The sequence below is a fragment of the Prionailurus viverrinus genome, chromosome A2 (genome assembly GCF_022837055.1).
Source record: "Prionailurus viverrinus isolate Anna chromosome A2, UM_Priviv_1.0, whole genome shotgun sequence".
NCBI classification, from domain to species: domain Eukaryota; kingdom Metazoa; phylum Chordata; class Mammalia; order Carnivora; family Felidae; genus Prionailurus; species Prionailurus viverrinus.
This window is the reverse complement of record NC_062562.1, coordinates 74,299,851-74,561,360: the sequence shown is the minus strand read 5'-3', so window position 1 is coordinate 74,561,360 and position 261,510 is coordinate 74,299,851. Positions and strand designations below refer to the sequence as shown.

The 261,510-nt window shown below is 39.2% G+C and overlaps 5 protein-coding genes and 1 non-coding gene across 17 annotated transcripts in view; 3 read left to right on the top strand and 3 right to left on the bottom strand.

Moving 5' to 3' along the window:
- Positions 1-16,354: 16,354 nt before the first annotated feature.
- Positions 16,355-16,456, bottom strand: LOC125161371 (U6 spliceosomal RNA). The gene has a single exon (XR_007150583.1). It is a non-coding gene; the product is annotated as a U6 spliceosomal RNA (small nuclear RNA).
- A 37,187-nt stretch (positions 16,457-53,643) lies between these two features.
- Positions 53,644-53,943, top strand: LOC125161016 (10 kDa heat shock protein, mitochondrial-like). Its single transcript, XM_047850585.1, has one exon. The coding sequence runs from the start codon at positions 53,644-53,646 to the stop codon at positions 53,941-53,943; it is 300 nt and encodes a 99-aa protein (XP_047706541.1).
- Positions 53,944-56,862: 2,919 nt separating this feature from the next.
- On the bottom strand, positions 56,863-94,251 carry LOC125160904 (methyl-CpG-binding domain protein 2-like). Of its 6 annotated transcripts, none has more exons than XR_007150409.1 (4): positions 90,845-94,251; positions 88,950-89,080; positions 57,493-58,634; positions 56,863-57,373 (listed from the first exon to the last, which is right to left on the bottom strand). XR_007150409.1 is itself a non-coding variant. In XM_047850357.1 (2 exons), exon 1 carries the CDS (start codon positions 94,116-94,118, stop codon positions 93,408-93,410), a length of 711 nt encoding a protein of 236 aa, XP_047706313.1. In that variant the 5' UTR covers positions 94,119-94,251; the 3' UTR covers positions 56,863-58,634; positions 93,360-93,407. The 6 variants fall into 6 exon arrangements, 1 of the variants encoding a protein (XP_047706313.1); XR_007150406.1 differs by having other exon boundaries at positions 56,863-58,634; positions 90,845-90,964; positions 93,360-94,251; XR_007150405.1 differs by having other exon boundaries at positions 56,863-58,634.
- Positions 94,252-94,383: 132 nt separating this feature from the next.
- CDK13 (cyclin dependent kinase 13) lies at positions 94,384-220,013 on the top strand. 2 transcript variants are annotated; one of them, XM_047850355.1, is made up of 14 exons: positions 94,384-95,616; positions 120,950-121,609; positions 129,937-130,107; positions 131,448-131,587; positions 133,626-133,796; positions 174,500-174,689; positions 175,725-175,781; positions 194,772-194,873; positions 194,969-195,046; positions 204,285-204,401; positions 204,953-205,084; positions 211,093-211,298; positions 213,667-213,939; positions 214,560-220,013. In XM_047850355.1, exons 1-14 carry the CDS (start codon positions 94,403-94,405, stop codon positions 215,411-215,413), a joined length of 4,365 nt encoding a protein of 1,454 aa, XP_047706311.1. In that variant the 5' UTR covers positions 94,384-94,402; the 3' UTR covers positions 215,414-220,013. The 2 variants fall into 2 exon arrangements, with proteins under 2 accessions (XP_047706311.1, XP_047706310.1); XM_047850354.1 differs by having other exon boundaries at positions 213,487-213,939.
- A 30,088-nt stretch (positions 220,014-250,101) lies between these two features.
- On the bottom strand, positions 250,102-252,374 carry MPLKIP (M-phase specific PLK1 interacting protein). Its single transcript, XM_047849631.1, has 2 exons — positions 251,683-252,374; positions 250,102-250,627 (listed from the first exon to the last, which is right to left on the bottom strand). Exons 1-2 carry the CDS (start codon positions 252,145-252,147, stop codon positions 250,427-250,429), a joined length of 666 nt encoding a protein of 221 aa, XP_047705587.1. The 5' UTR covers positions 252,148-252,374; the 3' UTR covers positions 250,102-250,426.
- Positions 252,375-252,455: 81 nt separating this feature from the next.
- Positions 252,456-261,510, top strand: part of SUGCT (succinyl-CoA:glutarate-CoA transferase) — a 760,970-nt gene continuing 751,915 nt past the window's right edge. For all 6 annotated transcript variants that reach the window (XM_047849630.1, XM_047849625.1, XM_047849624.1 and 3 more), the window contains exon 1: positions 252,456-252,613. In XM_047849630.1, coding sequence (XP_047705586.1) covers positions 252,514-252,613 — 100 coding nt within the window. In that variant the 5' untranslated portion in view covers positions 252,456-252,513. The remainder of the gene's footprint in view (positions 252,614-261,510) is intronic.

Genomic DNA, 261,510 nt, shown 5'->3' with positions numbered 1-261,510 from the left:
TGTGTGTACAGCCTGGTTGCTGAGACAAAGACCAAGTGCCGAGAGGGAAAACTTTGTGCAGAGCTCAGCTGTGGAGTCAAGCCTTACAGCGTTTTTCCCATAACGTCAGGAAGGAGTCAGCCTGCCTCTGGCAGGCCGGAAATCTCCTCCCATATTTTCTTAAATGCAGAATGACTTTCCAGGCCTTTTGCTCCAGCAGCCCCACACAGGGCAGGGGCCTGAAGGCAGGCGGGAGGGAGCTTTGGCCGTCAGTCCGTATTCTCCGTCTTTACAGAACGCCATTTCTGGGGATGGGGAGGGACCTGGGGAGCACTGAACATCTGTTCAAGAGAGGCCATGAGGCCTGTGATAACTTGCATGGCTAATCTGATAGAAGAACAAGATTCCTTTTATCAAAAACCCCGATGAAAACAAACAGCTGAAGTGTAAAGGTGTTTGCAAGCAGCTAGCAGGAAATGCTCCTAAGGGCAGAGTGTTTGAAACACCCAGGGGCCCCTGGGTGGCTCAGTCCATTAAGCGTCCGACTCTTGGTTGTCTGGCTCAGGTCACCATCTCACGGTTGGTGTGTGGGAGCCCCGCATCGGACTCTGCACTGACAGTGCGGAGCCTGCTTGGGATTCTCTCTCTCCCCCTCTCTCTGTCCCTACCCTGCTTGTGCTCTCTCCCAAAATGAACTTAAGAAAAAGAAAAAAAACAGCCAAAATACAAGAGTCTGTTGGATTGGAAGGGAAAGGAACAGATAGATATGAAAGCCAACATCTGGGCCCCAGCTGAAAGGTGGGTGGAGGAAGGGTGAAGAATTTCAGCCTGTAACCCCGAGAGTTGTGCGCAGACTGATCTTTGCAAAGGTTGCCAGATGTCGTGGAAAGATATGGAGATGTATTTTCTAGAGTCCTGGAGGTTGGCTTAGGAGGGGCCGTAGCCAAGATTCCCTCAGATTACAGGCCAGAAGCGGGAAGTAACTTGCCTAAAATCACACAAGTGATGTAAGAACCAGAATTAAAGCACAGGTCTTGGCTTCTAATTCCTTGTGAGTGGGGGAGGGGCAGAGAGAGGGAGAGAGAGAGAATCCCAAGTGGGCTCTGAACCATCGGTGGGTCTCGAGCCTACAAACTGTGAGATGATGGCCTGAGGCAAAATCAAGAGTCCGATGCTAAGGGGCGCCTGGGTGGTGCAGTCGGTTAAGCGTCCGACTTCAGCCAGGTCACGATCTGGCGGTCCGGGAGTTTGAGCCCCGCGTCAGGCTCTGGGCTGATGGCTCAGAGCCTGGAGCCTATTTCCGATTCTGTGTCTCCCTCTCTCTCTGCCCCTCCCCCATTCATGCTGTGTCTCTCTCTGTCCCAAAAATAAATAAACGTTGAAAAAAAAAATTAAAAAAAAAGAGTCCGATGCTTAACCGACTGAGCCCCCCCAGGCGCCCCTGAGGGTGCTTTAAATGGAGACAGCTCGGGGCACCTGGGGGGCTCAGTCTGTTAAGCATCCAACTCAATTTCAGCTCAGGCCATCATCTCACAGTTGGTGGGATCGAGCCCCACTGACAGCATGGATCCTGCTTGGGACTCTCTCCCTCTCTCTCTCAAAACAAACATTTAAAAATAAAATAAAGTAAAAATAAATGGAGACAGCACAAGAGAGGCTAAGGCTTCCAGAACCTGGTAACTGGAATTCCAGTCTGGCCTCCGTTGCTTCTCTCCGGCCTTGAGGAGAGAGTCGGCAGATTTCAGATTCTTGATTGTAAAACAGGCATGCACGGCCTACCTCCTAGGATGACTGTGAGGACCGCGGAGGAGTCCTCACCATTTTTGCTACAGGGCATGGATTTCGGAGGAAGGTTTTCACCATACCTGGCCCCCTGTTCCTAACCAAACCCATGTCTGTGTGACATTCTGGCATTGATTAAACCGTGCAGATGCCTCCCTGAGCCCGTCTATTTCACGCTGACAGGTGAGAAAAAAGGAACTAGGGAACTTGTTGAAGGAGCCAGAGATTCAGGTTGTCCCACATCGGTCCTCAGCGAATCTTAGCCCTGAATGGACCTTCCGATGACGAGTCACGGGAACTGGAAAGTGAGGTCTGCAGAGACCAGGTGGCCTGTGCAATGTCACAGCAGGAAAGGCAGAATCAAGACAGTCCTGCTCTGCTGGCTGAGTCCACTCCATGCGGTTCTATCCCACTCTGGTACCTCATGAGAGTCAGGAATCCTCCCAGCAAGGTGGGGATACTAGGCATGAGGATCGTGGAAAGAAGGACAGGTCGGATACAGCTCGTGATTCCTCAGCCTCACTGGAGCCCTGGGGGAGAGGCAAAGTCAGGAATCCTTAACATGGGCATAAGTAATCACTCTGGCCTCTGATATGAACCCTCCAGCCTAGGGGAAGCCTTCAAGACACGTATTGACTGAGTCTGGGGAGATCCAATCATTCAACGTCTTTTGACACTTGGTGTGCAGGAGGCACACAGTTGAGTATTGCTGAAGAATTTTGGGCCTGAAGATTTTCTTTTAAGATTTTATTTTTTAAGTAACCTCTACACCCAACATGGAGCTTGAACTTACAACGCCAAGATCAAGGGTTGCGTGTTCCACCGACTGAGTTAAAGCAACCCAAGGTACCAGCTCCAAGAACCAGCACCCCCCACTTCATAGGCTATGCATGAGGTTGCATTTGGGAAGGATGGGGGGGGGGGGCTCATTGACTCAAACCACCAAAGTAGAATCACCTCTTCACCTTGATCCTCCGTTCCGGTGGTCGGCTTGCGATCGCAAAAAGCAATCTTCTTGAGTGGCCAGTAGCATACGGGAAGCACATGGGTGAAACAGGTACGTGCACCTACATATGCACATCATACTTTGCCTCTCTCTTATCTGGCCCCCAGCATACAACATTCCTGAGATAAGGAAAATGCTGTAAATCTCAGAAAAGTGACAGTAAATGAAAAGGACAGTACATGCTGAGATGGGCCAAATAAATTGTGAAACCTACATCACGGTTGTATGTATTTATTCTGACACAGAGTAACATTCGTGAGCTTGTATCAACATAGGACTCGGAAAGGCCAGCCCCAGCCAGCACCATATCCGGGTTGCCTCCCTGGGCCCCACCATGCCCTACTGGGTGTCTGCCAGAGAGAGATGGAAACATTCAAGACAATCAGCAACTGCTTTCTGCCTTTGCTCCTCTGCTAGGAGAGGCTTCGGCTGTGTCATTGTCCTGATGCCAAAGATAATGGCTTCTAGGAGAGAAGGCACAAACCTTCTGAGGTCATTGACTATGTGAGCCTTGGAAGGCCATCCTGAGATGGTCAAGGTCGGCAGGTCTCAGCAGTGCAGCAGCATGGGGTGCTTCTAGAGTAGAAATCTCTATGCCAGGAAGCAGGTTCCTTTTGTTCTATGACAGACCATTCATTCATTCATTCATCCATCCATCCATCTGTTCATTCGTCAAACATAATTCTTTATTCTTCTCCATCTTTACCACCGGCATCCTCATGCAAGCAAAATGAGCTATTCCAATAGCCTCCTAGTTTCTCACTGTACCCACTCCAGCTCCCCTCCTGGCCCCGAGTCAGGCCATCCTGGTTACAGCAGTCAGAGCAAAGGTCAGAGCTGATCAGGTCCTCCCTTTGCTTAAACCATCGCATTAACTTCCAATTTTTTTGTTAGGATAAACACAGAACTAAAAAAAAAAAAAAGATGTGGTAGGCTGAACAACACCCTCTCAAAGATGTCTATGTCCTAACCCCCAGAACCCATGAATATGTTACTACCTTACATGGCAAAAGGGATTTTGCAAATGTGATTGAGGCTCTTGAGATGGGGGGTCATCCTGGAATATCTTGGTGCACTCAGTGTAATCACAAGCATCCTTATAAAATGGAGGCAGAAAGGTCAGAGTCCAGGTTGGAGACGGAGACAGGACAACAGAAGCAGACAGCCAAGCCACTGGCTTCCTTCCCTTCATTGGCTTCCAGCAATTCAGGACCCAAGGACATGATGACCCCCCTGGATTATGTATTCAATGAGTTAGCAACAGTGTTGCTTTTACTGACCAGCCTGTCCCCCCCGTACATACTAATGCTCAACAAGCATTGATTGGAGTGAGGTTGGTGCAGAGATCAAACAGCCGCAAGGAGCCTTCACACCAGAAAGGAAGCAGTTTCTGTGCACAGCGTCAAACAACATAGGAAGTGCTATCGAAGTGTGAAAAAAAGTGGGGCGTCACTAAGCCACTCCTATCCACGGAGCCGTGTTGTCTATTTAACTTTTTACTATGGAAAAAATCATTCACGCACACCCATATCTTCCATCCAGTTTCAGTAAGTAGCAACATTTGCCAATTGTTTTCATCTTTTTCCACTACTTTTTTTTTTTTCTGGAGTATTTTAAAGTAACCCCAAGAAATTATTTTACTTTACCCATAAGCACTTCCCTTTTGTTTCTGAATGTTTTAACTTTTTAAAAAAGGCGGCATTATGTGTATTTTATTTATTTATTTATTTTCTTATTTTTAATGTTTATTTATTGTTGAGAGAGAAAGCATGAATGGAGGAGGAGCAAAGAGACAGGGAGACACAGGATCCGAGGCAGGTTCCAGACTCTGAGCTGTCAGCACAGAGCCCGACATGGGGCTCAAACCCATGGACCACAAGATCACAATCTGAGCCGAAGTCAGACGCTTAACTGACTGAGCCACCCAGGTGCCCCTATTTATTTTTTTAAGTAATCTCTACACCCAATGTGGGGCTCAAACTCCTAAGATCAAGAGTCTCATGTTTGTTCTACCAACTGAGCCAGCCAGGCACCACCATGATTTCTGAATATTTTATTTATTTGTTTGTTTTAATTTTTTTTAATGTTTATTTATGTATTTTGAGAGAGAGAGAGAACATGAGGGGAGGGGCAGAGAGAGGGAGACAGAGAATCCCAAGCAGGCTCCGTGCTGTCAGCACAGAGCCCCACGCAGGGCTCAAACTCATGAACCATGAGATCATGACCTGAACTAAAATCAAGAGTCAGATGCTTAACTGACTGAGCCCCCCAGGTACCCCGTTTCTGGATATTTCGAAACAAATTCCAGCTCTCACGTCACTTCACTTACAAACACTTCGAGATGCACCTCCAATAGGTGAAGGTGATTTTTGTTCATACATATGACATCATACCTAACCTAAAAATTCCTTCAGATTGTCTAATACCTAGTCTGTATTCAAAATTTTGCTGTTTTCTCCCCCCAAAAGTCTCTTTTTCATTTGTTTCTGTTGGGATCCAAATACGGTCCACACATTGTATTTTATTGCATGTTCCAGTCTTTTCTTTTATAAATTTTTATGTTAGAATAATTTTAGATTTACAGGCAAGTTGCCAAGATTGTACAGAGTTCCCACATACCCTTCTCCCAGCTACTCCCAGGTTATGTTAACATAACCAGGGTACTCTTGTCACAAGGAATAAATTAACACTGGTACAAAACAGTTAAACTACAGACTATGTGAGATCTCACCACTGTTCCCCCTTTATCTGTTTCACGGTCTAATCTGGAACCTGCACTGAACTTAATCTTCACGTCTCCTCTGTCCCCTCCAGTCAATGACAGTTCCTAACAGAGATGACCGGAAAGCGTCGGGGCACAGGCCTCGTGGCAGAGAAGGCAGTCAGTGTGAGCTCCCCCCTTGCCCTCACCGGCAATATGTCTAAGTCCCACTCATCTTCCCCGCCATCCTCTTTGCAGTCGGTAGGCATTGGCATACAAAATGGTGGGTCTTACATTCATTCAAAAGACATGAGGTTGTCAACCAAGGCGTGGGGAAACACACACAGCTGGGAGGGTGATTTGGCAGGGTCTATTAAAATATAAAACGTACGGGCCCTAATGCTCACAACACTCCCTTTCTCTGTGTCTCACTAAAGAAACACTCTCACGTGTGCCCAGAGTCATGTTCAAGGTGGTTCCCTGCAGCAATATTCACTGGACAAGCACCAGGAACCACTTGTCTAGGAGCAGAGGTGTGGTTAAACAAAACATAACACAGTTATACAATACAGTGCGTTTACAATAGTGTAAAGGAACATGGGGAACCTGGGTGGCTCAGCCGGTTGAGCGTCCAACTCTTGGTTTCCAGCCGGGTCATGATCCCAGGGCTGTGGGATCAAGTCCCGGGTTGGGCTCTGGGCTGAACATAGACCTTGCTTGAGATTCTTTCTCTCTCTCTCTCTCTCTCTGCCCCTCCCCTGCTTGCTCATGCTCTCTCGCTCTCTGGCTCTGTCAAAAATAAAAAAAAAATAAAAGTTCAATAGTGTAAAGGAACAGACTACAACTATTTGTCAGCATAAGAAGTTCTCTAAGCCTATGTGGCTCAGTCCATTAAACGTCTGACTCATTTTCAGCTCAAGTCATGATCTCATGGTTTGTGAGTTAGAGCCACACATCTGGCTCTGCACTGAGCGTGAGAAGCCTGCCCGGGATCCTCTCTCTCTCCTTCTCTCTCTACTCCTTCCCCACTCACACTCTCTCTCTTAAAAATAAACTTTAAAAAACATTCTCTAAAATATCCTTAATTCAAAAATGCATCTTGCACTGTGATACAAACAGTATGATAACTTTTTTGTAAAACCCATATATGAAACAGCACCATATACATTCTTTGAGTTTGTATATCTTGAGAAAAGCATTTTTTAAAAATCTAGATTATATACCTCATATACATAATAATGGTTATCACTGGGCAGATGGTGGAAAAGGAAAGCATTCAGGGATTGAAACCTTATCCAATTTATTTTACCATATTTAAATAAGGAATGCATTTGGGGCACCTGAGTGACTCAGTTAAGTGCCCAACTTCGGCTCAGGTCACCATCTCACGGTTTGTGAGTTCAAGCCCTGCATCAGGCTCTGTGCTGACAGCTCAGAGCCTGGAACCTGCTTCGGATTCTGTGTCTCCTTCCCTCTCTGCCCCAGCCCTGCTCACACTTTGTCTGTCTCTCTCTCTCTCAAAAATAAACAAATATTAAAAACATTTATTTAATTTTTTTTAACGTTTATTTATTTTTGAGACAGAGAGAGACAGAGCATGAATGGGGGAGGGGCAGAGAGAGAGGGAGACACAGAATCGGAAGCAGGCACCAGGCTCCGAGCCATCAGCCCAGAGCACGACTCGGGGCTCGAACTCACGGACCGTGAGATCGTGACCTGAGCTGAAGTCGGATGCTTAACCAACTGAGCCACTCAGGCGCCCCTAAAAAATTGTTTTTAATAAATAAATAAGAAATGCATTCAGATACTACTTACATAACTGAAATTAATCTTTAAAGCATATGATCACACATATCCAACAAAGGCCTTGTATCAAGAATATATAAAGAATTCTCAAAGCTCAACAGTAACACAAAAACCCCAATTAGGAAACGGACAAGAGACATAAACAGGTATTACACTAGATGGCAAATAAACACATGAAAAGATGTTCATCATCATTAGCCATTAATAAATGCAAATTAAAGACACTGTCAAGATAATGAAAAGATAAGCCACAGACGGGGAGAAAATACTTCCAAAAGGCACATCTGTTAAAAGATTGTTATCCAAAAACATGCAAAGAACACTTAACATTTAACAATAAGAAAACAGGGGCACCGGGGTGGTCCATTCGGGTTAAGTGTCTGACTCTTGATTTCAGCTCCCATCATGTTCTCATAGTTCCCTGCATCGGCTCTGTGTTGACAGCTTGGAGCCTGCTTGGAATTCTCCCCCTCTCTCTGCCCCTTCCCTGCTCACTCTCTCTCTCTCTCTTTCTCTCAAAAACAAATAAATAAACAAACATTTTTTTAAAAATAAGAAAACAATTCAGTTACAAAATGGGCCAGAGACCTTAACAGACACCTCACCACAGAAGACATACAGATGGCAAATAAGGATATGAAAAGATGCTGCACGTCGTGTATGTCACCAAGGAAATGCAAGTTAAACCAAGGAGCTACCACTACCCGCCTATTAGAGTGGCCAAGATCTGGCACAGTGACAACACCAAGTGCTGGTGAGGATGGGGAACAGAAAGAACCCTCATTCACTGCTGCAAATGCAAAACAGAACAGCCACTTTGAGCCCAGCGATTAATTTTATAACTATTATTCTAAATTCTTGTTCTGTTATATGGCTTAAATCGTTTTTGATCAGTTCGTTAGCTGTCACTACTTCCTGGAGTTTCTCTTGAGGAGAGTTGTTCCGTTTCGTCATTTTGGGTAGTCCCTAGGGTGGCTTCAAACTGCAGGGCACTTCCCCTGTGCTGTCTGGAGTAACTTGTGTTGGTGGGCGGGGCCGCTGTCAGACCCGATGTCTGCCCCCAGCCCACCGCTGGGGCCACAGACTGGTGTGTACCTTCTCTTCCCCTCTCCCAGGGGCAGGACTCACTGTGGAGTGGTGTGGCCCCTGTCTGGGCTACTTGCACACTGCCTGGCTTGTGGTGCTGCTTCGATGGGATCTGGTGTATTAGCCGGGGTGGATCCGCAAGGTGCACAGGGGTGGGAGGGGCAGGCTTAGCTCTCTTTGCCCATCAGAGGTCCCCTGTGGGAGGGGGAGAACAACCACTTTGAAAGACAGTTTGGTGGTTCTTACAAATCTAACTATCCTCATGCCATGCAATCCAACAATTGTGTTCCTTGGTATATACCCAGAGAAGCTGAAAACTTACATCCACACCAAAACCTGCACTTGGATGTTTACGATAGCTTTATTTTTATTTTTAAGTTTATGTGTTCATTTTGAGAGAGATGTGGGGGGAGGAGGCAGAGACAGGGAGAAAGAGAATCCCAAGCAGGTTCCATGCTATCAGCACAGAGCCCTACAGAGCCCTTTGTGGGGCCTGAACTCACGAACTGTGAGATCATGACCTGAGCCAAAACCAAGAGTTGGACACTTAACCGACTGAGCCACCTAGGTGTCCCACAGCAGCTTTATTTATTTATTTATTTATTTATTTAATGTTTATTTATTTTTGAGAGAGAGAGACAGAGCATGAGCAGGGGAGGAGCACGGAGAGAGGGAGACACAGAAAGTGAAGCAAGCTCCAGACTCTGAACTGACAGCACAGAGCCCGATGTGGAGCTCGAACTCACGAGCCATGAGATCAGGACCTGAGTCAAAGTCTGACTGAGCCACCCAGGTGCCTCACAGCAGGTTAATTTTTAATTGCCAAAACTTGGAAGCAACTATGATGTCCTTTGATAGGGGAATGGATACATAAACTGTGGCACCTCCAATAGTGGAGTATTCGGTTCTAAAGAAAAATGAGCCTGGAGGAGCCTTGAATGCACACTACTAAGTGAAAGAAGCCAACCTGGAAAGAGTACATATTGTATAATTCCAACTACATGACACTCTGGAAGACGTAAAAAATAGTTAAAAGATCAGTGGTTGCCAGGGTTTAGAGAGGAGGGGTGAATGAACAGGCAGAGCACAGATGATTTTTAGGGCAGTGAAAATATTCTGTATGATACCATAGTGATGGATACATATCATTATAAATTTGTTCAAACCCATAGAATGTACGACACCACGAGTGAAACCTAATGTAAACTCTGGATTCTGGGTCATAATGATGCATCAATGTAGCTTCATCAATGGTAATAAATGTACCGCTCTTGTGGGGATTGTTGGTAATGAAGGAGGCTATGCACCTGTAGGGGCAGGAAGTATACGTCTCTTAATTTTGGACCTAAAACTGCTCTAAAAAATAAAGTCTATTTTAAAAATGCATGGAAGTGATCCCTGGGTGGCTCTGTCGGGTAAATGGCTGACTCGGCTCAGGTCATGATCTGATGGTTTGTGGGTTCGAGCCCCGAACAGACAATGCAGAGCCTGCTTGGGATTCTCTCTCTACCCCTCTCACATTCTCTCTCTCTCTCAAAATAAATAAACTTTCAATTCAATTCAATTCAATTCAATTCAAATGCATGGAAAAAATCTATCTGCAGATGACATGATTTTGTATATAGAAAATCCAGAAGGATCCACTGAAAACTATTACAACTAATAAGTTCAGCAAGGTTGAGAATACAACATCAATATGCAAAAATCGGTTGTATTTCTATATACTAGCAATGAACAATCTGAAACTGAAAATAAGAACAACAATTTCATTTACAATAGTGTCAAAAGAGTAAAATACTTACGGATAAACTTAACAAAAGAAATGCAAAATGTATGGTCTGAAAACTTAAAAAAAATTGTTGGAAGAAATTAAATACAAACTAAATAAATGAAAAGACATCCTGTGTTCATGGATTAGAAGATTTAATATTGCTAAGATGCAGTACTTTCTAAAATGAGCTACATATTCAATGAAATCGTTATCAAAATCCCTGATTTTTTTGCAGGAAGTGATTCTAATATTCATATGTAAATTCAAAAAAATTCAGAATAGCCAAAACAATCTTGCAAAAGGAACAAAGTCCTGATTTTATTTTATTTTATTTTATTATTGATTTCTTTATTTTAAAAAAAAAATTTTTTTTTCAACGTTTATTTATTTTTGGGACAGAGAGAGACAGAGCATGAACGGGGGAGGGGCAGAGAGAGAGGGAGACACAGAATCGGAAACAGGCTCCAGGCTCTGAGCCATCAGCCCAGAGCCTGACGCGGGGCTCGAACTCACGGACCACGAGATCGTGACCTGGCTGAAGTCGGATGCCCAACTGACTGCGCCACCCAGGCGCCCCATTATTATTGATTTCTTTAGAGAGGGAGAGAGAGAAAGAGCATGGGAGCAGGAGAGGGGGGTGGAGAGAGGGGCAGAGGCAGAGAGAATCCCAAGCATGCTCCATGCTTAGTGTGGAACCCAACGCAGGCTACATGCCATGACCCCGGGATCATGACCTGAGCTGAAATCAAGAGTTGAATGCTCAACCCACTGAACCACCCAGGCACCCCCAAAGTCCTGATTTTAAAATGTATTACAAAGCTAGTGTAATCAAGACTGTGTGGTAGGCATAAGAATAGACAAATCGACCAATGGAATAGAATGAAGAATCGCTTGCAGTCAATCTATTTTGGACAAGGGTGCCAAGACAAATCAAAGGGAAAGAATAGTTTTTCAACGAAATAGTGCTGGGACAACTGGATATCCACATACAAAAGAATGAAATTGAACTCTGTTCATACCATACAAAAACATTAACTTGAAATGGATCAATGACCTAAACATAAGGGCTAAAACAAAAGTCTTAGAAGAAAATACAGACATAAATCTTCATAACCTTGGATTAGGCAAAGGCTTCTAAAGCTATAAGACAAAAAACATATACAACAATAGAAAAGTATATAGATAAATTGAACTTCATCAAAATTAAAATCTTTTGTGCTTCAAAGAATACCACCAGGAAAGCATAAAGAATTGGGGGCGCCTGGGTGGCGCAGTCGGTTAAGCGGCCGACTTCAGCCAGGTCACGATCTCGCGGTCCGTGAGTTCGAGCCCCGCGTCAGGCTCTGGGCTGATGGCTCAGAGCCTGGAGCCTGTTTCCGATTCTGTGTCTCCCTCTCTCTCTGCCCCTCCCCCGTTCATGCTCTGTCTCTCTCTGTCCCAAAAAATAAATAAACGTTGAAAAAAAAAAATTTAAAAGAATGGAAGAAGATATTTGCAAACCATATATTTAAGGTACTTGTACCTAGATTATATGAAAAACTCATACAACATAACAATAAAAAAATGAATGACCCAATTTAAAAATGGACAAAGGATCCAAGCACACATTTCTTCCAAAGAAGATATGCAAATGGTCATTAAGCAAATGAAAGGTACTCAATGTCTTTAGTCACTAGAGAAATTAAAATCAAAACCACAATGAGGGGCACCTGGCTGGCTCAGTGGGTGCGGTGTGCAATTTTTGATCCCAGTGTCATGGGCTCAAGCCTCACATTAAGTGTAGAGATTACTTACAAATAAAATCTTAAAAAAAAAAAAAAAACACCATAAGATCCTACTTCACACCCACCAGGATGGCTATAATCAAAAAGACATAAGAACAAGTGTTGGTGAAGATGTAGAGAAATTAGAACCCTCATACACTGCTGGTGAGAACGTAAAATAGTATAGCTGCTTTGGAAAACATTTTGGCGGGTCCTGAAAAGATTAAACATAGAGTGACCATATAATCTGGCAATTCCACTCCTAGATGGAATAGCTGGAAAAAAATGAAAACGTATATCCACACAAACACTTGTATGTAAATGTTCATAGTAACATTGTTCTTAATGGCCAAAAGTGGAAACAACCAATCGATTCATAATAACCAATCAATTCAATCAATTCATAGTAGCCAATCAATTCAATCAATAAAATGGCCAATCAATTCAACCAATTCATAATAGCCAAAAGTGGAAACAACTGATAAGTGGATAAACAAGGGTGCTATATCCATTCCATGGAATATTATTCAGCAATAAAAATGAATAAAGTACTGATGCCCACTGCAGCATGGATGAACCTTGATGAAATTATCCTCAGTGCAAGAAGCCAGATTACAAAGGGCTAAAATTATATGATTATAAGTATGATATGATTTCTTTTGTATGAAATGTCCAGAACAGGCAGATCTCTATGGACAGAAAGCAGATCAGTGATCAGTAGTTGCTTGGAGCTGAGGGTTTGGGAGAAATAAGGGATAAGTGCTGATTGGTAGAAAGTTTCTTTTTGGGGTGACAAAAAGGCTTTACCTTGACTGTGGTGATGGTTGTAGAACTCTTTTAATATATTAAAAACCATTGAACTGTACACTTTAAATGAATGAATTATATGGTCTATACAAGTTGCATACACAAATGAATTCAGATTAAAAAAGAAGTGATGGAAAACTGAATAAGAACTGAATAAGAACAGTAACATGCCAAGGTCAATGTCCTGGTTTTGAAACTATACTACAGCCAAATAGGATATCACTAGTGGGGGGGAGTGAGGTGAAGGGTACACGGGACTCTCTGTAACTAATTTTACAGTGTCCTGCGAGCCCATAATCATTTCACGATAAAAGTTTTAAGATAAAATAGAATTTTCCAAAATCAGAATGCTCTCTCTCCTGAGAAATGATGATTTCTCCATTGCTAGAGTTTTAAAAATGTTGTGACTCTGAATCAGGAGCGCAAAAAATATATAGTTCGTTCGTTCATTCGAGGGCTGGTGATCAATAAGGCTTTTCTAGGGCAAATTTGGACCGGCTGCTATACAAGCCTAGGTACCCCTCCTCTATTTCCTAGGCCTGCAATGTGTGATCTGGAATGTGGAATTCTCCCAAAGGGTCTGGAAGGGCCACTTGTCCTCAGGTTCCAAGGCTGACACAATATCTCAGTTCAGCTCTCTCTGAGCAAACCCTTCTCAGTTCAGCCCCAGCTCTTAGGTAATGAAGCTGGGAGTGGTGGGGTGTGGGGAGCAGCTCTCTCCAGAAGCATCTCTGATAAGAAGCAGAGCGACTTCCCGCTCCAGGAGCCATGTGAAGATAGAGACTAAGTCTTACTCTTGAATATCCCCTGCCTAGTGCTTTGCCCAAAACAAGAGAACTGGCTTGTGGATACAGACCTCTTGAAGTTCCCTCTTGAAGCCAGTGGGTCTCAATTCTGACTACACGTTAGAGCTCTGAAAACATGTTCTATATCCAGAGCAGTTAAATCAGATGTTTTTGTTTTTCTTGCTTTCCTATTTCATAGCATCCTCAATGTCATTCTTACATCAGGCTCAGTGATGAGCTTCTGAGGGATGTTTCTGACGATGACCTTCAGTAGAGAGCAGCACCCATCAGTCCCGAGGAGGGTTTGCTTAAACATGATGTCAACTCGATATCCAGTTTGGGGCTTATCTAAGCTTCCACCAGTTTATCTATTTTATTTATTTATAATTAAAAAAATTTTTAACGTTTATTTATTATTGAGAGACAGAGAGAGACAGAGCATGAGCATGGGGGGTGGGGCAGAGAGAGGAGGAGACACAGAATCCGAAACAGGCTCCAGGCTCTGAGCTGTCAGCACAGAGCCCGACGCAGGGCTCGAACCCACAAACCGCGAGATCATGACCTGAGCTGAAGTCAGACACTTAACTGACTGAGCCACCCAGGCACACCTATTTTATCTATTTTAATGTACGTGTTAGCAAGCCCTCTTGCTCAACTATAAACCCCAGCTGTTAAAGCCAGAAGTAGACAGGACCACTTAACTCATGCTCTAACTGCAACCCATTGTTCTTATTTCTTATTGCACTTTCTTGAGGCATTGAGGAAGATGTTTTTCGATGACCAGAACATTCCAACTGCCGTGTCAGGAAAGCCCTGATAGCAATGGAATGCCTAGAAGACCACACCCTCCACGTCCCCATCCCTGCCTACGATCCCATGCTGAACACACACTACCATCCCCCGCTGTGGTCACTTGCTCTCTGCCTGCTCTCTTGCACCTCCCCCTGCTCCCAGCACCTGAAATAAATCTCTCTCTTTCTCTTTTCCAAACCCTTGTCTCTTGAGTTATTGGCTTCTCTTGTGACAGGCTTATCCAAGTTTGGTCAGCGACAGGGTTGGCAAACCCAGCCAGGAGCTATGTGTCCAGCTCCCTGGGTTCTCCAGGACGGGGCAGTTCAGCTTGCCACCACCAGGGCTCACCTGCTCATTTCCTGAGTTAGGGGCTGTGATAGGTCATTGGGTAACACTTACACATAGAAAGCATAAGCCCCAAATACCAAAAGTGGTACAGTGAGAAGGAAGTCTACTTCCCACCTTGGCTCCCCAGAGGCCACCGTTTGTACCAGCTCATGTTTCTTCCCAGACAACACACCCGTATAACCTTAGTAGAGATGCATCTTACAACTCTCGTGTGCTTTGGTGTGTTGTAAATCGTTCTGAAAAGAAAGATACATTTAGGAGTGACAGTAAAACCTTGGATTGCGAGTAACTGTTCTGCGAGTGTTCCGCAAGACGAGCAAACGTTTCTAATAAATTTCAGCTTGATGAAGGAGCGGTGTCTCGCAATACGAGTAGTATGTGTCGCCGAAGGTCACGGGATCACAACTGAGCTGAAGGTGCTTGGAATTCGCTTTGATACACAAGTGCTTTGGATCACAAGCATGTTTCCGGAACGAATTATGCTCGCAAACCATGGTTTTACTGTACTGCACTCTATCTACTTCACAGTGTATATTTGCCTGGTAAAAAAGCTCTGTTTCTCAAACTTATTTGAACCCAGAATTCTTCTTTTGGAGAAGAGTCTTTTTTTTTTTTTTTTTTTTTTGAGAGAGAGAGAAAGGGCACAAGTGAGTGAGGGGCAGAGAGAGAGACAGAGAGAAGTGGGGCTCACCTGAGGCTCGTGATTTTTTTACCTGATGTGGGGCTCGTGCTCACTTGAGGAAGATTCTTAAAGACATTTTCTAGTACTGGCATTTTCTGACACCACATATAGGAGAATGCTCATGTGGCAGGGTCCTGTTTGATAAATTAGCGAACATGTCTTCATTCCTGGTCATTCCTGGGCCTTTTGACCTTTCCCCTAATAGGGCATTGGCATAGCATTCTGGGCTCACGACCCCAGAGAAAGGAGGAGTACAGCAACACAAAAAAATGTCCATTCTGGATTTCTCACTTTCAGATTACATCTTTGGGACAACAGGATGAGAGATAAAGCCTTTGAGTTTCAAAAGTCAAAGCCCTAAGGGACTCGGGGCCGGCAGTTTATGACAGAAGTCACAGATTTGGATGGCTGTAAGGGAATAACTTTTTCCCTGCCCTAGGAGACCCTCTGAATTGAGGAAGGGAGAAAAATATCAGAACAAGATTAGGCACCGGTGAGTGTCCCAGAGAAGGGGAGGACATGATAGAATCCCCAGAGAAGTTTGCTACCTCCCCTTGGTAACTCCGAGGGGAAAACAAACCCCACGGGGAAGTCCCAAGTCCAGGATGGCACAAAGTGTCTTAATGAGAACTGGGTTTTGCCGCACCGGGTAGAAACTCCACAATAAGGGATTTATACACTTTGAAATTTCCTTTATCTTTAAACAAATTGTTTTAATTCCAATATAGTTCACACACAATGTTATATTCGTTTCAGGTGTACAATCTAGTGATTCTGCACTTGCATACATCACCCAGTGGTCATCACTGAAGGTGTCCTCCTTCATCCCCACCACCTGTTTCCTCCAGCCCCCCACCTCCCTCCTCTGCTAACCACCAGTTTGTTCTCTACAGTTAAGATTCTGGGTTTTTTGATCTCTCTTCCCACCCCCACCCCTCGTTCACTTGTTTTGTTCTTAAATTCCACACATGAGTGAAATCATATGGTATTTGTCTTTCCCTAACTGGCTTATTTCACTTAGTACTATACTGTCTAGATCTATCCATAAAAATATGAAACGCTTCATGAATTTGCATATGTCATCTTGGCTCAGGGGCCATGCTAATCTTTGCATGGTTTCCAATTTTAGCTCTGATTTTTAGTATATCAAAGCGAACACTAAAACTTATTTCTCGTTAACGTAAAAGTCCGGGTTGGTCATCCAGGGCTAGAAGCGTGCTCCACATTGTGAAGAACCCGGGTACCTCCATGTTGTTGCTTTGTCTCCCAAGGCCTCAACATCAGATTTCCAGTTCTGGGCAACAGGATCGAGGAAGAGACAGTGAAAAGACAAAGGGAACCCACATGCTGTTTCCTAAGAAAGGTCTATGGAAGCTCCCATATATTTCTATCACATTCATTTCACAGGAAGTTACTCGCCTGGTGTTATGGGTTGAATTATGTCCCTCACAAAGATACGCTGAAGTCCTAACCCCCATACCTGTGAGTATGACCTCATTTGGAAATAAGATCTTTGCAGATGTAATCAGTTTAAGATGAAATCATTAAGGGTGGGCCCTAATCCAATATGACTGATGTCCTTGTAAGAAGAGAGAGAGACACGGACACTGGGAGAAGACAACATGTGATGCTGGAGACAGATGTGGCTTTCAAGTGGGATTATGATGTGAGGAAAGCTGTATTCTAAGGAGACTATCTCCTCACTGTGTCATTACAATTCTTAGTGGCTGGCCAGCAGGGACCGGATCTTGAAGGACCTCGAATAGCAGGCTTAGGAGGCCTCCGAGGGTGGAAAATATCTGCAATGAGATGCCTTCGCTTACTCTTTGAGAGGATCCTGAGACAAGGTCACACGCAGAAAGAAGGCCATCAGCAGACCTTTCTGTCTTCCTTTGGTCCATGTGTTCCGTAAATGAGCAAAAGATGGCCTTCGTGTATGGGTCCCTAGGTCGTTCATTTCTTCACTGCGGGCTGAGACCCCTTAGCTCAAGAGCCCACCAGCACAAAACTCAAGTTTTTACACACCCTCTTATTTTATTTTATTTTAAATTTTTTTAATGTTTATTTATTTTTGACAGAGAGAGACAGAGCATGAGTGGGGGAGGGGCAGAGAGAGAGGGAGACACAGAATGGGAAGCAGGCTGTCAGCACAGAGCCCGACGCGGGGCTCGAACTCAAGAACCACAAGATTATGACCTGAGCCGAAGTCGGACGCTCAACCGACTGAGCCACCCAGGCGCCCCAGACACCCTCTTATTTAAAAAGTAACTCAAACAAGCAGATTTTTAGCCATTTAGAGTCTGTCTGCTTTGCATACTTTGCAAGACACAGCTCACCCCATATCTGTGAGCCAGAGATAAGATAGAGCCTGACAGTTATAAGACCCCAAGCTGATCTTTGACCCAGACACTCCCCACCATGTTGCTGAACATGTAAGCCCCTCTCTGCATCCCATATCCCCCCCTCTTCTGGATGGAAAGGATCCCTCTCATTTGCTCGCTTTAAACTTCTTATGTCTCATGCTGTCAGAGACTTGCTCTGGAATGTAATCCTGTTCGAGAACAACCTTGTTAAAACTTGTGTGTTACTGCCTCTCATGATCATATGTTTGTCCTTGGCCAGTCCCAAGTCCCTCGAACCTTGACACCATACCCCTCTGACTCCTTCCTGAGACTGCAGCTCAGGGTAGGGCTGAGGCTTGCACACAGGCCCTGTTCTTCCTAGGTGAATCCTCTGATTTGACCAAAGGGGAGAGAACATACTGGGTGGAGGGGATGGATACTAGCCAGGGACCTGGAGATGTGGCCCTGAGGCTCTGTCCTTAGCTCTAGGGAAGGGCAGTTTTCAGGATATGGCCAGGATGTCATCAAGAAAGGGTACACTCCTTAGTGAAAACCCAGACAGTGAAAAACACATACTGCATGGTATCACTTATATGTGGAATATTAAATTTTTATTATTTTTTTTTAGAGAGAGAGAGAGAAAGCATGTGAGTGAGGGAGAGGGGAAGAGGAAGAGGGAGAGAGAGAGAGAGAGAGAGAGACTCCCAAGCCCATGGATCCTGATGCGGGGCTCAATCCCACAACCCTGGGACCATGACCTGAGCCAAAATCAAGAGTCATTGGATGCTCAACCAACTGAGCCACCCAGGTGCCCCTATAGGTGGAATCTTAAAAAAAAAAAAAAAAAAAAGTCAAACTCATAGAAACAGAGTAGAAAATTGGTTGCCAGGGGCTGGGATGTGGGGGAAATAGGGAGAGGCTGGTAAAGGGGTATAAACTTTCAGCCATAAGATAAGCTATGAGTAAGTTCTGAGGACCTAATATAAAACATGGTGATTACAGTTGAAAATACTGTATTGTATAATTGAAATTTGCTAGGAGAGTAAACTCTAAATGTTCTCTCATGAAAGAAAGAAAGAAAGAAAGAAAGAGTGATGAATATGTTAATTAACTAAATGGGGGAATCCTTCCACGAATACATATATCAAATCACTGAAATGTACACTTCAAATATCTTAAAATTGTATATGTCGATTATACCTCAACAAAGCTGAAATTTAAAAAAAAATAGGGCCACATCTGGTCATGATCTCTTCACTATGTTCAGTACAACGATCACTTATAGAGCAGAGTCTAGGTATTAGAGTCTTTCCAGCAGGTTCGAATGTGCCCTAGAATATTACCTCCTTGAGGGCAGGAACTTTGTGGTCTTATGCATTACTGTATCCCCAGTTCTTGGAACAAGGCCTGCCTCACAGCTGGCCCTTAACATCTACTGAGAAAGGGAGGGGCGGAAGAATGATTGACTTCCCTCCAGGGACCCTCTCCAAGCTGGGTTGAGCCAGGTTCTGGTTTGAGCCAGCCTTCTAAGGAACAGCCCCAGAACCTTCTGGGCCCAACGAATCTTTGACAAAGACACCCCCCTTTCTCACCCCAACCACAAATACCAGTGAGGAGATGCCTGTCACATAGGAATGTCCACTCTGGCCTCTGCGGCTTACAGACCCACATTTTCCACTGTCTGCTGGCCACCTCCAGCAGGAGGAAGTGCAGACAGGCTTCATATGACTCGGCTCCGACCAATCCCTTCCCTCCCCCATGTACACCTCAGTTAGCTGAGCAGACTTCTGTGTCCAGACTTCTGTGTCCCTCCTCCACCTTCCCCAACAAGAAAAGTCCTCTCACCCTTACCTGCCTGCTACCTGAACCCCATTCAGCCTTTCCAGGTGGAATCAAAAGTCAGCAACCGGATTTCTTAGCGAGGGCTTCTCTGACCATGCTCCTCTCCCATCCTCCCCCACCCCCACCCAACGGCCACCGGCGTGGAAACCCAAGGCAGGAGGAGCGGGGGGGGGGGGGGGGGGGGCAGGTGCATCTGGGGCGAACACGAGAGGAGTGCCTGTGGGACACCCAGCAGGAGAGTAAGCTGTGACTCTTGGACTCCCATTTTACTCCTCATCCCGCACCATCCTTCCCAACCCCTGCCCAGAGGCTCCAATCTCCGCGGGGCTCTGCTCCCGGCCAACGCTCACCCAGCTACCGGCGACGTCACAGGAATCCCTCTATCTCAATGGTTGAAATCTCCTCTCCCCCTTGCGTGGGAAGGAGGGGAGCTGTGGTCCCCGGAGTCCTGGGAGGCGGTCTCCGTGGCGACTGCAGCCTGGCAGCAAGGGAGGAACCAACTTGGACCTCCCCCGGTCTGCTCTAGGAGACGGGATCCCCCGACAGAGGCAGCTACGCCCGCAGTGTCTGGAAACCGGAAACCGGATCCTCCCCGCTCCGGCTCTGCCGCACCACCGCAGAAGGGAGGCGCGGCGAGGGAGGCGGGCGTCCAGCCTCCAGCAGGACCGCGAATGTGCTGGTCTCCAGCTTTGTCTGTCTCACAGTGGCATCTCCTCTGGGCATGTTTTTCCTCTGTGGACCCGGAGAGAAGGGACTGTCCGCGATGGCCCGAAAGCAGCTTCAGCTTCAAAATTAGTGGTTCTTATTAACTAGAAGAGACTGGATTCTAGACCTGGCGTTGTCTCTGGGCTCAGTTTCCTCATCTGTAAAATAGGGATATTGAGGTTTGGATTGCAGAGCGGGAGTGCAGGGGCATTAGAGCCCCTCTGGGCCTGTGGTTCCAAGCTGGGGGTCTCTCAATTGCCAGGTGTCAGGATGAAGGGACTTGCCCCAGGTCCCAATTTGACAAGTGGCTGAGTCAGAACATAGGTCATTTCCAGCGTTTCTAACCAGCAAGACACTGGGTGATCTTTCAGAGCCTCCATTTCCTCATTCGGGGGCTGAAAAGCGATTCAGTGGAGTGTCCCCAGAATCACGTGAAATCATGGAGAAAAGATATCAAGCACATGGCACTTAATAAATGGTCATTATAGTGTTTTAAATTAATTTTTAGTAAAATGAATTTTTGGAGCATCTGGGTGGCTCAGGCGGTTGAGTGTCCGACTTCAGCCCAGGTTATGATCTCACAGTTCGTGAGTTCCAGGCCCCCTTCCCCGCCCCCTTCCCTCCCTCCGCCCCCTCCCCCCCACCCCCCCTTTCCTGGGCCTTGGATTCGGTGCTAACAAAGGGCCTGGAGCCTGCTTCGGATTCTGTGTCTCCCTCTCTCTCTGCCCCTTCCCCACTTGTGCTCTCTCTCTCAAAAATAAAAAAAAATTAAAATTTTTTAAAAAAATAAAATGAATTTTTGTTAAATGCATATTCTGTATTGGGTCTCATGCTTATTCTGTTAACTCTGCCCTCTTTGGCTAATCTGGCTTCCTGTGCTTCTCCCCACCACCCCACCCCGCCATTTCTGTAATTCTTAAGGACTCTGTTTGCTTCTCCCTCATCCTGATCACTTTACTATCCCCTGCACTAGCCCAACCTGCTACTATCTTGTAGATTCCTCCTGTCCTCACTATCCCCATGGACAAGGCCACAGACTTTGCCATAATTAACAGTTTTGTAGTTTTTACTATAGGAGCACAGTTGGGTGCCAGAAAAATAATGAACCAATGTGATCATGAAGCTTAAGGAAATGATACCAAGATGTAATATGACTTCTCTGCCGGGCACTTAAATATTGGCATCCCTCTGGTTACTGGCCTAAGCTCACTTTCCCTCTCAAGTACATGTCTGCAGACTGTTCCCAAATCTCTGTTGCCAGCTCATCTCCCTCCTGACCTGTGGACTCAACTGTGTACTGTGCAATGTCCTCATTCTTCCATTCAAGAATGTGGACCTAGAACTATATACCAATTTCCCTGATGAACATGGATGCAAAAATCCCCAACAAGATATTAGCCAACTGGACCCAACAATACATTAAAAAAATTATTCACCACGACCAAATGGGATTTATACCTGGGATGCAGGGCTGGTTCAATATCTGCAAAACAATTAACGTGATTCGTCACATCAATAAAAGAAAGGACAAGAACCATATGATCCTCTCAGTAGATGCAGAGAAAGCATTAGACAAAATACAGCATCCTTTCTTGATAAAAACCCTCAAGAAAGTAGGGATAGAAGGATAATACCTAGAGATCATAAAAGCCATATATGAACGACCCAACACTAATATCATCCTCAATGGGGAAAAACTGAGAACTTTCCCCCTAAGGTCAGGAACAAGACAGGGATGTCCATTCTTGCCACTGTTATTCAACATAGTATTGGAAGCCCTAGCCTCTGCAATCAGACAACACAAAGAAATAAAAGGCATCCAAATCAGCCAGGAAGAGGTCAAACTTTCGCTCTTCTCAGATGACATGATACTCTATATGGAAAACCCAAAAGATTCCACCAAAAAACTTCTAGAACTGAATCATGAATTCAGCAATGTTGCAGGATATAAAAATCAATGCACAGAAATCGGTTGCATTCCTATTTACCAAAAATGAAGCAACAGAAAGAGAAATCAAGGACTCAATCCCATTTACAATTATACCAAAAACCATAAAATACCTAGGAATAAATCTAACCAAAGAGGTGAAAAATCTATGTACACTGAAAACTAAAGAAAGCTTATGAAGGAAATTGAAGAAGACACAAGGAAATGGAAAAAGATTCCATGCTCCTGGATAGGAAGAACAAATACTGTTAAAATGTCGATACTTCCCAAAGCAATCTACATATTCAATGCAATCCCTATCAAAATAAGACCAGCATTCCTCACAGAGCTATAACAAATAATCCTAAAATTTGTATGGAACCAGAAAGACCTCAAATAGCCAAAGCAATCTTGAAAAAGAAAACCAAAGCAGGAGGCATCACAATCCCAGACTTAAAGCTATACTACAAAGCTGTAATCATCAAGACAGTATGGTACTGGCACAAGAATAGACACTCAGCTCAATGGAACAGAATAGAGAACACAGAAATGGACCCACAAACATATGGCCAACTCCTCTTTGGCAAAGCAGGAAAGAATATCCAATGGAATGAAGACAGTCTCTTCAGCAAGTGATGCTGGGAAAACTGGACAGTGACATGCAGAAAAATGAACCTGGACCACTTTGTTACACCATACGCAAAAATAAACTCAAAATGGATGAAAGACCTCAATATAAGTCAGGAAGCCATCAAAATCCTCAAAGGGAAAATGGGCAAGGCTTTGATCTTGGCCACAGCAACTTCTTACTCAACATGTCTCTGGAGGCAAGGAAAACAAAAGCAAAAATGAACTACTGGGACTTCATCAAAATAAAAAGCTTCTGCCCAGCAAAGGAAACAATCAGCAAAACTAAAAGGCAACTGACAGAATGGGAGAAGACATATGCAAATAACATATCAGATAAAGGGTTAGTGTCCAAAAATCTATAAAGAACTTAATCAAATTCAACACCCAAAAAACAAATAATCCAGTGAAGGAATGGGCAAAAGACATGAATAGACACTTCTCCAAGGAAGATATCTAGATGGCCAACTGACACATGAAAAAATGCTCCACATCACTCATCATCAGGGAAATACAAATCAAAACCACAACGAGATACCAACTTATACCTGTCAGAATGGCTAAAATTAACAACTCAGGCAACAACAGATTTCGCGAGGATGCGGAGAAAGAGGATCTCTTTTGCACTGTTGGTGGTAATGCAAGCTGGTGCAGCCACTCTGGAAAACAGTATGGAGGTTCCTCAAAAAATTAAAAGTAGAACTACCTTACAACCCAGCAATTGCACTACTAGGTATCTATCCAAGGGATACAGGTCTGCTGTTTTGAAGGGACACATGCACCCCCATGTTTATAGCAGCGCTATCAACAACAGCCAAAGTATGGAAAGAGCTCAAATGTCCATCGAAGGATGGATGGATAAAGAAGATGTGGTATATATATATACAATGGAGTATTATTCAGCAATCAAAAAGAATGAAATCTTGCCATTTGCAACTACGTGGATGGAACTGGAGGGTATTATGCTAAGTGAAATTAGTCAGAGAAAGACAAATATCATATGACTTCACTCATGGATCCCTTCGTCCTCAAAATGTACCTCAAAGTCTTAGCACATGCTCCTCTCTCTGTGTAGAACATATCCTGCTTGTTGATTCAGCTCCGCCACCTACATTTTCACCAGGCTATTTGTTACCTGCCCTTCACATCTCAACTTAGATGTTGCTTCTTCTAGGAAGCCTTCCTAAACCCCAGGAATTGGCTAAATACAATTTACAGGTGAGCATCAAAGTATGTAGGAGTGAAGTGACACAATGTCTAGAATTTGTCTTGAAATATGTTGAAATAACAGAAGTAAAGACGGATAAATGATCAAGAGTGGCCAAATTTTAATACTTGATGAAATTGGACAATCGCTATTTGAGAATTCATTATACTATTCCCTCTATCTTTGCATGTATTTGAAATTTTACCAGCTAAAGAAAGAGAGAAGAAAAAAGCATGTGTAAAAAAAGAAAAAAGAAAAAAACATGTGTAGACATACACAAAATCTTGATTAAGAGTGACAAGGCCAGACAGACCCTTTTGCCTTTGGCCGGTATCCCGTTCTTTGTCTCATGAATGATTAGCTTAGAACTGTTTGTCCCCGGAGCACCTGGGTGGCTCAGTCAGTTGAGTGTCCGACTTCCGCTCAGGTCATGATCTCACAGTTTGTGAGTTTGAGCCCCACATCGGGCTCTGTGCTGATAGCTCAGAGCCTGGAGCCTACTTTGGATTCTGTGTCTCCCTCTCCTCTGCCCTTTCCCAGCTCATGCTCTGTCTGCCTCTGTCTCTCAAAGGTGAATAAACGTTAAAAAAAAAATTGTTTTTAGTTAAAAAAAAAAAACTGTCCCCTTGAAACTAGCTGGACTCAAAGATAAACATTTCCTGTTTCGCTGACTGAGACGTCCCCTAAATGCAAAAACAATCCCAAGTGTAAGTCCCCCACACCTGTAACCTGTCTGCTCCTCCCTACAGAAGCCCGAGGCAAAACCGCCCTGCCTAGATACTCCAACCGTCACATCTGGGGAATACTCCTAATGCCATAGCCTGAATGAAATCGATATCCTTCATCATCTGGATTTTTTCTGACAAAATTTTGTCTTTATTCTAGAGTTTCGTAGTACTCCTCTCCATCATAGACATCATACTGAACTGTAATTGCCTGTCTGTTTGCCTGTCTTTGCTAGTATCAAGCACAGTATCTGGCAGAGAGTAGATACTCAATAAATATTTGTTTAAAAATGGTCATTCTGGGGGGGGGCACTTGGCTGGCTCAGTCAGAGGAGCTTTTGACTCTTGATCTCAGGCTCATTAGTTCGAGCCCCACACTGGGTGTGGAGATTACTTAAAATTTGAAGAGGAAAAAAAAAAGGTCTTTGTGACTGTTCTTTCTGGTCTAGCCTGAGGGCTCTTCTATTCAGGCCTTCCTAGTTTGAAGGAATAATGTGAAACCCAGCCCATTTAGAAGTTTTATACTTTGAATACACAAATTGAAAAGAAGGGAGGCCGGATCATAGTCCTGTATTGGCTTTTCTAACAGTTTAGTCCCAAGACCATTGTCAAGGAGGTCTGGTCTTCCCCTTTCTAGTCAGTGACAGCTAACAGTGGATTCCAACTGTAGCTCACCTGGGAGTTTTAAAAAATACTGGTATCTGGGCCCTGCCCCCAGGGATTCTGGTGCAATTAGTCCACAGTGTGGCTGGCCAATGGACTTTTTTTTTTTTTTTTTTTTGAGAGAGAGAGCGCACAAGCAGGGGAGGGGGAGAGAGGAGGGGGACAGAGGATCCTAAGTGGGCTCTGTGCGACATCCGCGAGCCCGATGCAAGGCCTCGAACTCATGAGCCATGAGATCATGACCTGAGCCAAAGTCAGAGAGTTAACTGACTGAGCCACCCAGGTGCCGCTGGCTAATGCATTCTTAAATGTTCCCCAAGCACTTCCAATTCCAATGGGTAGCCCCCAAAACTGAGAATCACTGTTCAATCTGAGACATCAGCAGCCTTCCCTCCTGCCAAACTAGTAGAAGCAGCCTCAGTGGGACAATGAAGTGAGACTCCACCCGGTGGCCCGTCACTGGGATTGGGAGTCTGTCCGGCAGTCTCAGTGATGGCAGCCCCAGACAGCCACAGGCACCCCAGTGTCACCAATCTTGACTGGTGGCAGGAAGCCATCTCGGGGGTGGATGAAGTTCAGGCAGCTCTGATCTGATCAAGAGCCCTGGCTGGGGGAGACTGGTCTTCAGCCCGACCACAAACGTGGCTGAAAGGGGCACGAGAAGGATCGTTTGTGTGGCCCACTCTCATCAGTTGATGACCTCAGTGTTGTCACCTGAAAGCTGCCCACCTGCTAAGTAATCATGGGGAGTAAACGAGTCAGTGTAACGAAGTGTAAGAGGGACGTAAGTCTTAGCCGGGGTTATTGTTGTTGGGAGAGGTGAGGAAATGGGGTAGCTGTTTCAGTGGATGAAATAGGATTATTTGCACACCTCTCCTCCCCCACCGGGGTGGTCTCGTCACAGGAAGGTGTCACAGTTGACTTGGTTCTGGTTCCTATCTTAATGAAAAACTCTCCACGTTTATACTGTCACAGCATAAATGAACTTCTGTTTCATACGGTATGTAGTTTTCATCTTCTAACATGCTCATGTTCTGGCAAGCTTCTGATCACTGCATTTGTCTCCTTTGGGACATCAGTAAGACATTGGGGTTGTACCAGGACTTGTCATGTTTGAGAAGGCACCTCTTATCATGTGGGGGCACAGAGTGACATTTGGGAGGGCCCTTGGGTCTCCCTGTACCGCCCAAATGCTGTGCTTATGCCTGTGGCCTGGCCTCCTGGTTTCAATTATTGGGAACAAGACACTTAGGAGGCTGACGCTTCAGAGCCAGGGACAGTTGGGTGTGCCACACTCTGTCTGCGTGAGGTTACTGGGTTATGGATCCTGGATGGAGAGACGCGGTCAAGAAACCCGGCTGCTCTTCTCTGGGGACTCTGACCTCTGCTGGCTCAAGTCTGTGGTGTTGCCAGAGCTATTTCCAAGTCCTTTGGGCTGCTGACCCTTCCGATATCAAACTTGGAGCACAAGCGTAGCAACTCCACCCGTTGACGGGGATAAACAAGAATGTTCTGCCCTCACCCGACAACCGCATTAATTTTGCCCTCCTGATGGCATAAGGCCCAGGAACTGTCAACAATTTTGATCAAAAACTGCTGACACAAAGTGAAAAAAACAAAACAAAAACAATTCATAAGAAAAAAAGAGACTGTAGGCTACTTCCTTTTTTAAAAAAGTTTATTCTTTTTTTTTTTAAACATTTGCTTTTCTTCTTAAGTTAATCTATTTATTTTTGAGCGAGAGACAGAGCAAGTGAGGAGGGGCAGGGAGGGAGAGAGAGAATCCCAAGCAGGATTCTTGGAGAATCCCAGGAGAATCCCAGGCTGTCAGATGGAGCCCAATGCTGGGCTCAAATCCACAAACTGTGAGATCATGACCTGAACAGAAAACACGAGCTGGACACTCAACCCACTGAGCTACCCAGGCACCCCTGTTCTTTTTTTTAAATGTTTATTTATTTTTGAGAGAGAGAGAGAGAGAGAGAGAGAGAGCACAAGCTGGAGAGCGGCAGAGAGAGAGGGAGACAGAGGATCTGAAGTAGGCTCTGTGCTGAGAGCTCGAATCCACGAACCCCTGAGCCAAAGCCGGACGCTTAACCAACTGAGCCACACAGGCTCCCCTGTGGGCTATTTTCTAATCCCCTGGAACACTGAGCCTCTGTTGAAAGTATTGTTGTATCTAAAATCAAAATTCTGATATCAAGTGCCTTGAACACAGCAGAAGCAGGGCAGTGACATTTATCAGTGTCTTTCGTGAGTCAGCCAATGATAAATGCTTTACGTATACTGGAATATTTAAAATCCTCTAAACACAATTATCTTCATTTTTGTGGGTCTGGAAAAGGAAGCTCTTAAGTTGAGCCAACACCTCAAAAGTAGCATGGCTAATATGTGGTTGGGCCTGGAACACCATTCTGGATCAATACACAGAGTCTACGTTCTTAGGAGAGGCAAGTAGTCTACTTGGGCTGTCTTAATATGAATAAAATGAGTAAATATCTTTTTAAAGACATGGATTTTACAGAAAAGGTAGAAAGTACATTGAGGCAAATACAAACACAATCAAATAATCCTCCATCCAAAGTTACTGCAGAAAACATTTTAGTGTCATATCTGAAAATATCAGTATATCTACCAGCTTTCGTCATCTGAGCCTTTGTAGTGAGCTTTTTTCTAGGCCAATAAATGTAGATCTGTGTCATTTACAGCTGGCTGGATAGTATCTCAGTATAGGCATGTCTTCTAAATTATTCATCTGGTTCCCCTATCATTAGACAGTTAGATTGTTTCTAATTTTTATTTTTTATAAATAGTGCTTCAATGTCTTTTTTTGTACATCTTTGGGTGTTTTTATTATTGTTTCCTTAGGGGGAAAAGTCATAAATGTCAAATTGCAAGGTCAAAGGAAATGCACATAATTCGTAAAAGACAAACTTTTAGATTAAAGTATATTTTGTATGCAGGAAGTGCCCACATTATAAGTGGACAGTTTGATCAAATATCTCAAAGGGAACACATTTGTATAAATACCATGCAAGTCAAGAAATAGAAAAATATGAGCAACCAGGGGCCTCTGAGTGCCTCCTCGATCAGCTGAGTGCCCAAATCTTTTTTTTTTTTAATGTTTATTTATTTTTGAGAGAGACAGAGTGTGTGTATGAGGGGTCAAGGGGCAGAGAGAGAAGGAGACACAGAATCTGAAACAGACTCCAGGCTCCAAGCTGTCAGCACAGAGCCCTACTCGGGGCGTGAACTCATGAATCACGAGATCATGACCTGAGCTGAAGTCGAATGCTTAACCGACTGAGCCACTCAGGAGCCCCTGGACACCTTTATTTTTAAGTTTATTCCTTAGTAGCTTATATCTTCGGTTGCCTTTTTTTTTTTTTTTTTTAATGCTTATTTTTGACAATGAGAGACAGAGTGGGAGCAGGGGAGGGGCAGAGAGAGAGGGAGACACAGAATCTGAAGCAAGACTCCAGGCTCTGAGCTGTCTGTCAGCACAGAGCCCGATGTGGGGCTCGAACTCACGAATGTGACATCATGACCCAAGCTGAAGTTGGATGCTTAACCCACTGAGCCACCCAGGTGCCCCTCTTTGATTGCCCTTGTAAACAGTATCTTCCGGCAGGGAGGTCTTTAAATGATGCTCTGCAGAGGAAATAAGTGAGGACTCTTCAGAAATTCAGTATCTTTCAAAAATTTTACTTGTCTCTTTTGTTTGTAAACAATTATTTAGAATGCTCATGGTGACTTAATAATGTGTCCCCTTGGCTTTTAATTTCATGGTGGTACAAAGATAACTCAGAATTCCAGAGCAGTCCCAAACTGCATGGTGGTGTTGGAAGCTTCCCCAGTTGGGTGGTCGCTGCAGAAGCTTCTACTGCAACTGACAGGGCATATCTAAAGACTGGGTCATTTCACGAGTACTTATTAAATACCAGATACTAAGTGCCGAGGAGAGTCATAAACCAGACAGGTGATGGTCAAAAGCACGTATGAGGTTTTCAGTTTCCATACAGGGAGAGATTCCACCGATAATCCAGTAAGGACAAGAACTTTCCATACCTGGGAAAAGGCCCTGAGGTGGAAAGGAGCTGCACACATTCAGGGAAAGGCCCAGATGTAGTGAGTAAGAGGTGCGTCCTGAAATGGGTCTCCAGTCGTGAATGGGGAAGCAGGGTCCTCTGCTGACACTATGTTCTTCCCACTCTGGCTCAGCAGAAAAAACCCAAGGAAGTGGCCAGGGCACCAAGGGTACGAAGGGCTGGAGGCTGGAATTCGGTGGTCAGGCAGCCCTCGCCAGGAGGTGGGGTGAGCCTGGGGAGACTGAGTCGGAGTCCCGGGTCAGCCTCCTTCTACGTGTGAAGGAGGGCCAGTCACCTAACTCTCCTTGGGTTAGAGCTGACCTGAACATCTGTCATTTTAGCTTACTTCCTAGTAAAGTAAAAAACATTATTGGTGAATTGACCATTTAAGAGATAAACATATAAAAACACTGCTTTAATAATGGCAGGTTAAATTTATCTGAATTTTTATTTATGTTTAATAAGTGGCAGGTTGGAATACTTCAGCTTTTGGTTTCTCCTTTTTTTGCTTTTGTTTGTGTGTTTCTGAGAGAGAGAGGGAAAGAGAGAGCAGCGCTCTGGGGAGAGGGGCAGGGGGAGATGGAGAGAATCTTAAGCAGGCTCCATGCTGGGTGTAGACTTAGAGCTCGGTTTCACCACTGTGACATCGTAACCTGAGTCGAAATTAAGAGTCGGTTGCTTAACCGACTGAGCCACACAGGCGCCTTTGGTTTCTCCTTCTATTAAGCATTTAACAATCTATAAGTGTAAACATGACAATCTGCTGTTTTTTTAAAGTTTATTTGAGAGAGAGAGAGGGTGTGAGCAGGGGAGGGACAGAGAGAAAGGGAGAGAGATTCCCAAGCAGGCTCACTCAGCACAGAGCCTGTCAGCACAGAACCTGTCTCGGGGCTTGATCTCATGAACCTGAGCTGAAATCAAGAGTCAGACACTTAGATGACTGAGCCACCCAGGCGCCCCAAGAGGAGCTGCTTCTTAAAAGGACCCTTTTGAAATATGGGGAATCCTTTTGTGGTGGGAATAACTTCACCCTTGAACTTGATGCAGTAAGGTAGTAAATGGCAAGCATTCTGGTTAATCATGTAAAAGACTGCCCAGGGTGGGAGAGTGTATGTTTATATACACAGAATTCCTTTTATTCACACTCTGCTGGGTCCTGTGTTTCTGGGACAGACACCCAGTCATTCCATACCACCTCCCACCAGGAAGCCACCGTGTGGCCCCAAAGAGATTAAGTGTGAAAGTGCTAACCGAAGAGCTAGGCAGGTTGGGGGTTATAGTTAGGTTGGGTGACTTCCTGGGGTCCCTGAGTATCTGGGAAATGAGGGAAGGGGTATTGCAGGGTAGCCCGCTGAGAAAGAAGAGGGAGGCAGAGACAACGGTAGAGAGAGCATCCCAAGCAGGCTCCACGCTGTCAGCGCAGTGAACCGTGAGCTCACGAACCGTGAGATCGTGACCCGAGCTGAGATCAAGGGTCAGACACCCAACCGACTGAGCCACCCAGGCAGCCCTAATTTTCTTCCTAAGCTGGCCTGCCCACAGTTCAAAATTTGGCACTAGTTTCCATGGGAAAATGCTGTCTGCCTCAGCCCTGAAACCCCTTTCTCAGCTCCCGGTCCAGCTTCCCCCTGAGCCCAGCCCAGCCCAGCCAAACCCAGCTGCTGAAGCCAGCGGACCAAGCAGCCACGTGGCTCATCTCCCGGGTTGCCTGCGACACTCCCCCATTTGTGCCTTTGTCCTGGCGTCACTGCTAATACTGCCCCTTCCTCTCTCCAAAGTGCCCCAATACAGGGGACGAAGCACATATTTCCTTATTGAGAACCCGCCTGGGGTCTCTTACTCCACAGTTAGCAAGCAAGTTGGAAGCCTGAGTTTGGAGAGAGCCCAGGGACACTGTGCCAGTTCCCAAAGGGCAAAAGGAATGGGGAGCGTGCGGAGGTGGGGGGGGGGGGTCTCAATTGTTCAGCCTCATACGGGAAAGACCCAGAAGGCAACGATGCACATTTTGGTTCACCTGTACACCTTGCTCACCCTCATTTGTCTGAGCACCCCACCCCCCACCTCCACATTCTAGGAACCCAGATGCAGAAAGCACGGTACACTGGTCCCAGCCTGTGGTTCGGAGGAAATCAGTCGTTCCAGCTAGCACGTGGAACATCGAACACGTTCCACTGAACGTTTACTGACATCCTCCTTTGGGCCAGGAATAGGCATAGATACTGGGAATCTGAAAAGGATTTCAAGGGGGGTAAACAGACTTAGAATAGGGTGAGGTAAATGTTAGGAGGTGAGCCCCAGATGCCACAGGAGCCCAGAGGGAGAGCTGGCTCACTTTTCCTGGAAAGGAGGCGGGGTGGGTACCAGGAAAGCTGTCACAAAGGAGCTATTTGAGCCTGGTCTGCAGACGAGACAAGGTATCAGCTATCTCCATGTGGGAGGCAGGGAATTCTCAGCTTTCAAGAGCCAAACAGCCTGATTGGAAAAAGGAGAAAGTGTGAGCCAGCAGTAGAACCCAGGCAGACAGATGAAGGAGAGGATGTGTAGTTCCCGGAGGGTGGGCTGGCTCTGGCTCTCCTTCCAGACTTCTCTCTCAGGGACAGCGTGCCAGGACTCGAGCTGCTGCGGCTGGCTCTGAAGGTCAGTGGCACCCAGATGGCCTGTGGGAAGGAAGGGCGGGGCTGAGAACCAGGCCGGCTCTGATAAAGTTTATCTGACATCTGATAAACTTCCTGGGGAGAAGGGTAGAAATATGGACAGTGTGACCATTCAGAGAAGCAGGAAAAAAATAGGCCAGTCCCAAGCTCTGGCTTATGCTTGACTAGAGGGAAAGGTTTAGAAACAAGCTTGCCCTCGCCCACCCCTCCAACCTCCTGCAGCGTTCCCCCTCCTCAGATTCCTCCAACTGATGGCTTTGCTCAGCGGTGGAGAATCTGGATACTGAGGGTGCCATTACGTTTTAGGGTCTGGTTGAGGTAGCACCCGCAGTGCTTCTCAAGCTTTGGCGCCCCCTGAGGAGGCCTGTGAAAGCACAGGCTGCTGGGCCCCAATCCAGAGTCTCCAGAACCATTTTGGGGGGGGGGGGGGCGGCGTGCAAAACTGCACTTGTAACAAATTCCCAGGTGATTTGGTTCTCGTGTTTGGAGAACCATCGAGGTAACCCATGCCTGGTCTTGCTTTGACCCCGGGGCCCTGGAGAGGCTGCCCGAGGCTTTGGAAACAGAAGACTCTTGTGGTAGGTTGGCATGACCCCTCAGTTTTCACCTTTATAAAAGGGTAATTCTGAGTCTCAAATAAGACCTTCGATTTGAAAGCCTTTTGTGAACTGAGAGGTGAGCTTCAAGTTTAGTTACCAATGTGCTCAAACCAAAAGTTGTAAAATATGCTGGTTTCTTCTAAAATCATTATCGCGGAGACCTAAGGACCACGCCCACATCAGGATCTCCTGGGATGTGACTTATAACTCAGATTTTGTTGGTCTGAATCTTGTGTTGGGGTCCATTGTTACATTTACATTTTCTTTATTATTATTATTTTTATTTATTTATTTTTTTTTGAGAGAGAGAGAATGCAGGTGCATGAGCTGGGGAGGGGCAGAGGGAGAAGGAGAGAGAGAATCTTTTTTTTTTTTTTAGATAGATTTCCTTTTATTTTTTTTTAATTTTTTTTTTTAACATTTATTTATTTTTGAGACAGAGAGAGACAGAGCATGAACGGGGAAGGGGCAGAGAGAGAGGGAGACACAGAATCGAAGCAGGCTCCAGGCTCTGAGCCATCAGCCCAGAGCCTGACGCGGGGCTCGAACTCACGGACCGCGAGATCGTGACCTGAGCTGAAGTCGGACGCTCAACCGACTGAGCCACCCAGGCGCCCCGAGAGAGAGTCTTTAACAGGCTCCCACATCCAGTGTGGAGCCCAACTCGGGGCTCGATCTCACAACCGTGAGATCACGACCGGAGTTGAAATCAAAAGTCGGTCACTTAACGGATTGAGCCACACAGGTGCCCCACGTTTACATTTTCAGCACATCTTGGGTGATTCCTGTGCAGCCCAAGGATTGAGAACAGCTAGCGTATGTTGGGGAGTGAGTGGGAGATGCAGAAAGTCACTCTTCAGTTTTCTGGATTGCTGTGGGTCCACTAAGACCTCCCTCCTCCTACCTGGCCCTGTCTCCAAGCCTCCACATTGTTGAGGGATTGTCACTTCTCCAGAAGGCTACATCTGGGCTGCCAGGCTCCCAGCTGCGTGCCAGGCGCCACCTCCTGGCATCCCAATTTTGTTATTCTTTTCCTCCTGTTGTGTTAATCATATCCTCCCACAGGAGTGTTCAGAACCTTTTTAATGTCAGAAGGAAATGTGATTCTCTTGCATTTGAGAAGTTTCAATGTCTCCTTCAATGTCTCAACTACTTGTGATTTTCCTGTCCCAGGGTTTTGGAATGAGCTATCCAGCAAAAGAGGTGCAGGCATTTAGTGTGCAAAAGTGAAATGTAGACTGGGCAGATCTCTTCTTGCTGGAGTGTCACCTATCTTTGAAAGTGTTACATCCCCTGCAAGGGTGTGGCTCGCCGTGCAAAGTGGCTGAGATCCCTAAAGGATGTCTGAGGCGTGCACCTGTGTGCGGCTCATGGATCCTTCTGTGGCTCAGTTTGTCAGCGTGCAGTTTTCTGTTACCTAGCATTTCTTGCAGAAGAAATCACGCATCAGCAAATGTGACATTCCCATTATGCTCAGATAGTTCAGTGTATCGACTGCACAAAACAAGCTGGGTGTTTTCTTACAGCAAAACTGTACTGCTCTAAGACTGTTAGGCAGTTGTTAAGAATGTGCTGAATATGGAAATGCCTCTAAAATTAATTGCGAAGTGAAAAACACCAAGGTACAAAAAAATTAAGTGCCACATCTCAGTAGGTGGGCAGAGAAAGTGTCTGTGGACTCAGGATATCTGATTAACAACCCAAGACTTCCTCTGAGACTCTGCTGAATTGTCTGGTTGCTCTCATCACAGCATCCTGGAGCTGCAGGAGGTATTAGACCCGCTCTTCCCAGCTATAATGTGCACACCAGCACATGGTGACTGTTAAAAGATAAACTGAGGCACATTAAAAATCTAGGGTTTGGGGGCACCCTGGGTGGCTCAGTGGGTTAAGTGTCCAACTCTTGATCTCAGCTCAGGTCTTTTTTTTTTTTTTTAGTGTATTTATTTTGAAAGAAAGAGAGAAGGAGGGAGGGAGGGGGAGAGAGAGAGAGGGAGATAGAGAATTCCAAGCAGGTTCCATGCTGTCAGCAGAGAGCCCAACACCGGGCTCAACCCCACAAACCATGAGATCATGACCTGAGTCAAACTCAAGAGTCTGACACTTAAGAGACTCAGCTCAGGTCTTGATCTCAGGGTCCTAAGTTCAGGCCCCGCATTGGGCTCTGCACTGGGCACAAAGCCTGGTTAAAAAAAAAATCTGGGGTTTATTGAGCAAGCATAATCTGAATCAGGCAGTTCTAACGAAAAGTGGTTAGGAACACTCCATGGCATGCTGGCAGAAAGGTTTTTATAGAGAAGACATGGAAGCAAAGCAAAATTACTTGATTGGCTGTGGCTTCAGTGGTTGCCTTATTTGGAATAGACTAGTTGGCTGTTTGTCCTTAAATTTTGTTTTCTGGGATTCGGATGCAATGACTCTGGCTTAGGTTTTGGTTTATTTGCGTAGACCACCAAGCGTCAGAGCCACCTCAGTCCATGGTTTCCACTGGGGAAACCGTTGTCATTCTACGGGTTTGGACATATTTATAAGGATGCATATCCACCATCACAGTATCGCACAGAGCAGTTTCATGGCCCTAAAGATCCTCTGTGCTCTGCCTAGCCACCTCTCCCTCCCCACTCCTCCCTGGCAACCAGAATGTCAAATAGCTGGAATCATACGGTACGTAGCCTTTCCAGACTGGCTTTTTCACTTAGTAACATGCACTTAAATTTCCTCCATGTCTTTTCATGGCTTGATGGTTCATTTCTTTTTAGCACTAAATAACATTCCATGGTCTGGGTATACCACAGTCTGTTTATCCATTCACCTCCTGATGATTCCAGGAACTTGTCATCTCCAAAAAGGAAATCCTGTTCCTTATCAACACTGCCTCCCCAATCACTTCTCTCCCCAACCCCTAGCCACTACTGATCTCTTTGGTCTCTATGGATTTGCTTCTTCTAGGCATTTCACATAAATGGAATCTCACCGATTCCTTTACCTTCCTTACCCTCTAGTCATTAGTTCATTTGCTCCTCATGCTCCACTTCTTCTCCTCTCTAGCTTTGCAACACTTTCTTCTTTAAGTGTGACACTGTGTTAACGTTCCTTGGAGTCTGTGCATTTTAAACCCATATGAACATAGCAGGTGTAAGGCCAAAAGCGTGTCTATTTTTTGAATCCTATTTCTGGGCCTGGCTGTGATTCCCCCTCCACCAGCACCACCTGGCTCCTTCTTAGAGTCACCTGGAGATTTTCATGAAATGCAGATTGCACCTGCCCACTGGGGAAGTCTTACCCAGGGTGTCTATGGTATGGCTTCAAAACATGTTTTTTGGTTTGTGGGCACTTGTGAGCACGCTGGGACACAGCTGCACGTGCAGCAGTCCTGGGGTGCAGCAGTTAGGGAAGAACTCGTCCTGTGCCCTTGCCTCCCCAGTCAGGGCCCTGCTCTGGGGTCTCCTAAAACTGTGGGGGGGAAAGTGGGTCTCCCTAGGGAGTTGAAGCCAGTGTCCTGGGCCCCAAAAAACATAGGTCATACCTAAAAGGTCTCCTGATTTAGGAGCACCTGGGTGGCTCAGTCGGTTAAGTGTCCAGCTCTTGGTTTCGGCTCAGGTCATGATCTCACGGTTCGTGGGTTCGAGCCCCGCATTGGGCTCCGTGCTGCCAGTGCGGAGCCTGCTTGGGATTCTCTCTCTCCCTACCTGACTTGGGCTGTCTCTCTCTCAAGATGAATAACCTTAAAAAAAAAAAAAAGGTTCTCCAGATTTAAATGACCTGGGCGTTCACTGTCCTCTTTTTAAAGCTGCTGTCTTTAATTACTGGTCACAGTCACAGGGCCATGTTTCCAGAGAGCACACACCTTCAGGCTGAGAGATGTCCAAGGAATATTTGTAATTACTGACATTAAATTCTCAAATGGAGAAAGTTTCTCACAAACTTGTGAGAGGCCATCTCAGTTTCCTGGGGCTGCCGTCACCTAGTGCCACACACTGGGTGGCTTCGAACAACGTATTCTATTCCGTTCGGGAGGCTGGAGATCTGACACCAAGGTGTCAGCAGGCAGGTGCTCCCTCTGCAACCTGTAGGTCAACCTTCCCTGCTTCTTCTAGCTTCTGGTGGCCGGCCATCCGTGGCGCTCCTCAGCACGGAGCTTCATCCCCCCACTCTCTGCTTCCATGGCCACATGACCTTCTCTCTGTGTCCGGGCCTCTGTGTCTCCATCTCCAAATACCCCTCTCCTTAGAAGGCTACCAGTCACTGAATTTAGAGCCTACCTGGATCCAGTCTGACCTCATCTAAACCCGATTACATCTGCAAAGGCTTTCCTTCCGTATAAAGTCACACTCATAGGTTGTGGATGGACATCAATTTGGCACAGTGGGGACTCCATTCAACCCAGCACAGGTGCTTTTCCCTACTCACTCGTACACCTCTTGGTTTTTCATTTGATTTGGATCCATTGGCTTCACCTCGCTCCAAATAAACTGGAGTCTTTTGTAAAGATTTCCATGGATGTTGCCGACCATCTGGCACCAGTTTATTTTTTTTTTATTATTTATTTATTTATTTATTTATTGTAATATATGAAATTTATTGTCAAATTGGTTTCCATACAACACCCAGTGCTCATCCCAAAAGGTGCCCTCCTCAATACCCATCACCCACCCTCCCTTCCCTCCCACCCCCCATCAGCCCTCAGTTTGTTCTCAGTTTTTAGGAGTCTCTTATGCTTTGGCTCTCTTCCACTCTAACCTCTTTTTTTTTCCCTTCCCCTCCCCCATGGGTTTCTGTTAAGTTTCTCAGGATCCACATAAGAGTGAAACCATACGGTATCTGTCTTTCTCTGTATGGCTTATTTCACTTAGCATCACACTCTCCAGTTCCATCCACATTGCTACAAAAGGCCATATTTCATTTTTTCTCATTGCTACATAGTATTCCATTGTGTATATAAACCGCAATTTCTTTATCCATTCATCAGTTGATGGACATTTAGGCTCTTTCCATAATTTGGCTATTGTTGAAAGTGTTGCTATAAACGTTGGGGTACAAGTGCCCCTAGGCATCAGCACTCCTGTATCCCTTGGATAAATTCCTAGCAGTGCTATTGCTGGGTCATAGGGTAGGTCTATTTTTAATTTTTTGAGGAACCTCCACACTGTTTTCCAGAGCGGCTGCACCAGTTTGCATTCCCACCAACAGTGCAAGAGGGTTCCCGTTTCTCCACATCCTCTCCAGCATCTATAGTCTCCTGATTTGTTTATTTTAGCCACTCTGACTGGCGTGAGGTGGTATCTCAGTGTGGTTTTGATTTGTATTTCCCTGATAAGGAGCGACATTGAACATCTTTTCATGTGGCACCAGTTTAAAAAGGACAGAAAATGATATTCTTCTCCACAGGTGAACTGGCACATCGAATTATCCATGTGCTCTGCTCCCCTACGGAAACGCACGTTTTGAGGGGAGCATCCTTCAGGATTTCACCACCTGGGCCCACTTGTACCTTTCCAAACGCAGGAGACAGTACACCTACAAAGAGTGTTCTCTTCCTAGGAAAGCTGGAGAAAATAAGCGGAACTCCCACTGTTTTCTTGAATTTGGAAAGGGACGAAAGCTCTCTCACTAAGGTAGTGAAGGAATGACAGGAGGGCCAAGAGACGGGACCGATAGGTGAATTTTTACATTCAGCAGAACAACAAGGGATCATGACCATTTGGGACACTTAATTCATCTCAGTTTATAATCAGTTGAGCCGCATGGAGGCTAAGTGATTTCCCAAGGCCAACAGTTCCCCAGTCACCTAGACAATATCTAATGGTCCTCCAGTACATGTAAATCTCTACCCTGGATGGTACAGGGGCCAGACTAGAACCCTGCCAACAAATGCTGTTTGTGATTCCTGGTCTCCGCTTTGTCCTGTTTAAAACACGTTTTCAGCCCACAGCCTCGTTTCCCCTGCCTCTGAACACCAGACGTTATTTGCCTTTACAGGGTGTTGACTTACGGTGAAAAGCAGTGGCAGTAAATCTGTCCTTGCTTCAGTATCAATCGAGGCAGTGGCGCCAAACTGTATGAGTCGTCTCCGTGCACTGGCGAGTGTTTTAAAAGCCAGTATCATTCAGGAATGTTCTCAGCTGGGGCACCTGACTTGAGCATCTGACTTTGGCTCAGCTGTTGATCTCATCATGATCGCACGGTTGGTGAGTTTGAGCCCCATATCCTGCTCGCTGCTGTCAGCGCAGAGCCTGCAAAACCTCTTCAGATCCTCATGTCTTCCTCTCGCTCTCTGCCCTTCCTCTGCTCTCTCTCTCTCTCTCTCTCTCAAAAATAAAACATTAGGGGCGCCTGGGTGGCGCAGTCGGTTAAGCGTCCGACTTCAGCCAGGTCACGATCTCGCGGTCCGGGAGTTCGAGCCCCGCGTCAGGCTCTGGGCTGATGGCTCGGAGCCTGGAGCCTGTTTCCGATTCTGTGTCTCCCTCTCTCTCTGCCCCTCGCCCGTTCATGCTCTGTCTCTCTCTGTCCCAAAAATAAATAAACGCTGAAAAAAAAATTAAAAAAAAATAAAACATTAAAAAAAAAAAGAATGTTCTCGATTGGGGTGCCTTGGCGGCTCAGTCCGCCAGAAGCTGGCGGCTCAGTCTGACTCTTGGTTTCTGCTCAGATCATGATCTCATGGGATCGTGAGTTCAAGCTCCATGTCGGGCTCCAAGCTGTCAACACAGAGCCTCCTTGGGATTCTCTCTCTGTCCCTCCCCGCCATGTGCACGTTCTCTCTCTCCCTCCCTCCCTCTTTTTCTCTCAAAATAAATAAATAAAGTTAAGAAAAAAAAAAGAATGTTCTCAGTAAAACACTAAAAAGTCACTATATCACATCTTGTTCCTTGTATACACATCTTTTTTTTTTAATGTTTTTATTTTATTTTTGAAGGAGAGAGACAGAGCATGAGCGGGGAAGGGGCAGAGAGAAAGGGAGACACGGAATCCGAAGCAGGTTCCAGGCTCCGAGCTGTCAGCACAGAGCCCGATGCGGGGTTCAAACCCACAGATGGTGAGATTATGACCTGAGCTGAAGTCAGACGCTTAACGGACTGAGCCACCCAGGCACACCACACATCTTTTTATTATGTATGAAATAAATATGCATAAAGCACTTCTGCTGCATACTGAAGTCTGGGGGTTGTCCAAGAAGACAACCAAGAAGCGTTTGAGTTGCAGACTCAACCAGCTGCATTTTTCATGAAGCAGCAGTCTGACTTTCTGAAAGAACACCTAAGAGACAAACTGGATTTATTCACATTTGAATATTTGGCAGGTATTTCCTCGAAAATGAATGCAGTGAGCCTGCCACTTTAAGGAAAACAGCATTTGTTGGCAGTACTAAAAGTTGAGTTTTCAAGTAAAAATTAGAAATTTAGAAAACTTGTGCCCACCCGTATGAACTTGACAGTTTCCCAACATTTGAAGACTTTTCTGAAAAGACCTATGGTCATACTAATAAAAGTGATTTTTTTTAATATTACATAAGGAAATGTGTCACCCTTTGTAAGATTTGTATAATTCAGTTACTATCAATATTTTTCCAAATGAGCAATGCATGATGTTAAAAAAAAAACATGCATGGGTAAGAAATCCATGCAAAATGCAGGATGGGTTTGAATACAGCAGAATATGAAAAGTACATTGATAAGGTTTCAGATTCCACATTGCAACTTAAGAAAATTCCACTTGTCAAGTTTGGGGCAGTATCAGAAATAGCTACTACAATTATCTAAAGATGTTATTAAAATACCTTTCCGCTTTCCAACTACATAACAGTGAGGATAAATTTTCTTCAAACACTTTAACCAGAGGTACATTGCAATAGACTGAATAGAGAATATGAGAGTCAAAGTGTCTTCTATTAAACTAGGGATCAAAGAGATTTTCCAAAAAAGGTAAAAATCCCGTTCTACTGAATGTTTTTTTTTGTTTTTAAAAATATGTATTTACTTAAAACATTTTTTTAATGTTTATTTATTTTTGAGAGAGAGAGAGACAGACAGAGCACAAGTTGGGGAAGGAAAGAGAGAGAGGGAGACACAGAATCTGAAGCAGGTCCCAGGCTCTGAGCTGTCAGCACAGAGCCTGATGCGGGGCTCGAACTCATGAGTTGTGAGATCATGACCCGGGCCGAAGTCGGACGCCCAACCGACTGAGCCACCCAGGATCCCCCTAAAAATATTTATTTTTAAACATGTTTTTACTTAGCATGTAATGGGTTTATTACTGTTATTGTAGTCACCCCTTAGAGATATATGTACCCCACACCCAAAATTTGACTCAGCTGTTTAGACTGATACGCCGCACATTTACCAAGAGGGTATAAGGCAATCTATTACTCACATAATGAGGCTTTCTGGGACGAGCAGGGAAGGCTCTCAAGAAGGTCCATAATGACTTGAGAAAGCAGGGAGAGGTGACTGGTTTGGAGTTTTATGGTGGCTAGGGGGTGAGGCTGGAGCAAGTGTTCTCTCATATGGACCAGATTGTGTGGTCTGAATTTTGTTTGTTTGTGTGTTTTTTGGCACCAAGGGAAGGAGTTCATGAGCTTTCTTACTGCCTTTGCAGATGTGGGCAAGAAGTAAATAATGAGGAGTGGAAGTTGAAAGATGTCAGCACTCAAATGTCAAACCTGGAGTCAGACTTACTACAATTCACTCCTGATGTTTCACTGATGACTGAAAACGCCACGTTGCATTTAACTGAATTTGTACTTGTAATAAATAAGCTACTACAGTCCTCTGGGAAACGTGTTGCCTGATTTTGGCCAGGGAGCTCAGTTGAAGACCTTGTTCAAGAGCCCAGCATTGTGTATTTTGCAAAGTGACATGTGTGCCATGTCACTATCGGTAAAGTTTGGAACTGCGAAGAAGTGTCTTGGTGAACCCTCATATTGTGGTTTTAGTATGTGCAGAGATATGTGTGATCTTGGTTTATAATTTAGGTGTTTAAGGGGACCCTGGGTGGCTCAGGTTGAACCACCGACTTTGAACTCAGGTCATGTCTCGTGGTTCACGAGTTCAAGTCCCATATCAGGCTCTGTGCTGACAGCTCAGAGCCTGGAGCCTGCTTCAGATTCTGTGTCTCCCTCTCTCTCTGCCCCTCCCCTTCTCGTGCTCTGTCTAACTTTCTCAAGAATAAATAATAAACATTAAAAAAATAAAAAATAAAAAAATTATATAGTTTAGGTGTCTGTTAGCAATAGATTTGCAGAGTTCTTTACCCATAAGGATGAGCCTTGGGTAAGGTATTGTTGCTGCCATTGGCTGGACCAGATGGGTGACCGCTGGCAGCAAATGGCACCGGTACCTGTAAAAATGTGCAGATGGGGTCAATTGTTGGCCAGGGACCAGCGTGAAGTTGACTGCCTGTAGTGCTGCTAACTGTGCTGGCCCTTGTGTCCCATCCTTAATTAGCGATGTCCCAGGAAAGGGATGGACACCAGCCGCTCATGTGTAATGATGGCATTGCTGTCTGTAAGGTGTTCCAACCCATTGCCACTCACTCTATTGATTCTCAGGGGCTCCCCAGGTGGCCAAGGGGTCCTCCAGCATGATAGCATCTGGCGGAGGCAGAGACATGATCCAGGGCCACTTTAAAGAGGGCCTCAATCCCAATTTCCAGGCCCTGAACACCAATCATTGAAACTTTCCACTCGGATTGGTTACATGTAAGACAGAGGCTTGGCAGGACACAGTGAATACAGCACTGAGTAGCGCGGTCCAAGGTGCACTCTCCCCAGCAGGCAGCCGCACAGCGCGAAGGGGACGCGGGTCAGCGCGCTCAGCAGTGGTTGGCGGAGCCAGTTAGAAGCCAGAAGAAAGGCTTTTGGTGGTGGGCACCACCTGAACACCCTGTTCGTCGTGACAACTGTTGGGCTCATGCTGCCTCCCTGGGGTGACCACGATGGTTAATAATGCAAAAATTAATAAATTAATATGTTTTCGGTTGGTCGGAAGGTAGTGAATTCTCTCAACTGATTGTTACAGATCAAACTCCTTGTTCTCTTTCCCTCCTTCCCACTACTGCCCTTGACTAGTCTAAAAAATATATATGTATATGTGTATATACGGATATGTACACATATGTTTATATATATGTATATACATATATAATATGCATATATTTTTTTAATTCTCAGTTTTAATTTCTAATATAGAAAATATCAGTAGCTATGTCCCCCATCAGCAAAAACTTTGGGAGGTCCTGTCTATATTTTAAGGTGATGAGAAGAGATCCTGAGAATCACTGGCATTAGATGTGTAAAACGAAACCAAAGCCTCACAGAACAATCGTTTCCTGATATCATGGGATGCACCCTGATGTTTTCTTCTCTTTCCTATTCTATATCATCCTTTAAAAAGTACTGGTCATGGGACACCTGGGTGGCTCAGTCAGTCAAGCGTCCAACTTCAGCTCAGGTCATGATCTCGCGATTCATCAGTTCAAGTCCCGCATCAGGCTCTTGCTGACAGCTCAGAGCCTGGAGCCTGCTTCAGATTCTGTGTCTCCCTCTCTCTGCCACTCCCTCGCACGTATGCTCTCTCTCTTTTTCTCTATCTCAAGAATAAATAAATGTTTAAAAAATTCTTTTTACTAATAAAATAAATAAATAAGTAAATAAATAAATATTTAAAAGCCCACAAATTGTTCTGTAACTAAGGCTTAAAAACACTAAGGTAAAACACTAGGATAGTATGATGGAATTTTCTGGGGAGCACTTACTGCTTAAATCAAACATGGTTACCGTTGGAGAAAGATGTCTTAGCTCACATTGCCCCTTTGGATCACTGTCTCACTTCTAAGTGGAGTTGAAGTCACCGCAAAGTTAATGAAGCTTGGGGCTTTGAGGTTCCTCACTTCAATGGGTCTCCTCTTTTACGGCCATATCCCTAATTTTTATGGGTAATTTTGCATCCTTTTTATTCAAGATGGCCCCCCTATCTGTATAGGCTCCAGACTGCACAAAACCTAGATTCATACTTCTAAACCTTTTTTTTTTCCAGTAACTACGGTGAAATGTTTTAAAATAACAAAAGCATTGCTTTCCTCATTAGAAACAATGGTAATAATTAGAAACACAGCTGCTGTTTTGCATTAGGTCCCTGTAAGCAAACCCACGTGAGTTAGTTATCTCAAGGAAAAGGTAGATGACTCTAAGGATACACATGTACCAGGGCTGGAGAGTCATCTAGAGCAAGTCTGTTCCTTTCTCCAGCAGCGGCTACATGATCTCCTACTTATGGCCCCTCTACTTCTTTCTTGTGAGTCTGTCCATTCTGCCTCCTCCCAGGGCTAACACTGGGCTTCTTCATACCGTCACTTTGCCTGCGGTCCACAGTGAGCCCTGACTTGTCTCCCACAGCCAGCTGACCCAGGCTCTCCAACCTCATAGGCTGGCCCGGCCTCAGCTGGCTCATCAGTACGCCACGGCTGGGGGTGTGGGAACAGGGTCGTGACATACAAACCTTACCAGGTCAGGCCCCAGAATCTGGAAATAGGGCCTATTCCTCAGCAGAGACTGGTTGGCAGCAAGCTCAGAACACAGAGGTTATTCTGATCATTCAAACTTTCAGTTTTGCTCCATACTCTCAATTGGATTTTAGTTCAACATTAACCTGATTACTTGTGAAATGCCACTTCCAAATACATATGGGTATTTCACTTTTCACTGTTTCATTTTGGAACACAAGGGAGAATTTTATTTTTGGTACTTCCCATTAAAAAAAACCCATATTTCTTTTGGAGCATATTGATCTTCCCATTTCCCACTTTCTGGATTTTTTGCTAATCACTGGAAATTTGGTGCAGGTGACTGATTTCAAAGACATAACGTGTTGCTCACTTTTTGTCTTGTTTTTTTAATTTTTTTTTAAGTTTATTTATTTTGAGAGAGAGACAGTGCAAGTGGGGAAGGGGCAGAGAAAGAGGGAGAGAGAGAGAATCCCAAGCAGGCTCTGTACTGCCTGTGCAGAGCCCAATGCAGGGCTCAAACTCATGAAAACAAGAGTTGGATGCTTAACAGATTGAGCCACCCAGGCGAGACTTTAAGTTTTTTAATGTTTTCTTTTTATTTATTTCTTTTTCTTTTAAAAAAATTTTTATTTAATTTGTTTTTTAAATTTACATCCAAGTTAGTTAGCATATAGTGCGACAATGATTTCAGGAGTAGATTCCTTAATGCCCCTTACCCATTTAGCCTATTGCCCCTCCCACAACCCCTCCAGTAACCCTCTGTTCCCCATATCTGTCTCTTATGTTTTTGTCTCCCTCCTTGTTTTTATATTATTTTTGCTTCCCTTTCCTTATGTTCATCTGTTTTGTATCTTAAAGTCCTCATATGAGTGAAGTCATATGATATTTGTCTTTTTCTGACTAATTTCACTTAGCATAATACCCTCTAGTTCTTTTTTTTTTCAACGTTTATTTATTTTTGGGACAGAGAGAGGCACAGCATGAACAGGGGAGGGGCAGAGAGAGAGGGAGACACAGAATTGGAAACAGGCTCCAGGCTCCGAGCCATCAGCCCAGAGCCCGACGCGGGGCTCGAACTCGCGGACCGCGAGATCGTGACCTGGCTGAAGTCGGACGCTTAACCGACTGCGCCATCCAGGCGCCCCAATACTCTCTAGTTCTATCCACGAAATTGTGAATGGCAAGATTTCATTCTTTTTGATTGCCAAGTAATACTCCACTGTGTATATGTTCTTCTTTATCCATCCATCCATCCATCCATCCATCCATCGATGGACATTTGGGATCTTTCCATACTTTGGCTATTGTTGATAGTGCTGCTATAGACATGGGGGTGAATGTGCCCCTTCGAAACAGCACACCTGTATCCCTTGGATAAATGCCTAGTAGTGCAATTGCTGGGTCGTAGTGTAATTCTACTTTTAATTTTTTGAGGAAACTCCATACTATTTTCTGTATTGTTTATTTATTTTTGAGAGAGAGAAAGACAGAGCAGGAGCAGGGGAGGGGCAGAGAGAGAGGGAGACACAGAATCCGAAACAGATCTGTCAGCACAGAGCCAGCGAGCCAAAGTCAGATGCTCAACCGACTGAGCCACCCAGGTGCCCCACGTGGCACTCAGTTTTGCTACCTGTCAGTCTTAAAGAATGGTTACGCCAAAAGAATCGATAGTATGCATAAGAACAAGTTTAATTGTGATATTCTTCGCTGCTGGAGAATTTAAGTTTAATCTTGGCCTTTCATTTGTAAGAAAGATATACAAACTCACTGTGTGAGTCAATTTCAAAATGTCTCCAGTTTCTCTTGTCTCTCGGTGACACCCTAGGATGCTCTGAATGTTTGGGGGCGTGTATGCTACTCCATATTATTGCTTCGTTTGTTGTTGACGGCAAAAAACCATGTCTCTAATGACTTTTTTTTTTTAATCTGAAAGCAGAAGCACCACATGAAACGTGTACAAATTTTAAGCCCTTCAGGAAAGAAGTCAGGAGAGGAACAGAATTCACACATAAGGAAGTCTTCGATGGGCCTGGATTTTGTAGCTGGGCAAGCACTACCCCGTTTTGAAAGCCAGGCAATAGACAATTGCCAGACCCCACCCTTCCTCTGCAGTGGACGACCCTGAGCAGCAGTGGTTTTCCAAGTGGGGTTCTAGGACCAGTAGCATCAGCATTACCTGGGAACTTACTAGGAATGCACATTCTCAGGCTCCTCTCCAGACCCGCTGAATCAGAGACCCTCAGCTGGGGTCTAGCATTGGGGTTCAACAAGCCCTCCAGGTGATTCTGATGCAGGCCAGAATTTGAGAGCCATTGTTTGAAGGCTTGCATTTCAAGGTATAGGGATATGCAACACACACACACACACACACACACACAGAGCTTGGAGTAATGGCAAAAAGACATATAACCCACAACATGCTACTCTCCTATTTTCTGGCCTATATTCTGGTTGTTTCTCTAACTAGAATATTCTTTCTCTTTCCTTGTCCAGGACCATCTATTAAAACCTTGCTCATTTTTCAAAGCCAAACCAGTTCAAAACCTACTTCCTCTGAGAAATTTCTCCAGACCCATCCAGCCCTCTGAAATGTGATATCTATCTTCTAAAGGAAGTCCAATAGAACAAGTTTTGGTCCTAAAGATACTTACAGTTAGAAGCTTGTCATATCCAGGTAAAAATAATTTGGAATGAGTGTAAGGAGCTCTCTCCCATGATGACAACTAATTGATCCTCTGGATGGACCTTTCCTTTGCTTTCTGTCAAGTTGTGCATGCTCCTGTTTCAAGGTCTGATTCTTCCCTCTCCTGGAATGTGTTTAACTTGAGATCAGGGGTCACAGATCAGAAATCAGCAAACATAGCCCACAGCTTATTTTTGTACGGCCTCTGAGCCAAGAATGTTTCTTACATTTTAAAATGGTTAGAAAACGGGGCACCTGGGTGGCTCAGTCGGTTGGGCGTCCGACTTCAGCTCGGGTCACGATCTCGCGGTCTGTGGGTTCAAGCCCCGCGTCGGGCTCTGGGCTGATGGCTCGGAGCCTGGAGCCTGCTTCCGATTCTGTGTCTCCCTCTCTCTCTGCACCTCCCCCATTCATGCTCTGTCTCTCTCTGTCTCAAAAATAAATAAAGGTTAAAAAAAATTTTTTAAATAAATAATTAAAATAAAATGGTTAGAAAACACTCAAAAGAAAAATAGTATTTTGTGACACATGAAACGTACATGAGATCTGAATTTTATTTTCCATAAGTACGGAATTAGTGGAACATAGCCTCGCCCATTCTTTTATGTTGTCTGTGGCTGCGTGTTTGCCCCAAGGGTGAAATCCAATAGTTTGCAGCAGAGACCATTGTGGCCTGCAAAGCCAAAAATATTTACTGTCTGTCCCCTCACAGAAAAAATTTGCAAACTCTTGGGCTAGATAACCTCACTCTCTCATTTCATTAGGGTCTCTGCTCAAATGCCACCTTATCAGAGAGGTCTTCCTGGACCACCCTACCTAAATGGAACACATGCCCCACCTGCTCTTTGCATCCATATAATGCTTTATTTGTCTTCTTTGTAGCGGCTACTTTCAGCTGATGTTATATATTTATTTATTATAGGTCTCTCCTCATTAGAACCCAGTTCCATGAGATCAGAGCCTTTGTTTTGTGGTTCATTCCTGTATGCCCAGATGCTGTTAATCAACATTTAAATGGATGAGTAAATATTCTCCAGTAAGAATACAATAAGAAACCCTCCCAGGACATTTCCTCGTGGTTAAATTATTTTGTTTTTGGAGAGACCAGGGGCCAGTGAAGTGTAGTTTCTAGACTAGGTGATAGTAACATAGAGAAAACCGGAGGTACGCTTTGCCTTAAAAAATAACGAACATACATTATGGAATAATTTTTAATTAAGACCTGGAGGCAAAGCCTTCAGATATGAAGGATGTTTATCAAACCAATTCCTCTGTTTTGTAATAAGAATAAGAGTTGCCAACTGGAATTCTGGAAATTGATTTTGACCATTTGTTTTATTTTAAAGAGGTTTTAGGGACTATTTTGTCCCATTCTGTTTCTCCTTGATTTCAAAATTCTCCCACATTTTAATCCAATTTTACAGACATTAGAATGTAGGGCAAAAAGCAAACAAACAAACAAACAAAAACAGGCTGGGGCATTCCAGGTGCCATTTAATTTGGGATAAGAAATTTTCTGGAAAAGTAGCCAGTATCTCTCAAGAGCCTCAACTGATCTTCTCATAACTCTTCCATTTGAAGTCAGATCAGTTGGGGTTTTTTGTATGTTTTTTAATGTTTATTTATTTTTGAAAGTTAAAGGGGAGGACAGAGGATCCAAAGTAGGATCTGCCGCCAGCACAGAGCCCAATGTGGGGCTTGAACTCATGAGCCTTGAGATCATGACCTGAGCCAAAGTCAGACGCTTAACTGACTGAGCCACCCAGGAGTCCCTGGATTGGTTGTTTTTAAAGAAATAATTCAACCGCCTTTCCTTTCTTTTCCTAAGGCTAGTTTTCATATTGAGAATTGGCCTGTGGTTTACCTTGTGTTGGGTGAAGAGAGCTGGTTCACAGGAATCTGCCTTCTTCCTTTCCCTACTCAAATATAATAGAAGTTTCCATCTAAAAGGACAGATTTTATCATTATGTTAGGGAGATGTATACAAATAACTTGTATCTGGGAAATCTGAATTATGAGATTACAAAGTTATGGTTGTTTTTTCAGGAAGACTCATATTGTCACTTTGGGAGAAATATGACTTTTGTATTAAATTCTGAAGTTTTTGTTTTTTGCATGTGTTTTTTGACATCATGGTCTAACTTCTAGAAAATATAAGTGGCTTAGCTGTGGTTACACAGCCATCTTAGGACCCAGGTGCCCTGCCTCCAATCTCTGAGGGCTCATGCCCCTTTCCTGCATCCTTCCACACCTCTCTAAAACACTCCCCAGCATTTTTCTCTTTCAAATCCACATGAAGGGAAAGACACAGGCAGACCATCACTGGGTTTCCACTGTTTGATGTTTGTCTGTTGATTAAGAATGGAGAAGGACTGGGGCCCCTGGGTGGCTCGGTTGGTGGAGCGTCTAACTCTTGGTCTCCACTCAGGTCATGATCTCACCATTTGTGAGTTTGAGCCCTCAGTCAGGATCCACACTAACAGTGCAGAGCCTGCTTGGGATTTTCTCTCTTTCCCTCTCTCTCTGCCCCTCCCCTACTTGCACTGTCTCTGTCTCTCTCAAAAACAAATAAATAAACTTTAAAAACATTATAATAACGAAAAAGAAAGGAGACTGGTTTAAATTGGATTCTGTTTGGTTTTTTTTTAAGGTATTTCTGATCTCTGCTGAGTGGAAAAAAAAGTTAATTATGGAATACGAGTACATTCCTACATCAAGGAATGGTAGGGCTTTCTGAGGTTTAATAACTATGGTAATAAAATGTGTGTTCTTCAAAGTACGGTAAGCACTTAGGTTCAGAAAATATTTTCCCAAATACTCTTTGGATGTAAAATGAGAGATCAGTTTGTCCTGGCATAGGTACATTTGGGAGGGTTAATGCTTCTGGCTTAAAGAAACTCCCCCAGGGAAACACGACCTGCCTAGGGTCTGTTATGATGGCAATTGATCATTTAGAAGCATTACAATCAGAAGAAAAACAAGTCTAGGAAGAAATGTGGTGTGGAACAGTCAGAAATCATCACCGACACAAGAGCCTTCCAGTTTCTATGCAAGATGAAAACTCTCTGTCATTTGAAAAGGCAGGAAAACAAACATTCTAACAATGAAATTTCTGAAGTTTTTTTGTTTGGGAAACTGGAAAATAGCACCCAAGTTCTTTTAGAAAGATCACAGTCACAAAAGACCTATAGTTTGGAAAAACAACATGAGCAAAAGCTGGGCTTAAGTTTATTTACTTGAGTCACATTTCACATTTAGTAAAAAAAAAAATTTCAAGGACATATTTTTATTTTTTTAGTACATACTTTGCAAATGCAGGATAAACATGCAATTCCCTGCTGCTACCTAAGCTGAGAGTTAATTAAGTTGAAAAATAAAATAAAATTAGACAGACCAAAATATCTCATAGAGTGAGTGGTGCTATGAATAAAAGAAGAGATATTAACCTATTTTCTTCATGAAAATGAAAACTTAGTTGGGGGTCAACCTATGTTGACCTCGCTTTGATAGCTCTCACTTTTGCTAAGCACAGTAGGTATTTGTTGTTTTGGAACATCTGGATGTCAGGCACTCATTAAGGGGACTACATATTGGTTATTTGTTGTTGTTTCTGTTGTTTTCATCCAGTTCTAGTCTGTAGAAATAGTATTCCAATTCTGCTCTGGAAAGCCAGCCCTCCCCGCAGTCTGAAAGCCAGCCCTCCACCCCCTCTCCCCCCCACATGCTTCAAGTGAACCTGAATCCACCCACGGGCTCCCAGGCAGTGGTATGTGACCAGGCTAAGCTAATCAGTACAATCGACTTCCCCTGACAACAGTAATTGGATCAGGAAAGACACATGATCCAAACTGGACCAATCAGGGTATAAAAGACTCAATTCAAAAAAATTGATGAGTGACCTGGACCTTCCTGGATTCTTTCTCAAAAGATGTGAATCAATGTTTATAGCAGTAGTTTCAACAATAGCCAAATTATGGAAAGAGACTAAATGTCCATCAACTGACGAATGGATAAAGAAGATGTGGTTTATATATACAATGGAATACTACTTGGCAATGAGAAAGAATGAAATATGGCCATTTGTAGCAACGTGGATGGAACTGGAGAGTATTATGCTAAGTGAAATAAGTCAGGCAGAGAAAGACAGATACCATATGTTTTCTCACATGTGGATCCTGAGAAACTTAACAGAAGACCATGGGGGAGGGGAAGGGGGAAAAAAGTTACAGAGAGGGAAGGAGGCAAACCATGAGACTCTTAAAAACTGAGAACAAACTGAGGGCTGATGGGGGGTGGGAGGGAGGGGAAAGTGGGTGATGGGCATTGAGGAGGGCACCTGTTGGGATGAGCACTGGGTGTTGTATGGAAACCAATTTGACAATAAATTATATTAAATAAATAAATAAACCGTATATACAAAGGCAAAGAAAAAAAGGTGTGAATAAGAATAGAGCCACTGCTGAGGCACCTGGGTAGCTCAGTCAGTGTCTGGACTCTTGATTTTGGCTCATGTCATGATCCCAGGGTCATGGGATTGAGCCCCACACTCAGCATGGAGTCTGCTTAAGATTCTCTCTCTCTCTGGGGCACCTGGGTGTCTCAGTTGGTTAAGCATCCAACTTTGGCTCAGGTCATGATCTCATGGTTCATGGGTTTGAGCCCCGTGTCGGGCTCTGTGCTGACAGCTCAGAGCCTGGAGCCTGTTTCAGATTTGTGTCTCCCTCTCTCTCTGCCCCTCCCCCATTCAAGCTCTGTGTCTGTCTCTCAAAAATAAATAAACATTAAAATATTAAAAAATTCTCTCTCCCTCTGCCCCTCCTCTAAAATGAAAAAGTAAATAAAATTTAAAAATTAAAAATTAAAAAAAAAAAGACTAGAGCTACCGCTATAATGCATTGCTGGTAGGAATGCAAAAGGTTATGGCCTTAGAGAGGGCAATTCAGCAGTATCCAATGAGGCTGAAAACAGAATGCAATTTATAATCTGTGGTTTTCTTTTCCTATAAAAGATGTTACTGGGACAATTAGTGAAACTGGAAGAAGATATGTGTGGATTAGCTGATATTGTATCAACTTTAATATCTCGATTTTGATCATTGTATTTTGACAATTGTATTGTGGTTGATATTCTTATTTTTAGGTAATACACACTTAAGTATTTAGATGTAAAGGGTCATCACATCTGCAACTCATTCAACCATGGTTCAGAAAAATTACATTATGCACATACACACTCACACAGATAATACATTAGAGAAGAGGACAAGACAAAGAATGGTAAAGCAAATGGAATAAAAAGTTAGCAACTGAGGAATCTGGTTAAAGAGTGTGGTGTAATAAGAAATACATTTGGTCTTGGGGTGTCTGGGTGGTTCAATTGGTTAAGCATCAGACCCTTGATTTCAGTTCAGGTCATGATCTCACAGTTCACGGGATTGAGTCCTGAGTCCAGCTCTGCACTGGGCATGGAGCCTGCTGAAGATTCTCTCTCTCTTCCCCTCTGATCCTCCCCCACACGTACAAGTGCTCTCTCTCTCTCCCTCTCTCTCTCTCTCGCTCAAAATAAAAAACTTAAAAAAAGAAAGAAAGAAAGAAAGAAAGAAGAAAGAAAGAAAGAAAGAAATATATTTGGTCTTTGTCTGTGGCTCCTGTCACAGAGCTCCTAAATTCTTGCCATTTTGTCATTCATAAGGAGCCCCTCTTGAGCACATCTGAGTTTATTATGCTAATAAGGTGACTTAGGCTGGGCCCCAAAGATAGCCTCAGGATGGAGCTGGTCACCAGAAAGACCAACTAAATAGAGGGTTGGAAATTTCAGCAACACCCACCAACCTCTGGGAAGATGAGACGGCTGACAATTAAGCTCTATAAAAACTTTTTTTTTTTTTAATGTTTAATTTGGAGAGAGAGAAAGCATGCATGGGGGAGGGGCAGAGAGAACGAGGGAGACAGAGTCCCAAGCAGGCTTCGTACTGGCAGCGCGGAGCCTGATGTGGGGCTCGAATTCACCAACATTGAGATCATAACCTGAGCCGAAGTTGGGCATGTAACTGACTGAGCCAGCCAGATGCCCCTTATAAAAACTCTTAAACAAGATTTGATGATCTCAGGGTTGGTGAAAGCATCCATGTAGTGGGATGGTGGTGCCTCTTAGTTCCATGGAGACAGAAGCTCTTGCCCTTTTTTTTTTTTCTCCTCTGTCCTAACCTTGGCCCTAAATTCCAGCACTACATTACAAAAGCCCATTAAACATTCTCCACCAGTTCTCCAAACCAGTATGTCCAAATGAATTATCTTATCTTCAGAAGTCACTCCCTTACTTCCTGCCACTTCTGCCAATCACTTCCCTTTTGCCGCCAAATCTTGGAGTAATTTTTCCTCCTCCATCTCCTGTGCCCTTGAACCCACTTGGTGATTCAGTCCTGATATGTCTCCCTCCCTGACTCTCATTACAGTCCCTTCTTTCCATCCTCATTACCACTTCCCTCTGTCTATTCACTCCTAGGTTGCTGTAGCAAATCCAAACTGGCTCTCCTCATCCAGCCTCTCCCCTGCCTCATAAGAGGAAGACTAAACACATGTTGACAAGCACCAGGAAAGCAGGAAATAAGGAAGGAAGGGAGAGAAGGAGGGATGGAGGGAGGATAGGAGGAAAACAATATTGGAAAAATTTCAAGAACTTGAAGATAAAATCAAAAGATTCATCATGAGACTTCTTTCCCCCACGTTCACGTGGCCCCAGGGTCAGACTATAAGTCTGGGGGACAGAGTCATGGCAAGACATGCATTTAGAAAGTTTCTTCCCCTCTTTGGCCGAGTTTTAGTTGAAAGGAATGCAGTTGAAACTGTAACCAAAGGTGGCATTACACTTCCAGAAAAATCTCAAGGAAAAGCATTGCAAACAATAGTTGTAACTGTTGGATGGAGCTCTAAAGGAAAGCGGGGAGAGATTCAATCAGTTAGCATGAAAACTGGAGATCGAGTTCTTCTCCCAGAATACAGAGGCACCAAAGTAGTTCTAGATGACATGGATTCTTTTGTAGAGACTGTGACATTCTTGGGAAGTATGTAGACTGAAATGAATCACTGAAATGGCATCGAATGAAGCTGCTCATTCCAGTGAAGTTGTGAAATTTTTCATTAGATAAATAATTCTCATGTCTCTCTTTTATAATAAACCAATGGTGTTCAAAACAAACAAAAAGATTCATGAAGAGAAAAATATAAAAGCTACCTTCTTTAACAAATTCCATTCCTCAAACACAATACTTGTACAGATATTTTTATATATTTCCCCCACAATTCCCTAAGCATATAATAGATACTTCCTAATAGTCCAGCCAGACAACAGTTTATGAATCCTTATAATTAAATAAAGCCTAGAAGAATCAGTCCCAATATCTAGAACATAGTGTGGGATTTTCTGTCAAAAAATCTCTCCAAGAACTACCAGCCTTTTAGAAGACAGGATGTCTTAATGGGGTCATTATACAAATATTATTGTTTAACAATAATTTTATAAGTTCTGATCTAAATTTGTTCTCTGTATCATCAGACTGACCCTTAAGTAAAACTTGAGGGAAACGGAAGTTCAGCTCAAGAGAAGAAAAAAATCAACAACAATAGTGTCTACAGCACAATAGGCTGACTCAAAGGAAAGTAATCTGTCCTCACTGGGGTGTCCAGCTAACACAGGATGAGTATTTGTCAGGAAATAGTAAAATGGATTTAAGCATTAATTAATGGAGAGAAATAAATGAACTCCTTATTCAACGGTTTCTCAAACCAGCCAATCTACACAATCACTTGGAGAGCATGTTAAAATTCAGATTCCTGGGGCTCCTGGGTGGTTCAGTTGGTTAAGCGTCTGACTCTTGATTTTGGCTCTGGTCATGATTTCATGGTTGTGAGATGGAGTCCTGAGTCAGGCTCTGTGCTGAGTGTGGAGCTTGCTTGAGTTTCTTTCTCTCTCTCTTTCTCTCTCTCTCTCTCCCTCTATCTCTCTCTCCCTTTGCCCCTCCCCAAACTGCACACACTCTCTCACTGTCTCAAAAAAATTTTTTTAAAATAAAACTCAGACTCCTTGGCCTCACTTGTAGAAATTCTAATGTAGTAGGTCTGGGATAGAGCCTGGCATGTATATTTTTACAGAGATCCTCAGAAGGTTCTAACATAAAGCTGGCTTTGGGATCCCCTACTTTATATTGGTTTCTCAAACTGAAGAATACAGTCCCCCCCCCAATATGTCCATAGAATACACCTTTTTTAGGGGTCTTAATTACATAAGCATTATGTTCAAAGAATTATTTTTACTTAGTCTTGGACGGTGACTTTTGGATATGCCATAATTACATGTAGTAACACAAATGACAGTGTAAATTATGTCTACCATTCTGATCTCAAGGGTAGGGCTAGGCCCAGAATTGTTTTTGTTTTTTTTTTTTTGTTTGTTTTTTAATATTCTAACATTTGGAGGCAGTATTGCCTAGATCAGTGGTTGTCAAACTTTGGTCTATGGCAGAATTACCTGGAAGGCTGGTTAAAACTCTGGTGGTTCCAGGGCACCTGGGTGGCTCAGCTGGTCAAGAGTCCAACTTCAGCTCAGGTCATGATCTCATGATTAGTGAGTTCGAGCCCCTTGTCGGGCTCTGCGCTGAGGGCTCAGAGCCTGGAGCCTGCTTTGGATTCTGTGTCTCCCTCTCTCTCTGCCCCTCCCCAACTCATGCTCTGTCTGTCTCTCTCTCAAAAACTAGTAAACATTTTTTTAAAAAAGCAAAAACAAACAAACAAACACTCTCTTGTGGTTCCCATCCCCCTGACCCAGAAAATCTGGGTTGGGGTCTGGGAACTTACAGTTCTATCAAGCTTCCAGGTAAATGATGGCACTGCTGGTCTGGCAGCCACATTTTGAGAACCATTGACTTTTTTTTTTTTTTTTTAAGTTTGTTTATTTATTTATTTATTTATTTTGAGAGAGAGAGAGATAGAGAGAACACACAGACGGCAGAGGGGGGGGCAGAGAGAGAAGGAGAGGATCTCAAGCAGGTTCTGAGCTGTCAGCTCTGACCTCAACATGGGGCTCTGTTCGCATTTACACGAGATCGTGACCTGAGCTCAAACCAAGAGTCAGACGCTCAACTGCCTGAGCCACCCAGGCACCCCAACCATTGGCTTTTTGATTACGATCACAGGCTTCTGGGCCAGACTCAGTGGGTTAACCTCTAGGTTCACCATCTTTTTGTTGTGTGACCTTGGGGATATTCAGCATTCCCATGCCTCAGATGCTTTCTATGTAAAATGAGGATAACAATGGCATCTACTTTAGGGGGCGTTATGGGGAGGATTAAATAAAGTTATCCACAGGAAGTATGGACACACCATGTATCCATAAAGTACCCACCACAAAATACTTTTCCTCATAAAAAAATGGATACAGCAGATGGTGAATACTCATATGTTTGGTATTAATTCAGAACATGCGTTGTGAGCCAGGTATTATATTGCAAATGCATATTATAAGATATGCAAGATCCATAGATCTTTCACACTCCTAATGGCTGAGTCTAGAAGAAATTGAAGTTTTTTAAACAAATTTTTAATGTTTATTTTTGAGAGAGAGACAGAGACAGAGTGTGAGTGGGGAAGGGGCAGAGAGCAAGAGGGAGACACAGAATCTGAAGCAGTCCGAGCCCGTGGTGGGGCTTGACCCCATAAACCATGAGATCATGACCTGAGCCGAAGTCGGACGCTTAGTGGACTGAGCCACCCAGGTGCCCCAGAAATTGAAGTTTTTGATTTAATTTCTCAGTAATTAGCTGTGAAGTTCTCATGTCTCTTCATGTTTGTTTTTTCGTATTTCTCTAGTGATGATCATGGGGCTTGGCAATACCAAGCAAGTGCATTAGGAAAAAAGTATTATGATAGAAATACAGCAAGCACCAACTCTTTTACAAAATACCATTTTATTGAAAAGCTAGCTTTATGGCAGTTAGAGTTTAATTTCCTAGTTGAACAGAAGGTGGCAGCACCACAGGGCAATTTTGCAGGAGCGTATTGCTCTGCGCCGCCTCTCCCCTACGCCCCAACGTGGCTGGCTTTTTGCATTTTGAACCCATTTCCCGGGTCTCAGATTCTTTCTTATCCTTTTTTAGGCTTTAGAACATCAGTGGACCAAGACCCCTTTCTGTTGGTTAGTTCATGGGCTAAAAAAAGTTTTACCTCTCCGACAGACTAACCTGAAGTGCAACTCTTAACAGGTCCCTGTGCCCCTCTTGAGCCTCAGTTTCCCCTGTGTGAAAAGAGGACAGCGGAACTGGGGCTCTCTGAGGTCATCAGCCTCGACAGCCGGAGGTTCCAAGTTCAGGGTCAGGGCTAGTTGGAGGTGTCCAGCAGGTGGGTAGGTTCGTGCTCCCCAGGAGATTGGGCTACAGGAATTCAGGATGGCGGGTCGGCGCCAGAGTGTGCAGGCGACAGGCACTGCGTCCTCTGGAGCATCCTGTTTACTGGGCGTAAGAAATGTGAAACGTCGTGCGCTATATTAAGTATAATAAAAGCAGGAGATTCGGGGGAAAGTTACATCCATTTTTAACATAAAGCTGATGGCATCAACGAAATTACATACCTCCAGTAACTTTTTAAGAGGGCCACCTGTCCACTGTCTTCTGTCTTTAGGGTGACTTCGGTGGAGACTGTCGCTTTGGGCAACTATTTTGTTTAACTGAAGCTTAACGGGTTTTAGGGCAACAGAAACTTCTTTTGGAGAAGGATGCTCTGGCGCCCTCTGGTGACGCATCCTGAGTAAGACATCACTCCCCTCCCAACTCCTTCGTTTCAATCGTTCACACCAAATAATCCAGTTTTTGCCTTTAGAGTTCTATGTCCCTTGGCTTCTGGATTATTAATTTTACAGCTAACTCTATGATCCTCCAAGAAGCGGTTACAAGATTTCACGTTGGTTATATGGACTCCAAAGCCAGCTTAGAGCAGAAGTACTAATAAAGTAACTTGGTTGGACAGCCAATCTTTGGTTTGGGGTCATTTCATAGGAAAACAACGTGCCTTCCAGAGCTGGTTATCAGTCTGAGCTCGGAGTGGGGCGTCGGAGAGGCGCCTCTCATTTTCCATGCTTGTGGTTTAGGTCAGTGGCTCTCTGGAATCCCCTTGCCCTTTCCACGTGGGGTGATGAGGCGTCCACCTCAGTTCATGTTTGAGATCCCGGTTCTTCACAAGATGGCTCCTCTTGGGCCCTGACATCTTTCTTAGCAAGCTTGGTGAGTAAGAGGCCAGATACTTCCTGATCTTTGTGCCTGGAATTGTTGCTAGCAATACCAGTATTTCTCCAGGGACCAAGTGCATCGGTGCCTCCTGGGATGCTGCTTACATTCACACCCGTTGGGTCCAGCTCTGGACTCGCTATGTTAGAATCTCTGAAGGGAGAGATAAAATTGTGCGTTTTAAGCCAGATCCCTAAGTGGTCATGAGGCAAGCCAAGATTTAGGAATTGCTTCATAGACTTGTGACTCATCATCATGATATCCTCTGTCCACCTAACAGATGTATTTCTGCTGTCATTTCCCCACCCTGCCGCCAACAGGATTGCACCTTCTTAGATCCGAGCCCCAGCCAGGGTGCCCAAGCTTCAGCCTCCTGGCTCCAGTCAGAGTAAATTTCCCTGGTCTTTTCTGGGCCCCACTTTTCTTCCATCAAGCTAGTGAGTCTGAGGTTGCAACCAGACTCTTTGCAGAGCCACTTGAAGTTATACGCCTAATGTAAAAATGAAATGTCAAGGATTAAGAAATTACAAAAGCATATGTAATCAGATATCTACATATACACAGAATCATTCACATTTAGGCAAAAGAAAGCTACCTACCAAAACAATCGTGTGGTGTTTTGGTAGCTTTGTTCAGCTGGGACACCTTTTGTCTCTATCTGTGTCTGTTAGAAACAGTGAGGTGAGGGACCCAAAGCCCACCCTAGGGTCAGGGACTCAGCATCAGGAAGGACAAAGCCCAACTCCTTTCCCAGGGCATCAGTCCCTTTCCCATGCATGCACTCAGGAGACATCATCTTAGATACAGACTTTGCAGCTGCCTGGCCTTGAATCTGCAGGTGTGCTGTTCATCTGTGTACCCAAATGCTTCCTTGCCCAGCAGGGTTCAGATGCGTCAGAGAACAAAATAGCCTACCAGTTCACTAACACCAGTCAGTAGTGTTATGAGCACTGACGCCCACATCTCAGACTCTAGAGCAGTGCTGACCGATACAGTCACCACACGTGGCCACTGAGCACTTGAAATGTGGCTCACGCGGCATGGGCTTTAAGTGGGAAACCCACACCAGATTCTGGACACATAGTAAGAGTGTTAAATATCTCATTCGTAATTACAAATAAATATTGATTGCATATTGCAATGATAATATTCTGGATATACTGGGTTAAATAAAATATAGTACTAAAACTAATTTCAGTTAGGGGCGCTTGGGTGGCTCAGTCAGTTAAATGTAAGACTTTTTTTTTTAATGTTTATTTATTTTTGAAGAGAGAGAGAGAGTGAGCAGGGGAGGGGCAGAGAGAGGGAGACACAGAATCCAAAGCAGGCTCCAGGCTCTGAGCTGTCAGCACAGAGCCTGACTTGGGGCTGGAACCCACAAACCATGAGATTATAACCTGAACCAAAGTCAGACGCTTAACCGACTGAGCCACCCAGGCACCCCAAGGGTAAGACTCTTTTTAAAATTGTTTTTAAGTTTATTTATTTATTTTGGAGAGAGACAGAGACAGCAAGAGTAGGTAAGGAGCAGAGAGAAAGGGAGAGAGAGAGAGAATCCCAAGCAGGGCTCAAACTCATGAAACTGAGATCATGACCTGAGTCAAAACCAAGACTCAGACTCAACCAACTGTGCCACCCAGGCACCCCTAAGCATCAGACTCATGACACCACATCATGATCTCAGGGTCATGAGATTGAGCCCCACATCGGTCTTGCACTGACAGCACAGAGCCTGCTTGGGACTCTCTCTCCTCTCTCTGCCCTTCCCCTGTGCATGCGTGCACATGCTCTATCTCTCAAAATAAGTAAACTTTAAAATCTTAAAAAAACAAACTAATTTCAGTTATTTGTCCTTTTGAAATTTGGCTGCCAGACAATTTAAAATTATATAACATGGCTTAAAGCCTACTGATCTGAACCTGTGGTATTTATCTGATGGTCCCTATTGTAACTAACCTTTTGGAGGCTTTCCCACTCCCCTAAGCTACATGATCTGTCTGGTTCCTTCCAGTTCTTCCCCTTCTGGCCAGCCCTATCCTATTGCCCGTGGTTGCTGTCATGTTAGAGCCTTGCTAGAATGCCCCAGGTGGCTCATTCCATGTTGCATAACTCTAGCTGTCAGAAGATTCTTTCATATATAAGCCAAAATATGCTTCCCTGGGACAGTTTTCTATGAGAATAAATCAGTCATGGTTAACGACTAGATAATAACAAATTTATGCCATTTATTTAACCGATTCCCTATTGCTGGCTATTAAGCCTATTTTCAGGTTTCTAAAAATTGTGTTATGATAATTATGCTTATGGTTAAATGTTATTTTTTTTTCAGTTTATTTATTTTAAGACAGAGAGAGCAGGGGAGGGGCAGAGAGAGAGGGAGAGAGAGAATCCCAAGTAGGCTCCGCGCCATCAGAGCAGAGTCTGACCCGGGGCTCCATCTTATGAAGGTGAGATCGTCACCTGAGCCAAGATCAAGAGTCAGACGCTTAACTGGACTGAGCCATTTATGTGCCCTTCCTTTATTTTCATTTGTCTTCTCTTAAAATGGAGAAGGAAGCAGTTGGATCCCGCATATGCTGGGGACCCATGATGGGCAAGTTTGCCCACCCTGGAAAGGGTGGACACTGAGACCTTGGGTCAGGCTGCAGAACCCAGTCTTCTGAGACCTGCTGGTGGAGGCAACAGACGAGAAATGATCACTTTCTCCTTCTTATAAGGAAATCCCAACTTCTCCTCCGCAAGCCCTCAGGTTCATTTCCTTCTGTTGTCTCTCTATCTCAATTTAACAGTGCTTTGAGTATAATTGGCACTGTACAAATGCTTGTTGAGTGAATGAATTAATAAATGAAAATATCCGTGGGTGAACACTCACCCTGGAAATACCTGGGTAAGCTTGTTAAAGCAGCACTGAAGGTTTTCATCCATGTGAACGGCTTAGCACAAATAGCCAATGACAGTGTAGCACAAACACTCTTGGGATATTATGGAACCAGATATTGTTAGAGCTGAAAGAAGCCTAGAGCTTTTCATGTCCCAAGGTCCCATCCTGGGAAATGCCATTAGGATTCAGATGTATTTATTTAGCTTGCATAGTCTTGTTGCTGTCAATGCTGGTTTTTACTTTAGTTTTTTTTTGTTTTTTAATTAAAAAATTTTTTTAACCTTTATTCATTTTTTTTTTAATTTTTTTTTCAACGTTTATTTATTTTTGGGACAGAGAGAGACAGAGCATGAACGGGGGAGGGGCAGTGAGAGAGGGAGACACAGAATCGGAAACAGGCTCCAGGCTCTGAGCCATCAGCCCAGAGCCTGACGCGGGGCTCGAACTCACGGACCGCGAGATCGTGACCTGGCTGAAGTCGGCGCTTAACCGACTGCGCCACCCAGGCGCCCCAACCTTTATTCATTTTTGAGAGACAGAGAGAGACAGAGAGTGAGCGGGGGGAGGGGCAGAGAGAGAGGGAGGCCCAGAAGCCCAAGCAGGCTCCAGGCTCTGAGCTGTCAGCACAGAGCCTGACGTACAGGACAGCACAGAGCTTCGACCCCACGGACTGCAAGATCATGGACCTGAGCCGAAGTCAGACGCTCAACCGACGGAGTCAGCAGGGGCCCCTGGTTTTTACTTTTGAGTTAGTTACCAACATATAAATGTTGGGAAATTTCACAGAAAGTGTTTGAGGCTTTTTTTTTTCCCCCTTGACTGGAAAATCTGGTACCAGTAGGTCCATAGCTAACCACAGCCCGGGCTGAGTAGTTGCTGCCGTCTTTGACACAGGTTGTGTCCTATCCATCCAGGGCAGCCCCTGGCACTCACATGGGATTTGTCCAGCCTTGCTACAGGTGGCATTTGTGATGCCTAAGCTAGTTTAATGCCACCCTACAACCCCATTTTGTAGACAAGGCGACTGAGCCCACTGAATTTACTCCTTTGCTTGACTTTGGCCTCATTCCTGCAATATCTTCCCTCTACTGCCAGAGTCATCCCTGGAAGATACAGATTGGACTAGGTCACACTCCAGCTTAAAATCCTTCAGTGGCTCCTTACTACCTAAGGATCCCAGTCTTATGTTTACCAGATTCCTCAATGCAAAGCTTGTTTTACCAATCTTAACTCTGACAACTCTAACTCACCAGGCACACTGAATACCTTCATGTTCCTCTGTTCTGCCATATCCTCTTCTGCCTCACTGTCTCCATACATGCTGTTCCCTTTGCCCAGAATGATCTTCCTTATCCTCATTTGTTTGACAAACTCTTATTCATATTCAATATTTAGCTCAGGCACCTGTGGTTATCCCTGTGAATCCCTCCATCCTCACTTCATTATCTCTGCCATGGGACTCCATTCACACTTCCATTTATAGCTCTTGGAACAATCTATGAAGATTTCCCCACCAGAGTATGTGGACCACAAATCATTAATTTTTATCCTTAACATTTATCCCAGTGCTCAATAAATGTTGAATGAATATAAGAATGACAGCTTTGCTCTAGGTGACTTGTTGGTGACATAGATGTGATAAATTATGGTCTTCCCATGATTCCCTGTAGGGTTATGACTGCAGTCCTTTGCAAACTTGAGAGAGTACAGAGACGAGTGACATTCTTCTTACATTACCAGACTGTCTCAGTTATTGACAAAGTACGTCTTAGAGGTGGCCATGAGTGAGCCCCATCACATCCCTTCCTACTGTGGCCCACACTGTCAGCTCGCATTTGGGCTACAGCCACGGTTCCTCCTTCCTAACGGCACCAGATTTTGTTTACAAGGATACCTCTCTTATTACGGTCACAATGCTCCCAGTTCTAAGAACAGACCTGATTCTTCCACAGATAATCTCACTGCACCTGGTCAATGAGTAGTTATGAATGAGCTGGAGAATCAATTCTGGCCAATGAGACAGGAGGGGAAGTGTATGAGGAAGCTTCTGGAGAAATTTCCCTCAATCCTAAGAGGCAGCTATAAGAGAAGTCATCCCTGCCCCACTTGACAATTCCTGTGAGAATGTGAATACAAGAGTTGCTGCTGCTGTCTTATGAGCATGAAGATGAAGTCAACCCCAAGGACTTCAGAAGAGAACGATGGAAAAAATCCAGGTCCTTGATTGCACATTGAGCTGTTGAACTGACCAGTCTTGAAGCGCTCCTTACCTTAGCTGAGACGTTGAGTAATGCAAAATAATGCATTTTCTTATTTTTTAATGTTTATTTTTGAGAGAGAGAAAAAGAAACAGAGGACAAGCAGGGGAGGGACAGGAAGAGAGGGAGGCATAGACTCCAAAGCAGTATCCAGGCTCTAAGCTGTCAGCACAGAACCCAACTTGGGGCTCGAACCCACAAACAGTGAGATCATGACCTGAGTCGAACTTGGATGCTTAACTGACTGAGCCACCCAGGCATCCCTGCATTTTCTTATTTTTAATCCAATTTGATTTAGACTTTCTGACATTTGCAATTTAAAACATCCACATGATACAACTCCAAAACAGGGGAGGTGTCTTGTTCGTAACCATTTATTACTTTCTTTATAGCCCTAGGATATTTTTGTATATTGTTTTTGATGCTTGAAGACCAACTTTTCATTAACTGTCTGACATGGGGGTGATGTGACTTGAAAAGGACATTTTAGGAATCAGCTACTCTTTAGTTCTCATTTCCAACACAAATAAATGGCACATAATTGTATTCGTTGGGATAGGATAATATAGGATAGGATAGGATAGGATAGGATAGGATAGGATAGGATAGGATGAAGTAACAAACCTTGAAATCTCAGAGACTTAGCACACACTAAAAAGAATACATTTCTCGCTAGCAAAAAAATGGATTCAGGTGAGCCAAAGCTGTCCTCCATCTGGTAAGTCAAGAATTCAAGCTTTTTCTATCTAGAAATGCTGCCTTGTCAGTCTGGGGCTTCCAAGGTCACCATGATGGGGAAGCAAGTACATGGAGATAGCACACTAACTCTTAAACATCTTCATCCAGAAGTGACACATGCCATCTTTCATTGGCAAAAACTAGACACCCATCTAGCCTAACAGCTAAGAAGTACAGTTTCTCCTTATTCCTGGAAAGGAGAACCAGATAAAAATAAGTCCTTTCGATCTCTATCTGTATGATATATATATTTCTGTGTAAAACATATACTTCTGTGTAACAGATCAGCAATGCTTATTCTGTTCCATGTGTAAGTAAAGGAAACAACTCTGTTATACAAAAGGCATCTTAGTAATTTATTTGTTAAAGTGGGCTTCTCTCCTCTGAGAAGTAAAAATTATTACAAAGATTGCTTTTAATTACATCCACTTTTTAAAAACTAAATATGGGAATTCAACAGTACTGTTGTTTCACACTAAAATGGCAATCTTTAAAAAGAGGGACTATGAAAGGAAAAAAAGGTATATTCTTCAAAAATATGAATGTCATAAAAGACAAAAGCTAATGGTGAACAGTTCCAGATTAAAGGAGACTAAAGACACATGACAACTAATACGACATGTGATCCTGGTTTGGAATTGGTACTAGAAGAAATCGTGGTATAAAGAACATTGTTGGGTCAATTGGCAAAACTGGAATATAGGCAATGGATAAGGTAAAAGTATCTACGTTAAACTTACCGAAGCTGCTAACAGTATTATGGAAATATAAGAGAATATTCTTATTCTTGGGAAATACACACTGAAGAATTTGGGGGAAAAGGCTCATGAAATATGCAACTTAGTAGAAAAAAATTATGTACCATGGTCATGAGCCATAACATTCAATATTGTTAAATGTCAATTCCTGCCAAATTGATGTAGAGATTCAATTGCAATTTCAATAAAAATCCTAATAAGCTCTTCTGTAGAAAATGCCAAATTTATCTGAAAATGTATGTAACATAGAATATCCAAAACAAATTTGAAAAAGAATAACAAAACTGGGGGACTTAACACTAGCTGACTTCAGTATTTAGTACAAAGCTGCAATAGTGAAGACAATGTTGGATTGTTGTAGGGATAGACATATAGACCATTGGAGCAGAATAGAGACTTCAGAAATAGATCAGTACACTCAACTGATTTCACCAAGGCAATTCAATTCTACTGGATACAGGCATGAAGAGAGTGCAGAGTCATGTCAAGTAGGAACTTTCCAGGGTCCCAATAGGAAACAAATGGCACACTCAAATTGTGATTGGTTGGTTTAATAAAGGGGCTATTTAAAAGATGATGGAAATGATATATTTTTTTTAATTTTTTTTTCAACGTTTATTTATTTTTGGGACAGAGAGAGACAGAGCATGAACGGGGGAGGGGCAGAGAGAGGGAGACACAGAATCGGAAACAGGCTCCAGGCTCTGAGCCATCAGCCCAGAGCCTGACGCGGGGCTCGAACTCCCGGACCGCGAGATCGTGACCTGGCTGAAGTCAGACGCTTAACCGACTGCGCCACCCAGGCGCCCCATGGAAATGATATATTAAAAAAAAAAAAAAAAAGAGGTTAGAGTGGGAGAGAGCCAAAGCATAAGAGACTCTTAAAAACTGAGAACAGGGGCGCCTGGGTGGCTCAGTCAGTTAAGCATCTGGCTTCGGCCCAGGTCATGATCTCATGGTTTGTGAGTTCAAGCCCCACATCGGGCTCTGTGCTGACAGCTCAGAGCCTGGAGCCTGCTTCGGATTCTGTGTCTCATTCTCTCTCTGCCCCTCCCCCACTTGTGCTCTGTCTGTCTCTCAAAAATAAATAAATGTAAAAAAATTAAAATAAAAACTGAGAACAAACTGAGGGTTGATGAGGGGTGGGAGGCAGGGAGGGTAGGTGATAGGTATTGAAGAGGGCATCTTTTGGGATGAGCACTGGGTGTTGTATGGAAACCAATTTGACAATAAATTTCATATATTAAGAAAATAAATTTAAAAAAAGATGATGGAAATGACCCACTGCCAATTGCAGGGCTTGAGCCTTAAGGTCTGTCAGCTTCTGCCTTTGTAACTTTGGGAGTTCTTGAGTCACCAGGTCCAGTTACTCTGAGGGAGAGACAATGGGGAAAGACCTTGTAGAGGTGGGGGGCCATACGAAAAGGATGAGGCTCTTGATTCCTTAGGGAGAGAGAGAAATCTCACCTTCCCAGAATCCCAGCCTTCCTGCTGTCTCCACCAGACGTGGGAGTGAAGATGTCTTGGACATTCCAGCCTCGGTCACCATGTGACTGCAGCTTTATGAGAAACTACTGGTGAGACCAGTGAAAGAATCATTCAGCTGAGCTTTGGTCAATGGTGATGGTTCTAAGTCAGTCAGTTGTTTTTTTTAAAGTTTTTTGATTAAGTTTATTTATTTATTTTGAGAGAGAGAAAGTGGGGTAGTGCAGAGACAGAGAAGACAGAGAGAATCCCATGCAGTCCCCACCCTGTCAACGCAGAGCCTGATGCAGGGCTCGAACTCATGAACTGTGAGATCATGACCTGAGCTGATAACCGACAGAGCCACCCAGACGCCCCATTCAGTCAGTCAAGTTTTTGATAGATAACTAAAGTAGCCACCAGGCAGCAACTCCCCAGAGAGGGAGCCTGGGAATAAATATTTCAACCTCACTCTTCTCACTCCCTCTAGTCTCCTTTTTGGTGTTCCCCATAATTTGAACCCAGTCAGAAGCAGAAGGCAAGGGAGCCTTCCATGTTGTCCATTAAGGTTAGCCTCTCAAGACACAGAGCAGGGGAGAGGAGACTTGAGATTGGATCTGGAGAGGCGGACAGAAGATGTTCAGCAGGCTTCAACTCCTTCCCCTTTCAGCATCAACTCTTGCTCTTAGTGGAGGTGAAAATCTGTCTCCCTGTTATAGGAGACATTCAAAGTCCTCCAAGTTCCATGTTGGGAAAATGTCTGTTCAGTCATAGTTCCACCTGAAACCCTAAATATTAGCTAGCACTGGTGTTTTTCATATCAGATGGCTAGGATGAGGGTGTGGAAAAGTAATTAATTAATATAAAACATAGCTATTACCATCCCTGCTTCTGTGACTGACCCTGAGGTCTAAGCAGGTGGTGATCGTATATGTTTTCTTCCACATTCGCCTCATGTTTCTCTTATCCTCTGATAGCACCTCAGCTGGATGGAGTTCTTTTTCTGGTGGGGAGTGGGGGGGGGACCCAAACCTTCATTTTTATGGGCTTGGAGTCCTTGTTGGTCTTGTTTTACTCTGTTGCTACCACTTCCCATTGAGGACAAGGACAATTGGACAAGTAAGTACTGGGAGGCACCCCACAAACCCTCTGTGCTCTTTTTTTTTTTTTTTTTAGTGTTTATTTACTGAGAGAGAGAAAGAGAGACACACATGCACACACTCCCATGAGATAATGTGAAGTCAAAGCATATGTTTCCATCCCCTGACCACTGGAAGGGAAAGAAAACATAATTACTTTTGAAAGCCCAGGACAGATTTTTAATTTAATTTAATTTTTAAAAAATGTTTATTTATTTACATTTAGAGAAAGGGTGTACATGTGTACATGTGCATGCCAGCAGGGGAGGGGTGGGGGGGTGGCGGACAGTGGATCTGAAGCAGGCTCTGCACTGTCAGTACAGAGCCTGATGCAGGACTTGAACTCACAAACGCGTGATTGTGACCTGAGCCAAAGTGGGATGCTTAACCCACTGGGCCACCCAGGTGCCCTTCCTCTGTGCTCCTAATATAGTTCTGTGCCACCCTTGTGTAGCGGCAACCCAATCTCTCCCTGGTAATCAGGATCACTGGCCCCAGTCAGCACAATAGCCCCATTCTTTGCATTGCTCCCTCGGGCACTAGGATCTTTAAATCCACAGAGGCCAAGGTCACAGGGACAAAAAGCAAAAATTCTTCAAGTGTATCATGTAATAGAGAGATCAATCACTTCCAGCTCCAATCCTTGGTTCCCACACCCGGGCATTCTGGCTAGGAAAAATAAGGCACCATATATCGGTCCCTGGCTAAAAGCATACCTTAGTTTATAGACCAGCAGCCTCACCTCACAGGGTGTTGTCTCCCAGCCAGTGTCAGGACTAAGTCTTCAGCAGCAATTCCACTGTTCGGTCAAACCAACTACTTCCATGTGATGGGAAAGTTCACAGACGCTGAGTCCATTGCCCCACTTCTTTTGCCTAGTCTTGGGCAATGTTGTGTGGGACTTGATGGCGGTAGATAAGATGTTCCAAGAGTCCAAAAACTGGTGGGACTGGCAAGAGCACTGAGATCTTGCCACTGATTTTCCAAAATTAATCTTTCCAAGTCCCTGACCAATTGATTTATGGTCCATGTGTTATTATAGCTCTGTACATCAGCCTACCTCTTCTCCCACATGAAATGGACAACCAGATGTGACATCCAGAGTTCTGTCCATAGGGATTTCCCTTTACCTTTGTCTTTCTGCGCCACCGTCTGGCAGAGCGTTAATGTAGCAGCCACCCACTTCCAGCTGGTGATGGTGCAACAGGTAGATCCTTCAATAAATCTAGCTCCTGTTTTTCCCTCTATTAACTGGCTGCATGGAACTCCTCACAGCGCCTTGGCGTGGACTGAGAAAGAGGCAAAAAAGCCATAGGAGCAGTAGCATGGGAGTCTGTGCCATTTGCTTATGTGGGTGACTTGTGTCTTCCAGACCTGCGTATGAGACCGAGCGTGCCATTTCTACTTTACAAGAAATCTGCTAGGCGTGTCTTATTTTGTCGTTTTGATGGAATATATAATACCTCCCACTCCCCAGTTCATGGTGGGGAGTTTGGTGTCATAGGTGAATGCCAGGGCCCAATGGTAATCTGGGAATTATTTGTTTATTTGTTTGTTGTTAAATAGAGAATAGTTGAAGGCCTTTCCTGAGCTGAGTCCTTCCAACAGGGGATGTAGCCCATGATGACTTCTTAGAGAGGGAGCTGGAGGAGTGAGTATCTTAACCTCAGTCTCCTCCCTCCCTTTGATCTACATGGACTGAGATCCAGAGGACAAAGGGTTCACTGAAGACTATAGACCATATAAGTCTGGATCTAGAGGGGCAAACAGAAGGTAACCTGCATCAGGTGAATATAGGGGTATTAAGAATTAAGGGAGTTAAAAATAAAGTGACATATCATTACATCTAAGTGGTGTAAGGGGGCCGATGAGGACATGCAAAGAGGAGGCAGTGAGAAAATGCAGGACCTATACCAATGGGTCCAAATGCAGGTTACAAAGTATTAAAGTGAGGTTACTAGAGAAAGTTGGAAAGAGAGAAGGTGCCTGTCAGAGAAGGGAACTCTCAAAGTAGAAATTCTGTGTGAAACATTGGTTATAGTTCAATGGAACTTTCTGCGATGATGGAAATATTCTATGTCAGTCCTGTCCAGTACGGTAGCTATTGGCCACATGTGAGTATAGAGCACTTGACAGGTGGCGAATGTGACTGAGACCCCAAATTTTAAATTTTATTTAATATTAATGAATTTACATTTAAATAGCCACATGAAGCTAGTGGCTACTGAACTGAACAGTACAGGTCTAGAGTTTGATCGTAACAGCTGTTTTATGGGGGGAGTGCAATCCTAGGGCAACAAAGAGTGATGGAGAAGAGGAAGGACCTGAGGCAAACATAACATGGTGAATTACTGAGCGGGTCACAGCTTCACAAGAAAACACACCAGTTGCTGGGCCACACAGGAGGTCTCTGGAGATGCCGTGTAGCATGGTTGTACATGGGCACAACCCATCATGGGGAGGAAGGGAGACGCACTCATCTACTGGCTCCTTGCCATCTCCTGCCTTCCATTGTCCAATGCCCTTCACGGGGCATTAATTACCCCACTATGAGTTGTGCAGGGAAAATGGCACAGTGCTTCATCTAATCTGGAAGTGGTGGGAGGAGCCAGTCAATGGGTCACTTTGGACCTGGGTGCTGGAGCTGCTGCTTCATGAGTGGGTGTGAGGGGGGTCAGGCTAAAGCCAGGCCCTCATCCTGGGGGGAGTCTGAGTCAGCTGGGATGTCAGGAGATTAGGGGAGCTCACCGAGCAAGAGGCCAAGGTTGGGGTGTGGGGTCAGAGGGGTCTGACCTGAGGTCTGGGGGGGGGTGCATAAATTCAGTTTGGTATATTGTGAGTGACCCTGGGGAGGTCACCTGGCACTTCAAACCTTGGTTCTCTCTTCTACACAGTGGGTAACAGTACCTACCTCACATGCTGGCTCATATTATTCATATGGATTACCCAGTATTATTACAAGCACTTTGTAACAATAGGCGAGGAAGCTATCATTCTTGTCGTTTCACAGAAATGAACACTGAGGCTAAGAGAGATTAAATGAAAATACTTATTAATGGCAGAACCAGAGTACGTCTGACTCAGCCTCTTACTCTTTCCATTAGATTACACTTCCCCTTGGGATTTCACCAGAGGACTGAATTTCAAAGCTCTAAGACAGAGAAAGATTCAAGCATGAAAGTGAGCTAAAAGTTATATACAGGTGCAGATATTATAAAGGATAGAATGTGTGTCTAACAACATGCAATCCTAAAATTTCTTAATTGGCTTTAATAAAGTAAAATGTGCTCTGAAAGCAGTTTGCAAATATCGTTTTCTTAAAGATTTTGTTTGTAAGTAATCTCTACGCCCAACGTGGGGCTAGAACTCACAACCCCAAGATCAACAGTCACATGCTCTATTGACTGAGCGAGCCAGGTGTCCCACAAGTATAGTTTTAGAAGCACTCCAAAAAGTGTTTGGTTTGAATAAATTTATTTCTGTTGAATTCCAATGATCTGTTGAAACATTAAATATAAGATTCAATGTTCCAAACAATTTTCAGGGGAACCAGTCTCATTTGTCAGGCGAGCACAGAGGGAGAACAGCTATCAGTGAGATCACACACGCTCTGACTTGTCAGGACCTTCCTTCATGTTTCCTCCTGCCAAGTAACAGGCTCAGCTATCATGACCTCTAATCCCTTGGATCCAGCTGCCTCTCAGACTGTTAGAGCCTAAGTCACCCAGCTCCTGCTGACAGCAAACCTCTTTCAGATCTCCGTTCTGAGGAAAAGAAAACCTAATGGGGGATTAATTGGGCAAAAATCCTCCAGACTGCTATGGGTAAAATTCAGTAATTACAAAGAGCAGTGAACTGTTTTATTTTTTGCATTTTATGTAAGTACAGAGGGAAGTCAAAACTCTCTTAAAACTAGGTCTACTGCTTTCTAGCTTCCAAACTCTCTGAGAAAAGCGATATGGGAGTGACGTTCATGTGAAGGAGGTAGTCAGACTTCTTAAAGAAGCCTGCCCATTCCCTGAAGTGCACAGTAGAGATGCCCCCTTTCGTGACTGAGGACTTTTCCTGCAAATTGTATGGACTTCATAAGGCTAGGGAAACAGAAACTGGCACCTGTTAGCTGATGTTATTGCTCTGAGAAGCTATTGCTGGAAGGGATGAGAAAGTCATCCAAATATGACACTGAGTCAGGTGTCCTGGACACCCAGGGACTCCTCATCATGAGAGAGACAAACGGGGATTCTGTGTTTCTGAACTTACTCCCCTAGCCCTAAACCAGAGGGTGGTGGCAGGGCCAAAAGGTACAATGATACTCAATATGCTAAAAGGTACATGGGTCATCAATCAGTTGTGTGGAGAGCTGACTGAGGGGCTACTACTGATGTGAACACTCACATAAACTATCTCCAAGGCCATTTTTTAGTGATGGGGAAGAAGAGTCTCAACTATGCTATATCGTGGGATGGTCGAATGCCATAAAAACAAATTTCAAATCAACCTTCCACCAAAAGAGATAGAAACTGGGCTGTCAGAGAAGAAACAAGTCGATTTTATGTCTTTATGTTCTTATGTCCAGAATGGTGCCTCCCATGGATATAGCAGGACTCAACAATTCTTTGTCATCGATGCTTATAGTAAAAAGGGTTGATTAAAAAAAAAAATCTGGGGGCACCTGAGTGGGTCAGTGGATTAAGGGTCCGACTCTTGTTTTCAGTCCGGTCATGATCTTGTGGTTCACAGGATGGAGTCCTGCGTCAGACTCTGTGCTTGAGAGGACAGAGCCTGCTTGGGATTCTCTCTCTCTCTCTCTCTCTCTCTGACCCTCCCCCACTTTCTCTCTCTCTGAAAATAAGTAAAAAATTTTACATGATCTCATCACTCGTGATTTCGAGCCCCACATCGGACTCTGTGCTGACAGCTCAGAGACTGGAGCCTGCTTCAGATCTTGTGTCTCCCTCTCTCTCTGCCCCTCCCCCACTGGTGGTCTGTCTGTCTCCAGAAATAAATAAACGTTAAAAAAATTAAAGATAAATAAATAAAAAATTTTAAAGATAAGATAAGATAAAGGTCAGACATACTAATACAATAATCTGTCCTGGGCTTTCCAAAGTAATTATCTGTTTGCCTTTCCCTTCAAGTGGTCAGGGGGTGAAAACAAGTATGCTTTGACTTCACATTATCTCGTGAGCCACTGCCTGGCTGTCGTTTCACAAATAGCTGTGAAAAAACATTTCAAAACTACTGCATCCTCTTTAGACTAATTCCTTTCATCTCTCCTCTTTTATCTGGCCTTTACGAGTGTCTCTTAAGGTTCTGCTCCTTGCTGGTTGTGTGATGTTGAGAAAATGACATAATTTCTTTGATCTTACATTTCCACATTTGTGAATCAGGGCTGATAATAGTAGTATGAAAAATAAATGAGTTATTGTCTGTGAACGTCCTGGGCAGGATGCTTAGTGCACTGTAACTATTCGTGGCATTTATTGGATTAACAAGCATGCAAAAATGACGGTTCAGTTTTACCGCTGACATAAAAATTTCTCTTTTGACTCTGAGGTGAACACCCAAAGGAAAGAAGGATGGATCAGGAAACAGTACATGCTTTGGAAAGTACTTTTGAGGAAAGTCAATGATGTATGACCAAAAATTGTTCTCAGATTTAGGCCAGTTCTGCCTTTTCTGAAATATGAGCAGTTTGAGTTTTCTTTTGCTTTCGGAGAATTTTCTGTAAATCAAAGACTTATGTACATCTAGAGTTTTCAGAGCAAATACAAACAAAAAATCATCAGGGAAAAAAAATCCTACAGAATTTCTGGTTTCATCTGGATCTAAATTTATACATTCTTATCGTCCGTTTTACACTTTTTTTGTAAAACGGGGCAGACTGTTTAATTTTCATGAATCCTGTCATTCTCAATTAAAATTTTTTTTTTTTTGCAAAAAATCTCCCACAAAACACCTCTCATGCAATAAGTTTCCGCTAATAAGTACAGAGATTAATGGAAATCAGGTCACTTGAAAGACCATCATCGGCAGTAAACGTTTAGTGACTGCTTCCTATTTTATGCACTATGCTAAGCAATGGGACGTGATTCAAGCTTCTAGGAAACTTATATTCAAATCATTCAAAAGGAAAATTAGGAGAGTTGATTATGAGTGCATTATTCTATGAGAAAACAATCCTCTTTTTCTTTTTTGTCCATTGATTTTTTTTTTTTTCTGTTGGAATGTGTATAATTCTGGTATTAAACTGGGACACCTCCTATGGGGAGTGAAAGCAGACAACAGGATGTGAAGGAATTGGGAGGAGGGGTCCGATGAGGCAGAACAGGTAGGGGCTGAATTATTCATCTAGTTTGGGCCTGGCCTTTTTAATATATGAGCTGAGAACCAAATCGTCATTTAGAAACAAAAAAAGAAACTCTCTCATTAAATCCAAATTTTATGGTCATAAGGTTACAAGTCCATTAGTGAAATGGGGGTCAGAAGAGAATGAATGAGTGAAGACACCAAGCTATGATGAATTATCCACTAAGATGCTGTGAAAATGCCCAGGATAGCATAAAACCCAGCTGTGGAGGGATGAAGAAGGTGCCTCCTTGGAGGAGGGGTGGACCTAATTTGAACTTTCCTGGATAAGTAGGAGTTAGCCATTGGAAAGAGGAAGGAACTATGTATGCTCAAGAGCTCAGATCCGAGAACCAGCAACCACCATGTTTGGACTGGATGGAGAGCTAAGAGTTGAGGCCAGAAAGGTGAGCAGAGGTCAGATCATGAAAGATCTTAACTGTCATGAAGGCAATGGAGATAGACCCATTAAAGGAATTACGTTGGGGGAAGGCCTTAAGCAGATTGGCCTTTGAATAAGGACCTTCGGGACTAGTGTGTACAGATTGAGGGAGACAGTCTGGCTCTTGGCCCAATTTTCCTCCAGTGTTTCAGAGGGAAGAAAGTGACATACAATAAACATGTTTCTCAAGTTTAATCTAATTTTAATTTCTTAATGTTGTTCTTAGAAGCAACCCAGAAATCTCGAATAACTACCTAAATAAATTCAACTTGTAAACTTCGTATATACTGCTGATGTGTTGGTAGGGTTTTATGGAAGCAAGAATTTCAAGATAAGCTGGATGTAGTTCTAGAGATGATATTCCCCTTGTGCAGTCTCTATGGATTGATTCCTTTGATTTACCATTTAAAATCATCAGTCACGAGGGACGTCATGAATGGTTGTACAATTAAGGGTCTATACTCCCTCTTTGAAGGGCACAAATGTCTCCATGAAACACGGATGGCGCTTCCAAGGTTTTTCATAGGTGATTCAAAAATGAAATCAGAATATATTTTTAATTATTTACTTTCCCAATATTGTAAAACATAACAGATTACATTACTCAGTGGCTTCATTTCCCTAGTTCATAGTATACTCAGCATTAAGGACTCTTACGATCTTCATAAACAGATTCTGGGAAACATAAAAGTGTGGAAACATATGCATTCTGTCTGTTCTTTCAAAAATGCTAAGACCTGTTTTTCTCCAGAGAGACACGGTGCCTTAGTTGCTACTCCCAACTTTTCTCTCCTATGGGCCTCTTTTATTATTCTTGGCAGAAAAATTTAGTCCCTCACCTCTAAAGCAACTTCCTGGCAAGCCTAATACGAACCTTTCAAAAATCAAAGAATATAAAAGAACTTATAAAGCAAAAGCCACCTGACCCAACCCCTGTAAATTTTCCAGAGGCCACTACTTTGAATCATTTTCTTACTGTTTCTTGATTAATCAACTTTAGACATTTTCTTCTTACTTCCTGCTATGACAGATGAAGATTTGGCACATTTACACCACATCTCAGTTCATTTACCTCTGTCCTCATGTGTGTTAGTCATATCCCTTTACTGTGTTTCATTTCTTCATTGCAGAAGTTGCAAATGGATGGCCTGGAGGCTAAATCTGACTAGGGATGTGTTTTATTTGGATTACCGTTAGTTAAAAAACAAAGAAAAAACACAATACTGAAAAATTGTTAAGACTTAACAATTTTAGGGGCGCCTGGGTGGCGCAGTCGGTTAAGCGTCCGACTTCAGCCAGGTCACGATCTCGCGGTCCGTGAGTTCGAGCCCCGCGTCGGGCTCTGGGCTGATGGCTCGGAGCCTGGAGCCTGTTTCCGATTCTGTGTCTCCCTCTCTCTCTGACCCTCCCCCGTTCATGCTCTGTCTCTCTCTGTCCCAAAAATAAATAAACGTTGAAAAAAAAAAAATTAAAAAAAAAAAAAAAAAAAGACTTAACAATTTTGGAGGCACCTGGGTGGCTCAGTAGGTTAAGCGCCAGACTTCCCTTGGTTCCGGTCATGATCTCGCAGGGGGCAGCAGGTTCGAGCCCCACGTCAGGCTCTGGGCTGACAGCTCAGAGCCTGGAGCCTGCTTTGGATTCTGTGTCTCCCTCTCTCTCTGCCCCTCCCCCGCTTGTGCGTGTGCACGTGCATGCTCTCTCAAAATAAAAAATTAAATAAAAATAAATAATAAGAAATGATTTAACATTTTCAAAAAATCCAAATGTTTAGCTTCTCACAAAAAGTCAGATGAGGCATGTTTTCGTTCCTAGGGCAGCAGTAACAAAGTATCACAAATCAAGTGGCGTAAAACACCAGTGTATTCTCTCCCCATTCTGGAAGTGTATTCTCTCACTGTTCTGGAAGCTAGAAGTCTGGAATCAAGTGGTTGGCAGGGCCACAGTCTCTCTGAAAGCTCTAGGAGAGAATCCTTTTTTGACTCCTCAGAGCCTACAAACCTTGGCGTTCCTTGGTTTCTAGGTGTATCACTCACATTTCTGCCTCTGTCTTCACGTGTCTGTCCTTCCTCCGTGTGTCCTCATCTCCATCCAAATCTCCCCTTCTTGTGAGGGGTACCAGCCACTGGATTGAGGGCTTGCCCTGATCCCTTGTAACCTCACCTTAAGTAATTGACATCTGCAGACACTATTAACAAGAAAGATCACATTCTGAGGTTCCAGGTGGACAGGAATTTTGGAGGGCAAGGGGACACTAACTCAGTACATGGCATATATGCCCCGTCCTAAGAACTGACTGAAGCTGGTCCAGTGGCCGAACTCTCCAGGTGGGACGAGCACCTACTAGTAGGCCCAAATTCTCATCGCATCTATGAGGCAAACACATGCACCAGTACCTGAGCCCTGTTTTTCATGTATGTTACCTGCTTTGTTCCTGTAAAAGTCTGTTTGCTAACTGTGCTACTATTTACCTTTATAACTTTTAAATAATATACCAAAACTCCCATTTCATGCTTCATAAGCTTTTGTCAATATCTCACAGCTCCCTTCCTGTTTTGTAAGACCAAGATACTGGTTTTTTTCCACTTCACCTCTATCTCTTCTATTCCCTTTCCATCTCACACATTTTGTCAGAAGCACCTTAACTATTGTTATGAATTGAATCGTGTCCAACACTTCCCCCCAATTCATTTGCCAAAGTCCTAATTCCCACTACCTCAGAATGTGACCTTATTTGGAAATAAGGTGATTGCAGATATAATCAGTTAAGATGAGATCATACTGCAGCAGGGTGGGTCCCTAATCCAATATAAGTGATGTGCTTAAAAAGGGGAAATCTGGAGACAGACATAACCACAGGGAGAGTGCCAGGTCAAGATGAATGCAGAGATTGGGGCGATGCAGCAGAAGCCATGGAATGCCAAAGACTGCCAGCAGAAGCTAGGAGAGAGGCATGGAAGAGATTCTCCCTCACAGCCCTCAGAAGGAACCAACACTGCTGACATTTTAATCTCCAATTTCTAGCTTCAGAAACTGTGAGACAATAAATTCCTAGTGTCGAAAGGTACCCCCCCCCCATTTCCGGTACTTTGTTACAGCAGCCCTAATAAATTAATACATAATATATAATATATATATTAAGTATATCTTATATTCTGTGGTCCTCAAGTGGTTGTTCATCCTGGGTTATCTATGCATATTTAAGAATGGGCAATAGACTTCTGCTTCTACACATGAAGGGGTTACCAGTATGGGGCTTGCACTCCTGTTGTAAACAATTAGAAAACTGAGCAAAATATCTGAAATAAATGCTTGAAGCCTTTTCCTTTCAGTCATTGAAAGAAAGGAAACCTACAGGATATGTCTTTTGATTGTTGCAGCTTTATCACTGGAGGCAGTTTCTAGACCATGGCACAGGAAGGAGAAACATCACTAGGAGATCTCACTGAGTTGATGAGCCAGAGATAAGGACTTGGGGAGGCTGGGTGGCTTCAGTTTGTGAGGAAGAATATCAAAGGGGAGGGAGAGATGCAGAGAAAGAGATCCAAAAATCTGCATAGGGATCCCCTTACTGTTTGACAGAAAAGTAATCTGAACCTATATAAGATGAAACCTCATGGGCTAAGCAAAGAACACAACCTGGGCGCTATGACCTAAACAAGTTCTAAGCTTGCACAGGGCTAAGAGACACTTTATCTCCATGTGGCCATGTGAAGAAAACATATGAAAGACTTGGGGCATTCAATAGAGAACTAAGAAGTGTTATGTGTTCTAGTGGGGCTAAATAAGTATTAGAATAAAAGCTACTTTAGATCTGACTGAACAAAACTTAAAACTAGGTCTTGAAATAATTAAGCTGATCCTCAAGTAACTAATTTAACATTCTTTAACATTCATTAAATTTAACATTCATTAAACTTAACACTCATAAAAGCAAGTTTAACATTCATTAAAAGAATGCAACAAAAGACAAATAGTCAACAATATAAAATTCACAATGTTCAACTTCTAGTCAAAACTCACTAGGTAAGTGAAGAAGGTAAAAATATGACCTCTAACCAGGAGAAAAATGAGTCAATGTTTCTAAGAGCTGTTGTCTGTTTCTAGACTCAGAAATGACAGGTGTGATGGAATTAACAGACAAGGAATTGAAAATAGCTATTATAGATATGTTCAAATGTTTAAAGGAGAAGAAAAATAATAAAGAAAAAATGAAATGTATAAAAAAGAACTAAATGGGTACTTCCAGAAGTAACAAAATACAAAATGTGAATTGAAAATTTCACTAGATGAACTTAATAGCAGTTTAGATACTGAAAATAGAAAGATCAGTGAACTTGAAGACACAGCAATGGAAATTATCTATATGGAAAAAGAGGAAGAAACTGAAAAACAATTAATGAGACTCAATAACCTATGAGTCAATTTCAAGAGGCCAAACGTGTGTAATTGAGACCCCAAAGGAGAAGAAAGATGTGGAGAAAAGATCTGCAGAAGTAATAGTCAAAAAACTTCCAAATATGATTAAAAATTTTAAAAATTCACAGATCCAAAAAGACAAATGAAAGTCGAGCAAGAAAACACATAGAAAACCATTGCAAGGAATATAATAATTAAATTGCTAAGACCACTGACAAAGAAAACATTTATCAAATAGCCAGTAAAAAAGAAAAAATTAACACAGACTTCTCACTACAAACTATGTAAATTAGAAGACAATGAAACAATCAATGGTAAAAGAAAAAGACTGTCAGTCTAGAATTCTATATTTTTTAAAAAATGCTTTTCAAAATAAAGAAAAACATAGAAACTTTCAGGAAAACAAAGCGAAATAATTTGTTGTGAGCTCACCTGCACTACAAGAAAGGTTAAACAATATCCTTCAGGCTGAAGGCAATGGTATCAGATAATCTTGGATCTACACAAAGGAGTGACAAGGTTCAGAAATGATAAATATAGGGGTAATTATAACAGACCTTTTACTTCATTTTATTTTTTTTAAGGATGTTGATTGTTCACAGCAAAAGAAATAATAATACATTTTGCTTTCTATTGTGTATGCATATATGTTATGTGTGTAGAATTAAAACCTTGGCAAAAACAGCATAAAAGATGGGAGAGGGAAATGGAAGTATGCTGTGGTAAGGTTCTTACACCAAATTTGAAGTAGTATAATATCATTTGAAATTAGATTCTGTTAAGGTGAAGGTTCATATTGCAAGTCCCACAGCATGCACACAGACATACAAAAAAGAGGTATAGCTAACAAATAAATAATGGGGATAAAATGGAATACATTTAATGGAATACATTAAATAGAAATAGATCAACCACTCTAATTAAAACGTAGGGAATGTTGAACTGGATTTTTAAAAAAGCAAGACCCACATAGATGCTATATACAAGAAACTTGCTTTAAATATAAAGAGGTATAGCTAACAAATAAATAATGGAGATAAAATGGAATGCATTTAATGGAATACAGTAATTAGAAATAGACTAGCCACTCTAATTAAAAGGTAGGGACTGTTGAACTGGATTTTTTAAAAAGCAAGACCCCCCCCCCCCCCATAAATAAATAAATAAATAAATAAATAAATAAATAAATAAAGTAAGTAAGACCCAAATGCTATATACAAGAAACTTGCTTTACATATAGGTTAAAAGGATAGAAAAAGTTATAATAGGCAAACAATAATTACGAGAAAGCTGGAATGGCTCTAGTAAGAAAAAAGTAACATCAGGATAAAGAATATACCAGATATAAAGAGGGACATTTCAGTATGAAAAAGAATATGGGGTTAAATTCACAAGGATGACATAATTCTTACATGTATCTGCAGCTAAAAACAGTGTTTCAAAATATGAAGCCAAGTTGATAGAATTAAAGGAGAAATAGAACAATTCACAATTGTGGTTCAAGATTTCACTCAGCTCAGTAATTGATACTAATTAGTACATCTGTAAGAATATATGAGACCCCTAAGCCACATTGACCCATTGATATTTATAGAATACTTTTTCCTTATCATAGTACACTATACCTAATAACAGAAGAATGCACATTGTTTTTAACTTAGAATAATCACTAAAATAGGCCATATATTGGACCATAAAACAAGTTTGAATAGGTTTAGATGTACTGAAATCATAATGAACATGTTCTCTGACCATAATGGAATTAAATTAGAAACTGGTAGCCAAAAGATATATGAGAAGAGTCTAATTATCTGGATAATCAACAGATTTGTAATTAATTTATGGATTAAAAAAGAAATCACAAACGGAATTTTAAAACATTTTGAACCAACTGATAACAAAACCACAGCATATCAAAATTTATGGGAGGTAGCTAAAGCTTAAAGGAAAATATGTAGTTTGTTAAACATTTTTTTTAATGTTTGTTTATTTTTGAGACAGAGAGAGACAGAGCATGAGCATGGGAGGGGCAGAGAGAGAGGGAGACACAGAATCTGAAGCAGGCTCCAGGCTCTGAGCTGGCAGCACAGAGCCCGATGCAGGGCTCAAACTCGTTAACTATGAGATCATGACCTGAGCAGATGTTGGATGTTTAACCGACTAAGCCACGCAGGTGCCCCATTAAATAAATAATAAATTTTAAAAACAAAATAAAAATCCGTTGTAACTTTTAAGTTTATTTATTTATGAGAGAGAGAGAGAGAGAGAGAGAGAGAGAGAGAGAGGTGCAAGTGGGGGAGGGGCAGAGAAAAAGAGAAGGCGAGAGAGAATCACAAGCAGACTCCATAGTGTCAGTGCAGAGCTGGAGACAGGGCTCAAACCCATGAACCTTGAGATCATGAACCTGAGCCAAAATCAAGAGTCAGACGCTTAACCGACTGAGCCCCAAATCAATAGTAATTCCAAATACTAGTAATAAACTGAAGAAAATGAGGAGCACCTAGGTGGCTCAGCTGGTTAAACATCGACTTGGCTCATGCAACTCAGGTCATGATCTCATACTTTGTGAGTTCAGGCCCTGCCTCCGGCTCTGTGCTGACAGCTCAGAACCTGGAACCTGCTTTAGATTCTGTGTCTTGCTCTCTTTCTGCCCTTTCCCTGCTCATGCTCTCTCTCTCTCTCTCTCAAAAATAAACAACAAAAAAAGAAAACTAAAAAAAAAAACCTGAAAAAAATGAAATATTAAAAAACATTTTACATATCTTTCATGAAAATTAACTAAAAAATGGATCACTGACCAAATATTAAAATGCAAAGCTATAAAACTTCCGGTTTGGAACAGGAGAAAATATATTTGACCTTGGATTTGGTGATGAATTTTTAGATACACCAAAAGCACGATCCATGAAAGAAAAACTTGTTAATTTGTACTTTATAAAAACTAAACATATCTGTTCTGGGAAGATAATCAAAAGACAAGCCTCGGACAGGCAAAAACTTTTTGGAAAACACATATCTGATATGAAAAATATACAAAGAACTCTTAAAGCTCAACAATAAGAAAACAATCCAAATTGTAAAAACGTGCACCAAATCTAAAACATACACAACATACACATCAAAGAAGATATGCAGATAGCAAATAAACATATGAAAAAATGCTCAATAGCATTTGATATTAGGGGTCTTCATAATAAAACAAGAAGATACGACTATATACCCGTTAGAACTGCTAAAATCCAAATACTGATAATACCTGTTGCTGGTGAGGATGTGGAGAACAGGAACTCTCACTCATTGATGGCGGAAATGGAAAATGGTACAAACACTTTGGTAGTTTCTTACAAAGCTAAAAATAGTCTAGACATAATATTATTATATGATCCAGCAATTTCACTCCTAGTGATTTGCTGATTTGCAAAATTACCCAACTGATTTGAAAAATTATGTCTACCTAGAAACCTGCAGACAATCATCAGCTCTATTCATAACCACTCAAAATAGGAAGCAACAAAGATATCCTTCAATAGGTGAAGAGATAAGCAAATTGTGGTACATCCATACAATGTATATCTTTTCAGCCACAAAAAAGAAATTAGCTATCAAGCCACAAAAAGGTATGGATGACCCTTAAATACATATTGCTAAGTGAAAGGTGCCTGTCCCAAAAGATTACTGCATAATTATAATTACAATTACATCATGGAAAAGGTAAACTATAGCAGTATTAAAAAGATCAGTGATTGACAGGCCAGAGGCTTGAGGGGAATGGGAGAGGGTTAAATGGGTGAATCACAGAATTTTTTGTAGGGAAGTGAAACTATTCTATATGAGACTCTAGTGGTAGATATGTGAATTTAATAGTTTTGTACATAATAGCTCCCAACTGGAAACAACCTGAATGTCCAACCACAGGTGAATGGATAAGCAATGTGGTCTATCCATTCAAGGCAGTACTACTCAGCAACAGAAAGAAATGAATTACTGATATGAGTTACAACACGACAAATCTCAAAAACACTATGTCTAGCAAGAGAAGCCAGTACTGCATACTCTATGATTCAGTTCAGCAGAAGTTCTAGAACATGAAAAGTAGTTGCCTACGGTGGGCTGGTGGTGGCAGTGGTGATTGATTGCAAAGAGGCAGGAGGAAAGTTTATTTTTGTGAATGACATATTCTTTGTGTGGTGGTTACATGCCTTATGTGTTTGCCACTATATTATAAACAAATTGATTTGATTTTTTTTTTTTTTTTTTAAAGAGGCAACGGTAAGACTGACTGATTTGTAGACAAAGAAGGAGATTCTCAATTGATAGGCTTTCCTGGAGAGTACAGGTCATGGGCTGGTTTTTACGACGGAAACTTCTCCCATGCCAGAAGGGAGAGCTTTTCTCTGCTCTACCAACTCCTTCCTAACACCCCTAATTCTCTCTAGGTAGTTCTCTAGAAAGGAATTCTCCTGTCCATCCCAGCCTCCAGATGTAATCATCTGGCTGGCAACTATTCTGTGTCTCAAAGTCTGTTCCCTATACACCTTCGGATGGTCTGATCCTGACTCATTTCTCTTTCTTTCCCTCTGTAATACTTCCTATACCCGAGTCCAAAACCTCTCCAAAGCCCTACAAATCCAGAGTTGTTTATGTGTTGTTAGGATGTTTGTTCTGTGATGTGCATCCATTGATTTAATCCTAGTTGAAGTGTGTTGTAATAATTATCTATTGTTGAATAGCAAATACTGCAAAATTTAGGGGCTTAAAACAATAATAAAAAGGACATGAGGATCATTGGGGTTCATCTTGGGGGCTGTCTAATCCAGTCAGTAAATACTTACTTGTGTGTTTATGTCCATCTATTTCATTTTTATTCCTCAGTATCTGTTTCACCTGCCACTTGTGAAGAAAATACCAATCAGTTTTTATTAGTATGATAGATACTATGGCAAACATAACTAAGACATTTATAGTATTTCAAAGTTTCAAAGTTACAATTGTAAGTGCTTCTCTCTCTCTCTTTTTTTAAAAAGACTTTTATTTTAAGTAATCTCTACTCTCTATACCCAGTGCCAGGCTCTAACTCACAATCCCAAGACCAAAAGTCGCATGCCCCATCAACAGAGCCAGCCAGGCACCTCTGTGTTTCTCTCTTTTCATTTTTATTTTTTATTATTTTTTAAAGTTTATTTATTTATTTGGAGAGAGAAAGAGAGAGCAGGGGAGGGGCAGAGAGAGGGAGAGAGACAGAGAATCGAAAACAGGCTTTGCACTGGTGGCACATACCCCTACACGGGTCTCAAACCCGTGAATTGTGAGGTCATGACCTGAGCTGAAACCAAAAGTTGGATGGACGCTTAACCAACTGAGCCACTTAGGTGCCCCTCTCTCTTTCTAAAAAAGTAATAGATTTTAGAGCACCTGGCTTGCTCAGTCTGTTAAGCGTCTGATCCTTTATCTCGGCTCAGGTCATGATCTTACAGTTTGTGAGTCTGAGTCCCACGTTGAGCTCTGTGCTGAGAGGACAGGGCCTACTTGGGATTCTCTCTCTCCTTCTCTCACTGCCCTGCTCATGCTCTAAATCTCTTTCAAAATAAACATTTTTTAAAAAGTAATAGACTTTATCTTTTTGAGCAGTTTTAGGTTAACAGAAAAATTGAGCAAGATGGATAGAGTCCCATAAACTCTTCATCCCCTAGTTTCTTCCACTAACGTCTTGCATTACTGTGGTGTGCTTGTTACAGTTAGTGAATCAATAGGGATGCATTATTATTATTGAAGTTCATAGTCTACATTGGGTTCACTCTTAGTGTTGTGCATGCTATGGATTTTGACAAATGTATAATGACACGTATCTACCTTTACAGCATCATACAGAACAGTTCACTTCCTTAAAAATATTCCATCCTCCCCTAAGAACCTCTGATCTTTTTACTATCTCCAGTTTTGCTTTTCCCAGAATGTCATATCATTAGAATCATACAGTATTAAGCCTCTTCCAATTGGTTTCTTTCACTTAGTGATATGCACCTGGGTTCCTCCATATCTTTTGTGGCTTGAGAGCTCAATTCTTTTCATTGCTGAGTAATATTCTACTGAATGGATGTACTACAGTGGTTTACCCATTCACTTACTGATGGCTATCTCAGTTGCTTCCACATTTTGGAAATTATGGAAAAAGCTGCTATAAACACTGACATGCAGGTTTTTTGTGTAGCTATATACACATCCTTTTTCATCCTTGGTTCTTCAGGTTTATGCTAAAGTTTTCTTTCTTAGATGGTTCATTTCTTTCATATCTGAGAAAAACCCTTCATCCTGTTTGTATGAGCCTGAATTCTTGGTAGTCTCTCAGTAAATATTAATTACTGCGAGGTTTCCTCAAAATTCGACAGACATTTTAACTTTTGTTGAGTAACTTTAAAAGTCCTTTGAATTTCTAGACTCATGCCCATTTCCACAGAAAGGTAGAACTGTATGCTGTAATTGAGATTGGAGCAGTAAGGAACTTATGGATAATGCAAGCAAAAGTATTTTAAGTTCTTTTCAGATGATGTTTGAAATGTCTATCTTATAATTTCTCTTTCTATCCTTACCTGAGCTCTTAAGTAAAAATTCTAGCATAAACACATCCAAATTACTGAATATTCCATTTGATTATAAAATGAAGATTATGTTTCTCTGAAAACATCATGCCCAATTCTTGTGTTTTATTACTTTTTAAGCCATTCCAGGGGCCCTAAACACACACATGGCACCAAAACAGACTGCTCTGTATGAGAACACATATTTTGCTTTAGTTCTAGACAGCTGTAATGGACAGCTGGACTTTCTTGGCTGCAGCATAACCAACCCTTCTTCCTGTTTGAGGAAATTCCCCCACTGTCTCGTTGAGAGGTCACACCCTCCTTCCCACTCGGGAAGTGTAAGGGGCCATTTACCCTAGCAGCCTGCATGGGCACATGATCTTTAGCCAATGATCATTTTTCTCAGAAAGTTGAATCGTAACCAAGTGACACAAAAGTAAAGAAGTGATGAGATTTAATTCACACTAGTGGGGACATTATCTCTAAACAGCAGTGTCCTTCCACAGAGGTGGTTGTGTCCTTCCTCAGCGATTCTTCCTCACGTTTTCTGGCTTCCTTGCTGTCTGGATTTATCTGGGTCTTTACCTATTATTTAAGCCTTGGTATTATAGCTTCAATTTGTGAGCCCTTTACACATCTTCAATAAATTCCTTTTTTACTTAGGATTTTTAACTAACTTTCTAACTTTCAGTAGAGTTATTTTAATTGATAAATCGGCAAAATCAATCCATCAATTCTCCCAATATTCATTAAGCACAACCTATGTTGTGCAGGGCTTAAGAATAAAATGGCGGGGCACGTGGGTATCTCAATCTGCTAAACTTCTGACTCTTGATTTCAGCTCAGGTCATGATCCCATGGTTCAGAAGACTGAGCCGCATGTTGGGCTCCACACTGACAGCAAGGAGCCTGCTTGGGATTCTCTCTCTCCCTCTCTCTTTGCCCCTCTCCTGCTTGTGTGCGAGTGTGCACATGTGCATGCTCTCTCTCTCAAAATACATAAACTTAAAAAAATAAATAAAATCTTTAAAAAAAACCTGTCTACTTTGTACTTTAGATAACATTGAAAAGACAGAAACTAAGGCTTAATCTGGCATAATGTTTTCAAAGTTCATCCGTGTTATAGCATGTATTAGAAGTTCATTCCTTTTTATTGCTGACAAATACTATATTGTATGGATCTCTCACATGTTGTTTATCCATTCATCTGTTGATGGACATTTGGGCCCTTTCTATTTTTTGGCTATTATGCTGCTATAAACATTCATGTACAAGTTTTTGCATGGAGATAGGTTTTCACAACTCATAGGTATATACTTAATGGTAGAATTGCTGGGCCACATTGAAATTCTATGTTTAGCACTTTGAGCAACTGTCAAACTGTTTTGCAAAGCAGCCATACCAATTTTACTTCCTTACCAGCAATGTATGAAGGTCCATTTTCTCCACATTTTTCAACAAAACTTATCTAGTGATTATTGCCAGCCTGGTGTTTGAAGTGGTATCTCATTGTGATTTTTATCTGAATTTCCCTAATAGCTAATGATGTTGAGCATCTTTTCATGTCCTTTTTTAGCTATTTGTATCTTCTTTGGAGAAGAGTCTATTCAGATCCTTTAACCATTTTAAAATTGGGTTTTTTCATTTCAATATTGAGTTGTAGGAATTCTTTATATATTCTAGATACAAGTCCCTTAACACACACACACACACACACACACACACACACACACACACATATATATATATACATATATATACATATATGTATATATATATATGTGTATATATATGTATATATATATATATATATATATATATATATATGAGCTGTTCACTTTCTTGATGTTGTCATTTGAAGCACAAAGCTTTTGAATCATAATATGTCCAATTTATCTATTTTTCCTTTTGTCATTTGTATCCTTGGTATCTCATCTGAGATTTTATGTAACCCAAAATTGCAAATATTTATTTGTATGTTTCCTTCTCAGAGTTTTATAGCTTTAGGTCTTATATTAGGTCTCCAATCCATTTTGTGTTGATTTTTGAATATGGTATGAGATTGGGGTCCAACTATGTTCTTTTGTATGTGGCTACCCAGTTGTCTCAGCACCGTTTGTTGAAAAGACTATTCTTCCCCATTGAATTATTTTGGGACCCTTGTTGAAAATGATCTGACCATAAAAATAAAGGTGAATCAATTCTTAAATTCTAAGTCTAATACTTTTATTGTAATGCTCTGAAAACAAAATAAGATTCTCATTGTCAGTTAAAAAGTTCTGGGAGAAATCATTTCACTTGATCTATATCACCAATAGTGTACTTTAAGATTATAATGACTTCACTAATAAGAACTTTAACACAACATAGATGAATTGTTCATGTTTGTTTTCACTTTCTCCATCAACTCTCTTAGTGGATATAATTGGAAATTTAAAGTATTCTTGTTCTATACTTGAACTTCCAAATATTCCTGAAAATCTCCTAAGAGTACATATTCTGATGAAGTTACACATTAACAAAATATCCCAAAAAGGTATATCCATTTTAAATTCTGACATAATTCAATGTATTAATTTGATTTATCTCTATAACTAAGGCATAACTAGTATAAGATAACTGTAATGTTCATAGTTTTATGCCAAAGTGTGAATCCTAGTTTTTGGACCAAATCCCCCCAAAATTACAAAAGTTGCTCTAGGACAGGCATGAAAAATGATTTAATTGCTGGTACCATCTCTGACCTATTGGTAATGGGCCTCTGAACCATTACCAAAGATGAGCATGGGACCAGCACATCTATCATTTTCATCTATTATTAGTAAAATTCATCTTAAAATTTTATCACAAATTTTGTGTTTTACTTTTATTCTGAAATATACTATGTTTGTGTGCGCCTCCCCCAGGCTTAAGAAAAAAGTTATGCGTGATGTATAGATTAAAATCAAGAGCACCACAAAAGGGCGCCTGGGTGGCTCAGTTGGTTTAGGCGTCCGACTTCAGCTCAGGTCATGATTTCCCATGAGTTTGAGCCCTGTGTCGGGCTCTGTGCTGACAGCTCAGAGCTTAGGCCTGCTTCACATTGTGTCTCCCTCTCTGCCCCTTCTGGGCTCACACATTTTTTCTCTCTCTAAAATAAAATACATTAAAAACAAAAACAAAAACAGAGCACCACTGAACTTTACCTTCCCTCCAACTAACTCCTCAAACTCCCTGTCCCTACACCCTTTGTGTTCCCAATTCCTTTCTTAGTGAATGAAGAGCTTAATCCCCAAAGGCCTGATATAATCCCCAGGGTTCTCTTCCCATAGATTTCCCACTCCTCTCCCCCCATTCCTGGGAAGGGGCAGGCACCTCAATTTGAATGGATGCGGTACAGCCTAGTGAAGGATCCCATAACCTGGGGCACCAAAATGGGGCCCTCGTGCCATAGAAAAAGGATACTGGTGCCTCTGAGAAAGGAGGCATGCAGACTCAAAATCCTCTCATCATGAATAGTCACTGCTAAATCGGTTGCCCTTCTAATGAGGGCTATAGAACCACACCATGTCCTTCTTGAGCCCGAGCTGCTGGGCAATGTGGCTGATCTGCTCCAGGGTGGGTTTCAGGCACTTATTTTGAGATGGAGTCTGAGGCTATATTTAGGATGCGCAGGAAGGAGTGCTGTCATTAATTAATGATATCCATCATGGAAGTGGGATGAGCATGGGGTCACACTGAAGTGTTTAGGAATTTAGTTTGGCTGTAATAAAACTGGAAAAAGCAGTGGCTTAAACATATTACCAGATTTATGTCTTTTTCAGTCCAGGATTGGTTTGGCACATCCACAACATCCTCAGGGAGCCAGGGTCCTCCACTCTCCCTCCACCTAGTAATCCTTAGCCCGCACTTGTTCCTTTGTAGTCACAAGACGGCTGCCCAAATTCCAGTATTGCATCCAGACGTAAAGAAAAGTAAGGGTGAAGGGCAAAAGGCACAGGTCAGTTAAACTGGTCTTCCATTTTCAGAAGCATTTACAGAAGCCTCATCCAAACTGTTCTGCTTCCATTTCATTGGCCAGAACTACATAATATGTTCTTGTCCTTCACCTGCAGAGTGCTGGAAGATGTAGTTTTTAGCTAGGCACATTTATACCCCCTCCGAAACCAGTGTTCTGTTACTTATGATCAGGGAGAATCCATATTAGGAAGGTCTCTAGCAGTTTAGTCCACCATTCCTATTCTGTAAATAGGTATCCTTCACCTTTATTGAACCAGCAAGAACTCTACCCCCAGTACCCCCAAATCCCCACCCACTCTCACACACAGAGGTAGCATTGCTCTTCTGCAAAGGGTTGATAGCCAGTGTGGGTTCTGAACTGTGTGAAAGATGAGCATGGGAGAGGCACATCTTTCACTTCTGAGTCTTACTAGTGAAATTGATCTTAAAATTGTATTACAAATTTTGCATTCTATTTCCTTTTGCTGGGAAATTTATTACTATAGTTGTATTCAACATAAATCTCAGGACTGATAGCACTGTGAAACATCTTGTAATTCTTAAAAGACTGGACTACAAACCTAGACAGACTTGGGTTAGAATCCAGATCCAAATTTACTAGCAATGTACTTTGGGCAAGGCATTCAAACTATGCCTCAATTTCCTCATTTGTAAACTGTGGTAATAATTTTTATAAGTCAGATGAGAAGACAATTTATGTCCAAACTGGAAAACCTTAATGTGCTGGAAAGGGGAAACTATTAATAATTACGCTTCAGCAAGTGGCATAAACCAGGACCGCCCCAGGCAAACCCAGAACTATGGTCACCCTACTTATAGGTACTGATGAGGATTAAATGAGAAAATAAAAATGAAGCACTTAGCATAGAGCCTGATACACAGCAAGTGCTCAGTAAATTCTAGCCACTACGTTTTTGTTATTGAATTGAGAAGTTCGACTGTTTTAGTTGACAATCTTCCATGTGATAGTGGGCTGACTTAAGAAGAGCTTAATTTCTTTCAAGGTGGAGAAAAACCTAACTGAAAGTCAAACAACCAGGCTCTCCAGAGGCAGAACAGTGTTGAAAGACACTGCAGAAATTCCTAGTGATAAGGATCCTGGAATGATAGTGAATGGCCTGTCAACAGTTTGTACGTTAGAAGCATGAAGCAGAGAATCAGAATTTTAATGATTTTATATACTATTTCTCAAAGGTTTTGATCTGAGGATCCTTTCATACTCTTAAAAATTTTTGAGGCCCACAAAGAGCTTTTGTTTATGTGAGTTATATCTATTGATATTAAAAATAAAAGTGGAGATGGGGCGCCTGGGTGGCGCATTCGGTTGAGCGTCCGACTTCAGCCAGGTCATGATCTCGCGGTCCGGGAGTTCGAGCCCCGTGTCAGGCTCTGGGCTGATGGCTCAGAGCCTGGAGCCTGTTTCCAATTCTGTGTCTCCCTCTCTCTCTACCCCTCCCCCGTTCATGCTCTGTCTCTCTCTGTCCCAAAAATAAATAAACGTTGAAAAAAAAATTAAAAAAAAAAATAAAATAAAATAAAAGTGGAGAAAATTAAAAAGTATTCATCTGAAATGACAATAACCCCGTCATATATTAACACAACAAACACATTTAAATTAACTATCTTTACAAAACAAAACAAAACAAAACAAAACAAAACTGAGAGGATTATTGTTTTACCTTTCTGGAGATCTCTTTATCGACTGGTTTAATAGAACCAAAACTGATTCTCATTTCTGCCTTTTTATGCCATTTGTCGCAGTATGTTGTTTCAGTGAAAATATATGAACAAGATATGTCCTTGGAAAAGAGAGGGAGTATTTTAATACCCTTTCCAGATAATTGTGGTTATTCTTTGATATTACATCAAAACGCCACAGTAGTTTCTTAAAGGTTAGTTGTAAAGTGGAATCTCAAATCCTATCCATGAATGTTTTGTACTGTTATATTAAAATCCCTCAGTCGGTCTTGCACTTTGAATGAATGTTTTACTCATGACTTTGTAACATCACCCATTACTCATATGGAAAATATCAGTTCATGGAGTTATGCAGATTTTCCAAATGTTTACATATTTCAGAAACCTAATACCTTAGAACATTCTAGAAAACAAATGAACACACAAGCACACATTCTATTAGCCACCAGAACGATGATGTCATCACATGTCATGTCGTCTCTGGAAAACTCCACCATACATTCATGAAAGAATTAGAATAAAAAGGACAAATCATATCTTATTATTAGGAAAAGTGTTCTGACTGCATGAGTCGCTGAATAGGTTTTAGTCTCAAGGCATACTTTAAGAACAGCTGATATGGTACGATATGACTGTTAGATAAAGAAAGCAAAAAACTTACCACCTGTTTTTTTTTTTCTTTTAAAATCAAGAGGCAATAAATTATAACACACAAACAGGAAAATACTAAAATATAGTCCCAACTGGCAATTTCAAACCTCTTTATATGAAGACAAGTAGACAAGCTTATAGAAACAGATGGCTTTTAATCTGAAGGTCTTTCTCATTTTTTGTTTTTGTCTTTTGTTTTTAGTTTGGAGTCTATTAATTATTAGTATTTCATTGTATGCAGGCAGGTATCTCTCAAGAGCTCAAAATGCTTCATTTCTTCCACTTCTTCCCATTGCTCCCAAGATAGAATCTTTACAGAAACATGTGGGCAGCAAAATCCCACTAAAAATATTTTAGTACATCTTTTCTGTTTGCAACCTGGCCTGGAAGCTGCCCATGAATTATGGGTCAAGTTTTTTTACAAGTATAGATCACATTCTCACGTGAAATTGGTTATAGATTTGAGAAACTGCTAAATAAGTCTCTTATCTTGCTCCCCTGCTCTGTTACTCCAGGCTTTTCAAAGTACGATGATAGTAGAGGTTAATCCTATTTTTTGGAAAAAAACATGTCCTAACTGGTCTTTAGCAGGCTATACGACCTTCACTCAGCATACTGCCAAGGAGGAATTTGTTTTAGGCACCCTGGCCCTTACTTTTCTATTCCGTTTTCCAGTGCCCTTACCACTTCCTTCTGGCTGCACAGTAGAGCCCACTGTGTGGCCCACCCAGGCCTACCTTCCTGGGCAATGCTTTGCCTCCTCCTTTATCCTTCAGCAAACACATACCCTTTGTATTCTTTCTTTCAGTAAAGTCTGATTTTAGCTTAGATTAGTCCAGTCTGAAATACAGTGTTAGTGGATGTCAAACCAATTAAAATATTTACACTAAGGTATGAATGATGGAAGCATACCAAGTGTTTGGGAACTAAGAACCAACTGATGATCTGAAAAAACAAACATGTAAAGGGGTTACTACTTGTAGCCACTGAATGGACTGCTCAGCTTTTTTTCAAGTATATTAAAAGCCAATAACCCATTTAAATTTCAATCTAATTATCCTATGAGCCCAGTCTATAACTGAAAGGCAATTTGGGAAGGCAAGAACGGAGACATGAGGTCACCGAATGGCTACGTTTGGCAGCGCCATAGGTTTAGATATTAAGAAGAAAGTGGGTGAAGTGCCAAGAGGGCAGTCCTCATTTGGGCAAAATGTTTTGACTTCTAGCTGTTGGTAATAATTTTGGGATTTCCAGTAGTTCCTTTGGAAGTTTCATTTATTCCCCAAATCAATTCAAGGCTCTTTCTTTTTTAAAGTAAATTTCAGTGTTACCAAAGCTCAAGACTCTGATTCCCAAGTGTGCTTTTAGGTTAAGATGGGGCCTCCAACTTGGGTGTTCGTAAGACAGTTTAAACCAACGCCACTTCTGCTCTCTTTTGCACGGTGCCCTCTCTTTTCCTGTCGCAGCTATTCCATCCCCGGGATTTGGCTGAGGGTACAAGATAGAATGACTACCCAGCCCAGAGGCTCCTAACGGCGTTACTAATGAGTCTCTAGATTCTTGCTGTCGCCGTGACCTTTCAACAGGCGGGCGGTGCAACACCGCGTTGGACGCAACAGGCACGACCGGCGTGCCATCACTGCGAGAGTCTCGAGCGACAGCAGTGGGCGGTACACGAAACCTCTCCTTTCTTTAACCCTTCTTCACACAGAGTCCCACCCTCACCGGAAGTGAAGCCGTTTCTACGTTACGCCACTTCCGGCCCGCACGCCCGTCTCCAGCGGGAGCGAGCACGCTGGTGCGCGGCAACTTTGTTCCCGCCTCCTTTGCCCCGACACCACTCACCTTCGGCTTTCTCGGAGCGTGACGTGCGTGCGCGTCCCCGGCCTTGCGTCAGGGCCGAGGGGAAAGGCCGAAAGAGCGAGGCGAGAAGGAGGGGTTGTGGAGGTTAGGGCCCAACCAGCAAGTCCCGTCGCCCTCCCTCCTCCTGACGAAGACCGGCGAGGGGAGGGGAGGAGCGATCCGGGGCCGGCCGCGCACACCAGGAGCCTCCTCGTGGAGGGGGGGGAGCGGAGGAAAAGGGAGCTCCGCCACCTCTGTTCGCGGCGGCGGCGAAGGAAGAAGAAAGTCAGGGCCCGAACCCACCGCCACAGGCTCAGAAACTCCCCCCCCGCCCCTATCTCCCCGGAAACAGCCCCCCGCCCAGCCCCGCACACTCGCTGCCCCAACCGTGAGCCGCAGCCCGGTCGCCCCCGCCTCGCCCCGCCCCGCCGCCCGTCCCTGCGGGCGGCAGAGTGCGCGAGGCCCTAGGCCGGGAGTTGTTGTCAGGCCCAGGCCACTTCCGAGGCGCCCGCCGTGTGTCGCCGCCACCACAGGAGGACGACGTCGACGCTGAGGAGGCGGCGGCGGAGGCGTGTTGTTGTCTCGCCCACTCCCCTCCCCTGAACTCGCACCCAACGTCAGGGCGCGATGGAGTGAAGCGGAGACGAAGGTGGTACTTCCGCGTTGCGCTGCCCGAGCCGAGAGCGCGGCCGAGGCCGCTCCCCCACCCCCGGGGGCACTTGGAGGACTCCGGACTCCCCCGCAGGTCAGCGCCCGGCGCATCTGGTGTTTTTGCTGCTGAGGAGAGGACGACGAGCACGATCGCGAGCTCTGCCACCCGGATTCCTGCTTCCCTCAGGCCCGGAGGCCGCTGCATACCCCACTGTGACCTGGAACCCAGGGACCCGAGTCCTGACCCGGATTATCGTGGCGCGTCCCCTGGCCGGCCCTGGTGCTCGGTGTCCCTCCGCCGCCGCCGCAGTTCCCGTTTCCGGCGGGGGAGATGGCCAGGATCTGACCCGGGAGGAGGCCGCACCCGCGCCGCGCTCTGCGGCGGGCTCTAGGCGATGCCGAGCAGCTCGGACACGGCGCTGGGGGGAGGCGGGGGCCTGAGCTGGGCGGAGAAGAAGTTGGAGGAACGCCGCAAGCGGAGGCGATTCCTGTCCCCTCAGCAGCCGCCGCTGCTGTTGCCGCTCCTGCAGCCGCAGCTCCTGCAACCGCCGCCGCCCCCGCCGCCTCTGCTCTTCCTGGCTGCTCCCGGCACGGCCGCCGCCGCAGCCGCCGCCGCCGCGGCCTCCTCCTCTTGCTTCAGCCCGGGCCCCCCTCTGGAGGTCAAGCGGCTGGCGAGAGGCAAGAGGCGCGCAGGAGGGCGGCAGAAGCGGCGCCGCGGGCCCCGCGCCGGGCAGGAGGCGGAGAAGCGTCGGGTCTTCTCGCTGCCCCAGCCGCAGCAGGACGGCGGTGGCGGTGCTAGTAGCGGCGGGGGTGTGACCCCGCTGGTGGAATACGAGGATGTGAGCTCCCAGTCCGAGCAGGGGCTGCTGCTGGGGGGGGCCAGCGCGGCAACGGCGGCGACGGCTGCCGGGGGAACGGGGGGCAGCGGCGGGAGTCCGGCCTCCTCCTCCGGCACCCAGCGGCGCGGGGAGGGGTCGGAGCGCAGGCCCCGCCGGGACCGCCGCAGCAGCAGCGGCCGCAGCAAGGAGCGCCACCGCGAGCACCGGCGGCGGGACGGGCAGCGCGGCGGCAGCGAGGCCTCCAAGTCCCGCAGCCGCCACAGCCACAGCGGCGAGGAGCGGGCCGAGGCCGCTAAGAGCGGCAGCAGCAGCAGCAGTGGCGGCCGCCGGAAAAGCGCCTCGGCCACGTCTAGCAGCAGCAGTAGCCGCAAGGATCGAGACCTGAAGGCTCACCGGAGCCGGACTAAGTCGTCCAAGGAGCCGCCTTCGGCCTACAAGGAGCCGCCCAAGGCCTACCGGGAGGACAAGAGCGAGCCCAAGGCCTACAGGCGGCGGCAGCGGTCCCTGAGCCCGCTGGGAGGCCGGGACGACAGCCCGGTGTCCCACAGGGCCTCGCAGAGCCTGAGAAGCCGCAAGTCCCCCAGCCCGGCAGGAGGTGGCAGCAGCCCGTACTCTCGGCGGCTGCCACGCTCCCCGAGCCCCTACAGCCGCCGCCGCTCCCCCAGCTACAGCCGCCACAGCTCCTACGAGCGGGGCGGCGACGTGTCCCCGAGCCCCTACAGCAGCAGCAGCTGGCGCCGCTCCCGGAGCCCCTACAGCCCGGTGATCAGGTGAGTCCGCCGCCGCCTGGTGCGCGCGGGTCCTCCGCAGCGCTGGCCAGATCCCCAGGGGGCAGGGAAAGTGGTGATTGGCCTCTTGGAGCCACTTAGCTCTACAACCGGCCCTAGAAAACTCATCTTCAGACTGGGCTTCAAGTCGGGAGAGGCGTTTTCGCGCGCCCACGACACCTTTTAGTGGGTTGGAGGGACAAAGCAACAGGTCCCGCAGTTTTTTTCTTCTCGCTCGTGCAGGGAAGATTTCTAAGAAAGAGTTCGAAGTTTTCAACTTGTTGCATTGATATATTCACAGATTTCCCTCAACTGCTCTTTGCTTTTCCAGCACAATTACTTTGGGTAAACCTAGATGTTTTAATTTGTCATCATTTTGAAAGCCCTATGAAGAGGTTTTATCGTTGGAGATTTAGGAACGGACTGCAGCTAGGGCCTAAATATTGTAGGAGAGAATCAGAATCACTTGCTGATGTCAGTTAGATGTACTTTTCAGATGTTTCAGGTGATTAATACAACGACAGAAAAAGGTTTTCTGTAAAGTTTATTCTTTTAAGATGTGGAAGCCTTATAGTTCTAAATTCTCAAGACAAGGAAGATGCCCGATTTGTGATATTCTTGTGTGGAATGTTTTTTTAAGTGTTCAAAAGTAGAAAAAAAATGACAACATTGTGGTTTCTCTGTTGGTTTGTGATGACCACCCAGTTGCTAATGACGTATAATTAATTGGTGTGACCAAGCAAATGGTCTGGTACATCCTTACACTATTACACTATTTACCATTACTTTAAGGTTACTGTTTACATTTACCATAAGTTAGCTATACTTTTAAATATCAGGATCTTTGTTCAGGAATCTTTAAAAGGGGTAATTTAATCTAGTGAAATTGGAGTAAATCTTTTATGTAGTTGTTATACCTTGTTACGTAATTCTTCAGGAAAAGTGTGTGCATTGATATATGCATACCTGTGAAGCAAAGTGAATTAAAAATAACTTTTGAATATTTTGTAGGTTCTTAATTCCTTGAGCTGTCTGGAAATTCTAGGCCTTATATTTTAGGGTATTACAGAATGACGTTTGCATCTGTTATGCTTTTCCTGTTGGCCTTAGTTTGCAGTAATGCCAAGTGGATGCTAAGAATCTCTAAGTAGAAATTATGTTGAATCTCAATTCATGTATCTGTAAAAATAGCAGATCTCTTTGAAGTGTCAGCCTAGTAAATATTTGTGAAGATGTGATTGGAGTAGAGATCTGGGTGTGAGTTTGTCTTTAAATGAAAACATCTGTGTACATGTGTTTCTTACAGTGTTCAAGTACACTTAAAATGCTAGTCGATGCCTTAATAAAGACTATTAACAGTGACCACTTAGCTTTTATATCTTGTAAGACTTTGCATTTTACTTTTAGTTAAAATATTTTAGGTTTGCCAAAAGGCTTGCTTTCTTTTCTTTTCTTTTTTTTTTTTTTGCAGTTGACTGTTTTTGAAAACTGATTAGGTTAAGTTTCAGCACTTTACATTGTAATTTTTAAGCGTATGATGCAATATAAGAGTAGATTTATGTGTTTGTTTGGTTTTTTAGTTGCTGGTTACTTTAGCAAGGCCCTGCACTATGGTGCTGTGTATTTTATATATGTTGTAGAGTAGTGGTATGTATGATTAGGATTATTCATCTTTATTACCAAATATTTATTAAGCACATTATATGCCAGTTACTGTTCTAGGGACTGGAATAGATTGATGAAGGAAGATGAGGTCCTTGCCCTCATGAAGCTTGCATTCTAGAGGGCCATTCATTGCTGAATCTTTTCATGGTGTTTATACTGACCACCAGTATTTCTAATGGATTGGATTTGGAAGAGGCTTTAGAGTATCTTGGCCAACATTCCTGACAGCTGTCCGTTTGCATTTGGTGTGTGCCTGAAACATCCAGACCTGGGAAAACATTATTTTGAGATGGCCTGTTCCATTAGATTTGGGACTTGAATTCTAGTCCTGACTTAGCAAGACCCTCTCTTAAAGGCTCCCGTTTCTGAACTATAATGGTAAAATGCTTGTGATTTTTGGATTATTTCAAGGATTAAGTGAAAATTTGTGTTTTGTAAAGTATAGAAATACTATAGATTATGATAGAAATGTAATGTCGAGTTATTATTGCGTAGTTTGAATTATTAGAATTCTTCATATTGAAACAGAAATCTATCTCCATATAACTTTCTACCCATTGCTTCAAGTTTATCCCTTTGGAATGATACAGAGCAAACCTGTATGCCACCTCTTTAAAATGTAAAGACACTTCCCATGTCTTCTTTTCTTCTCTAGGGCCAAGAACTTCATTTTTCGTGAGGTGTGGTTTTTAAAGATTTTTAAATATAACAAATGTGTTATAACTGTTTAGGAAATTGAACTTGTCCAGTTTAATGCTAAAAGTTTTATTTACTTTCAGAATTTAGTAATGTCTTAAGTGTCTCATGTTGTTTAATGAATAGACTGCTAGATCGTGAGCCTTGTGAAGGCAGCTATCCTGTCATGCCCACCACTGTATTCCTGGTGTTCAGCATGGCATCTGGCACATGTAGTCTCCTAATAATTGTCGAATGGGTAAATGAAGGGATGATGGAGTTTATGGAGCATGTGAAATATTACAGTGGGCCTGGATTGCATAAGTATTTAATAGAGACCATGTGCTATGCTATGAGAAATATCAGTGAGATCTTTTACCAGTCCACATGGACCTAATGTATTCATAAATTGTCAGTGTAATATTTTAAGGAAATGCATGCACATTGAAAATGGTATTGAAACCATGGTATGAAGTTTTTTCTTGGTGTTAATTCCTAGAATAAATCCTCTCCATTCTGTTGACTTCTAAATCACAGTTTTCTCTAGGCCTTCATCTGAATTTTCAGTCCTCTCCTCCTGCTTTTCTTTTCATCAGTCCCTCCTTAGCTTTACGTTTTCTCTGTATAACCAGTTTACCATATTTTCTTTACTGCTTGTCTATTGGGGTGTGGGAAGTCACATAATTTTGCTGACTGGCCCTATCGTAAGTGTGAGAGTGTACTGAAGAGAGAGCTGTTTAATAAAGGGAGGGAATGGTACTGAGATTTGGATTTTACTATATGCCAGGCATTGATAAATACTTATCATACACTCACCCTCAAATCCCCTAAGATACACTTCTATTGATAGACTGGGAAACTGAAGCTATAAAAAGTTAAGTCAGCTTGGATTCAAACCCAGGGCTGACTGAAGTATGTGTTCTTGATATTAGGTATTGGTATTGTCATGCATTAAAGGGAGCTGGCTTTCAAGGGAGCTGACCCCCTCATGTGATAATCTGTTTTGCTGAAATTCATCTCCCAGTTTGGTTATTTATTGATTTTTTTCCCTGGCCATCTTTGCAGCATTTTGAAATTTTTAAAAAAGAAATTCTTCCCTAAAGATTGTTTCAGCTCATTTGGTCTTTATTAACTTGTAGTTTTTATGAATATGAGTCTAAAAGCATTCCTTGAAGGCTTTAATTATACTTAGTTATTGACAGTTGTTTTGTAATGGAATGTCTTGATCTGAAGTCACTCAAGTCTCATCAGTTACAACCAGTATAATAAATTGTTATATATACTGTAATTGGTTCTGTGTCTGAAATTGTGGAAGTTCTATTTTAAATGGAGCAAAAGCCTCCATTACAGGATAGTATAGAGACCCTGAAAATCTAAAGATGGGTGGACCCTAGGTGTAAATCAGTGAGGTTATTAGTATTTACTTGCATATGATTTGGGATACCTCTGTCATGATTTATTTAGTGTATTGTCTTAAAATCTGTGTTCAAAAATATGTAAAATAAAACCGCTCCAGGATAATGAAAAAGCTCCTATTAACCGATAATGCTACTGATTTGGTTTGTACTTACTAGAATGGTAGTATCCTTAGATGAATGTAGTTCTTAAAATGCTTTTTATTTTTATTTTTTTATTTTTTATTTTTAAAAATTTTTTTTAACATTTATTTATTTTTGAGACAGAGAGAGACAGAGCATGAACAGGGGAGGGTCAGAGAGAGAGGGAGACACAGAATCTGAAACAGGCTCCAGACTCTGATCTGTCAGCACAGAGCCCGACGCGGGGCTCGAACTCACGGACCGCGAGATCATGACCTGAGCTGAAGTCGGCTGCTTAACCGACTGAGCCACCCAGGCGCCCCTTAAAATGCTTTTTAAAAGTGTTGAGTGTATAGGATACTAGAATAAGTGAAGAAATACACAGAAGGAATGGAAATTTAGGTGAAGTGTCTTAAGTGTCCAAACCTGTAGTCACTTATTTCATTCTCATAGTAGGTTTGTGTTTTGCTTCTTCTCTGACCAAACTTTACCCAGCATTTATATCTATGTAGTCCTTATCACATGTATATTTTTTAAGTTTATTTATTTTTGAGAGACAGCACAGGTGAGGGAGGGGCAGAGAGAGAGAGGGAGACAGAGAATCCTAACAGGCTCTGCACTGTCAGTATAGAGCCCAACATGGGTCTCGAACCAACAAACTGTGACACTATGACCTGAGCCGAAATCAAGACACTGCTCAACTGACTGAGGTACCGAGGTGCCCTGCCCCATTTATCATATATTTGTTCTAACACTGGTATTTCTCCCGTTTTCATTTTCATTCAGCACCTTAGTTCAGGCCCTAGTTTTCACTCAGACTTCCTGTTACCATTCTTTTCTTCTCTCTTCTTCCATCCCTTTCTTCCCACTTCATTCTTCATCAGAATTTTCTTTTTTAATTTCTTTTAACATTTATTCATTTTTGAGAAACAGAGCATGAGTGGGGGAGGGGCAGAGAGAGAGAGGGAGACACAGAATCTGAAGCAGGCTCCAGGCTCTGAGCTGTCAGCCCACGAACTGTGATATCGTGACCTGAGCCGAAGTTGGACGCTCAACCGACTGAGCCACCCAGGCGCCCCATCAGGAGAATTTTCTTAAAGTCTTGGTTAGATTGTGTCACTTCCATTTTACAGAATTAAGTCCAGACTTTTCAGTGGATTTTCAGGTAATACCTTTTATGATCAGGCCCCATTCTATCAGAATTCTATTTCCAGAGGCCCTTTTATTTCTCTGTATTCTTGCTCTTGCTGTTCTTTTACCTTGAAATGCCCCTGTTTTTCCCTCTTCTCTGCTTCCGGCTTTGCATTCAAATCCTAGCTCCAGTTTAACCATGTTGAGGTCTTGCTCCATTCATCTAGAAAAAGTTAATTCTTATATTACTGCAGCACTTTGCTTTATCTTTGTTATAGAGCTTCAAAAAATTCTATTTAATATTCTAATTATTTGGCTGCGTACATTTGTGTTTTCTCTGTAAGATTGTAACCTCCTAGAGGACAAATTTTAAAGTGTATTGATTCGTGGTTGAGTTAGTTTAGATAGCATTTTTCACCATAGATTAATGAAAATCAGCGTTTGTGCAGAATCCAGTTGTGTCTCTAAACTTGGAATTTTGGGGATGTGTGGGTGGCTCGTTCTGTTAAGCATCCATTCTGGATTTCGGTTCAGGTCATGATCCCACAAGCCCTGCGTCTGGGTTCTATGCTGAGCATGAAGACTGCTTGGAATTCTCTCTCCCTTTCTTTGCCCCTCTCCCATTTGCGTTCTCTGTCTCTCTCAAAATAAATAAGTAAAAATTAAAAAAAAAAAGACTTGCTATTTTGGTTCACATATACTCTAGGATAGATGAAGTAATTATTTTATTTTGTAAGGAGAAAAGCTAAGAACTTCCTTTTTCTAGCTGCTTCTTTACTGGCATGAGTTGAAGATGCTGGGACTCGTTTTCTGTGTGAGTAGAATAAATTCAGACCTAGTGTTTATATTTGCACTCTGGTACTAATCAAGATAAGTGATCTGCTTTTCTTGGTGAAAATTTTCTGAACAAGTTGACTGTATGTCAAGCTTTATTTCCTAACTGAAAAATTGTAGCTGTTTCTGAAAAATAAATGGAAAATTAATATTGCTTAATATTTATATTTTAGATCATTTTAATCTGTTGTTTTACACTTTCTCTGTGAATATCACTTAATTTTTTTTTTAATTTATTCATTTACTTTGAGAGAGAGAGAGAATGAGAGAGAATTCCAGGCAGACTTCACACTGCTGGCCAGAGCTGGACGTGGGAGTCTTGAACCCACGAACCAACCACGAGATCACGACCTGAGGTGAAGTCTAGAGTCAGACACTCAACCTACTAAGCCACCCAGGCACCCCTCATTTAAATTTTTATTGCTGTTATTTTGGTTTTGGTTGGCTTTGTTTCATAGCTAGATATTTATATGCTTTTAAGTGGATGTCAGAAACAAAAGTATCAAGCTAGAATCAGAAGTACTACTTGTTTGCAGTGATTTTTGTTACTTGAATTTCTACATATGTAAATCGTAAGAGAATCTAGTTTGCTTAATGTATTTGGAAAACAAAATGAATGTAGAGAATAAAATCTAGGTTAGAAGCTGGAATTTATTTATTTTTAAAGTTTTAATTTAAATTCCAGTTAGTTGATGTACAGTGTAATACTAGTTTCACGTGTGCAATATAGTGATTCATCACTTCCGTACAACACCGGGCGCTCATGACAAGTACGCTCCTTAATCCCCATCACCTATTTCAAAACCCATTCCTTCTTCCCTTTGTCTCTGGTAACCATCAGTTTGTTCTCTATAGTTAAGAGTCTGTTTCCTGGTTTGTCTTGCTCTTTTTTTCCCCTTTGCTCATTTAAAAACTGGAGTTTATAAAAAAGAAATGAAAAAGGTAGTGAGAGGAACTGAAAACTGAAAGTAGTTAATGGGCTGCATGCCTCCCCACTTTTGTTACTGCATTTTCAGTTGCACAGAGGCACTTTCACTGAGATATGTTATTGATTCTCCAAACTTACTTTATTTAATATTAAGTTAATTATTTCACCATTCTTCAAATCATTTCTTCTTCTGAGGCTACTCTTGAGTATTTTTCACCTGTTTACAAAGATTCTAGAGAATCATGGTTTTTCGGTTACTACAGAACAGTGTGAGAGATTAAAAGTCCTTCTGAATCCAACCACCTGAGATGATCATCTTTGACATTTCTGAATAACATTCTTCTAGACTTCTCTCTGCATAATATATGGGACTTATGCATATATGCAAAGCATAGAGACAAAAGATTTTATATAAATCTTAGGAATTATGGGAATATACTACAATGCTGTTTTGTACATTGTACTCTGTAGTATGTTCTTTTTATTGGCTTTTATTATTTTGTTGTATGGATGTACTGTAACTTGTTTGGCCAAGTCCATTTTGCTAGAATCTTAGCTTTTATTTTTGACATGTGTATGTATTTGTTGCAAATATTTTGTGTGTGCATTTGTCCCATTAAATCCCATATATTGGACTTTTCAGAGGTAAAATTGTTGGGTCAGAAATGGTACTCATATTTGTAATTTTGATACACTGTCATATTGTCCTTCAGAAGGCTCTTACTGTTTTTTATTTCCCAACAATGTGCCACTGCTCATTTCCTCAGACCTATCATCACTCGGAGTTACCAGATACGCGATTATTTTTTTATTTGCTTTTCTTTAATATCTAATAAGGCTGACTTTATTTTCATCTATTTATTGAGTGTTTTAGTTTCTTGATTTCTTCTCTTCGTTGTTTTTCTTATTAATTTGTAAGCTTTTTTGTGTATTAGGGGTGTTAACTTTCTGTGGCATAGCAACTATTTTTCATGGGTTTGTTTTTTGTTTTTTTTTTAACGTTGTTTATATAATGTTTTTTTTTTTTTTTAATTTTTTTTAACGTTTTATTTATTTTTGGGACAGAGAGAGACAGAGCATGAACGGGGGAGGGGCAGAGAGAGAGGGAGACACAGAATCAGAAACAGGCTCCAGGCTCTGAGCCATCAGCCCAGAGCCTGACGCGGGGCTTGAACTCACAGACCGCGAGATCGTGACCTGGCTGAAGTCGGACGCTTAACCGACTGCGCCACCCAGGCGCCCCTATAATGTTTTGTTTTAAGAAGTGCTATGCATCACGTATTCATGGTTTTTTTTTCAATATATGAAATTTATTGTCAAATTGGTTTCCATACAACACCCAGTGCTCATCCCAACAGGTGCCCTCCTCAATACCCATCACCCACCCTCCCCTCCCTCCCACCCCCCATGTATTCATGTGTTTTAAGTGACAGTTTCTCCAAGGCACCTAGGTCCAAAACTTCAGTAATACTTCACTTGCCTCTTGTTCTTCCCCAGTTCTAGTGAATTGCTTGTTCTGTTGGTCCTTTTGCAGTGGTCTTTAGTCTATCTATTCTTACTTTGGTTTTGAAATTCCTTACTTTATGCTTTTATTGTGGGGTTTGCTTGCTTTGGGTTTTTCCTCTTAGACACTTTCCTGTTTTCTGTGTTCAAATTAATCTTAAAATACCATTTTGATTCTATCATGTTTCTCTGAAGCATACTTACCGAATCAAATTCTTGAACTGGGCATTTATGATTCCTTACCCCAGACCGACCCACACTACCTTTATTTATATATGCTGATCACAATGCAAGCTGGACTCTTTACTATGTTAAAAACATGAATTGCAGGTGCCCTACACTTTAGTTTATGCCCTTCTCTCAACTGGCTAATCCTCCTTGTCCATTCTTCCAGCCATAGTTGAGGTGTCCTCTTCATTAATGTCATCTAGAAGTGACCTCTCACATCCAGGCTTGAATTAATTTGAGTTGTCCCCTCCCACCCAGGTATACTGGACATATTTCATTCATTCATTAAAAAAAGTCAGTTTTATTAAGGTATAATTTGCATACACTATAATTTCCCAATTTATGTATAAAATTAAATGCTTTTGACAAATAGATATACTTGTGTATCTTCTACCACAATCATGGTAAAGAACATTTCTATTACCACAAAAACTTCCCTGTGCCCCTTTGTAGTTTGTCCCCTGTTCTGCATGTGGTCCTTGGCAACTGCTAATCTGCTTTTTGTCACATTAATTTTATCTTTCTTGAACTTCATATCAGTAGAATTATATGGTATGTAATCTTTGGTGTCTCCCATTCACTTAGCATACTTTTGAAATTCATTGTTGTTGATGTGCATTTGAGTGCTTTTTTTTTTTTTTTAATTTTTTAATGTCTATTTATTTTTTGAGAGAGAGACAGAGACAGAGCATGAGCGGGAGAGGGGCAGAGAGAGAGGGAGACACCGAATCCCAAGCAGTCTCCAGGCTCCAGGCTCTGAGCTGTCAGCACAGAGCCCAATGTGGGGCTCGAACTCACAAACCGCAAGATGACCTGAGCTGAAGTTGGATGCTTAACCGACTGAGCCACCCAGGTGCCCCAGTGGTTTGTTTCTTTTTATTGCTTAGTAGTATTCCATTTACATCTACAGTCGGTGGATATACCATAATTTGTCCATTCACCCAGTTGATGAGCATTTAAGTTTCCAGTTTTTGGCTATTATGAACAAAGGTGCTGTGAACATTTGAATAGTTTTTTTCTGTTTGCATATCTCATGAATAAATTTGGAGTGGGATTGCTGTGTTGTATAGGAAGTGAGTTTTTGACTTTATAAGCAGTCTCTTTTCCAAAATGGTTGTACCATTTTTCATTCTAGTCAGTAATGTATGACCATTCTGGTAGCTTCAAATCCTGACTTGTTTTTATCAGTCTTTGTTCTTAGCTATTCTGGTGGATGTGTAATGGTACATCATTGTGCTTTTATTTGCAATTCTGTAATGACTAATAATGTTAAGCATCTTTCCATATGCTTATTTGCTCTTCATATCTTTTGTGAAGTGTCTTAAAATGTTTTGTCCATATTTTTTATGAATTGGGCTATTCGCTTTATTGAATTGTGAGAGTTCTGTACATATTATCGATATATATAAGCTTTGTCAGTTTGTAAATGAGTATTCCTGTTCTGTGGCTTGCCTTTCCTTAACAGTAGTTTTGAAAAGCAGAATTTGATGAAATCTAATTTAGCAAATCTGAGTCTAACTTATGGTCACAAAGACTTTCTCTTTGGCTTTATAATGTACCACTTTAGTTTATCACAGGCTACCTTCATGTATAATATAATATTGCAAGAGTATGCTTCTATTTCCTCCTTCTCTTCTTATGTACTATTCCTGTCATATGTGTTATTTCTACAGAAGTATGACTTATGTACGTTATTTATAGACATGAAATTAAAAAAATGAGAAAAAAATTTATATCTAATATATACCTCTTTTTTTTTTTTTTTTTTTTTTGAGAGAGAGGGTGCAAGTGAGTGAAGGGCAGAGAGAGAAAGAGGAAGAATCCCACGAGGGGCAGAGAGAAAGAGAGAAGCGGTGTTCACCTGGGACTTGTGTTTAACCCAAAGCAGGGCTGGCACTCGCCTGATGTGGGACTTGAACTCACAAACTGTGAGATAATGACCGGAGCCAAAGTCAGCTGCTTAATGACTGAGCCACGAAGCCACCCCTTAATGTACCTTTTGAAACACTTCTAATGCCTTTGTGTAGATCCAAGTTTTGAGGTAGTATTTTGCTGTAGTGAGAGAAATAGCTTTTAGCCTTTATTTTTTTTTTTACAGTAGGCTCCACACTGGGTATGGAGCCCAACGCAGAGCTTAAACTCTTAAACTCGTGACCCTGAGATCAAGACCTGAGCCGAGATCAAGATTCAGATGCTTAACCCAGACACCCCTTTCAGCATTTCTTACCAATGCCACTCTGCTGTCTTGTTTGTCTGAAAAAGTCTCTATTTTGAAAGATATTTTTGCTGGGTATGGAATTCTACATGGACTTTCCTTCCCCGCCCCCCCCCCCCCCCCCCTTGGTTACTTTAAGTTATTCCACTTCTGGCTTGGGTAGTTTGACAAGAATTTACATAATATTTTGTTTTTGCTTCAGTCACTGGATTGTAAGTCTCATGAGGTTCTTTTTTAATCTTACTGTCTCTTAAGCACCTACCACAGCACGTGATAGGAATTAGATACCTAACAAATGATGTTAAATTGGTTTGGATAAGAAAATATCCAGCACCTCAGAATTTGAAAAAAAAATCCTTTTAATATTAATAGAGTCTAATATTGATTTATGAATAAATTAATAATGGCTAGAGCTGGACCTATCAAAAGTATGTGCCTTTGTGCAAATCAAGTATTAAGCTTTCCCTCTACTTTTCTCACCATCTTTCCTTTTTCTCTCTTCAAAAACATATCTCAGGGCATGGTTCAGTGAAACATGAAGACAAACACAGTTTATGTGCTCAGTGGACTAGAACTTGTTTGCCTGAGCAAATCCGTAAAAAGTCAGTCATGTGTCTTTTATCTTCTTAACTTTTAGTGTTTCATAAGGAACATGAAAGGAAGTATACTTTTCAAATAAACACAAAACATTTCAGTTTTATATTAAATTTTTCTAGTTTTTAAAATAACATCTTTTTTGAGATATTATTCACCTACCATGCAATTTACTCTAATTTTAACTGATACAGACAGTGGCCTTTAGTATAGTCACAGAGTTGTGCAGCCATCACCACTAATTTTAGAACATTTTAATCACTCCAAAAAGAAACTCAGTGCCTGTGAGTAGTCAGTCTCCATTCTCACCTCCCCACATCTTTGGCAACTACCAATATACTTCTTATCTCTTTGGATTTGCCTATTTTGGACATTTCATATAAATGGTATCATATGATTCATGGTTTTTTATGACTGACTGCTTTCATTTGAGCTTAATGTTTTTAAGGTTCATCTATGTTGTAGCATGTGTCATCAGTATTTCATTTCTTTTTAGGGAAAAATAGTGTACCATTGTATGAATATACCACATTTTGTTGTCAGTTGATGGACATTTGGGTTGTTTTCAGTTTTTGGCTATTATGAATTATGCTTCTATGAACATTTGTGTTTAGTTTCTTGTTTTTGTTTGTGTTTAGTTTTTGCATGAGATTTTTGTTTGCATGAGGTATGTTTTTATTTCTTTTCTTCCTTTTTTTTTTAATGTTTGTTTATTTTTGAGAGAGAGAGAGAGAGAGAGAGAGAGAGAGAGAGTGCAAGCAGGGGAGGGGCAGAGAGGGAGACACAGAATCGGAGGCAGGCTCTAGGCTCTGAGCTGTCAGCACAGAGCCTGAACTCATAAACTCATGAACTGCAGGACCATGACCTGAGCTGAAGTCAGACACTTAACTGACTGAACTACCCACGTGCCCCTGTTTTATTTCTCTTGGATATATATATACCTAGGAGTGGAATTTCTGGGTCATGTGGTAATTCTGTTTAACATCTTAAGGAACTGCCAATCTCTTTTCCAAAGTGGCTGCATCATTTTTTATATTCCAACCAACTATATATGAGGGTTTCAATTTCTGCATATCCTTGACAATAGTTGTCTGTTTTTATTACATCTGTCCTGGTATCTCGTACTTTTGATTTGCATTTCTTTAGTGACTAATGATGTTGAACAGCTTTTCATATGTTTATTGGCCATTTGTATATCTTTTTGGGAGAAATGTTTATTCATATCCTTCACCTATTTTAAAATTGGGTTTTCTTCTTATTGTTGAATGTCTTGAATTCTTTATATATTCTAGGTACTAATATGACTGTGACATTTCTTCTAGAAAGAAGAACTCTTGTATTCACGAGAGTTCATTTTAATTTAGTGCAAAATAATGGACTCTTCCTAGGTAACTTGTTTGTAACCGCTTAGGCCATTCTCACAGTGTAAACTTTGGACAAGTCACTTAGCTTTTGTGTCATTGTCTATGGACTCATAAGAAGAAAAAAAGAGAATTCCTAGGGTGAGGTGTTAACAGAACAACCAAAAGACTACTGTCTGGTTGGCAGACCTTCTACTTTGGGTTGATTGGGTAAATATCCACTGTAAAGGAAAAAGCAAGGACTAGAAATTATATAGATATGGATTTAGGTACTAATTCTGTTGCTTTCATAGCAGAGCAATATCAAGCAATTCAATTTTTGAGCTCTGGTCTTTCTACTTTGTAAAATGGGAGGTATAATGCCTACCTAGTAAAAAAAAAGAAAAAGAAAACAACAAAACTGGAAACAACCCAAGTACGATGACTAGGAGCAATTAAATTGTGCTACAGATACATGATTTGCATTTTCCCCCCATTGTATCACTTTGTTGACATCCATTAATGCACATTAGTTTTTAATTTTGATGAAGTCCTGTTTATTTTTTCTTTTGTTGCTTGTGCTTTGATGTCATATCTAAGAAGTCTTTGCCTAATTGAACATCACAAAGATTTATTCCTATATTTTCTTCTAAGAGTTTTATAGTTTTAGCTTTTACATCTTGATCTTTGATCTATTTTGGATTAATTTTTGTGTATGGTGAGAGAAAGAAGTCCACCCTCATTCTATTGTGTGGAAAACCAGTGTGCCAGCACTATTTATTTAAAAGGCTACGTATTTTTTTCACCATTGAATTGTATTGGCACCCTTGTTGAAAATCCACTTACTATAAATGAGAGGGTTTATTTATGGACTGTCAGCTCTAGTCCTTTGATTTTACATGTCCATCTTTAGCCAGTACCATACAGTTTTGATTATTCTAATCTTGTAGTAGTTTTTGAAATCAGGAAGTGCTTGATTCTAATTTTGCAGTAATTTTTGAAATCAGGAAGTGTAAGTCCTTCAGCTTTGCTCTTTTACATTGCTTTGACCTTTCCCCCTCTTTTTTGGAGGAGGAGAGGGGTCCTTTGCACTTCCACATGAATTTTAGGTTTACCTGGCCAAAAGGCAGCTTGGATTTTCATAGGGATTGCACTGAATCTGGAGATCAATTTGAGAGTATTGCCATCTTAATGGTAAGTCATAAAATATATGAGTATGGAATGTCTTTGCATTTATTTATGTTCCCTCAATATTTTCAGTGGTATGTTGAAGTTTTCAGGGAATAATCCTTGAACTTTTTTTTGTTAGATTTATTCCTAAGTATACTTTTTCAGTGTAATGGGAGTTGTTTTTGTAATTTCATTTAATTGTTCATTGCTAGTGTCTGGAACTACAATAGATTTTTCTACATTGATCATGTATCCTGTCATCTTGCTTGCTTATTAGTTCTAATAGTTTTTAGTAGATTTCTTAGGATTTTCTGTATACAAGATTATGTCATTTGCAAATGGATACAGTCTGGATTCCTTTTACTTATTTTTTCTTGCTCAGTTGCAATGGCTAGAATCTCAAGTACAATGTTCTGTGGGGTTTTTTTAAATTTATTTTTTTAATGTTAATTTATTCTTGAGACGGAGACAGAGTGTGAGCGGGGGAGGGGCAGAGAGAGAGGGAGACACAGAATCTGCAACGGGCTCCAGGCTCTGAGCTGTCAGCACAGAGCCCGATGTGGGGCTTGAACCCACGAAACGTGAGATCATGACCTGAGCTGAAGTCGGACGCTTAACCAACTGAGCCACCCAGGCGCTCCTCAAGTACAATGTTTATTAGAAGTGGTAAATCCCTGTGTTGATCCTGATGATCCTATAGGAAAAGCATTTTAGTCTTTTTCCACAAAATGATGTTAGCTATGAATTTTTCATAAATCCTACTTTTATTTTTTGGTTAAAGTTGTTTCCCTTGGGGTCTAATTTTTGGTGTCAGAAAAATTCTAGATGCCTTGCTTGACCCTTACATATGAGCCTGTGTAATTATTTATTACTCTTACAGAGTCCAGGAAAAGAGGAAAATCTCCTATTTTGTAGCACGTATGTAATGATAATGATTAGCTATATTGGTTTCCTACAGGAACATTTGAAAAATGTTTTATTGTTAAAAATATATGCATTAATGTTCATAGTATTTTCTTTAATTAGTGTTACTTAAGTAGTCATGATTTTCTAAATTTAATTTTTTAAGGTTAAGAGGTGGTGTACTGTAGTAAGAATAATTTGTGCAGCCTTTTTTATTTTTATTAAAGAAAGTGACAAGTTTTCTTTATAGCATAGATTTTGGTTTGTTGTAATTTCTGGTGCTATTCATCTTTAAACTTTTCTGTTGGTGTTTGTGTATTCTTTTGATGAGTTTTGAATACTTACTGTTTTTTAAGTAATCTCTATGCCCTGTGTGAGACTTGTCCTCACGACCCCGAGATCAAGAGTTGCGTGCTCTACCAACTGAGCCAGCAAGGCACCACTGTTGGTGTTTATTTTCATTAAAATTTTTTTAAAAATTTATTTTTACTAACAAAAGTGGGTTTATTCGAGAGTAACAGTAGCAGTCAAGGGCATACAAGCTACCACAGAACCATGGGCAAGATCTATGAGTATTTATTTTTAAACTTTTCTGTACTTTTCAGTTTTCTACAGTGAAATTGTGTTACCTTTTTTAAAAACCCATACTGTTTGTATTTAAAACTTACATATGAGGGGTGCATGGGTGGCTCAGTCCGCTAAGTGTCTGACTTTTGGTTTTCGGCTCAGGTCATGATCTCACCTGGGTTTGAGCCCCACATCAGGCTCTGCACTGACAGCATGGAGCCTGCTTGGGATTCTCTCTCTCCCCCTCTCTCTGCACCTTCCCTTGCTTGCTTGCTCTCTTTCTCAGAATAAATAAATAAACATTAAAAAAAAAATCTTATATATGAGATACTTGAAAACAATACAGAAGAATATACAGCAAGATGTGAAAGCTACCCTTGATGTCCTTTTTGTTCCTGTTCCTTTTAAAATGTATAACTCTGTACGTAGTTGGTGTATATGTTTTTTCTGTATATATACTTTCATACAAACATGTGTACATGTAAACATTAAGAATGTGACTATGCCATAAATTTTTATTTACTTTTTTTTTTAGCAGTAGTATTTGAAGATCTTTCCAAATTGGCTACATAGAATTCCATACTGAAATGTTTCAAGTTTTATTTACCTATCAGTTGTTGGGCACTGTTTTTTCATTTTTTCTGTATTATAGTCAGTCCTTTAAAGAGTATCTGTGTAATAACTTTTTGACACATATGGAAATGTTTTTGTAGGATATGTTCTCGTAAGTGAAATTGCAGATCAAAAGCATTTGATAGGTATTATCAAACTGCCTTTTAAAAAGGCTGAGTAATTTTATATTCCTGCTGATAATTTATGTGACTGACCATTTCTGTGCATTTTCATAGATTATATTTTCAGAATTCCAATTTTTGACATTCTGATGGATGCAAATTAATTACCATTGCTTTATTTTGCCTTTTCTGGTTATGAGAGAGAAGAGAGCATTTAAATTTCTTTACTGGCCGTTTGCATTTCTTCTGTGATTACATATTTTTCTAATCAAGAAGAGACTCTAGTTATTAAAAATAAGGAATGAATATAGTTTTACAACAGAAAAACTAGTTTTGTTCATTAAATCCCTATGGGATAATGGATATAAAATGGTTGGTTGTTAATAAAATGATAAATTCATCTCACTGTTTATATGAAGAAGCTAATTAGCTAAATGTTATTCTGTCTCTTAAATCTTTTTAGTTTAAGTAGAATTTCATCAGTGGACCTTTGCCTGTTAGTTAGCTGGGTATCAGTTATACAAAGTTAGCATTTATGGGCAGTTAGAGAACAGATGATAAACATGTGCTTTGCTCTTTTATTCATCAATTCAATAAATATCTTTTGATTCCTTATTACATACCAGACACAGTTCTAGGCACTGGGATGGAGTAATAAACAAGACAGTGGTGGAAGGGGGGAGGGAACATGATGTGCTTATTTATTTTTCTGAGGAGAGGCTCACTGTGGTGTTGATAAATATATGGAGCCCTGAATGACAAGAAAGAGCAACTATGTGATGATCTAAGTATCCCAGAAAGAGAAAACAGTATTTCCAAGGTACCAGGAAGAAGCATAACTTTGAAGAATCATAAAAGAGACTAGTGACTGCGACCTAGTGAGTAAAGGAGAGTGTAATGAAGATGAGAGGCAGTTTGGGTCTTGTGGATCACAACAAAGATTTTTATTTTAATTTTAAATGCAGTGAGAAGCCATTGGAGAGTTTTAGGCAAAGGTGTGGCATAATCCAGTTTATATTTTTGATAGACATAGAATACAAGGCAGTATGTCACAAGTATTATTCAGCAAATGGGGAGGTTACAGAGTTGGGACTTTAACTTGATCCATAAAGGCAAGTAAGAAATAAATGGAGGGGAAGGATGTAGTTTGATGTGGTAGCAATAAAGAACGCCTGGCTTTCAATTGGAAGACTTGGTATTCAGTATTGACTCTACTTCTTTATAGCTCTTGGCCTCTACATAAAATTTTTAACTCTCTTCAAGTTTCTCTCATCTTTCTGTGTACTTTGGTTGCTGTGAAGAGCAAGTCAGACGAAAAGTGTTTATAAAAGTGTTTTGTAAACTGAGACATGCAATATGGTATGTTTGTTTACTCAGGAAAAGACTTATCATCTGTGTGATATTATGCTAAGGACTGTGGAGTGATTAAAAAAAATGAATTATACCTGGTTGCTGCTGCTCAAAGAGGATATAGTCTAGTAGACAATGTGGTAAATACCTAAAATACAAAGTTAAGAATGGTAAACATCTTAAAAAAGATGCAGATAAAGCCCTATGGGGAGTTCAAAGAAAGAAGAGCTTTCTTCTTTCTTGGAGTTGGCGGTAAGGCTTTCAGAGTAAGAACTCTTGAATGAGGCCTTGTAGGACTTGAGTAGAATATGGAGGGGAAGAGAATATTCTCAGTAGGTGAGTCTGTGAGTAAAGGCATGGCAATATTAGGCAGATTCAGGATGTGATAAGGAAAGGTAGTTTAGAATTAGATCATGCAGCACCTTAATATTAGGATAAGGAAGATGAATTCCATTCAATAGGAATATTCTCAGCAGGTGCTTAATTCTGCAAATATTTATTGACTATCTGCCATTGCCACATTGGTGCTAGTTTGGGCTATGAAGATACAGTTGATCTCAGTCTATTTGTGGAAGACAAATTATCTGTTATTCTAATTCTAATGAGGCAGGATCATAGGACAAGGAACATCTCCAGCTCTCTGGCATAATGAGGGAAGGCTTTATAGAGGTGTAGTAGACCTTTTGTTATGATATGAGGTATCTTTGTACTTAGCAGGTACCAGAGATGAAGAGAGGAATATAAGAAAGGCATTCTGTGTTTTGGGATGGCTGGACGAGGTCTTTGTATGCAGTGCAAGGTTGTCTAGAGCTTTGTTACAGGGGTAACTGGAAGATTCAGGTGGTGGTATGGAGACTAAATTGGAAAGGATAGAGATTTGAGGTGAGGAGTCTGGAAAGGAGACTGTTAGACTGGGCGAAGTGAGAGGTGATGTAGGACCAAATGAGAAATAGTAGCTATGGGACAAAGAGCCTAGACAACTAGAGAGATGCTTAAGATGTACAATTGGCAGGACTTGCAGATCAGTTGGATATGGGAGAAGAGAGGAAAAGGACCATATGGAATATAGAATGATTTCTGGATCTTTGCTGTTTCAGAATTTCAGAATCTGCTATTGCCTGAGAAGAAAAGGGGTGGATTTGGAGAGGACTTAATAGTTTTATCTGTATTGTGTTGAAGGTTCTTGTAGATTAGTTGGAAGTGGGAAGAAGGTCATCACAGATGTTGATATTCCTCCCCCACCCCAAAGATAGGTCATTGTTCACCCTAGTAATTAATTTCAGTGAGGATACAAGCCAAATTATAGGGGTTTGAGGGGTGTATGTATGTAGAGAATTTGGTTGTAATTGGAAGCAGAGAAAAAGATAAAATACAAAAATACCATTGTTTGTTTTTTCTTATATGTATGTATTTATGTACGTATTTTTCTTGTTTGTTTTTAAAGACTTTAAAGATGAATTATTTAATCCTTGAAATAGTAAATGGACAGCAAAGGGTTGAAATCACAAATAGTGGAATAGTCATGGAGGAGCCTAGAATAGTGCATCTCAAACTTTAGTGAGGATCTTGTTAAAATGCAGACTCTGAATCGGAAGGTCTGGGTTGGGGCTTGAGATACAGCATTTCTGACAAACTCCCAGATGAGGCTAATGCTGCTGGTTTGTGGCCCATACTCTTTGAAGTAAGATCTAGAGAGTATGGCATCGATAGCATTATAGAAGAGTTAGTCTTGGATAGGAAGAAGAACACCTCTATTCTGAGATCAGGTAAAATGTGAGGTAGATGGAGATACAGATTAAGCTTGTAGGTGGGAGCTATGCCTGATAATTTTTTTTATTTCTGCAAAATAGAAGTCAAACAATGTTAAGAAAAGACTTTGGAGTGGTGTTAACTTGAAGACAGAAAGGTTTGGAATAAATTGTGAAGGTTTGGAATAGCTACTAAAAAGAGAAGGGAAATGAGTGAATTTGGAGCATTTAACATTCACTGAACAGTGAGGATTTGTTTGGTGATGGTGTCTGTAGAAATAATTGGAGTAGGGAGAGACTATATATGAAGATTTTTGAGATGCTAAGGTACTCTCAGGGGAGATAATGAGGTCTGAAATAGAAAAGTGGCCTTGAGAATACAGAGGGGAGGATGTGGTAGGCTACATAATGGCCCACCCAAAGGTGTCCATGTGAACCTGTGAGTATACTTCCTTACACGGCCAAAGGGACTTTGCAGATGAGGTTAAAATGAACATCTTGAGATGGAGAGATTATCCTGGACTGTACACGTGGGTCCTCTGTAATCACAAGGGTCTTTATAAAAGGAAGCAGGAGGGTCAGCAGAGTCAGAAAAGGCCATGTGAGGACAGAAACAGCAGAAGAGGAAATGTGATAAAGGAAGCAGAGGTCAGATTGTTGGAGGACCAAGAGCCAAGGAATGGACAGCCTTAAGAAGCTAGAAAAGGCAAGGAAACAGATTTTCCCAAGAGACTGCAAAAGGAACAAAGCCCTGGTGATGTGCTGATTTTTACCCAGTAAGACTGATTTTGGAATTTCAACCTTCAGGTACTGTAAGATAATAAATTTGTGTGGTTAAGCCACTAAATCTGGTAATTTGTTATAGCCACAATAGGAAACATGCATAGAAGTGTGGATGTAAAGGAATGTAGAGTTAGAACTGATAAAGTGAGGCAGTTGATGAGATGTGCTGTGGGCATCAGGAAACTGGGAAGATTTCTAGCCTGGATAAATGGGTGGAAGAGTGGTGAAATTAAAATTATAGGAGGAGATATTAGAGGAAGGTATTCACTTTGCATTAAGTATAGATTAGTTAGGGTAAAGGAAGATCTGAAACAGGAAGACGGATTTAAGAGGCTGCCCTAGTATTGTTAATAGTTACTTGAAAAAAAATGAGAAAAAGTTAATTGAGCTGTTCCAATACCAATACATGACAAATTACATAGGAATATTTAAAATTTTGACTGAGAAGGTAACAAAAGGGATGATTGAGAAAGGCAGGTTTTTGACTACTTCAGGTACTGTTTTTCATTTTAAGAAGGCATTTTTTTACTAGTTTTATTAAGATATAATTGAGAAAATTATGTATTTAAAGTGTCATTGTGATGATTCGCTATGTGTATATATTGGGAAAGGATTCTCATATCATAATCAGGTTATGTAATACATCCATCACCTCATAGATTTAATTTTTTTGGTTAGAGTTCTCTAAGTTAATTTCAGTTATACAATATTATCAACGGTAGTCACCACGTTACACATTAGATCCTCAAACCTTATTAATCTTGTAACTGAAAGTTTTTATTATGTTGAGGTGCGTTCCTTCTATACTGTTTGTTTAGTTTTTATCATGCAAAGTTGTTGAATTTTGTCAAATGCTTTTTCTGCATCTGCTGAGATGATCCTGTGATTTTTATTCTTCATTTTGTTGATGTGGTATGTCACATTTATGGATTAGCATATGTTGGACCGTCCTTGCATGGGAAGCATTGTTATATCTTTTTTGGGAGGGTAATCAAGTTTTTGAAATGCGTATAGCTGCTATTAGAATGTGAAATAAACAGGGTAGAAAAATTAAGCTAAAAAATGTTGAGAATAGTGGCTAATGTATCAGACATGAGCATGTATAGAACATTTCTATCATTTTAGAAACTTCTTTTGGATAGTGGTTATATATTGTTTTATATAATGAGGAACTAGATATTATTATAGTAAAAATTTTAAGAGTTAGTGTTAGCATACCTGGACTCTTGGAGAGATTGTGTGATATAGTTGAGTGAATACTACACCATGCTCTTTCTCTAAGGAACACTAACCTAATTCACAATGAGCACTAACCAGTTGAGTTTCAGGATGTCAAGCTTTGATTCTGGTTCTGCTTTGTGTTGTATGAATTTGCAAGCCTTAGAAACATGGAAAGTTTTCTCAACTTCTTAAAGAGATACTACCATCTCTCAAAAACATTAAAAAGAGACAAGAAACAGCTAATATGTATTCACTGCATGGAGATATTAGAAAAAAACATTTTTAAAAAGAAGAAAAATCGGGGCTCCTGGGTGGCTCAGTCCGTTAAGTTTCCGAATTCGGGTCAGGTCATGATGTCGCGGTCCGTGAGTTCTAGCCCCGCGTCGGGCTCTGTGCTGACCGCTCGGAGCCTGGAGCCTGTTTCAAATTCTGTGTCTCCCTCTCTCTCTGACCCTTCCCTGTTCATGCTCTGTCTCTCTCTGTCCCAAAAATAAATGAACGTTAAAAAAAAAAAAATAAAAAAAAAATGAATAAACATAAAAAAAAAATTAAAAAAAAAAAAGAAGAAGAAAAATCTTATCTTTAAAGAAAGACTTGCTATCTACCATCCATTTCGTTCTTTTGGTTAAGATACCATGATATCGTTCATTCTGTAGTCTTGAAGATGCACTTCTCTCTTACCCTCGTAACTTTGTATGGCTGAAGTATTAGATCATTTGTAAAAATGACTTAAACTTGAATTTTGTGTTTATATTTAATTTTAGGTTTCCAAACCATGTTTGTTTCAGACCGTAAGCACTGAGAGAATGCATGTTTCCTAGGACATGAAGTTAAAAGGTTAAGGAACTTATGGGGCACCTGGGTGGCTCAGTCGGTATGATTTTGGCCCAGGTCGTGATCTTACCTTTTGTGAGATGGAGCCCCATGTCGGATTCTGTGCTGTGATAGCACAGAGCCTGCTTGGAATTTTCTCTGTCCCTCTCTGTTTGCCCCTCTCCAGCTTGAACTCATGCAGTCTGTCTGTCTGTCTCTCTTTTTCAAAATAAGTAAATAAACATTTTTTTAAGTTAAAAAATGAAAAGTTAAATTTTTGAAGAGAAATAGAAGAATTAGAGAGGAATGGAGGGTATGTCCAGAAGAATTTAATTGATACAGAGATCAAAACATATAAAAACCTCATTTCTAAAATAACCCTTTTATTTTTTACTTTAAAAAAAAAATGTTTATTTTTGAGAGAGACCATGCACAAGCAAGGAAGGGGTAGAGAGAGGGATATAGCAGTGAGCTGGATGGGAGCTCGAACTCCCAAATCTTGAGATCACGACCTGAGTCCAAGTGGGATGCTCAACCAACTGAGACACCCAGGCACCTCCAATATATCCCTTTTATAGACCAGAAATTTTTAAGTCTTTGCTGATAATGCTTATCCAGATTCTATCCAGGAAAGAATAATTTAATAGGCCACGGGAATTAATTGTATTAGGGTTTTACGTAATATCTTTGTCTCTCTTTTCTTAGGTAAAACTTAGTCATAAATCTCTCAGTTAAATATAATTTATGTGTCTGTATGAAATTGATGATCTGAATCTTGCTAGTGTAGGAAAGTTAATTTGAGGAAAGTTCTATACTGTTACCTCTGATGAAATGATAGTCTCTTTGCTCTCTCCTGCTGTGTACCTTTCTGTTGCTTTAGAAGCATGGCATATGAGACTTGTTTTGAGGCCCAAGAGTTTAAAGGGAAAAGACATAAAAAATGTGGCTGAGTGTTTCATATTATGACACTGTTGGTTCCTGTATTAAAGTTATCTGAGATAGTTACCACTTTATATTTAGCAAAACAATTCCTCTCATTTCTGTAAATAGTTGTAAGCTTATTGGTGATTTTAATGATTGGTGTATATGAATATTTAATGATAAGCAAGTGTTAGATTTAAGTATTTTCTAAACTGTGTTCCCATTAATCTAAAATAGTGTTGCATAAATACTTTATATAAAATATTGGGTTTGTATGAAACACAAGCTCAATGTTGAACAGCAATTGGCCCTCAGTACATTTTGAAATGTTTTTGAAAGAGGGAGGGAGAAGTTTAATTTGTATTTGAGTTTATCCTAAACCTAATCATCATTTTATTTTCATATTAGAATTATAGAATGTTTCTAAATGTTTTCCTCCATACTTTACTAACATCAGATATAAACAGAATTTCCAGTCCTTTCTTTTCTCTCTGCCCTATTTTAATTATGGGTTCTTAGGAGTTTCTTTGCTTTATTTACTGTCTCCCCATAGCTTCTACAAAATTTCAGCAAGAGTTCTCTCCTTCACAGTGTGTTAATTTTTTTTATTGTGTTAACCTAGCTACTTTTCAGTCAGAAGGTCTGGATTTAAAACCTGGCATACAAGGTAGATCAGGCAAGGTTCTGAAAGGAAACTGAATGCAACTGAGATGGTGCAAGAGACTTTCATGAAGGATTGCAGATAAAGGGGTGGATTAAGGGAACCCACAAGGGATGTTCCTGTAGTTACAGAGGGAAGCAAGGAAAATACAGTGTTTTTAGAGCCTGATGAGAGCTGTGGAGAGGGTGATAAGGGGACACAGCTTCTGTCAGAAAATGTGACCAAAAGGGAGGATGCTGGGAAGAAATAATCCGGCCTTCTCTGCCTTCTGATCTGCCAGTGACAGCCCTGAAACTCAGAAGGTGCATTTGTTGAGGTTAGCCTCCTTTGGCACAGAGTTGGATAGAAGAGTATTGGAGGAATAGGGTAGTGACAGTAAGTAATAACCAGTACAACTACTGATGAGTATGGGATTGATTTTAGGTAACATAATATTTTAGATTACATTTCTAATCTGTAAACTGTAGATACTTCACTAGGATTGATGTGAGCATTAAAATGAGACCTGGTAAACCTGTCAGAGTACTATCATAGTGCCTTTGTCTTGTAGATACTTGTTTTTAGTTTTGATAAGGTGAGGATTTGAAAACTTCAGCTTCCTTTCACATGGTGCTGTGCTGCATTTGTTTTATAGGAATTTTGGTTGTCACTGTATTTTAAATATATATGATAGTTTTTATATTTTCCAGCATTTTTTGAGAAGTGAATTGCAGTCATTATTGAGTAGTTACCAAGATTTAGAGACTGCTTTTACTTATTGCCCAATGACAGGCATTGTCTTTTTCACTCTTGCTGTAGACAGAGCACTACCGACTACTGAATTTGTGGGGTGAGGAAGCTTTACAGATGTAGAGATTAGACTTTGGTGAAAGATTGGTCAGACTTCACCCTGCTACTGCTACCATTGGTGTACCCTTGTTGTGTACTTCTCTTTTCTTTCTTTCTTTTCTTTTTTTTTTTTAAAGCAGGAGGCTCCCAGGGGCCTCAGAAAGACCTTTTTTTTTTTTTTTTTTTTTTTAATGTTTTAAAATGTTTATTTAATTAGAGAGAGAAAGAGTAAGCATGAGGCGGGGGGGGCAGAGAGAGACAGAATCTGAAGCAGACTCCAGGTTCCAGGCTGTGAGCTGTCAACACAGAGCCCAACACGGGGTCCAACTCACGAACCTGAAATCACGACCTGATCTGAAGTTGAACGCTCAACCGACTGAGCCATCCAGGCACCCCTGTACTTCTCTTTCCTTTTCTTTTCTTTCTTTTAATTATTTTCTAATCTTTATTTATTTTTGAGAGACAGAGTGTGAGCAGGGGAGGAGCAGAGAGAGAGGGAGACACAATCTGAAGCAGGCTCCAGGCCCCAAGCTGTCAGCCACAGCCCGACTCGGGGCTTAAACTCATGAACTGTGAGATCATGACCTGAGCTGAAGTCAGATGCTCAACCAGCTGAACCACCCAGGCGCCCCTGTACTTCTCTTTTCTAAAGACAGCAGTGATGCTTCATCACACTTTTGTTCCTAATCCTTAGAGTATTTCTTCTACCAGAGATCTGCTTTCATCCAGTCTCACCTTTGAGCATTCATAGGCTAGACCAGGATGAAGACAGTCTATTTTCAGGAAAATTTTAGCTACCAGATAGATAATAATCTGCTTAAAAGCATTTTCTGTCTTTTAAAAAAGTCTCCCCCCAAAAAACTGTATTATGATTTTGAAATTTAATAAATTTCTATTTTATGTAACAGGGTTGAGTTAGTAGTTTTTGTAAATTTCAGACTGAACTTTTCTGAATTCCTGACTAAATCTTCATTATTTTCCACCAGACGTTCTGCCAAATCCCGAAGCAGAAGCCCATATTCCTCTAGGCATTCAAGATCTCGTAGCAGGCACAGGTTGTCTCGATCCAGAAGCCGTCACTCTAGCATTTCTCCTAGCACACTAACTCTGAAGAGTAGCCTGGCAGCCGAGTTGAACAAGAATAAAAAAGCACGGGCTGCAGAGGCAGCAAGAGCTGCAGAAGCCGCGAAAGCTGCAGAAGCAGCTAAGGCTGCTGAGGCTGCTGCCAAAGCTGCCAAAGCCTCCAACACTTCTACACCTACGAAGGGGAGCACGGAGACGGGTGCCGGTGCATCTCAAACAAACCATGTGAAGGATGTGAAGAAACTGAAAACAGAACACGCACCTTCTCCGTCAAGTGGTGGGACTTTAAAAAACGACAAGGCAAAAACAAAGCCACCTCTTCAGGTAACCAAGGTGGACAATAATTTGATTGTAGATAAAGCCGCCAAGAAAGCAGTTGTAGTTGGGAAGGAGAGTAAATCTGCTGCTACAAAGGACGAACCAGTATCTCTTAAAGAGAAAACCAAACCACTTACACCAAGTTTAGGAGCCAAGGAGAAGGAGCAACATGTGGCTTTAGTGACCTCTACGTTACCACCATTACCTTTGCCTCCCATGCTGCCTGAAGATAAAGATGCCGATAGGTAAGTGCAAAAAAGTTTTGTCACTAACAGTTTATTTTTATTATTTTGAAATTATTTTTTACTGTTTATTTTTGAGAGAGAGAGAGAGAAAGAGCGAATGAGCGTGGGGGAGGGGTAAAGAGAGAGGGGAGGGGGAGACACAGAATGTGAAGCATTCTGTCAGCACAGAACCAGCCTCGGGGCTCCAACTCTCGAGCTGCAAGTTAATGACCTGAGCCGAAGTCAGAGGCTTAACTGACTGAGCCACCTAGGCGCCCTTATCACTAACAGTTTAAAAAAAGAAATGTAAGTTTGGAGTGAGAAATTACCTGAAATGCCCTCCCCCCCCATAAAAAGGTTATAAAAAAATTATAAGTAAATTATCTTTATTATTATTTTCATTTTAAAATGAAGCACACTGCTTGTAAGATGACAAAATATAGGTTATGCTAAGAATTCCAGGAAAAATTTGCTGTTAGCTTCGGAATACAATGTATATTTCTGATTGAGTTTGGGAATTAGAGATGCTAGTACTGTGTTTTCTTTGATTTAATATTCCTTAAATGACAGTATCAGAAACAGGACATTTATGAGAGACTCTGTCCTGGGTGATTAAAGCAGGTATATTCGTTATTTCTAGGTTTCTTCTGTGGCCTTATACATTTATCACTCTGGGTAGCTTTATGAATTTATTATTTTTTAGACTTTTCTTGACCCTTTTAATTTTTTGCAATTGGAGATTCATTATGTATTACAGAAAACTCAATGTGGTTTTGCTTTCCTTTAACATGTTTACAGATTCTTTTATGAATATTGGGGGTATGACTTTTTTTTGAAACATTTTATTTTTTAGAGGATTAAGATAAGAGTGTCTGTAAAGTAAATGTGGTTCTAAGAATATTTCTGAAACATATGCTAGGATAGAAGCATTATGCTACTGTGTAATGTCTGTCTGTTACACCACTTAACCTTTTTCATTTTTATTTTTATGGAGAAATTAGAGCTGTTTTTCCCTCATTTTCTGTTAAAAAGCAACTATATGAGCAGTTTTCCTAGCTGACATCTTTATAGAATTTGGAAACAAGTGGATGAGAATGCTGTGTGGATAGGTCTTTCAAGTGCTCACTTTGGCTGGCATTATGAACATTTTATAATTTAAAACAAAAAAATCATAATTCCTGTGTTTTGTGTCCACTATAATGTCTTTTTTCTACAATCAAAAATGTTGCCAAGAGAACTCATCCAATATAATCAGGTATTCTCCAATTATACCACTCTAATTATGGTATTTGCAGGTTTCACTATTCTCTAGGAACACTAAAGGTTCATAAACAGAGTAGTGATTTGTAATTTTGATGAGTTGTGGAATGGACTCTCCAGCAGAGAGGCATGAATGCAGAACTGAGTCACTTCATTAGTGAGAAAATAATCCATTTGCCAAGACTCTAGTAATTCTGGGCTGGTGAGACTGGTTATTCTCTATTTTTCATATATCCTATGGAGATAAATTTTTACTGGTGGTATTTTCAAGAATTCAAGATGCATGCAGGTGAATGCTCTAAGGAGGGTATTTTTTGTGCATCCTTTTTTTTTTTGACAATTGACTGATTTATTGAACAATAGAATCTAAAGTTCTGATCTCAGATGTGTACAATCCCCATTTAGCTTTGCATCTTTTATTTTTTATTTATTTATTTTTTGATTTAACTTTATTTTTTATTTTTTAAAATTTACATCCAAACTAGTTAGTATATAGTGAAGCAATGATTTCAGTAGATTCCTTAATGCCCCTTACCCATTTAGCCCATCCCCCCTCCCACAACCCCTCCAGCAACCCTCAGTTTGTTCTCCATATTTATGAGTCTCTTTTGTCCCCCTCCCTGTTTTTATATTATTTTTGTTTCCCTTCCCTTATGTTCATCTGTTTTGTCTCTTAAAGTCCTCATATGAGTGAAGTCATATGATTTTTGTCTTTCTCTGACTAATTTCACAGCATAATACCCTCCAGTTCCATCCATGTAGTTGCAAATGGCAAGATTTCATTCTTTTTGATTGCTGAGTAATACTTCATTTTATACATACACCACATTTTCTTTATCCATTCATCCATCGATGGACATTTGGGCTCTTTCCATACTTTGGCTATTGTTGATAGTGCTGCTATAAACATGGGGGCATATGTGTCCCTTCGAAACAGGACACCTGTATCCCTTGGATAAATGCCTAGTAGTGCAATTGCTGGGTCATAGGGTAGTTCTGTTTTTAGTTGTTTGAGAAACCTCCATACTGTTTTCCATGTGCATCCATTTTTTTTTAACGTTTATTTATTTTTGAGACAGAGAGAGAGAGCATGAACAGGGGAGGGTCAGAGAAAGAGGGAGACACAGAATCTGAAACAGCCTCCAGGCTCTGAGCTGTCAGCACAGAACCCAATGCGGGGCTCGAACCTATGGACCGCGACATCATGACCTGAGCCGAAGTCGGATGCTTAACCGACTGAGCCACAGGCGCCCCACTGTGTGTCCATATTTAATGAGATGTTGGTATATGTCATGCTTATCATCAAAAATTTTTTTGACCTGTATTCTTTTTGGTCTCTTCTGCTTTTCTGTTGTGTCTCTGTTCTTCTTTCTTTGAATATGTTTGCACATTTCATGGATATAGAAGTTTTTAAGACCCCTGGCTACTACTACTAACATGTGTGGCCACAGATCAATTCAACACCAGTCAGTCACTCTTCTTTTGATGCTCCATTGTCCTTGGTCAGTGGGAACTCCTTAAGCTGACTGCCTTGTCCTTTTGACATGACCTGTTTGGTTTTGAGTACTTCCTAGCCAAGTAATATCTTTTAGGCTTACTTTGAACTTTGCTTCTCCTTCAGACCCGGAATTTATTACTCTTTAAAAATCACAAGATAGACTGTTAACTGTATACTTTCATATAATAAATTGTTTTGTTTTAAAGGAAATTAGGATTATACTATGCATAATACTCGACTTTTTTTTTTTCATTTAATATGTTGGAGATCATTCCATATTGGTATATGGATAGGTTCAATATTCCTGTCTATAGGAATGATAAATCATGCTCTTACTAACTATTCTATTGGTTAAGGGATACTTAGATTTATAATAATTGTTTGCTGTCACACTCTTGTTATATTAATATTTTATGTACATTTGAGCGATTTTTGTAGGATAGTTATAAGGTTGAAGTATATACATTTAAAATCTGATTAAAAGCTGCCAAATTGTATCTTAATAAGACTGTGTACCAATTTATATAGTCTATAAAATATATGATTATTTAATTTTGCGTTTTTCTGATTATTGAGATAGCATCTTTCTGAATACTTGTTGGCTATTTATTTTTTTCCAGTGAACTACTTGTTTATATCTTATGCTGGCTTTTCCTTAATACTGTTTTTCTTTTTTTTTTTCCTTATGTTAAAGATCTTTCCTTTCAGAGTCTATTGCTTGCCTTTGACATTTATTTGTTTTGTTTTTGGCTATATGGATGTTTTCCTTTTTTTACAATTTTTTTTTAATGTTTATTATTTTTTGAGAGAGAGAGACAAAGAGCAAGCAGGGAAGGGGCAGAGAGAGAGGGAGACACAGAATCGGAAGCAGGCTCCAGGCTGTGAGCTGTCAGCACAGAGCCCGATGCGGGACTCGAACTCACAGACCGCGAGATCATGACCTGTGCTGTAGTGGGCTGCCCAACTGACTGAGCCACCCAGGCGCCCCGGATGTTTTCCATTTTTAAATATAGTCAGATCTATCATTTTTCCCTTAAAACTTATGGGTTCATAAAGTTAAAAAAAACTTGACTCAAATCATACAGAAATTTGTTTTTGGTTATTAGGTGAGGAAGAAAAATGCTCTCCCCTACCACCCTGTAGGCTGATAGATCCAGTTGTTTCTAACATCACTTACTGAATAGTCCCAGCTCACTGGTTTGTGGTGCCATATATAAAAATTCTTATAGATACCTGTGTTTCTGGACCCTCTCTTCTTTTTTTTTAAAAATGTTTTTTATTATTTTTGACAGAGAGAGACAGAGAGACAGAGCATGAGTGGGGGAGGGGCAGAGAGGGAGGGCGACACAGAATCCATACAGGCTCCAGGCTTTGAGCTGTCAGCACGGAGCCCTATGTGGGACCACGAGATCATGACCTGAGCCGAAGTTGGATGCTCAACCGACTGAGCCACCCAGGTGCCCCTGGACCCTCTTTTCTATTAATGTGTTTTATTATTTCTTTGCCAGTACTTTTTTGTTTTGACTTCTTTAGATGAATAGTATATTGGTTCTCAGACTCAAATACTGATTAGTGAATAGCTCTGCTATTCAGCCTCAGCTTCAGTGCTACTGTATATGAATTTGAGCCCAGTGTTGCTAGAGCCTTTGATTTTTTTTTTAAGAAGCCTGAAATCTGAATGTTTATGTAAATTTTCTGATTTAAAAATATTTACAATTTAATTCATAGTTGTTCTTTTTTTTTTTCTTATAAAACATTGGGTAGACCATAATATATATTCCTTGACTTCAGCCAATCTTGGGCTTCTAGTTTGGGATCTTTTATAAAATTTGTTTTAATGTTTATTTATTTTTGAGAGAGAGAGACAGAGAGAGACAGAGTATGAGTGGGGGGATGGGCCGAGAGAGAAGTAGACACAGAATTCGAAGCAGGTTCCAAGCCATCAGCATAGAGCCGGATGTGGGGCTCGAGCTCATGAACTGGGAGATCATGACCTGAGCCAAAGGTCACGCTTAACTGACTGAGCCATCCAGGTGCCCCTAATTTGGGATCTTTTAAAACAGGTTGACCACAGGACAAGGCAAATCTCACTTCATTATTGTTTTTTGGAAGTGTTTTTTGGCAGATTTTTGTCTTTATTCTTAGATTTTTATAACCTGCTTGTCAAGTTATATTAAAAAATTTTTTGCTTGTGTTTTGTGTGGGACTCTAGTGAGTGTAGTAGATTAATTTGGAGACTAATAGCTTTACAGCATTACAGTTTCCTGTACAAAAACATTGTTTCTTTCCATTCATTCAGATCCAGTTTTATTTTCATCACATTTTTAAATTTTCTTCTATTGGCCTTGTATATTTCTTGTTAAGGCATTTTATTGTTTTTGTTGCTGTAGTATATGGGAGCTATTAAAAATATCATGCTTCCTGTTTGGTTATTGCAGGTATTCAATAAAAATAATGATGCTTTTAATTATATAGTATTATTCTTGGATAGTTAGTATTTCATTTCTCTGAAGCCTGGGAGTCTTGCTGAATTTGGTAGTTCATAACATATATATGAATATAGGCAGTCTTTTAATTTTTAAGTTATAAGTAAAGTTAAGATTTGTGTTTTTTCCTCTAAAAATGTTGATTTGAATCTTCAGACAAATGAGAATTTTTGACTGAAAACTAATTACAAGTAAGAGACTACTGTTTTGTTTTGTTTTGTTTTTTGAGACTACAGTTTTCTAAGAATTATTTGGAATAGGTTTATTTTCAGGCGCAGTTCAAGTGGTACCTTTTTAGAAAGAAGCCTTTACTATCTTTCAATCCTGATTTAGCGACCCGTTAGCTACATTACTCTAGGACTCCATTTGTGTAGTACTTTATCCTACTGCTTGCTTGACTATGTTCTCCAAAAGTCTGTCTAAGTTCCTTTCTGAGAGGAGTTATATCTTAAATTTTTTTGATGTCTATTTATTTTATTTTTATTTTTTTTAAATTTTAAAAAAATGTTTATTTTTGAGAGAGAGGGAGAGACAGAGTGTGAGCAGAGGAGGGGCAGAGAGAGAGAGGGAGACACAGAATCCGAAGCAGGCTCCAGGCTCCGAGCTGTCAACACAGAGCCCAATGTGGGGCTCAAACTCACAAACCATGAGATCATGACCTGAGCTGAAGTTGGACACTTAACCATGTGAGCCACCCAGGCGCCCCTGGAGTTGTATCTTGACCTGAGCTGAAGTCGGATGCTCAGCTGACTGAGCCACCCAGGCACCCCTGATGTTTGTTTATTTTTGAGAGAGAGAGAGAGAGCGTGAGCAGGGGAGGGGCAGAGAGAGAGGAGACACAGAATCTAAAGCAGGCTCCAGGGTCTGAGCTGTGAGCACAGAGCACAATGTGGGCTCAAACTCACAAACCATGAGATCATGACGTGAGCTGAAGTTGGATGCTTAACCATCTGGGCCACCCAGGTGCCCCAGGAGTTGTATCTTAATGTATTTGTTATAGTTTTTATTGTTAAAGTCCAGTGCCTTACCTAACATCTAGTACATAGAAGCATAAAATCAATTGAACGTATGGACATTAACATTGAAAAGGAGGCTGTGTACCATTACTGTAAAAATAAAACTGCAAACTAGTTTCCTTTTGAGCATGTTTTCTCTGTTAAAGAACCTTCTGGTGAGTAACACGGGGCTATGGAGAAAAGGCACAATTTTATTATAGTTATTGATAAATGGTTTTTATCAGATGGTATTAAAGCGTGCATTTGTACAATAATGTTTAACACGAATAGAAGTTATAATTAAATGATTTACATTGATAATGTCATTTGTAATTTCCGACCGCAGTGGTGTAGTCTCACTAAACTTTCTCTTTTTTTTTTTTTTTTCAACGTTTATTCATTTTTGGGACAGAGAGAGACAGAGCATGAACGGGGGAGGGGCAGAGAGAGAGGGAGACACAGAATCGGAAACAGGCTCCAGGCTCTGAGCCATCAGCCCAGAGCCTGACGCGGGGCTTGAACTCACAGACCGCGAGATCGTGACCTGGCTGAAGTTGGACGCCTAACCGACTGCGCCACCCAGGCGCCCCTCACTAAACTTTTTCATTATCGGACTCATAACTGCTATGAAAGTGTGTGAAGTCCAAATTTTGTTATCATTATAAGATTTTCTTTCAAGAAATGTCATTTTTAAAAAATTTTTTTCAACGTTTTATTTATTTTTTGAGAACGAGAGACAGAGTGTGAGTGGGGGATGGTCAGAGAGAGAGGGAGACACAGAATCCGAAGCAGGCTCCAGGCTCTGAGCTGTCAGTACAGAGCCTGATGCAGGGCTTGAACCCACGAACTGTGAGATCATGACCTGAGCCGAAGTCTGATGCTTGACTGATAAGCCACCCAGGTGCCCCAAGAAATGTCATATTTTTAAGCAGATTTTTTAGTAACTGGGAGGTTTAAAATATCAGATTACCTAGTTAAAATTCGGAGTTCTTTATGCATTCAAAAAAGTACAATACAAACAACTTAAATTTTGACCTGTAATTTCCGTAAGCTAGAACCTTAAATATTTAAGAGAGTCATTATCCAATTTAAGAAAATTAACCCTGGAAAAGGGCAAAGCTAAATTAGTTGTTTGTGGTTATTTAAATGGGCAAGATAAATAACGCCATTTAGTGTTATTTATTTAATAAGAGACTTTTTCTTTTAAGTTTATTTATTTATTTTGAGAGAGAGGGCATGAGTAGAGAAGGTGCAAAGAGAGAAGGAGAGACTCCCAAGCAGGCTTCACACTGTCAGCACAGAGCCCCATGCGGGCCTTGAACTCACAAAGCATGAGATCATGATGTGAGTTGAAATCAAGAGTTGGATGCTTAACTGACTGAGCCACCCAGACGCCCCAAGACTTTTTTTTTTAATGTTTGTTTATTTTGAGGGAGAGAAAGAGAACACATGCGGGGGAGGGGCAGAGAGAGAGGAAGAGAGAATCCCGTGGGCTCTGTGTTTGCAGCGCTTGAACTAACGAACACTGAGATCATGACGTGAGCCTAAATCACGAGTCGGACCCTCAACTGACTAGCTGCCCAGGTGCCCCATATAGTGTTATTTATTTCTATAAAACCTCTTTATGTCTCTCCAACAGAGTCAGGATGCTATCACAGAACTAATGAATTTTTCTGTGAAGCATGACTAATTGATTTTTTAGTCTTAATTTACAGTTTCATAGTAATTCTAAATCATCTTTAAAATATACGATTTTTTGAACAGATTTAGATTTGCAGAAAAATTATAATTATACTACAGAGAGTCCCCATATATACTGTATTTAGTTTTTTCGGTATTAATATCTTATATTAATATGGTATGTTTCAATCAGTGAACAAATATCAAAATATTATTGTAACTAAAGTTCATACTTTGTTCAGGTTCCTTAGTTTTTATCTAATCATTTTTGCCCCCAAATTTGGTATTTTGCAATTGAATACAGTTTATTATTTTAGCTGGAAAGTAACTTAGTTTAGTATTTTGCCATTACTACTTAAGTGTAAGACATGGCTGATTATTATTTCTCAAATAAATGTGTTTTGTTTGTCTGACTCCTTTCTTCCTTAGCTTACGAGGAAATATTTCAGTAAAAGCAGTTAAAAAAGAAGTAGAGAAGAAACTACGATGTTTACTTGCTGATTTACCACTGCCCCCTGAGCTACCAGGAGGAGATGATCTCTCAAAGAGTCCAGAAGAAAAGAAAACAACAACACAGTTACATAGTAAAAGGAGGCCTAAGTATGTGCTTGCTTTCTACCTGCTCTTAAATTGACCAGAAATGATTCTGGGTCCTCATAAAATCATAAAACACAAAAAATTAAGATTTAAAATAATAAAAAGTATATTTACTCTTTAAACTTAAGTATATGAATAAATTCTGCTAGAGTTTTGAAAAAAAATTCATAATTCCCTGCATACCTATTCAAAGTGACTAATAAAACTAAATTTAATTTTCTCTCATGGTTTGTAATGTATTAATTTCTTGGGGTATTATATGTTAAAGATAATTTCTATAATTAAGTTTTTAAATAATACAAAACACTGAAATTGGAGAAGGTGGAAGTCAGCATTCAGTGAGCCCAAACAAAATTAGTAATGGGCAAGCTGCTATGTTTTCTTTGCTTTTTAGCTCCATTTGCTCCTATAACTAAATGCATTTTTCATTTTGCAAGAGGTGGAGTGGAAGAAGGTTTGAAATCTGTATCCTAAATTAGCTTCAAGTAAGTGCCTAGAGATAACTCCCTTGAAATGTGTTCATCAGTTAAGAAGTGAGCATGTTGATTTCTTTTTTTACTTCTACTTAACCAAGGGAAGGTGTGAGTAAGACTTTGAGTTAGATCTGATTTTAGAATTGCTGTTCAGGTGCCTCGTGTGAGTATGAGGCAATTTTCTAGTATAGAGTAGAAAACTAAAAAACTTTTAAAAGTCTTTCTGAGTATTGTAGCTTTATTCCTTTACTTGAATTTCTATTACATACCAGAATATTGAAAGACTATTAAATTATGTATCTTTTGAAGAATGTCCAATATTTGTCATATATAACACACACACAGCCACAAAGTATGGATTCCTGAAAGTTGATTATATTAATACTTTTTTTACTCTCTTGGACTAAACATCTTTCTAGTATTTCCATTTTTAAGATAATTTCATCTAGCTGTAAGTCTAAATTTGTCAGTAAGCTTTATAGTTAGATTTTTGGTAATGTTCATTATCAAACTTGCTTTTTGGAAGCATTTTATATATTTTGTATATATATAATATGTATTATATATATAGATGATGAATGAAAAGGAAAACTTCCTAAAGGTTGGTTAGAGAACTTTGACTCTTTGTATCAGTGTTGGTTTTATCCACTCATTGAAAAATTACATTTTATTAATCTGGAAGTTCTTCATATAAGCCTTAGTTCTTTTTCCAGTTTGTTAGTCTATAGAAGAAGAGTCAGCATGGAGAAATGATGCCTTGACTTTCATGATAATTTATAATACTTTTTGGGAGAGGGTGGATATTAAATATTAAACAGTTTATTCAACTTGCTTGATTGTATATAAAAACTTAAGAACTATATTTGATAGAATATGTGGGCCTCGCTATGGTGAAATCAAAGAAAAAGATATTGACTGGGGAAAACGCTGCGTGGATAAATTTGATATCATCGGAATTATTGGAGAAGGTACCTATGGACAAGTTTACAAGGCCAGGGATAAAGACACTGGTAAGTATGCCAAATACTGTGGATCTTTGGATCTATTGAATGTACTTAATTTGTGTTTTTTAAAGTGGTTTTTTAGTATTTGTGATGTGTAGCATGGTGGGATTTAGATTTCTTTAATTGTGAATAAATTCTTACATTGTTCGTAATCGGGGAAAAAAAGTATCTTGACCTTAATTAGCCTTAGTAGTAAATTTTGTTGTATTAAGTCTTATGCAACACTTTTTCTTTTAGCAAAATACTCTTTTTTTCTGTCAAAGTTACCCTTTGGAGGCCATATTTGGCAGCTTAATCTTTTAGAACATAATCAGGAACCTGTGAGCCGTTTTAAAGGTTTTGCAGCCAGTAAAAAGTAACTGTGCAGAGGCTACATATTTTACTAATAACTCTTAGAGCCAGTGTTTAATCTTTACTTATAATTCCTTGTTGAAATAAACCAATAGATTAAAATAGCATAGCTATTGAAGCCATTTAGTATAGGGGAGACTAGACTACCTTATGTCTGGAAACTCTGGAACGCGGTTACGGCATACAGTAATACTATTTATACTGGTGATTCTGCATTATCAAAAAGAGATTAAATTGTAGCTTTTAAAGCTGTTTAACAAATAAGGAATCATACTTTATTTTATACTTCCATCAAAAAGAATTAAATAAGTTTTAATGATTAAAAGTATAAACATCCTTCTTTTGGAAAATTTGTAAGTACAGAATTCCTTTTTTTCTCCAAAGAAGAAGAATGAACAAACCTTTTTTTCTAATTTTTTTTTTTTTTTAACATTTACTTATTTTTGAGAGAGACAGAGCATGAGTTGGGGAGGGGCAGAGAGAGGGAGACACAGAATCTGAAGCAGGCTTCAGGCTCTGAGCTGTCAGCATAGAGCCCTATGTGGGGCTCGAACTCACAAACTGAGATCATGACCTGAGCTGCAGTTAGACACTTAACCAACTGAGCCACCCAGGCGCCCCAACAAACCTTTATAATAGTGAACTTTTACTTACAGGATTTGTGTGTGTGTGTTCTTTTAATAGTGAGATCTTATCTGAGATAGTACTCACTCATATCTGAATTATAAAGTCGTTTAGTGGGAAGAGCACATACTTTTGAGATAGCTAAAACAGATTTTGAATATATGTCTCACTGCTGGGCTGGGCAGCTTTGGACAAGTTAGTATGTCCGAGCACATTTTGTCACCTGCTTAATGTATAGAATCTTCTCATCTGTTGAGAGATTTTATGCATGTATAAGCATATTATATAAATTTAACCTCCTCTCTATTTTTTTTTTTTTTTTGAGGGAGAGAGAGCATGAGCCGAGGGGTGGTGGTATAGGAAAAGGGAGAGGGACGCCTGGGTGGCGCAGTCGGTTAAGCGTCCGACTTCAGCCAGGTCACGATCTCGCGGTCTGTGAGTTCGAGCCCCGCGTCGGGCTCTGGGCTGATGGCTCGGAGCCTGGAGCCTGTTTCCGATTCTGTGTCTCCCTCTCTTTCTGCCCCTCCCCCGTTCATGCTTTGTCTCTCTCTGTCCCAAAAATAAATAAAAATGTTGAAAAAAAAATTTTTTTAAAGGAAAAGGGAGAATCTTCAGCAGGCTCTGTGCTCAGTGTGCAGCCCAAAGCAGAACTTGATTTCAAGAGCATGAGATCATGACCTGAGATGGAATCAAGCTGGACAATTAACCAACTGAGCCATCCAGGCATTCCATCCCCTCCTTCACTTTTTAAAAATGGTAGTGTAATGCAGCTACTGTTCATCATCTTGCTTTTTTCATTTAATATATCGTACAGAGCATATAGTAACAATACTTATGGACCTACCCCATCCTTTTTAACAGTTATATAGTATTCCACAGTTTGGATAATTTAACTAGAGACTTAATTTCTTGAGCTATGAACATTATCATTGGTACTTTGAAAGCTAAAATATATTTTGTGAGTAGTAAGAGGTAGGAACAGAAATTTTGAATTAAAATAAAGTTAAAATTAAGAAAAATGTCATTTGGTTTTGTCAGCTGTTAACTTGATTTTACTTAATTTTTATAGGAGAAATGGTAGCCTTAAAGAAAGTACGTCTAGATAATGAAAAGGAAGGCTTTCCAATTACAGCAATTCGAGAAATTAAAATTCTCCGGCAGCTTACCCACCAGAGTATTATCAATATGAAGGAAATAGTGACTGATAAAGAAGATGCTTTGGATTTTAAGAAGGATAAAGGTATGTGTGCATATTTACATAACCAGTTCTGCATACGCATGATGTTGCTAACTTGCAGATTTTGTCATAGGTATTGACTATATGAGTAATTACTAGGTACATAAAACTATTGCATTAATATCATACTCTGTTTTTAGATGTAGTTGAGTTGAAGAATTATTTATTTACTTTAGTGATATTTGAGTCCCCTAAGAAACAAAACATATTTATCAGTATTACACATATTTAGTAGTAGTAGTTTTTTGGAGCATCAATGTATAATTTTTAATCTTCATTTTTTAGTTATTGAGAAATAGTTTATAGTAGTATAGAATATATGCTTATCTTACATTTTTAAAATGTTTTAATGCCTTAACATGTAAGGAAACTTTATGGTAGGCATTTATGTTATTTCTGAACATGTGGAGGCAAAATCTTACCTGAAATTGCCTTTAATGAATTATAGTGGTATATGCTTTTAGCAGAAAAACTAAAAAGAAATTAGCATGCTCATTAAAGTAGTTATCATAAGGCATATGGTGGGTAAAAGGCTCTACTTCCAGTAGGTTTTAGGATCTTTGAGATTTTGGAACCAAAGTTGACTTCATTATAACCTGTGGTTTTCAAAGAGCAAAATTCTTTTTCAAATCTAAGATAAGATAGATTAAAATAGGTGTTCTGATTGAACATGGTGCTTAACCCCCTCCCATCCGCAACTGTACACACACACACACACACACACACACACACACACACGCACACACTCTTAGTCTTCTGGGGAACAGTATAAAAAATGAGTGACTTAATACATAATAGTTATTTTGTAGAAAGGAACTTCTCAAAGTATTCTGTATGCACTATGTAGAAAATTTGAATTTTCTTTTTTTAATTTTTTAAATGTTTATTTATTGTTGAGAGAGAGAGACCAACAGAACGTTGAGCGGGGGACGGGCAGAGAGAGAGGGAGACACAGAATCTGAAACAAGCTCCAGGCTCTGAGCTGTCAGCACAGAGCCCGATGCAGGGCTTGAACTTGTGAACCATGAGATCATGATCTGAACTGAAGTTGGACGCTTAACCGACCGAGCGGTTAAGCCCCTAGAATCATCTTTTTAATTGATACCACTTTCATTAGTTGTTGTCCATAATAACACCAATATTCCTTACCTTGATTTTAATCCAGTTTATATTATTCATCATTTCTTATTGCATAGTAGAAAGGATACTGATTTGACTTGTGTTGGAATGTCTGAGATTTGTGACTTTGCTTACGAGCAGTGCAACCTTATTTGCAAGATCTTTAGCCCATCTGAGCCCTTGTGACCTCTTCATCCATTAAAGGAAACATTATTTTTCTTACTGTGTAGTAAGGATTAAATTAAGATCTTATATATGAGGGTTGTATGTAAATATTTTTCATTAATGTCATACTATAGCCAAAATTAATATATTTGTTCTTCCTCCAACATACCCTGAACCTCCTGCTGCTTTGATTTGTGGGATCATATCCCTGCCTATTTCTTTAACCCCATTTCTGCCATTTTTCTGATTGTCCACCAAGCTTCAGTCATATAGGTCACATATGCCAATGCACTTCGCTGCCTTAAAGTCTTTACATATGCTGCTTCCCTGGGCTTAAACTTCTCTACCCTCAACACACACATGCATGCACGCATGCACACACGTGTGCACACACAATTTGAAAGACTGTTTTCTCATCCTCTGGGTCACAGACTGAATGTTACTTTATTCATCAGTGAAGCCTAACCGGATGGACGACTTTCAACTGAATGGAGACACAGGCAATTTAAAAGCCTTAGTTTTTTTCTTCATAACTTTTTCCAGAATAACTACTGATTTGTTATTTACTTGTATCTCCATATGAGGATGGGAACCATACTTGTTTTATTCATTATTATAACCCTTACCTAGCTCAGTGACTAGGCCATAGAAGGTACTAAATAACTAATTGCTGGATTGGTAATTAAACTCTGCTTACTATAGCCTGTTCATACTTTAATACTTTTTTGTTTTAATTTTTTTTTAATGTTTATTTATTTTTGAGAGAGACAGAGACAGAATGTGAGTAGGTTAGGGGCAGAGAGAGAGACACACAGAATCCTAAGCAGGCTCCAGGCTCTGAGCTGTCAGCCCAGAGCCCCATGCAGGGCTCGAACTCACAAGCTATGAGATCATGACCTGAGCCGAAGTGGGACGCTCAGCTGACTGAGCCACCAGGCGCCCCAATACTTTTTAAAAGAATACAGTAGTCAGAATTTTCCTTGTATCATATTTATGGTCCTTATTTATTTTCCTTACTGGATTATAAGTTTCCTCAGTCCTTTGTTTTTTGCTTTGTGTTTTCTCCCCCACAATGTCTATCACCATATTTTACAAACCATAGATTTTCCTCTATTTGCTTCCTCATCTTTTCCCCCACCATAAGCCTGTTTGTAATTGTTGGAATCATGATACATAATGTGTTTTACTGTGGGGAAGTTACATTTAGATGCCAGCTATTAAATATACTACAGTATGTCAAGGAGTATGGAATTTAAAACCTAATCCTCTTTCAGAATTATTTATTTTATTGAGATAAAATTGACATAACATTGTATTAGTTTTAACAGTATAATGATTTGGTATTACATATATTGTGAAATGAGCACCGTGATAAATCCAGTTAACATTCATCACTACACAGTTACATTTTTTTTCTCGCGATGAGAACTTTTTTTTTTTTGAGAGCGCACATGAGCTGGAGTGAGCATGAGTCAGCGAGGAGCAGAGGGAGTGGGGAAGAGAGAATCTTAAGCAGGCTCCATGCAAACATGGAGCCCAGCACCGGGCATGATCTCACAACTCTGAAATCATGACCTGAGCTGAAATCAAGAGCTGGATGCTTAACCGACAGAGCCACCTAGGCACCCCATGATGAGAACTTTTAAGATCTACTGTCTTGGTAACTTTCAAATATACAATACAGTATTATTAACCGTAGTCACCATACTGTGTATTACACCCTCATGCACACAGTTATTTATTTTATAATTGGAAATTTCTATCTTTTGATCCCCCTCACCCATTTTGCCCACCTCTTGTCCCCTGCCTCTGGCAACCAGTCTGTTCTTTAGATTATCTATGAGTTTGGGGGTTTTTTTGTTCTTGTTTTTGTTTTAAATTTCACATGTAAGTGAGATCATATGATATTTGTCTTTCTCTGTTTGACTTCAGGGCACAAAACCCTTAGGGTCCATCCACATTGTTGCAAATGGCAAGATTTCCTTCTTTTTTATGGCTGAATTATATTATACCATATAGTTATGCTACGTTTTATTTATTCAGTCATCTTTTGATAGACACTTAGGTTGTTTCCATGTCTTGGCTGTTGTAAGTAATGTTGCATGGGGGTACATGCATCTTTTTGAGTTAGATTTTTATTTCTTTTGGATAAATAACCAGAAGTGGAATTGCTGAATCATATGGTAGTTCTACTTTTAATTTTTTGAGGCACTTCTATACTGTTTTCCATAATGGCTGCACCATTTTACATTCCCACCAACAGTGCATGAGGGTACCCTGTACTCCTCGCCAACGCTTATTTCTTGTCTTTTTTGATAATAGCTATTCTAATAGGTGTGAGGTGATATGTAATACTTTTTCAATGAATCTATTAAATTTGGTTTGTTTTATTTTAGAGAGAGACAGTGTGTGAGCAGGGGAGAGGGGCAGAGGGAGAGAGAAAGGGGGGGGGGTGGATAATCTTAAGCAGGTTCTACACTCAGAGCAGAGCCCAATGTAGGGCTCGATCCTACAACTCTAGGATCATGACTTGAGCCAAAATCAAGAGTTGGATGCTTAACTGATTGAGCCACCCAGGTGCCCCATGAATCTATTCTTTCTGGTGAGAACCACGATGATGCAGACTGATTTGGTGAAAAGGGAACTAGATCTGAAGTCTTTGGGTTCTAATCCTGATCATGTTAGCTGTGTACCATTATTCCAATTGTGATTGCTGTCCTGGAGCAGAAAGACAGTATGGAAACTTTGATTTACTATTTTATATTAGAATTGATGAAACTAAAACAAAAAAATAAAACCAAATACTTAACAGTAATTTAAATTTGAAAATTGTAAACAACACAAAAATCAAGTAAAATTGCTAACATAATAATATAAACTTTGTGCCTGAGTGGCTCAGTCTGTTGAGTGTTGGACTTTTGGTTTCAGCTCAGGTCATGATCCCAGGGTTGTGAGATCAAGCGCAAAGTTGGCCTCCGCTTTGAGTGTAGAGTCTGCTTAAGATTCTCTCTTTTGGGGTGTCTGAGTGGTTCAATAGGTTAAGCCTTTGACTCTTGACTTTGGCTCAGGTCATGATGTCATGGTTCGTGAGTTCTAACCCTGTGTTGGTCTCTGTGCTAAGGCTACAGAGCCTGCATGGAATATTCTCTGTCTCTGTCTCCCTGTCTCTCTCTGTGTCTCTCTATTCCTTCCCCTCCCACCATTAGTTCTTTCTCTCTCTCTCTCAAAATAAACAAATTTAAAAAGAATTTAAAAAGTAAAAACTTAAAAAAATATAAAAACATAGTAAATATATATATAAATATATAGTGTAAATATATTATAATAAATAATATAAATAAAATCAAATATAAATAAAATAAAAACAAATATATATAAAGATTTGCATTATTATAACAGAAGCCATAGCACAAAGCACTTGGCTCTACTTCCTTAAGAAAACAGGGTTAAGTGGTTTCCATAAGTCATAGGTGGATTTTTGTGCAAAATCTTAGAGATGCTGAATGAGCTTTTTCTGAAATGATCTGGGGAAATGGAGGGAGGCTAAAGTAATTCTAAATTTTTTTCTTAATTTTCTTTATCTTCAGGCAGTCTCATCTTTTTATTTTTTTTAATTTTTTTTTTTCAACGTTTATTTATTTATTTTTTTGGGACAGAGAGAGACAGAGCATGAACGGGGGAGGGGCAGAGAGAGAGGGAGACACAGAATCGGAAACAGGCTCCAGGCTCTGAGCCATCAGCCCAGAACCTGACGCGGGGCTCAAACTCACGGACTGCGAGATCATGACCTGGCTGAAGTCGGACGCTTAACCGACTGCGCCACCCAGGTGCCCCAAGTCTCATCTTTTTAATAACTGAGGGGAATCTTTGAACCTTTTTGTGTGTTTTTCAATCTTTAGGTGTTAGCAAAGGGTAGTTTTTGTTTCAAGGAAAATATTTCTTGTACTTCTAGATTTGCAGTTTCAAGTATGAAAGGAGAGTGGGATATAACTACTTGTATTAATTTCAGTACTCTGATGTTCATATTTCACCGTTCCTCAAATTTTTGAACTAAAGTATGAACTATTTTGCAACAAAAGTTTTGCTTTATTTTCTTGCTCCCACTGAGGATTATGAATTTATGGAAAGATACTTTCTGACTGAATGTAATAATATTCAATTAAAAATTTAAAGCAGTTTATAATTCTCTGGACAGAGAAGACTTTGTTTTTGCAATTATATGTACTATAAAATAAAAACTACAGTCTTTGATCTCCATCTCAAAATGTAAATATTTTGTATTCAGGTTAAAAAAAAAAACCTAAATACTGAAATAATGGTATCATTCCAACAAAATAGTATTGGTACTTACAAATAATATGATATGCTGGACAGCCAAAAGCTGTAATTGTAATTACTATATTCAAATTAAGCTGTAATACTTTCAGTATTAGTACTTATTTAATAATGGAATTTGTGTAATCTTTTAATTTGGAATTTTCTTAAAAATCAGCAAAAAACTGGGGCACCTGGGTGGCGCAGTCGGTTAAGCGTCCGACTTCAGCCAGGTCACGATCTCGCGGTCCGTGAGTTCGAGCCCCGCATCAGGCTCTGGGCTGATGGCTCGGAGCCTGGAGCCTGTTTCTGATTCTGTGTCTCCCTCTCTCTCTGCCCCTCCCCCGTTCATGCTCTGTCTCTCTCTGTCCCAAAAATAAATAAAAAAAACAAAACAAACAAAAAAAAAATCAGCAAAAAACAATGTTTGTTTGTGGCAAAGTGTCACCATACGGTTGAGGGAAAAAGTCTCATATGTCACTGCTATGATTTCTGATTTCACATGGTGCTCCCTTGCATTTGCATTACATGTCATACGCAGTTCTTCTAGACGCTGGAGCCAGATTTCCTTCTGTTTTAGTGACTTTGTACATAAAACTTTTATTCACCTCTGATTGTTCCCTTAAATAGATTAATACAAATTGGATTACTAGGTCAGTGGATTTGAACATTGAAATTTCTTGACACATGTCACCAAGTTTTTCAGAAAGGCTGTGCCAATTTATAAAGCAGGAATAGAACAGACTAGGAAAAGAAGGTAACTGTCTCAACCTGATGAAGGGCATCTATGAAAAACAAGATGTCTGTTCTTACCACTTCTATTCAGCATTGCCAAGGCAGTTAGGCAAGAAAATTAAATAAAAGATAAACAGATTAGAAAGGAAGAAATAATACTATCTCTAATGTGTGCATGGTGTGTGTGTGTGTGTGTGTGTACGTGTACGTACGTATGTATGTACACGTACACACATACTCTCTCTTCATAGAGAATCCTATAGAATCCACTAAAAAACTCAGAACTCATAAATGAGTTCATTGAGGTGGCAGAATGCAAGGTCAATACACAAAAAACTGTTGTATTTCTGTATATTAACAACGAACAGTCCAAAGTGAAATTAAGAAAACAGTTTCATTGTAATAGCCCTAAAAGGAATAAAATATCTAGGAATAAATGAACAAAAAAAATGTAAAAGTCTTGTACACTGAAAACTATAAAACATCACTGAAAAAAAATAAGACCTAAATAAATGGAAAGACGTTCCTTGTTCATGGATCTGTTGACTTAATATTACTAAGATGGTAAATTGATTTGTATGTTTATTGCAGTCCTTATCCTGGCTGGCTGGCTCCTTTTCAGAAACTGACCAGCTGATTTTAAAGTACATATGGAGGGGCAACTGGGTGACTCATTCGGTTGAGTGTCTGACTCTTGGTTTTGGCTCAGATCATGATCCCAGGGTTATGAGTTCGAGCCTCTTGTCACTCTGCATTGAGCATGGAGTCTGCTTTAGAATCTCTCTCTCTCCCTCTTTCTCTCCTTCTGCCTCTCCCTCTGCCTCTCCCTCTGCCCCTCTACCCTGCTCACACTTTTGAAAGAAAGAAAGAGAGAAAGAAAGAAAGAAAGAGAACATATGAAAATTCAAGAGAGGTAAAACAGTCAAAAAATATCTTTAAACAGAAGAACTGGGGTGTCTGGGGGCTCAGTTGGTTAAAGTGTCTGACTTCAGCTCAAGTCATGACCTCACAGTTCACGAGTTCGAGCCCTGCGTTGGGCTGTGTGCTGACAGCTCAGAGCCTGGAGCCTGCTTTGGATTCTGTGTCTCCCTCTGTCTCTCTGCCCCTTCCCCACTTTCTCTCTCTCTCTCTCTCTCTCTCTCTCTCTCTCTCTCAAAAATAAACATTAAAAAAAAATTTTAACAGAAGAACTCACATTTCCTGATTTCAAATATTACTATAAAACTTAGAGTGATCAAGACTGTGTAGTACTGGCTTTAGGATACATATATAGATCTGTAGAATAGGTTTGGAAGTCTAGAAATAAACACTCACATTTTTGGTCATTTCATTTTTCAATGATGATACCAAGACCATTCAGTGGAAAAGAATAGCCTTTTTAGTAATCAGTGCTGGCTCAAGTGGATATGAAAAAGAATGAAATTGGGCCTTTTATTCATATCATATGTAATAATTAACTCAAAATGGTTCAGTGACTTAAATATAAGACCTAAAACCTTAAAACTCTTAGAAGAAAATATAGCAGTAAATCTTCATGGCCTTGAGTTAGCTAAAGCCTTCTTAAGACACCAAAAGCAGAAGCAGTAGAAGAAAGTAGATATATTGGACTTCTTCAAAATTAGAAACTTTTGTGCTCTAGGGGACACTACTGAGAACAAGTGAAAAGACAACTCATAGAATGGGAGAAAAGATTTGTATAGCATCTATCTGATAAGGAACTTGTATCTAGAATGTATAAAGAACTCTTACAACCAAATGATAAAAAGACAACCTGTTTAAACATGCAAAGGATCTGAATAAACATTTTTCCAAAGAAGATAGGCAAATAGGGGCACCTGGGTGGCTCAGTCGATTCAGCATCTGACTTTGGCTCAGGTCATGATCTCTCAGTTTGTGAGTTCAAGCCCCGCATCAGGCTCTGTGCTGACAGCTCAGAGCCTGGAACCTGCTTCGGATTCTGTGTCTGCCTGTCTCCCACTCATACTCTGTGTCTCTTTCTCTCTCAAAAATAAATAAAGATTTAAAAAGTTAAAAAAAAAAACATAGGCAAATGACCAATAAGCACATGAAAAGATGTTCAATATCATAGCCATCAGGGAAATGCAAATCAAAATTAGAGTGAGATGCCACTTCATATGCACTATAGGATGGCCATAAGAAAGAGGATAGATATTGACATGTATTGGAGAAGATGTGGAGAGATTGGAAGATTCAGACATTACTGGTGGGAGACTCATACATTACTGGTGGGGTTGTAAAATGGTACAACCACCTTGGAAAGCAATCTGCATGTTTTTCAGAATATTAAACATAAGAGTTATGAGCTATAGAACTTCAACTTTTGGGACATATCCAAGAAAAATAAAAAGATATATCCACACAGAAACTTGTAAACTAATGTTCATAGGAGGATCATTCATAATGGCCAGAAAATGCCAACATCAGTTGATGAATATGTCAAAATCTGGTACACCCATGCAGTGCAATAGTATTATACCATAAAAGAGAATGAAGAACTTAGACCAACAAATTTGATAACCTGGATAAAATGGAAAAATTCATAGAAATGTACAACCTCCAAGAATTATGAAGAAATAGAAAATCTGAACAGACCTGTAACTGTAAGGAAATGAATCTGTAACAAAAACTTCAACAATGACAACTAAAAAGCCCAGGACCAGATGCTTTCACAGTGAATTCTACCAGTCATTTGAAGAATTAACATCAGTCCTCTCCAAAACTTTCCAAAAAAACTGATCACAAAGAAACACTTTTTGGGGCGCCCGGGTGGCTCAGTTGGTTAAGCATCTGTCTCTTGATTTCTGCTTGGGTCATGATCTTATGGTTCGTGGCATTGAGCCCTGCACTGGGTTTGGAGCTGACAGCTCGGAGCCTGCTTGGGATTCCCTCTTCCTCTCTATGCCCTTCCCTTGCTTGCATGGTCACTCTCTCCCTCTCTCTCTTTCAAAATACATAAACATTAAAAAATAAATAAAAAGGAGAAAGACTTTCAAAATCATTCTGTAAGGACATCATTATCCTGATACCAAAACCAGGCAAAGACAGTATAAGAAAACTATAGACCAATATTTCAGAGATATATTTATACAGAAATCCTTAGAAAATACTAGCAAACTGGATTCAGCAGTATATTAAGAGGATTATACACTATGACCAAGTGAGATTTATTCCTGGAATGCAAAGATAGTTCAGCATATGAAGATTAGTCACTGTAATACACTACATTAACACAATGAAGAAAAAAATTTACATGATCATCTCTCTAGATACAGAATAAACATTTGACAGAATTCAACATTCTTTCATGATAACGACACTCAACAAACTAGGATTAGAAGGAAACTATGTCAAACGTATTAAAGGCCCATATATGAAAAGTATACAGCTACCATCATATACTGTAGTGAAAGATGAAAAGCTTTTATTTTATAATCAGGGTGAGACAAGGATACTCACTTTTGTCACTTCTATTCAGTATAGTGCTGGAAGCAGTTAAGAAAAAGAAATAAATATATCAAAATTGGAAAGGGAGAAATAAAATTATCTTTATTCATAGACAACATGATCTTATATGTAGAAAGTCCTAAAGATTCTACCAAACAAAATATTAGAATTAATAAGTAAATTCAGCAAATCGCAAGGTACAAAATCAATGTGCAAAAAAGATGAGTTTCTGTATTCTAACAGCAAAAATCTGAAAAGGAAAAGAAAATGATTTCATTTGCAATAGCATCAAAAAGAATAAAATAGGAATAAATTAACCAGGGAGATGAAATATTTGTATATTGAAAATTATAAAACTTTGCTGAAAGAAGTTAGACACCATAAATTAAAGATATTGGTGTTCCTGGATTAGAAGACTTAATATTGTTAACATATCAGTACTACCCAGAGTAATCTACAGATTTAATGCAATTCTAATGAAAATCCCAACAGTGGTTGTGGCAGATTGGAAAAATTCATCCTGAAATTTATTTGGAATCTCACGGGACCCTCAAATAACCAAAGCAAACTTGAAACAAGAACAAAGTTGGAGGTCTCACACTTCCCAGTTTCAACACTTATCATAAACTACAGTAATCAGACTGTAGTACTGGCATAAAGACAAGACATATCCACCAGTGCAACAGAATTCAGAGCCCAGAAATAAACCCTGGCATATATGGGCACGTGATTTTAGACAAGGCTACTAATACAGAGGAAGACAGTTTTTTCAACAATTCGTGTTGAAAAAGTTGGATATCTATATGTGAAACCATGAAGTTGGACTCTTAACCTAATACTGTGTTAAAAATAAAACCTTGAGGGGCACCTGAGTGGCTCAGTCAGTTAAGTGTCCGACTTCGGCTCAGGTCATGATCTTACGGTTTGTGAGTTTGAGCCCCGCATTGAACTCTGTGCTGACTGCTCAGAGCCTGGAGCCTGCTTCAGATTCTGTGCCTCCCCCTCTCTCTGCCCCTCCCCTGCTCGTGCTCGCTCTCTCTCTCTCTCTCTCAAAAATAAACATTTTTTTTTTTAATTAAAAAACTAAAAAAATAGAAATAATATAAAACATCAGGGTGCCTGGGTGGCTCAGCCAGTTAAGCATCCAAATCTTGATTTCGGCTCAAGTTATGATCCCATGGTTATAAGATCCATCCCTGCTTTGGGCTCCGTGCTGGGTGTGGAGCTTGCTTGGGATTCTCTCTGTCCTTCTGTGCCTCTCCCCCACTTGCATGGTTTCTCTCTGTCTCTCTCCTTCAAAATGAAGTAAACTTTAAAAAAAAGTCAGACTGAGGATCACTTAAGAGAAAATACAAAACAAAAAACAGGGGTGCCTGGATGGCTCAGTTGGTTAAGCATCCAACTTTGGCTCAGGTTATGATCTGGTGGTATGAGCCCCGTGTTGAGCTCTGTGCCGACAGCTCAGAGCCTGGAGCTTGCTTTAGGATTTGTGTGTATGTCTCTCTTTCTCTGCCTTTTGCCTGTTTATGTTCTCTCTCTCTCTCTCTCTCTCTCTCTCTCTCTCTCTCTCTTTCTCAAAAAGAAGAACTTAAAATAAAACCAACTCAAAATGGATCAAAGACCCAAATGTATGAGCTAGAACTAGAATACTTCTATAAGAAAACATAGGGGAGAACTTGACTACATTGAGTTTGGCAATGGTTTTTGGGTAGGATATCAAAAGCACAGAACAAAAAAAGGAAAAAGAAAAAGTTGGGCTACTTAAAATTAAATTTGATTTTTTTAGCAAATTCTACCCCCAACATGGGGCTCAAACTCATGACCCCGAGATCAAGAGTCTCATGCTTTACAGACTGAGCTACCCAGGCGCCCCCAAAATCAAAATTTTTTTAGGCATCAAAGGACATAAGAGTAAAAAAGCAACTCAGGATATAGAAGAAGATATTTGCTAATCACATATCTGATAAGATTTTATATTCATTTTATATAAAGAACTCCAACTCAATGAAAATAAAATACCAAAGGACTTTAATTGATTTTAAACACATGAAAAGACATTCAACATCACTATTAGGGAAATGCACGTTAAAACAACAGTGAATTACCATTCATACCCATTAAAATGACTTATCAAAAGAACAAAAATACAAACAACAGAAAAATAACGAGTGATGCCAAAGGTGTGGAGAAATTGGAATACTTGGCCTTTGCCAGTTGGAATGTATAATGGTGAAACTGCTGTGGAAGATATGATGATTCCTTAAAAAGTTAAAAACAACCAGATGGTCCAGCATTTCCACTTTTGGTTATATACTCATAAGAACTAAAGTAGCATCTTGAAGAGATATTTGTACCTTTTGTTAATAGCACTATTCACAGTAACCAAAAGGCAGAAGCAATCTAAATCTTCTTGGATGGATGAATTGACAAGCAAAATGTGGTATATACATACAATGAAATATCATTCAGTCTTTAAAAGGAAATTCTGACACAAGCTACAACATGGATGGACCTTAAGGACATTATGCTAAGTAAAATAAACATCACAAAAGTGAAATACTAGATGAATTTACTTTCAGGAAGTACCTGAGGTAGTCAGATCCATAGAGACAGAAAGTCAAATGGTGGTTACCAGGGAGTAGAGGCGGGTAAGAATGGGCAGTTACAGTTCAATAGGTACAGAATTTCATTTTTGCAAGATGAAAAGAGTTCTGGAAATGGGTGCTGCTGGTTGGTTGCACAACAGTGTGAGTGAACTTGCTGCCCCTAAATGGTACACTTAAAAAATAGTTATGAATGGTTTATATTATATACATTTTACTACAGTTTTTAAAAATAAAAAAAAAAAAGATGAAGTACAGATACATCTTACAACATGAATGGACCTTAAAAACAATAAGTGAAAGAAGCCAGGTAAAAAGACTGTGTATTGTATAATTCTGTTTATATAAAATGTCCAGAATAGGCAAATCTGTAAAAACAGAAATAGATTGGTGGTTGCCAGACACTTGGGGAGGTGTTGAAAATGGGGAGTACCTGCTAATGGGTATGAGGCTCTTTTTGAGGTGATTTCATTGTGGTGGTGGTTGCACAACTCTGAATACATTAAAACCAATTGCATTGTGTACTTTAAATGGGTGAGTGTATGATATATGAATTAAATCTCAATGAAGCTGTTATTTAAGACAAAAAATCCAAACAGCACCCCAGAATTCTTTGTTCTGATGAAAATACTGGGTAGATTGAGAGGGAGAGGTGTGTGTGGTGGATGGGGTAGGTTTGTTTAGAAGATGAGACTGGAAGGGTAGGTTAGGACCAAAAATGGTGCTTGACATTAAATACAATGCCAAGGAATCAAAATACTCACTTTTTTCAGAAAAAATAGCACAGAGCTTGTCATGTATTTTGACCAGCATTTATAATGATTTTGTTTGATCTTTGATAATTTGATAGGTAAAAAATGGTATCCTGTCTTTTTAATAATTATTTTTTATTACTGTGGAGATTGGACAGTTTCCTGTTCTTAGAGGCCATTTATATATTTTTTTAACATATATTACCTGTTTATGTCCTTTGCCTATTTTTTAAAATTAGGGTATTAGTGTTTTTAATTGAGTTTTGAATATATTTGTAACATAGTAAGAATGTTCATCTTTTGAGTAGTTTATAATAGAAACTGTCCAGACATCTGGTTTCCTTGCTCTCATGTTTCTTATGTTAGTGCTCAGTAAATGTTAGAGTTGAATCCAGGAGAAAAATATTTATAAAACAGATTGTATTCTGTTCCAAAATAACCAAATGAATATTTCATGATTGTGAATTTTGCATAATCAGTTAAAAGGTATAGGAAAGTGTTTTATTTACATTTAATGAAATGTAGCATATAAAGCTTTTACTCTTTTAAATGTTTACTTTTGAGAGAGCATGGGGGAGGGAGAGAGAGAAAGTGGGGGGGGGGGGGAAGAGTCCACGTGGGTGTGAGCGTGGGGGATGGGCAGAGAGAGAAGGGGACAGAGGATCCGAAGCAGGCTCCATGCTGACAGCAGTGAGCCCAATGTGGGGCTCGAACTCACAAACCAGGAGATCATGAGCTGAACTGAAGTTGGATGCTCAGCTGACAGAGCTACCCAGGTGTCCCTTGCCTATAATGCTTTTAAAGGAAAGAATGTAAAATCTTAATTAGGAAATGACTCCTTTCTGAATCACAAGGAGATACAGAGTTAGCATAATGTGTTGAAATTTAGAGTTTATTTTCATTTATTTTTTTGATTAAGTAAGCTCTATGCCCAAGGTGGGTCCTGAACTCAAGACTTTGAGATCAAGAGCCAGGTGCCCTTAAAAATTTAAAGAACATGGAGAAATCAGAATGTTTAGTTGCCCACCAGATGATTTATGGCAAAGGGATTGTGGAGTTTAAGGGAAAAGGAATCTGTGGGAAAGGCAGGAAGGAGTAGATGGGAATGGAAAGGGGAAGTGCCTTTCTCTTGTCAATATTTCCTGAGTAGCTGAACAAGAAATAGTGTTCTTTTGGGGCAGATGTTATAAAGTAAAAGTAATGAGAAATATGTGTAATGATTAAGAGTACATAGTTTGAATCCGAGCTTCGTCCATCTCTGGTTTCCTCATCTGGAAGATGGAGTAATAATTCATTATTCATAGGTTTGTTGCATTTGATGAAATAATTCATGCGAAACACTTAGAATATTGCACACAGCAAGAACACAATAAAGTTTGTGTTTATTATAGGTTGGTAGTCTGTTGATTGTGAGGGTAGAAATAGATCAATAATACAGTAATTGTTTTAATTAGGTGGAGAGGATGGAGGTTTGGGAGAAATGGTTTTAATCCTCCAGTGAAGTTTTGGAGAGCAGACCCAGAAATTAGGAAAAAAAAAACAACAACAAAACCTTTTTTCTGAAAGCTTACCAAGTAGTCTTTAATTATTAATAGTAAAAGTTGTCAAGAGTGAAAAAGTTGTCACATAATGACTAGGTGTGTTTGATTGGTTAACCTTACTGGAAGTTAAAAAGTGAGCTCAAACCCAGGCAGAGAAAGGGGGGTCGTAAGAATGAAACTCAGCAGCAGACACGTAAGACAGATGCCAATGGCAGAAGCCATGGTATCGGTTTGAAATGGAGAGTAGAGGGAGAAGTTAAAAAGCGGGTGATCTGCATTGTGAATACTGTGGCCATTAATAGAAGAACTTTAGCAGTTAAATCCTGCAGTGGGGCAAGGTGGGTGGTGAAGGGTGGAAGTGGCAGAGAACCATTTAGGGCAGCATCAGCATTAGGGCAGTCAACTATGAAAGGTTAAAGATTTGTCAGGTTTTTGCCGTTTCTGTGAATTGCCCGTTTGTTTGATGTTTGCTTACTAACTGGAAAGATTTATTAAAATACATATTAATGTTTTATGTGTTTCACATAGCATAGATAATTTTTCCTATTTCCATTGTTTGCCCTCACCTTTGTTTTCCTTGTGTTCTTTGTTATTGTGAAATTTATATGTGGTCATATGTCAGTTTGCGGGATTTTTTTTGAAGGAAGGTGATTTGTCTCACGCTTAGGAAGGCTTAGCCCCCTAGAACATTGTAAGAATGTTTTCTGTTTACATATTTTTAAAGTTTTTATTTAAATTCTAATTAGTTAATGCAGCGTAATACTGGTGTCAGGTGTATAATACAGTGATTCAGCACTTACCATACAACACCGGGTGTTCATCACAAGTGCACTCCTTAATCCCCATCACCTACTTAACCCATCCCCCCATCCACCTCCCCTCTGGTAACCATCAGTTTGTTCTCTGTAGTTTAATAGTCTGTTTTTTGGTTTCCCTCTCCCCCTACCCCTTTGCTCGTTTGTTTTCTTTCTCTTATTTAAATTTTACATATGACCATGGGGGAAGGGAAGAAAAAAAAAGGTTAGAGAGGGAGGGAGCCAAAGCATAAGAGACTCTTAAAAACTGAGAACAAACTGAGGGCTGATGGGGGGTGGGAGGGAGGGGGGGGTGGGTGATGGGTATTGAGAAGGGCACCTGTTGGGATGAACACTGGGTGTTGTATGGAAACCAATTTGACAATAAATTTCATAATAAAAATAAAAGTAAAAAATAAATAAATAAAATTTACATACGAATGAAATTTTGTGGTGTTTGTCTTTCTGTGACTGATTTATTTGGCCTATTTCCATAATTTGGCTGTTGTAGATACAAACATCAGGGTCTGTGTATCCCTTTGAATTAGTATCTTGTGTTCTTTGGGTAAATACCTAGTAGTACAATTGCTGGGTTTTAGGTATTTCTATTTTCTGGTTTCTTAAAAATGTCTATGTGAGTTTTTAAAAACATTTGGATATTTAATCTTTCTTACTCTGTTCTGTCATGTTCATCGTATGTAAAGTTTGTACGTATTCTGGGCTTTCCTGTTTTATAGATCCTTTTGCGTGTCCTGCTATCATACATTGTTTTAATTATTGTAATCTTATATTACATTTTAATTTCTGGTACATAAAGGTCTCCTCCTTTGTGCTCCTTAAGAAAAGATCTTATTTTTATACATTTAGATGTTCATGAAGTGTGAAAACTTAAAAATGGAGACTTGACTGGAATTATGTTGAGGTTTATTTGGGGAAGAGCAGGAGTTTTTAAAAAACTTGTTCAGTGTATGAAATCATAGGTATATTCATGTAATGCTTGAGACTGAAAATTGGTACAGCTTTCATAGAGGAAGGGCATGGTATGATACCTGGCACATACTACATGTTGTATAAGTATTTAATGTTGATATTATATTACAATAATTATTTCTTAAAGTGTAATTGTCCTTTAACTCAGCAATTCTATTTTTAGAAACATAGAAGGAAGTAATCATGACTTTATATAAATATAGCTATGAGAATGTTGTTCACAGTATGGCTTATAATAGCAAAACATTAGAATTAATTTAAGTGTCTAACAACTTAAATTGCCTGGGTGGCTCAGTCGGTTAAACGTCCGACTTCGGCTCAGGTCATGATCTCATAGCTTGTGAGTTTGAGCCCTGCGTTGGGCTCTGTGCTGACAGCTCAGAGCCAGGATGGAGCCTGCTTCGGATTCTGTGTCTCCCTCTCTTTCTGTCCCTCCCCTGCTTGCTTGAGCTCTATCTCAAAAATAAACATTAAAAAAAAAAAAAAGAACTTTATAGGTCTAACATCAGAATATGATTGAACAGAACTATGGTGTATTATTACTTTGGAGTACTATGTAGCCATTATAATTGTGTTCAATGATAAGGAAAACTGTTCACTCTATATATTATGAACCGGAAAATGTTTATAAAGGAATAGGTAAAGTTTAATCCATATTTTGTATTAAAAATATAGTCTAGGAGCACAAGGAAACCTTTGGGGCTGATGGATGTGTTCATTATCTTAATTGTAGACACAGTCTCACAGGTGTGTACCTATGTGAAAACTACTTAAATTGTATCTTCTAAATATGTACAGTTTATTATTGTCAATTAACACATTGAAACTGAAAAACATTTTTGTTCAGTTAAAGTGTAATAAGCTCAAGGAGAACGATTGAGTTTATTACTTCAGAAATTAAACCAATAGAATATATGAATATATAGAGAGATTTATTTTAAGGAATTGGGTCAGACAATTGTTGAGGCTGGCAAGTCTGAAATTTGTTAAGAGTGGCTAGTAAGCTGGAAATTCTGGCAGGAGTCTGTGTTGCAGACTTGAGTTCAAAAGCATTCTGGAGGCAGAATTTCTTCTTTAAAAGGACCTCAGTCTTTTCTCTTGAGGCCTTCAGATGGTTGGATGAAGCCTACGCACATTATTGAAGGTAATCTGTCCTCAAAGTCTACTGACTTGAGTGTTAATCACATCTAAAAATACCTTCACAACATCTGGACTGGTATTGACCAAGCAGCTGGGCACTGTAGCCTAGTCAGGGTAACACATCAAATTAACCATCACACTCATTACTCTATCAGAGTGATTTCAGCAGAGCAACAAAATTCAATTGAAATGGTTTAAATCATAATGGGAATGTATTAGCTTGCATAAAACGTGGTCCAGAGATAGGGCAGGCTTTAGGGTTAATTGATTCAGTGGCTTTCGGGTGTCAGTAAAGGCTCAAGTTATGCCATCTGCAGTGTCTATTTTATTCTCACAGTAGGATGGCTTGAAGAGGCAGTTACTCATATCTGGTGAGGGGAGAGCCTGGCTTCGCATGGCTTGCTTTCGTTTTTCTTTTCTTCTCTTCTCTTCTCTTCTCTTCTCTTCTCTTCTCTTCTCTTCTCTTCTCTTCTCTTTTCTTTTTCCTTCCTTCCTTCCTTCCTTCCTTCCTTCCTTCCTTCCTTCCTTCCTTCCTTCCTTTTATTTACTTTTGTGAGAGAGAGAGTGTGAGGGCCGAGACACAGAATCTAAAGCAGTCTCCAGGCCTGAGCTGTCAGCACAGAGCCCTACACAGGGCTCAAACTCATGAACCGCGACATCATGACCTAAGCCGACGTTGGATGCTTGACTGAGCCACCCAGACGCTCCTTCCCATGCATTTCTGAAGTCCATGAAGGCTTCTCTCTTAGGGCCCGTCATCAGTGCCTCAGTAGGCCCAAATCTTCTGTGCTTGCACATCTGCGAACCAGTCACCAGCAGGAGGGTTATCAAGAACTACTTAACATAGAATGTACTGTAATTAGAATATGATGAAAAGAAAACAAACTAAGCAAAATACCACTTTCAGTACTCAGGACCTTATTGGGAGGGAGGGAGATAGCTGACTTGGGCAGAGACTGATTCTTGGCTTTACATGAAATCTGAAGATGCTACAGTATTACAAAAGAAGATTGAGAAATACATATTGTGTTATGCAAGTAAAGGTTATGCAGACTTTTTCTTTTTCGGTTAGTCTGTGTCCCTAGGACAGGTGGGAATTGGTAGCCAAAATACTGAGTCATGAAGTTAATGGAATTACTGACTGTTTTTATTTTAGGATATGGAAAGTTGCATTGATACTGTCTTTTTACATTCTGACTTTAAGTGTTTTATTTTAGTTAATGTAGTAATTATTTCCTGACTGTTGGCTCCTATTACTGGGCTTGTTCATTAGGGCTTATGTTCATTTCACTCTTGGGTTTTTAGGTACCAGACTTAATTTGGGGATTTGGGGTCATTTTTGCATATAATTGGATTTTCTAGCAAATGTTATGTAATCATAAGATTTGTCCATTATCACAGATATTTGGGGTAACAACTGAATGCGTTTTGCATTTCTCGGCTTTTTTGTTATTTGTTTCTGGGTTTAACTGAGTTTTCTGAAAGTGAATTGGAATTTTACAGTTTGTTCTAGATTTAATATAACCAGTAAACTTTTAAAAAGTTCAGATTCTCCTGTCATCTCATGTTATTTCTGCAGCAGCCACTTGGCCAACTTGGATTCCCTACACACTTTTAATCTTCATTTTAAAGCTGTTCACTCTCCCCCAACGTATTGAGTTGCATAAGAAAGACTGGACTGGCATCAGCTGTCCCTAAGATGTTACGTGATTATGTTTGTCCCAGGATGTAATTGAGGTTGCATAGACTTCTCACCATACATCCAACTCTTACAGCAGAAGCTGCATTAAATGATGGCAGTTTAATGGAGCACTCATGATTAAGTGTAAATAAAGGTACATGATTAAGGTAAATAAAAATTGCTTAGACATGGGGATCCTGGGTGGCTGAGTTGGTTAACCATCCAACTTTGGCTCAGGTCATGATCTCACAGTTTGTGAGTTCGAGCCTCGTATCGGGCTCTGTGCTGACAGCTCAGAGCCTGGAGCCTGCTTCGGATTCTGTCTCCTCCTCTCTCTGACCCCCTTCCCACTTGTGCTCTCTCTCTCTCAGAAATAAATAAATGAAAAAAAATTGCTTAAATGTAACAAATATACTTTTAAGGGAGTGACAATATGGCTGTGGGTAAAATAGGTTGTAGATAAAGTTTTAATTTTTTTAAAGGTTTTTTTTTTTTTTAAGTTTATTTATTTTGCGTGAGCAGAAGAGGGGCAAAGAGAGAGGCAGAGAGAATCTCAAGCAGGAAACTGAACCACCCAGGCTCCCCTTTAGGTAAAATTTTTAAAAAACAGGACAACTTTGGAAGATAAGGTTACTTTAAACAAACTGAAAAGTTACAAATTATGAAGTTATAAATTAATCTGAAATTCCCAAAGAGCAGTTAATGTGCTAGTCTTTTGAAATGATAATTTTGACTGTGAATTCTAGATAATTCGTTTTGAAGTGATCAAAAAATGAATTTTGAAAACACCACTAAAAAAGTAAAGCCAAAAAAAAGTAGAGCCAAAAATACTTTTTTGAAAATTAATTAGAAATTAATGAGAGAATTAATTTAACAAATTTGAAAAGTGAAGTAGTGTTTTATTTAATTAAAAAAAAATAATGCTTGCGGTGGGCCAGGCACTTTCCTGAGCAATTTACAAATATTAACTCAAAACTTATAGAAAGCTTATGAAAGTAATTGAAGAAGACACAAAAAAATGGAAAAAGATTCCATGCTCCTGGATAGGAAGAACAAATATTGTTAAAATGTCAATACTACCCAAAGCAATCTACATATTCAATGCAATCCACATGAAAATTACAACAGCATTCCTCACAGAACTAGAACAAATAATCCTAAAATTTGTATGGAACCAGAAAAGACCCCGAATAGCCAAAGCAATCTTGAAAAAGAAAACCAAAGCAGGAGGCATCACAATCCCAGACTTCAAACTATACTACAAAGCTGTAATCATCAAGACAGAACAAAATAGAGAACCCAGAAATGGACCCACAAACGTATGGCCAACTAATCTTTGACAAAGCAGGAAAGACTATCCAATGGAATGAAGATAGTCTCTTCAGCAAGTGGTGCTGGGAAAACCAGACAGCAACATGCAGAAAAATGAACCTGGACCACACACCATACACAAAAATAAACTCAAAATGGATGAAAGACCTCAATGTAAGACAGGAAGCCATCAAAATCCTTGAGGAGAAAAACCTCTTTGATCTTGGTTGCAGCAACTTCTTACTCAAACCATCTCTGGAGGCAAGGGAAACAAAAGCAAAAATGAACTACTGGGACCTCATCAAAATAAAAAGCTTCTGCACAGCAAAGGAAACAATCAGCAAAACTAAAAAGGCAACTGACAGAATGGAAGAAGATATTTGTAAATGACATATCAGATAAAGGGTTAGTATCCAAAATCTATAAAGAACTTACCAAACTCAACACCCAAAAAACAAATAATCCAGTGAAGAAATGGGCAAAAGACATGAATAGACACTTCTTCAAAGAAGACCTCCAGATGGCCAACCGACACATGAAAAAATGCTCCACATCACTCATCATCAGGGAAATACAGATCAAAACCACAATGAGATACCACCTCACACCTGTCAGAATGGCTAACATTAACAACTCAGGCAACAACAGGTGTTGGCAAGGATACAGAGAAAGAGGGTCTCTTGCATTGTTGGTGGGAATGCAGGGTGGTGCAGCCACTCTGGAAAACAGTATGGAGGTTCCTCAAAAAAACATAAATAGAACTATCCTATGATCCAGCAATTGCACTACTAGGCATTTATCCAAGGGATACAGGTGTGCTGTTTCGAAGGGACACATTCACCCCCATGTCTATAGCAGCACTATCAACCATAGCCAAAGTATGGAAAGAGCCCAAATGTCCATCAATGGATGAATGGATAAAGAAGATGTGGTATATATATACAATGGAGTATTACTCGACAATCAAAAAGAATGAAATCTTGCATTTGCAACCACGTGGATAGAATTGGAGGGTATTATGCTAAGTGAAATTAATCAGAAAAGACAAAAATCATATGACTTCACTCATGTGAAGACTCTAAGAGACAAAACAGATGGACATAAGGGAAGGGAAACAATATAAAAACCGGGAGGGGGACAAAATAGAAGAGACTCATAAATATGGAGAACAAACTGAAGGTTGTTGGAGGGGTTGCGGATGGGGGGGATGGGCTAAATGGGTAAAGGACACTAAAGAATCTACTCCAGAAATCATTGTTGCATTATATGCTAACTAATTTGGATGTAAATTAAAAAAAATAAAAAATAAAACAAGTTAAAATATTAACTCGTTTAATCCTCATAAAAAATCTGTGAGGAATAGAGAAGGAAATGAGATGTAAAAACATCAGAACCACTCTTAAATACACATAATACCTGGTATATGAAAAATAGTGACTAGAAATACTCTTTTTCAAGTGGACATTTCAGTTTGTTTGATTTTAATAGGATGTAGAAAATCTGGCTTTGATGTATCACAGTATTTTTGTGGGAAAATGCATTAGAAATACAATTATTTAGGCCAAGTACACACCTGTTTCCTGCCATTCTCAGCCGTGGTGGCATTCAATGGATTTCTCCTCTTTTCTGCTCCACCTTTCACATGGTGGGAGCACGTTTCCTAACCCCGCTCACTGTCACTGGTAGTGACCTTGGAGGCCTGAAATGAGAAATGGAGACCTTCAGGTGACAAGCCAGGAGCTCTCAGGTTTTCAGAATTGGAAGCTTTTGGGCTTTTTTTTGTGATAGAAAAATCTCTGGATTTGAGGTATTTGGTTTTAGGCAGGCACAGTCATCAAACCTCTCTCTTTCTGCCATTTCAGGAATTGATCTGTTTCTCTTTTTATTGCTACTGACCGCCACTCTTGGTCACAACTTCGTGTAATGTGCGTATATCTGTTGTTAAGTTTTCTGCCGCTAATACCAATGAGAAGCAGAGGAGGATAGCTTTCTTCCTTCTCTGCCAGTACTTAACACCCAAACCCTTTTCCCCAGACACATTTTCCTCTTTGGCCTGTGGGAAATGCAGAGATAAGAAAGTGACTTTGGGTAATGTATTTACTGAATGCCGAAATAAAATTGTCTGGATACTTTTCGAAGAAATTACTTAACAAGTATTTGTTGAGTACTTGTTATATGCTTTACATTGTTCTAGGTGCTAGGAATAGGCAGTACATTTGATAGACAAGTTTTCTACCTTTTGGTGCTTAACATTCTTGAATAAGACTGGCTGTCTTGGATATTCTATTGTAAGACCTGAGATTTGGGGTTGGGCTGGGGAGGATTTAAGGGAATAGGGAAATGAAGTTGCTTTTTTCTCCTCCAACTTGGACAGAATACAGAGTCAAAGGAGAGTTTAGGAATGTCCCCATCCATCCTCAGTAATACTGTATGGTTTGGGATGCTGATGTTAAGTGGTTAATGTAGCATCATGTTTTCTAGCAATTACGGATTAAAGGCAAAGACGACTACAAGAAGAAATGTTTTTACTTTCTTTTTCTTTCCTTGCAGATTTCAGGCAGAAATGTTTTTGAATTTATATAAATGTCTTAAAAATGTATACATTCCAAATATTGAGACTATGATTCTTTTCCTTGTTTTCTTAAGTAAAGACAATGCAATTTTGGCAGTCCTTAGTTTTACAGTGAGAACTGTTAAAGCATGTCCATTAACTTTCCTTCCTTGATTATTTCTGATGTTGAATTTGAGAAAACAGAGTTGTAATTCAGCTTATACTTTGTTTTTACAGGGTGAAAATTCTCTGCCTCTACTTCTGACTTTCCATGTGCTCACCTCACTCTGTACCCATTTTGCTCTTTGAAGTAATGTTTCTTCCTGCTTATAGCTGATTCCTTCTTGTTCCTAGGATCTTGGTTGTGTGTTATCTCTTCTGTATTTCATCCTCTTCCCTCTTTTCTGGCTCCTTACTTTCAGGACTAAACCTACTCAAATCTCTTCTGTCTTGAACAAAACAAAATTCTTTCTCTGATTTGAGTCTACTTATGACTCCATTACTCTTGTTCCTTTCCATTGTTGCCAGACATTTGGAAAGAGTAAGGAACAATTGCTGTCTGTATTTCTCACTTTTTCAATCACACATTCATCTGAATTTTCCTACTACTTTATTAAGATAACGTCATTAATGATCTCTTGCCAAACCAGTGGTAATTTTTCAGTTTTTCTTTATATGGGCAGTATTTACTGTTGACTTGTTTCTTAAATGTCTTCTTGCCTTTTCTGAAAAAGCTCTTGTCAGATTTGTTTTCTTCTCTGACTGTGGCTTCATGGCCTTGATCATTGGCCCCTTCTTTGCCTGATACTTAAATGTTGGTGTTAAGTCCTTGGTGGTCTTCTCTTAATTCTCAGATACTCTCAATGGCTAAGGCTATTAACCGTCATTGGCTGTATTCTGTTACCTCGTAAAAATTTTCTAGACCTGAGCTCCGTACAGTTACAACTGTTCACTAGATGTCTCCATATTGACATTTCACAAGGTTTCTCAAACTGAGCATACTCCTTGCCCCTGTCAGCCTGCTTGCTCCTAGCCCTGATTTTAAACCCAGGTTAAAATGTTTCTTCTCGATTCCCTAATCAGGATACCACTGCATTTTAAGCTCGTCAGTTACAGCACTATAGTATTTTTATTTACCTAACATCTGCAGTGCTACCTTATTAGGCTCTTGATGTCAGCAGCTCTTAGTCATATCTGTACTTATAAGCCATAAACTTCTGTTGACTGTTCTATTGAAAAATGTCTCACAAAGGTAAAATTCTGAAATAATTGATACATTTACAAAACATATGTGATCTCAAAAATAATATAAATTAGAATTTACAAGTGGAAACTTGTAATTTTGGGTTCAAATTCACCATTCCTATACCTTGTGTTTGCTTCCAGTATTACTGTATTTGCCTTTAACAGGCAGGATCTAGGCTTAATATACTAGATGATTTTTAGAATGGCTAGTTGAAAGTAGATTGGTCTTTCACATTCTTTTCTTTAATTTTTTTTGATTTTTTAATTTATTTTGAGACAGAGACAGCACAATTGGGAGAGGGGCAGAGAGAGAGACCAAGAGAATCCCATGGAGGCTCTGTTCTGCCAGCGCAGAGCCTGATGTGAGGCTCGAACCCATGAAGCCGTGAGATCATGACCTGAGCTGAAACCAAGAGTTGGATAACCAGCTGAGCCACCCAGGCACCCTAGAATGCTTTTTCTGTTTGCATTGTTTATTATGGTAATTAGTTAACAGCATGGTAACCTTCCATGTTCAAAAATAAGGCAATCTCGAACAGAGTGGTTGGTCTATTTATTTAAGAAATCTGTTTCTTTTGGGGCATTTGAGTGGCTCAGTCGGTTAAGCATCCAACTTCGGCTCAGGTCATGACCTCACAGTTCATGGGTTAAACAGCACAGAGCTTGGACCCTGCTTCAGATTCTGTGTCTCCCTCTCTCTCTGCCCCTCCCTCACTTGTGCTCACTCTCTTTCTCTCTCAAAAATAAATAACAATAAAAAAAAAAAAAAAGACGACTTTGGCTCAGGTCATGATCTTATGTTTTGTGAGATTGAGCCCTGTGTCAGGCTCTGTGCTGAGTGTAGAGCCTGCTTGGGATTCTCCCTCTCTGCCCCTCCACCACTCACACTCTCACTCTCTCTCAAAATAAATAAATAAACATTAAAACACCACATTTTTATAAATTATGTTAGGCGTGAGTTTACCTTTCCATATATTTTGGCCATGGGTGAAATACTATATTTGAATTAGTACTAAGTGGACAGTTGATTTTCACATAAGTCAGTGTGCTAGTGAATTTATTGTTCATTTTTTGGATGTATTCCTCCCCTTCCCTACCTTTTTGCCATGTTTTTAATAATACAATAAAATATTTTCTCTTTGCTAATCATGATCTTTTTTTTTTAATGTGAGGGAGAGAGTGCAAGCAGGGGAGGGGCAGAGAGAGAGGGAGACACAGAATCTGAAGCAGGCTCTAGGCTCTGGGTTCTGAGCTGTCAGCACAGAGCCCAATGCAGGGTTCGAACTCATTAACCATGAGATCATGACCTGGGCCAAAGTTAGACGCTTAATTACTGAGCCACCTGGGCGTCCCATCCTTGCCAATTATTTTTAATAATATTTTATATTATTTAAAATACCCCAAAATATAATCGTAATTATAACATGTAATGATTATTTAAAAATTATTGAGATGTTTTACATGTTTTTGTACTAAGTCTTCAAAATCTATAGCACATCTCGTCTCATTGGGTCTAGCCACATTTCAGGTGCTTCAAAGGCAATTGTGACTCATGCGTTGTGAATGGAGAGCATAGTCCTAGAATATAGCTTGATAGTGGCTCTACTTTGAGGTTGATAATTGTATTTGATGTGTTTTGGAGTCTCCTACCGCCCATTTACCCCATTTCCTATATACTTCCTGTAACAGCTGTGGACTTTTTGTTTTTATGGATCCACCTTTTATCTATTCTCGGTTGGTCTAGCAGTAGAGCTCACTCCATTTGCAGCGCCTTAGGGGCACATCACTGGCCAGTTAGAGTAAGGTCTTCCTGTCCATGAGGTTGAGATTTATTCCAAGATTTCATGCATAGAGTGAGGTTCTCTCACCTGTGCGGTGTAAGCTTGAGAGCAAGAAGGAACTGTTGTTGCAGCAGCCACCTTGTGACAGTATAGGTTCTTAGTTTAAGGCCAGCACTGAGATGTAGAGGAGACTAGACTCTTGCTGTAGGATTTTGAAAACTCCGTTTCACTCTATACCCAAAACAAAGAATATTTAGGAGATTGATAAATCAACTTTTTTGTTCAGGTCAGTGTACTTTGACTTTTGTAGGTGTGGATTAGGGAGGTCTATCTTAAAATATCCTGTGGTCTTAGAATGTCCTAGTAGCACAGGATTGTTCTGGGATTGACTGGAGGGTTTCCACCAAATATAATTCAGGTTAAGTTGTGATTCCTAGGCCTCAAATGCTTGACTTTACCCCTTATAAAGGGTTGTTCCTGACCTTCTGGTGGGGCTGACATCTAAGGACTCAGCCTAATTACAATGAACAGTAATGATTCAAATGTCTATTCAGTGAAGGGAATCAGAAATGCAAGTAACACGTAATTTATTCCCCCCAATTTATTTGTTCTCCGTTTTGCATTTTATTGCTTTTGCCTGTGAGTGTAGAGCTTATTGTGATCAGTTTTTACTGAATTTAAAATCTCTTGTATCTTAAGGACTTTTAACTATAAATTCTTTATTATTTTAATGTTCTTTTGAAAGAGTTCCTCTGTAATGAGTATAAAAGTAAAAATTAGTTTATCATAATCTTTGAAATAATGCAAATACATATAAAGAAAAAAATTAATTTCCTGGTTTTTTCTTGATACTTTTTTCCTAATCCAGGGTTAACAGCCTGTTATATATCCTTCAAGACCTTTGTGTCTTGGAATGGAAATAGGAATAGGAATAGAAATAGAAATAATAGAAATGTATATTTTTTAAGTTTATTTATTTTGAGAGAGAGCACATGCAAGGGAGGGAGAAGGAAGGGAGAGAATCCCAAGTAGGCTCCGTGCTGGCAGCACAGAGCCTGTCGTGGTGCTCAATCTCACAAACTGTGAGATCATGAGCTGACTCGAAATCATGAGTCTGATGCTTAACCAACTGAACCACCCAAGTGCCCCTAGAAATATATATTTAAATATATATGTTGAGAGAGAGAGAGAGAGAGAGAGTGTGTCAGAGAGACATTCAAGCAGAGAGAGACAGAGAATCCAACAGTTTGATAGAGTTTGAGAGAGACTGATAGGAACACAGAGAAAGAGAGACAGGGGCACAGAAAGTCCCCCAGACACAGAGAATCTGACAGAGTATTTACACTGTTTTAAAAATCCCCTGTATTCCACCTGTTCATATCCACATTTAATTCTTTGGCAAATACTGTTTTTTTGTTTCTTACTATCTCCCTAGTTTTACATTTTCCAGAATGTCATTATAATTGGAAAAATAACAGTATGTAGCCTTTTCAGATTGGTTCCTTTCACTTAAATAATACACTTAAGTTTGCTCCATGGATTTCCATGGTTTTCATGCATCATTTCTTTTTAGTGCTAATTAATATTCCATTGGCTGTATGTACCCCATTTATCCATTCACCTACTGAAGGACATGCTGGGTTTGGATTATTGGGTTTGGATGCTTGGGTTTGAATAAAGCTGCTGTAAACATTCACATGCAGGTTTCTGTTTGGATATATGTTTGTAGCTTCTTTGGCTAAATACCAAGGGGCATGAGTACTGGGTCATATAGGAAGAATGTATTTGGTTTTCTGAGAAACTTTCAAACAGTCTTCAGAAGTGACTTTGTGTTTCCATTAAGTAATGAATGATGAGAGGTCTGCTGTTTCATAGCCTCACCAGCATTTGGTATTGTCAACGTTTTGGATTTTTGCCATTCTAGTAGGTGTGTGTGGTATCCCATTGTTGTTTCGGTTTGCCATTCTTTTTTATATTTATTTATTTTGGGGGAAAGCACAAGTGGGTGAGGGGCAGAGAGAGGAGGACAGTGCATCCGAAGGTGGGCTCTGTGCTGACAGGCTGACAGCAGGGAGCCCCATGTGGGCTTGAACTCACAAACCTCAAAATCATACCTGAGCCACCCAGGTGGCCCTCAGTTTGCTCTTCTTTAATGAAGTATGATGTTGAGAATCTTTCCATATGCTTATGTGCCACCTGTATGTGGGGTTTTTTGGGATTTTTTTTTCTCCTTGGTGAGGTATCTGTTCAGATCGTGTGCCCATGTTTTAATTGGGCTGTTTGTTTTCTTAGTGTTGAATTAAACAATTTTTTGTACATGGCTGTATACCAGTCCTTTCTCAGATACGTTTATTAAGATTTTCTTCCAGTCTGTGGCTTGCCTTTTCATTCTTCTAAGGGGGTCTTCCACAGAGCTGAAGTTTTTAATTTTAGTGAAGTCCAACTCTTTTTCCTTAACACCATTTCTTCTTTCACAGATTGTAAATTTGGTGGTGCATCCAAAAAGCCTTTGTCAAACTCAGGGTCACCTGGATATTCTCCTGTGTTACCTTCTAGGAGCTTTATAGTTTTACATTTTACCCTTAGGTCTGTGATCCATTTTAAGTTAATTTTTGTGAAGCGTATAGTATCTGTATCTAGATTCTTTCAGTTATTTTTTGTGGGCTTTCTTTCTTTTTTTTCTTTCTTGGCATGCATGCCAGTGCCTATTTATTCCAGCAGCATTTGTTGAAGACTGTCCTTTCACTATTGAGGTGCCTTTGCTCTGTTGCTGAAGATCAGTTGACTGTTTTTTAAGGGTCTATTTCTGGGCTCTCTATTCTGCTATTCTGTTCCATTGGTCTACTTGCCTGTTCTTTTGCAAATACCACATTGGATTGAGTATTGTAGCTTATAGTAAGTGAGGTTAGATAGTGTTAGTCCTCTAACTTGATTCTTCTTCTGCTGTGTTGCTGTTCTAGGAATTTTGCCTCTCCATATGAACTTTAGAATCATTTTGTCAATATTCATAAAATAACTTGTTAGGATTTTGATTAGGATTGCAATAAATGCATAGATCTGGTTGGGAAGAAATATCTTTACAATATTATGTCTTCACTCCATGTACATGGACTGTCTCCATTGATTTAGATTTTTGCTTTTTCATCAGGGTTTGTAGTTTTTCTGGTACATATTTTGTTAGATTTATAACTTAAATATTTAATTATTTTTGTTCTTAATGTGAATAGTATAATGTTTTTAATTTCGAATTCAGTTGTTCACTGCTGGTATATAAGAAAGCAGTTAACTTTGTACATCAATTTTGTATCTTGCAACCTTGTTACAATTGCTAATTAGTTGCCCGCCTTTTTTTGGTAATTCTTTGGGATTTTCTACACAGACAATAATGCACATTTTATTTTTTCTTTCTAATAATGCCGTTTATTTCTTTTTCTTGTCTGACTGCATTAATTAGGTCTTATAGTATGACGAGTAGAAGTGGTAAGTGGGGATATCCGTGGTTTATTCTTGCTATCAGTGGGAGATCTCTCACCATTTAAGAATGATGTTAGCTGCAGGTTTTTGTAGAAACTCTTTTGTAGAGGAAGTTTACTGAGTTTTGTTTTGTTTGTTTTGTTTTGTTTTGTTTAATCATGAATGAGTGTTGGATTTTGTCAAATGCTTTTTCCTGCATCTGTTGCTATGATCAGATAATTTTTTGTTGTTGTTAGCCTTGATGTCATGGGTTACACTGACTAATTGTTGAATGATGAACCTGGTTTTCATACCTGAACTAAATCCCACTTGGTCATGGTGTATATTTTTTATATATACATTGTTGGATTTGATTTGCTTATATTTGGTGAGGATTCTTACATATGTGTTCATGAGAGATATTGGCTGTAGTTTTTCTTTCTTGTGGTGACTTTAGTTTTGGTATTAGAGTAATGCTGGCCTTATAAAATGAGTTAGGAAGTAGTCTGTCTTCCTATATTTTCTGGAAGAGATTGTAGAGAATTGATATAATGTCCTTGTTAAAATTTTTGTTAAAATGCACCAGTAAGCCCATCTGGGCCTGATGCTTTTGGTCTTGGAAGGTAATTATTAGTTCATTTTCTTTAATAGATACAGGCCTATTATTTTTCCTTTTGTGAGTTTTGGTACATTGTGTCTTTCAAGGCATTGGTTCATTTCATCTATATTATCAAATTTGTGGGCAGAGTTGTTCATATATTCCTTTACTGTCTTTAAAATGTTTTTGAGAGAAATAGTGATGTTTCCTCTTTCATTTCTGAGATTTGTAATTTGTACATATTCTCTTTTTTCCCCTAATTAACCTGGCTAGAGGTTTACTAATTTTATTTGATCTTTTCAAAGAATCAGCTTTTAATTTCACTGATTTCTGTTCTAATTTTTATTATTTCTCTTTTGCTTACTTTGACTTTAATTTGCCCTTTTTCTAGTTTCCTAGAAAGATGGATGCTTAGGTTACTGATTTTAGGTCTTTTCAAATACATGCATTCAGTGATGTAATTTTTCTCTAAGCAGTACCTTTGCTTTCTGAGGAGAAATTTGATATAATTTTTATCTTTGCTACTCTGTAGGTGAGTTTGCCCCTCCCTCTGGCTTCTTTCAAGATTTTTCTTTCTTTCTTTCTTTTTTTTTCTTTGATTCTCAGTAGTTTGAATGTGATATACCTAGATGTTGATGTTTTGTATTTGTCTTCCTGGGTATTCTTTGAGTTTCCTAGATCAGTGGTTTGGATTTATCATTAATTTGGGGGAGATTTCAGCCATTATTACTTGAGATTTTTTGTTTTCCTTCCTCTCTTTTTTCTGTTCCTAGTATTCTCTTTACATGTGTGTTAACACCTTTTGTAATTGTCCCACATTTTTTGAGTATTTTGTATTCTGCATTTTTTTTTTCAGCTCCGTTTTGGAAGTTTCTTTTGATATCTTCAAGCTCAGTGATTTTTTGGCCATGTCCCATATATTGATTACCCATCAAAGACATTCTTCATTTTTGTTACAGTGTTTTTTGATTTTTAGTACTTCCTATTCATTCTCTTTTAGAACTTCTATTTCTCTGCTTACAATATCCATTTGTTCTTGCTTGTTGTCTACTTTTCCTATTAGAGCCCTTAGAATATTAATTATAGTTTTTAAAATTCCTCGTGTGATAATTCTAGTTTTTCTGCTGTATCTGAATGTGACTCTGATGTTTGCATTTTCTCCAGATTGTGTTATAAAATACTGTATGATATATTAGTTGAAAACCAGACGCACAATGTATTGGATAAAAGTAACTGAGGTAAATTGGCTTTTAGTGTATGGTTTATGTTTATCTGCCTAGTGGCTAGGCTGTGCTTTTTGTTTGCTGAAGCTGTGTCAGAGGCTAAGCTCTCCCCTCTTGTCTTTTGGGTTCCTTGGCGACTTCTTAAATAATATCTGGGATGTGCAGTTCTTTAAGTTGTATTCCCTTGTTACTATACAGAAGCCCTATTTATACGGTGGTAAGTTATGGGGGGAGGAAAAGTATTCTGTACTTCTATGATTCGGTCTGTTTTTTAGTAAGCCTGTATCCTTGGGCTGTGTCCTTCAGAAGTGTTTCTCAGTTTTCTTATATTTTTCCCCTTTAAGTAAGGCAGGAATACTAAAGGATGCTGCAGTTGAGTATTTCCTTCCTCTGAGTGAAAGACTAGAGTGTTGTGGAGATGGGATTTTATTTTTTTTCTGCCAGATCGATAAGGCTCTTGTGGAACCCCAGTTAGTCTCTGTTAATATAATTTCTCTTGAGAGCAGGCTGTGTTAAGAACAGAATGCTCTGAGTGTATTTGATCATGACTGTTTTCCCCCACCCCTTGCTAGAAGCACAGTATAATTTTTTTGTGATCTTTGATGTGATAACCTGGTAGGTTTCCTGAAGGGAAAACTTGCAGAAGTATGGGAACCTATGTAAGGCTGGATCCCCTGGAGTTTTTAACTGTTAGACTTGTTCATGTGGAGTATCCAGCCGTTTGTCAATTACATTTTGGGCTTTCCTACCCTGATAATAGTTTCTATGGAGATTTCTGTTCCTGGGTTTCTGCTCTGGTGAGTTGACTCTCTTTATCCACCTGTCTCCTTTGCTAATTTGGGGGGCAGTGGTTTGCTCTGTGACCCTTACTTCTCTGATCTAAGAAGAGTTGTTGATTTTCAGTTTATTCTCCTATTTTCTTGTTGTAACAATGGGATTGGTAACTTCCAAATTCCACACATGTCAGACCAGAATCAGGAAGACCTGGTGCTAATTGCTTTTTTACTATGTATTTTACTTTTCTTATTAAAGAATAAAACATACCTCTAGGTGACAAATTTTTTTTGACACAGCTGCATGATGTGCCACAGTGTAGATATGCACAGTTTTATTCAGTCAGTTCTTTATGGGCATTCAATATTTCCCATCATTTTTTCCATTACAAACAGTTCTGCTAGAAATGTTCTTATGGAGTACCTGGATGGCTCAGTCAGTTAAGCGTCTGACTCTTGATTTCGGCGCAGGTCTTGATCTCATGGCTCATGAGATCTAGCCCTACATCAGTTTATGAGATCGAGCCCCGCATTGGGCTCTGGGCTGACAGTGTGGAGCCTGCTTGGGATTCTCTCTCTGTCTCTCTGTCTGTCTCTGTCCCTCCCCTGCGCACACTCTCTGTCCCTCTCAATCTCTCTCTAAAAATAAATAAACATTTTTTTTTAAAGTCCTTATACATGTGTGAGTATACATGTATACTTGCATACTGGCGCTATTATTTCCTTTGATTTACTCCCAAATGTGGGAAGCTAAGTCAATAGACATTTGTAGTTTTAATTAGTAAGTAATCAGGTTACTTTGCTAAAAAGTTGTAGTAGTGCATGAGTTTCCTTTCATTTGAAAATCACTGGAGGGGGTGCCTGCGTGGCTCAGTTGGTTAAGCATCTGACTCTTGGTTTTGGCTCAGGTCACGATCTCATGGTTTTGTGGGTTCGAGCCCCACTTTGGGCTTTGCACTGGGAGCCCGGAGGAGCCTGCTTGGGATACTCTGTCTCCCTCTCTCTGATCCTCCCCCACTTGCACTGTCTCTGTTTCTCTTACATAAATAAACTTAGAAAGAAAGAAAGAAAGAAAGAAAGAAAGAAAGAAAGAAAGAAAGAAAGAAAGAATTGCTGAATATTGTCAGTCTGATAGGTCAAAATGGTATCTCATTGTTTCTTTGATTAGTACTTTCCTGATTACTAGTGAGGTATGGAGCATCTTATTACCATTTTGATTTCCCACATGCATTCTTTGTGACATTGCCATTTCTTTCAGTTGGGTTGTTTTTTCCTTAACAAATTGTATATTAGACATAGTTGTTAATATATTTAAAAATTACTGTTTGTGTTCCTCGTAGAAAAGTCAGAAAATGGCAGCAAAAGAAGAAAGTAAAAATCACCCATCTGCTCACACAGAGATAAACTGCTCTTAGAATTTTGATATTGGACATTTTTCTAACCATATGTATGTATATAAATTCCTACCAAAATGAAAGTTTACTTGGCATGCTATATTATAAAAAATATTATTACATACGATTTTACTAATGTTTCAATACAATGTAGGGAAAAATAACATGCAGTAGAAAAAAAATTTTTTTTTTAAATTTTTTTTTTTAATGTTTATTTATTTTTGAGACAGAGACAGAGCATGAACGGGGGAGGGTCAGAGAGAGAGGGAGACACAGAATCCGAAGCAGGCTCCAGGCTCTGAGCTGTCAGCACAGAGCCTGACACGGGGCTCGAACTCACGGACCGCGAGATCATGACCTGAGCCGAAGTCGGACGCTTAACCAACTGAGCCACCCAGGCGCCCCGAAAAAAAAACTTTTTTAATGCATTTTGTGGGGTGCCCAGCTAGCTCAGTCAGTGCAGTGTATGACTCTTGATTTTGAGATTGTGGGTTTGGGCCCCACACTGAGTGTAAAGATTACTTAAAAATAAAATATTTAAAAATAAATTTTAAAAATAAAAATAAATGCTTATGACTTACTAAATTGATTTCATGACCCAGTTTGAAAGTTGGAACTTTTGAAACATTTTGGTATGGGAACATTCTATCCCTTAATTCAGGATAACTTGAAAACCTACTAAAATTTTTATTTATTCATTTTTGTTGCAAACATTTAAAACAATTCAGTATTAGTGAAATAGTATTATTGAACTACTCAAACATACTTAAGACAGTATGATGAAACCCATTGTTGCCATTTCTCACATTTAGCCATTATCACATTTTGCTAATCTTGTTTCATTTCTCTCCCTACCTGTTTTTATTATGCCTGGATTATTTTTAAGTGAGTCTTAGGCATCATATTGTAAACATAAATACTTGATTAATCCTCTGCCTATAGTATATAATGAAGTTGTGGTTATGTTAAAAAAGAGAAGAGGCAGTTTTTTATAACATTTATATAATTTATATAATATTTATATAATTTATAATATTTTCTAATAGTTGATCTTTACATTTACCAAGTTGTCTCAGAAATACTTTTTATGAGGGCTTTGTTGAAATCTGGATGCAAACAAGATCTACATTGTATGCGATTAATTATCTGCTCTTACGTTTCAAAAATTTCATTCCATTTATTTACTGAAGATTAGACCACATTTTGGATTTGGCTAAATGCTTCCTTTTGGTGTTTTTGGATTGTTCTTCTAACTCTCATATTTGCTATAAATGGTAATTAGATCTAGATGCTTATTTAGAGATAAGCTTAATTCTTTGGCAGTTGTGCTTAAAAGATGATGCTGGAAGCTATTATCTCTTATGGTTTCTATGGGCAGGGATTTGGGAGCATCTTCGCTGGGCACTTTTGGCTCACGTTCTCTCATGAGGTTGCAGTGAGGTGTTGACTAGGGCTGTAGTCACTAGAAGGCTTGACTGGAGTTGGAGAATCAACTTCCCTCAAATGGCTGGCGAGGTGTAGTTCCACGGTTGGTGGGTGGTCTCAGTTCTTTACATGGGCCTTTCAGTAGAGTTGCTTGACTATCCTGACAGCTTCATGGCTGTCTTCTCCCAGGGCAAGTTATTCGAGAAGGTAAAATAGAACCTGCAGTGTCTATATACAATCTTGCCTTGGCAGTCATTGATATTATCACCTCTGCAGTATTCCTTTGGTCACACAGGCTGCCCTCGAACCATTGTGGGAGGGCATAGATACCTGGACATAGAATTGTTGGGGACCATGTTGGAGGCTGACTACCCATAGATGATTTGTTTTTAAAGAAATTCATTTACTTATTTTTTATTCTAAGTAGGCTCCGTACCCAGCGTGGTACTTGAACCCATGACCCTGAGATCAAGAGTCACATGCTCTAGCAACTGAGCCAGCCAGGCGCCCTTACTGTAGATAATTTTAATTTAAAAGAATAAGGTTTATATTTGTTTGATCTTATACTTTTCTTTGTTTTATATTAAAAATCTTAATTCCCAAGGTACTAACCTAGTCCTACAATGTACACATAATTTCAAGATAACAATGCTAATATTAGTTACTAAGAAGAACACTGAATAAAGTTTTAGATTTCTTAATGTTTCTTTTTGTTCCTAGACTATACCCCACTAGGGATATTTAGTCAAAATACTATGATACAGACCTGCAGCCAGTTTGATACACGTTTAGGTTCATCTGTTTCTGATCTTTTATGGAAATACCGTCTTACCCTTTTTGGTTAATGATGTATATTTATCATGTAAAACATTACATGACTCTAAACTCACAACTTTAAAACAGGGCACATTCAGAATAGGCTCACTCGCATTTCTCTTTTTCTCATTCTGTCCCTTTCCCATGGGTAACTGTTATGTTTTTGTTTTTAAAGTTTAATTCATTTCAGTTTCTTTTCTACATATTCACCCTCCTCTCTTTGTATACATAGGAGCATAATAGTAAATGATCTCCTGTGCCTGGTTCTTTCCTCCATAGTGGTAGAGATTGTCATCACCTCTTTTTATGGCTACACAGCACTCCACCATGCGGATGTACAGTTTATTTGGTCAGTCTCCTGCTGGTCGACATTTACATTGTTTTCAGTCTTTTACTGTTAGAAATAATGCTGCATTGAGTAGCTCTGTGCCTACATCATTTAGCATTTTTGTCAGTGAATTTTGGGACAGGTTCCTAGAATTGGGTTTGTTATAGGTCAAAGGGAAATGCTAAATATGATTAAATTAGATATTAACAGATTCCTAGCATGTCCGAGAGAGTGTTCCTTACAAGCTTTGCAGTAGAGTCTGGTGTCATACTTTAGGGTTGTTGTCAGTTTGTTATTGTGGTGAGCTTTCAGTTTGAAAAAATAAATTTTTATTCTGGGCAAGGTTAAGCAACTTTCCATTGATGGAATGGCAATTTGCTATACTGGTTTTTTGGTGGTTGTGGGTTTTTTTGTTTTTTTTTGGGGGGGGGTATCTTTTTTTTGCCTACTTTTCTTAAGGTTGTTAATCTTTTTTCTTTCCGACTTAGAGGGACTTTTTATAATGGATATTAGTAAATTGCCTGGAATATAAGTTACAATTGAATATTTTCCAGTTTGCTTAACTCTTCTAAATTTCCTTGTAGTGTTTTTAGCCATGCAATAGATTTTTATTTTTACATAGTCACATCATGGAAGTGTTTTCCCTCTTACTGCTTCTTGATTTGATTCCTAGTTAGGAAAGTTTTCCTCATTCTGAAGTTAGGAAGAAACTCATGGTTTTTGTTTGTTTTTTTTTTTAAGTGTTCTCATGATTTTATTTTTTATATTTAGCATTTCTTCATTTGCTTTTTATGCAGGTATATGTTGTGAGGAAAAGACCAGTTTTATCTGTTTCTGTCTATTTCAATTGCTCAAATATTGTCAATAAATCCATATTTTGCCCTATTGAAATGATACACCATCTTTATCATATATTAAAGTTTTGTATGTGCTTGGGTAATAGATTTCTGGATTTCTGCTTTATTTCATGTTTACTTGCAAATATTACACGTTCTAGTTATAGACATTAACACTGTCTTTATATCTGGTAGAGCCTCATGCCCAGATCCCCTTTTAGATGTTTTCATTGCTGTTCTTATATTTTTCTATGTGGATATGACATCAACTTTATGTTTAATTGTAGGGAAGAAAAACTGTTTTAAAAAATTGAGCTTGTGATTAATTTATAAATTAGTTAGGGGGAATTGACATCTTTTTCATGTTGAGCCTTCCTATCTAAGAGTGTATGCACTTTTTGTGTGTATAGTTTTGTCTCGTAAGAGTCTTACAAGTTTATCTTTGAAGGATTTGACACATTCCTTAAATTAAAAAAAATTAATCTTTTATTAGAAACAGAGCCTTCCATTTTGTCTTTTAACTGGTAGTTACGTTAGTGACTCCTTTATGTTTTATTTCTGCTGTTTTTTTTAAATGTGTTACTGTTTTTAATAATTTTCTCATTGAATGTTTATGTCTTTTGCAGGGACCAAAAGATAATTTCATCTGTATAGAGAGATAGTTTTCGTTTTAATTCTTATACCTGTAATTCAATTCTAATAGAAATAGAATGCAAGCCGTTATATTTTAATTTAAAATTATCTGTTAGCCTCACTTTAAAAAATCAGTCTGTTTAAATAATATTTTTATTTCACCCAGTGTATCAAGTAGATTATTTCAGAATGTCATTGGTATAACAGATTATTAAAGTATTTTATATTCTTTTTGTTGGTTTGTAGTAAGTCTTGGAAATCTGTTGTACATTTTATACTTCCAGCACATTCAGTCTAGCCAGATTTCAAGTGTTGAATAGCCACATGTGGCTTGTGGCAACTGTATAACACCATGCACATTCTAAATACTTTCTCTAACTGTGTTATTTAATGTCATCAAAGATTAATCTGTCAAATACATACTATTTTATAATCTACTTACTTAACATCATTAATATGTTTCCACATCAATATTGTACCTCTACAATAATTTTCAAAGCACATGGTATGGTATAGATGTACCATAATAAGCCAGTTTTTTGTTTGTTTTTTGTTTGCCTTTAAATATTTTATTGCACTATTGCTTTTAGTGAACATGCTTATAGCTAAATCTTTGCAATCTTTATTTCCTTTTGCTGAATATCTGTAAATGCACTTGCTCTGTAAAAGGGTATGTAATTTTTAAAGCTTTGGTGTATATTGCCTATTTATATTTTATGAATCTTCTAATTTACTGATACTACATAACAGTGTCTATTTACCTCATGAGGCCATTGTTAATACTGTGTATTTATTGTCTTTCTTTTGAAATCCCTTTAGTTAAAACCCTTTGGGTAACCCTTCAGTTAAAAGTGGTATATTGCTTTGTATATTTTGATTGAGAGTGAAATGTGTGTTTGGATATAAGCATCTTTTGCATATTGACAGTTCATTTTATTTATCATTTTCTATTGTGGGATTGGTCTTCTAACGTACTGATTTGTAAGACTTTGCTTTATATTAAGGAATTTGTAAGACTTTGTTTTATATTAAGGATATTAATCTGTTTTGTAGCAAATATATTTCTCCAGTTTGCCATTTGCCTTTATCTCCCTTTTTTTAATTGTATTTTAAAGTTTATTTATTATTTATTTTTGAGAGAGAGAGAAAGCGCACATGTGCACAAGCAGGGGAGGGGCAGAGAGAAGAAAAGAGAGAATCCCAAGCAGGCTCTGTGCTCTCGATCCCACGAACTGTGAGATCATGACCTGAGCCGAAATCAAAAGTCGGACGCTTAACCGACTGAGCCACCCAGGCACCCCTTGCCTTTACCTTTCATATTGTTTACTTATGTACATGATTCTAAATTTTTATTTAGTGAAATCTGTTGGTTTTTTTATGGGGTTGTGTTTTGTCTTTGGTGTAACTCACCCATCTTCCTGTGGGGTTATGGTATTTGTTCCAAATACCGGCTTCACCTTGTTTTTTCTTCACTGACTTAAAATGCTTGCTTTCATAATTATTAGATGTATATTGATGCTTTATTTTCTGGTGTATATTACACTTCTCTGTCCCTACAGGTTATATGAAATCTCTGGTAGGGCAGATGTTCATTTTCAGAAACATTTTGGCTGGTACTTTGGTTCTTGTTTTCTTTAAGGTGAATTTTAGCATTATTTTGTGAAGTTAAGTATCTTCTTAGCAAGAGAAAATAGAAACAAATCCTTGGCTCTTTTATTGAAACCATTTTATAGTACAGAATTTTATAGTTTGGTATTTCGTAATGAATTTGTATGGTTATTGTTAAAGTTTATTTTCCTGGTCATTTGTAGTAATGTTTCTTCTGTGGAGTCGCGTAAATTTTATTTTCTAATAAGTTGTTACTTGCATATATGAATGCACCTTTTGCTTTTTGTATATGATTTTCTCTAACTCAGGTAGTCTCTTTTTATTCTATTGGATTTTCAAGGAAAATAGTCGTCTACCAGTAATTCTGTTTTTCTTCCTTTCAGTGTTTACACATTGTCTCTAATTTTACTTACTAACTTCTACAGCAGTTAGTAATAATTAATGTTTTTTCTTGTTTATAACACCAAGCATTTTACTGCTAAATATGACTTGGTTGTTGGTTTGAGAGAAGGGTACCATCATAAACTTGTTTTTCAGTTTTTATTTACATTCCAGTTAGTTAACATAGAGTGTAACGTTAGTTTCCGGTGTACAGTTTCTTCACTCAGCACTTACATAGAACACCCGATGCTCATCACAAGTTCACTCCTTCATCCCCAACTTTTAAGAGTATTATTTTTTTAAGTTTACTATAAGTAAGATCTTGGCTCTGTTTTTAGTTAGGAACTGATTGTTAACTTTCTTCAGATGACTTTTTTTGGCATATTGATAGCTTATTTTCTTTGATAGATATATTGAATTTTGTCAGCTTTTCCATGAATATTTTTAGATACAGCTTTGGATTCAATTTCTACAAGCTTCAGTTAGGGTTTTTGGATCTCTTATAAGTACAGTTGTTATGTATGTGCTATGTGCTATTTTAGGTTTTGGTAGCAAGATTAAGTTGGTTTTATAAAATAAAGTTGTAATTTGTGTGCTTTCAAATGCTCTGGAGATTTACAAACAGAATTAAATTATATGTTTATTGAAGGCCTAATAGAAATCATCTAAAATCAAACTGGGCTCAGATTCTTTTCTTATTAAATACAATTCTTTTAACACTTTTAAATTTTCTTTGATGAACTGTACTGATTTTATTCAGCTTCTGCTGAGAGACAATTTGTTCAGTGTATAAAACAGTTAATTTATTTTACATTAATCATGCCCAGAAGCTATGCACTGTAGGGTTGATTTCCATATCTTAACAGTTTTCTGTTTCCTTGGGATGTTTTTATTGATTTTAAATTCAGAGAGAAAGATGAATGTTATTGAAGTCACAAAGTAGGACTTTCAAGAGATAATTTTCTTCACAGCATTTTTTTTTTAATTTTGAGCCTATAGAAAAGTCTTATGAGAATAAAAATTTTAATGTGTTAACTATTCTTGTTCTTAGGTGCATTTTATCTGGTGTTTGAATATATGGACCATGATCTGATGGGACTACTGGAATCAGGCTTGGTTCATTTTAATGAAAATCACATAAAGTCATTTATGAGACAGCTTATGGAAGGCCTGGATTATTGTCATAAGAAGAACTTTTTGCATAGAGATATTAAATGTTCAAATATTCTTCTAAATAATAGGTATGGTATGAGTCTGATATATGTGTTTCAAATGAGTATTATATAATGTATACTTTGATTCTGTTAAAAAGATTGAAAATTTATTGCTCAAGCTGTTATAACATAATCAGTGTTATTACTGCCAGAACTGCATCTGAACATGTGTTAAATACACTTTGGTTAATTTCTGATAATAGTTTTTAGTGTACATAAAATAATACTTAATCAATTTTCTTATTTGATATTCTTCCAGATAATGTGAATGGATATTCTTATAATTAATAATGATTTCAGCCTTAGGTTAAGAATAGTTCTAAGAATTTTTTTAAATTTAGAATTTGTTTTACACCAGTATCACAGTTTTAAAGTGAACTTTTTTTGAAGTGTGTATACACAGACACACACACACATATATACTTATACACACACACAAGTAGATATTTAAAGTTTATGTTAAACATTTTACTGACAGCATAACCTGAGCTCTGATAATTCTTTTCTAAGTAGTACTCCTTGTTAGTTTAAGTGAGATATGCCTGGTTCTGATTTTAGTTACTAGAAAGGGTTCTATGTACCTAGCCCCTCTAAGAATTGGAAAATTAAACATAAATTTAAAATGATACAATTTAATTCTCATGCTTTACTGATTTGATTTGAACAAGTAATATGTCTTAATACTGAGTAGCAACAATAATCTCATTTTATTTTCATTGAAGTGTACTTGTCTAAATAGGAACTAACTAATACTAAAATACTGTTAATACTAGTACAATAATAGTAATAGTTGTGGTGGTGGTACTAGAATAATAGTAGCTGAAATTGTCAAAGGAAAAGTACTGTTTGTTGTTGTTTTTACTTGCTTATCTGTTTACCTTTCCTTATAGGACTTGGGGTACTGCTGTGTGATCAGTGTTAAAGTTTATATAAGTATATTTTTTATTAGTTCTAGGAATAGAATATGAATGTGTATGATAGGATTAGATATCTATGAATACGTACAAATATGTATGATTTCAGAGTAGACTAATAGTTTATGTTCATTTTGTCTTCCACCAGAGGGCAAATAAAACTTGCAGATTTTGGACTTGCTCGATTGTATAGCTCAGAAGAAAGGTAAGAGTATTTTCAAATGAGTATTATAGACAATAGAGACCAGTTTTAAGGACAGCTTATTGATAGTTTATTTTTTCTTAAGAAATAAACTTTTTTAAGAAAAGGGAAATATATTATACTTTTCATTGTTAAATACGTGAAATAATATAATTTTATACCATATTGGGATTGACTGTTTTAATTACAAATTTTATGTATTTATCTCAATTTAAAAATAATTGTTTTTTTGGCACTTTAGAGGTAAATAAAAATTTTTTTAAAATGTGTCATTTTAAATGTATCTTAAGTGCAGATCCAGATATTAAGATGTTGGTGATTTTTGTGTTTAGTGAAAAATACTAGTACAGTATGTGCTTTTTTTATACTGCATGTTTAAGCTCACAAATTTTGTTTTAGTTATTAATTTGGATTCCTTTTTTTAAAAACTCAAGTTTTATTTATAGTTACGTTTGTTGTAAACTCTCTAGAACCTTTTATTTAAACTATTGTGAGAAAGTTCCATTGTATAACTCTTCTCTGTATGGAGCTTCCCTGGCTGCACTTGGGACGTGTATCCCATTTTGGCTCCTTTGGGCCTGGTGGTAGTGAAATAGGACTTGCCTCATTAGAACTAATATGTGGGAGTCTGGCTGGCTCAGTGGGTGGAGCATGGGATTCTTGATCTCGGGGTTGTAAGTTTAAGCCCACACTGGGTACAGAGATTACTTAAAAAGAAAATCTTAAAAAAAGAAGAAAACTAATATGGAATTTCAAAATAAATTATTTTTGTCAAGTAGTGGATTTTATATAAATATTCTATGGAATTAATTGGGTTTAATCTATCTCTAGTTTGGTCTATTTCTTTCCTATCAAACAGCACTGTTTCTTTATTTCCAGATATATATTCTGAAATACTTTATGCTTGACAATTCTGTAATTTCTTTAGTGCAACTATAATTTAATCTAATTAACAAAAGTTAATTAGAATTCTCAGAAATAGGTACTTTCACTGAATGTTGGCCAGTTTCTGGTTGGTTGAAAAAAATCCTCTTTGAATTTTTTACAGTGAAAATTTATTTCTTTTTGAATCTTGCAGTGTCTGTTATGTCATTCTGAAAATTATTTTCATTGTTTAGTGTGGAGAGGTTTTTAAATGGTGTGTTTTGGACCCATCAGAATTCATTAAATCCCTCAGAAACTATGGTATGGACCAGTTGTTACAGACCTACTTTAAAAAGGCAGAGCTTTTTGGCTTTTGTTGTTTTACGTGCCATACTTCTAATTAATATTTTATTTTAAGAAAGAGTCGTAGGATTTATTTTTTTTAAGTTTGAAACTTTTCTAAAGCCTTAAAAGCTGTAACCCTCATCTTGCATTTGAGAAAACTGAGCCCTAGAAATGGTTGAGTTAAAGATAAAAAAATATTTGTTGGCAGAGTCCAGAGTATATGTAGTTCAGTTTCCAACTCCCAATTTTTTATTTTTTCTATCACCTATAATAGTGCCTCTTGGTAGAAATTGAAGAAAAAATAAACTGGCCAAATATGCACTTAATCCAAAACTTCTCTTGGGAGTATATTTTTTGAGTAACTAAATTTCGTTGACTATTCTTTATGGGGAAGTTCTATTTAATTAAAGATTCTGTCCTCTTAGCTGGTTTTTTGAGATTTCACTGTAGTTTCAATCATCCTTTCTTAATACAGGTATATGTTTTTGTCAAACTTAAATGTAAATCCCTTTCTTCTTGATTTCATGTTAGGTTTCAGTAGAGATGGAGAACAGCTAAATTACCATTTTTCGTCTTATTTTCATGTTTAGTGAAAAATCTTAGTATAGTATATGCTTTTTATACTGTATGTTTAAGCTCATAAATTTTGTTTTAGTTATTAATTTGGACTTCCTTTTTTTAAAAAAAACCTCAAATTTTATATATAGTTATATGTTTGTTGTGAACTCACTAGAATCTTTTATTTAAACAAACTATTGTGAGAAAGTTCCACTGTATAATTCATTTTATGTTGATATTTATTCACATTAGAATAGATATGTTCCAGAAAAACGGACTGTAAAGTCAAGTTTTACCTATCAAAATACATTTTCTAATTTATTTTACCTTTTAAAAATGGAGTGTTGGGGGGTGCCTGGGTGGCTCAGTCGGTTAAGTGTCCGACTTCAGTTCAGGTCATGATCTCACAGCTGCTCATGCGTTCAACCCCTGCGTCGGGCTCTGTGCTGACAGCTCAGAGCCTGGAGCCTGCTTCAGATTCTGTGTCTCCCTCTCTCTCTCTGCCCCTCCCCTGCTCATATTCTCTCTCTCTCTCTCTCTCTCTCTCTCTCTCTCTCTCTCTCTCAAAAATAAATGTTAAAAAAAATTTTTTTTTAAATGGAGTGTTGGATTTCAGGGGAGTGCCATGGGTGTGGTGTGTTCACTGAGCCGGGGTCCCCATTGCTGTACTGAATTGATACAGGAATTTTGAGCTTAGAAAGGTAGGAAGTTTAAAATTTGCATCTTCTGGTAATGTGTAGTAAATGTTTCTGCTTACCCAATTTTCGTAAGATAAAACCTTTTGGTGTATTGTTTTGTAAGCAAAGTTTTTCAGGGGCTTATGTACTCCCTTACAACTTTTCTTTTTCAGATTTGAATAATTCCAATTTAAGATCAGAGTAGGCTTAATTTTAATGGAATGACTTTAAAATATATATATTGTTATAGTAAATTTTAATAACCTACCAGTTTCTAACATACTGCCTTTAGCAGATTTACTATTGTTCCAACTTTTCTAGATATTTTTAAAAATAAACATACCATGATATTTCATTCATACTTCTTTGTTATTATAAGGAGGAATAAAAGTAAGGCTTTACAGTAATAACACTCATCCAAATGTTAAATCACTTTGAAGTGTTTTCTAAGTAACTAGAACTGAAGTGTTCAAGAAATTATTGCAAGGTTTTTTTGTTCAGAAATTGAGCACATTTCAGCTTACCACTGTAATAGCTTCAACTACATTCTCACTCACTTGGTTTCCGATATCTTTTTTGAATTTGGAGAACTGGATGGAATTCTCTCTAGTACTTAGGAATTGAACATGGGAGGTGATGTGACCATTGTGGATCTCCTCTGTCACGTGTGCTACAGTAGAAGAAAGAACCACTGAGTTAAAATTAGGGTGAAAATGATTCCTTTAAACTTGAAAAATCCTTTTCTCATTTTGGGAAATATAGAACTTGAGAACAGAGGGTTTTGCCCATTTCTTTACACCCATTCATTTTTTTCAGTAGCTATTTTAAGATCAACTTTTCCTGAAACTTTTAGCCATGGTAATATACCCACTTCTGAGTTTTTATTTTACCAAGTCATTGCTCCATTGCTTTCCCAAATGATGGGGTATCTTTTTCTCTTTATGTGACTGTCCCATATGAATAAATATACGCATCAGGAAAACTTTGGTTCTAGTCCTGGCATTTCCATTTATTTAAGAAGTTAATCTTGGGCAGGTCACTTAATCTCTCTATATTTCATTATTCACAACTTTAACATGAAAGATTTTGTTTTATAAAATTTTTTTAAGTTTATTTAGAGAGAGACAGAGAGAACGCACGCGTGCAAATGAGCAGGGGAGGGGCAGAGAGAGAAAATCCCAAGCAGGCTTCACGCTGTCAGCACAGAGCCTGACATGTGCCTCGAACTCACAAACTGTGAGATCATGACCTGAGTCAAAACCAACACCCAGACGCTTAATCGGCTGGGCCACCCAGGTGCCCCAAGATGAAAGATTTAAAATCTCTAAAATCCTTATTTAAAGTATATTGAAAAACCCATCTTTTATGGTTCTAAGAGTTAGCGTAATCAAAATAAAAGTTTCTTAAACGTTTTTAAAGGTAATATCACCATCTAGTGGCTTTTCATAAAATTGCCATTAAAAGCAAAATTAAATTTTTCCAAAGCTAAGTATCAGTGGGAAAGGGAGAAAGTATTACCTCTTGCAGCTTGTCCAAGGACTAGATGAATTTATATTCAGGACATACTACTTGTGTTCTTGTCTTTTCAGTCAAGCTAGAATTGTAGTCATCTTAAAGACAGAGACCATATTTTAAACTTTTATGTTTTTTATGCCCTAAACTGTAAAACACATTCACACTAACTGCTTGATTAATTCTGATCCAAGAGACCAGCATTCTGATCTGGAGGACCCTCCTGATAGAGATTAGTGCAGGGAGCTCTGGGGACTACAGATACCCAGAGTACTTCTGGGAGATCCTGGGCCAATATTAGGACCATAGTAATAAAAAGATGGCTAATAACATATTAATAGCAATAAAAAATGTGGCTAAACAAGCTTTAGGAATGGAAATCTCATTTAGATTACTAACCTAACCATATGATCCAGATTAAATTGTACTTCCTTTGGCCCTAATGGAGTAGCTTACATTTTTGAGCATGTAAAATGGGAAAGGCAGTTTAATTATCTGGAGTATGGTGTTCCCCCTCTTCATGTAGGGTAAATTTCATGTATTCCCTCAATGCTGAAGATTTACAAATTTCTCTTTCTTTCTCTTGATCTTTCTTTTGATCTCTAAACCTGTACTGGACATAACTGCACAACTCCACCTAGGTGGTGTAGGTGCTTTAAATTAAACATACTGTACAAAGCCTGTCTTCGTATTTCCAGAAAAAAAGTTTGCTCTTTTCCTTTATTCCCCGTTTTAGTTGAAGGTATCAGTCACTCTCACATATAGATATGTCTCCTATAGACCACTGTAAGTAGAATTGTATTGGTTTTCTTGCCTCTGGGCTGTTTCCCTAACATTCTTTTCCTTCTGCCACTCTTATCAACTGCTGTCCCCTGCCCCCCAGATAATAGCAATGTCAACTCTTTGTAGTTCCCTTAAACAGGTTAAGCTCTTGAATGCCTTTGTGAGTCTACATAAGTTGTTTCCTTTGTATGGAATTATACTTTCCATTATCTGAGTCTGACGTTTGTTTTTTTTGAAAAATTTACCCTGAATCCTACAGTCATTTTTGGTCACATCTTCCTTTATGTATCCAGAGTACATTTTTCATTATTTTATGTAGTACTTAAAGTATATTATTGTAATTTATATCTATATTACCACCAGACTTCAAGGCTTTAAACAACTACTTGGTTGGTTGGCTCTTTGGTCTAGCCATCTCTTGGTGCTTAGTGCAGTACCTAGCTCAGAGTGTCAGTAAATACTTGTTTATAAAGAAGGAACAGGGACCCCTTGGGTTGCTCAGTTGGTTAAGGTCCAACTCTTGATTTAGGCTCAGGTCGTTATCTCACACTTCATGAGTTCGGGCTCCACATTGGGCTCCTCGCTGACAGTGTGGAGGCTGCTGGGGTTCTCTCTCTCCCTCTTTCTCTGCCCTTCCCCTGCTTGTGTACTTGCTCACTCTGAACATAAACAAACAAACAAACAAACAAACAAAAAAATATATATATATAAAGAAGGAACAAACTTAACTAGCATTTGTGCATAGTACTTTATATATTTTATATATGTGTGTATACACATATACACATACATTCATATATACACATACACATACATACATATATACACATATATTCACAGTATATAATCAAAAGCATTAGACTTTTGATTTTGGTTTAGGTCGTGTTCTCACAGTTGTGAGATCGAGCCCCAAGTTGGGCTCTGTGCTGAGCCTGGAGGCTGCTTGAAATTCTCTCTCTCCCTCTCCCTCTGCCCTCCCCTGCTTGTTCACTTGTGTGTGTGCTTGCGCTCTCTCTCATAAATAAATAAATATCACTTAAATTAGTGAATTAAGTAATTTGAAATTGGCCTTATTTGCCAACTCCATCTATCTTGGTATTTGCTTTTATGATTAAAAGTCTGTCTGCATACTTTCTCAATATTTGCTTCCTTCTTATTAGACACTAAGGTAGAAAGTGAGGTGGGACACCTGATTTGCAGAATACTTGAATAAATCATGTAAGTTTTTCTTAACTTTTAAACAATCGTTTTGTCTTTTGTCAATATTAACTTCTAAACATTTAAAACTAGTTTATTGAAAAGCTTATTTAAAATGTTTATTTAAAAAATGTTTATCACAAACATTTAAAACATAATTATAGCACCACCATCTTAAAAGTTTTCTTGCTAGCTCTGCTCTCTCCCTGGCTTATCTCCTAGCTCTAGAAAATGAACATTTGCTCAGCCTTCTCAGGACCTGATGGTTCAGTGTGCTTGAAACAAGAACCAAGTAGTAAATATTTTTTTTTAATGTTTTTTTTTTATTTTTGAGAGAGAGACAGACAGAGCATGAAGGGCAGAGAGAGACGGAAACGCAGAATTGGAAGCAGGCTCCAGGCTCTGGGCTGTCAGCACAGAGCCCGACATGGGACTCGACCTCGTGAATCGTGAGATCATGACCTGAGCCGAAGTCGGCCACCTAACCAACTGAGCCACCTAGGCACCCTAGTAATAAATTTTTATAGGCCTTATGTGCATATTCTCTAGGAGGAAGAGAATGTGTGTGTGTTAAAGGTATAACATATTGACGTTTTGTGTTGTCCCTTTGACTGTATTTGGAAAGGAAGTCTGGAAGCAAGGGCAGTCAGCTGTTGCAGTAAACCTGGGTAAGATGATTATGGCTAGAACTTGGGAATGGGCATAGATGTTGGCAAAACAGATGAATTATATCATAAGATATAAAATTGTTAAAACTTGATAGTTGAATATGTTTATTTTTAATTTTTTTTTTAACGTTTTATTTATTTTTGAGACAGGGAGAGACAGAGCATGAATGGGGCGGGGGGGGGGAGGGGTCAGAGAGAGAGAGGGAGACACAGAATCTGAAACAGGCTCCGGGTCTGAGCTGTCAGCACAGAGCCTGACGCAGGGCTCGAACTCACGGACCGCGAGATCATGACCTGAGCTGAAGTCGGCCGCTTAACCGACTGAGCCACCCAGGCGCCCCTGAATATGTTTATTTAGACACATCCCTGTCTGTACCTCTACTGTAGATTTCTGCTTAAGAAACTGAATAAATGGTTTGTTAGGGTAAGCTAAGCTTTTACATCAAAAAGAACCTGAAAATTCAGTGGCTTAAAGAGTATGAAGTTTGTATGTGTTTCTCACTTAATGATCAGGAATGGATATTGCTTACCTCGGTGGACAATGAAGAGTATTTAACCATCTCATTAGATCAAGTAGTGACTATTTCATATAGTCATTGAGGGATCCAAGTTGGAAGATCTGCCATCTTCTTCACATGACTTCCAAGGCTGACACCACCTCTGTTAACCAGAAGCTAGAAAAAAGGAGAGAGGGATGTTATGAGCCAGACCTAGAATGGTGCTTATCATTTATGATCATGTTTTTTTATTGAGAACATGGTGCTGTGATCACACACACCCAACTGCAGTGAGGGTAGGCAGTGGCCTACAGGTGGGCAGCTACCATTGAAGAAAAGAAGAACAGATTTTGGAAGACAGCTAGCAGTGTCTACCATACATTCCTGAGACAGGAAACAGGAAGCAAGTGTGTGGCAAAAGATGATAGATTTCCTTTGGGATGTGTTAAGATACAGGTACTTTTAGGACTTCTAAATTTACATGTGTAGTAAAAACAGGTAAGATGACCTTAGTTGGGGAAAAAAAATTACTATTGTTTCTTTGCAGCAGTGTTACAATACAGAAGTTTCAGAGTTATTTTTCTTGGAAACTATCAGGAAGAAAGTGGGAGTGAAGATAGAAAAGTAAGGGGGAAGGGGCATGTGAAAAAAATTGTGTTCATCATATATAGTTAAGGCATGTCTTAGCTCATTAAAAGTATTAGTAAGTGCAGGGTACCCAGGTGGCTCAGTTGGTTAAATGTCTGACTCTTGATTTTGATTCATGTCATGATCTCACAGTTCTTGAGTTTGAACCCCGTGTGGGGCTCCATACTGCTGACAATGCAGAGCCTGTTTTGGATTCTCTTTCCCTCCTCCTTTATCTGCCCCTCCCCCACTCTCACCTGCTTTCTCTCTCAAAATAAATACACTTAAGAATATGTTAATGAGGGGCGCATGGGTGGGTCAGTGGGTTGGTTGAGCGGCTGACTTCGACTTCGGCTCAGGTCACAATCTCATGGTCCGTGGGTTTGAGCCCGCGTCGGGCTCTGTGCTGTCAGCTGGGAGCCTGGAGCCTGCTTCGGATTCTCTGTCTCTCTCTTACTCTGGCCCTCCCCTACTCATGCTCGCTTGTGCTCTCCATCTCTCTCTCTCTCTCTTTCTCTGTCAAAAATATAAAACATTAAAAAATATATACATATATATTAACAAGTGCTTACTCTGTGCCAGACACTGACCTAGGTAATACCTACTGGTTAAATATTAGAGATATAGCTATGAAAGACACCAGGTCCATGGTCTTATTTACACGGTGATGGCAGAGGTAGACATGAACCTGTGGAATAGAGGAAAGAATTTAAAATACTTAAGTGCTGCAAAACAAAATAGTGACTGCAAGGTCACTCTAGGCATGTGGGTAGTTTTTAGCTAAGGTAGTTAGGACAGACCTTTAAAGAAGTAAAATTGAGCCTGAGACCTGAATAATGAGTGATGAGAATGGGATAACTTAGTGAAGACATAGGGCAAGAACATTCCAGTAGAAGGAACTGAGCAACTGCAAAACCTGGGAATAGACTTGGAAAATTTAAGGGCCAGAAAGTTGCCTAGTGTAAAAATAGGAGGTGAGATGCCCAGGAATATGGTTATATCAACTGAGGTAAAGTTTAAATTTTATGTACTTGCAGTAATAGGATCTGATTTTCGGCTTTGAAAAAAATCTTTAAAAAAGTGGGGGAGGGAGGCCAGATAGAAATAGAGGCAGCGAAACTCATACCAATGAAAAAATAATAATGACTCAGACTAAAAGATAATCTTGGCTTTCACTTTTTTGAAATCATGGAAAATGGTTGGATTTAGCATCTGTTTGGATGTAGAAAAGACAAAAGCTGTTGACAAGTTAGATGTGAGATTTGAAAGAAAGAAGAGTCAAGGATGACAGAATATTTTTGACCTCCCGAGAGGGTCCGGAGAGGGTAGGTATTAAAAACAGGTCCTAGATTTCTTTTGTAGGTTTGGTAGGTGTTTCTGCAGTAGATTCTGAAGGGAGACATGGCATTTGTGCATATGATAAATTTTGTTAGCAGAAGGCTCTCCATGTTTTTCTCAAAAATATAAGTTATAGTCTAAAAGAAGTACAGGCATACTATATATGTTGAAAGAATGAAGCATTTTAGAGCAGTTTAGGTATTTCCTTTTATGTAATTCTCTTTTTTTATTTCTTATAAGAGTCTTTAACAAAGTTAGCAACTCTGGTTTGTAAATTTTAATTATGTAGAACCTCCAAATACTTCAGGGGTCTAGGATCTTGCTCTGAACATTTGCTTTTTCGCCTTTTTATTTATTTAGACCAGATAGGAGGCTGAGCTGCCTACCAGCCTCGGGACACACCCTTAAGGCATTGCTTTTTTTTTTTTTTTTAATTTTTTTTTTAACGTTTATTCATTTTTGAGAGACAGAAAGAGACAGAACATGAGCGGGGAAGGGGCAGAGAGAGGGAGACACAGAATCTGAAACAGGCTCCAGGCTCTGAGCTGTCAGCACAGAGCCCAGCGCAGGTCTCGAACTCACAAACTGTGAGATCCTGACCAGACCCTAAGTCGGGCACTCAACTGACTGAGCCACCCAGGCATCCCAGGCATTGCTTTTGTTTGTTGGGAAAAAAGGTAGGCAAGTCTGTAACTGTTTCCCACCACCTCCCCTGATCCACCCCAGTCTTTTGAATTCCTGGGATTATCTAAAGGCAGAGTGTTGAAATCTATCATCGAACAGATAGTCTTTGAGCTCTCTTGATACCTCCATTGAATGTAAAGAAAAATTCAGTGAAAATTCACAATGGTACTTTGTTTTATAAAAGGTATATATCAATCTGAACAATTTATTCACTTTACAAATAAAAGAATTTCCCCAATATTGAGATATTCGTGTTTTAAAATTGAACTTTTTGGGGCACCTGGGTGGCTCAGTCAGTTAAGCTTCGGACTTTGGCTCAGGTCATGATCTTGCAGCCTGTGATTTTGAGCCCCTCATCGGGCTCTGTGTTAACAGCTCGGAGCCTGGAGCCTGCTTTGGATTCTGTGTCTTCTCTGTCTCTGACCTTCCCCTGCTTGTGGTCTCTCTCTCAAAAACAAATAAACATTAAAAAAATATTTTTAGGGGCACCTGGGTGGCTCAGTCGGTTAAGCATCCCGCTTCAGCTCAGGTCATGATCTCATGGTTTGTGGGTTTGAGCCCCGAGTCAGGCTTCTTGCTGACAGCTCAGAGCCTGGAACCTGCTTCAGATTCTGTATCTACCCCCCACCCCCACCCCCCCCACCCCCCGCTGCCTTTGCCCCTCCCCCGCTGGCACTCTGTCTCTCTCAAAAAAGTAAAAAAGATTTTTTTTTTAATTAAAAAATATATAATTGAGCTTTCTGGGTCAAATTTTACAGTTGAATGATTTTTCTCGGTCTCCCTAGTTCTTATTTTTTTCTGACAGAAACTAAGAATTTGGAAATATTAGAAAAAGCTGTCAACTAGTATACATGAAATATTTTTGCCATATATTTAGAAGTGTATTTTGGGACTCCTGGGTGACTCAATCAGTTGAGCATCTGACTTTGGCTCAGGTCATGATCTCACAGTTTGAGTTCGAGCCCCCTGTTGAGCTCTCCATTGTCAGTACAGAGCCCACATCAGATCCTCTGCCCCTCCCTGCTCATGCTCACTTGCGCGCGCGCTCGCACGCTCTCTCTCTCTCACACACACACTAAACATTAAAAAATTAAAAAAAAAAAAAAAGAAGTGGATTTCATCCAGTTTTGCATTTAATCATCTTTGATAATGTACTAAATATTTTCACTTCTGGATTTGATAAAAGTTAAAAAATTAAACTAGTCTAATTTTAACTGCTTAAAGATGACTGTGTTGTAAATGTTGTCTAGAACTTGATACATCGTATATAAAATCTTTTATTTAAATATTGCTTTCAATAAAACTTAATGACTTTGTGTAATTTCTCTACATAATTCAACATACTTTTATTTTTTAAATTATATTTAAATATACTTCTAAACATAAAAAGATAAAATATGAACTATTTACAGAATTATATTAATTTAAACATATTCTTGAGACTGTAGATATCTAGTTGCACTTGAGGCGATGAGACCATAGGTTTCATATGCTTAAAAAAATCCTTGAAATGTTTTAGAAAACTAGCCATTATCATTTTCACAAATTTCTCCCACCCAGCTAATTCATATAGGTCAACTAAACTTGCAAGGCCATATCCATTAAAGTGTCTGTCCTGTGCTCAGCATTGTTCTGGGCTTTGTGTGTGGGGTTCATAATAAAGAATGGTCTCTGGGGTCTTTTGTCTTCCTGGGAAGATAGAAAACATAAAATACAATACAGTGGTAAGTATGATACAAAAAATAAGAATGTGAAAATCTGCTGATAATAGAGATTCGAGTTTATGAAGTTTGGTCTTTCACTATGTCTTGAAGGAGGTACAGGATTGAATGAGAAAAATGAATTTCGAATTTAAAAGGAGTTAAGGCATAAACAGGTGAATTATTTTATTGACGTATAATTGACATACAACTTTATATTAGTTTCAGAATGTAATGATTTGACAGTTGTATGCACTGTGAAATGACAGTAGATCTAGTTATCATTTGTCACCATAAAAAGTTACAAAAGAAAAATTTTCATTCTTGTGATGAGAACTTTTCAAGATCCACTCTCCTGGCAACCTTCAAATATGCACTGCAATACCATTGACTTCGAGTCACCATGCCGCACAGCACATCCCCATGACCTGTTCATTTCACAATGGGAGGTCTGTACCTCCTGACCCTCTTCATCCAAATCACCCCACCTCCTCCCTGGCAACCACCATTCTGTTCTTCATGTCCATGAGTTTTTTTATTGTTTGTTTTTTAGATTTCATATATAAATGAGATCACATGGTATTTGTCTTTTTCTGTCTGCTTATTTCACTTAGCACAATACCTTCATGGTCCATGCATGTTGTCACAAATGGCAAGATTTCATTCTCTTGCCTGCATAGTATGACTTATGACTGCATAGTATTCCATTATATAGAGAGTAGTCCCCAGGTCTGGGTTTTGTGTTCCACAGTTTCAGATTCCTGCAGTCAAACCCAGTTCAGAAACAGATGATCCTTCTGATGTATCATCAGAAGGTCAGTAGTGGCCTAATGCTACATCTGTACAGTGTCAGCATCACTCACCTCACTTTGTCTCATCACATAGGCATTTTGTTATCTCTCATCACAAGAAGGATGAGTACAGTACAGTAAGATACTTTGAGAGAGAGACCATATTCACAAGTTTCATTACTATGTATTATAATTGTTCTACTTTATTATTATTATTATTGCTAATCTCTTACTGTGCCTGATTTATAAATTAAGCTTTATTATAGTTCTGTATGGCTTAGCAAAAAGCAGTATATATATAGTTCAGTACTACTTAAGGTTTCAGGCATCCACTGGGGGGTTTTGCATTGTATCCCTTATGAATAAGAGGGGGACTACTTTGTGTACCACATCTTCTTTATCCATTCATCCATTGTTGGACGCTTAGGTTGATCCGTATCATGACTACTGTAAATAATGCTGCAGTGAACATGGAGGTGCAGATTATTATTTCCATTAGTGTTTACTTTTTTTTTTTTTTGGATAAATACACAGAGTGGGATTGCTGGGCCATATGGTATTCTGTTTTTAGTTTTTTGAGGAACCTCCATACTGTTTTCCATAGTGGCTGTACCAATTTACATTCCCACCAACAGTGCACAAGGGTCCCCTGTTCTCCACATCCTTGGCAACATTTGTTATTTCTTATCTTTCTGATAATAGCCATTCTAACAGGTGTGAATTGATCTCTCATTGTGGTTTTGCATTTCCCTCATGATAAGTGAGGCTGAGCATCTTATATGCCTCTTGGCCATGTGTATGTCATCTTTGGGAAAATGTCTCTTTGGATCCTATGCCCTTTTTTTTTTTTTTTTCTTATGCCCATTTTTAAATCCGTTTTTTGGGGGGGGGGGTTGTTTTGCTATTTGATTGTATGAGTTCTTTATGTGTTTTGGATATTAACCCCTTATGATATATATGATTTGCAAATATTTTCTCACACTCAGTAGGTTGCCTTTTCATTTTGTTGATGGTTTTCTTTGCTGTGCAGAAGGTTTTTAATATGATATAGTCCCAACTTGGGACTTTAACCTTTTTTGCCTTTTCTTTTGGAGTCAGATCCAAAAAAAAACCCCAAAAACCAACACTAAGACTTGATGTCAGGTGTTTTCTTCTAGGAGTTTTCTGGTTTCAGGTGTTAACATTCAAGTCTTTAATCCATTTTGAGTTAATTTTTGTGTATGACAAGATAGTGGTCCAGTTTTATTGTTTTGCATGTGGCGGTTCAGTTTTCTCAGTACCATTGATACTCAAGAGATTGTCTTTTCTCTAGTTATATTCTTGTCTGCTTTGTCATAAGTTAATTGACCATATATGCATGGGTTTATATCTGGGTTCTCTATTCAGATCCATTGACCTATGTGTCAGTTTTTATGCCACTACTATACTGTTTAGATTACTATAGCTTAGTAAATTAGTTTGAAATTGGGAAAGTGTGATGCCTTCACCTTTCTTCTCAAGATTGCTTTGGCTATTTGGAGTCTTTTTTGGTTCCACTCAAATTTTGGGATAGTTTGTACTATTTTTGTGAAAAATCCCTTTGGGACTTTGATAGAACTTGCATTGAGTCTATAGATTGCTCTGAGTAGTATAGACATTTTAAACAATATTAATTTTTCCAGTCCATGAGCACGGACAATATGTCTTTACATTTATTTGTGCCTTTGGTTTCTTTCATCAGTGTCTTTATAGTTTTCAGTGAACAGGTCTTTAATCTCCTTAGTAAATTTATTTCTAGGTGTTTTATTCTTTTTGATGCAATTGTAAGTGGGATTGCTTTCTTAATTTCTCTTTCTCATAGTTTATTGTTAGTGTATAGAAATGCAACAGATTTTTGTGTGGTTGATTTTATATCCTGCAGTTTTACAGAATTTGTTTTATAGTATTTTGTGGAGTTTTTAGGGTTTTCTACATATAAAATGTCATCCACAAATAGTGACACTTTTATTTCTTCCTTTTCAATTTCAGTGCTTTTTGTTTCTTTTTATTGCCTAATTGTTCTGGCTAGAGCAATTTAACATACTGAATGAAGGTGGATAGAATGGGCATCTTTGTCATTTTTACATCTGTGTTCACCAGGGATACTGGCCTATAATTTTCTTTTTTTTTTTTTTCCTTTTCTCTTCTTTTTTTTTTTTTTTTTTTTTTTTTTTTTTTAATGTCTTTGTCTGGTTTTGTTATCGGGGTAATCCTGACCTAATAAAATGAGTTTGGAAGTGTTCTCTCTTAATCAATTTTTTGTCAGAGTTTTAGAAGGATAGGTATTAAATCTTCTCTGTTTGGTAGAATTCATAAGTGAAGCCGTCTGGTCCTGGACTTTTGTTTGTTGGGAGGTTTTTGATTACTGATTCAGTCTCATTAGTAGTTGGTCTGTTCACATTTTTTCTTCATGATTCGGTCTTGGAGGCCTGTATGTTTCTAGGGATTTTTGTTTGAGCCTTTTCTCCTTTTTTCTTGTTGAAGCTAGTTAAAGGTTTTGTCAGTTCTGTTTAGTTTTCAGAGAACCAGTACATGGTGTCATTGATCTTTTCTGTTGTCTGATTAGTCTCTATTTCATTTATTTCTGCTCTGATCTTTGTTATTTCCTTCCTACTACTAACTTTGGGTTTTGTTCTTCTTTTTCTAGTTTCTTTACATGTAAAGTTAGATTGTTTATTTGAGATTTTTCTTATTGTTTGGAGGTAGGCCTCTGTTGCTTTGAACTTCCCTTTTAGAACTGATTTTGCTGCATCCCGTAGATTTTGGTAAGTTGTATTTTGTAATACAACTTGGTATTGTAATACAATTTGGTAAGTTGTATTTGTATTTGGTAAGTTCCATTTTCATTTGTTTTGAGGTATTTTCTTACTTCTCCCTTCTAATTCTTCATTGACCCATTGGTGGTTTAGTATCATATTGTTTAATCTCCACATACTTATGATTTTTTTCCAGTTTTTTTTTTTCATGTAAGTGATTTTTAGTTGCATACCATTGTGATTGAAAAAGATGCTTAATGTGATTTCAGTCTTCTCAAATTTATTGAGACTTACTTTGTGGCCTCACATGATTTATCCTAGTTGTTTATCTTTTTCTTATGTTTATTTAGTTTTGTGAGAGGGAGAGGGAGAGGGAGAGGGAGAGGGAGAGGGAGAGAGAGAGAGAGAGAGAGAGAGAGAGAGAGAGAGAGAGAAAGCATGGGGGGTGGCAGAGAGAGAGGAGACACAGGCTCTGAGGTGTCAGCACTGAGCTTGATATAGGGCTCCAACTCACAATTCTCAAGATCATGACCTGAGCCAAAGTAAGATGCCTAACCAGCTGAACCACCCAGGTGCCCCTAATTGGTTGTTTAAAGCTGATGTTGCCTTCCTGATTTTTTTTGTCTGGATGATCTGTCCATTGATGTAAGTGGGGTATTAAGTCCCCTGCTATTATTGTATTGCTGTCCATTTTTCCCATTAGGTCTGTTAATATTTACATATTTAGGTGCTCCTATCTTGGGTGCATAAGCATTTAGAAATGTTATATCCTCTTTTTGGATTGACCCCTTTATTATTATGTAAAGTTCTTCTTTGTCTCTTACTACATTCTTGGTTTTAAAATCGATTTTGTCTGATACAAGTAAAGCTACCTCTGCTTTCTTTTGGTTTCCATTTGCGTGAAATATATTTTTCCATTTCTTTAGGCTGTATATGTTCTTACATCTGAAGCAAATCTCTTGTAGCAGATCGATGGTTTTTTTTATTCCAGCCACTTTGTCTTTTGGTTGGAGAATTTAGTCCATTTACCTTAAAGTACTTATTGATATTTACTTATTGCCATTTTGTTCCTTGTTTTCTGGCTGTTTTGTAGTTCCTATCTTCTCTTGCTGTCTTCCTTTGTGGTTTGATGGTTTTCTTTAGTGTTATGCTTAGATTCCTTTCTTGCTATTTTTGTGTATCTCTTGTAGATGTTTACTTTGTGGTTACCATGATGCTCCCCCCTCCCATTTTATGTTTTTGATGTCACATTTTACATCTTTTTCTTTTGTGTGTCCCTTAACTGATTATTGTAGTTACAATTATTTTTACTTATGTCTTTTAACCTGTATGGTAGCTTTATGTGATTAATCCATTACCTTTACTATATATTTATCTTTACCAGTGAGACTTACATGTTTTCTTATTCAATTAGTGTACTTCCTTTGCTGCTTAAAGAATTCCCTTTAAAAGTCCTTTTAAAGCCAATTTAGCAATGATGAACTTCTCTAGCTTTTGCTTGTCTGGAAAACTCTCTCTGCTTTAATTCTGAATGATAACCTTGCTGGGTAGAGTATTTTTGATTGGAAGTTTCTTTCCTTTCAGCTCTTTGTCTATATTGTGCCTCTCCCTTCTGGCTTGCAAAGTTTCTGCTGAAAGATCTGCTTAAGGTCTTAAGGGGGCTGGGGTGGGGGGGTTCCTTGTATGTTAAAGTTGTTTTCCTCTTGCTTCTTTTTGGATTCTCTTTTACTTTTGACATTTTAATTATACTATGTCTTGCTGTGGATCTTTTGGAGTTCAATTTTTTTTATGGGACCTTTTGGGCTTCCTAGATCTGGACATCTGTTTGCCCACATTAGGGATGTTTGCAGCCATTATTTCTCCAAATAAATTTAATGTCCCTTTGTTTTCTCTCTTCTCTTTCCGGTACCCCTATAAGGTGGATGTTATTCTGCTTGATGTGTTCCATAGGTTCCTTAAGCTTTCTTCACTTTAATTTTTTTCTTTTTTCCACTGTTTGTTTGAGTTTCACTATGTCTTCTAGATCACTACTCTTGTCTCCTGCTTAATCTAGTCTGCTGTTGAATCCCTCTAGTTTAGTTTCTGTTTTTCAGATCAGTTACTGTCTTCAGCTTTGTGACTTCCCTTTGATACTTTCTTATATTTTCAATCTATTTGTTTAACTTCATGCTGTGTTTGTTGACTTTTCTCCCAAGATTGGTGAACATGTTTATGATCATGACTTTCACTCTGTTAGATAAATTACTTATTTCTGTTTCATTAAATTTTTTCTTCTCAGGTTTTATCTTGTTCTTTTGTTTGGAACATATTTTTCTGTTTCCTTATTTTGCTTGACTCTGTGTGTTGTTTCTATGTTTAGGGAAAACAGCTACCTCTTCTAGTCCTAAGGAGTGGCCTTGTGTGGGAGATGAACTTTGTCTTTCAACCTTGCCCTAGCTCTTCTGTTTCTCAGACCTTTGTGTTTGTCTAAGCAGCCTGATTTATATTTGCTAGGAACCAGTTATTGAGGGTGTTCCAAGACCAGTCAGTGTTCTGAAGGGAGGGATCTCAGTCAACACTTAAGTTCAGGTTGATTGGAAGCCAGACCCTCAGGCGGCAGCTTTTAACGTATGCAAATATATATAGTTGTGTACCACGATTGTAAATCCTCTGCCTACAGACCAGGTGATCTGGAGATATCCCTGGGCTACAATTGGAAAAGTCAAAATATATAAGCTCTTTTCTGGGAGGTACCAGTGAGCTGTAATGAGGCCAATGGAGACTGCAAAGATGGTGTCCCCTGCTGGACATTCCCCAAGAGCACCTGTGTAGCCTTTAGATGTGTGGCAAACCTGAAGTCTGTCCCTTAGGCTGAAGCTCTAGGACAGATAAATGGGCCTTTTTCACAGAAAGCCTGGGGGTGTGTTTCAGTCTGTGTGGTGCCCTGGTTATGGTGGCCTGCCAAGAACCTTTTCTCTGATTATTACATTCTCACGGGACTAAGGAATGCAGTCACCCCTGGCCACTAGAGCCATGTGATCAGGGAGCATCTCTTGTGTAGACTGTGTGTGACCAACAGGTTTAGTGCAACTGCGGGAGAGTGCAGGGCTGGGGTGCACCTGCTGGCTTTAGTGGGGCCATGGGAGAGTGCAACAGTGGCACAGGGCAGTGCCTTTGTCTCTGGAGAGAGTCCCAGCAGGCCCCTACCCCTCTGGTGGATGGTTTAAGATTAGGAAATTAATATCCTTCACATATAATCTAGTTGCTTTTTAAACAGCTACTTTGTGCTGGTCCCTGGCTTGAGGGAGCCTGTTTGCAAGCCTTTTAAGAGAAGTATCTCAATTCCCTACAGGCTGTTTGGTCCCCTGGATGTAAGCCCCACTGGCAAATAAAGAGGTAGCAGTATGTGTATATTTTCTCTGTTAGAAGGTGACAAAGGAATCGTCTGATACGGTATCATACCTATTGCTTGTGGTGCTTTGCAGAGTAGACCTCAGCTACTACAGTACATTCACGTACTTTGTGTTTGCATACTAAAGTGGGTTGAAATATTGTCCAAGATATGTCCAGGTGAAAATGTTTGTTAGGTGATTCCAATTTGTACCATATCTTGCCACACATTAGTAATTTGCCGGCTTTGGTTAAAATCATTCAACTTCCTTTAAGTCAGTTAATTCCTTTTAAAGTTATGGAAAGGAGAAACCAAACCGAACAGTTGAGTTGAAATATAAAGACCTTTTTTGGACCAAATGACAGTTAAAATCAGCCAACTACTTTTCATTTTTATGTATTGAGGGAATTTTCGGTTAATCATGTTGCTCTTCAGATGCATTTTATGATCATAGTCAGATGTAATAGCATGTCTGAATTTCGTAGGCAGATGGAATTGGTTTTAGTTCGGATTGTTATGCTTTGATTAGCCAAAATAATATTTCCTAAGAGAATCTCTCTTATTCTAACAGATACTAACTCTAAAGAGTGATTTTTGTTTTTTTTTAGTCGGCCGTATACTAACAAGGTCATCACTTTATGGTACCGTCCACCTGAACTGCTGTTGGGAGAAGAAAGATACACACCAGCCATTGATGTATGGAGCTGTGGGTAAGATAGTTTTACTGATGGTTTAATTTACTTGAAACTTTTGGTAGTGAAGTAAATTCGTATCATTTAGTAATGATGGGTATTTTTCTCGTTAGATGTATCCTCGGTGAACTCTTCACTAAAAAACCTATATTTCAAGCAAATCAGGAACTTGCACAACTAGAATTAATAAGGTAAGTTCATGACTGTAATATTTGTTGGGGGTGTATTTAAAGTCTTTCAAGTTTGTGTTTTCAGGAGAACGACATGGTTTTCCTGAAGGCTAATGATTGCTGAGTGGAGGAAAAACTAGAATGTGGGTACTTTGATCCTTGTTCTAGTAAAATTAAGGATCTTAAAGTCCCTAGATCTTTTTTGCAATTAAATGAAAGGGCTAGAGGCCCAAAAAATAAGACTGGGAAGAACGAGTAAATAAATATGAGGAAGGAGACAATACGTGATAGGTAACATTTTTTTAGTATGGCAGGGTGGAAGAATTCATGTTTTGGAGTACTGTAAGACAATATCTGTTTTATATATACATATGCATATGCATATACATTTATATGTATCTATATATGAATGTCTACACACCAAATGTATACATATGCACGTACCCACTAACATAAATCTTCATTATTTGGAGCCTGTTGTAGAGCCTATGTCATCAAGGGCATACATGTTAATCACATTTCTCTTTAATATTTTTAAATATTTTTTTTAAAGAGCCTTGGCTTTCATATATAATAATGTTAATTTACAACTTCTAAGATTTGTGTGTTTCTCAAAATATGGATGAGAACTTTTAGGAAAGGTACTGGTATGAGGTACCAGTATACTATGATACCAGCTACCAGTATACTATGATATATACCAGATACCAGTATATTATGAACCTTCCTTTCAACAGACTTAATTGGATTAATTGATGCTCCCCAGTCCCCCTGTAAGTAACACTAGTTTGATAACATGGCAAACTGAATGTTTGCAGCTAATAGGCTACTACTCTCTAGTAAGACTATGTATTTATCCTACCAGTTGAAGTATGATGACTAAGAGATAGTTGTTTACTGACTTTTTTGTATACCGACTTTTTTTTTTGTATGCCTACGTTTTATTATTGTATATATATCCTTCAGTTAAATATAGACAGATGCAGTGCTTTGCAAAGACTTAACAAAGTTGGGGTGGGCAAGTTAGAAAGATAAGTCATAAAAATTTGGAAGAATTTGGTACTCAAATTGCTTTAAATCCTTGATATGATGTGTTATGGGTGTGGTTTATTCAAGAAAGCGAATACAGAGTCCCATTCAACGCATCCTCTGTTCAAAGGGAAGGCCTTGCTCTGTGTCAGAAAATTGGAGAATAAATGTACATTTTTTATTTTTCAGTTATAATAAAATGTTTAAATTATGTATCTGTGTTTCTTTATTTGTTTTAAATCATTCCCTGTTACCCATTTTTTCTATTAACAAGGCATTGGTCCTGATTGTATTGGATACTAAGGCTCCTATTAATGATAAGTTAACATTTATTTACTTTATACATGATGCAAGCATTGTTCTAAGAATTTCACCTGAATTAACCTCAGTTAAGCTTCATAACAACCTTCTTTCTTCTTTTTATAGTTAAGAAAATGGAACCTTAGAAAGTGAAGAATTTGTCCAGGGTCATAGAACTAGCAAGTGGCAAATTTGAGATTTGAATTTAGTTTTACCATAGTAGTTAACTTCTAACTCATTCTCTCCACCATGTAGGAAATAAAACTGCTTGGAGATTTTTGGTTAGTATGACATAAGCATCAATAATTGATCAAACATCCTGAAAAATTTCTCCAGAATATTAATCCAAAACTTCTAAAGAAAAGATTAGTCAGTAGTATCTAGTTTTTCATTAAAAATCAACTTGCAGAGTCAAGTAGGAGTCATCTCAAGAATACAAGAATGTTTCAGTTTTAGGAAATCTATTACTATAATTCATCATTTTAATAGAAGTAAAATAATATGTTTATCTTAGTAGGCATTGAATAGGCATTTACTAGAAATATAAACCAAGTGTAGAGGTATAATTCTTTAATGTGATGAAAAGATGTATTACAGACTAATATCCAGAATATTTAGTGTTGAAATACTAGAAGATATAAGACAAGAATTATAAAAAGTGTTTTCTAGTATCATTACTTTAAGAGTGTTTTTAGAAGTACCAACCAGTTAACTAGTGGTGTTATAAAAGTGAACCAATAAGAGGTATAAATAGTGGAAAGGTAAGGCAGTATTGTTATAATTTGTATATGATAACATTGCATACATGCAACATGCAAGGGAATTACCTGAAAGACCTTAAATTAAAAAGTTTGGTAAAATGATGAGTGTTGAGAAACCCTGTGTGTGTGTACATATGTGTGTATATACGTATATACGTATGTGTGTGTGTGTGTGTGTGTGTACACACAGTATACACGTATATAAATATATATGTATATACATACAATACCCTAATACGTTAATACATTTATGCCAAAAGCAGTAGCTTCTTAAAAATATGTACCAATAATAACCAGTTAGAAACGTACCTGAGGGAAAAGATCCCTTTAACAAAAGCACCATCATATATACTCCATGCTTAGTGAAAACTATAATATCTCACTTAACACTGTAAAGCAGATTTGAATAACTATTGGGAGAAATGTATCTTGTTTTTGGTTGGAAGCCTTAACTTTTTTAAAGATGGCAGTTCAACCTGTGTCAATCAGTATGGTCCTAATGAGAATTTCAAAAGACATTATCCCTCCAGATAAACGTTAAAATAACCAGAAAAATTCTTAAAAGAAGGAAAATCTGGCATATCATATGTTAAAACAAAATTATAGCAACTAAAACCATTTGCACTGGCACAAGATACATAGATGAATTGGTGGAATTATATGGCAAGTCCAGAAATAAAGCAAGTTTATATGGACTTTCAAATATAGTATAGAGAAAACATTTCAAGGCCAGGGGGATTAACTGAACAAGTATCTATTGGTTGCTGGTTGTGTGCCAGTTACTTGGCACTGAGGGTACAGTGAAGGGTGTGGGTTGTATCCTCAGTGCCTAGTGACTGGCACACAATTTTTTTACTTTCTGACTGGGAGAGACAAGACAAAACAAATTAATAAAATGGATCAGGTGGTGATAAGGGATAGAAAATGACAGGAGGTAGTGTCATATATAGAGTCAGGGAAGGTTTCTCCCATAAAGTATCATTTGAGCAGGGATCTGAAAGAAGTGAGGGGACAGCAAAATAAAGATCCTGATGCATGAGTGTACTTGTTATGAACATGTTAAGTCCATTAGTGAACTCAGCCCATCCACTTGGTCACGTACTGTACAGAGATTAAAAAGGAAATGGTAGATCTGGAGATGTTGACATAGAAAAGCAACATCATTACATGATGTTTTACAGAACTGTTTTGCAGAAGGCTATGTTTGGTCCCATTTAGGTAAGACTGACACATCAAAAGAGTCTGGAGTTATTGTCTGAGCATGGATTTGTGAGAGGGGGCTATTTTACATTCCAGTTTATATATTTCAGAATGTTTTTGTTTTTGTTGGTATGATACCAAATATTTATAATATAAAAAGATGGTGGAATTGTGATTCTATGGTATTATTTTTAAAACATGAAGAAAAAGACGTTTCTGACAAAAGAAACAGTTGTCTCCCTGACTCCCTGATATGAAGGAGGCATCAGAGTACTATTGATTGAAAGGGTGGGCTGTGGAATCCTCCAGACCTGGGTTCTAATGCCAGCTCAGCTACTTCCTGCTCTTGTGACTTAGGGTAAGTTCCATAACCCTCTAAGTTTGTTTCTTCACAAGTAAAACAGGATTAATCATATGCTTAGGGTTGTAAGAATTAAGTGTTAAGTTTCCTACTTCTCCCTCTAACTTTGTTTGCAGTTATGTTTGAATATATCCCCAGTCTAAAGCCCCAGGAATGATGGGTTCTAGTCTGCATAAAAATCCGTGTGAACTAATCAAAGGTGGGAATACTAGTCAGAATCTGTGTTTAAAAGCTTCACACTACAGTGGTTAAGTTCTGTCTACTTAGCCTTGTTCCAGAAACTATTTTAGGCAAAGTACAAAAGTTTTGTGATAAGAAATAGCTTGGGTTTAAAATCAACGGCAAAAGGAAGTGAAAACAGGTGATGCCAAAATGGGATGAATTGAGAGCAAAAACTGTTAACACAAGAGTCACTGTTTTAACCTCACGAAGAACTTTTATATCACACAGTGTACATTACATTGCTTATGAAGTAAAAGACACTTATAATCATGGAAAAAGTGAGAAGTAGATTGGAATGAAAAGAATTCTGCTTCTATCCACCTATGGTCACACAGGTGAAATTTTTAAAACCTTAAAAGCTTAGCCATTGATTGTTCTAAAATATAGCTCAAGAAGGGAAGCTCCCATATTTTTAAAAATGAAGCGTGTATATCTTCATAAATCAATAGCATAAACATTCTTTAGACTTGTGCTTCTTTTTGCTCTTAAGAATTTCTCTACACCCTGAAAAATTATGTAAGATCCCAGGAGCTTTGTTTATGCTAGTTGTATCTATTGATATTTATCATACAAGAAATTAAAACTGAAAAATTAAAAATATTCACTTTAAATCAATATATTAATACGGTTTAATTGTAAAAGTCTTTGTTTTCCAAACTAAAATAAATATTGGTGAAAATGAGTAGCATTGTTTTACATTTTTATATATCATTTAATATCTGGCTTAATAAAGTAGTAACATCTGGATTCTCCTCTTTGTGATATGTTGTTTTCAGTAGTCTTTTAGATAATCGTGTGTATTCTCCTTTGAAACTATACTAAGTAAGTGGTTATTTTTTATAGGTTAGTTGTAAAGTGCAGTGTGAAAACATGAAGGAATATATTGTATTCTAATGTATTAAAATCCATTAGTCTGTCTTGCACTCTGGATCTGTGTTGATTTTGTAACATTGGTAATTTGGAAAATATCAGATCACTGAATTTAGCAGATCTTCTAAATGGAACATTTCATTATATAGTATTGGTTATCACCACTAATCTCATCAGTAAAGCCTATAGGTATTTATTGTGAAGCTTTCAAGTCTATGGTGTAGATAAAACCTTTCTGGTATTCTAATTTTCTCCTAAAATCTTGGATTTTATAATTGAAAATAAATACCACACTTGTCTTCCTTGAAGTAACAAGCTGACTTTGTTCACATGTGAGAAAATGTCTGGCAGATACCCAAGTCTGAATGACCGTAGTGTGTTACTTATTCATATAGGGAAAAATGATGGGCCATGAAAAAACTGCTACTTCAGCAGTTACATAACACAAGTGTGTCTCAAGATAACCATCAGAATTTCTTGAGCAACAAAAGTGCTTTATCTTCTGTTTTCTCACTGAGAATATAAATAAGATGTATACTCAAGTGTTAGGGTTTAATAACATTAACAGTTTTTAGTGCTTCAACAAGTATGACCGTAAGTGAAATGGCTGTTCTGTATCATCCCTGCCCTGGGAGATTGTATAGTAGTAAAGAGTATTTACTGTTGATAGTTTTATACCATCAGTGGATAATCAACACATTGAAAAAAGGCAAATAATGTTTCAGTAACATCTTTCACCTGCCGGACTGCTTAAGGGCCCAAGGGATTATTATCCAAGGGTCCTTGGACCCCCTTTTTGAGAACTGCTACTGTATACCAATCTCACATACGAATATTGATGCAAAACATCCAAACGAACAAGTAGAATACAGCATTACACTAAAATAATAGTACTTTTGTCAGGGCCAGGTGTATTCCTCATTTAAATGTAAGGATGAATATTAGGAAAGCTCTTAATATAATATACAACATTAGTAACCCAGGGAGGAAAATGCAGATGATGGTTATAATAGTTTCTAAAAATGAAACTAACAAACTAAAAATGAAACTAACAAAAGAGTGCAAAACATTATAGTTAGGCAAACTGCCTTTTAAACATTTAAAAGCCACAAAATAAAACCCATAGTAAAAAGGAATACGTTAATTTTTAACAGGATATATGTGAGTGTGTGTGTGTGTGTGTGTGTGTGTGTGTGTGTGTGTATGAATATCTTTATTATATGTTTTCCTCAAACCAAAAGTCATCATCCTTCCCAGTTGTAAACAATTAGAGTACTCCCATTTAAAGTCAGAAACTAAACTACCCAGTATCATATGGCATCATTATCATTGTAACATTGTTTTGAAATTGCCACATACCATATCATAATGATAAAGAGGTATGCATGTTTGAAAAAATAGAGGAGAATTCTCATTATAGGTGACAAGACTATAAACCTGGAAAGCCTCAAAGAAACAACTATTAAAACTATGTTAGGACCCATAGGATCTCAGATGGGTATTTAAAATTTTGTGTCATATGTCAAACGTTTTCTATAATAGGACTTTCCTAATGGGAATAAGAATACATTCAAACAAGTAAAAAATAAAGATGATAAAAAGCAATATATAAGATCTAATTAAAGAAAGATACATATAAACTGAAGGAAATATAAATGTTGTGTATTTCTGGGATAGAAATTAAACCTTCTGAAGATAGCAATTCTTTCTAAATCTATAAGTTCAGAGCAGTTCTAAATCTATAAGTTCAGTGGAATCTGAACAGATTCTCTTACTTTTGGAGTGTGACAGTATTGATTCTACAATCTGTAAGAAAATTCTGAGGAGAGTAATTAGAGGTGTGGGTGGATAGAAGGCTTTGTCCTGTTGGCCTTACAAAAAATAAAAAGCTACCGTATGGTATTGATACCAGAGTAGGTGAGTCAGAATAAAGTCCCAAAATAGATCTCAGGTATTTGGGGATTTAGCATATGATGCATCTCAAGACCTCTTCGGTAAGTGATCTTGAGAGAGCTGGTTGGCCATTGGATACAGATCTTAACCAATATGCAGTTTTCATCAATTGCTGTCATGTCTGCTTCCTCAGTTTCTAGTAACTTTCCCTGCCTCAGACGATCTAATGACCTGCTACTAGTTCGATAACTTTACTATTCAACTATCTTCTCACAACACATAGAGTAAAATAGTTGAAACTCTTTAGCTAAGGGGTAATGAAACTTACTTTCATTTTATTTCTATTGAATGGGCCAGATGCCAGCTCATTTAATTTCACAGCTCTGAAGTAAAACTAATCTGCCTTTTACAAAAGAAGAAACAGATTTTTTTTTTTTTTTTTACATTTTTTTTTTCAACGTTTATTTATTTTTGGGACAGAGAGAGACAGAGCATGAACGGGGGAGGGGCAGAGAGAGAGGGAGACACAGAATCGGAAACAGGCTCCAGGCTCTGAGCCATCAGCCCAGAGCCCGACGCGGGGCTCGATCTCGCGGACCGCGAGATCGTGACCTGGCTGAAGTCGGACGCTTAACCGACTGCGCCACCCAGGCGCCCCGAAGAAACAGATTTTTAAGCAATGCAGTTTGACCAGTTGTCGCAGGCAGGTTTCAGTGCTAAAGTTTGTTTTCAGAGTTTGCCTTCATTCTAGTTAGGCGAACTGCCTGTTAAAACTTACTGCGTGGCTCCTATCTGTGCTCCCAGCAACCCTCCCTGAGCCCTAAATTCCACCTGTTTCCTTAGTCTTCCTCTGATATGTCTGTACTGGACTACTTCTGTGCCTCTGCCTATGCACTTCTCTTTGCCAGTAACATTTTTGTTAGTTCCTTTCCACCTGTCTATTATTTACTTATCCTTGGAGCTGTAGCCAAAATTCTGTACCCCTTCCATAACTTGAGTACATTTTCTTGTATTTCTGCAGTTGAAAGCATACTTCACTTTTGAAAATTTCAGTATACTTTATATTTCTGTAATAACGTACATCACTCTGCCTGGGATTATTTATATTTATATTGTTATTGAGAGAAGTTTACAAAAGTTAAAAGACACAGTTCCCAAACTGTAGTTTAGTAAGAAAAAACAGATACGTAAACTAAAATACAAAAGAGTGAAATAGTGTCAAAAGAAGCAAGTAGAAAGCAGAGTGACTGTTCTCGGTAGCTATGGGGACACAGAAGACCTCATTGAATACATTATTTTTCTGAATCTGGAGAAATGAAAAGGATTCTGCTAGTTAGAATCTAGCAAGGGGAAATATCACAAATGCGGAAGAGTGATCTGTGGGGAGGGATGAATTGGGAAATGAGACTGGGAAGGCAGTTTGAAACCAGATCATAGAACCATACTCCTGAATTTGACCTTGTTTTCTGAGACAGCCACTGTATTTTTGAGGAAGTTGTAAGGAAAAAGAGACTGGCAGCGTACAAATACCTTAATACCTTTTTAAAAGCTTAGGTTTACAAAAATCCTGAACTATGTTGAAACAAAAATGTACTTTTCAGTGGCATAGCTTAAAAGACCTGCGATTTCTTCCATAAAGAAGAAATCTTTATTTCTTGTGTGTTTCTGAGACAGCGTTCTACAGCTCAGCTAAAGAATGGCTGGCAACTTTAGCCATGGCTTGTTTATACACATTGGTGCATGCATTTATATTTATTATGTACAGAACAGTTTTACTTTTAGTCAGTGATGCCTGGACATTTCCTCTTTACATATGAAGACCAGCTGAGGATTTTATGTACAATGCACATTTATTTTTGAGATTCAGTGTACTGAGGGTAAGCATATTTAATGATTTTTCATCTATATATTATCAAATCAGTGTTTAAATATTTAGCAGCTGGGGTTATCCATGTTATAGCCTTCCTTCTACAAATTACCATAACAAGGACTTACTAGTTAGTACAAAAATAGGGTTTCCAAAATACAGATAAGCAGAGATTAAAGCAGTTAAAATTTCTAAATACCTTGAAATCAGTGGCACTACTTAAGTTGAAGAACTTTTATGTCTCAAGAATGTTACTTTGAAGGGTCCTCCTGTTGACTGAATTCAGCAGCAGACATAGTACAGTTCCCTTCCTAGATGTAGGAAGTTTGTTTCCAGTGTTCTCACAGACTTCATCATAGTCATGAGAAGGTGATGACAGGTACCTATAGAACAAGAGAAAGACATCCTAAGTTCTTGCTCCTTAATTTATTGGCATAAATTTTTTCGCTTGCTTCACAATATGGTCAGCATATTTGAAGTGTTATCTGTGTTTTCAGACTTGATTGTACAAATATAAAGGTTTTCTTTTCAGGAATGTTTGGAGTGTTAGAAGTAGCTACTGAAAATAAGTTGATATCTTAAAACAAGTAATTAAGTTGGGATGACTAAAATATTGAGTAAAACTTCTCATACATTGCATGAAGATTCTATGTAACCTTTATTTAATAATGAGTTGAGGTTTTATGTGGCAGTCGTATGTATGATTTTTTTTCTGTGTAATTTATATTGATGTACTTATTTTTGTGTGTTGTTTAGCCGTATATGTGGGAGTCCATGTCCTGCAGTGTGGCCTGATGTAATCAAACTACCATATTTCAACACCATGAAACCAAAGAAGCAATATCGTCGAAAGTTAAGAGAAGAATTTGTTTTGTAAGAAGGGGATGCTTAAATGTCCATATTGCATTGATTTTTTTTTCTTTTTAGTTATTGTGAATTCTAAATGTCACTGTCCTCTATTGACCCAACGTAGACCGATCACAATTCTCTTATGTCCTTTAATTTTGACTTTCCCTTTGCTACATGCAAATTACCATTTCACTATCATTATGGTTTCAGTGATTTGGGGTTGTGTGTTTGATTTGGAGTTTACATGATGGAACTTTAACATCATTTAAAATTTTAATGAAGCAACTTACATGTTATTTGAGTTCAGGTTTTTATTTTGTTATAGGAAACTATACTATTCAGTTCTTCATTGTTAAAATTGCATATTTCCAATTGAGTAATAAAATAATGCTATTGTTTGCCAAATTTCAAATTATTTAGAATGATAGTTAAAAAGTATGTAAAAATATGTCTCAAAGGAAAATTTGGAATTTATTGGAATAAAGTAGTACAAACATGTTATAAAATGTTATTTTAAAGAAGCATTAAACTTATGTCAAAGACCATGTATGACTTTTGTAATCCTCTCATGCCAGTATTCCTGCAGCCGCATTAGACTTATTTGATTACATGCTCGCCTTGGATCCTAGTAAGCGCTGCACTGCAGAACAGGCTCTTCAGTGCGAATTCCTTCGGGACGTGGAGCCCTCAAAGATGCCTCCACCAGAGTAAGTGGCTCTTTATTAATAATTAGATCCCATCTGGACAGTTTTAGTAGCATCTGTATAAAATGATCAGAAGCTATTGCATGATTATTTAAGTCAAAAAGAATAAGTCAAAAGAAATAGAATACTAGTAATACACATAATTTGCACATCTAGAATTTAGAACCTTGCTTAATGTTCTGCTAACCATAGGAATAGCAAGAGCAGCTTTTCCTTTTTCTAATTTTATTAATAGATTTCAACTCTAGGAAAATATTCCTGCTGCTAATATTATTCTAGTACTACTTCTGCCAGCCCCAGTGTTGCTATAGCTAAAAATTTGGGTGCTATGCTAAGCATTTTTCATGTATTACATTAATCTTTATAATCCTATCAGGTGGGTATTATTATTGTCCTCTTTATATAGAGGAGGAAGCAGGCTCAAAGAGGTTAAGAAACTTGCCCAAGAATACAAATCTAGTAAAGGGTGGAGCCAGCCAGTTTAGTAACAAAGAGAAGTTCTGAAATATTCCTGGCATACTATATAATAGAAAATCCTTATCATTGGATAAAAGAGCATTAGTAACAAAAGTCTGTATAGAAGGAGTTTATTGGATGAAGCAGAGAAAATGTATAGAGTTTGGGAGTCAGAATAGCTGGGTTCTTGAACCTTCCTTCCCTTGTGGCTCCTGTAATTTCTCTAGGATTGCTTTGGGGAAAAAGGGAGGGGACAGAGCAGTCCACTTGGTTCTCTTTTTTGATAGGACCTAGAACTTTTGTAGGGATTTTTATAGTAATTTAAAAACTGAACGATGAGTGTCACAAAAGCAGGCCTATCCCTACAATAAAATGTTTCTGTGTAATAAAATTAGTATATTGTGAATGAACAAACATGGGCTTTGGAGTTCAAATCCTGGCTCTTCCACTTATCACTTAGATTGGACTTAGTTTATTTCTGAGACCTTCACGTTCAACTTCATTAGGTTTTTATTGAATTATATGAATAGACATTGTGGGATGATTTGACAGGCAGAAAGGATCTATCACTTAACATGTCGAAGGACCTGAATCATTCGCTGTTTAATTAATTGTTTCATGGTGGGGTTTTTGTTGTTGTTGTTGTTCTTTGCTTGTGGGTATATATCAGCAGGCTTGAGACTTTGGCACCAGTACCCCTTCAAAGTATATCTTTTATAACTTCTGATTTGGAAAAATTTCACCTCTGCAGAAAAATATGAAGAACAGTACAATAAGCACTTATATGTCATTCACCTAGATTCAATAATTATTAACATTTGCTTTACACTATATATAAGGTTTTCGTCCTGAAATATCTGAATATTGTATTATGGAAGTGACACAATACTTATAAATGATTTGTCATGTAGCTGTAAGAACTGGGACTTTGTTACTACAGTGCCATTATAAAGCATAAGAAATTTAACATTGCAGTATGTAGTAGGCAATCCATATTTAAATTTCTCCAGTTGTCCCAGTAATTTCCTTTATAGTTTTTGTTTTGTTTTTTGTGTTTTTTTGATGAAGAATTCAGTCAAAGCTCACTCATTGGATTTGGTTGTAATTCTCTTCAGTCTTTAATTGCTCTTTGGGGGAGGGCTTTTATGACATTGGCATTTTTGAAGAGTTCAAGCTAGCTATTTTGTAAAACATTCTACATTTTGGCTGTAATTGCTTTCTTGTGATCAAAATTAGAATAACTTTTTTTTTTTTTTTGTCAAGAATAGTACTTAGGTAGTGATGTGTGCTTCCTGCTCTATCCTATCAGGAGGAATGTAAGGTCACTCTTCTCCCATTATTGGTAATACTAAGTTGATCTCCTGGTTCAAGTGGCCCACATGAAAGAATCCTGGTAAAAATTATATTGAGCATATTTTTAATTAACATCTAAACTTGTTTTAATCAAGGGTGGAGATAGTTGCAAAAGATGTAAATTTCAGTGTATGGTAAGTGTTGACACTTTTAAATGGAGCAGTTATCTCACTTCTTGTAAATGTACCCACTGGGATCAAAATATCTTAGCATTTTGATATTCATCAAGATTCATTTAGAAAATACAGAATACTCTTCAACAATTGGACAGTGTCCCTTTTTTTAATCTGGAACTTATATTAATTTCACAGGTTTTTAATGTAACATATTTATGCTTGAAAGTATTTTATTGATTACCGTATTGAACTTCTTTAAAACAAATATATGTATATAAATGGAAATTTAATCTTAAAATTTTTCTGATTTTAAGCTTTTTTTCTTCTTGATCAGATGGTCATTGTGAATATTACTAGTACATATTTCAGTTTAAAAAAGGAAAGAAAATTGTTGACTCACTATGTTGTAGCTCTGAAACTGATATAATATTATATGGTAAATTATATGGCAACTGTATTCCAATTAAAAACATTTTTTTAAGGAAAGAAAAAATTAATAAATTTGTTTGTAAATGCAACCTAATGAAATAGGTAGGACTGTGATTTTTTTTATATCTACCAATTAATATTACTCATTCTAGAATGAGAGAGTTCCACATTAATTGTAATTTTATTCTTTTCTTTTTATAAGTACCCTTGTAAGTAAGCCTTTGCGAACAAATGGTCTTTTGTCATAGTTTTATCACTGAGTTCTTTGCACTCCTTCCATATTATGTCCAAAAATCACAGTGATCTGTCATCAGAAATTATGATAATGACCTTTCAGATGTCGACTTAAGGTTCTGTTTTAATTTTCTTGACAGTAAAGAATTAGAAAGCCTATGGCTTGAAAAGATTTTTAAGAGTCATTCATTATTTATTTTTTCAAATTTTGAGAAAATAAACTAAAGAAGCTTTATTAGTATCTTATTAAATGATTTCTTATACTTCGTACTTTTTCTTTTATTAACACTTATTTCATCCAGTAAGTATACTTGGAAAAGTTTAGGGTGTCAACATGTAACATCAGTACAACTTTGCCAATCTATATGTTACATCTTTTTTCTTATTACATTTTTAAAATGCATGGTTTTGTGAAAACCTTGGAACTGTAGATACATCCCATTTAATTAATGGAAAACATCTGTCATATAACCGAATTGGAACCTGTCCATATTGTCAAACACATCACCTAAATGTACTTAATTTTTACCAGAACACACCTGACTGCATTTCTCCATTAAAAGTAAGCATATTTAAAAAAAAAAAGCATATTAATACACATTTTGGTGAACAGGCTGTAATCCAGTAATAAATTACAGGATGCATCACTAAAGCATTCAGGTTGAAAGTATAATGATATTGTGATTAATTTTAGGAATAATCAAATGAGAATAGGATATTAAAACAAAAAAACAAAACAACTGCATTAATTATATTAGATGTGGTGTCGAAACTTTACTGGCATATTTAATGGAAAGAAAAAAACATTACTAAAAAGTGAAAGAGTGACAGCTAGCCTATAATTTTATTTTTTCTCAACAGTAAGTGAAAAGCACTGAACAATTTATAAGATAAAATATGATCAACTGTAATTGGAATAAGCATTTCATGATGTGAGTGATTTGATAAAAGTAGTTTTAAACTATCTTACGGAATGATGATAAATGGGTATCAAGCGTGAATACAGTGCCTACTATGTGAGGGGCACTGTCCAGCGCTTACACATGTTAACATATATCATTACCTCTACCCCATAAGGTAGATTATATTGTTAATCTCATTTTTAAAGATAAGGAAACTGAGGCACAGAGGTCAAGTTACTTGCCTAATGAGAGCCAATAAGTAAGTGGCTGAGCCGGTATTTGAACCTTCAGAAAAAGCACATAAAAATGTGGTCATCCTGGAAAACATTGCCAGTATATCCAGAGTCTGCATCACTAACCTATACGTTACAGCTATTGGTTGGGTAATGTTGGTCTTTCCTAGAGATGAGCGTGGAGATCATCCATAAAGAATCTCTCAGCTTTAAATTGTGGGAGGGAGCCCAGAAGCCCTTTCCTGTGGATTTCTTTGCTTTCCCGTTATGGGGCTCTCCTGCAAGAGCATCAGGGTGGAAGAAGTGAAGTCACTCCTGTTGCCCCACTCTGAGTACTGCAGTATATCTGAATTCGGAATATCCCAGCAGGGGCTAAGGCCACACATCTTAAAATACATAAACACACACACAGAAAGGAAAGTCTTTGGCGGGTTTATGATGCCTTAAAGCTTCCCAATATCAATATTTCAAATTGTACCTTTGTTTGTTACTCCAGGAGGTTTTTACACGCTGAGGCAATGCACCATAGTAAGATGGCTGAGAGGTATGCCTTTGTTTTGTTTTTGGACCTCAGGTGCATAGACTTGGTTTAATCATAATCCTTGTGTCACTCATCATTGGTCCATGCATGGCTCTCTTTTTTTTCTTTTAGTTACTTAATTAGTTATTTTAAATGATGTTAATAAGCAGCCATGAACCTACCAAATAAAAGCTAGAACCTTGGAAATAACCTACGTTAGTCATATCATACCCTCTCCCCACCCCCTGCCCCACGACCTATCCCCTTGCCTTCCTCCACCTGAGGTAACCATCATCCCTGTTTTCTTTTGTATATACTTTTGTTGCCATCTATATGTACTCATAAAAAGTTATATTTTAAAATTTTTAGTTGTTTTTAATTTTATAAAAGGGTGTCATGCTGTTTGTAATCTTTTGGGAATGACTTTTTTTTTACTTGATATTATATTGCTAAGATTCGACCATATTGTTGCATATGCCTTTATTTTGTAACATGAGATGAGAGTAATTGTGAAAGAGGAGGTGTGAAAGAACTTGCTGTGCAGGCCATTCTCCAAAGTCAATTGTAGGAAAGGACACGGAGCTATGTCAGTTGTTTTAAAACCATTTCAGGTGCATCCCCTTCAAAAGCATCCCTAGAGGTGAACACACCCAGGGTGAAGACTTGTAGCTGTATCAACCAGGTTGGGGCTGCTTAAGAGAATTTGTAGATATTCTGGGCAAGTTTATTAACCTTTCCAAGCCTCAATTTTCTCATCTTTAAAATAGATATAATAGTAACTTCCCATTGGAATTTTTATTAGGATAAGAAGAAAACATTTATAAATCAACCACTTACATCTTTCTTTAGGCAAAAGTTACTCTGTAGTGTTGTCAGTTTTAAGAAATTACATTAATGAAGGTAGAACTGTTTCAGAATTGTGGGTAATTTTGATAGCTGCTAGGTATTCAGAACTCTTTATTGATGAGTAATTAGCCTGGATTACCTATTTTTGAACCTTCTCTGTAGCATAGTTTCATTTTAGAGCATTTGATTATGGAAGTAAATAAGAGGGTATTAAAAAAGTAAAAAGCTTTTACTAGAAAGTCTTTCACAAATGTTATCTCCTAGCCTTTACTACTCTTTAATCCTGTTTCCATTTCCTGCGAATGGCATATTTTTTGCCTTTTTTTCCACGTCCTGTTCAGTGTATGGTGTACTGTGATAAGAACTGGCTTTAAAAGACTGCACCAAGGATAATAGTAACAAAGTTTTATGAACATGTGTTCTTCATTCATAGTTTTTAAAATTTTTTTTAATGTTTTATTTTTTATAGAGAGAGAGACAGAGCGTGAGCGGGGGAGGGGCAGATAGAGAGGGAGACACACACAATCCGAAGCAGGCTGCAGGCTCCAAGCTGTCAGCACAGAGCCCGACATGGGGCTCAAACCCACGAACTGCGAGATTATGACCTGAGCCAAAGTCGGATGCATAACCGACTGAGCCACCCAGGCGCCCCCTTCATTCATAGTTTTAATAAATGATTATTTGTCAATCATTCAGAAGCCACAGAAAAACAGTCCATTTGTAAAAGTGAATCCCTGATAGAGGTGGGGCCTCAAGGATGATTTTTGTTGAGGGGCTCACACAGCATGTGTATGGAGTCTTCAAGATCAACTGGCAGGGGTGTGGGGTGGCAGCTTTGGTGCTGTGTAGGAAATATTAGCAGGTTTTGGTTGTCGTTAAGAAATAACACTGACAAACAATTTGATACCTTTTTTTTTTCCAGTCTTCCTTTATGGCAAGATTGTCATGAGCTGTGGAGTAAAAAGCGAAGAAGACAGAAGCAGATGGGCATGACTGATGATGTTTCAACAATTAAAGCCCCCAGAAAGGACTTATCTCTTGGCTTAGATGACAGCAGGACCAGCACACCGCAGGGCGTGCTCCCGTCTTCACAGCTGAAACCTCAGGGCAACTCGAACGTAGCGCCTGGTCAGTAATGCTTCCCGGGTTGGTTTTCTTCCCTCGTTTTGTGGCTAGCTGTGATTATGTTGCTATCGTGTTAAAGCATTTGTGGCTAAAACATTAAGATTTACTCACCAAACTTGACATTTCCCTGTTAATTGCTTGTGCCAGTGTAGACATTTTACTGCTACTGGCATCACAATATGAAACAACCTTAAGGTAAGAGGCACTTCAGAAGAGCATCAAATTACATATGATTAGTGAATGGTCAGATTTCTCTATTTCCTTTTTCCCCCTAGGGCAAGAATCCATAGAAAGATACAGGAAGACAGCCAAAATTCATAAAAGAAGTTCTTTCATTCTGTTTATAATGTCCTCAGATCACTCTTACCACATGGCCTGTTATATTATAGAATCTCAAAAATTGGAATCTCATATTGTTCGAAAAATGACTTGAAGTATGATAAAGAAGGCTATCTGGGGGAAACTTATTAAATTTCTTCCTCTGGATCAGTCTGTCATAAGAGTAATCTTCTTCATGAGAAGTCGGCCTCTTGAGTGTTGTCAGAAATGTTGTTAAACTCATTCTGTCATTTAGTTTTAAAGATCAGTTAGTTGATTAAAACAGATCTGATCAGATTGAACTTTGGTGGTTGGATATAAATATAGAGTAGATTAGCTGAGAAAGATTTACCATTAATGCTTTCCCATGTAATCTGCAAGCTTATACTTGACCTTGGTCAGACTGCATTAAAGTACTGGTACATTACTTTACAAACCAAAAGCAATTGTTATTTGTTGCTCAGAGTTTCATTTTATCTTTTGTTTTCCTTTTTTTGAAACTGTCACTGTTAAGAAGAATCCTGGTTTTGTGAAATAGGAATGAATCCTCTCTGCTTCATTTTCTTTCTTCATCATCAACTGTTTTACTTTAAAAGAAAATGCCCTTTTTGTTAGAGGAGACACCATAGTTACAGAATACTTGCAAGCTCACACAGAGTCTGCCTCTGCTGATGTAGAAATAAAATGGAAAATGAGGGGAAACTGGCTCTTAGGATGCAGCAAACAGACATGGCTCTTTGTTTCTTAATGCCTGCGAGTCACAGGAAGAACTTGCAAAAGTTTGTTTTGAGTTAACCTACAAATAACATTAAGAAGTAATAAAAAGGCTCTTAAAATATATATAAAGAGAGAAAATAAAAGGAGAGCGTTACTCATCAGTTTTTTATTTTCTTGGAGTTTCTCTTCTGTTGGTTCATCATTCTTATAATAGAAATTGCTTATCAGAGTAGTGTCGCTGAACTTCTGTGGTATCATACACATTCGAGCCTCGTTATGTGTGGCTCAGAGAAGCTTGCACGAGAACCTGTGCAAACTGTCACTAGCCTCAACTGAAAATTGAAAAACAACGCCATCTGTTTTGTTGGTGATGAGTTAATACCATCTTGCATGAGCATTATAAGCATGCTTCTGTAGGAGTTCCTAACTTACCCTAAGGGACTTACCTTAAAAAAAAGGTAATTTGAATAAAATGCATTTTATTAAGGAGTCTGTAACATCTCAGTTTGAATTTACAGCAAAATCAGGTTAGGTCCTCAGATAATAAGCATGATTTTAGATGAGCTTATTTAAGATGATTTTAGTGAGTAGTTAAGAGCTCAGACTCCAGAATCAGAATACCTGGGTTCTGATCTCAACTTGGCCGCTTACAGAGTTTGTGACCTTGGGCAAATTATTTAGTGTCCCTGGATGTCAGTTTCTTCTTCAGTTTAAAAACAAACAAACTGGGAGTAATAATAGAGGGGGCCTTCAAGGTTGTTGCGAGGAATGAAAGATCCCAAATGCTTCAAGAGTGCCTGACACTGTAGCTGCCCCGTGCCGCTGCCTCCAGTCCCTGCTCACAGCTGGCGAATCCCACTCACACCTACCGTACGGGGCTCCAGCAGTAGTCTTGGTTTTCCTTTTGAACTATTGAGCCCTGAAGAGAATTCTTCAAAACGGGCCGCAGTGTGTTGTTGTTGTTTTGACTTACGTGCAGTTACATCTTAAATGTACGTACATGAAATTAGAACCAGACTGAGATTCCTGTTTCACAGTGTTTCCTACACACTGTCCCACAAATGGGCGTTTTAATAGGGTAATATAGAGCCATTTTGGGGGGGCGGGGTGTGCTGTGAATTATGGCAATTCTAATTAATACAAATTTTGTCTTTAGTAAAAACAGGCCCTGGACAGCAGTTAAACCACAGTGAATTGGCAATTCTACTAAACCTACTACAGTCTAAAACAAGTGTTAATATGGCTGATTTTGTCCAAGTGTTGAACATTAAGGTAAACTCTGAGACTCAACAGCAGCTAAATAAAATAAACCTTCCTGCTGGAATTTTGGCAACAGGTGAAAAACAGACAGACCCATCCACACCACAACAGGAGTCTTCGAAACCATTGGGAGGAATTCAGCCTTCTTCTCAGAGCGCGCAGCCTAAAGTGGAGACTGATGCTGCCCAGGCGGCCGTGCAGAGCGCATTCGCAGTTCTGCTGACTCAGTTAATAAAGGCCCAGCAGTCCAAGCAGAAAGACGTGCTACTGGAAGAGAGGGAAAATGGGTCGGGACATGAAGCGTCATTACAACTCAGGCCACCTCCAGAACCTAGCACTCCGGCATCGGGTGAGTGTGCAGAGAGCAGACCGCTAACAGTGTCCACACTGTTTTTCTTGATGGGGGGGGGGGGGGGGGGGTTCTCTGATGTGTATCGTTTGGTGGCATTGCTAGGAGTAGATGTTCTGAAAATTCCCAGGTCACTGGTCATAGGTTGGTTCGTGAGTCCATTTACTCCTAGGAAGAGTAGATTCTTTGACAAATTACCCATGTGTGCTGTAGCTCATTAAGAATGCCAGAGATTTTTCTCATGTAAACCTCTGATGGAAGAAATAATTTACTCCAACTACAACAACATGATTGAGCAAGGCAGAAACTTTGTGTGTACGGTAGCTTTTGTTCTTCAGGCAATAAATAGGTAGATGTGAGATACCTTGGAAAAGTCCAATGCAGTTAAATTTTTCAGTCACCACAGACCTAAATGGTAGCAGGCAATATTAGTATTTATATCCCTGTTTCCTTTCGTTCCTTTTTTTTTTGCTGGAAATGGAACTTCTGGAACTTGTGATGTTCTTTAGGACCACCTGTAGGAAACTGACTATTTTGAAACACGTAGTTTTCCATGATCACTTTTGACTCTCTCTCTCTCTCTTTTTTTTTTCCTTTTCTTTTTGCTTTGTTTCACTTAGGGCAAGATGACCTCATTCAGCACCAAGATATGAGGATGTTGGAGCTCACCCCAGAACCAGACCGGCCTCGTATCCTCCCTCCTGATCAGCGACCTCCTGAACCGCCTGAACCACCACCAGTGACCGAAGAAGATCTGGATTATCGGACAGAAAACCAGCACGTACCCACCACCAGTTCTTCGTTAACTGACCCTCATGCCGGAGTGAAAGCCGCCCTGTTACAGCTGCTCGCTCAGCATCAGCCCCAGGATGATCCCAAAAGAGAAAGTGGTATGGATTACCAGGCAGGAGACACTTATGTGCCCACATCAGACTACAAGGACAATTTTGGATCCTCTTCTTTCTCTTCCGCTCCTTATGTTAGCAATGATGGTCTGGGAAGTAGCTCTGCTCCTCCACCATTGGAACGACGTAGCTTCATTGGAAACTCAGATATTCAGTCTTTGGATAACTACAGTACTTCTTCATCTCATTCTGGTGGTCCACCTCAGCCTTCTGCCTTTTCCGAGTCATTTCCCAGTTCAGTAGCTGGATACGGAGACATTTACCTCAATACTGGTCCCATGTTGTTCAGTGGAGACAAGGACCATAGATTTGAATATAGCCATGGCCCCATTGCAGTCCTGGCGAACAGCAGTGACCCTCCCACAGGGCCAGAGAGTACTCATCCTTTGCCAGCAAAGATGCACAACTATAACTATGGTGGTAACTTACAGGAAAACCCGGGTGGCCCCGGCCTCATGCATGGACAGACCTGGACTTCTCCTGCCCAAGGACCTGGATATTCACAAGGATACAGGGGACACATTAGCACATCAGCTGGCAGAGGTCGAGGCAGAGGGTTACCATACTGAGTATCTGTTTTTCCTCAGGCACATCATTTTTATCTGGAAAGACTTTTCTAGCTGCAATTTAAGGCAGCAATCCAAGAGACTTGAATAATATTAATTCAACAACAGCTTTATTTTTATGTGGAAAAGGGTCTTGCATACAATAGTTAAAAAAAAAAAGAAAAAAAAACCTTTGCTTAAATTCATGCTGTTCTAAAAACTAGATCTATTGATTGTACATCTTCACAAATTCTAGTTAACAATTTTATTTTGTATTCTTGCAGTTTTACGTGGATGCTAATCTTAGGGACATAAGAGTCTTTTATGGCCCTCTTGCAGATCTTCTGAACTATGCACATTTGTGCTTTTTTTGTAAGTTTGGACCAACTTTTATGTAACAACCAACCAACCCCTCCCCCCCTCCAGTTTTACAACAATCAGAAAGGGCACTGATTTATTTGGTATTTTTCTTTTTACAAAGCTACCTTTAGTCAAAGGTCACTGTCAGTCTTTGCACCTGCTTCCAGTGTTATTGTGAAAGGTGTACTTTGTGCTCACTTCAGAAAATAAAACACAACCTTTCTCTTGATGCAACAGTTTTATAAAAAAAAATGGTCAACGTTATTTTTGTTTTATTTTGCAGATTATCATAGCCGAGCAAAATGCATTCAAATGAAATAGTGGGTTTTATATGAAAAATATGGGGTGGGGAGGGTAAGTAAGTGCCTTAACAGGTAAGCTGAAGGTCTGAAAAAGCAGTTAACCTTTACACCCATTTTGTCTTCTAAAGGGAATCAATACTGTATTGAAGAGGCAGGGAGCTCTCCAGTGTTTAGGGACTGCTGCCTGTTCAGTTCCCGCTAGACTCATTCCCTCTGCCTGTCACACTTTCTTCTTTCCTGCCTGTCTTTGGGCTATGTTACCTTCCACTACCACCTTGTCTTGCTAGGAGCGTGAGAGCAAAGAAAGGGATTAGAACTCCAGTCAGTATCTTGTTACTTCCAAGAAGTTCTAAAAAGTTACATCATTTAAGTGGTTGAAAGTAATAGCTAAATGAGAATTTTAGAGTACCCGTTTTCAGGCTGCCATATTGTCCCTGTTTTCCTTTTGCCATGGATAATTGGAGGGCAGTAGTGCAGAAGCAAGGCTTAATAAACAGAATTGCCTGATTCTATTAAAGTTCATGGGGGGAGGGGAGGCAGACATCATATTTTAAGTTACGCAATTGCCATTTTAAGAAAAAGCCGTTCAGTTTGTTAACTAGAAACTTTGGCTACACTGAATTTATTGAAACAAAAAGAAAAAGTAGTGAGAGAAAACCTCTTCTCTTCCTTCCTCTCACCTTCTGTGAGGTTTATTAGGACTTCTGCCAGACTTAGAGCAACCTTAGTTCATTTTAGCATTTTTCTCTTTTATTAAAAGCAGCAAAGAAGGATGGACTAACCCTATGTAAGCTGTAATGGTGTCAAGTCTAACTAACTTCTCGTGCACGCTCAGGCACACGTACAATTACAATAAATTCTCAAAAGGAACCAAAGGTGAATAACCAGTGTTTCCAGTATCCCTGAATGGAAAAATAAACTCTGGAAATGAGAGCTGTGCCAATTAACCATTTTGTTTTAACTGTTCTTTCTCCTGGTAACTTACTTTTTCATTGGAATTGTAAATCAGAAGAACTGTTTTAGAATGGAAATTTGCTCCAGTTCTAAAGTCAGTCTTTTAACCCCATGCCCTCTGACTTGTGAACCTTCATTTCAAAATATTATATGGGAAGCATTACAGTTTGGTGACAGCAAGGATATTTTAAAGTGGATATTTTACCATTTTACTGCTATAAAATGAGTTGATGTCAGTTGATCATTTTATTTTTTTGATGGAATTTTTTTTTGTGTTATTGGGGAGAAAAATGAATGGAAGAAAAATTATTTTGCTTTTATTTGAATTTTGAGTACTAACAACTTAAAACTACATTGCAGGAGGTGAAGAAATACTTCAAATTTAGCAAAATAGCTACAGTATTCAACTATCTCAAATTTTAATATGGTGAGTCTTAGCGCTTTAGACTTTCCTATAAGTGACAGTATCTTAAGTTATTCTTAATAGTCACACTTGATAATTCTGCTGACCATAGCAGCTAACCGAAAATTGAAGATATTTATGTGACATGAATAGCCTGTGTTTCAAAAATTAAATATTTTATATAAAATTGAACTGTGTTTGGATAGTTTTTCCAACATTTCAGTTATATATGTATGTTGGGAGAGTGGCTGGGAGGACAGGGAAGTTGTTGCTTGAAATTGGAAATTTGAACTACAGCTTATAATATTACCCTTAGACAGTATTAATTGTGAAATATACCAGTATCTTATGCACCACTTAGAAAAAATCTTGCCGGTTAAACCACAACACAATGCCCAGATGCAGTAATTGTAAGATACTTCCCAAATTCATAGATGTTATTATATGAAACAGTCGGTGAAATACGGTAATAAAAATCTCAATGCATCCTTCCATACCATTTAATACTTTAGTAAATCCGGATTAATAAAAGAGCCGGGATGGAAATCACTAATTACTTAGGTTATAATTGCAGTAATCACGAGTATTCTTGAGTAAAGTCTAAGGACCATAAAACGTTACTTAAGTTTTGGGGAAAGAAACAGGTAAGTCAGATTGCAAATATGAAGATGAAAATAAAAGACTGACCTACCAAAAGAAGAAAACTTATTATCTCCCATGTGAAATTCCCATTTATATTTCCTGACGCGGCAAGTTTTTCTGCATGCAACTCAAAAGTCTTCAGTCTGTTCTTTGTGGAAGAATTGTAGTCACCCATGAAATTTTTAAGACTCGTTTTAAGAGGTTTATTGATGAAAATGGTTTGTGGAATGTGAATTAAGATAATGCTTTAGCTGTGATTCAGGGCTTCATTCTGTCAGTGAGTATATATATTCAGTGCCTTGGGCTACGTCAGTTAACTTGTGAAGGGCATTCAGTCACACTTTCAGTGGGCTGATAAGATTTTAAAAAGGGTCTGGAGAAGCTAGTAGTATTTGCTACTCTCAGCTGTATCTACATTACTCTTAAGTGAATGTAAGAAGTGACCATGTGCGTGTGCAGTTTTAAAGTGGAAACTGAATAAAGAAATAACATTCTGGAACAAAATAGAACAACTGGAAACTCTATGATGAAAACAAATTTTAAGTTGCATCTGGCCAATTTGTAATAGGCCAATTTGTAGGAAATATCAGGATTTCTTAAGAAAAGTAGAAAGTAAATGGGTTAAGTGCTTCCAAACTACTCTCACTGGAACTTGTGAGTCAAAGTTTTGCCGTGTTTGCTAGGAGCTTAATCATATTTTACACAACTTTTCACCATAGTCCCTCCCCCCACCTTTTGTTAAAATAAACTTGAAATACAAGTTCTGAATGAAAATCTACTGATCCTCTGGGATACTGGTTTTGAGATTTTTAAAGTCTGAACAGGACATTCCTTCCAATATTCTAATCATCTGGTCTGTCCCCTCACTTTTACAGCCTAAGAGAAATGAGATGTAGAGATGGATTTCCAGGGCAGTTCCTCTAAGCCACATCTAAATTCTGCAGAAAACACTTAACTTTTTTAAAAAATTGACTTAAAATAGTTACCAATGTTGAGGCCAGACTGACAGAAGCCTGCTTGGGATTCTCTCTTGCCCCTCCCCTGCTCACGCATGTGCACACTCACTCTCTCAAACTTAAAAAAAAAAAAAAAATTACCAGTGTTACAGTGAAGTAAAATAATTAAATTTAGAATACTGAACAACTACCTTAACAAGTGGTTTTAAAAAGTCAACTTATAAAACGACTCAAAAAATAGACTAAAACAAAACTTTAGAAGAACTTCATTAGAAGCCTATACAGGATGGATAGTTCTTCAAAAGGAGGCTCTTCGTTTTTTGGTTTGTTGTTTGTTTCTTTTTAACAACAGTAGTTTTTAAATAACGATTAGGTAGTGAACTGAATCATTTACATTTGTTTTCTCTTTAGAGGAGGAAAGTCTATGCTAGCAGGCCTGCATACATTACTTTTAAAATCTTTCAAGGGTTTATAATTTCCATTGGTGTCATGAGGGAGCAACGGTTTGTCATTTACCAAAGCCTCTCCAGGTAATTTCTCAAGCTGCTTTTAATTTAATTAAAAATAAAAGCTATTAAATTAATAAGCTATCAAGGGATCCACCTGAAGATGGAGAAAACAAAATTTTGACCGTAACAGAACTTTGTCTTTAAATTGTGTAGACTAACAAATTTTGTGGGTCTTACCCTCTTCATCACGTCAAAACAATTCCTAGTTGTAGTTGCATTCAAAATGAGGCCCTGTAAGTGAATCACCCCTTGGTTTTCTTTGACAGCTAGTTTGTTGTAAAGGTGTTGTACTTTTTTGCAAGAACTTTTAGTAAAGTCTTGTAACTGTTTAATGTGTTTAATAGAAGCCATTTGTTTAAAAATAAATAAATAAAGACTGTATTCGATAGTCTGTAAATAAACTGCCATAAGAATTCGAGGCCATTTTTAGCCTTGTTTTATTCTTGCTTATATCCAGTACAGACTTCCAGGAATAATCTTAATAAATAATCTGAAAAAGATGACCACTTATTATCCATTGTGCCGTGTTTTATTGACAAAACCTAAAACCCGGAATACTTTGTCCTTTTTAGACTGGTACATATTTGAAAATGTAGGAACACCTCCAAAGATAACCGTTAATAATTAGACTTTGATGGATGTATATAAATGCATATCTAATCTTTTTCTTAAAACAATGGGTTTATGTTACCCGTAACTTTGTAGTTTATTTTTTTCATTTAATAATACATTGTGAACATCCTGCTATGCCAATAATTAAATTCTGCCCTCTTTTTAATGGTTGTTGTTATTCCCTTATAAAAAGAAGAACCGTAGCTTCCAATTTCCTTATTGCTGGACACAAAATATTTCTAACCCTTCTGTTATAAATAACTGTGATGAAAATCCACATAAAAACAAATATGCATGATTTCCTTGGAATTGCTGGTGTATAGGAGTATACTTCTAAACTTCTGCTATATCCAAATTGCCCTCAGGAAGGGTTTGCAAATTTACATTCATTCCTATTGCTTTTCACTTAGCTATGCTGGGTATTTAAAACTTTTAAATCTGCCATTTTGACAGGTGATAAATCATTTCGATTTGTATTTATTTGATTACTAATGAAATTCATTATTTCATGTTAGCCAGGTATATTTTGTTTTATTAACTATTCATGTTCAATTATTGCTTGAAAGAGCAACAGAGATAAAGAAGATAGCCCTATGTAAAGTATAATTTTAAAAACACTGTATGGTGTGTTTTGATGTAGGAAAAATTTATAATTATATATGTAGCCAATTCTATTCATCTTTTCCTATGGTTTCTCCTTAGAAAGGCTTTCTCCAAGATTATTTTAATATTCACATAAGTTTTATTTTACTTCTCTGGCTTCTTTTACACTTAATTCTAAATCACCTTAGAATTCAGTTTTGTGAGGTGAGCGACGACTTAAGGCTTTCTCGGAGTGGCTAACCTGATGACGCAAGCAGCATTGGTGAGCAGTGCGTCCTAGTCATAGTTTGTAAATACCATCTATGTCTTATTCAGGTCTGTTTCTGGGCTTTCAGTTGCGTTCCACCCTCATTTCTTCTGTTACAAGTTCTACAGTTGCATTATGTCTGTATAAATTATGCATCGGTCCTTGTAGTCCTTTTTTTAATCACTCTATTTTCAATCCCTAGAACGCTGTATAGCACACTGCAGGCAGTAATACTTGCTGTAGGACAGAGCTTAGTTGTCCCTTTTTCAAAGTTTTCTATTTTTGCCTGTTTATTTTTTCATGTGACTTTTAGAATCATTTTGTTCACTTTCCCCAAGATATCTTGTTAGGATTTTAACTGGAAACATTAAGTGTTTAAATTTACTTAGGAGTCTTTCCATTGAGAACATAGAATTGGTTTTTCGCATGTTCCTCATTAAAAGTTCCAAAATTTTCTTTACGGTAGCTGTTAATTTTTTAAAAAGTTTCCAAAAATATTGTTGTTGCCTTTAGAAATGGCCTTTTCATATTATTAAATAATAGTATTGTAATATTTTAAACTAGTCACTGCTTATATAGGAAAGCAATCTTTTTTTAACTGAAGACATTTTATTATAATTTCCAGTAATTTTCAGTTTAATTTAATATGATAATGGGCATTCTTGTTTCTGACTTTATGAAAGTCTGTAGTATTTCACTCCCACGTATAATTTTAACCTATAGAGTAGAAATAGAATGCTTTATGGGGCACCTGGGTGGCTCAGTTGGTTAAGCGTCTGGCTCTTGATTTTGGCTCAGGGCATGATCTCATGGTTTGTGACTCTGTGCTGACAGTGCTTTATTATGTCAAGATTATTCATGAAGCCCATTTATTAGGATCAGATGTTAATTTTTTTTTCAAATGCCTTTTCAGTGTCTACCATTATATTTATACAGATTTTCTCCTTTGAGCTATTGATCATAGACACCAACTATGTTAGTAGAATCCAATCTTGAGCTGCTCATTTTAAATGCTGCTGTGTTCTATTGACTAACCCTGTATTTAGGATTTTGTATTTATGTTTGTTCATAAGAAACAAGTCTGGTTTTAATTTACAGGTTTTGATAGCTGTGCAGAATAAACTGGAAAACTATCTCCTGTTTTGTTTGATTTGGAATAGTTTATATATTTGAGAATGATTGTTTATTGAAGTTGATGCCGTTTTACTTATACCCAGATACACCTGACTCTTTTCTTGAAGGTAATTCTTTCACAGTATTTCTGTTTCCTCATATGTTCTTGCTCTGTTCAGCATTCTGTTTCTTGAGTAAATGTTGGTAATTTTCCTTTTTTTGGAAATTTGTCATTGTGGTCTACCTTATATTTGAACTGTTCTTAGCATATAGTTGCACTTAATAATCTCCCTGTTGTAAATACATATATTATCTATTACCAATCTCCTTTTTGTGTCTTTTCTTCTCCTTGATTAGACTAGCTCTGGTTTGCTCCCTTCTTCCTCCATCCTTTCTCTCACTACCAGGGAAGGAAGGATCTATTACCTGTTTTCTCATTTATTTCAGTATTTTGACTTTGATTCCTTTCTTCTACTTCCCTTACTTATTCCCACCTCTTGAGTTTGAATGACTGATCCATTTATTTTTCTTTCTTCGATTCTAAAGCCATGTTAATGGTATGGATTCTCTGATTATTTTCTTTGGCTCCATTCCATACGTTGAGGATGGTGTGTTATCATTACTGTTTTCTAAATATTTGGTGGCTGCAAATTTGATAGCTTGTTTGATCCAAGGCTTACTGAGGATAGTGTGTTTGAATTTCCAGGTGGCTGGATATACTTTATTTTTTACTTTAGTGTTTTGTTAATAACTTATAGTTTCTTTTCTTTTCTTTTCTTTTTTAATGTTTATTTTTGAGAGAGACAGAGCGTGAGTGGGGCAGGGGCAGAGAGAGAGGGAGACAGAATCCGAAGCAGGTTCCAGGCTCTGAACTGTCAGCACAGAGCCCGACGCGGGGCTTGAATTGGCAAGCTATGACCTGAGCTGAAGTCGGATGCTCAACCAACTGAGCCACCCAGGTACCCCAATAACTTACAGTTTGTATTACATGTAGTCATTGCATACAGTCCACTTTGGGGAACTTATTAAGGATATCTTTTTAACCTTCTAACCAAACACATTTTGTAAATATTTCCTGAGTGCTCTGGTACAGGGCATTTCCTTTGGTACAGTTTGTCATATAAGCATTCAATCAATATTATTCATTGAACACTGGGGAGATCTTTACTTACCATCTATATGTCTCTCAAGGAGTGAGAAATGTAAATTCTCATACTGCTTTTACATATTTTTCCATATTAATCCTTTTTGTTATATATATTCTGTGCTACGTTGAGCACTTACAGGTTCATAACTACTGAATCTTTGTTCCATTTCTTCACATTTTTGAAAACTTTTAATTCCAGTGGGTCCAGTTTTAAGATTATCACTTGATCTTCTGAAAGTTTATTTTATAATCCTTTCTTGCCTTTTTTTTTTTTTTTTTTTTTAATGCTACCTTGCTGGCTTTGTTTTTAATCTTTTATTAACTTACTTTCTTTTACTCTCTTTTTAAAATTTGTGTTTGGGGGCCTTCTGTTGATTTGTAATGTTCCTGTTTATTTTTAAATGTTTGGAAGACATATGTAAACCTATTTTTTGAATGAATAATGTCAGGAATGAGGGAATTGCTATAGACTGTCACTTACATAAAAAGAAATGTGCCTACTTTCCCTATTTCCTAACCTACTTTCTGCTACTTTTTTGGTAGGAAAATTCATGATTTTAGACTCATTTTAAAAGTACTGTGCTTCAGTTCTGTTACATAGCTATTATGATCATCACCAAAACCTAATGCCACCAATATATTGGGATAGAATGTTAGACACATTCACTTTAAGAGGAGGAATGGACAAACATGCCCATTATGAGTGACTACTTGGTATTCGACACTTTGTGGCAGGTCTTGTTACACAGTTAAGAAAGAGCTGGGAGAAGGAGGAAGGAAGAGAAGAGTAGGATTGGAAAGGAAGAAAAAGTTCTTAATGGCAGACTCTATGACTGTCTATGGAGGACTTGCAACAGAGATCCATGGGAAAATTATTAGCATTAATATGCAATTTGAGAAAGTGGCTAAAACATTTATACAGAAGAACAAGGGACCAAGAATAGCAAAGGCAACTTTGAAAAAATAAGAATTTGGACTTGTTCTACCAGATACTAAGTTTTCTGGGACAATTGGTTATATGCAAGTACAAATACTAACGTCAAAAAGAGGCAAATGTTTAAAATACACATTTTCTTGGGTCTGTGTGACAAAAATTAAAAATCCGGAGGAAGAAAAAATGCACTTTGACATAGCAAATCCATTTCTGGGAATCTGTTATTCATAAATAATATTATTTACAAAGTAGTAAATGTAAATATCCCTCTAGTGGAGAATAGTTAAATATTGTTAATGGATAAAAGTATAGTATGATTCCATTTGATTAACGAAATGTGTCTATATATGGTGTATGGGAAAGATTTGAAAACTAAAATTGATTGTGGGTTAATGAATAACACAGTGGTTTAAAAGGTAGGCTTCTAAGCCAGCATCAAACTCTGGCTTTACCATGTATTAATCTGTACAACCTTAGACAAGTTAGTGAAACTCTGATTCTCAGTTTTTACATTTGTGAAACGGGTAAAATACTACAGTTTTATGGGTTCAGTAACTTCATAGCACCTGTTATCTAGTAAGTGCTTCGTGAATGCTCGTGTTGTTACCAACAGATTGGGTAGGAGTGGTGAAGGGCAAATTTTGCTGCTTCATTCATGCTTGCTCTTTATCTTAAAAAAAAATTTTTTTTTAATGTTTTTATTTATTTTTGAGACAGAGAGAGACAGAGCATGAGCAGGGGAGGGGCAGAGGGGGAGACACAGAATCTGAAGCGGGCTCCAGGCTCCGAGCTGTCAGCACAGAGCCGAACGCGGGGCTCGAACTCATGGAGTGTGAGATCATGACCTGAGCTGAAGTCAGACGCTCAACCGCCTGAGCCACCCAGACACCCCTGGGTGTTATCTTAACATCTTTTTGTAATAAAAAATTTTAAGTTGGAAGGTATCAACTTCAGTCAACAAATAATAACGTTCACCCTTGAGGCTTTCCACAGAATATAAAAACTATCTTGAACTATCACCTTAAACACCAGAAAGAAGTGATTAACAGAGAACTGTCTGTTCTTTCTCCTTCAAGCACAAATGTTTACTATCCGCAAGTTCAGAGAAATGATTTCTTTCTCGATCTCCATCAGAGGAGTTAGGAGTAAAGCTAATTCTGCGTTCACTACAGGAAAATGGTCTAATAAGCATTGGGACCACTCATTTTGAAGATGGAGGGTTCCATCAGTGCTCAGACCGGCTCTCTCAAGCCACGTGTGAATACGAAATTTCAGCCTTGGGTGGGCATTAGAATCACATGTTAAGTTGTTTTTTTTTTTTTTTTTTTTTTTTTTTTTTATGAAATTTATTGACATATTGGTTTCCATACAACACCCAGTGCTCATCCCAAAAGGTGCCCTCCTCAATACCCATCACCCACCCTCTCCTCCCTCCCACCCCCCATCAACCCTCAGTTTGTTCTCAGTTTTTAACAGTCTCTTATGCTTTGGCTCTCTCCCATTCTAACCTCTTTTTTTTTTTTTTCCTTCCCCTCCCCCATGGGTTCCTGTTAAGTTTCTCAGGATCCACATAAGAGTGAAACCATATGGTATCTGTCTTTCTCTGTATGGCTTATTTCACTTAGCATCACACTCTCCAGTTCCATCCACGTTGCTACAAAAGGCCATATTTCATTTTTTCTCATTGCCACGTAATATTCCATTGTGTATATAAACCACAATTTCTTTATCCATTCATCAGTTGATGGACATTTAGGCTCTTTCCATAATTTGGCTATTGTTGAGAGTGCTGCTATGAACATTGGGGTACAAGTGGCCCTATGCATCAGTACTCCTGTATCCCTTGGATAAATTCCTAGCAGTGCTATTGCTGGGTCATAGGGTAGGTCTATTTTTAATTTTCTGAGGAACCTCCACACTGCTTTCCAGAGCGGCTGCACCAGTTTGCATTCCCACCAACAGTGCAAGAGGGTTCCCGTTTCTCCACATCCTCTCCAGCATCTATAGTCTCCTGATTTGTTCATTTTGGCCACTCTGACTGGCGTGAGGTGATACCTGAGTGTGGTTTTGATTTGTATTTCCCTGATAAGGAGCGACGCTGAACATCTTTTCATGTGCCTGTTGGCCATTCGGATGTCTTCTTTAGAGAAGTGTCTATTCATGTTTTCTGCCCATTTCTTCACTGGGTTATTTGTTTTTTGGGTGTGGAGTTTGGTGAGCTCTTTATAGATTTTGGATACTAGCCCTTTGTCCGATATGTCATTTGCGAATATCTTTTCCCATTCCGTTGGTTGCCTTTTAGTTTTGTTGGTTGTTTCCTTTGCTGTGCAGAAGCTTTTTATCTTCATAAGGTCCCAGTAATTCACTTTTGCTTTTAATCCCCTTGCCTTTGGGGATGTGTCGAGTAAGAGATTGCTACGGCTGAGGTCAGAGAGGTCTTTTCCTGCTTTCTCCTCTAAGGTTTTGATGGTTTCCTGTCTCACATTTAGGTCCTTTATCCATTTTGAGTTTATTTTTGTGAGTGGTGTGAGAAAGTGGTCTAGTTTCAACCTTCTGCATGTTGCTGTCCAGTTCTCCCAGCACCATTTGTTAAAGAGGCTGTCTTTTTTCCATTGGATGTTCTTTCCTGCTTTGTCAAAGATGAGTTGGCCATACGTTTGTGGGTCTAGTTCTGGGGTTTCTATTCTATTCCATTGGTCTATGTGTCTGTTTTTGTGCCATGTTAAGTTTTATTTTTAACTGAACATTTAAACTTTTACGTAGGTATAACACGGATAAGTTAAAGTAACATTAAGTATACCTAATGCATTCTTACATGTTTGCACCCCATGTAACCACCGCCCAGATTAACGTTATCACTCCAGAAGGTCACACTCCTTCCCAAGCAGGACTCCTAGGAACTACCGTTCTAACTTTTATCACCTTTGATTAGCATTTTGTCTGTTCCTAGGCTTCAAATTAAGGGAGCCAGACAGTATATACTCTTATTAACAACTTTGTTCAAATAAATTTGATAAGGTAGATGAAAGAGAGAAATACAAGTTAAGACTGGCAGGAAAACTGAAAAGTCTTGAATTGAAACCGTAATTAGAAACCTCCCCCACCCCACCTCCCCCAAAAAACCCAAAACATATAACTGCAGGCTCAGAATGGTTTGCTAATGAAACCTTCCAAACACCTACAGAAAAACTAATAATTCTACACTAACTATTAGAGATTAGAGAGAGAAGAAATATATTCCCACTCATGAGTTCAACAAAACCCTGACAGCTAAAACCTAACATGGACTTTGCAAGAAAATTATAAGCCAATAACTCTCATTGAACATCCCTAACAAAATAGTAGAAAATCCAGATTAAAAGGAAAAAATGTATGATGACTAAGTGGAGTTTATGCCAGGAATGCAAGGTTGGATTAAAATTCATCAATCAATGCAATTTACCACATTCACATGATAAGGAGAAAAGCCATGTCATCATCTCCATAAGGAACTTCCTCAATTTGATGAAGGGTATTTATTTAAAACCTATACCTAGGGGCGCCTGGGTGGCTCAGTTGGTTAAGCATCCAACTTCGGCTCAGGTCATGATCTTGAGGTTCCTGGGTTCGAGACCTGCATTGGGCTCTGTGCTGACAGCTCAGAGCCTGGAGCCTTCTTTGGATTCTGTGTCTCCCTCTCTCTCTGCCCCTCCCTTGCTCATGCTTTGTCTCTCTGTCTCAAGAATAAACATTAGAAAAAAATAAAAAAGAAAAGAAAAGAAAACCTATACCTTACATACCTAATGGAAAAATATCAAACTCTTCCTCCTGAGGTCCAGACAAGAAAGGATGTTTAACTATCACTGCTGCTTATCAATATTTTACTAGAGGTATGAGCCATAAGACAAGGAGGAGAATGTAAAGATTGGAACAGAAGAAGCAAGTATGCCTTTATTTGCAGATGATATGATTGTATAAGTAAAAATAGAAAAGAAACTACAAATAATAAGTTAATTTAGCAAGGAATCTGAATAAAAAATCAGTATACAAAAATCAATTGTATTTATTTATACTAGCACAGTTAGAAAATGAAATTCAGTAAATCTCACTTGCATTAACATAAATATAGGAATATCCTACAAAAAATGTACTTCTATATTAAAAACTACAATACACTGCCAAGAGAAGTTAAAGGAGGCCTAAAACTATGGAGAAAAAGTGACAGACAATGAGCAAGCTCATGGGTAAATATATTAAGCTCATCGATTGGAAGGCTCAGTTTTATTATATCAATTCTCATACTGGGCTATCTATAGATTTAATGCAATTCCAATCAGAAACACAGCAGGTGTGTGTGTGTGTGTGTGTGTGTGTGTGTGTGTGTGTGTGAGAGAGAGAGAGAGAGAGAGAGAGAGAGAGAATTGACATTGACATTAAAATTTAAGGCCAAGTGGCAAAGGAACTAGCATAGCCAAGGAAACCTTGAAGAAGAATAAAATTGAAGAACTTTATCAGATTTTCAATGCTTAATGTAAAGAAACAGCTTTTAAAATAGTGTGGTATTTACACAATGGTAGGTGTAGACCAATGAAACAGAATACAAGTCCAGAAATAAATCCCCACATACCCACTCACCTTCATGTAATTCAATGAGATAAACTAATCTTTTCCAAAACTTTTTAAATGTTTATTTTTGAGACACACACACACACAGCGTGAGGGGGAGTGGCGGGGCAGAGAGAGAGGAAGACACAGAATCCAAAGCAAGCTCCAGACTCTGAGCTGTCAGCACAGTGCCCAAGGTGGGGCTCGAACCCACAAACCGTGAGATCATGACATGAGCAAAGTCAGATACTTAACTGAGCCACCCAGGTGTCCCAAAATAATCTTTTCAATAAATGTTGCTGTAGTAATTGGTATCCGTGTGTGGGGGGGAATGAAGCTTGAGTCATATCATATCGTATTCAAAAATTAATTTCAGATAGATCATAGGGCTAAATGTGAAAGGTTAAAAAAGCAAAGCTTGGGGCACCTGAGTGGCTCAGTCGGTTAATCGTTTGATTCTTGACCTCAGCTCAGGTCTCGATCTCAAGGTTGTGAATTCAAGCCCAACTTTGGGCTCTGCATTGGGCTCCATGTTGGGTTGTAAAGGCTGCTTTAAAAAAAATTAAAAATGGGATGCCTGGGAGGTTCGGTTGGTGGAGCATCTGACTCTTGATTTCCACTCAGATCATGATCCCAGGGTCATGGGAGTGGGCCCCATGTCGGGCTTTGCACTGTGTTGGGAGTCTGCTTGAGATTCTCTCTCTCTCTCTCTCTCTCTCTCTCTCTCTCTCTCCACCCGCCTCACCCCTCTCCCCAGCTCGTGCTCTCTCTCTCTAAAATTAAAAAAAAAGGGGGTACCTGTGTAGTTCAGTCAGTTGAGCGTCTGACTCTTGATTTTGGCTCAGGCCATGGTCTCCTAGTGGTGGGACTGAACCCCGAGTTGGGCTCCGGGCTAGGTGTGGAGCCTGCTTGAGATTTTCCCCGTCCCTCTCCCTCTGCCCCTCCCTCTCTCTCAAATAAATAAATAAGAAAAAAGAAAATGTTTAAAAAATTAATTTAAAAAGTTTTAATAAAAAGATAAAAAAAGCAAAGCTTATAGAAAAAAATACATTTGTTGTGACTCTGAACAAAACACAAAAGCACTAATACTTCATTAAATTTAGGAAGAAAGTCATGTTTTCTTCTACATATTCTAAGTGGTATCCTCAGATCAAACTAGACCTTCAGAATATTTAAGTACTGCTACCATTATCTGGATAGTTTGTAGAATTGCCTTAACTAACATTTTATTGGTAAGCTTTAAGCTTTTTATCAAAGGACACTATACAAAAACTAATGAAATTATTCTTGCATTTGGTGTTGATTCTTTAACCAACACTTTTCGTGTTTACCATGTGTTATGCACTGTTCTAAGACCTTTATAAATATTAACTTATTTAATCCTAATAACTCTCAGGAGCTGGATACTAGTCCTAAGTACATTTTACAGAGGATGATACTGGTGAAGAAACATTAAACACATTGCCTGTGGTCATATAATCAGTTATAGGCAGTGCTGGGATTTAAACATGGCCATAACCCAAAACTGCAGGCTGGGGGGCTTACATTTAAACAGAAATTTATTTCTCACAGTTCTGGAGATTGGAAGTCCCAAAGGTCAGCAGGGTTTCTGGTAAGAGCTCTCTTCTGATTTGTAGATGGCCACCTTTCCCCTGTGTCCTCACATAGCCTTTCTTCTGAGTGTGTGGAGAGAGAGACAGAGACAGAGATGGAGAGACAGAACTCTCTGGCATCTATTCCGATAAGGACACTAATCCTATTGGCTCAAGGGCCCATTCTAATGACCTCATTTAACCTTAATGATTCCTTACTCCTTATTTAACAACACTGGGGGTTAGAGCTTTAGTTTATGAAGCTGTTAGAGCTTTAGTTTATGAACCAGACTGGGGACACAGTCTGGTTACAGAGTCCACATAGAACCACTTATTCTAAGGTGCACATAAACATTTTCTGTAAGAAATTGATGCAGGGAGAGATTAGCATATTGAGCACACTCTTCTTCAAAAATGTGTGTATGTATTTATAATTCAATAACAGTGTCAGAACACAGAAGTCTTATGTCCTAGAAGGTTTTAGAAATTCTTGGAAGATAGAATGCAAAGAAGTTGGAGAAACTTGATAGAAAACAATTAAAACAGGGGCACCTGGGTGGCTCCGTCGGTTAAGCATCTGACTTTAGCTCAGGTCATGAACTCGTTGTTCATGAGTTCAAGCCCCACATGGGGCTCTGTGCTGACAGCTCAGAGCCTGGAGCCTGCTTCAGATTCTGTGTCTCCCTCTCTCTCTGTTCCTACCCTGCTTGTTCTCTCTCTCTCTCTCTCTCTCTCTCTCTCTCTCTCTCTCTCTCAAAAATAAAGTTTAAGAAAAAAATTAAAAAAAACATAGGGGGAAACCACATGGTGAAATATTACAGAGAAATTCCAAGGTCGGAGCCACTAAATATAGATCCTTCTTACGCCAGGAAAATTAGTGCAGCAGAAAACAACTTACAGGGAACCCACTCCCAATGGGGGTGAGGAATTCTACGACGGGGGAAAAAGTTCGCTCAGTACTTTATCTTTAATGATAATGAAAGCCATGAGAATGAATGTATTAAATGTATAGTTAACAAAATTTGTTATAATTGCAACTGTACTGTTAAAAAGATACCAGTTGAATCACTTGTCTTTTTGGATGTAATAGTTTTGATGAAACAGTGTTGCTAACACAATGAGATGCCTTTCATTCTACGCTTCACTTTTGTAATCTCTTCATCCCTCTGACCTTCTACTTTATATCTGCCCTTGAAATTTGAAACAACAGCGTTAGGTAAGAAAGAATGCTTCATAACCCTATAGTTCTGAGAAAGGCATAATAAAATTTATCTTTTTTTCCCTCAGTCTTATCTCCTACTATGTCTTCCACTTCCTGGAGCAGAGAATTCAGCTTTTCAAACCTCAGGGTCTTGACTTGGATTGCAGGCTGGACCTGGGAAGGACTTGTGCTTTCAGATAGGTCACCTTCGGCTGGATCTCTTTCTTGTGTGCTGTAAGAAATGGCCAACATATTCCAACATCCTCATTTTTCCCTACCATTTTCCTTGATACCACATTTCTGTAGATACGTGATTAATGTCCCAATGTACAAGGTAAGAACTTAGCCAAATGCAAGGGTCATCCAAACCTGGAACAGTGGGAATCACGTTGTCCAATCTTCCACATCCTTGACTTTGCCAATTATACATTTGAGGATGTGCTGTGGTACTTGAAGCGTCTTACTTCCTTTAACCACATTCTCTATCAGGTCAGCATGTTTGGGTTGCTCATCACAGAAAATCCAGCTCAAAGTTGCATAAGCAATAGGGAAATTTATGGGGCGCCTGGGTGGCTCAGTCGTTTAAGCATCCGACTTTGGCTCAGGTCATGACGTAGTGGTTTGTGAGTTTGAGCCCTGGATCAGACTCTCTGCTGTCAGCACAGAGCCTGCTTCGGATCCTCTGTCTCCCTTTCTCTCTGCCCTTCCCCTGCTCACTCTCTCTGTCTTTCAAGAATAAATAAACATTAGAAAAAAAAAAAAAAGCAATAGGGAAATTTATTTTCTCACATAGACCCAGAAAAGGGTAACTTTCAGACATGGTATGCCAGGATGCCATGTTTACTTCTTTGTAGCTTTCCTGATCGGTTCTGTCCTCTGTGCGTTGGTTTCATTTCAGCAGGGGAGCAAGTTTGTTGTGGCTGTTCCAGTATCACAAACAAAACTCTCTAGAGCAAGACGGATGGCCTCTTAAGAACTACATCTCATTAGCCAGAATCGAGCTATATACACATTGCCAATCCAACTACTGAATGAGGAATGACATGGTTAAAGAAATGTTGAAGAGTCACTTCTTATTAAGCATTCATAAAAAAAAAAAAAAAAAAAGCTGACAAAAGTGAGAATCAGAGTTCCTGGATATTAAAAACATGATTGCAAACAAACAAAAAGGTGGATGGGCTGTAAAATATCCATAGCTGAAGGTCAAATTAGTGAGCCTGAGTATCAAGCCGGAAGATGTTGGGGATGATCCTCCCCCAAATTCACCACTAAACTAAATAAGGAAAAGTATAAGCAAATTGAATAAGTAGATGGATATCCCAGTATCCATCTGATAGGAGTTCCAAAAGGAAAAAACAGAGAGATTGGAGAGGAAGAAATAAGCAAAAAAGTATTAGGAGAAACTTTCCCAGAACTGAAAGAGACATGAAGCTTGTAATGGAAGAGATCCAGAGCAAGACCAATGATAAAAGATTTACACATGCAATACACCAAAGCAATATGTCAGAGTTTTCAGTTTTATTGGAACTTTAGATTTATTTAGATTGAGGAAATAACAAAAATAGACTGTTAGTAAAAGAGAGAATCGGACTGCCACTGGACCCCTCACCATTAACACTGGATGCTAAAAGTTACTGCAAAGTCTAAGGGAAATCATTTTGACTTTAGAATACCCTACTCAGTGTGGGAAGGGATAGTTGTGCTCTCCTGGTCTGCTTGCTTTGACTGACACCTGGCCCTTCCCTAAGGATACCGATTGCCCTGCAGGCTTCTCAAGTGATAGCTGTTTTCTCTCCCTTGTACCACTGTGCCTGGAGTCCAGTTAGGTTTCCTTCTTGACCTTCAATTTTGGTTTCAGACTTCTCTCATTGCCTCCTTAAAACTACATAGTTTTTTTGTTTTTAATGTTGATTTTTGAGAGAGCTCCAGCAGAGACAGAGAGAAAGAGAAAGATACGGAATCGGAAGCAGGCTCTGGGCTCTGAGCTGTTAGCATGGAGCCTGACGTAGGGCTCGAACCCACAAACTGTGAAATCATGACCTGAGCCAAAGTCGGATGTTTAACCTACTAAGCCACCTAGGCGCCCCCAAACTACATAGTTTTGACTCTCCTTAGACTGTTTCACTCCACTTGTCCTGCTGTTATTATTTACTGACCTCTGAGTTATTCTTCTCCTTCCACCCTCCCCCCAATACCCAACCCCACACGCATTCTTTCAAGATTTTAATTCCTGGCTCACTCACTCTTGCCTATTTCTATCTTGATTTCACATGTGGATGATTCTTCAAACCTTGCCCACTTCTCTAATGGTCTTTTCCTCCACCTCATCTCAGCTACTCACGCCCTTGTCATACTTGGGACTTTATCAACACCAATAATGTCATCCCCTCCACAAACCTCAATGTCAAGCACACTACTCATACTGCTCTTTGGAACCCCTCCTAAGTTTGTAGCTCACCCTTCCAGTACTCAGACTCCGCTACCTGTTTTCATTATCATCTCTCCCTCACTTCCTTATATACCCCTTCAACTGCCTCAGGCATCCCCTTTCTTTCCTGTACTCACTTGATAAAATGAAAACTGTTTAGACCCAAAGTCCAGAAACACTGTTTGAATCCACACTATGCCTGTATCCATGCAGCTGAACATAGTGGAGAAACGAGCTGTGCCATCTAGTTTCCCTTTACTTCATGATCACCAGTCTCACTGTGGGCCCACTGGCTGCCCATCAGTTATCCTGCCATATGCCATCGGTTCTAGAACATACACGCTGTCACACTTAGTATCTCCAGGATGAGGGTGTGCCTTGTACACGTCACTACCAAATGTCATACTTTGATTGGCAGAGCTTTTCCTTTTTTGTGGAACCTAAAACATTGGTGTGGCTCTCAAGTGGCATTTTAGGTTTGATGAAGTACAGCCTAATTCTCTAGTCCTCGTCATTCTCTCGTCCTGATCATGATCATCTCACACTCTTCCCCTCTCTCCTCAGACCTCCAGGACTTCTCTGCCCAAGGCTGCCTTCTCGCTGTGTCCTCACATGGTCTCCCCTCTGTGTGTGCCCCAATTTCCTCTTATATGGACACCAGTCATACTGGATTAGGGGCCACACTGACAGCCTCATTTTAATTAGGTTACCTCTGTAAAGACCTTATCTGCAAATACAGTTACATTCTTAGGTACTGGGGGGCTAGGACTTCAACATATGAATTTTGAGGGGACACAATTCTGCCCATCACACTCTCCCATCCTCACTTTTTCCCCCTTTATTACAGATACAGAAATAAGAAATCCCAAAGCTGCTACCTCCACCTTTCACTAACTGCCCCCATTTCATGAATGCCTTTCCTGTTATTGTGGATAAACTCTCTCCCAGAAAATCTCTTCTTGCCAAAAAAAGAACTTCATTCCAGCCCGTGTCTCCCTCCTGCTTTATCGACTTTTCCCCCCATATAAACTCCAAGGGAACCAGTTGTTTTGTTTTGTTTTGTTTTGTTTTATGGTTCTCTACTCCCAGTCTCTAGAAATGTGACTGGCACACCATACAAGCTCAATATTCAAGGAACAAATACTGATTTTATGGATAAAAAGGAAACCCTTCCCTGGAAGTAGAAATATGAGTATATAAAATAAGACAATAAAATGAAACAAAGTTTCAGTCAGCCCAAGAAAGGCAGAACACTTCACAGGAAAAGAGGGAGGTGGTTGAAGAACAGCAGTCACTTGAAGGAAAAAACTTCACTGTTCATTTCAGATATGACCATATGCCAAAGACACAGGAGATTCAGACAGAACCATGGCTGATGAAAAAACTTACTTTCCTGTCCAGTAAAAAACTCCATAGGGTTTTCTGCTATGCTTTTCAATTAGGCTATGTTATATATACATATTTTCATTTCCTTCCCATCCTAATGGAATCCTTCCTTCCTCCCTCCCTTCCATCCTTCCTCCCTCCCTTCCTTCCATCCTCCCTCCCTCCCTCCCTCCCTTCTTTCCACCCTTCCTTCCTCCCTCCCTCCCTCCCTTCCTTCTTCCATCTCCCCTCCCTCCATCCTTCCTTCTTTCTCTCATCCTTCTTCATCTCCTCCTCTTCCTCCTTCTAATTGTAAATACCCGGTTTCCTTTCCACCACTGCCTATTTGAGTATGGAGGAACTGGTTAAGTATGTAATTTAGCCTCAGTTTGCCATAAGGAGTTGTACCATAGCAAACCTGAAAAGAGAAATACATATCTAGAGTTTTTTTTGAACTTCAGTGTGAATGAATAATGAGACAGAGTTGTCTCTATAAAAAGATGTGTCTATAAAAAGATGTACTAACGGTAGTTACATTTTATCAGGTGTGACTTTTAAAAAGTACATGTTGGCTAAATGCAATGTGGAATTCTGGATTGGATCTTAGAACAGATCATTAATGGAAAGACAGATGAAATCCAAATAGTCTGCAGCTTAGTATTCTTGACAAGTACAGTGTGGTTATATAAGATGCTAATATCAGGGAAAGTTGTGTAAAGGCTATACAGGAACTCTCTGTACTATCCTTGCAACTTTCTGTAAGTCTAACATTAAAAATATAAACCAACCCCTGAAAACAGTGTATGTATAAAGAAACCTATATATGGAAACTGGACTGCTGGGAGATGGAATATCTTTTCTTACTTAGCATTCATTTCCTCTTTGGCAAGAACATTCTGCTTCCTATTGGGAAACTATGCATTCCTTTGCTCTCAGTGTTCATGTTTCAGAGAGCCATGGACTCTCCTCTGCCTCTGTGGATGGCAAGTGTCCCAGGCTTGCCCTACTGATTAATATCATATCCTCAGATATGTCCCTCAATCAATGTCTGTGAGACTCAATTCCCAGAAATGACCATTCCCTAGAAAATGGTACCAAGACAGGAAAGAGCACAACAACCACCCAGAGAGCAAATCCATGAACTGATAACATCATCTAAGCTCCTCTCTACAGCTCTCTATAGCTAGCCTTGGACTTGATCAATAAAGTTCGTTTGCTGAATAGGTCAATTTAAGTTGGAATTTCTGAAGCTTGCAACTTGGATGCAGACTAGTTCAAAAATTTCTAACTGGAGTGGGTTAATGCTAAACTGTTCATCTAGTATGATACCTTTTGAAAACGTATTTGGGCATCTAAAATCTTTGGAAAGACTTAATCTGTTACCTGGATTGGGGTTACAAGACTTTTACAGCCTGCTTTACATGTTTCTGAATTGCTCTTAAGGACATATGGTATTTCTGTCACTGGAGGTAGCAAATTTAGACTGCTGTCCTGTGAGATATCTATGGTAAAGAAAATCAAATTAAAAACAGCTGGACCTTAGTTATTTTAATTTGCCTTGTTCAGTTAGTCAGATAATTTAATTGGCTCAAGTGATAGGCTGAGCCATTAAGATTTTTTTCTTAATCCATGCCATATAGCTGAAAGTGATAAACACTTTGCTCATGACAAGCATACAGAATATTTCACGAAAGATAGGCATGAAAAACATGCAGCTTTTGAGAGAAAACTCTAGCAATGTACAGACTTTTATTTTGTTAACATCTATTCCCTATACCTTTGATTTTTGGTCCAATTCATTTTCTAGGGTTACGAGTTTAAAATGATTACAGCATCGTACATAGTACCAAAGTTTGAGATGAAGCAGGTCATTGTTTTAAATTCAGGATTCATAATACAATAGTGTCCTTCAATGGGAATTTCATCACGTGTTCTATGGGCTCTTGTGGTGAAAGAAAAAAAAATCATCACAATCATCCATTAAACTTTGTTGAATTACAAAATTGGTCCTAACATGTAGAATATCAACCAACAATGCGAATTCCTTTATACCTACATATTTGGGGAATATTTGGAAAAGTTACTCAATAGATTCCAATCCTAGCTTAAAAAGTGTACCCCCTCCTCTATCCCTGGCCCTTGCATTTATTGAGGACACGAAAAAGCATTTACCAAGGGACAACATGTGTACATTTCTCTGTGAATCACTCAGAACAAAGGTTATAAACTGATGACCCAAGGTAGGGATTCAGTTTATAGGTGGTTTTATTTGGTTTACAGTGTTTAAACACTTAAAGAATTAGTGTGAAACTGGGAGGATTTGTGTAAAAAAGTCCAGATTTCTAGGAGTCATTTGAAAAATGGAAAATCTGGCATCACTGCACTTCTGCTTTGGGCATTTTGTACCAATTTACAAACAGATTAACTTCTCAGCTTCTGTCACATGTAAATGCAGGTAGGAAAAAGATGGCAAGAGAAATGGCTCATCCCCCTCCCCTGCAGTCCTCTCTCTGGGAGCCGAATGCTGAAGATTCTTCAGTAACATAGAGCTCACTGTTCTACAAGAAGTATTAAGGATTCTGACTTCCAAAGGATTAATAATAATCTAGAAGACCAAAGGGAAAGGTAAATGTTGCTTTTGCAGCATCAAATTACAGATCTAATATGTTTAAGGGTCATTTCATAAAATCAGAACAAAACAAATAGAAAGCATGCTGATACTTTCTTATGGTGTAAGCTTACCCTAACTAGAGAATAAAGGAGAGGAAGAAATTTGAATGTTAGAGTCATAAAACCCCACCAAATATACTTATCCCGGACGATATGCTCACCTAAAGAAAAATAAAATTTTGACAGTTTTGACTCTTTTTACCCTAGCCTCATAGGCATTGGGTTTTGGCGTTTCTTTAATGAATCTTAACTATGAAAAACTTAGTGAACTCGCAGGGTTTGGATAATCTATGTGGCCCAGACATTCATTGAAGCTGTAAGCTGAGGTAATGAAAGTTGGTAAAGTTGGTACATTAACAATCTCATCCTCAAGGGCATCTATCTGTTCTCTTCCATTCCTCATTCCCTATTACAAAAACAAACTTAACAAGGATTTCCAGATGACACAAATCTTTCCTTTTTTTTTTTTTTTTTTTTAATGCTTATTTATATTTGAAACAAAGAGACAGAGGGCAAGTGGGGGAAGGACAGAGAGGGAGACAGAATCCGAAGCAGGCTCCAGGCTCTGGGGTGTCAGCACAGAGCCCAATGAGGAACTTGAACTCATGAACTATGAGATCATGACCTGAGCTGAAGTTGGACGTTTAACCGACTGAGCCACCCAGGTGCCCCAGCAAATCTTTGCTTTTAAAATCTCTATGGATTGTGTTACATCTAACTAATCCAAGGCATGAAACAAAATTCACTATATTTATTAAGTGGGAAGGTTCTTTTAACACCAGTGGCATGCCTGAAGGAGCAGGATTTAAGTTGGGCCGCTGGAATGCTCTCTGAAAACATAGAAGTTATCCAGTAGGGAACTTACTGCACTGAAGCCACACTAAAACTGGGGATACCACTGCCAGCAACTGCACCTAGATAATAGGAAGACAACTGCATCCAGACACTAGGGAACTAGGTCAAGAAGCCGGAGACACCTACAAAGTTGGCAAATGAACCTTGGAATCTTCTCAGGAAAACTACAATCTTCCTAATCAGTGGCAACAGCCAGAAGCCACCCTGAATATGGACTAACTTCTACTTACCAAATCTTGGGCAAGTGTGTCTAACGGACAAAAACAGATTTATATTTAGAGATTAGGTGCAAAAGGGTTGGAGCATTAAAAAAAACGAAACAACTTTCTAACAAGGGAAGATGAACGAAAGTTGAAGGCCAAATTATTTACTATATACATGTTTTTAAAATTTAATTTGTGTTGAATGATTTCTGCAAATGTATATTTAAAGGTATACAGAATTAAGGTGCTACAGCAACAATTCAATTCTAGGCATTTGCAAACATTTAACACAGATTACATATAAGGTAATAGGACTGTGAGAAAAACAAAGAAGGGATTATATTTTCTCTCATACAGAAATAAGCTGTAGGGGGGCCCCAGGGTGGCTCAGTCGGTTAAGCATACAACTCTAGATCTCAGCTCAGGTCATGATCTCACAGTTTGTGGGATCAAGCCCCCAGTTGGGCTCTGTGCTGACAGCATGGAGCCTGCTTGGCATTCTCTGTCTCCCTCTCTCTGCCCCTCCCCTGCTCACTAGCATGTGCTCTCTCTCTCAAAAGAAATAAACTTAAAAGAAAAAAATGGAGCTGTAGGACTAATACTTTAAACTTGCTTTATCCTGGAATCCATCCATTTCCAGCTCTATTGTCACTATTTCAATGCAATGCATGACCATCTGTGGCCCTATCTTAGTGGCTTACTAAATGGTCTTTGGGAATCTATTGTCTAGTCTGTTTTCCACACTGAAGTCAAAGTAAAAAAAATTTTTTTAATTAATAGACTTTATTTTTCTCAGTTTAGGTTTACAGAAGAATGAGCAGAAAACACAGAAAGTTCCCATATACCCTCTCATCCTCCTTTTACCCCCATTTCCCCTGCTATTAACATCTTGCATTAGTGTGGTGCCTTTATTGTAACTGATGAGCCATTATTAATACATTATTTAACATATAAAGTCACAGATTAGAGTTCTCTTTTTGTGCTGTACATTCTATGGGTGTGGGTCATTGTATAATGACATGTATCCACCATTAACAGTGCCATAGAGAATAGTTTCACTGCTCTAGAAATCCCCTGTGCTTCACCTATTCATTCTTCCCTCCACCCACCAATCCCTCCAAGCTTCTGCAACAACTGGTCTTTTTAACTGTCTCCATCGTTTTGCCTTTTCCAGAATGTCACATCGGTGCAATGATAGCATGTGTAGGCTTTTCAGATTGACTTCTTTCACTTAGCTCTTAAGTTTTCTCCGTAACTTTTCGTGACTTGATAAGTGATTTCTTTTTATTGCTGGATAACTCAACTGTATGGATGTACCACAGTTTGTTACCTATTGAAGGACATGTGGTTGCTTCCAAGTTTTGGCAATTATGAATAAAGCTGTTATAAATACAAATGTGCAGTTTTTGTGTGGACATAAGTTTTCAACTCTTTTGGGTAAATACCAAGGAATATGATTACTGGATCATTTGGAAGGAGTTCAATTAGTTTTTTAGGAAAATGCCAAAGTGGCTGCATCATTTTGCATTCTCACTAGCAATGCATGAGGGTTCCTGTTGCATTACATCCTTGTAAACATTTAGTGTTTTCAGTGTTTTGGATTTTATCCACTGGATTACCCATTACAACTGGTATCTCATTGTTCTGCATGTATTTTCTCCCCATCCATGGCTTGTTTCTTCATTTTCTGAACATTGTCTTTTGCAGAGCAGAAATTTTCAATTTTAATGAAGTTTAACTTACTTTTTCTTTTATGGATCATGCATTTAGTGCTGTATCTAAAAAGTCATCACCACAGCCAAGGTAACCTAGATTTTCTTGTAAGTTATCTTCTTTTATAGGTTTGTGTTTTCTATTTAGGTCTATGATTCATTATTATTTTTTGAAAGGTGTAAGGTCTGTGTCCAGTTGTTCTAACACCATTTGTTGAAAGACGGTCCTTTCTCCACTGAATTGCCTTTGATCCTTCATCAAAGATGTTGACTATATTTGTGTTGGTCTATTTCTGGTGTCTGTATTCTGCTCTATTGACCAGGCTGTCTATTCTTTCACCAGTACCACATGGTCTTGGTTATTGTAGCTTAATAGGAAGTCTTGGGATCTGATAGTGTCAATCTTCCAACTATGTTCTTCTTTAATATTGTGTTGGCTATTTTGCCTTTACAATTAAATTTTACAGTCCTTTACAATTAAACTTTAGAATCATTTTGTCAATATTTAACTTCCTGGCATTTTGATTGGGATTGCATTGAATCTATAAATCAAATAGGGAAGAACTGATATCTTGACAATATTGAGTCTTTTTATCTGTGTATACGGAGTATCTCCATTTATTTCAAATTTTTGTATTTTTCACCAGTTTTGTAGTTTTCCTCAGAGATCTTACATATATTTTGTTAGATTTATACCTCAGTATTTATTATTATTATTATTACTATTATTATTTTGGTGCTAATGTAAGCTATATTGGATTTTTAAATTCAAATTCTAATCTTTCTGGTATACAAGAAAGCTATTAACTTTGTATACTGCAACCTTTTTGTAATTGCTTATTCCAGGATGTTTTGTCTTGTTTTTTTTTTTTTTTTTTTTTTTTTTTGGATTCTTTGTGCTTTTCTACATAGACAATAGTGTCATTTGTGAATAGGTTTTAATTTCTTTCTTCTCAATTTGTACACCTTTAATGTTTTTTTTTTTTGAAACTTCCAGTACAGTGTTGAAAAGCCATGGTAAGAGGGGGCATGCTGGCCTTGTTCCTGATCTTGGTTGGAGCTTATTTTTCTCACCATTTAGTATGATATTAGTTGTAGGTTTTGGTAGATATTCTTTCTCAAGTTTGAGAAACTTCCTTTCTGTTCTAGTTTGTTGAAAGTTTTAATCATTAATGGGTGCTGGACTTTGTCAAATACTTTTTCTGCCTATATTGATAAGATCATATGGTTTTTCTTCTTTAGCCTGTTAATATGAATTACATTGATTTTTTTAATTAAAAAAATTTTTTTACACATTTATTTTTTGAGAGACAGAGCACAAGTAGGGGAGGGGCAGAGAGGAGACACAGAATCTAAAGCAGGCTCCAGTTTGAGCTGTCAGCACAGAGCCTGATGTGGGGCTGGAACTCACGAACTGTGGAAGATCATGACCTGAGACGAAGTCGGACGTTCAACTGACTGAGCCACCCAGGCACCCTGAATTACACTGATTTTTGAATATTGAATCAGACTTGGATACGTGGAATCCCACTTGTTCATGGTATGTAACTCTTTTGATACATTGTTGGATTCAATTTGCTAATATTTTGCTGATGATTTTTGCATCTATATTCATGAGATATTGTGAGTATTCTATCTTGTAATCTCTTTCTTTGTATATGGGTGATTCTGGCATTTTAGAATAAGAGATCAGAGTAAATCTTTTATTATGAAATATTCTGAAGAAATGAGAAAAAAAATGTATACCTCATAGCCAGCCTTAATAAATTTTAATATTTTCCAACTTTTGATAGCTTGTAATATACACCCATCTACCCATCCACCCAAATCCATTTGAAGCTTCTATCTCCCTACCCCAAAATAATTACTATCATGAATAGGATTTCTTACTTTTGTTCATATTTTTATACACTTTACTATTTGGCAGACTTAAATTTTCATGTAAAGAATATCACATGGCTTTTTTTTTTTTGCTCTTCTTTACATAAAATTATTTTTACATAAAATTATTTGTGTCTGTAGCTTAATTTGCTGAATTCTATTACATTTTGCAAATTTACAACTTAACCTTTTTCCTATCAATGGTCATTTAGATTATTGCCAATCTTTTGATCTTACAAACATCACTGCAAAGAACATTCTTAGCTATATCTCTGCAAAAATACAACAGCAAGTATTTTTCTAGGTTATATATTGCAGAAGAAAATAGCTCATCTTTTAATTCTCTTATTTTATTTGTAAAAATAATTTTTGCAAGGAGGCTTCCAGATAATTTATTCAGTAAGATTTAAAAATATTTTTATGCTGAGTTCATGGTCAGGTTATTATACACAATTTGTGAGTGAACTGACCTATCGTAACTTTAAATAAACATAAATTCATGCACAAATATTTTTATTTATTTAAAATATTTTTAAAGTGTATTTAGAGAGAGAGACAGAGGGAGCAGGGGAGGGGCAGAGAGAGAGGGAGAGAGGGAATCCCCAGCAGGCTCTGCACTACCAGCACAGAGTGGGATGCAGGGCTCAAACCCACAAAGCTGAGATCATGACCTGAGCTGAAACCAAGAGTTGGATGCTTTACAGGCTGAGCCACTCAGGCACCCCACTTTACTTGTTTTGTAATTACTTTAGTGTGGTATCTTGCTCAAGATTTTTGACCACTATGTTCAGAAGTTAAATATTGTACAATTTCCATTAATAGGTCCTTGGCCAGGTTTGAGATCAAGTTAATACCAAGGTTGTAGCCTGTGTTGGATACTTTCTTTTCTTCTTCTTCTTCTTCTTCTTTTTTTTTTTTTTTTTTAGATAAAGTTTTTGTAATACAGGGATTAGGTGTTCCAGGAAGGTTTGGTTAAGTCTGATGTCATTTGTGGGGAGAATCATTATCAATTCAGTATCTATAATGGCTGTTTATTCTTTCTTTCTATTCTTTTTGAGTCAATTTGGATCATGTCCTTTTCTAAAAAATTACTTTTAACTGTTTTCAAATGCTTTGGCCATACTATGTTTGAATGACTTTCAAAGCTTCTATCAGTAGTAATAGAATTTCTTCATCTTAATCCTCAGTATACCAGAAAAAAATAAACATCATTTGTTATCTGGGGCCAACACATCCTTTTAATTTTTAGATGTATTTTAAGTTATTTATCAAAATGTACAGACTATATAGTTAGAAGCACTTTATTAGAAATTTGAATAAAAATATAAACATAGCAAATCCCAATTTTTGTTATTTTCTTTGTTTTCATGGTATTAATATAGGAGACACTGGTAATGTACTTCGAATATAATAGACATTCCTTAACTGTCATGAGCCTAGAACATATTCAACTTATAAATCTTGACTCCAGATTTCAAGTATATCTCTAATGGGCTCTGGATTAGTATTACTTCTGGTTCTTCTTACACTTGCATCTTCAAAATGCAATATAGTCTAAGACTTTGATGTCACACTTTTGAAGAGAATGGCTATCTTCTGTGCTTCGTAATGGCAAAACATTTTCACTTGTAGATTTGTAAACACTAATTAAAATGGTCAATCCAATTTTTCACTTATACATCATTTATTTCATTTCAATCACCCTTAAATATGCATCTGCCTTTAAATTTTGTCTTACAAACTAGATCATGTAAATTTTGATGAACACAAAAGATGTTCTTGTGAGACAGTATTGTAATGAAGTCCTTTTAGATGACAAATTATATGGATTACATATTTCCTTTGTCCTTAGAAATGTATTGCTCACTCACTGATTCTTGAATTTCGGAAAAATTTTCTAGGGTATTTTCATTTGAAAATTTATAGTTAGGGTTAGAATCCAGAGGGCTTGTGAAATACCTTTTTCTTTACCATCATGAATGCAAAATAAAAAACTACAAATTGCTAACTGTGCTCGGTGAAAGCTTAAAAAAATGGTTGCATGGATTGTCTCTAGACTTCTTGTATATCTTCTTAAAATATGATGCAGTACTTCAGGCAATGCAATAAAAAAAAAGGATGATGCAATTGCATTATCCTTCTAGGTGATTCCTTCCATTGCTATTGTTTTCTTACAGTCTTTTTTTTTTTTTTTTTGGAAATAGTTTCTGATATTACACCAAAGGTTAATAGTTTAGGTTTTTTCATCTGTCATTGCACTCCCCCGGCAACCCACCTTCATCAATTTTTGTTTCATTTATCCAAAGAATAGGCTTTTGCTTTCTTAACATTCTCTACAGTTTGCCTTCTGTTTCACTGATTTATTCTTTTATTTTTTGATGGAGGGTACTTTTTATTTTTAAATTTATGAAGCATTTTGTCAGAGAACTTGATCTGCATATCAATCACATCTTTGAAATTTGCACTCTTTGTCATTTAGAACATATAAAAATTATTATATGCTGTGTGTAGTTGGAAAGAATGTACATATATATACACATAACCTCTGTTTTGTCTGTATCCTTACAAATTCCACATCTGCTTGATATGTCTGTCCATGTCTGGTACAGATGTGCTAAAATCCCCACTGTGATTGTGAATTTGAATCTTTTTGTCACCCTTTATAACCCTTTTAGATGTATCTTTTTAAAACCAGCAAATATATTGATCCCATTCTCCTAATCCAATCTGATGTTTCTTTAAAACAAATTTTTATTTTTCTTAGCTTCATTGTGATACATTGGGACTTACTACTGTCATTTTTACTTTTTTTTCCTTCCCTGATTTCTTTTGGATTTATGGTTTACTATACTTTCTTCCTCCTCTGCTGGAGATCTTTAAAATTTTTGGTCATATATTCTCTATCGTAAAGGAAGTAATTTCTGTAATATTGAAATTTTAAGCTAAGTCCATTACATTACAAAGGTATCCAGCTGATACATCATAGCAATTTGATATTCACCATCACTCCTTAAAAGTTATTGAAATTTTATGCTATTTTATTTCTAAATTATATCTCCATTATACTTTCCTATGTAATTTTATCTCATTGGAATATAGTGTATTGCTTGATAGTCTTTTACTGATACCTTATTATACATCTCTGACTCAAAATACATGAAAAACATTTACTGAAATAAAAAATATTTTTAGAAATTAAAAAAATATATTTCTAATAACTATAAACCTCCAAGTGTTGAAGATTGTTGTTTGGGTTATCATTACTATTCAAATGATAAAAACATAAATATATTAATTTTAATAAATTATTAAAAACATAACATTAAGTTTTATTGGAAATGTATCTTAATGAGGATAGTGCTGTATTTTATTTTCATAAATATTGCTAATTGCTAGAATAAGACATCTATTTTATTACTATTTTCTATGTATAATGTAATATATATAATATATAAAATGTATACATATATAATATATAACATATAAATGTTAAATATACGTATGTATAAATGCTAAGAAAATTCATTCACGTATATAGTAAAAAGGGATAGAAAGAATTCTGTTGTAGTGATGTCACTCATTTCTTGAATTCCTTTTAAGTTATATGCCAAAACTTATAGTCTGTCATCAAATTATTTTTAATGATTTTAATTGACAATCTGATTAAGCTTTCTTCAATTTTGCTGAAAGCAAAGAGCTGAAAACTACCCTCACTAAAGACCTTATTTTCAAGCCATTTTCCTTCTCAATTCTTTGGAAAGTTAACCAAAGATGTTTATTACTAAGACTTATCTATAACTCTTTCACAGAGTCATCTTGCTCATGGAGCTTAAAATTAAGATAAAATGGAGTAAAAATACCCCCACAAAATTTGAAATTGCACAGATTTCTTGAGGATAATTTTATATAGATTAGAAACTGTATGTTTGAAAGTTATAGTTTTTACAAAATTAGGATGTAATATAAAAGAATTAATCATAACTAAACAAACTTGATTTTCTAAAGTTAAATGTACTATGTCCTAGTGTACATTTTGGGAATACTTATTCCATTTACCAATATAAGTATACATTCTGCTTTTATGATTATTGTTTATGGTATTTTTATCAAACTAAGATACACATCTTAACATTTATGAAATTGGGATGCATCTTACAATTGATGGCATATCATAGTGGGTAGTGTTTTTACTAAGTGGTATGTAACAGTGAATCACAGAATAGTGTCTTAGATTAGATGAAAAATTAGGTTGTGGAAATTAGGAGGTAAAAACTATATTGAATCACTAGTAAGCCAGGTATATCAATGACTTTTATGGGTTTTATTTGTAATAAATACAAATTTATTTATTACAAATAAAACCCATAATAGTTAATAGTTTTGTTAATTTAAACCTAAATACATATTAAGAATGAAAAAAGCTTAGGAAATAAGGAAGAGACTTGGGCTAGGTAAAAAATTAATAAGGATTTACAAAATCTAATAATGAACCGGCAAAGGTTAATAAGTTTCTCCTAAGAAATCTGAAAAATGCTCTGGAAAATATACAATCATGAACTTACCTTTGGTATGTGATCTATTCATTTGAAAATCTAATATTAGTATGTCAGAAATAAACATGGAACTTTTAATTTCTTCCTCCTTGAAATCATGCTAATTATGCTACTGAGACAGGTTTGAGACATTATTTATCAGGCTCTTTACCATTATTGAGAATGGTGAAAATAGTCTGCTTGACAGCATTTATCAAAACCCATCATGTTTTTGTACCAATTTCAAATATTCTAAGATAGATGAGGCAAATAATCTTATCATTTGTTACCTAAAAATAAGGTACCTTTACCTTCATGTTATGTTCTTGCTCTTTGCTTTACTTTCACATGATTCACCCACAGGAAAAATGAATTTTTGATCAGGAAACAAAAAAGGCAAGGTCATTAAATAAGAACTATCATTATACTATCTCCTACTTGACCACACATCTGAATTCTGAAAATCTCCACATTGGCCAATATAACCCATTTCTAAGACCACACTTCACTCACAATGAAAATTAACTTCCACCATATTTTAAATAGAGCAGTCAGAAAAGGTCTGTTCAGGTTGCAAGGGAAGGGATGTAACTCCACATCTTGATGGGGTAGTGCAAGGTTCTGGAAGAGTATGTGGGACCTGAAATATTGTTGGGCTTGTTTTTGGAAAACACAAGCTGGCAGAGTTTTCTTACGTAAAGTGGGAGAAGGGTTATTATGAAAAGGCAGAAGAGAAAAAGGAGAACTGGCACAATTCACCAAACATGGAAATGTTCTTTAGGCAGATCATTTTAACAAAGAGTATATATGGGAATTGAGGATCTGCAAAGGTTTTTATGCCTGCATTTCCCTTGGAAGGCTGAAGACTCCCAGAAGTACACACACCCTTGTTTGAAGACCCCACTACAGATTATACTTCTGTTCTTTAGTTATCTGAATATTCAGGATGCATACTTAACTAAAACTTTTTCCAACTTATATAGCATTTCTACGGAGGCAAAAATGTGTATTTTGAAACGCTAGAAAACAATTATTTTTCATTTTAAAGAATGATCAGTTCCTTTCATTCAGCTAAACAAAGATAGGCTAATAATAGCAACAAACCAAATTATCAATGTTGCAAGAACTTGGATATCTGAAGACACTACTAACTAGAGCGAAATAGCAATGCACCCTTCCTGAGGACAAAAAAAAGTTTTTCTTAAGAAAAGTCAGAAAAGGTCAGACCCCTGGGAGTAGATGTTGGGGACTTGGCAAGAAAGAAATTTTACATTTAGTTTTTAACATTACACTTATAGTGAAATAAAATGCACATAAACCATTGGAACCGTTACAGTTTGTGTATCTTCCAAATATGATATGAATACATTGGCACAAAATTCTTCCTGACTTCCTTTTTCATCTTTGCCAATAACCCAGTGATCTCTAAGAGGTGGTTTAATAATTATTTCCAAATGTCATTTCCTGAAGATAGTATATCTTACCTATAAAGTTCATTAAAAGATTTGTAAGTATTCTACTTGCTCTAATTTCCATCACACATCATGACCTCAAATAATCTGGAAAGACAATGTGTTAAAGAATAAAGACATTTCCTTTAAAATATTGGGGAAAATTACTAATTTACTATCCCTTTTATACAGAGGAGACAAGGCAGAGCAATATAGTAGTTATAATCAGAAGGTCTACATTCATTCACCAAATATTTATTAAGCACCTACTATTTCCCAGACATCATTCTAGGAGCTGAGGCTCTATAGGGGTGAATGAGAAAGTAATAGCTACCATTTATTGAGTGCTTACTATGTGCCAGGCTCTGGCCTAAGAGTTGCACACATATAAACCCATTGAATCCTCAAACACAATACCTCTATGACATGGGTACTATTTTCATTTTACATATGAAAAAATTGAGGCATAGAGAAGTTAAATAACTGAATCAGCTAGTAGTTGGTACAAACAGTCCTGGCTGTTGTGAAGCTAAACTCCTTCCCTTCTCATTTTCTTCTTTGCCTCTGCGAAAGACCTAACAGAACAGAGTATGGCTCAAATAGGTGTGTGACCTTTTCATTTTTAGATGTTTCTTTTTTGGGGATGTTTAAAAAGAATTTTAACTAGCTGTACCTTCATCGTGTTGTGATCTCAAAACATCTAGAAAGCCTGAATGTTAGAAAACTTAGCTTTATTTAAATATTTGCGGGAGAAATACAGGTATATACACGTAGCATCCCTTCCTTTGGAAAACCACTATTCTAATCCAGGCAGGCCTAGCAGAGCTGAAGATTATGGGACCCTGAAGATTATAGGGGAGGTCAATAGTTCAAGGCCTCACTGCCTTGGGCATAATTATTGGTTCAAGACTATAGAAACATGAATCAGGCATGACAAATTTGTCTTTCTTGGGATGGACGGTATTAGGAAATGTTTTCACAATGGAAGTGATTTCAGACTGCTGGGATCCATCTTCCTTGGCTCAAGAGAAGATGACCCCGTAATATTGAGAGATGTTGAGAAATTCAGATACAGAACACTTTAATCTAGCTACACAAGAAACAGGTCTATCATTGCCCTTTCTAGTTAAATGAGTATAAAAAGAATAAATACCCTCTTTTACTTAAGTGTAAGTGGGTTTCTGTGACTTTCAATAAAGTTTCAATGCATTTTTACAAAAGCATTACATAACTATGCACAAACAATGGTTGTAATAAATATGAATAGAATTCTTTTCTGTTCTCTTCCTTCACCCTTTTTCCCTATGAACAAATATAGAACTATCTACAGCTCAAAGGATGGTTTATTTCATTTTCAAAAGTAGTATGCAAAATATTTATCTATGAATTCTAAGCAAGTGATTACAGGCATTATTTTGATAATTCCACTTCTTTAGCATATGACAAAACCACAATATATCTAGAAAGACAAAATGTTTTATTTTAAAACATTGGAAAAACCATTGAAAAGACAAATGTCCATTATATAACCATGAACGTTAAATATCTGGAAACTGTAAATCTTCTAAAATGTGGTAGGCACTTCCAAAGAGCTAAATATTGCAAATTATTCTACTGGATGTTTTCTCTATTATCAACAATACTTGATATGATGAAAAATACCAAGAAGACCCAACTAATTATTCAAAGTCACCATCTTAGGGTTCAACTTAATTACACAAGTAAAAGTTTTGTCCAAGATGTTCCTGTCACAAGAAGCTTCCCGGTGAATTTCAGAAATGTTAACAAAAGTATCTTCCTTTTTTGCCTGTGAATGTTTGAGTATTGCTGTACTGTTGGTTAATATCCACTACAGATACTGGTTCTAGGCCAGCCCAAGGGTCTTCAAGCATTGAAGGCTTGAAATAACTTTCCAACTCATTAGACATTCTTTTTTCTCTACCACGCCCTGATCCAAATGGTGTAGATGTCCTTGGAGAACCCTTTAGAAAAAAAATCATCAGTTAAAAAAATGTTTAGTAGAGATAATTGGCATTTTTTAAAGCTAGTGGGGATCACATTGCTAGTTAAAAATTGTGTTTTGAACCCAAACATGTTCAACTGCAAAGTCGGTTCTTCCTTTAATCTAGTGTTTTTGTTCCTAAAAGTATTTAAGCCAGTTTGATATACTTGTGTATTAGTAAGTCCATGCCAACTGTCACCTTCAAATACTTCTAGATTTCTAGTGTAGTAACTCTGTAGAACTATCAGTTGGTGATGAAATAAGAAATTAATTATATTTCAATTTTTCCTCAAAATTTTCATCTTTTTCTGAAATTAAAACTTTTTTTTTTAACCCTACACCTTCAAAATTTCTAGAACCTTTACATCCTACGAAATTTTATCTCTTTATAAAGCACCAGACTCTAAGGGGGTGAGGTTGGTTTAGTATAAGGAAAATTAGAAAACCATGTAAGTTTTAAACGACAGAAACCCTAGACACATCAGAAATACCCCCTGGGCCTTCCTGAATTCACTTACTGAGAATGGGAAACTTCCAATATCACCGATTTTCCTTTAAGAAGGCTTGGAGCAGGAGACAGTGTCGTTTGAAGCTCCTAACCCCCTCCCGCCGCCCTCGCCTAAAAAAGGTACCGGTAGTAAGAAAATGGCACCAGGCTAAAACCCAGTAACTCAGAGGAACTCTATGCTGGTGAGTCATTCGTCCCCACCCCCCCCCCCCCCCGGAGAATAATTTACACACACGAACTGGCAAGGTCCCTGGCAAAGGGGAGGGAATTAGGGAAATCTGTGTATGAATGGCAGTGTACTAGTTCAAAGCAGGAGGGCTCTAGAAACACAAAGTACAGCTCTATTACTTAAGATAATCTAAAGAAAGTTACTTAACTTCTCTCAGCCTCAGTTTACTCATCTGCAAAACAGGGCCAACAATAGTATCTCACCTCATAGAGGATTAAACAAAATAATCCATGTAAAGGGATTATTAGCACCATGCCTGCCATACAGTAAGAGCTCGGCAAACGCTGGCTATTATTACCTGGGGGTGGGTCTGCTGCTGCCCTGGGGAGTAGCCGAATTGCTGCTGGGACCCCGCGGGGGACTTGGAGTAGGAGCCAGGGTAGCCGCCAGGGGACGGAGACCCGAATCGGCCCCCCGGGAAGCTGCCGCCGTGTCGCGGAGAGTGGCTGCTCCCGTAGGGCCTAGACCGGGGCCCGTACGGCGGCGTGTGGTGCGGACTCCCGTACCCGTCCCGAGGGGAGGGCGGCCGCGGTCCGCCTCCGCCCGGGGTACCCCGGAAGCTGCTCCCGCTACCCCAACCTCCTACACCCGCGCCGGGGTAGGGAGGAGTCGGGGGTCGAAAATTCTGTCGGTGCATATCAGAAGATGAAGACGAAGCCCTCACTGCCGCGTTCTCCCGCCGGAACTGTCCCGACCAACCCTTCTCAGAGACTCGGTGGTCCTTCGGCAAAACAGTCCTCTGCCTTTCAGCGCAGTACAGCATATTGGTTCCGGCGTCACAAGGGTTCCGCTAGGCACAGGCCAGTACGTGGATTACTGAATTGGGTGGAGATTGAGCGGATTGAAGTAAAGGAAGGATAAATAAAAAAAACAAAAGAAAGGCCGAACCCTCGGCTCCAGCAAAGAGCTTTGTCGTCTTTTGCGGTGTGCGGTCGGGACCGACTAACTAGACAACTCCCGAACGCAGTGACAAAGGATCCAGAGCACTTCGACGGAGCTCCGCCCAGTGGGGGGCTGCCCAGTTGGGGGCGGGGCCTGGTGTGCTCGCGGGCGCCCCCAGTGGCGGCGAACGGCGCGCGCGCTGTGCTCTTTCCTCACGCAGGGTCCTAGGCTAACCGAGAGGCGCGCGATGCTGGCGACGCTGGCGAGGGTTGCGGCTCTGCGGAGAACCCGCCTTCTCTTCGGCCCGGGCGGCGGGAGGGGGCTGTGGACCGGCCGCCCGCAGTCAGGTACTCTCCGAGACGCGGTCCGGGCGGCGAAGGGGAACCCAGCCCCTGTCTCCCCTTCGGGCGGCGCCATGGAGAGAGCGCCCGCGCTTTCCTGAAGTGTCTCCTGTCCCCGCAGCCCGCCCTTTGGCCTCTCCCGCCTCCCGGGGCCCTCGCTTGTTGGCCCCGCGGCCGGCTTGGCCCCGCGCCCCCAGCCGACCCGGGGTCACCTGCCCGGCTTCCCGGTCGAGGGCCCGAGAGTTCGCCCCTGCGCGATCGTACTGGGCGGACGCCTCGCCTCTGCCCCTTACCCCTTCCCTGTGTCCCCCGAGTCTAAGTAACTTTAAAAAGGTACACCCAGCCGCATTTCAGAAAGGATTTCAGAATACATCTCTGCATAACTTGGGGGGAGAGCCTGTGGTAACTCATAACGGACTTCAGCCCCTTCCTTGTTCTTGCTAAATGGAAGCGGGTTAGGGAGGCGGCTCCGAGGCAGATGCTGATTTTCAGAGAGCAAACTTTGACCGAAGCTTTTAAAATCTTGACTGTTTCACGAACTGTTGGTTATAAAGACGAATGTGCTAATTCAGGAACGACACCTACTGTATAATAAAACACGCTTTTGTACCAGACACCTGTCCCAGAATTTTATTTAGAAAATGTAGTTTAAATTGACTACCGTTTTAAAGAACTTTCTTTACTCCCTCAGAATTTGGGAATGATAGTCCACCATGACTCTTGAAATCAGCTCGCAGGAAACAGAATCTTAAGGAACTTTAGGACTCATTAAATCACAGCCTAACGGGTAGCGGGGACCTCTGCTTTCCAGGCTGTACACCTTGCAGCTGTCACTCCTCACTGCCTCTCTGTCACTGCTCGGTGTCACTGCTCCGTGACATGGTCAGCTGAAGAGCGTGCTGTCTTCTCAGCTTCCATCCCTCTTGAGAAGTGGAGACACAAATGGTTGTTTTTGTTTTTGTTTTTTGTTATTTATTCTGAGCAAGTTCTGTTCACCAAATTTGTCCTTTAGACCCAAGTTGTAGAATCGATCAGGGCAGGATAAAGCCATCAAGGCCTTGTGACGCAATGAAGGCGTGAGGACCCAGATTATCTACTTTATTGTGTATTTCTATCTTGGCCAAAAATTTAGCTTTTGTGCCTTGTCTGTGGTGCTTAGCTTAATGCCTGGTAATTGAGCAGTCAGGTACTTATTGAATAAACGATTGGGTCGGTCACGACATCATCAGTGATACCTGTCATGTAATTAACCAATCTACTTTTCTGGGGAGAGGGAACAGAAAAATGAGGGTGTTGGAAGCCAAAATTACCTTTATTAATTTTTTTATAACTGGCAAATGATTTGCAGAATTGATTAAAATACCGTATGTTGTCTTTTTACTTGGCTTACACTTTTAGAATGATCTTCCCTGTAGCGGCTATCTTCTACACGTATACATTTGCATTAGAAATGGGGTGGGAGGAGTGCCTGGGTGGCTCATTCAGTTAAGCATCTGACCCTTGGTTTTGGCTCAGGTCATGATCTCACAGTTCGTGGGAGCCTGCCCTGTGTCAGGCTCTGTGCTAATAGCACTGAGCCTGCGTGGGATTCTCTCTCCTTTCTGCCCATCTCCCTCATGCATACATGCAAGCCCGCTCTCTCTTTTTTCTTTCAAAATAAATAAATAAATAAATAAATGTTAAAAAAAATAAATGAGTAAAGGAAAGAAATACAGTGCAGAATGTTTGACAGGTAGATTACACATGACAATGTACCCTTCACCAGGTTTGCAGATACATATGAGGATTGTGGGAGAGTTCTTAATTATATGAAAACTCCATATTCCATTTGGATCACTTCTGCGCATAGGCCATTTGCCTTTTTAGAGATGAGAAATAGCCCAAGAGAAGTCAAGTTGACTTGCTTAAGTTCACATAACAAACAGAGGTGCGACTAGAACTCAGGCTTCTTGAATCCCAGTAGATTTTTTTTCCTACGTAAAGATATATGAATTGACTATTAGTCTGTGCTTTGGAAACTGCAATAGATAAATAAACATGTAAAATTTTGAAAATGCTGTGTAGCATATTGTTTTGGATTTAGAGATTAGTAGGTATAACCTTAATACTGATTTTTTATAAGTGTAGCTACAATTTTCTCAGGTGTTAGCATGGGAATTGCAATGTGGGTGCCTGAACTGGTCCGTCTGAGGCATCTGTTTGTATTGAATGTATGGTGGTGAGTTCAGGGGGAGAGAGATGAGGGGAAGGAGAAGTAGAAAAGTGAAGAACTGGGATGATAGATATGAGATATGGTAGTTGCCCCCCTGAAGTCTGAGTCCTGTGGAGAGAAAAGGGCACTTCTTATTTTGTGAGCAACAGAGGTTTGGTTCCTTCCCTCCCCGCCCCCCCCCCCAAAAAAAAAAAAAGAATTGCAGCCCTGTTTAGGGAATATCAGCATTAGAAAATTGGGTACTGGATAGGTTGGTGCTTTCATGGAAGACACTTAGTGTCTTTTTTCAAGTGGCATTGTGTACATAGGACATCAACAGACAGAACATCAAGAACTTTCTGAGTACCTGTGAACAATATGAGGAGCCCCAGAAATAATTGGTTAATTTTGTGGTGTTGTGTATTTTATAAGTTTCACATTAATGCAAGTAAGAGTACCAAGCCAAGGAAATTTAAGTGAAAATGTCAATGGAACCATGTCTGTTTCTGTAAGACAGGATTTTTATTTAGGTTGCTTAAGATTTTTCAGTGTTTTTTTTTTCTTCCAGTGGATTTCTTTTTTTTTTTTTTAAGGTTTTTTTTTTTTTTTTTTTCAACATTTATTTATTTTTGGGACAGAGAGAGACAGAGCACGAACGGGGGAGGGGCAGAGAGAGAGGGAGACACAGAATCGGAAACAGGCTCCAGGCTCTGAGCCATCAGCCCAGAGCCTGACGCAGGGCTCGAACCCACAGACCGCGAGATCGTGACCTGGCTGAAGTCGGACGCTTAACCGACTGCGCCACCCAGGCGCCCCTCTTCCAGTGGATTTCAAGTTTTTGTTTTGTTTTGTTTTTTGTAGAGTCTTATCTTTAAAAAACATAATTGGAAACCCCAAATATGAGAGCATATGGGCTGTGCTTGAAGCAGGAATTGGGGTTTCAGAGCCCTGGTCACTATGCACCTCTAAATGCTCCCCTGAAAAGAGGCATCTGAGGCACCTCTGAGGAATTCCCAGGGCTCTCTAGAAAGAGTGCAAAAGCCAGTATTTTAGGAGGTGTCAGATATTAACAAGGGCTGAAAATATTGAATATTTTGGCTTGTTTTACTGTGTATTACAAAGAAGTGTATATATTCATTTTTCTGCGTGAACACGGCTTTCTAAGTCAAGAAAACCAAAACCTGGATTAAAGGGCAAGGTTTGGAAGTTAAATGATTGTTAAGAGATTAGATTGTTAGAGAATTCCCAGGAAGTTTATGTTTCTATTTCAAAGAGGTATAAAACTCTGAGCCTTGGAGACATTCAGGATTGAGATTGTAAAGCTGTAAAATTAATCTTTCCCTCTGTAAAGTTAATCTTCTCTCCCTGAGACATTTATTTACATTCCAAAGGGTAAGAACTCAGAGACCTTCCCTTTTCTTCCTAAGGAAAATTTGCTTACATTAGGAAGATTAACTTTTTTCTGCATTTCTCAGGGAAAGGTGGCAATTGGGCAGCTATAATATATATACTCCCAGATTTATACTTTTGGGGATCTTTCCTGTGGTTCAACCCCTGTATGTACAGGCCTAACCAACTGGCTGTCTTACAATGCCTTGACATATTGGATATACATACCTCATATCATGACCTGAGCTGAAACCAAGAGTCAGATGCTTAACTGACTGAACCACCCAGGCGCCCCTTGGCCTAATTATTTATGCAAGCCCAGGAAGAATAGCCATTGGCCTTATAGATCTTTTAAAATCTGCTTCGCTGGAACTTTTCATGAGGAATCTCAATTGAACTGTTAGTAGCCTCTCTAGGCCAGAAGCCAAGCCAAATACTTGTCATCAGACATACCTCCAATACGTATAGATTTGGGCGATTTCCTCTTTGAGGTCCCCAAAGTATGCTGAGGTTCCTGCACCTGCCAGGAAGTGACATTCTTTACTCACCTGGTAAGGCTGCTGGGAACTCTAAGCAGGGTATCAGGCCAACATTTCCAAGGGACTTTATGACTCCGTGTTTCATACAGTCAACCTCAGTTCCTTAAAGCTGTCTGGTCATCTGAGTCTATGCATGTCTTTCTCAGATATGGCATTCCAGTCTAAACCTTGGTAAAAGAACTAGTGTTTCCAAAGGTTTCCTGTTAAAAGGAGAACAGATTCTTATTGAACTTAATGCAAATAACTATGATTACCATGGAAGAAAGGATACTCACTGAGACTTTTTGAACTTCAAAGGGTTCAGATAGAGAAAAATTAAATACTTCAATTTGTTTACAAATGAATACCACATTTCTGTAAGTCATAGATATCTTAAGAGAAAGTTTCCTTAATCTGGAAGAGCAAACGTTACAGAACCAGCAATGTTTCAAACAAGAGTTACAAAAACTGTAATAATTTTCCCCAATTCACTTAGTTCCATGTTACTAATTCTTGTTCAGTTAGAATGCAGCTTTTTAGTTAGTTCTGGAGGTTCTTACCCATTTCAGTTTTATGATCTTAAAGATGTCAAATACCTGTATTTGTCAAAAGCCCTTTTTATAAATCTCCTTGAAGACAAAATTCATTTTGCAAGAGCATCAGAACAATAACTATAAATCACAAAGACATTGTTAACAATCTGGTGAGAGTTCATTATGATGCAATTGGCATGAAAACTTGGTTATGTCTGTGACACAAAACAGTTTAATAATCAGAATATTGAGTGATGTCCTTATCCAAGAATATAACATATCAAGTAAACAAGCTGAATTAGTCACAGACTTCAGTTTACAATTTTAAATCCTGGGGAAGTTTGTTAAAACTTTAGAAAGTTTTTATTTATTTTTTTAATGTTTATTTATTTTTGAGAGAGACAGAGACAGAGCGTGAGCAGGGCAGGGGCAGAAAGAGAGAGGGAGACGCAGAATCCTAAGTAGGCTCCAGCTGAGCTGTCAGCACAGAGCCCAGTGCAGGGCTTGAGCTCACAACCTGTGAGATCATGACCTGAGCCTAAGTTGGATGCTTAACTGACTGAACCACCCAGGCACCTCTAAAACCTTAGAAAGTTTTAAAGCACGTGCCTAAATAGGATTATGGATCATTAAAGACCTGATAAAGACAAAACATAGAAACTGGTTTTTCGGGGCAAAAAAACAAATGTTTACATTTTCTTATCAAGAGCCGATGAACAATCCAAGGAAACTTTGTGTTTTTAACAGAGAGAAAAGCAGAATTGTAAACTCTTAGCAACCTTAGTCTCCAGTGAAAACTAAGTAGTAACCAATTGTGAGCTGTGAACTGTTGCACCAAGATTCTTTGGATCGCAAATTTATGAATCAATTAAGCACAAAGCATCTTTTCCAACGTACCCAAATATTCTTAGTTTTTCTGAAATAAGAAGTCAAAACCAGATAAAACTCATGTTTAGTAATCAATGTATTAGTATTTTATCTTATTTGGAAAAGACCTAGAAGTCCAATGAATTCAATCCCATTTATCATCTAAGCAGAACTTTACAATTTCAGGTTACCAAAGTCTTTTAAAGCTATCTTAACCTATGAAAATTTTGAGACAAACAAAATTTATCATTATTTTAAGTCATGTTTTTGCTAACAAATTGAAACAGGAATAACATGAGCTTATTTGGCCTTCAGTAAATCTTAGTAGAATAAAAGTTTCAATTAGTTTAAATACTAAATTATGTTTCACCTGGGTGCACTTAAAAGTCAATCAGTTTGTCCCCATGTCAGTTTTTACCTGGGGCACCAGTGAGGAACTCTGAAGTGGGTGGTCTAAGTCCAAAAGGGTGCTCTTGGCTTCTACACAGAAAATTCGTTTTTTTTCTGTGACACAAAATACTTTAATAATAGGAATTTTGAGTGATGACTTTCTACCAGAATATAACATACCAAGCAAACAAGCCGAATTAGTCAGAAATTTCAGTTTATAGTTTTAAACCTGGAGAAGTTTGTTAAAACCTTAGAAAGTATTTTTTTTTTTTAACGTTTATTTTTGAGACAGAGAGAGACAGAGCATGAACAGGGGAGGGGCAGAGAGAGAGGGAGACACAGAATCTGAAACAGGCTCCAGGCTCTGAGCTGTCAGCACAGAGCCCGACGCGGGGCTCGAGCTCACGGACCGTGAGATCATGACCTGAGCCGAAGTCGGATGCTTAATTGACCAAGCCACCCAGGCGCCCCAGAAAGTATTTTTTTTTAATTTTTATTTTATTTTATTTTTTTTTTTTATTAAAAAAATTTTTTTTCAACGTTTTTTATTTATTTTTGGGACAGAGAGAGACAGAGCATGAACGGGGGAAGGGCAGAGAGAGACGGAGACACAGAATCGGAAACAGGCTCCAGGCTCCGAGCCATCAGCCCAGAGCCTGAGGCGGGGCTCGAACTCACGGACTGCGAGATCGTGACCTGGCTGAAGTCGGACGCTTAACCGACTGTGCCACCCAGGCGCCCCAATGTTTATTTATTTTAAAGAGAATGAGAGAGACAGAGCATGAACAGGGGAGGGGCAGAGAGAGGGCGGCAGAATCTGAAGCAGGATCCAGGCTCTGCAAGGATAGAAGGAGGAGCCAATGGTGCTGGAGGCACTGAGGATGCTATAGGAACCAGTTAGGTAGGCTGAACCCAAAGTGGTGCAGAAACAGGAGGTGGAGGCAGAAGATGTGAGGTGCCACTAGAAGGCAGAGAAAAAGGACTCCCCAGTCCTAATGCTTGGCTTCTCAATTTGGACAGATTTGCAGATGCCATGTTTTCCTGTCATCAGGTGAAAATTTAGGCAGTTCGCATGGGGTGGGAGAAGACAGGAAACTTTCCCAAAACAAAGGGAGTTTCTGCAGCTGCTTGGGAATATTTCTTAAAGTCCCCTTCAAAGATAGATTAACCAGAGACAGTTGGCTCCAAATTATCGTAACCATTAACTTGGGAAATGAATGAGGGAGAAGCCCCCATATCAGGAGGAAGCACAGTGAGGCAGTCAGCATCCAATATGTCAGGCAGCGACTGGCTATTGGCCAAACACATTCTGCAAATGGCTCTTATGTCAAGGTGCTGACTTAGAGCCATGAAACCGACCAAGATGTCGGAAGATATGGGACTTCTAACCATTTGGAAGAGTTCTAGCAAAGGAGGTCAAGCTGAAAAAAGTATTATACAAAAGTGTTCTGTGGAAGGGCCATACCTCTTAATCAGGGGGTTTGTACTAAGGCCCAGAAACATCAGGCCTTGTGGATCCAATTTGTTCCTGCTTTTAAGAACACAGCCCAAGAGTGAGTCAGAAGGAAGAGAAGAGGTCCCATCGTCGGAAAGACCAGCTACTGATTCCCAAAGGGGTGTCCTGCCAAAGAGAATGGAGTTCGGACTCATGGTCTGGATTTTAGTCAGGGCGTTGGGCTGACCTGAAAAAGGACCAGACCTAATAGGAGGGGATGGACTCTTCAGGTGGTGTCCCAGCATGGAGAGGAGTCATGGCAAATACAGGGTGACCACCTCTTGGGGTATCCCACCGTGTTGGTGTGTATTACCAAGAGGTTGCAGCAAATGGCATGGCACTTCCTGGTGGGGTGTCCCCTGGCGACAGGGAGAGCCAGACACCGGTTTGGCCAGACTGGGTCAGACCCATGCAGATGTGTGGGAACATGTTTGCCCACAGATCAAGATGGCAGCTGGATCTGCAGGAACAGAGGAAAAGGGTGGAGGCCAAAAGAAGCAGCGGCTTGGGGCGCCTGGGTGGCTCAGTCGGTTAAGCATCCGACTTAGCTCAGGTCACGATCTCGCAGTCTGTGAGTTCGAGCCCTGCGTCGGGCTGTGGGCTGACAGCTCAGAGACTGGAACCTGTTTCCGATTCTGTGTTTCCCTCTCTCTCTGCCCCTCCCCCGTTCATGCTGTGTCTCTCTCTGTCTCAAGAATAAATAAACGTTAAAAAAAAAATTAAAAAAAAAAAAAGATTGCAAAAGAAGCGGCTCAGAGTCAGCCAGTGTCAGGAAAGGGTCCCAATGCAGTCCATAGTGTGTGGGGATTCAGACTGGGCAACCTGCCAGTTGTGTCAGACTTTGGGAACAGACCTCAGGAGACAGAATGAGAGAGCAGAGAAAAGAGGTCCTTCACTCTCCCAGGCTCGGACAATCCTAGCTTTCCCCCTCAGACCTTCAGACCACACTGGAGAGCCGCCCTGGCCAGAGGCCTTCAGTTATCTGAGGAGTACTAGGGGTTAGACTGTGGAAGGGTCGAAAAGAGAAAGGAGCGGGAGGGAGGGATTCCCCTCTGAAGGGCAAAAGGGGAAATCCCTCACCCTTTCTGGCAAGGGCGTCAGGCTGGTTCTCCCTGGGGCTTTGAATCCTGTATGAGGAGTAACCCCTGATGGAGGTCATCAGTTCCCCAAAGAGCAGGAGAGCTGGTTCACCCGGGGAAAGTCCTGAGAGATTCCCAAGAGAATTTGAGGAGAGTCCCAGACCGGCAGGGCTCCTCGTGCAGGATTCCCCCAAATGTGGGTGGAGGGGGCACCAAATGTGGTGCCTCCTAAATAGGGGGGTCTCTTGATCAGATGGGGGCCCCCAAATGTGGGGTGATGATTGGGTGGAAGCCAGTGGCCCCTGAGGTGGTAGAATTCACCTGAAGCAGAACAAAGGAGATAGAAGTTTCCTGAACACATGGAATGGGAGCTGAGGGCAGGACAGCAGAGAGGAGGCTGTCTGCGATGAGACAGTGGGAGGGGGCTGCTTGTAAGGAGTG

Excerpts from the sequence above, each read along its gene's own strand:
- LOC125160904 (XM_047850357.1), bottom strand. The coding sequence starts at position 94,118 with ATGCGCCGGGCGCTGACCTGCGGGGGAGTCCGGAGTCCTCCAAGTGCC.
- CDK13 (XM_047850354.1), top strand. The coding sequence starts at position 94,403 with ATGCCGAGCAGCTCGGACACGGCGCTGGGGGGAGGCGGGGGCCTGAGC. Across the intron at positions 194,874-194,968 it reads ATTGATGTATGGAGCTGTGG|ATGTATCCTCGGTGAACTCT; the intron begins GTAAGATAGTTT and ends TTTTCTCGTTAG. Across the intron at positions 213,940-214,559 it reads ACCTAGCACTCCGGCATCGG|GGCAAGATGACCTCATTCAG; the intron begins GTGAGTGTGCAG and ends TGTTTCACTTAG.
- LOC125161016 (XM_047850585.1), top strand. The coding sequence starts at position 53,644 with ATGGCAAGACATGCATTTAGAAAGTTTCTTCCCCTCTTTGGCCGAGTT.
- MPLKIP (XM_047849631.1), bottom strand. The coding sequence starts at position 252,147 with ATGCTGTACTGCGCTGAAAGGCAGAGGACTGTTTTGCCGAAGGACCAC. Across the intron at positions 250,628-251,682 it reads AGCAGCAGACCCACCCCCAG|GGTTCTCCAAGGACATCTAC; the intron begins GTAATAATAGCC and ends TTTTTTCTAAAG.